The sequence below is a fragment of the Euleptes europaea genome, chromosome 2, assembly GCF_029931775.1.
Source record: "Euleptes europaea isolate rEulEur1 chromosome 2, rEulEur1.hap1, whole genome shotgun sequence".
In the NCBI taxonomy this organism is placed as follows: Eukaryota; Metazoa; Chordata; class Lepidosauria; order Squamata; family Sphaerodactylidae; genus Euleptes; species Euleptes europaea.
In genome coordinates, this window is record NC_079313.1 from 108,092,499 (window position 1) to 108,380,856 (window position 288,358).

Sequence of the window (288,358 nt, forward strand, 5' to 3'; positions counted from 1 at the left end):
GGGTGCATCAGCGATAACCGCTTGTCAGAGTTCTCTAGATAGTTTCAGATCGATATCAACAGAATGCTTGGAGGCCATTTCTTGCAAAACTGGCTCCTTGCCTATCCTGGCTATTAAAATAATATCAGGACAAAGTAACACCTCCCTTGGGTAAGATTTTTAATATGCCCCTCTTATAGGGTTGCCACCCTCCAGGTGGAGTCTGGTTTTACAACTGATCTCCAGGCAACAGAGAACAGTTCAGCTGGAGAAAATGGCTGCTTTGGAAGGTGGACTCTATTATGTTATACCCCATTGGAGTCCCTCCCCTCCCCAAACCCTGCCCTCCTCAGCCCCAACCCCCAAAATCTCCAGGTATTTCTCAACTTGGACCTGGCAACCCTACCCTCTTGCAAGGGATTTTTCTTCACAATTAAAAGAAGCTCAGATTAGACCCTATCTTCAGAAGTCATCTTTGGATAAAATGGATGTGGGCAATTATGAGCCTGTGTCTGATTTCCCCTTCTAGGCAAAGGCGATTTAACAGGTTGTGGCAGAGCAACTGCAGATATGTCTAGATGAAACACCTGTCCTTGACCCATTTCAATCTGGCTTCAGGCAGGATTCCAGACTAAAACAGTACTATTGGCCTTGGTTAATGATCTCCAGCTACAGTTGGATAAGGGCAATCCATCACTGCCAATACAGCAGCACTGTATATGGTTGACCAAGATATTTTGGTGGATTGATTGACATGAATGTTTGGACAAAAGGTGTACCCCTCCATTTATTTTGTTCTTTTCTTGCTGTAAGGAAGCAAAGAGTTACCATGGGAAAGGCAGTTGGGACTTTATGTATGGGGTGCCCGAAGGGTCCATTTATTGGAGGACACAGCTTGGATTAGCACAGAACTCAAATTCTACCAACTCCCTAACAAAACTCTTCATTTGGGGAGGGAGATGTCCATGCCTTGCCCCTCTATCAGTCTGGACTGTGGTGCCTCACTGGGGCCCACAAGACCTCAGATTGAAGACAGGATGAGGTTCTTAGGCACCTCTGACCTCTTCCTGACTCTCTCCTGCCCTGCCCATGGCAAGAAGCCAACCGCCTCCCCCACAGCCTCCTTCCCAGCTCCTGTGGAGGCAGTGCAGCAAGCTATGCCTGCCCTGGGCTACACCAACCTCTTGTAAGGCCCTCTCCCCATGAGAGGTGGGGAACCACTTGGCTGTCTCCATGGCCAAACCCTGCCTCCATTTCTCTCTGAGCCACCCCAAGATGACTTTGTTCAGCTGTTAAGACAGCGGCATCCCTTTAAAGGGAAATGGTCCATGGTGTCCCAACCCGGCAGAGGGTCCCAGTTAAGTCTAGGGATTCCCCCACTCCTGGACATCACAGTCACGTAAGCCTCATAGAATCCGCTCACAGATGTATTTCCTTATGTTCTGCTTTGCACCACATCCTCCTTCTTGAATCAATGACACTGAAAGATGTGATGACTCCTGAAAATCTTTTGTCATAAAATCTATCATAATTCTGATCACTCTCAAAAGTTCAGGAGTGAGCATAGCAGTGGAGCTTACAAAGCTGTCCTTGCAAGAGTGAGAGGAGTAAAGTCAGTCTACCCAGGCAATTTATTTCCTAAAGTAAGCAAGAGCATAACAGGGCTTTGGAATGGTATTTAACTGCTCATTGCTGCTGATTTAATAGTCATTTCCTCTCCCCGGGGAACTATGAGTAATGTAGTTCTGTGAAGGGCCACAGGGATCTTTAAGTGATAATTCCCATTACCTTCACTAAACTACAATTCCCAAGAATCTGTGCAAATGCCAATAGTTAAATGTTGTAAAGTTGATATATTTGTAGTGTAGTTTTGCTATTGGGTTATCAAGCAGTGTGCTGGCTAGAGCTGCTATCCTTTGCCCAATGAATTCTTGGCTGGCAAATATATAAACAAATCCCACCCTATTGACATCCTCTTGGACACCAAAGGATTAAGGGTTACTTTTAGGGTAATCTGGGACATACTACAGGAGATTAAAAAAAAAAATTCCCCCAAATACAGACAATAGCAACTTGAAGGATATGTGATTTTGTCAGGAAAAACCACCTGAATTGAGTCAGCTGCCATCAAAGTAGCTCATAAAAGGATTTACAGTAGAGTTTTTACCTCAGGAAAAAGCAGGCTGGCATAGGGCCAGCCAGGGGCATTGTGGGACTGTGATATACAAACCAGTCAAAAAGAAAAATGTTTAGCTGTAATTGCCGACAATAAAGAGGCAATGGGATCACAGTCTTATTTTGCTTTCATGAAAACTTGAGCGAAATCTAAGTGATATATGTAGGCAGAAAGATTTCCTGTTGGACAAGACAGCATATAATACCATTTTTACCCTGGCATAGCAGGTACACACATAGAATACTATATATGCAGGTTTCATTTTTGTATCTTACGATGGCTATAAAAACTGATATCACCGTGGAAGAAGTAATAAAAAAAATTGAAAGAGAAGCTCCAGAGGTTCAGGAACTAAAGAGTGATGATTTATGAAGTAAGACTGATGGAGTTTAACACAGATATCCAAGAAGAATGATACCTAAGGGGGGGAAATGTTAACACTATGTAAATATCTAAAGATGTTAGGCAGATATCAGAGGAAAAGCAATGGACCTGTGGCTGAAAAAAACCAGAAACTAGCCTAGGATGAAGGAAAGACTTGAAGATTATCAGATGACTGAAAAGTTTGCCTAAGGTTATTGCAGCATTTTCCTCTATACAGCATTGTATTCTTGAACTCACCTGAAATTTAACCTTCTCAAGCACTCCAGTTTCCTCCTCTTGGGATATATGGAAAGCCACTGTTAGTCCAAGGAGCCAAGAAAAAGTATAATCCAGCATCCCAAATCACTCAGGCCAACATTTATACATATAGTGGAGGCTATATAAGCAAAAGGAGCCCCGTGGCGCAGAGTGGTAAGCTGCAGTGCTGCAGTCCAAGCTGTGCTCATGACCTGAGTTCGATCCCAAAGGAAGTCAGTTTCAGGTAGCCGGCTCAAGGTTGACTCAGCCTTCCATCCTTCTGAGTACCCAGCTTGCTGGGGGTAAAGGGAAGATAACTGGGGAAGGCACTGGCAAACCACCCCGTAAACAAAGTCTGCCTAGTAAATGTCGGGATGTGACATCACCCCATGGGTCAGGAATGACCTGGTGCTTGCACAGGGGACCTTTACCTTTTTATATAAGCAAACCTGAACAATATTAGGTAACTCTACTACAATATTAGGCTGCTAGCATATGCTCTACCCCTACCTAAGTTTTAGTAATCTTAAAAGGATGCCCAGACTTTCTATAATATTGTCAAGGAAGGGAGGAAACATTCGCCATCTGTTCTCCCCCCCTCCCCCCTGCCAATTTTTGGTGCTTTCCTTGATTGGGGTCCTTATTAGCTGGGAAAATGGCTGGCTTTGACACTGTGGCCCAGCAGGAAAAGCTGAACCTGCCCCCCCCCAACTGGAATGACACCATCTGCTACTCTTGGTGACTGGCTAAGAAGCAGTGTCCCCAGGTCAGGCCACACATTGTCTTCTGTGGCTTCAGCCAGAGACAGTGCCTTCAGGCACCATGAGACTTCCTTGCATGGGCTTCTGGTCTCCAATGGAACTCTAGTAGGTTTAGAGGGGGTAGAGGGTCGTTAGGGTGGCCCTTAAGTGCTAGTAGGTGGTGGTTAATGGGAGACTGTTGTTGCGGATAAGCAAAATATTACCAGATTTTATTTGGCATGTAATATCATGGTCGTGGGCAAGGTTGGGGATTACGTTAGAGGGAGTGGTGGTGCAGTGAGAATGCTGGTGAGTTGTTCATCCCATTCAGAGCAATATGGGCAGAGAGGCTCTTCCCCCCCTCTGCTTTGACATTGGTGATGTGCAATGCCATCTCTGTGAAAAATAAGATCTCTATTATTCATGATCTTCTGTTAGAGGAAAATATAGGCCAAGACTGCTGAACCGAAACTTGACTGGATGAATTTGCGAATGTCATTTTATTTCAGTTGGCAGCAGCTGGATTTAAAGTCCTTCAACAGCTCTGAACTGGAGGATAGGGTGGGTGGGGTAGCTGTTCTCCACCACGAGTCTTTTACCATTATGGTAGCCAGGTCCCTCCTTGGAACTGGCAGAAGGTTTAGGAAGGCAGGGTTGGGGGTTGGTGATCGGTGTAATCTACGCAATGATGTCACTTCCAGTTTATGTGGAAGTGTCAGTATTGCACTGGGGGGACGGTTTCCATAGAGGTTTTTTTTTTGCAAGTGTTAGAGGTTCCCCCAGTGTGTTGCCGGCACTTCCGGCACATAAACCGGAAGTGATGTCATCGTGCAGATGATGCCAATTGCCCCCTTTCTCTTCCCCGGGCCTTCTTCCGCCTGCTGACCACCTGAGGGCATGCAATAACTGGGCAAATGGGAACCCTATTTACCATTAACATATTCCTGATGCAGACATAAACTGGTTTTATTGTTTACTTATCTGGGTATTTCTAAGCCTTTTCCCCAAAGTGGGACCCAAAGCAGAAATTTCCAAAAAAATAAATAAATAAAATTAAATACAATTTGAATAAACAAAGAAATCAAACACATCCCTGGCAGATCCTAATTCACTAGGCTGGCTAACATAGACTTTGAGCCAGGATTAAGAGCCAAGGGCCAAAAGCCCTATGCCTCTATCTTTTTGGCTCATGCCAAAGAGTTCACACTTCTGGCTGTGCCCCCAGGCTAAGTACCTATAAGCAGAGGAAAAAACAATCTAAATCCAGATGGTATTCATCAGTTGCTAGCAAGCTACAGTATGTTTTCACACTGGCATGAAATGGAGGCCATTTGCAGACCTATGAGGTTATGGATGATGGCAGTTCAGCCTTTCTTGATTGCCGCCATTTTGTCAGCTGTGTGAGGTCAAGTATTTCAGGTCACAATCTGATAATGCCTAGGTCCAATCCAGGGCCAGAGCTAGGGGGGCAGGGGGGAGCGGTTGCCCTGGGCGGTAAGCAGAGGTGGGCGCCACCATGGCAGTAGGGTTGCCAACTGCCAGGTAGTAGCAGGAGATTTCCTGCTAATTCAACTGATCTCCAGCCAATCGAGATCAGATCACCTGAAGAAAAATGGCCACTTTGGCAATTGAAATCTATGGCACTGAAGCCCCTCCCCTCCCCAAACCCTGCCCTCCTCAGGCTCCGCCTTAAAAATCTCCCGCCGGTGGCGAAGAGGGACCTGGCAACCCTACATAGCAGCCAGAAGCTGCAAACATGCTTGCCCACCCAGCTGCTGCATGCACCACCCTTTCCTCATCGGCCTGCAGTGCTGAGGCCAACTCCGAGGTTGAGTGTCCCGGTCGCGCATGCACAAACAGTCCACTCAGACAAGTCTCCGAGTGACCATGCTGCACCTCAGCTCAGCCTATATATGCCTCATCCAATCAGTGAGTGCCTCAATCTCACCAGCCACGCAGCTCCTCAGCTTGCGCCATAATTACTTTCAAGCTGACCATGACTGTTGAGATGAACTAGTTGGAGCTTGTGGGCACCTATCCACATGTGGTGGGCAGCTCCTGTGGCAACTGCTGCTGACGTGCAGCATTCCCGGAGAGGGATTGCCACGGAGATCTTCCCCATGCTTGGTGCTTGCTGCTGGTGGAAGAAATTGGCTTCCATATGCCCACCCTTCTCTTCGACTCCACCTGACGTATAAAGGAGATCAGTCCAGGGCATTTTAGTTTTAGCTTCATTTTCATACACATACACTCAGATTCTGGGTTTCTGCAAATTACATCAAGGTTGGCTTTAGATCTCAGCTTCATTTTGAATAATAATAAAGCTGCAGTTTAATAAAGCTGCAGTTGTTTTCCAGGTCTCTCTCTCTTTCTTTCTCTCTTTTCTCTTGTAGCCAGAAGTTACTATCTATTCCTGCAAAGAGGATTGACCCCCCCCCTGCTTCTTTTTTTTAGATCAGTTCACTGTGCCAAAGATGATAAGGAAATTGGTTGATTTAAAATTGCGTCCTTAAAGGGCAGAAAAAGAGTCCCACCACTTCAGAATCAAGCTGAAAAGCTCATTGAAACAAACTATTCCACCAGTGTCAATTAAAGGTAAGGTAAAGGTCCCCTGTGGAAGCACCAGGTCATTCCTGACCCGTGGGGTGATGTCACATCCCAAAGTTTACTAGATTTACCGACCTTGGAAGGATAAAAGGCTGAATCAACCTTGAGCCAGCTACCTGAAACCAACTTCCGTTGGGATCGAACTCAGGTTGTGAGCAGAGCTTTTGACTGCAGTACTGCAGCTTACCACTCTGAGCCACGGGGCTCCTTACAGCTTTTATTTTGCACAGAATTCTGCAACACCTTAGGCAATCTGTCAGAGTTCACAATAAAAATCCCTGCTTCCATTTATAAGCCTTCTCTTATTTTTTCTTCCTGCGTGCATTCTCCCCCCCCACACACACACAGACCTTGTTAGCTGAACTTCCTATATATTTTATGTAAAAACTGTGCTAAAACCTACTCAGGAAAGATTTCAAAAATGATGTTAAATGTTGTGTCAACTAACATGTCCTACTTCTTCCTTTCCAGATTTTCTTTTCACAAATTCATCTAACTAGAAAGAAAACAAAGTAACTGCCAGCTAACCTCTGCACACAAACGAACTAGATACACTCCCAGAATTTGCCTAGGAAGTGGGGCAAATCATGTTTTGCTCATAAAGCCTATCCAAATGTGATGTGGCAAATAATATTAATTAGGAGAGTCTGCCCTTCACTTGCTCCTCTTCCTTCCAGCTTTCTTGTCATGGAATGACTCGTCATGCCTCTGAGTTCATTAAAGTCTGTCTTCCTAACATCTAACATAAATGTCTGGTTTTTAACTCCCTTGGCTCCTGACAGCAAAAGGAATTCTAGGAGGACATGGTCACTTCCCCCTGAAGTCGCCGCCACCTTCATCCCATCTACCAACTCTAGCCTGTCGGTTAATATCAAGTCACCCATTCTCATTAGGGAAGTCATCCACTCTGTTGTCCTTCTGACTTGTCTCCCCATCTCTATGCAGGGGCTCATGGTTGTTGTTAATGAAATTTTCTGTATCCTGGCTCTCATTAAGGGTAGCAATCCAATCCTCCAGCCTCTATGGGTCCTATCAGCTTCTCCTCTATGAGCCCTATCAGCTTACACTTTTGACAAGTGTCAAAAGGGTAATTATTCATAAATAGTAGATAGATAAGATAATGTAGAAGTGTAAATATTAATTAACGATTCATAGAGATCAACACAATTTATTCTTCCATTTAAAGGAGTTGTTGATGACCATATTTTTCTGTGTATAAGACGCCCCCATGTATAAGACAATCTTTTTTAAAAAACCCAAAATTAAGAAATCAGGGGTCATCTTATACATAGGGGCATCTAATAAATGGAAAAATACGGGCGGGGAAGAGAGCGGGGACCATCGGAAGGCCGGACGCTGGCTGGCCAGGGCGACCGGGCTCTTCTCCACCCACTCTCTTCCCCACCCATCAGCTGACGGGCGGGGAAGAGAGCGGCGACCTTCCGTGTATAAGAACCCCCAATTTTTTTCTAAATTTTTAAAGAAAAAAAAATCATCTTATACATGGAAAAATACAGTATATGTATATTATATATGTTGATTATATACATATATTAAAAGAAAAATGTATATCATATATGGGGGTGTCATCTTGCACATTTGCCCCCCTTCAAAAAAATTGAAGATCTGGCCCTGGTCCAATCCACCTATAGATAAATTTGGCCTTGGTTGGTATGTTTTTGTGAGATTCCTTCCTAATATCTCTTCTAATCTAACTTGGACACTATGTGCATCCAGTACCTGAGATGTCAGAGTTAATCACTTTTCAAAGTTCTATGGACAGATTTCAAATTGATCTTATCTATAGATGATGACAGGATTCTTGGCATCATGAAAGCCACCACGTGCTTATTAGATCCTCTCCCCTCCTTGCTGGTACAATCATGCTGAGAAACATTGTTAGAGACTCTTATATAAATCCCTAGATACTAGATGGACTAGTATTCTGATGCTGTGATCAAGTGACTATAGCAGTACAAGCTGAAGCTCAATCCAAGCAAGATGGGCATGATGCAAATCGGGAAAGGTGATCTTCTTGGCCAAAATTATACACTTGACCTTGGATTGGGTTAAACTATCATTTGCAAATCAGGCTTTAAATCCAGCTCTGTTGTTTAATAAACAGCTTAATGTTGTTGCTAGAAGTGCTTTTTACCAATTACGTCTGGTTCAGTTAAAGCGGTTCACCAGTGGAACATGCTTCCTTGGGAGGTGGTGAGCTCTCCTTCCCTAGAAGTTTTTAAGCAGAGGCTAGATGGCCATCTGTCAGCAATGCTGATTCTATTACCTTAGGCATATCATGAGAGGGAGGGCATCTTGGCCATCTTCTGAGCATTGAGTAGGGGTCACTGGGGGTGTATGGGGGAGGTAGTTGTGAATTTCCTGCATTGTACAGGAGGTTGGACTAGATAACCCTTGTGGTACCTTCCAACTCTATGATTCTATTATTCTAAGTCTCTCAGGTTAGATTCAACTGACCTGACTATGCTAACCCATGTAACCACATGGTTGGATTTGTGTAATAGAGTGTGAGGATGCATCTAAAGACAACTTAAGAGACTTGGAAGAAAACAAAACTGCCAGCTGATTATCAGGGTCCAACCAACATGAGCATATTTCCTTTGGTGATTTCCTTTGGTGATTTGGTGATATTTTGTGATTAAAAAAATTATTGTTTGATTTTGATTGTAAGCAACCTTGCCCATTGAACATTAATTGCTTAAACAAACAATAGGTAGAAGGTTAAGAGAGAATAGTGCAGCCTAGTCTTTTTCCTGACAATTTTTCCCACAGGGATTTTTCCCACAGGGAGGCATTCATGCATGAGGCTATCCAGCTTCAGTCTGAAGTAGTACAGTCCAGGAAAAGTTTTACCATGTGAATCTGCTGATATTATACAATGGGTCTCACACATACCCCACAAAAAGAACCAACTTTAGTGATCAAGGGATATCCTAGAATTCCCATTATGCTATGTTCCTCATTATTTCTTGTAAGCTTCATAATTATATATAGTACACAGGGCTTCTTAGAATATCTGGAATATAGTGGACTGGATGTGATGGGAAAAGATACAGAGAGACCTATTGTGGTGGTGTTCTCACACAAAAATAGTATCAAGATGTAGTAGTTTTTTATATTTTTAAGTTGTGTATGTAGTTATGCTTCCTCATAACTTTCAGTAGCAGACAGTATGTTATTTCAGCTTTAAAATGTTTGTAAATCAAGTGAAATTGTTCGCACAACTTCATGATTACAATTTCAAGACTTTGAAAAAGCATAAACGTCTATGGGATGGTTTCCAAAGGGGTCCTAGAAACAAGTTCTGATTTTAAAGCAGTTTTGTAGTAGAAGGTCTGATCAATGTTACCGCAGATAGTTTTTTGTAATACCCACTTTTAATTGTTCTGTACCTAGCAACGTTAATTTGCTTGGTATAGTACTCAGCATGTTCTTTGCAAACCATCAGTTCACTAAACAACACATGGAGAGAAAACAAAGGCCCCATGAGTAGGGTTGCCAGGTCCCTCTTGGCCACCAGCGGGAGGTTTTGGGGGCAGAGCCTGGGGAGGGTGGGGTTTGGGGAGGGGAGGGACTTCAATGCCATAGAGTCCAATCGCCAAAGCATGAGCAGACATGGTAAGCTGTCCTCCTCCTCATCCACCAGCATCATACTTTAATAGAACATCCACAAAAATGGGGTATCATCACTGAAATTCCTGGGAGTCAACCAAAGAGGCATGTCCATCCCAAGGGTTTCAAAGGGATCTAAGGTGTGGGGCAACACAAAGGTCTCTAGAATAAAATATTATTGCATTATCTGCAAAGAGCTGAATAACAGAATGCATCTAGATGGGGAACATTTTTTTCTTCGTGGCTGTAATTACCCAGGTTAGGAGTGCTAGATTAATGCAAGAGCACTGACACTTCATTGAAGTGTGTTGCCCTTTAATTCCTTTCTAGCCAGCTGTGGGGGTTGTCATGGAGACCTTACATCTGTCACCCATTTGTGTGGAGCCTTTTAAAATTAACCAAGACTGGAGGAGCTTTTCTTTTTTCAGTGTGCATTTGCCCTAGATTTAGTCATTCCCCCTCCCTCTGCCAGCCGCTTCTGTCCCCAATTTCTCTTACTCAGGGAAAGTTCATAATCTTCCTGATGAACTTATCCAGCTGGTGTGCGGCTGAAAGCAAGTCCGTATTGCATGTTGATTTATTAAGTTTGACCCACACCTCCAACCTTTGCTTGAACATCTATTGGATGGTGAAATGAAACATCCCCTCCGTTCACAACATCACAGTTCTGTTTTGGTGGTGTTGCCCTGGATAATCCAGTAAAGTTTCTTGTTGCTTAAAAAAACACACACCCAGAAAAGCAATTTATTCTTAAACCTCTTAGGGAAAGACTTTCCCCCAAATACACTCCTTCTGCCCTCGTTTGTAGTGGAGTCTATTAAACTGATTCAAGGCTCCTATTAGAATAGTTGCACACTTTTTTGTAGCGCTGAGCAACAGCAAAGTCCTGCTGATCAAGGGTTATTGCTCCCCTCCCCAGAGATTTTGCACTCTCCCTTCTTCTTGATTACCTTGCCTTGATGCTGTTGAAAGTTGTGAAGGTTCACAGAATACAAATTTCTGGAATCCTTGCTTTCAGCAGTCCTGAATGATTCATAACACTGGGGTGAAAAGTTAAATTCCCAAGATCAGAAAGCATGTGCCGTACACTTAAAAGATAAAAGAGCAGAAGCTCTTGAACTCTGGCCTGTCAAAATGACAAACAATCAGTACAAAGGGTTCTACGGAATGAGGGAAGAAGAAGAGTTGGTTTTTATATGCCGACTTTCTCTACCACTTAAGGAAGAATCAAACCAGTTTACAATCACCTTCCCTTCCCCTCCCCACAACTGACAACCTGTGAGGTAGGTAGGGCTGAGAGAGCTCTAAGAGAGCTGTAACTAGCCCAAGTTCACCCAGCTGGCTTCATGTGTAGGAGTGGGGAAACCAACCCAGTTCACCAGATTAGAGTCCGCCGCTGATGTGGAGGAGTGGGGAATCAAACTCGGGTTCTCCAGATTAGAGTCCACTGCTCCAAACCACCGCTCTTCACCACTACACCACGCTGGACAAAGATGAAGCCACATTAGTGGATGAACACATGAATACATGAAACTGCCTTATACTGAATCAGACCCTTGGTCCATCAAAGTCAGTATTGTCTTCTCAGACTGACAGTGGCTCTCCAGGGTCTCAGGCAGGGGTCTTTCACATCACCTACTTGCCTAGTCCCTTTAACCGGAAATGCCGGGGATTGAACCTGGGACCTTCTGCATGCCAAGCATTAGTACTCTCTAGGAATCACTGGGAACACTATTGTTTTCTCTGAAAGTGACATCATGCCATCACCCGATGGCACCCTCCATGTCCCCACTCCAGACTCCCGCAGCAACCCTTTTAGTCTATGCATTGTTGTATGCCAGGATACATTGTTGGACATATCAGAACTACTGATGATTTGTTTTAAGGTAAGCTTCTAATTATTTTTTATTGTATCTTTTATTTAAGGTACAGACTTACAGTTGTGGACCAGGGTGGTCCACTTTATTCATGACATCTAGGTCAGTTATCTAGTTGTCTCATGTGTTACTCTTCATGAGGTATAAAAATAGCCACCTAGAAGAAATAGGCTGCAGCTAAGGCATACAAGAAGGTAGTAACAAGTCCCCCATTCCCCACACAATATTAACAATTGTAAAAATAAGAGAATGTAGCCTAATAAAATAAAGCCTCATGCACTATATGATAATAAGTAAGGGTCATGAATGAATAATATTACATAGTAGCAACTTCAAGAACAGGACAAACAGCGAGATCATTTTGGCTGAGACAGTATGCGGAGGGAAAAGTGACTTCTAAACCTGTCCCAAGCGATATAGTGCTTCAGTGATCAATCTCAACATCTTGAACGGTCCCAGGCATCAACCAGGAAATCAATGCAGACTGCAGAAAAATGGTGTAATATATTTTCCTTGTTGCCAGCATTATTTGACTGCAAAGCAGCTGCACTGCCTACCAGCTGAAACGTCCAAATAATGGAAACAGTAATGACAGTGAAAATAACAATAGATGAAGGGAAGCTTAACATCTGTAAAGCTTTCATAGATCTTTGCTTAGTGACATCTGGCAAGTGTTGAATCACCTTCAGTACAAAGTGGCAACCATCCAGCAATCCAGCAAGGGTGGCTGACTATGCAACTAAAGAAGCTGAGGGATGGAGACGTGGTGAAGCCAATGCCAGCACAAAGGGCAAGTGGGGAATCTCAGTAACTCACTAATGCATCAGGTTGGAGCTAAATGGTACAACTGATATGCACCTGCTGCCCAAAACAGCAACTCTGCTTGTCCTCCCCTCTCCCCTGTAACATTCAGTAACACAAAATGCATATGTGATGGTGTCATCATTTCCTTTTGAGCAAGGGTTAGGAAACTCAGCACAAAGACATCAAGCCATAGAGTTGAGGGTCCCTAGATGTTACCAGGAAATCTAGGACTGCTGGGTTTGGGGGGGGGGGTTGGCATCTGCTGTATAATCTAGTTTTGGCCTCTGGCCCTGCCTGCTTCTAAATCCAGAGAAAGTTCACGTTGATTTCCCCACCTGCAGGACAGGGATGATTATATTAAAAGCTGGCACAGACAGCCTGTGAAGCTTAACACACACATATCTATAAAGCCTTCTGAAGTCTCTGGATAGGAGATGAGGAGCGCAATTAAAATGCAAACTATTCATTCTCTCCGGAACTGCCTTTGAGAGCTGCAATTCAGGGACACGGGGAGTAACAGACCTTGAATGTTGAACCAAGGCTAGCAATTTGTATCTTAGATCTAAAAAGACTGACAGCAGTAACAGGAAAAGGTACCCAGAAAGTCTCTTATTTAATCTCACTAGATTTGCTGCAGCCAAGCGGTGGATGAAAAGAGATCACAAATGCCATAATCGGACACCCAGGGCTTTGCTATGCAGCAACAATTTCCGCTTGACATCTTTATTTTCTAGCACGAAATACAGTAAAGAGCAAAGGTGGAGCTGGGGGAGGGTTTGCACAGCTGCTTTACAGCTCACATTAACTTTGACCATTCCTGGTGCATTCTTCCTCTTCTCACGCCTAGTACATGCACCTAATAACTGAGAGGGGCGAGGAAATGGATGGAATTAACTTTATTTATCCTATAAGAAACCCCAAAGCTAACCATTTGCTCCAGGATCTCTTCAATAAGAATGCCACATGACAATATAGAGAGTCACAAGATGCCCTTTAAATCTGCAGCGAAGCAGGAGACAACCCGGCCACAGCTTCCATTCCACGTCCTTTTATCTTTTCCCCTCCCCTACCTATTGCAGGGAAAGATGAAAAGTCTGGCTGTCAAACTGCCTCATCTTCCATTCTGGAATGTTAACTGTACAAACATGAATACCAGGTTGCAACCTGGGCACCCTAATTATAAACTAAACTAAGTGAAGATGAAAGCTTTAAATTTACTACAAATGTGTGTGAGGACTACAATAATATATATCCTCCTTAACCTGTATAGTTTCCTACAATGTGTGTGTGTGTATATATATATATATATATATATATATATATATATATATATATATATATATATATATATATCAGGGGATTAATTGTTCTCTGTTGTTCAAGGACTGTGTTCATTTGTGTGTATGCGTGTGTGTACATGTGCACTTTAAGCTGCAAATTTCATTGAAAGGGTAGTATTAGAGTTAAAGTAAAACAAATTACCGAAAACCTAACAATGCACATCCCACATGCTGTGGAGTGGTGGAAAAGCAGAAACAGATGCCATGAAGATCAGAGATCTTCACCTATCCTTAAAAAGTGAGATGTGTATATGGCAGCCACAGGTCAGATCAAGATCACAATGAGAGCACAGAGGGGCTTGAACCCTGCAAAACCCACTTGGCCCACTAACTTAAACCAGCTCCCTGCCTATTATGAAGATAGATCACAATTGGTAGCCATGTTAGTCTGTCACTAGCAGTAGAAAAGAGCAAAAGTCCAGTAGCACCTTCAAGACTAACAACATTTCTGGCTCACACCCTGTCAGAAATTTTGTTAGTCTTTAAGGTGCTACTGGACTCTTGCTCTTTTCTACTGCCTGTTATGAGTGTTCGAAAGGGGTGGGGGAGAGATGGGTTTTAAGAACACGTGTTCACTTTTCCTTTAAAAATGCTGGCAGCACAGGGAGTTTGGTTTCAATTAGTAAAACCAGGTGAAAACTGTTAAAAGCCCCTTTCTCCTCTGTGCATGGCCTCACTCTGAATCAGGGCAGTGCGCACAATTTGTCTTTTAAAAATTCATCATGTCTGTCACATCTGTTTCTATCCTACAAGGGTCAAACGAGAGATGTTCAAGATCTGTGAAACCTGATGTTTAGTCATGGAGGCTCCTGAATTAGATCAGATCACTTTATCCTTTCCCCATGCTGATTTCCCAGTATAATATTCCAAAGCTGCTATTTCCCTGGCAAGGAAAATGTACAGGTTGCCCAGGTGGTTTGGAGAGCAGGTACCAATTTACAGCATGAAAACAGGATGGGAGCACCACAGTCTTAATCCAAATTCCCCTCTCCTTGGCTGTTATTTAGACATTTGAAGAGCCAAGAGAGACATGGATCTCCAATGTCTTGCTACTCACTTATATTGGCTTTAAATATTTATACCTTGCACTCTCAGCCATAATTGTGGCTCTAATGGTGGCTTAAAATAAGAATGACAGATATATAAAAACACCATCACAACCATGTAACTAAAAATCAGCAAAGACCAAACAGTTCTAAACTTAGACACTAAAAATTCCAAAATTATCTGAAAGCATGGGGTAATAAACCTCAGGTACAAATATATGCTGTTTAAAGGTTTCTTAAGACTATTCAACAATAATCAACCTAGAAATACAATAATATAACTTGAATATCATCAGAGAACAGATCTCTGTGGTCAAGTCCTCTTTGTTGAGAAAGGGCCACAGCTGGTATATGAGTAGGAATTCGTGAAAAGCACACTTCATCCATTGGTTAAAGGGGGAAAAATGGACTCTCATCTTGAAATTATCTAAAAGAACCCCCAAACGGTGAACCTGTTCTCTTAGGGTGGTGTGCATCCTCATTCAAGAAAGGTTGACTCCTCAACCCTTGGCTCTATTTTGTCTGGAGTGAGCTTTATTTAATTGCCAGATATATAGGATTGCTAGCCCTCCAGGTGGTGGCTAGAAATCTCCCGCTATTATACCTGATCTCCAGGTGACAGAGATCAGTTCACCTAGAGAAAATGGAAAGTGGACTGTATGCCATTAAACCACACTGAAGTCCCTCCTCTCCCCAAACCCTACCCTTCTCGGGCTCCACCCCCAAAATCTCCAAGTATTTCCTAACCCGGACCTGGCAACCGTATTAGTATGGCATAACAAAAATTTCAGTACACTAAGTAACATGGAATACCAAAAATGAAAGTGTGGTTTAATACAGATCCCAAGCAATGCTTTACTGAGTTATTTCTACAGAGTGAATGCTCTCTCTGCTTACTGTTGATGGCTTTGCTCACTCTACCAGAGTCAAGCACAATTTGATTAAAAAGCAGAAAATTTCCCCCTGCGTATTTATTAAACATTATTTTCATAAGATTAGTAACATACCAAAGAACTCATGTACACACAGTCATTAGTGAGTTTCTTAGTCCCATTACTATCTATGGCCCAATGGTTACAAGCTGTTTCTAGTTATAGGCCTCAACAATTATGTATAGATAAGCAGAAAGCATGTTACTTAGCAAATTCTCATATACACTGGGTCTGTATAAATAATGCATAACAACAACAATCAAATTACTTGACAATGTATTTGCAATGTAATATTTAGTAATCATTGTTAATATTAGAAGTACAAATTGGCAGAACTAGCAATGTTTGGTTATGCTAGAATAAAAACTTATGTGTCTTTAAAGTGCCACGACTCCTGATATGGTCTTTTTGCTGTACTAGACTGTGTGTGTGTGGGTATGAAGCACTGTCAAGTCGCAGCCAACTTATGGTGACAGCTTTTGGGGTTTTCAAGGCAAGAGACAAACAGAGGTGGTTTGCCAGTGCCTTCCTCTGCGTAGCAACCCTAGTATTCCTTGGTGGTATTCCCACCCAAATACTAACCGGGGCTGACTCTGCTTAGCTTTAGAGATCTGACACGATCAGGCTATACCATGCTGCCTTCCTTCCCTCTGTACCAGACTAACACACTAGAATTATTCCAGTACATTGATTTATAATATAAAGGACAGGCACTGATCCAGATAGGGCTGCCAGCTACAGGTTGGGAAATGCCTGGAGATTTTTGGGGCAGAGCCTGAGGAAGGTGTAGTTTGAAGAGGGGAGGGACTTCAATGCCATAGAGTCCAATTGCCAAAGCTGCCATTTTCTCCAGGTGGAGATCAGTTGTAATAGCAGGAGATCTCCAGCTGGTACCATAGTGCTGTTCTTTTTTCCAGTGGTACCTAGAGGTTGGCAACCCTAGATCTAGACCTTGCAAAACTTAACAGGATTCCTTCCAATGATTTCATTGGTTTAGGTCAATATTTAGGGTTGCCAACCTCCAGGTACTAGCTGGAGATCTCCTGCTATTACAACTGAGCTCCAGCTGATAGAGATCAGTTCGCCTGGAGAAAATGGCCGCTTTGGCCATTGGACTCTATGGCACTGAAGTCCCTCCCTTCCCCAAACCCTGGCCTTCTCAGGCTCCACCCCAAAAATCTCCCGCCAGTGGCAAAGACGGAACTGGCAACCCTATCAATACTACACATTGCTCACAAAGGTATGCAAGAATAGCTCATCAGCCCTCTAAATGACATGGAAAAGGTAGGGTTGATGGGCAGCAATGAGCATGGATGAGGTACAGTGGTGATGACCCTTTTCCTGTACCATCTCCTATGAGGCAAAAAGCTGCTTGGGAAGCAATTTGCTTAAACACTCCTCCCCTGCCCTGTCTCTATGGCTACCAACCTTCAGGTTGGGCCTGAACATCTCCTGGAGTTACAACTGATTTAGACAATAAAAATATGTGTTACACTGGAGAAAATGGCTGCTTTGGATAGTGGCATTATATCCCTCTGAGGTTCCTCCCTTCCCCAAACTCTGACTTCCACAGGCTCCACTCCCAAATCTCCAGGAACTTCCCTAGGCAAAACTGGCAATCATACCTGTCTCACAAGAAGCAGTTTTTTTTTTCTTATTTAAAAGAGTGTCAGCTGCATTTGTAATTAATATGTAGTACAGGCCTTAATGAGAGCCAACGTAGTGTAGTGGTCAAAGTGTTGGACTAGTATCTGGGAAACCCAGGTTTGAATCCCCACTCTGCCATGGAAATTCACTGGGTGACCTAGGGCCAGTCATACACTATCAGCCTAGCCTAACCCACAGGGTTGTGAGGATAAATGGAGAGGAGAATAATAATGTAAGCCTCTTTGGGTCCCCATTGGGGAGAAAGGGTGACTATAGATAAAATAAATAAATAAATGTCAGCTCCCCACCATTCTCTTCCATGTAATTTAATTAGTCATGTGAGGGCCAGCATGCCATTATTCTGATATGCAATGTGTAATTTCTACTTAATTTACTGATATCATCCTTTCTTCCCAGGATACTTTAACTATTCTGTTTCAGTATCAGGACAATGATTTATTAGGCTGCATCCTGTGTATATCCTGATGTGACTAAAAATGATTGTGGGATAGGGTTGCCAGCTCCCTCTTTGCCACCGGTGGGATGTTTTTGGGGCAGAGCCTGAGGAGGGTGGGGTTTGCGGAGGGGAGGGACTTCAATGCCATAGAGTCCAATTACCAACGTGGCCATTTTCTCTAGGTGAACTTACCTCTATCGGATGGAGATCAGTTGTAATAGCAGGAGATCTCCAGCTTTTACATGGAGTTTGGCAACCCTACTATGGGAGCTTGCAACCAGTTCTCCATATACATAGCTAAAGCAAGGCAGAGATTATTGTATAACCTGTCCAGCCCTTATGATATAGCAACACTGATTCTGATTCTGGGATGGCTCAATAAATTCTCCCCACTATCTGGTCTCTTAGCTCTCTTAAGAAAGGTCGCCATCCTCTAGGTCGGGCCTTGGTTCACCAAGTCCATTGTTTTCTTTATCAACATCCTTTTGGTCCCTCTGTTGCCAAGTAAACTTTTTTTCTTATCAAGATTAGCTCCTCGTTTTTGTGTACAGGAGATCTTCGGTTGTTCAGCAATGCTAACTGAATGCCCTATTCTGCAATTTCTGCATCTTCACTAGGGAAGACAGAGATGGAGTTGATTTTTTATTCCAGGAACAAACTAAACTTAGGTCTGGATCGTTTGCAACTATCATCTCTGTGTTTAATAATATATCAGGGCTGGTAACTACCCTAGGAATCAATGCAACTCTTTTAATTTCTTTGTTAGACTGTAAAATGATTCCCCTGGGTATTTTAGCCAAGAATTATATTTCTCACTTAACTGAATTTTTTATAGATGGATTCTAATAAAATAAATTACAAATGTGATTTGTTGCTTGGTTTGACTACTGGAAAAGGCTCCTATTTTGTTTGAAGAGGTTGTGTTGAGAAGAGTGCGCATGTTAGAACATTTCTGTAGTGCAGCTATGTATATTCCAGACAAGTGTCAGAGTGAATGTAGCCCACTTTCCAGTTGAAGTCCTAGATCCACAATAAAACAATGTGAACGTAGGGAAACTATCTTTCTTCTACCAGCCTTCACTCAACAAGAGCTGCTGTCTGAAGAAAGTTCTCCATCCACATTAAGGAATGCCCCCAGTCTGGACAGTGGCTTACAAAATGGTAAGAAGAGACCTTTGACAAAATGGCAATGTGACTCTATACTTTTGGAAGGAATGGTGAGAATCTGGATATAGTGAAAAAACAGAAGTAAAGTTCATTTAAGAGAACAGTACAAATATTGGGCTAGGAAACTAGCAATATCAAGCAATTGAAATGTTATCAAGTGCTTACTATCAGTACTCAGTACTAGAAGTCCACATAAAGATCCAGTCACTCCAATCACCCAAATGCTGTGGAAGTTACTCCACTTGAGGAAAAAGGCAAGAGGCCAATGTGGTAAAGTGAGAGAGAAGGCAAAGCTGGCTATAGCTATCAATCTTTGCAGATGTGAATAAACATCTGATTTCCAAGTCAGGAATTCAGACATCTGGACAACCAATAACCCAACAATAATCTGAAAGAGAAGAAGACAAACATCTCATGTGTAAATACAGCCAGCCGAAAAAGAACCATGGGGACAATGATGCCCCAATAATATGGCAGGCATCTGAGTCTTAAACAAAATATTGTTTTCTTACAAGGACTGGGAAAAAGGGAGGAGGCAAGGTTGTGATAAGAGATGTAAACCGGCTGGATGAAGGAGAGGCAGGGGTGGTTTGGGCTCCTAGGAAAACTTTCAAAGAACGTAACAGGGGGGAGGTATCTGAGAGTGGAACATTGGCAAGCAAATCAAATAGTCTCATTCAAATCACAGTGACAGTCAGTCCAAGGTGAGAAAACCTTTCAATGGGAAATGCTAATGTGGCAGATTCATTTTGTGGCTAAGGTCGCATTGATTAATCACTAAGAGTCCTTGATTAATTATCTGATGGCCAGAGACTGGGAGAGATGAAGCTTCTATTCCACTTCAGTTAGTGTGATGGGATTGGGTGCAGTCCTCTCAAACTTTCCATCTTTCCTCTCAAAAATGTCCACAGATTTGTTTATTGGCCTGGTGAGACATGCAGAGATAATCTAGTCCCAGGCTCAAGATGGAGGGTAGGGAGAAAAAACGAGAGCCAAAGCAGAGGCACATGGGCAATACTAGATATAGATTTCTAATCCAAATTTCTTTGACCTGGATGGGCCAGGCTAGCCCATGTCTCGTCACATCTTGGAAGCTAACCAGGGTCATCCCTGGTTAGTCTTTAGAAGGGAGACCACAAAGCACCTCCAGGGTTGCTATGCACAGGTAGCCAATGACAAACCTCCTCTGAACATCTCATGCCTTGAAAACATTACAGGGTCTTCATAAATCAGCTGCAACTTGATGGCACTTTCCACCACCACCAATCCAAAATTAATGCCCCAAGAGAAGTAACTCCAGATCAAAACTCTCAGAAAGCTCTGTACATACCACATGTGTTTGTACAAGGAGGACTAACACATGTAAGAACAGGAGCGGGAGTGAGCATGCTGCCCCTATTCCCATCTACACCCATTCACCCAAACAGTGCCTACACACAAACTGTATATAGGCTCCATTCCTGTCATTGTGAAAACTGCTCTATAAACACATAGGCAAAATATCCATATTGGAGTGAATTTGTAAGTGGGTGTGTGATTACTGTGTTCATTCCTGCCCCCTCACATGCAGTGATCCCATAGCCACATACGTCATGTGGCTAGAGTCCTGATACTAAAAAGAAGCTACATTGACCAGAAAGTGGCATCTTCTCATTTAAAGCATATTTTGAGACAAGCAGCAAAATTGATACAACTAGGAGACAGTTCAATATGGGAAGGTCACAAGGACAGTCGTCTTGTTTGGGAGCTTCCTAGAGGCACCTGGTTGGCCACTGTATGAACAGACTGCTGTACTTGATGGGCCTTGGTCTGATCCAACAGGGCTTTTCTTTTTTTCTTATGACAGGTCTCAGGATTGCACATGCTCAGCACCACATATAAGTAATAGTGCCAGGTAGGTGGGCATGTTAGTTTGTAGTGGCAGAATAAAATTTGAGTCCAATAGCACCTTTGACCAACAAATGGAGATTGTGTGTGTCAAGTTAGAGCCAAGTTATGGTGACCCCAGCAAGGGGCTTTCAAGGCAAGTGAGAAGCAGAGGTGGTTTGCCAGTGCCTTCCTCTACAGAGTCTTCCTTGGTGATCTCCCTTCCAAGTACTGATCCTGCTTAGCTTCCAAGGTCTGATGAGATCTGGCAAGACCTGGCTATTCCATGCTGCCTTCCCTCCCAACAAAGGGAGATGTAAGAACCAGAATGTATTAACAAGTTCAGCACAATGGACCCCACCCGCCCCAGGGCTGAAAAGTGACATAGGACTTTAATCTCATGACAGATGCTAATTTTCTGAATCTCCCACATCTATGCATATCTCCTTGCTAAAAGCAAGCTGATTATGTTTTGTATTGTACCTCTGCATCCTGACTCCATCTTGCCCTTTTTGGTAACACCCCTCCCACCTTCTGACCTGGATATAGGGTTGCCAACCGCCAGATACTAGCTGGAGATCTCCTGCTATTACAACTGATCTCCAGCCAATAGAGATCAGTTCACCTGGAGAAAATGACTGCTTTGGCCATTGGACTCTATGGCATTGAAGTCCCTCCCCTCCCCAAACCCCACCCTCTTCAGGCTCTGCCCCAAAAATCTCCTGCCAATGGTGAAGAGGGACTTGGCAACCCTACCTGGATATCAGGACTTATGGAACTGAATTTTGGTCAGTAAACAGCATGTTGTCCAGGCAACTCACCCAGTTTCCATTTTCCTCACACATCATTTGGCCATCTTATTTCAATACTTCTACCCATGATTACACTTTACCCAAGAATGCATAGAAATTAGACTCTGATCTAATTTATATCTGGAGCCCCGTGGCGCAGAGTGGTAAGCTGCAGTACTGCAGTCTAAGCTCTGCTCACGACCTGAGTTTGATCCCAACGGAAGTTGGTTTCAGGTAGCCGGCTCAAGGTTGACTCAGCCTTCCATCCTTCCGAGGTTGGTAAAATGAGTACCCAGCTTGCTGGGGGTAACGGGAATATGACTGGGGAAGGCACTGGCACACCACCCCGTAAACAAAGTCTACCTAGTAAACGTCGAGATATGTCGTCACCCCATGGGTCAGGAATGACCCGGTGCTTGCACAGGGGACCATTACCTTTACCTTTTACCAATTTATATCAGTTTGTCCCTTTCTAGTGAAGTCGTTTCAAGTCATCTTTCCATGGTCCAGGCTCTCTATTTTGACTGGCAGACAGGAGAGTAGTAAAGAAGGCACATCTGTATCTACTCCCCGAAACCCCAGCTGGTTGTTTACATAGACTCGACAGAACGGAACAGTAAATATGGAATGAAATAGCTGGGAGGCTATTTGAACATCTAATTAGATCAGAGTAAATCTTCTGACTAGCAAAGTTACAGCAGCATTTCCCCCCGGAGATGCTGGGCCTTGTCAGAGTTGAAGTTTGATTCCAATCTACATAATTCACAATAATCCTTAAAACTGACTCCAGCAATGAGGTTCACTGCACAGCTCACTAGATTTAATCCACCACTTTGGATTCTCTAATGAAGCTAATGGCACAGACAGCGAAGGAATACATGTATCGCTTGGAGGCAGAGATAGTGCTAATCCTACCATATGCTTTGAAACCACTTTCTTTTTTGACCCTGAACTCAATGTCTTTTAGGAGTAAAGGAAAAGGAGGGCACTATCTTTCAAGAAAGGGAGATTAAAGTATGTATGTACTTCATATGCATGAAAAGCCCATTCCCATCAAAACTGTGATGTGTGGGGTAGGAATCACTTTGGATTTCTCATCTCCAGATTAGTGTCAGTGTGCACTTCTAATCTGCGAATGCCATGCCAAACTCAGAAAGAGAATCTGTGCGTACATTCCCTTTCATTAAATAGGGGGTCTATAACTCAAGTAGGAGAGAGAGAATATTGAATAAAACCAAAGTGCAGCAATAAGCATTGAAATAAATTTTGTACCCCAAATATTCTGTACCCCAAATATATTTTGGAATTGTGCAAATTCTGTGATATAAAAGTGAGCATATGGATTAGGGAGTCTCTCATCAGAAACAGATTTCCTCCTTGAATCTCAGTGAGAGATGGCTTATAAATAACATACTACTACTAATAATAATGACAATAGTAGTGGTAGTAGTAAATACTAATAACAATAATAATCTGATTCAATGGACCTGTTTTTATGTGTATGCAAACTTGTACATCTTACTTAAGGGATGAATCAGCTCAAGGTGGCACTATTACACTCATAAAACCTATCAACAGAGGTTCTTTTAATCAGGTCACAACACTAGTCCCACCTCCAATAATGTCACTCTAAAACTGTCACTATATGATATGATATTAATCACATTGCAATCTACATAATTTAGAGCCAACTTGTCAAGAGCTGGGAGGAGAAAAGCAAGTCCTACACATGGAACTTCACTTAAAAATGTAATCGTCTCACTCTGCTGAAGACATAAGGTTGCCAACCTCCAGGTACTAGCTGGAGATCTCCTGCTATTACAACTGAGCTCCAGCTGATAGAGATCAGTTCGCCTGGAGAAAATGGCCGCTTTGGCCATTGGACTCTAGGCACTGAAGTCCCTCCCCTCCCCAAGCCCCTCCTTCCTTAGGCTCCACCCCAAAAACCTCCCACCAATGGCGAAGAGGGACCTGGCAACCCTACAAAGAAGCAATTCTAACGCAAAGAACAAAGGAGGAGGAACGGGATTCAGGATTCCTTACAGATCAGTCCTCCTGTTCAAATGAATGCATGAAATGTACCTTATTTATTTTTTGCTATTATGGCATGAGCTATAATACAGTCATCAAATAAACTATTCTTAATAACAGCTCATGGGGTTGCTTCCAAACCTTCCTGAGGCAAGTCATTTTGCAGACTGTTGGAAATTTTTATTGCTTTTCTCCATAGGATTACATCCCCCCGCCCCATTTTCTTCTGCGTTCTACTTTAGATTACAGTAATATAAAAGCATCTGTGGCAAGAAAATGTGTCTGCAGGCAGAGATAATTGGTACATGGCTGCAGATGGCACACGATGGCATGCTCCACTCTTTCTTTCTCTCTTACACACACATGCACAGAATGGGCAAACAAGGGAATTGCCCCAGTTATTACTAAATTCTCTTGAACTTCTTCTATCCCAGCCCAACTAACATCATTCAGCTTGCCCTTGCTCTCATAAAAGAGAAAGGAGTCATATTGTTGTGATCCACAAATAGCAAAGTGAAGATAGTTTGCTTTGATAATAAAGAACGATGGAAAAAAATACTGAACAGAAGGCTAAGTGTTCCCCCTGCTATACGTGTTTTCTCTGCCTACCTACTTATCTACCTATGTTTGGGTTTGTTTTAAATTGTTTGATCATCAAGATCAGAAATGTTATTATAAGTATTTGTTCTGCTACCATTCTGCCTATGTTAAAATATGTGACCACTCATTTCTTGAAGAAGTAGCACAAGTTCCATGTAAAAACTATATCGGGGATCCAAAATCAATTTCCCCATGCCAACTGCCCTCTAGAGAAAACTAGAATCTCATTGTTTTGCACACTGGAAGATTCTAACTATAAAACAGGATAAAGTTTCAAAGTATAAAACACATAATCTGAAAGCTCTGGCACCAGAAAGTGGATGAAAATAAATAAAAAGATGGCTATCACATTTTTAATATGAGATGTTGTCATGGGTTTACTCATGATTTTGAAACGACGGGACAGTCTGCTGAAACAGAGTTTCTGTAGTGGCCACTACTTCACAGCATCTGTTTGGATTTCTCTCTTCTTTCTTTAGTTATCATGGTCTTCAAAGGAAAATTATGCCAAGAAGTTTTTCTAGGAAACAAAGTAGATGATTCCTGGCTGCAATCCTAAAAACATTTTACCTAGGTGTTAGTCCCATTGACTTCTGCATAAACATGCATAGAACTGTTCTACAAGTGCTATTTCTACTACTTAACATACTCTGTGTGTGATTGAGACGAACTGAAGCTCATGCTTAAACCCTCTCTCATTGAGACTTGCCAGTGCCTAACTTCCATTGGATCCTGCCCTTGTATAGCACTTATAGTCAGCAGTCTGTAGGGTACTTTAGAAAAGAATGCAGCCGCTAATCTTGTGATGGAAGTGAACATGGCTACCCCTCTGAAACTGCCTGACAAAGTCTTGCTAACATTCCCCGAAGTTAAATTAGCATCTTGAATTAGTTCGGCTCCCTTGAAGCTAATCAGACTAGCGACCCAGCAGCTAATCCCCCTCTTCTTCAAAAAAAAGACGGCTTGTGCCAAGGATGAAAAATATCAGTTTCCTACCATGCTTGGATAATTGCTGTCCATCACATTATTCAGGTATGATTGAATTCCACCCTGAGTTTAGGACTTTCTTGAGCCATGGGGAAAGGAGTGATATAAATGCTTTAATAAAGAAATAAATAAACCAGTGGTGCATTTTACCACAAAAAACACAGAGCGGATAGAAAGTTAGAAGCACTTTTACCTCTTTTGTTTCTCCATGAGTTTCTTGTCCTCTTTGATGTGTTCCTCTTTCTGCATTTCAAAAGCCCTCCCAAGGGCCTACCTGTTCTGAAATGTTAGTGATCTCAGAACAAGGCATATAGGAAAAATCCCTGCTCTTTTAGAGACTGGAAGCGGAGTGAACTACCTTGAGCTAATCTCCTCAAAAACACCTTGACAGCAGGTTAATATAGTAATACAAAGAAACTATTGAGGGCTGCATGAAGCCCTGATGTACAGTTTAGGGGGAAAGTATTGCTGGAATATGCAAGACCCATGAGCCATGTCTAAGAGAGTCAAATAAACCTCTTCAGATGAGCAGACCTTTGACATGGTACTGTGTGTGTGTGTGTGTGTGAAGTGCCATCAAGTCACAGCTGACTTATGGTGACCCCGTAGGTTTTCAAGGCAAGAGATATTCAGAGGTGGTTTGCCATTGCCTGCCTCTGTGTGGGCTGAAAGAGTTCTGAAAGAACTTTGACTGGCCCACGGTCACCCAGCAGGCTTTATGTGGAGGAGTGGGGAATTGAACCCGGTTCTCCAGATTAGAGTCTGCAACTCTTACACACTACACCACGCTGGCTCTCCATATGACATGAATCTACTGACAAAACAAGAAACTCTGTGGTAGTAGAAAAGAGCAAGAGTCCAGTAGCACCTTAAAGACTAACAAAAATATTTTCTGGCAGGGTATGAGCTTTCGTGAGCCACAGCTCACCTCTTCAGATTGGTATCCGAAGAAGTGAGCTGTGGCTCACGAAAGCTCATACCCTGCCAGAAAATATATTCGTGAGGCACAGCTCACTTCTTCTGAAGAAGTGAGCTGTGGCTCACGAAAGCTCATACCCTGCCAGAAAATATTTTTGTTAGTCTTTAAGGTGCTACTGGACTCTTGCTCTTTTCTACTACTGCAGACAGACTAACACAGCTACCCACTGTGAAGAAACTCTGTGGGTTCTTAGCCAGAGCTAAGTATTCACTGATGATGAGCTCAGTCCATTGCATTTCCTGTTTGTCAATAAATTTCCATTTCAGACCTATTACTCATTTACTTTTGATTTGATCAGGCTATATGGACACAGTTTTGGCTAATGCAATACAAATACAGCAAGTTCCTGTATCTTTCTACAAACACATTTCTGTATTCCTGCCAGGTACTAGGAAAAGACACCTGACAATCTGCTGTGCAAAGGCTGTTCATTGAACATATGCAAGTCTTGGAACATTAAGAAACTACGCCTGTTGGTTTCAGTCTGAAGTATTAGGCGCATATGCCAATTTATTTCCAAAATCGATTTCTAAGAGTTTATTCTTATTTCCCTTTGGAAATGTCAGCTCAGACGTTGGATGAAATTGCATACCATTTTCTTTTCTGTGGAATAAATCTTTCCATACATTAGCCACTAGCTGCAAAACTCTTCTATGGAGCAAATGTCTTTTCAGAGTGTCCAAATTAACCCATAGTTTTCTTGAGTGGAGATGTCTGCATGGAATCTTTTGCATTAGTACATGTAACGTCAAGCATGAAATTGTCTGCATTGCTGAAGGGGACCATTCAGTTCTGTAATAATTTCCCTATTTCTTTTGTCCCAAGTAGCTCTATCCTACTTCACTATCCTTAAATGCTGCAGTAACTTTCTCTTTTAGGGGAAAAATTCATTGCACTAATGGACAACTCATTCATCTTATTTATTTACTTAATTTACATTCCACTTTTCTCCCCAATGAGGCTTACAACATTAACCCCTTCTCTATCCTTATAAGGACCCCATGATGTAAGTTAAGCTGATTGGCCCAAGATCACCCAGCAAGCTTTCATGGCAGAGTGGGGATTTAAACCCGTGTCTCCCAAATCCTGGTACGAAACACTCACCACTGCACCTTACTGGTTTTCACCTGATGCTTCATATAAAATCTGGTCTCCATTTCAGACACTAGGTTGGACCTGGCTAGCCCTTTCATTCAATCCCACCCAATTCACTATGGCCCCATCTCAAGTTTTTTATACATGCAGGTCCCATGATACCCAGCATGGCTTTTTTGGTGGTCAAAGGGAACCCCTTTTTTGCCAATAGGAAAGTTTGTTGGATCCAGTCCATAGAGACCAGTACTGTCCTAACTGCACTGTTTTAAGTGCTTTTATACAAGGGAATGATTAACAAGGGGAGAAAGCATGAAAAGCCAGCCCAGTGCCTTGGGAGTGGGTGGTGTGGCCAAAGGGAGAAATGCAATGAGTCCTTGTGTGCAAAGCACTGTATATACACCCAAAGATTCTGTCAATTTGCAAGTCTATCCACACATACAAACCAGCTGCCTTAATGATGGGCAGAATGTCACACAGAACAGCATCAGTACCATGCTACCTAGAATTTTATTCATTAATTTATTTTTATTTAAAACATTTATTAGCTGCCTTTCTACCTTACTGAACTCAAGGCGGCTTACAATATAAATAACATGACATTTATAAAAAACACATAAAAGACCACCAAATTTTTAAAAAAGTGGCATAACATGCCTGTGGCATTTGTTTAGTTGAATTTAAGCATAGTACTGGATGACTGGGGAAGGTACTGGCAAACCACCCCATAAACAAAGTCTGCCTAGGAAATATTGGGATGTGACGTCACCCCATGGGTCAGGAATGACCTGGTGTTTGTACAGGGGACCTTGACCTTTACCTTTATAGTGGCTTTGGAAACAGAAGTTTTTTTTAAAATACAGAGTTGTTTGGTCCTGAAGACTGAAGAAAAGAAGGGCTATTTGAATCAGATTCAATAGGATAGCGAAAGGCAGATGTTTGCATTGCAAAAAAAATCTAGCATGCCAAACTGGTTATGGGAAGACAAAGTTTGGCCAGCTTAGTCTTGCAGCAGGACAAATCCCTGCTAGTTGCCATGGTTACTGAGTATATTCCATGGCCGATGGCTGGTCCTGCCACCCTGCAAAAACAAAATGTGCCTTGAAATAGTAGACTGGACTGGCTGCTCTCAGAGAAGGGTGACGGACAGGCTCAAAGGTCTAGAAATCAAAGCATCCCACTTTGGAGATCATCCTATTTATGTCGGGATTTACAGAAGCAGATAATGTGCAAAAAATGCTAAAGCAGTTAGCAGGACCACTGTGGGTGGCACATCCCGAATCTACAAGTCGAAGCTTAAAATGGGTGCAACTTGTGAGTCATTCCAAAATATTAAAAGCTTGGATACTGATACTCAGGCATGTGTGTGGAATATCCTGGCAGGCACCAAAAAACATCTTCATTTACCTGTACACACCACGGTCTTTCAGCTGAGAATCAAGGAAGACTTGGGCCACCCCTGTGCCTATCTGTGTCTGCTTATCAAGTAGAAAAGAGCTCACGTAAACCTGTGCAGAACCCACATGTGAAATTGTGCTATGGTTAAAACAACATTTCCTTAATGCTGGAAACACGGTGTTTTCCCTTTCTTCTCTTCTTTTGCCATGGTGCCTAATTAACCTCTGGAAATTGTGGCCTCAAGATATCATTGAGACCAAGAGCTTAATAGAATTTGGTAGACAGGAGCAGTGGCAGGAGATGAGACAAGTTATCCCTGGTGGAAAGTCTAATTGAGAAATGATACTGCTTTGATCTCAGTTGGTGCTCCACCGCGCCGCTGCATAATATTAATAATAACTGTGACTCCAATGCTGACAAGAGAGTTATGCCTGATTTACATTTGAGTGAGAAAGGGATTAGGCCTGGGTCTTTATCCTTTTGAAAGGACAATCCCACATAAATAAAAAAGTATAAGTCCCTGCCCTGTTCAGCACCTTGGATTTCAGTGCTACTGTTCATCTGAGCTCATTCAGGTGTTTTCTTGCATAAAGATTTGAGTCCAGTAGCACCTTAGAGACCAACAAGATTTTGGGGGTATGACTTTTCGAGAGTCAAATCTCCCTTCATCAAGTATCTGACAAATAAAGCTTTGACTCTTGAAAGCTCATACCCTGAAAATCTTGTTGGTCTCTAAGGTACTACTGGACTCGAATCTAGCTGAACTACCGCAGACCAACACGGGCTACCTTCTGAAACTTTCTGCGCAAAGCAGCAGTAGTCACTGGGAATAAGTAATATTCATCCCTGCCTAGGGCTGCCAGGTCCCTCTTCACCACTGGTGGGAGGCTTTTTTGGGTGGAGCCTGAGGAGGGCGGGGTTTGGGGAGGGGAGGGACTTCAATGCCATAGAGTCCAATTGGCAAAGCAGCCACTTTCTCCAGGTGAACTGATCTCTATCGGCTGGAGATCCATTGTAATAGCAGGAGATCTCCAGCTAGTATCTGGAAGTTACACACATATACCTAAAGTATCACTGATGCACTGAATATAATGGTTTATGTGGTTTCAAAAACGTGATTTCCAACAAATGATTCCAACAACAACAAAATTTCTACAAGTTGCAAGTTAAATGTGAACTGGTATCATGTTATAGAAGATGTCCCATGGCTGTATTGATTTCTTTTCATCAGAGGAAATATCTATTGATTATCTCCCCCCTTGGGGAAAAAAAGCTTTGACTGGGGACTGTTGGGAGGGACTAGAGAGGTATATAGTTAATTTAATGATTTTATATCCAGCCACCTCCCTTGTAATGGGTGGGGAATAATGCTAGAATGGGTCATGATGACCAATCATTATATGCTAGATACAAGTTGCAACAATCTATGCAAGTTTACAAGGTTTCGCGAATCTTACCCTTGTTTCGCTAATTGCATTAGCTTCATCAGAAGTCTGTTGCTGCTGTACAGGAAAATCTTGACTTTCTGATTTTGCTCCTGTTGCCAAGCAGATTAGTTATATTTCTATTGGCAGACCATGATGTTTTGTCCTCAAGTCTCTGTTTCGCTGGTCTGGTTGTAATAGCAGGAGATCTCCAGCTAGTACCTGGAGGTTGGCAACCCTATCCATATGTATCTACTACAATTGCTAAAATTAGTCGAATCTGTGAACTAAAGAGATGTAATACAAGATACAGACCTCAAGCGTGTATGACTGATTACTTAACCCATGGCAAAACTGGCCCAGACAGAACCAATGGCTTATTGGAATGCAGTGAGTTTCACTGGAATTCCAAAGACTGAATGCACGAACAGATGAAGCTGCCTTATACTGAGTTAGACCTCTGCATAACATGTGAAATGACACCTAAACAGGACAGGAAAATTGAGTTTATAGGTATGGTGAGAACAGGGCCAGTGCCAGTCATTTTTGCGCCCTAGGCAAGGCTATGTACTTGTGCCCCCCCTGCTAACCAATTTTCAAAAACAGATGTCTTGTAGGAAAATAAAAGCACAAAACTTTTGATAAGCCGTTATAATTAATTATATTCCACCGCACTGTTGTGATACTTATCTTAAAATAAGTAATGTAAATTGTCAGTTGCATTTTTTTCAAGAAACAAATCTGTTTAAAACTGTGCCCCTCTGAGGCATGCTCCCTAGGCGATGTGAGAGATCCCCTCTCTCTGAGTTTACTTCTCCAAATCAAATGTTCAGACGTTGATAAAGAAACAAAGGATTTATTGAAGACATCAGGAGATGAGACAGGCACAGGTAGCAAGTTGCAAGTGAGGGGCTAATCGGGTTTACAGAATATATTGACTCCAGGGCGCTGGGGCACTGGGGTTCACACTTATTGTTATGGGAAGTTACAAGCTTGGCATAATACAAAACATCAGACGAGTCCCAGGAAGTCTGGTGAAGCTATCACACTTCCAAGGCCGCATCGGCCTGAGGGAGTACTGACAGGAAGAACAGCGGGGGGGATACTCGGGGCAATCAGGCCTGGCGCCTGAGACCAGAAGGTGTGAACTGCTTTTACGAGTTCACTGATAGCAGGTGATGGGAAGCAGAGACACATAAACAGAGACCCTCACATTCTGCCCCCCTTAAGGCCCCCCTCCGGGGTCCTCGAGAGGGCGAGGCTTATCGGGATAAGCGAGGTGGAATTCTCGGACCAAGCGAGGGGCCGCCATGTGGGGTGCGGCCACCCACTCGTCGTGAGCGGACCCAAGGTTTTTCCAACGAACAAAGTAGAACAGTTTCCCCTTCTTCCATTTGGAATCTAAGACCTTGGATATTTCCAGATGGGTATCCCCTCCTACCACAGTAGGAATCTCATGGCCGGGAGGGGGGTGGAACTGGGGAGCTGCCACATAAGGTTTGAGGAGACTAATATGAAATACGGGATGGACTCCCTTGAGGGTCTTTGGGAGTTTCAGTTCCACGGTAACCTCATTGATTACTCTGGTAATGGGGAAAGGTCCCACATAACGGTCGCTCGGTTTTTTGCAGGGACGAAGAGAGCGGAGGTTTTTGGTGGACAGATACACTTGCTCCCCCACCTTTAGCTCCCATCCCGGAGACCGGTGTTTGTCTGCCTGTTCCTTGTACTTGCTTTTTGCCTTCTCAAGATTTTTGAGCAGCCATGGCCAGGTAGATTTAACTGCCTGAATCCACTCCTGAAGATCAGGGGTGGTTTGGAGCTCTGGCGTGACGGGGGCGGAACCGAAAGGACCGAATTCCGTCCCGTATATTACTTGGAAGGGACTAAAGCCGGTAGAGGAATGAGGCGCATTGTTGTACGCATATTCGGCGAATGGCAGCAGGTCGACCCAGTCATCCTGGTGGAAATTTACATAGCAACGCAAATAACATTCTATCACCGCGTTTACTCGTTCCGTTTGACCATCCGTCTGGGGGTGATAGGCGGAAGACAAACCTTGTTCCTCCACCCCCATGAGCTTTAGGAAGGCTCGCCAGAATTTGGCAACAAACTGGACCCCCCGGTCGGAGAGGACCTTCCTCGGGACCGAGTGTAGCCTGAGGACATGTGTAACAAATAGTTTAGCCAAACCCTGGGCTGAAGGAAGACCTGCACAAGGAACAAAATGGACCTGTTTGGAAAAAAGGTCCGTGATTACCCAGAGAACCGTTTTTCCCCGACTGGGAGGTAGGTCGGTGATAAAATCCATGGCTATGACTTCCCAGGGGCGGGAGGGGTTCTCCAGCGGTTTGAGAAGCCCTGGGGGTTTTCCCATCCGTTTCTTAGCTGTGGCGCAAGTGGGGCAGCTGCGCACATATAGCTCTACATCAGCTCTCATACCGGGCCACCAGAACTGCCTCCGTACCAGGTGAAGTGTTTTTATGAAACCAAAATGACCTGCCAACCTGGCCCCATGTACAAGTCCCAATACCTCTTTGCGAAGGGAGGATGGGACATACAGTTTTCCCCCTTGCATCCACCAAGTGTTGGTTCGTTCCAGGCCAGTAGGGAGGAGGTGGTGCTCCTCCTCCTGTAAGGAAGCGTCCCGGAGCCGCTGTTGGAAGGCTTCCGGGATACCTTTGAGCGTAGGGGGGGGTCTCTGGTCGATGGGCTTGGGACCGGGTAGTGACGGCTAAGCTGGGGACCTCCCCACGCTGCTCGGGAGTGAACAGGGAGTCGACAGGGCGATCGAAATCGTTGCGATACTGGGGGAGTCGTGACAGGGCGTCGGCTAGGGCATTTTCCTTGCCCGGGACATGTTTGAGAGTGAACCGGAATTTGGCGAAAAATTGGGCCCACCGAATTTGTTTGGCATTGAGCTTTCTAGCTCCCTTGAGAGCCTCGAGATTCTTGTGATCGGTACACACTTCAAACGGCAGTTCGGCACCTTCTAAGAAGTGTCTCCATATGGTGAGGGCATGTTTGACCGCCGCCGCCTCCTTCTCCCAAATAGCCCAGTTGATTTCGGACTGGGAAAACTTTTTGGAGAAGTAGGCGCATGGTCTCAACCGCCCCCCTTCATCCCTCTGCAATAGGGCCCCGCCCATGGCCACATCCGAGGCATCCACCTGCACCACGAAAGGCTTGGTGCAATCCGGGTGAGCCAAAACGGGTTCGGATGAAAAAAGTAGCTTTAAACGTTCAAAAGCCTGCTGGCCAACTGGGGGGACCATTGCAAACGGGCTGAGGGAAGCGCGGCGCTAGCCCCCTTGTCCTTGGTACGCAACAGGGCAGTGAGAGGAAGCGCAACTTGGGCAAAGTTGGGAATGAAGTTTCGGTAAAAGTTAGCGAATCCCAAAAACTGCTGAAGCTGGCGGCGGGTAGTGGGGGGTTCCCAATCTAGCACCGCCTGGACCTTTGCGGGGTCCATTTCTAACCCTTGGTGGGAAATCACGTACCCAAGAAATGTAATGGAAGGTTGGTGGAACTCACATTTGGATACCTTAGCATACAGTTTGTGCTCCCGCAGCCGCTGGAGCACTTCTCGCACTAGGCACACATGTTCTTCCATGGTTTCAGAGTAAATAAGGATGTCATCGAGAAATACCACCACCCCCCGAAACAGCAAATCATGTAAAACCTCATTAATCAATTGCATAAACACACTGGGAGCCCCCGAAAGTCCGAACGGCATGACTAGGTATTCAAACATTCCAAAACAGCTGGAAAAGGCCGTTTTGGGTTCGTCTCCTTCTTTAATGCGAATGCGGTGGTATGCTTCCACCAAGTCCAGTTTGGTGAAGATTCGACCCTCCTTCAATTGTGCTAGAAGGTCGGGAATAAGAGGAAGAGGGTAAGCGTTAGACTGGGTGACCGCGTTTAGCCTACGAAAGTCAATACACAGTCTTAGATCTCCCGTTTTTTTCTTCACAAAGAAGGCTGGGGCTGAATAAGGAGCTTTGGAAGGGCGTATGAAACCCCTCGCCAAATTGGCATCCAGATAGTCCCGTAACACCGCCTTCTCACTAGGGCTCATGGGATAGACCTTCCCTTTAGACAGCTTGCCTTCCCCCACAATTTCGATGGCACAGTCCGTTTCTCTGTGGGGAGGTAGTTCGTCACATTCTCTAACATCAAAGACATCCGCAAACTGCGAGTATTCTGTGGGCAGTTGATGAGGAACGGAGGTTGGGGTGGGGGACCCTACCAATGCGGCGGCCGGAGTCCTGAGTACCCGTTCCTTGTCATGCAACCCACAGGGGCTTTCGGGAAACGAGAGCACCCGTTTAACCCAGTCGATGGAGGGGTTGTGCCCCCGTAGCCAGTTCATCCCTAACACCACTGGGGTTACAATAGGGGCGATGGTAAAATACAAGCGTTCCCAATGTTCTCCCACAGACATAATCACGGCTGCAGTTCGGTGGGTCACTGGGCCCCGTTTAAAATCACTCCCGTCCATCTGGGAAAAGCGGAGGGGTCCCGGAAGCCGCTTGCGCCGGACTCCCAGTTTCTTGGCAGCTTCCTCACTAATCATGGTGCGGGCACACCCCGAATCAACCAAGGCGGGGAATTCTAAACTGGGACCCCCTTTGGGTAGGGACAGGTGAACACGCACATACACATTGTCCTCTTGGGCGCTTACCATCGGTGGAGCTCCTTGCACAACGACAGGGGCGGTCTGCTGCGGAGCCCCCTCTACAGCAGACCGACGGCGTTTTTTGCCGGCTGTTCCCACTCTTCCTCCTCGCTGGAAGAGGGGGACGGAGTGGTGGCGTTCGGGGATCCGTCCGAGTCAAAAGTAGTATTTGTAATCCGGGACCCCGTTGGGCCTGTAGAGGTGGAGATCACATCCTGGGGGCGCGCATGGAGAGCGGAGGGTGCGCCTGAACGCCGGCCCGGTGGTCCGCTCCTGCGGCGGGGCTGGTCCTCAGCGGCCACCTTCTGTGGTTCGGTCGGGGCTTGGCGAGGGGGGTTGGGACGACCGGAACGAGAGGGGCATTGCGACGCAAAGTGTCCCTTTCCCCCGCAGGTCAGGCAGACACCGGTCTCAAAACGCTTGCGGCGTTCAGCGGCCGAGGGACCCCCGCTCCCTCCCGGTCGGAAGTCTCGGCCCCGGTCACTCCGGGGTCTCGGGTCTCGTCCAACGCGTTGTTTGGACAAGGTCAGGAGTTGTTTGCGATTCTCGATGTCGGCAGCATGGCGAACCCAACCTTCCACATCCGGGGGGTTCCCTTGCATAAAAGCCCAATGTTGGAGGTCCGGGTTGAGGCCCTCCCTGAAACACTGTACCAAAGTGGCCTCACTCCAGTCCAGGATTCGGCTGGCCAGTGACTGGAACTCACTTGCATACTGCGCCACCGACTTGGTCCCTTGGCGCAGTTGCATCAGGGAGGCTTTAGCCCGCTCACCCAGAGTCGGGTCCTCAAAGCGGTTTCGGAGTGCCACCATAAACTCGTCCAGGGTTCGCAGCACCGGCGAGCGGAGTTCATACTGCAACACCATCCAGGCGGCCGCCTCCCCTTGCAGTAAGGAAGCCACGTACTGCACCCGGGACTCCTCGGAAGTGAAGGTTCGGCCTTGTTCTCGCATAAAAATGTCCACTTGGACCATGAAAAAGGTCAACTGGTCCCCTGAACCGTCATACGTGACTTTCAGGTCCCGACGGGACGGGAGGCTAGGAGGCGCGGGAGGGGCTGCCGGTGTTCCGTCCGGGGGGTTGCCGGCAGGCGGTTGCACTTTCAGCGCGTCCAGGGCCGCTGCCATCTCACCCATCACAAGCCGCATGGACTCCATCTGCTCCTGCATGGCTTGGCGATCCTCCAGCCACTGCCTGCGTTCCTCTTCCATCAGGGCCTCCTTGCGCGCCGGGTCCCCTTCAAGTCCAGTGCTAGGGAAGGCCAAACGGCGATCCTTCGCCGCGGTTCGGGAGAGAGACCAACCCTTGGGGGAGTCCAGCCAATTGTTAAAAAGTCCTCGGGGACGTCCGTCCCGGCCTTGGTCGGGGATGGGATCCCTAGGCTTCTTTGGCTTGGCACCCTCCTCCTTGGGGTCCGGTTTCTCCGGTACCACCGGTCCGTCCGGTGCGTCAGGGGTAGTGGGGGTGTTTTCCTCGTCGCCTGACATTCTGTCCCAAAAGGTACAGCAGCAGTTCGAGAGGCAAAGACTTGCAACTTAATGTGAGAGATCCCCTCTCTCTGAGTTTACTTCTCCAAATCAAATGTTCAGACGTTGATAAAGAAACAAAGGATTTATTGAAGACATCAGGAGATGAGACAGGCACAGGTAGCAAGTTGCAAGTGAGGGGCTAATCGGGTTTACAGAATATATTGACTCCAGGGCGCTGGGGCACTGGGGTTCACACTTATTGTTATGGGAAGTTACAAGCTTGGCATAATACAAAACATCAGACGAGTCCCAGGAAGTCTGGTGAAGCTATCACACTTCCAAGGCCGCATCGGCCTGAGGGAGTACTGACAGGAAGAACAGCGGGGGGGATACTCGGGGCAATCAGGCCTGGCGCCTGAGACCAGAAGGTGTGAACTGCTTTTACGAGTTCACTGATAGCAGGTGATGGGAAGCAGAGACACATAAACAGAGACCCTCACAGGCGACCACCTAGTTCGCTTAATGGTAGCACCGGCCCTGGGTGAGAATATAGCAAGCAGACCAAGCCTGTGTTGTAAGAATACAACACGAAGAGTGAAGGTTAACCAGGTAGGAGTCTTGTACACATTTTCTAAGTTATCAAAGTACACATGAGGTCTCCAGTTACAAAGGTTTATCTTGCTTCTCCTACAGAGAGCAGCATCTATCTCAATGTATAAGAGTTGCAGATTTTGGATTGACTAGACCAAGCCCTTAGTATGTCCTGCATAAATATTAGGAAGATGATTACAAGTAGGTCTATAAGGGTTTAACATGGTAATGACTTGAACAATGCATTGACAGTATGATTGCTGAGTCAGTCATCTATGAGGACACATTTTGCTTGAAGCAGTGGCAATGGAAAGTTGCAGTTCAGGGGTCCAAGGGAAAATGGGACAATTGGGAACTCTCTCTTTGGCTTTGCTAGAGTTTGGTTTTGGAGGCTTTCCACACAAATAAGCGGGGAAAATCCATGTTTAAGAGATTATGAAATGATCAAAATGGAGCACTCATACTTTCTAGTTCTCCCAACAGAGGAAACAGGAGTTCAAGGTGAACTTTCCTGGCAGTTTTTTATTGGGGGTGGGGGACACACACACGAATGTTAAGGCACCATTGTTATATCATGCATCTGGAATGGGCAACAGGGAACCTTTCAAGCATATTTTGCATGTCACTAGCCAGATGTGTGTAGTGGTTAAGAGAGGTGATTAGCAGTGGTGGACTCTGATCTGGAGAACCGGGTTTGATTCCCCATTCCTCCATATGAGCGGTGGAGGCTAATCTGGTGAACTGGATTTGTTTCCCCACTCCTACACACAAAGCCAGCTGGGTGACCTTGGGCTAGTCACACTCTCTCAGCCCCACCTATCTCACAGGGTGTCTGTTGTGGGGAGGAAGGGAAGGTGATTGTAAGCCAGTTTGAGTCTCCCTTAAGTGGTAGAGAAAGTCGGCATATAAAAGCCAACTCTTCCTCTTCTTCTAGCCTGTCCTGGTTTAATGAAGGGAAACGCCATCACTATGACTAAAATACTGGTTTTTTATTTATTTATTTAGATAAAATGTTCTGCCACCTCGCTGGGAAATCTAGTATAGACATTTATGTTGTGCAAAACCTTTATATATGGATTTGTCCTAGATAGCAAGGACTAAGTCTTCCGCACACACATTTCTCTTCCAATACTGGGTAAAAGCTGACCATTGAATGCTAGTATACTTGGTGTGGGAGGACTTCATCAGTCCATCCCTGATAATATATTTCTTTCAAAAGATCTCTGAATTCTTTGCCTTCCAGAGGTAATAATGAAATCCACTGTTCCACAGGCCTTTTTCGATCTTCAGGCTTTTTTGCTCGGGGTTCTTTATCCAGTCCGCTATCCATGATAGTCCTGCCGCTTGATAATATAATTTGATGTTTGGCAATGCTAATCCACCTCTCCTCTTCTCATCTTGCATGATTTTGAAGTTAATTCTTGGTTTTTTCCCGGCCCATAAAAATTTGTTAATTTGTCTTTGCCAATCCATCAACGTCTTAGCTTCTATTAGAATTGGAAGCATTTGAAAAAGGAAAGTTAATCTTGGTAACAAGTTCATCTTAATTACTGCTATTCTCCCCATCCAAGACAAGTTTAGTTTTGTCCATCTCTCCAAATCTTTCTGTATTACCGGCCATGTCTTTTGGTAGTTGTCCTTAAACAGTGTTTGGTTTTCCCCAGTAAGATAAATTCCCAGGTATCTAACAGGCTCTTCTGACATCTTACATCCTGTCAACAGCTGAATATTTTGTTTTTCATAGTTATCGACATTTTCTAGTATAATCTTCGTTTTGTTTTTATTTATTTTATATCCCGACAGTAGACCATGGCTTTCTATTTCCTCCATAAGATGCTCTATCAATTCTGCTGGATTCTCCAACGTTACCACCACATCATCCGCATAACATTTCAATTTATATTCTTCTCCTGAAACTTTCAACCCACCAATTTTTTTAATCTTGCCTTATTCTGGTAGCTAAAACTTCCAGTGCCAAGTTGAATAAAAGCGGTGATAGTGGGCAACCTTGTCTGGTTTCTTTATTGATTTCAAATTTTTCAGATAGTTTCCCATTGATAACTAGTCTTGCAGATTGTCTCTGATATATGCTCTGAATCCAGTTAACATATTTGTTGCCACAGTTGCCACAGAGAACCCCCCCCCCAGCCCGTTTGGTTTATCTTGGCTCTTGAGGTGGGTGGGGGTGGGTGTCTCTTGAGCAGCTGGCCTCACCTGTGGGGTTTCAGCTGGAGAGGGGGCCGTGGCTTAGTGGCAGAGCCTCTGCTTGGCACCGGGAAGGTCCCAGGTTCAATCCCCAGGGGCATCTCCAGTTATAGGGACGAGGCAAGTAGGTGATGGGAGAGACCTTTCTCTGCCTGGGACCCTGGGGAGCCACTGCCAGTCTGAGTAGACAATACTGACTTAGATGGACCTTGATGGTCTGATTCAGTATAAGGCAGCTTCATGTGCTCATTTGTTCACAGTTCAGGTTTTGGATTGTCTTTAATAAGAAGTCCCATTGAATATTATCAAAAGCTTTTTCCGCATCCAAAAAGATAAAAGCTGCTTTACTTTTCTTCTGTTTTACATGTTCTATGGCATTGATTACAAAACATACATTGTCCCGCATAAGTCTTTTCGGAATAAAACCTGTTTGGTCAGGATGTATTACTTGTCCGATTTTCTTTTTTAATCTATCAGCCAAAATAGAAACAAAAATTTTGTAATCCACATTTAACAGGGAAATTGGTCTGTACGAAGCTGGAATTTGAGGGTCGTTTCCTTCTTAATGAATTAAAGTGATATGCGCTTCTTGCCACGTTTCTGGGCATCTGCCGCTTTCTGGAATGTTATTCGTCAGTTTTTGCAGGTGCAAAGCTAATTCTTCCTCGAAGCATCCATAGTATCTTGTTGTTAGGCCATCTGGTCCAGGCGCTTTGTCTGTTTTCTGCTTAGCAATAGCAGTAGTTATCTCTTGCATAGTCATATTCTGATCCTACCATTGGTCATCTTTTTCAAATACATTTAGCTTGGAATCCTTGATAAATCTATCTATCTCCTCTTCTTGATTGTGTCGATTTTTATGAGTTTTGTATAGGTTTTCAAAGTATTTTACAAATTGATCGGTTATATCTCTTTCCTTATAGCTGACTTTATGCATTATTTTGACTCCTGTTATTGTCTTCTTATCCATTTGTCTCCTCAGAGAATATGCTAAGTATTTTCCAGGTTTATTCGTGTGTTCAAAAAACTTTTGTTTTGCAATAAAATTTTCTTTTGCATCCCTTCTGTATCAATCAAATCAATTTCTGCTTTTTTCCTCTTGATCTCTTTTAGGATACTCCTTTTTCCTAATTTAACATGCTGCTCCTCTAACTTCTGAAGTTCTTCTGTAAGTTGTTGTCTTTGCTGTCTTTTTTGCTTTTTAAGTTTAGAGTTAATGGCAATCAATTTTCCTCTCATAAAAGCTTTACTTGTATCTCATACTGTTGCAAGTGAAATCTCAGGTGATAGATTTAGCTCAAAAAATCCTTTCAGTTCTTTTTTGCACTGAAATATAACTTCTTTTTTCAGTAAAAGGTTATTATCCAGTCTCCATCTTCTGGCCCCTGGTGTACCATATTTCCATATCAATTCGATTGGGTTATGATCTGACAGTATCTTCAGCAATATTTCTACAGTTTCTAAATTGATTAAAAATGTCGTTGAAAGCCAACACATATCAATTCTTGAATACGAATCATGCCTTTGAGAATAATGCATGTAACCTCTTTTTCCATTGTTTTTACTTCTTCAAGCATCTTGAATCTGCAATAAGTCCATAATAAACATCATTTTTTCTCCTTCCTGCTCTTCTGACATTATTTGAAATACTTTTTCAAAAAATTGTTGTCTACCATTGCTTGGTGTGTAAATACACATCAAAGTCCAAATTTTCCCCGCCATCAATCTTAATTTAATCAGAAGGTATCTTCCTTCAGGATCCTTGATCTTTGTTATTATTTGAAGCTGTAAGTTCCTTATATAAATCACCACTCCTTTTTTCCTTTGCTGATGCAATGATTGCATGACCTAATCTTTTATTCTTTAATAAATGTTCATAGGATTGTTTGATATGTGTTTCTTGGATACATATTATATCCGCATTTTGTTTAATCAATTGGTGAAATACTCTGTTTCTTTTGGATGGTGAATTCAGTCCATTTATATTCAGTGAGACTATCTGTAGTTTCTCCATGTTGGAAAGTTTTCTAATACGCTGCCGCTTCACTCAATTTGGATGACTCTCCGCTCTCTGTCTTCTTCTGTTGCTGCTCGTCACCGTTTTTCCTTTTAGGGCTGGTTTTTGGCAAGTCTTTCTTCTTCCCTGGGGATCTCTCTCTGCCGTTTCTGTCTTCAATTTGCAACTCTCTTAGAAGTCTGTCTGCTTGTTGTTGATTTACAATCTTCTTCCTTCCTGTTGGTAAAGATATATCTAGTCCTGCAGGAACAATCCAACAATATCTGATACCTCTGCTTAGTAAGAATTGTCTTAGTTAATTAAATTCCTTTCTTTTTTCCACAACAGAACTGGGTAAATCTTGGAATATCTGAATTCTCTTGCCTTTACATTCCAATGGCTTGTCTCTTTGCAATCTTAGTATCAAGTCTTTTGTTATTGTTTGTGTGAATCTTACCAAGATATCTCTTGGTACGTTGTTCCTTGCTGCGTATCTGGAATTGATTCTATAAATATTGTAGATTGAACAGGGTTCATCTTCTAGCTGAAGATAATCTTGAATCAGTTCAGTAAAAGTCTCCAACAAGTTATCTTTCCCAAAATCTTCTTCAAGGCCATGAAAATGTAGATTGGCTTCTCTGTTCTGAATCTCTAAGATCTCAATTCTAGTTTCAGCATTAGATTTCCAATTTTCATGTTCTTGAACCTTATCAATGATCTGGGAATTGGATGCTTTAAGATCTTTGATGTCTTTGGCGTTCTCAGCTATCTTCACTTTATTGTCAAAGGCTTTCACGGTCAGAGTTCATTGGTTCTTGTAGGTTATCCGGGCTGTGTAACAGTGGTCTTGGTATTTTCTTTCTTTTCCTATACCAAGAAATACCAAGACCATGGTTACACAGCCCGGATAACCTACAAGAACCAATATCTTCACTTTAATTTCCGAAAGTGACGTTCTTGTTTCAAGTTTGAATGTTTGCAGCTCTTCTTTTAATCTGCTTTCTAAACCCGTTAGCTAGACTGTAATTTGGTCCACTACTGCTTTTGCCGTCGCGTTAGACATTGCTTCTGTAGGCTCACCCTCCAGTTCTTCTTCACTAGATGACTTGTCTTTTTTAGCGCCTCTAGCTCTTCGCTTTATAACTTGTTGCTGTCTATATTGCTTTCTTCTTGTTTGCATATGTTGGTATAATTTTTCCATACAACATTAACCAATCATTTAATTCAGCAATAATAATTAATAATCAATAGCCGGTAGTCAATAGTTTTACAATAATCAATAATCAATTAATATACCTTAACTAATCCTTAAAATTGATTCAATAACAATAATCAAACTGAGTTTGGACTCTGTAGTTTGGACTCAGTAATTCAACAGTATTCAATAATCCCTGGTTCAATATTAATGAATTTTAATCAGTCAATCAATACTTCATTCATAAGCATATAAAATAGTTTCAATTAATGTTGACCAAATAATTAGTAGGTAAGTACTTAAGATATTAATGCAATTAATTTTATGTTTTTATTTTACTATATTAATTCATTAGTGTAAAAATAGTATCTAATAGTTACCTGTTAGTTAGCAAAAAACAATAACAAAGTGAAAAGAGAGAGTTCAATAACTTTTGGGTGGGATATAAGCACTACTTAATAGGGTTATGCCACAGTGAAAGAGAATAGTTATAGGTTAATATGACAGCTATAGGCCTATAGTGTTAAATAGAATAAAAAAAGACTTTAGGATGTTGTTACTTCAGTGGCCAGTAGAAGGTTCTCTCACTTCAAAATACTCTTGCTGCTCAGTGTTCTGCGTCATGGTAAGAATCGATCAGTTCAATGGCTGGGGGGCTTGCATTGTAGATTTGAGGTTGTAATCAGTGTTCTTCTATGGGGGGGGAGCCCAGTTAATGCCTTATCAGTTAAGGGAGGGGGGTCTTTGGTAGCCTGGATTTTAAAACTGCACAACATTTTAACAATGGCGCCCACTGCCCGGCTCCCTGTCCGCTTTTACTTTCAATTTTGCAGCCGCGAACTTGAACCTTATTTTGCTTATTTCCGCGCCTCTTGCCTTCGGTGTGTACAATCTTCCCCTCTCCCCTTTGCTCCAAGACCGTCTGTTCTTGTATTCAGGTTATAGATCGTCAGGAAAATCTATTTTTAAACTGCTTGTTGTCAGCTCCTCTCCCCCACTTCCGTCGCGCCGCCTTCGCTCCCCGATCGCTAGTTCTCCCGATTTCTGCTGCTAGCCCAATTGCACAGCCGCCGCCTCTCAAGGATCTTCACCCCCCCTCTCGATTCGTATCCCTCGTATCCCCGGAGGGTGCCTCATTTATTTATTTAAAAAACTAGCCCATTCACTCTCCTTTCATTCCACATTCACACAAAGATGGTGGAGGTTAGCCTGGTCGGTCTTCGCCGCCATCCCCCTCACTGAATTCACTGGATCGCGCCTTGTCTGCACGATCGCCGGTACACCTGGCTCTCCGAAGGAGGAGGGAATCCCTGAAGGGGGTTTTCTCCCGGACCCGATGCTCAGGGTCCCAGTTGGGTGTGTGTGTGAAAGTAACGGGAGCGCTACTGGAGTACTCCCTCTGGCTTGCCAAGCTCCACCGGAAGTCCCGTGCCTTCTTTCTTTCAACTCCTACTTCATTCTAGACAAGGCTCACTTGCATTTACCTTCCGATCCAAACTAATATAGGCAAACAGCTTATGCAATTCTCAAGCTATGAGAGCATCCATTCCCAAATGCAGCCTGCCACAGAGGAGGGGTGTGCAGCAAATGTGATCAGGTGGAGAGAGATTTCTATTACTTCATGCTTGCCAGCCACCCTTATCTGTTCAATTAATTCAAGTCATGGGGTTTTTCACAATCAATTGACACTGAGAGACAGAGACAGAAACACTGTTACGAACCTACAGAAGTGATTTCCCTGGTCGGATCTTCTTTTTTCACAATTGTCTGGGAAGATACTCAGCTCCAAAAAGGATCTGTGCAAAACAGGATTAATCTTTATGCATAGTAATGTATGGATTAGAATGCCATACAAATTAGGGCAACTACATGAGAATACATCTATGTGGCATTCCTGTTTTGATCTGCTTAATTCCTTTGGTCAGAGTGCTGAAAAGTCTCCATTTAAACTGTTTTCCTAACGGAACTACAGCTCCCAAGGTTTTCTGGGGAAAGGGAATGTGAAAACATTGAAGTCTGCAATGCAGATATACCTTTCAGCTATGTTCACTCAACAGCTGTGGAGAAATCTGAAGGCAAATATTGTAGATTATTCGCACATTACTTCTTTCACCGTGATGTTTGCTCACATTGATTTACAAGTTCTCATGATGCCTCAGGCAATACTTGGGAAAAGCTGAAAGCATTCTCTCAAAAGCACTACAAGTACTTGTGCAATCAATGAAAGAATGTTTGGGGCTGACTGTTTTGGTGTAGTGGTTAAGAGCGGTGGACTCTAATCTGGAGATTCCCCACTCCTCCACATGAATGGCAGACTCTAATCTGGTCAACTGGGTTGATTTCCTGGCTCCTACACATGGAGCCAGCTGGGCAATGTTGGGCTAGCCACAGCTCTCTCAGAATTCTTTCAGCCTCACCTGCTTCACAAGGTGTCTGTTGTGGGCAGAGGAAGCAAAGGCGACCTTAAAAGATAGAGAAAATCAGCATATAAAAACCAACTCTTCTTCTTGTTAGATAATGCAGTAATTGGTAATGCATGCCATCTTCCACATTCATCCAGTGCCTGTTGCAGATTTTTGTTTATTAAATTCTTAGCTATCATATTTCCTTTAATATCCCAAGAAGGCATTGATATTGAAATTTTAGTTAAGTAATCAATCAGTTAAAAAGTAAAGGACTGAAGAATTAACAATGACTCTAACAGCGCATTCCTGACTGGAATGCCTGCGCTGGGCTTAGGAGGCAATGCAGCGGCATTGCCACCTAAGGTTTCAGCCCAGCCGAAACCTCCGCCTGGTGCAAAAAAATCGTGCAACCCTATGAGGGTTGCACGAGAGATATACCACCTAAAAGGGGTGAGGGGGCGTTCCCGAGCTCCTGGCAAGCCTGCTGAGAGAGGGCTGTGGGGGAGGAGGCCTTGGCAGGCTCTCCTGGAGCTGTCACCACCAGATAAAAGTAGGTGGTGGGCCCTGGAGCCACTGGGGGGGGGATGGGATCCTTCCATTAGTCTTGCAGGCCTCCCACTTGTAATGCCATAAAGTCCAGTCTCCAAAGCTGCCATTTTCTCCAGGAGAATTGATCTCTGTCATCTGGAGATTCAATTCCAAGAGATCTCCATGCCCCACCTGGAGGTTGGTAACTCTGAAGAGGCATTGGGATCCATCCCAAGACTCATCCAAAACCACTGTGCTGTGCTCTCAGAGCTCCCACAACCACTGTGCTCTGCCTCTGTACCAATCAGAACCATGGCATGGCTCAGTGGTAGAGCATCTGCTTGGCATGCAGAAGGTCCCAGGTTCAATCCCCGGCATCTCCAGTTAAAGAGACTAGGCAAGTAGGTGATGTGGAAGACCTCTGCCTGAGACCCTGGAGAGCCGCTGCTGGTCAGAGTAGACAATACTGACTTACTTTGATGGACCAAGAGTCTGATTCAGGATAAGGCAGCTTTATGTGTTCATGTATACCTGGTTCCATCCTCTGACCTGTTCCCAAATCAAGAGGAAAGCAGTCCAAAGGACCAGAATTTAACTGCCTGTCTAAGGGCTAAACTAGATGTGTGTCAAGCGATCAGTGATGGGGATCTCCCATGTTTTGTGGTGTTTTTACTCATTAGCAGCCCCACATCAGGGCAACAGCACAGGGGGATGTTTTCTGTTGTGCCATTTTCCTGGTGTAAACTACCATCCTCTCCCCACAAAGCTGCAACTAGCTGCATGGGAAGTGTGGGACAGTACAGCACCTGAGCCCTTAGACTGGGGCAGAAGGGCAACACTGGGAGTGGTTGATTTTGCTTGGTGTTTATACAACCCCATTCTCATGTAGGAAACTGCTGACTGAGGTAGCTCATTTGATAATGAACATCAGGCTCCATGCCCTGGCGGCCCTAGACTGTGAGTGGGAGGCAGGAGATCACCAGAGGAAGAATTATAGCTTCGGTTAGTTGCACTTCTGAGTCTCCGAAGAGTTGCCAAATAACCTCTATTAAGTTATCCAATTCAAACTCATTGAACTAGGCTGTGTGTGTTTCTTCCATCAGAACAGCAAAGGAAAAACGGCTTTTAACACATCAGCTTGCCTACAGAAGCCAGGTTTGACAACTAGTCTTCAATTGCCAAAATCAGAATCACGAACTTTTCACCCACCACCACAGATTTATGTCTTTATGTTCTCAACTGAGGATACAGATGACAGGGCTTCCCAGCTAGGGCTGCCAACCTCCAGGAAGTATAACTGAAGTATACTTCCTTCTCCTGGAAGTATAACTGATCCCCAGACTACATAAATTACATCTCTCTCCCTCTCTCTCTTTTCATTGTCTGTCTGTCTGTCTGTCTGTCTGTCTGTCTGTCTATCAATCAATCAATCAATCAATCATCTAAAACATTTATCCCCCTGGAGAAAATCACTGCTTTGGAAGTAGGGTTGCCAGGTCGGGGGTAGGTGGCCAGATCTGGGTTGGGAAACTCCAGGAGATTTGGGGATGCAGCCTGGGACCTCAATGGGGTACAATGCCATAGAGTCCACCCTCTAAGGCATTCATTTTCTTCAGGGGAACTGATCTCTGTAGTGTGGAGATGAGCTGTAATTCTGAGGGATCCCCAGGTCTCACCTGGAAGCTAACACCCCTATTTGGAAGGTGGACTGCATGACCTTATACCCCATCAAGGTCCTTCCCCTCCCTAAACACCACTGTCCCAAGCCCCACCCTCAAATCTTCAAGTATTTCTGAACCTGGAGTTGGCAACCCTATTCCCAGCCCCTTGCTACCCCAAGGAATGATAGCATATTTCTCCTGCCAAACTAGAAGAACAGACCCCGTGTTTATACTAGGAAAAACTGGTTATGGATATCTGCTTGGTTTTAACAAGTTCCACCGAAAGCAAAAGACAAGTGAAGTCTAAACTACATATTATATGGGTAATCTATGATTGGATCTCTCTCTTTCTGTTTTTCATTTTTACTTGAGAAAGGGCTGTGGGCGAGGCCTGTTTGATTGCAGCAGGAAAGCAATTTTCCTGATCTAAATTGTGCTCTCCCAGCTTTGCCAACCTCAAGGTGGTGGCTGGAGATCTCCTAGAATTACAGTTTGTCTCCAGATGACAGAGATCAGATCCCCTGGAAAAAATGGCTGCTTTGGACAGGGGACTCTGGAATTTAAATGCTGAGAGCCAGCATGGTGTAGTGGTTAAGAGCGGTGGTTAAGAGAGGTGGACTCTAAACTGGAGAACCAGGTTTGATTCCCCAATCCTCCACATGAGTGGTGGATGCTAATCAGGTGAACTGGGTTGGTTTCCCCACACATGAAGCCAGCTGGGTGACCTTGGGCTAGTCACAGTTCTCTTAGAGCTTTCTCAGCCCCACCTATCTCATAGGGTGTCTGTTGTGGGGAGGGGAAGGGAAAGTGATTGTAAGCCAGTTTGATTCTTCCTTAAGTGGTAGAGAAAGTCGGCATATAAAAACTTCTTCTTCTTCTTCCCCCCCTCCCCATACCAGCTTTTCCCAGGCTCCATCCCCAAATCTGCAGGAATTTCCCAACCCAGAGCTGGCAACCCTATGTTCTCCCAAGCTGTTGTTACCTTGCAAGGGGGGAGAATAATTACATAACTTGAGGAATGCAGGATGGGTGAGTGGCAGCTGGGCAGCAATTTGGATTGTGAATATAAATAGGTGGGACCAATTCACCCCTCCATACGCACTGCTGCTCCAATTAGAATCGAAGCCCCACTGAAACGGCATTTAGTCAAAGTCAAAACATATGTGTCCCGAAGTGCAACCTTGAATGCCCCAAGTAAAGTATAGCTTGGCCTTAAACATAACCTGGGAAAATGTAATCCTGGACTGAGAGTTTGAAATTATGTCTGTACATTAAGCAAAGCATTTTCCCCTGTAGGAAAATGAATACAGTGTGAAGGATAATGTAGGACATTGTGTCCGCATGGCCAATTGTATTCTTTCTTGAATGTTTTCAGGAGTACAAAAGCTCTCAGCGAGGAAATTCAATAGCAGACTTTAACTTTAACTCTCCATCATTTCAAGAATAGAATTCCTACCACCATTTAACTAACTCCCTGCACTGTGCACTTTTTGGACACGAAGGACACACTGCAATCTTAAGCAGAGTTACAGCAGGGTGCACCAGTTACACGCTTAGGACTGCACCATCTGTGTAAGACTTCACCAGCCATATGGAGTGGTTTATGCGGCTTTGCAACACAAACCAGCTGGGTTGCCATGTCCTCTCTTTGCAGACTAAAAAGGTCTGGAAGCTTCTGATGTAGAGGTAAATGCCAGCATGGGGCTTACCTTTTTGACTTGCAGGGAGAAAGAGGACAGTGAAACAATGCAGCACGGCAGGGAAATGCGCTCCCTCCCTAGTCTCTATTAAATGTAATTGCCTTCCAGGGGCTCAGGAGATAATCCACTCCCAAACGGATCTAAATGCTAGCCTTGGGCTTCCAATCCTTTCCATTTATTCCTACTGAATAATCAGGTTTAAAAGCCACTGCAAGCTTTTGCTTTGATTTCTGTCACAGATCGAGGAATGATGTTTGTGACTGTTGGAAAAGTTTGAGAGAAGGGAGGGGGGAGAGGAAAGCTAAGATATTGGGCATGCTGTGAATGGCTCATCAGTTGAGGCAGTAGCACACAGATTCATGGGCTCCCAGTCATAGCTCCAGAAGCTTCAAATTGTTTCCTGGCAGCCTCAGTAAGGATTGTTGTGATTTGGAGATCTAATGTACTCTGAAGTGCATTGGGGATCCTTGGATCCTGAAAGCTGCTTATTTTCCCAGGGAAGAGAACCATAAAATGCACCAAGAGGTCAGTGAGCAGAGATGATTTTCCATGGAGATATAACCAACCTTGCCTACCTGCTGGGGAGGGCAAGATGGATAGCTGTTGTAAAACATGATCTCAGTATTGAGATGTGTGGGACATATGCTCTAGGTTGATTGGGAGATTGGGGTGCACCTTCCCTCATAGGGCAAGTTCCCTAAAACTGGATTGGGAGAGGCTTCCTGCCAAAGTAGGCAGGAAAGGTTAAAAGGTTGAAACATCTGTCAGTCTTTGTTCAAATGCTGGAGATCAGATTTCCCTACATGGAGCAGGTAGGGGTAAGGGTGTGCATTTGTTCCACAGATATCTGGAGAGGGATGTCAGAGGTAAACCTTCTGTATTGATAAATTTAGCTTAGTGTTATATTTTCCTGTTCTTTTCATTAGATCTGTAACCAGTAGACATGACAGTATTTCCCCTGCCTTGTACTCTGATGTAATCTATAGCAGTGAAGTCTTTTAAGAGAGCCAGCTGTGATTCAAATTCTTCCCTATGTGCCTTAGATCACTTGCTCACACTTAGATACACTTAGACATACACGTATAGGGTAATTGCAAAAGTTTAAAATAATTGCGAAAGTCTGCCCTTTGTGCAAGAGCCCCGTGGCACAGAGTGGTAAGCTGCAGTATTGCAGACCAAACTCTGCTCACGACCTGAGTTCGATCCCAACAGAAGTTGGTTTCAGGTAGCCGGCTCGAGGTTGACTCAGCCTTCCATCCTTCCGAGGTCAGTAAAATGAGTACCCAGCTTTCTGGGGGTAAGGGGAAGATGACTGGGGAAGGCACTGGCAAACTACCCCACAAACAAAATCTGCCTAGAAAACGTCGGGATGTGACGTCACCCCATGGGTCAGGAATGACCCGGTGCTTGCACAGGGGACCTTTACCTTTTTTTACCTGCCCTTTGTACTTGCTCAGAAGCAGAGTTTCCCAGTGTTGCACAAGTAATGTGGGAGATGGGGTTCTTAACCTGGGATGCTGGCACAATGAAGAGGAACACACTTTACATGTCCACACATATGCAACATGCATGTAAACATGCATAGACCCAGGGTGGGTTTATGACAAGGACATCAGGTCAGCCTTCCCACAATTCCTTCCCACTGCTGCTGGCACCTTCAGGTAAGTTTCTGAAAGAGAGGTGTGTAGATATATAGAGTATCCGCTTGGCATGCAGAAGGTGCCAGGTTCAATCCCCGGCATCTTCAGTTAAAAGGACTGGGCAAGTAGATGATATGAAAGACCTCTGCCTGAGACCCTGGAAAGCTGCTGCCAGTCTGAGTAGACAAAACTGACTTTGATGGACCAAAGGTCTGATTCAATAGAAGGCAGCTTCATGTGTTCATGTGTTCATAGTAAATGGGTGTGTAATCGGAATTGGGGTGGAAGGGGCTTTAAACCCTACTGTGCTTCCTATGGCATCAGTAGGAATGCAAGAGGGCCCAATAGGTTCAGATAAATCATAAATTGCTTTTAATTTATTTTGAAAATAATTTGTTTTACCCAAACCAATTTCAAGTCACACTGTGGTGAGTTCACCTATCATGTTCTTGGAACTAAAAAAACAAATGAGGCTCAGCGTTGAGTTATTAACCAGGGGTCAAACAGATCTGACCCCTTTCTTAGCCAGAGCAAGTGTTAATTCACTCAACATAACTAGGTAGATAGCATTATCAACAATTACAGCTGTTGAGAATGGTCACTGTGATTATCTTGTATGCTTCTGGTTTTATATAGAAATGTCACAAACTATGCCTACCGCATGTCGTGGCATTTTAAGTCAATTTCCATAATTGCTGTTTGTGTGTACATCCAAACTCAAAAGCCATATAGTACCTTTTATTAAGAACAACCAAAATAACACCAAAAAAAGTGTACAAGCTATTGAATTCTCTAGAACTCTCCATCAAGTGGATAAGCATGCTATTGAGAACTGCTAAGAACTGCAACCAAGCCCTACACTGTCACAAGGTGGAGACGCACCAGCATATTGGCTCAACAGCTCTTCGTTTTTCAACAATTGCTAGCAGTGTCTCTTGATAGTGGACACATTCACATACACATAACTTGGACATATCTGGCATAATGTCATCAATATGCCATTTCAATGTCATCCTACATGTAGTGAAGGAAACAGAAAGTACAACCCATTCCTTAGTTTACCAACATTACTACCGCTGACCAAAAAAATGTCATGATGCTTTTGTCATTCAAAATCAGAGCTCTAAGATAGGGCTGTTGATTCGGTTCGGCCCGAACTGAAAAACAGCCGAATTTCCCCTGATTCTGTGGTTTTTAGTTCGGGACGAACTGAACTCAAAAATGGAGGGCAACCAGGGGAGCCGAATTCAGCGAGTTCGGGAGTTCACGAATAAATCTGGCCAATTCTGGGTGTCAGTAAGCAGCATAACCGTCAGTAAGCAGCATTCTCCTCCCCCGGCCAATCGGTGGCCAAGCTGGCTCTTCTTCTGGCCAATCAGTCAGGATTGAGTACAGGAGGAATCAGCTGATGTGCGGCCCGGCCGGGGAGAGAGAGAGAGAGGGAAATCCTCGTGTGTGTGTGTGTGGGTGTGGGGGGGTGCTTGTGCACATTTGCTCCTTTCTGTGGCTGCAGGGGGCGTATTTTTTGGGTTACAGATCCCAAACTTTCAGCAGAGATTCAGACAAGCCTTCTTAAGAGACCACCCAAGTTTTGTAAACATTGGGTCAGGGGGTCCCGAGATATGGGCTCCCCCCTTTTTTCTTTCCATGGCTGCAGGGGGCGCATTTTTGGGGGTACAGACCCCAAACCTTAAGTGAAGCTTCAGATGAGCCTTCTTAAGATACCCCCCAAGTTTTGTAAACATTGGGTCAGGGGGTCTCGAGATATGGGCTCCACCACTTTTCCCTCCCCCCCTTTCCATTTACGTGGCTGCAGGGGGTGCTTTTTTGGGGATACAGCCCCCAAACTTTCAGCATAGCTTCAGACAATCCTTCTTAAGATACCACCCAAGTTTTGTAAAGATGGGTTCAGTGGGGGCAGAAATATTGGCTTCTCCCCCTTTTCTTTTTCCGTGGCTGCAGGGGGCGCATTTTTGGGGGTGCAGATCCCAAACTTTGAGCGGAGCTTCAGACAATCCTTCTTAAGAGACCACCCAAGTTTTGTAAACATTGGGTCAGGGGGTCCCGAGATATGGGCTTTCCCCTTTCCCCTTTTCCCTATTGGGATGAATGGATCAGCTGATCGTGTATGCATCTCCAGAGCAAAACGTCCCGTGCCTAATTGGAATCGTCTTGGATGACAAGTCCTCCCCAGCCCCTCCTGATGGAACAGAAGACAGCCACAGTAAGCCCCTTTGGGGGCTTTAATCTATAATTTTTCTCCTGTGAGTGTGTGTGTGGGGGAAGCAGAGTCTGTGTGTGTGGGGAGGGAGCAGTTTCTGTGGGTGGGGGGGGGGAAAGCCAAAGGGGGCTTTTGCCGGTTCTGCCTGGGGGGGTGTTCCCCCTGGAGTCTCTCTCTCCTTGGTTTGAGGGGGGGTTTCAGTTGTGTGTCTTCAGGTTTTCCCTCATTCATAAAAGCGGTTAGGTCTATTTGGATGCTTGCTCAAAACTGGTTTTCAAATGGTGACTTAAAGAATGCATTTGGAGTCCCATGCAAAAGGGGAAATTCCACCCCTCCTGCTCATTATGCATAGCTAGCCTGCCTCTGTCCCTTTCCATGGTTTGCAAACTCCCAGGTGTCAGGTGTTGCTTTGCACAGTTGCAAAGGTGTTGCTTACAAGGTTGTGTTGTTTTGCAGTCCTGTTGCAATGCTTTGCAAACTTCTCAGCTGTTTGTCGGGGCTGGGAGCTTTGTGCGTGGGCAGCAAGCTCTGCTCAGACATGCACATTAAGGGTGGGGGGACCCCTTTCGGGGCCCATATCTCAGCCCCCCCCGACCCAATCTTTACGAAACTTGGGGGGTCTTTCAAGAAACATCCTTTGAAGCTCCGCTGAAAGTTTGGGACCTCTACCCCCCAAAATGCCTCCCCAGAGCCGCGGAAAGGCACGGTTGTGTTTTTAATGGCTTTATTCGGCTGAATTTTTTTCCCGAACTTTGAATTCCCGCCGAATTGCACGGACCCAAAGCAGAGGAGTTCGGACTTTGGCATATCCCGAATTTAAACGGGCCGATTTCAGCCGAATCCGAACTATACCGAATTTTTTTTAATTTAATAGCCCTACTCCAAGAAACATCCCAATCAGAAAATACAGACAGATTTCTAATGTACGTCTCTACATGGGATGGGTAAGGCTTGCCCCAGTGACTGCACTATCTCACCCAAAAGGTGGATCCTAAAGTGTGGGACGCCCTAGGTGGGGCTGGGGAGGCACAGGAACTGGAACAACATCTGGGAGGTAGTGCCACTAGGGTTGCCAACCTCCATGTGGTGAAAAAAGCAGAGCAATTTAGGACTCTGATCTGGAGAACAGGGTTTGATTCCCCACTTCTCCACATGAGCGGCAAACTCTAATCTGGTGGACTGGGTTGGTTTCCCCACTCCTACACATGAAGCCAGCTGGGTGACCTTGGGCTAGTCACAGCTCTCTTAGAGCTCTCTCAGCCCCACCTACCTCACAGGGTGTCTGTTGTGGTAAGGGGAAGGGAAGGTATTTGTGAGTTGGTTTGATTCTTCCTTCAGTGGTAGAGAAAGTCAGCATATAAAAACCAACTCTTCTTCTAGTGATGCCTCAGTGTCCAGGCTTTAAGAGTGAACTGTTCGTTTCCAACATCTTTCTTCACATCTACCCAAACTGCCACTAAGATTTCAATTGCTCCGGTTTCCCTCCAATTTGCATCCAGCGTGCTTTTCATACTGAAGAAAATGTGACAGCCACCTATTCACTTGTGATAGGTAATGGAGTGTGGAGGATGCTGCTTTTGAATTGGAAACCCTTTACAATCTAATTTTCCTCAAGAAGACTGAAGTGGTGACTGTATTCTGGAACACTTTAATACCAGCTCCCCTAGGACTATTGGCTGAACCTTCTAATACTAATGAAAACACTGTGACTTAGGTAAGATATGAGCCCAATAGAAGGAAGATAAAGTTGTGTATTTTATGTTTGTTAACTGCCTCAGAGGGGCCCTAGTAAGGTGAACAGCAAAACAGAAATGTAAAACTAAATAAACTTTCAGGGATAATTTTGGCAATAAAATTCTAGTTCAATTGCAGTATCTACTTCGGGGCAACTAAAACAATTGGATGGTAAATCTGTTTCTGTACCATACCATAACAGGAAAAAGGAAAGAGAGGGAATTCACATGTATGAAATCTTAGTAAGTAAACAATTCATTACACACATGTTTCAGTAAGGAGGTTTATGGGTTTTTTTACATGAACATAATACAATTATATTCGGATATTTTATTTGGATATATGGTTGACAAAGCAAATAAATGACCAAACAGGTTTTACGAGCAGAGTTTTTGGGCGCATGTGTTAGGGAGATCTTCGAACAGGCAGCTGCTCTTCCCTCCGGCATGTACCCCACACCCCTGCAGCATGATGGACTACAGTCTAGAAAAAGCATTATCACTCGGTTCTACAAGGCAGATACTGTGGTTCAGCGGTAGAGCATCTTCCTGGCATGCAGTAAGTCCCAGGTTCAAACCCTGGCATCTCCAGTAAAGAGCAGGTTGTAGGTAGGGTTGCCAACTTCCAGGTACTAGCTGGAGATCTCCTGCTATTACAACTGATCTCCAGCTGATAGAGATCAGTTCACCTGGAGAAAATGGCTGCTATGGCAATTGGTCTCTATGGCATTGGAGTCCCTCCCCAAACCCCGCCCTCCTCAGGCTCCACTCCAAAAACCTCTCACCGGTGGCGAAGAAGGACCTGACAACCCTAGTTGCAGGTGGTGCGAAAGACCGCTTCTGGAGACCGTGGAGAGCAGCTGCCAGTCTGAGAAGACAATACTGACCTTGATGGACCGATACCCTAATTCAGTATAAGGCAGCTTCATGCGTTCTAGAAGTATAAATGATGCTTAGTAAAAATGGTACGTGATGAATCCAGATAAATTCCTGTCCAGGCCTCTGCTTGCCTATTTCTCCCTCTCTTTTGCCTATTTTTTTTGCTTTTAAGACTCTCCCACTCTCAGTTGCCTGTTGAGTCATACAACACAACAGCACATAAGGTGACAAAGCAGCATGTGGACTGATCACCCCACCTTTTGTGGGCTACCTGCTGTCATTCTGCCTTGTAGCACAATCAGTTGCCCTCTCTTGGGCAGGATGGAGGTGGGACAGAATGGGATTCGGGCCAGCTTCATCCACAGGAAACAGCAGGCTGTTGCGAACCCTGTGCCAGAGCATTTGGCATCTGCCTTGCTGATTCCAAGTGGCTTTCTATCCTCGAGTCAGCCGCATGCATGCTTGGCTCAAACCGCTGACATGATTTACCTTCCAATTTTCAAGGAGCTTCCATCTGCCAAAAATATAAATATGCCCTAACTACACCCTGCAACCTTTTCCTTCTGCCGAGCAGACTGATCCCAGCACGGCACCAGCTCATCCAAGCCATCAAACGGTAAAAGAGGCTACAACTCAGGATGAATAGGTTGGCCGATGGCACGCCGATTTAATTTGCTTCGATATTTTAAAACAGAGAAAGCACAGAGAAATAAAGCGAATCGACGGCTCCACTTTTTGCGTTAATGAATAAATGAAATGTGTCCCGAGAGGGTAATTAAGTGCTTAGAACCAAGCATGTGTCACCTAAATAATAATAATAAAAACATATGAGAGAGATGGAGAAAGGGAAAACACAGAGAAACAAATCAAGTGATTGCAATTAAGCGGAAAAATATACATGTGTGATTACCGCAGGAGTCGGAAGTTCCCAGCAAGGAGAATCTGTTAGAGGACTAAAGTTCCTTCTCGCTGGGTGCTCTCATTACCAATCAGGGAATGATTACGTTGATGACAGCAATCAGGAGCTCGAGCAACACCTATCAAAATCCCAAGACTCAGAAATGAGGAGTGGTTCCTCTGGGAGTACCAAACAAGATGGCATGTGATTCCTTTAGTGCGGAGTGCAACGATGAACCATAAAAGATTTCTGTTCAGCCTTTGGGGGGCTTTCTTTTCAGCAAAATGCACATACAAACAAGCATAACAAAACAAAACAAAAAACCCCAGAAGTAACATCTGTGCTGGGTCGATAAAAGTTAACAATGCTTCTTATATTTTACTTTAAAAACGGTTTTACAGAGAAATATTTTACAAGCAGAGCTATTTCAAGAGGGCCTTACGTAAGTTGCAAAGTTAAACACTTGCTACTTTGGAAATGCTATATTTATTGTTGTACTCAGAGCTATATTCAGTTCAGCCTCCTCGTGTATCAGCTTGACAACAAACCCATTTGTTTTACTTACAAGATCTTAAACATTTAAAATAACAAAGACTATTATAAACATTGATAACCTTGATGCTATTTAGCATGCTCAACAATACTAATTTCCCGGCTTTGAAGAATCTCTGAAAAAACAAGGAACTTTCATTCAGGCAGATTTGGATTAGTTACCCCATTGCTCAGGAGAAGGGCTGCCAACTCTGGATTGGGAAAATCCTGGATGTTAAGAGCTGGAACCTAGGGAGGGCAGGGTTTGGGGAGGGAAGGGATCTTAACGTGGTATAATCCCAGCAGGAGGGTTTCCAGGTCCCCCCTAGCCACCAGCAGGAACTTTCTTGTGGTGAGGCTGGGGGGGAGGTGCAATTGGTGCAATAATGTCACTTCTGGGATAAACCCAGAAGGGATGGGGATGCTCTAGCACATTCCAACAAAAACTCTATGGAAACCCAGAAGTGATGTTAATGGCCCCTCCTTCAGCCGACCAGCTTAGGGGCAGTGGGCACCCCACTTAATTGGCAGGCAATTGCCTGCCATTACCTGGTATCTGGCAACCCTACCCACCTTCCAAAGGTAAAGATAGTTCCCTGTGCAAGCACTGGGTCATTACTGACCCATGGGCTGATGTCACATCCCGACATTTTCTATAGCGCTGTTGAAAAAAAATTCGGTAAAATTCGGATTTGGCAAAATTTAGCCCTTTTTGATTTGGGAAATGCCAAAGTCCGAACTCCCCTGATTCGGATCCGTGGAATTCGGTGCCAAGTTCGGGAAAAAATTCGGCCGAATAAAGCCATTAAAGACACATTTGAGCCTTTCCGCGGCTCCGGGGAGGGCATTTTTGGAGGTAGAGGTCCCAAAATTTCAGCGCAGCTTGAGGGGGCCCTTCTTGCAAGAACCCTCAAGTTTTGTAAAGATTGGGTCAGAGGGTCCCGAGATATGGGGCCCGGAAGGGGTCACCCCCAAAATCAGCCACAGGAATAAAGGCATTAAAAACACATTTGTGCCTTTCTGCGGCTCTGGGGGGGCATGTTTGGAGGTAGAGGTCCCAAAATCCCAGCGTACCTTGAGGAGACCCTTCTTGCAAGAACCCCCAAGTTTTGTGAAGACTGGGTCAGGGGGGTCCCCCCCATCTGCCCATTGGAATAAAGCCATTAAAAGGGATGTACTAAAACGAATTACAAGTCAGCCCATTGGAAGCAATGGGAGAGGCTGCCCAGCCCATTGAAGATAATGGGAGAGGGGAATGTCGGTTGACTTGCATTGACTCCACTGAAATACATTACAGGGGATGTACTAAAACGAATGACAGGCTAGCCCATTCGAAACATCAGGAGCGGCTGCACAGGCCATTGGAAACAATAGGAACCAGCCAGAGAGAGACTCACTGACCCACAGTTAACTCCACACGAAGTTGGCAAGCAGTGAAAACAGTAGAAAGCACAGTCCCACACAGAGGCAATCAAGCCCACCCCCCAGCAGAACAGGTAAACCCACCCCCTTTTGGCTTCCTCTCTCTCTCTCACACACACACACACACACACCCACACACAGAATCTCCCCCCCACATACACACACACAGGAAAAAAATTATAGAGAATTATAGAGAAAAGCCCCCAAATGGGTCTTACTGTGGATGTCTTCTTCTCTTCTATCAGGAGCAGGGACTGGGAGGACTTAGGAGTAATCCTATCCAATACGATTCTAGCAGACTCACACACATACTCTGGCACAGGAGGTTTTGCCTTGGATTTGCCGCTCTCTAGATACACATTCAGGATTGCCTGCTCCCATTCATTCCAATGGGTGGATTGGGGGGGACCCCATAACTCGGGATTAATTGCCTTTTAGTCAGAACCCCGGGCCGGGGTAATGGTACAGTCCAACTGCCGAGCAACCAGACCCCCAGGCCGAGGTAATGGTATGCCCCAACTGCCGAGGCAACCACCAGACCAGACCCCCGGGCCGGGGTAATGGTATGGCCCAACTCGAATGTGTTTTTAAAGGCTGTAATGGGCAGATGGGTGGGGGGACCCCTTCCGGGTGCCATAACTCGCGACCCCCTGCCCCAATCGTCACCAAACTTGGGGGTTCTTGCAAAAAGGGTCACCTCAAGCTACGCTGAAAGTTTGGGACCTCTACCTCCTAACATGCCCCCCCCCAGAGCCACAGAAAGGTGTGAATGTGTTTTTAATGCCTTTATGGTTTTGCTGCTGATTCAGAGCACCCGAATTTGCTGAATTTATTCGGCGATCGCCCCAAACTCGCCAAATTCGGCTTGTTGTTTTCCCGCCTTTTTTGAATTCGGTTCCATGTGAACTAGAAACCACCGAATCGGGGAAAATTTGGCTGTTTTTTGGTTCGGGACAAACCGAATCGTCAGCCCTAGTTTTCTAGGCAGACTTTGTTTACAGAGTGGTTTGCAATTGCCTTTCTCAGTCGTCTACACTTTACCCCCAGCAAGCTGCGTACTCATTTTACCGACCGTGGAAGGATGGAAGGCTGAGTCAACCTTGAGGCCACCTGGAGACTAGCAACCCTACTCAGTAGTGGGCTAGGCAGATGTTTTCACTTTGCATCTAAATCTGGGATTATTTTAATAAGAGAAGCAGACATCAGAGACAGGTTCCGATGATATATCCTTAGGTCTGGACACACAAGTGTTGATTTCATTTCAAAGCTATGGCTGACTGCAACTCCTGGCTGAGCATACACTCAGAGACAGACCTGAGCTGGACCTTGTCTAATGTGTGAAATTGTCTTGAGACAATTCCAGTAACAAAAGTGCAAGAGTTCCAGCATTAGAAGAATATATGAGATTATACGTCATGTGGGACGTAGGAACATAAAAGGATAAACCATATCTGTAGAAGGCATGCTCAACTTGAAGCCTTGTATTCACTATTTCAAAGACTGGTTGGCTCAGTAACATGTATCCTCACAATCCTCTTCTGTGTGGCACCAACACTGGATGAGCTAATTATGTATTCAACTGTCAGTCCCATTTACTTAGGTGGATTCATTCATACTGACAACACATGCCAAACTTAACTTTTCTTTTTCTTTTTTTGCATCCTGCTCTGAGAATATGTTTTCAAGCTCTCATAGCCTGGCCGTATGAACAAAAAAATCCCCCAATGTGACCTATGGCTCTAATACATCACACGTTAACTCAAAATCCACAGCTGCCACATTTCAAGAAAGTTATGCAAATTGGCCCCACATGTGGAGTTTTTGTATGGTGCAATCCTAAACAGAGCTACACCTCCTAAATCCGTTGAAGTCAATGCCCTTAGAAGGATGTAAACCAGTTTCGGGTTGCACTGTTAATGTCATATTTAAAGGGCAATGATTTGGGGACATGATATTCAGACGTCTGCTTCATGTTTTATTATAGTTCCGGGGTACCAGAATTTGGAAAAGATCCAGACCAGGTTTTAATTATGGCCCTGGGTAAACTGGCAAGGCAAGTGAAGGACACTGGTAAGTCTGTTCCTTTATTTATTTGTTTGTTTATATCTCACCCTTTCCCAACCAGGGCAGCTTCCAACAAAATACATACAATATAGTATATAATATAAGTTAAAACATCTTGGCTGGTAATATTCTAACTATGATGGCTTTAGGCGGCTGATATCTGCATAAACAATGCCATTTGTGAGAATGGGCATATGTATCAGTTCCTAACTTAATTGTCATAAATGACAATGAAATTCATTGCACATTCATTCTAATGCTTGACAGGTTTCCAGATGCAGTCCTAGGTGCTGAGGAAGTTTTCCATCTTTGCACAATAGGTTCATCTCCCATCTCTTATGCCATGCCTAAAACAGTAGCAGTCCTTATGGGTTAGAAGCAAGAAGTGTGTCTCTCAGCCACATTTTCAGTAGGTTCTTCTGAAGTGCCGGGAGAGGGGGTGGGGTGTCATTACAGAAGTTATACGAGTCAGAACAATGTGAAGACAGGATTTCCCCCCTCTCTCTTTCCAAGTACTAGAGGCTCTCCACATTAAATTAACTGGCAATTGGGTCTGAGATTTGACAAATGGAAGTGGTTTTTTACATGTGCTGTAATTAACTGATTCAGCATCACAAGCTATAGTAAGCCTTTTTTAGATGTTGTGAAAGAATAGGTAAGTTCACTAGGACAGATTTATCAACAGCTATTCCCCCCCACCCAAAGTTGCAGCAGGGCCATAATGGAGGAGGGGGGTGAGGAGGGCAGCCGCCGCCCCTGTGGCATGCAAATAGGGTTACCAACTGCCAGGTAGTAGCAGGAAATTCCTGCTAATTCAACTGATCTCCAGCCGATAGAGATCAGATCACCTGGAGAAAAATGGCCGCTTTGGCAATTGAACTCTATGGCATTGAAGTCCTTCCCCTCCCCAAACCCCGCCCTCTTCAGGATCTGCCCCCAAAATCTCCAGCTGGTTGTGCGGAGGGACCGGGCAACCCTACATGCAAAAAGGGTTGCCAGGTCCCTCTTCACCACTGGCAGGGGTTTTAGGGGACAGAGCCTGAGGAGGGGAGGGACTTCAATGCCATAGTCCAGTTGCCAAAGCAGCCATTTTCTTCAGGTGAACTGATCTCTATCAGCTAGAGATCAGTTGTAATACCAGGAGATCTCCAGCTACTACCTGGAGGTTGGTAACACTACATGCAGAGAGGGTGCCTCTCCTGTAGGCGCCTCTGTGCTGGGTAGGAGAGGAAGTTCTGCTGCCCTCTCTGCATGCCACAGGGGTGGGATGGGGTCAGGGCTCAGTTATGGCCCTGAGTTGCAGCTGACGTATGGTGATCTCATAGGGTTTTCAAGGGAAGGGACATTTAGAGGTGGCTTGCCATTGCCTGCCTCTGCCTGCTTCTGCCTGATAGTCCTTGGTGGTCTCCCATCCAAATACTGACCAGGGCTGACCCTGCTGAGATTCCAAGACCTACCAGATCAAGCTAGCCTGGGCTATCCAGCTCAGGGCATCAGCAGCTATCAGTCATAGTAATTAAATGGAAACTCCATGTTCAGAGGCATGAATGGTAGATGCTGAAGATAAGCAATAGGGGAAGACCATTGTCTTCATGTCCTGATCACACAAGGCAGGCTTTAAGTTAGCCTTTCAAACTCATAGTGGTTCAGAAAAGAGATTAATGTTCTTCAGTGTTTGCATCCCCAATAACACTCTGAAAACCTCCCAGGCAAAATGCACAAAGCATGTGCGCTTATGAGACAATGACTACAGCTATGAGCTGTGACAGACCTACATTCCCTCTATGAATCAGACACAGAGGGGGATGTGTAATACAACACCTACAGATTTTGTTCCCATCCAGAATGGCATCCAGAAGAAGCAAAGGAGTCAAATGCAAGTTACTAGAGACCAAACGCTCCCTAGTTTGCTCCCACCACATACTTTCTTTACACTCTTTCCCCTTCCTAGTTTCACCCGTGACACTGAGCATTGTGATCAACATTCATCTGAACAGCCCATGTAAAAACTGAATTCTTTACATGCCTGGGGAGCAAGCTCAGATAGCATTCATTCCACTCGTTTGTTTTTGCAAAGCTGTACTGGCAGTGTTGTCAAGTGTTGCCATACAGTTGAAGGAATAATGTCATGACAAGAACATCCCCTTCCAACTGTACAAGCTGATTCTGTCTGCTGTACTGTGGCTTCAAAAGGAAGAAGAAGAAGAAGAAGAGTTGGTTTTTATATGCTGACTTTCTCTACCTTTTAAGGAGAATCAGACAGGTTTACAATCTCCTTCCTCTCCCTTCCTCTCTCCACAACAGACACCTTGAGAAGTAGGTGGGGCTGAGAGAGTTCAGAGAGAACTGTGACTGCTCCAAGGTCACCCCGCTGGCTTCATGTGTAGGAGTGAGGAAACCAACCCGGTTCACCAGATTAGAGTCCGCTGCTCATGTGGAGGAGTGGAAAATCAAACCCAGTTCCACATATTAAAGTCCACTGCTCCTAACCACGACACCAAACTAAAATTAAGGCACATAGTTCCTTAGGTGGAGGTGCTTGCGACCCTGTCAACTGTCATGGCTACAACCAATAAAAGACAGCTTTGAGTTTCAGGGCGGGGTTTGTATACAGAGTGTAGGAATTACCACAGAGATGGAAATACTAGAGTACCATGTGCCCCTTGGTTTCCAGTTTGATTTAAGAACACCATCCTTCTCTGTGTGCCTGCTGGGGGGGGGGCAGCACTGCTCCATACAGTGCAAAGGAAAGAGTGTTACAATATAGTGGGTGATGCCAGCCATGACTGTCAGCACACAGTAGTGCAAGGGCATTGCTGTGCACTGTTGACTCTATGCCTACAACTGGAAAAAAACATCTTGAAGATATGAGATTCTCCAGATTAAGAGTCTACTGCTCCTAACCACTACACCACACTAAAATCCTGGCCATCTTCTGGGCATGGAGAAGGGGTCACTGGGGGTGTGGGGGGAGGTAGTTGTGAATTTCCTGCATTGTGCAGGGGGTTGGACTCAATGACCCTGGTGGTCCCTTCCAACTCTATGATTCTATGAAAGAGCCTAATGGTTCAGAAATCCAAAGGCCAATGAAAAGAACCAAACTATAGTTCGTCCTTAACTGAAATTATTCTAACGATGTACATTTTGATATTCCTTTCTTGAGGCAACATGGCTGTTCTGTATTAACCACTCTGCTCTATTCAGCGCAGATTGAACAAATTATAAAAAGACAGCACATTGCAGCAAAATCAGCAAAAGTGTTGTCGCGTTTGAACCAGAGTTGGCTGGGATCCAAAGAACGATTTGCGCAATGCATAAGGAGCTATGCATGTTCTGTGGAATTTTTGTAATGAAAAAAAAATTGATCAGCAGATCCTTATGTCATATCACAGACGGACTTGAAAAGTCGCCTGTAAAGCAGCCTGGTGTGTGGCATGAAAAACTGCTGTTCAAAGAAACACAAACTCAGAGCCAAGTTGAGCGTGCGGAATTACTTGTGTAGTTCTTTAGAATAGGGACTGCTCGAAAGCCTATATGAGAGGTATCTTTATCTCCATAAATGCAAAAAACAAGAAAGAGAGGGATAAATATTTGACAGATCTACAGACTAAACTCGCACATTTAGAAAAAACTCATCACCAAACATATAGTAAGAAAACCTTAAAAGAGATTAAAAGGACAAGACACGAAATTGATCTACTTTATACGGATGAAATGGCAAAAAAACTAAAATTTATAAAACAAAAGCATTTTGCATATGCAAATAAACCAGGTAAATATCTGGCGTCTACACTGAATCTCATTATCAATTTCCACTAACAGAAGGGGGTAGGGTTGCCAGGTCCCTCTTCGCCACCAGTGGGAGGTTATGTGGGCTGGGCCTGAGGAGGGCAGGGTTTGGGGAGGGTAAGGACTTCAATGACATAGAGCTCAATGGCCAAAGCGGCCATTGTCTCCAGGTGAACTGATCTCTATTGGCTGGAGATCAGTTGTAATAGCAGGAGATCTCCAGCTACTACCTGAAGGTTGGCAACCCTAGATGGGGGGTGATTTTCAACAATCCCCCCTCCTGTTATAATTCACCATTTCATCCACACAGTGTTCCTGAGTGTTGCCTGTCCCCCACAAGAGCAGCATTCTGGGGATCTTAGTGGGCTGCAGTGGGAGGGAGAATCAGCAGATATTCCCTCCTCTCCTGCAGGCAGAAGTGAGCTACCTACTCTAGCAGCAACTGACCTTTGCATTTGGCCCTTAATCTTTTAGGTGCCAAGGGAATCTGTTGTCTTTCCAAACCAGAGAGACTATGCTGTTTTGAGGGCCTCACATTTTAAAATGAGGACAACCTGGAAAAATGTATAGAGGAGAACCACAGCAGTAGTAAAAGGGCTTGGAAGATGTGATGTATGATAAAAGACAGAATGCATGGGGACATATTTTGAATCTGTTAAAAGCTGAAAAGAAATGCAAGAAAAGCTTTTTACCAGGGGCACTTGAGAAATGGTTAAGAAGCAATGCAATAAATTAGTAGAAAAGGCTATTTAGGGCACCCTGACCTGGACAGCCCAGGCTAACCTGATCTCGTCAGATTTCGGAAGCTAAGCAGGGTCAGCCTAGTTAATATTTGGATGGGGACCACCAAGGAAGTTCAGGGTTGCTGTGCCCAGGCAGGCAATGGCAAACTACCTCCGAATGTCTCTTGCCTTGAAAACCCTAAGGGCTCACCCTAAGTTGGCTGTGATTTAACAAGCACTTTCTATCACTACATATGGAAGGAGGAGGTTTGTTGGAAAATTCTGCAAAGAAAGTCTGGAAGGTGGAACCAGCCGCATTAGAAAATTGTGGCATCTCTTTCTCTGACAGTTTTAGAAGAGGAAACTACAGACTTTGGACAGGTGTGGGAGCCTCCAAGAGAAGACACTTACTGAAGAGGTGGTGAAGTAACTGAGGGGTTCTCTTGCAGAATTACCACTAAAATGAATGGGAATTACCAAAGTGTAATGACTTGCACAGGGGACCTTCCTAGAGGATCGTGCCTCCTGTTCTTACTACTGGTTTTTATATGCCGACTTTCTCTACCACTTAAGGAAGTCTCAACTGGCTTCCAATCACCTTCCCTTCCCCTCCCCACAACAGACACCCTGTGAGGTAGGTGGGGCTGAGAGAGCTCTAGCAGAGCTATAACTTGCCCAAGGTCACCCAGCCGGCTTCGTGTGTAGGAGTGGGGAAACAAATCCAGTTCACCAGATTAGCCTCCGCCGCTCATGTGGAGGAGTGGGGAATCAAACCCGGTTCTCCAGATCACAGTCCACCGCTCCAAACCACTGCTCTTAACCTCTACACCACTCTGGCTGGTGGAGTTCTTTTAAAAAAGAAAGAAGGGAAACCTATTCCTGTGTACTAATAGTATACTTCCTGAAAACAGAATACCTTACTTAAAGTAATCCCTTGCTCTGACAAAATAGCATTTCTAAGGCAATGGAACCGATACAAGGTAATGCTTTCAACAAAGGCAGGCTATGGTTGTTTCCCCTCCAAGTGATAGTTTTGAAAAAAAATGTTATTGGATGTTGCAGCTGGTGAAAAGTCTATGTGCTGCAAGGGACATTAATTGAAAATAGTTTTTCCAAAGAGCAATTCAGCACATCAGTATAACAAGCAGTCAAGGTGGAATTCTGATAACAAGGAGATCCCCCACCCCCCGAGAACAGAGTAAGGGTTATATGGTTTGGTCTTTCAAATCCCCTTTTCTTGACATCCCCTTTCAATAACTCCTAAAGAGCACGTCTGAATTCTGCTTGCCTGTCAGCACCAGATCTGAAAGGCCTATTGATTCATACAAGTACAAGAATTCTGTATGGACCTCACAGGCTTTGACATTGCATTTTGCTATGGAGATTTTATAGGTGATTCTGGAGATTTTGTTCTGCGTCGCAGGAATTACTCTATTGATCTTAAGGAAATGAAATATACCATGTTGCTAGTAACTCTGAAAATATTTGTTCCAGAAGCACTGAGGCTCATGTTAGCCCAAATTTTTTTATCATATACACCACCTATCAACTAACCCACACAATCAATATAACAGTGATACTCAGTGATACTCACATGTGACTCTTTTAGCACTTTCCCACATGTCAAATAATGCACTTTCAATCCACTTTAACTGCACTTCGCAGCTGGATTTTACTGTGTGAAATGGCAAGATCCACTTGCAAATGATTATTAAAGTGCAGTGCAAGTGGATTGAAAGTGCATTATTCGCCATGTGTGAAAGTGCCCATTTGACATGCCACGGGTGGCTAAGTGTAACCCAGTGTGGCACCTGTTCCACATCCCAGGAAAGTGATCAAGGCAGTTGCCTGGTGGGGCTTGTGGTTGGCAGGTGGGTTCCCATATTGAAACAGTTGCTACTGGAGGGATTGAAGGATGGTCAAGTGGTGAGTCTCCCTGAGCCACAGGCTTCATGCTGGGAATGGAAGTAAAGGGGCCATCCTCTCCAGTAACCCAATAACCTTCTCTGCAGCTCCTATGCCCTCATCCCAAGCAGCCACCAGCAGGAGAGAAGCTGGCTGCAGAGAACAGAGAGTAAAACCACTTCCACCACAACCATAGCAGCCACCTGGCAAAAGAGCAAATGTGCTCTCCTGCAGGCACCTGGGCAATCTCGCTGTCTCACCTGAGGTACTGTGAAGCATGCTGAGGAGAGAATGGGGAGCCCTTTCCCTCCAGATACACAAGGGCTGGGTAAGGTTCAAAGGTGGTAGGGAAAGACAATCCTCCATGCAGGGGGGTACTCTGCTAATAGTACATATTTAATATTAATAAATATCTATTTTATGTATATGTTTGGCAGGATGGGACATAGGGCATACAGTGGTCGATTGGCTATTTTGGTAGGTGGTGGTTGCCAGTGTGGCTCTCCATGAGTTGCTGAGTAAGTACCACTGCCATATAACATAGATTTCCAACTCTGTTCTCTCTCAGAATCATAGGCTGTTTTCCACACTGGTTCACTAGTGAGTTTGGAGCCTTTTTCATATTGGGATTTCAGCACAGTCAGGATCTTTTTCTTTTTGCCATCAACTCAAAGCTGACTTAGGGCAACCCTGTAGGGTTTTCAAGGCAAGAGATGTTTGAAAGTGGTTTGCCATCGCCTGCCTCTGCGTCATGCCCCAGGTATTCCTTGGAGGTCTCCCATCCAAATACTTGCCAGGGTCGAGGCTGAGTGTGTGTGACCAGCTCAAGGTCACTCAGCGAGTTTCCATGGCATGAGTGGTGATTCAAACCCCAGATCCTAGTACAACACCTTAACCACTACATCGCTCTGGCTCTTTAGGAGTCAGGATCTAGGGTAATGTAATCATTAGATTCAAAACAGATAAAAGGAAGTATTTTTTCACACAACGCATAGTTAAATTGTGGAACTCCCTGCCCCGGGATGTGGTGATGGCTGCCAACTTGGAAGGCTTTAAGAGGGGAGTGGACATATTTATGGAGGAGAGGGGTATTCATGGCTATTAGTTAAAATGGATACTAGTCATGCTGCATACCTATTCTCTCTAGTATCAGAGGAGCACACCTATTATATTGGGTGCGGTGGAACACAGGCAGGATGGTGCTGCTGCAGTCGTCTTGTTTGTGGCTTCCTAGAGGCACCTGGTTGGCCACTGTGTGAACAGACTGCTGGACTTGATGGGCCTTGGTCTGATCCAGTAGGGCCTTTCTTATGTTCTTATGTTCATTAGCCATATTGTAACAATTATGATAGTGACCTCTGACAACTGTTTGTACCATGACTCTAAAGTTTCTCCAGCTCTGGTAGAGGGCAGGACTGCAGCGCCTCTTCCTTTGTCACAAAACACAACCCTCACATCACCATTACACCCTCCATGACTGCTTGAAATTGCTGCACATACTGGCTGTTGAGTCCACACTCAGCCAGGCAGGTACAGCCACCACCACCATCTAAAGTCGCAGCAAGTGACCCTAAAGGTCAAGAGGTATGCCAGCAGCTTAAACCTGTGTGTGGCGGTAACTGCACAGAACAGCTGTGCACAACAGCAACCAGCTGGCCACAGGCAGAGAGATGATACACATAGCATATTAAAGCAGTAATCACAAGCCTGATGCATGAATGGGCTCTTATCAGTAATGGATGTTGACAATTCAGCTGCTGCCATGTTTATAATTTAATATCCCACCCACAATCACATGCAAGAGAAGAACAATTCTTATATAGGATTGAGGTTTGTTTCCCCCTCCCACAATTATCTTGAGTGAGAAAACAGTGGAAAGATACAAACTTGGTGAGCAAACCTCTCTCCTGAACATGGATCCTTGTAAACAGGGTAAATATAGATCCTATGAAGCAGCTCTGCTGTGTGTTACTGAACAAGGAAACCTATCCTCCACATAGAAATATAAGAGATGGCAGTGTATTTCCATACGGGATATAAAATTTAAGCCTTCACTCATTACAGGCAAAACTTTCAATTATAATGTATTACCAGGTGGGCATTTCTGTCACTTCTCGCTAAAAAACCTTGTTGCATTCATATTATGCTAAGCAGGAACAAGTCAACCGTAGAATATGGAACAGACAAATACCTTGTTTGCATAATTATAACTACTTCCTAGAGCCAGAGACCATCACAGCAATCATCCTAGCTTCTCAAAGAGAGCCACAAAAATGCTAAAAAACTATCTGTTCCACAAGCCTCCTTTTCGCTGTGTTATTCCCAGCCTTGAGACACATTACAAAAGGGTATTTTCTCATTAGCCACACACTATTATGCAGAAGCCACCAGCAAGGGACTCACCATAAGAATGATCATCCAGCAATTTGGTTTCTTCCCATGAACGATCCTGCTTTTAAAGTGAGCCCAGTAATTTCTGAACATCCATCTGCTTGCCACGAGGAGACTCGGTTATGAGAACCAGGTGGAAAGTAGTGGATTCTCCAAGGTGGAAATGCAAGGGCAAGCTGAACAGTTCATTCAGTCTACAAAGAGAAAGAAAAAACCAGAGTTAGAACAGCACATAAACAGAAGTACTCCAGATCCTTTGGATACCCCCTCTTTTCCCCTTCAGGAGAGGGATTTAGAACAGAAAAATGATGCAGAATCAAAAGTAAGCCTCCCTCCCCTACCCTAAGGCGATTTTAATTTTTTTCTTTAAAAATGCAAGGTTATGTATCTCTCACTGTCTCATCTAGTTTTGCCCTAACACTAAGCCTTAGTCCGCCTGTCCCATCAACCCTTGGTAGAAAGTGCCATAAATTTGCAGTTGACTTATGCTGACCCCATATGGTTTCCAAGGCAAGAGATGAACAGAGGTGGTTTGCCATTGCCTGCCTCTGTGTATCAGCCCTGGACTTTCTTGGTGGTCTCCCATCCAACTTCTAACCAGGGCCATCCTGGCTTAGCTTCAGGATCTGACAAAATCGAGCTAGTCTGGGCCATCCAGGTCAAGGTCATCAACCCTTACATCCTAATTGTCTCTTTTAAGTTCTTGTTAAATAGAAAGCTCTCCACTAAAGAGTACTGAGATTCTTTGGTCCATTAGCTTCCTGCTAAACATTACAGCCTTGATAGTTATTCAGCTACCTATGCCTGTGAAACAGGATGACAACTTGGGGATGTTTACAGTTGAGCTTTGATGGGGTTTCATGTGGATCAACTCTGGGCAGGTCCTGAAACCAAGGCTGGAGGCAAACCATTAATTCAAGTGGGTGGAGTGTGACATGACAGAGTCATCACTATTCATGGTGTACATAATTGCATCTTTTGTCCTACTGTAAGGGAAGATGACTGGGGAAGGCACTGGCACACCACCCCGTAAACAAAGTCTGCCTAGTAAACGTCGGGATATGACGTCACCCCATGGGTCAGGAATGACCCGGTGCTTGCACAGGGGACCTTTACCTTTTACCAATTTATATCAGTTTGTCCCTTTCTAGTGAAGTCGTTTCAAGTGATCTTTCCATGGTGCAGGTTCTCTATTTTGACTGGCAGACAGGAGAGTAGTAAAGAAGGCACATCTTTACCTTTACCTTTTAATCACTGGGCATGCAGGAAAGGACTGCTGAACCCTCCTCAAGTTCAAGTATTAAACAACAACACTGATCTGGCTTAGCTTTGATCAGACTTTTCTCACTGTCTGGTCCAGTCTAAGTTACATTAAGATCTGACCCCAAATGAAAATAGCCCCTTCTGAAAGAGTTAATGGCACCCCATTGCTATGGCCAGGCTCCCACATGAACACATGAATCTGGCTTATAGTGAGTCAGAATGTGGGTCCGTCAAGGTGAATATTGCCTATTCTGACTGGTAGTGGATCTCCGGGGTCTCAAGTCAGGGTCTTTCACAGCTCCCACTACTAAATCTTTTTTAACTGGAGATGGCAGGGATTGAACCTGGGATCTTCTGCAAGCACAGAAGATGGTCTGCTGCTGAGCTACAGCTCCCTCCCAAGCAGTGTGCCTAGATAGGAGAAAAGGGTCGAGTCATCAGAATGTCAGCAATGGATATTGGAGAAGATCACAGGTCCAAGGAAGTTTCATTTCTCAAGTCAAACAAGTGCTATATGTACAGCCCTGATGTATGCTCTTAACCTCTGTGCCACTCTGGCTCCGAGTCCCTGAGTTACTTTTTGAGCTAGCCATTAAATAAAGAAAGGGGAGAAAACAAGAAAAGCCTCCCGAGTGTGGCTTTATTTGCTTTTAATCATCATGCACTTTAATGTTCAGCTCCAGCCTCCCTATCACTCTCTGACAATGAATGGAATAAGGCCTGTACAGCTTATGTAAGTAATTTGTAAAGCAAGAGACAGCTGGATTAGAAAGGTGAAGCCCAAGAAGCAGATGAAAAGAGAATTGTTCTTGATGGATGGGAAAGCACAAAATGTATCTTTTTTTCTTTCCTAAGGAGGAGAGAGAGGACTGAGAAAGAGAGGGAAGCTCTCCTATAGAGATAATTCAAGGACAGCTGAGATCAAATGCAAGTAAGATCAACTAAGGGGAAAGAAAGAAAAGGAAAGAGTCAGACATGGTTGGACAAAATATCATATCAAGGACACACCTTGGAGCAAAGTAAAGGCAGACAGGAGAAAAAGAGCCAATTACCAATGCTTAACCTCACCCCATCCCTCCAAAAAGAAACAGCAAAGGTTGATGCTGTACAACGCTATGTATTTGCACCTTCAAGAAACTATATTGCAAGGAAGATGTCATGCGGCATTTTCTTGATAGCTATCAAATAAGGAATGAGCTACCTTTGATTATGTATGCAACGTTTTCTCTAACAAAGAGTTCTGTGTTAATCCCAAAGTGTCCATATTCCTTTCTGAGCAGACATGGGCCCAATAATTTCACTGGCTGAGACTGGTAATATGGCTACACTGTATTGTCGAAGGCTTTCACGGTCAGAGTTCATTGGTTCTTGTAGGTTATACGGGCTGTGTAACCGTGGTCTTGGAATTTTCTTTCCTGACGTTTCGCCAGCAACTGTGGCAGGCATCTTCAGAGTAGTAACACTACTCTTGGAGAGACACTACCCTTGGAGAGACACTGTCCTTCAGTGTTACTACTCTGAAGATGCCTGCCACAGTTGCTGGCGAAACGTCAGGAAAGAAAATTCCAAGACCACAGTTACACAGCCCGGATAACCTACAAGAACCAATGGCTACACTGGTTTATCACGAATAGAACACAATGGAATATTTTCTTGGTTTTGCTGAATCAAGGCTGTCTCTGTGCTGATTTCTACCTATCTCTCGAGTCACACAACTGAGAAAGGACTTTGAAATGTATGATATGGGCTGAGTCTCCACATTCAGTGAAGTGGCAACCCCGTAGGGTTTTCAAGGCAAGAGATAATCAGGGGTGGTTTGCCATTGCCTGTCTCCACATCATGGCCCTGGTATTCCTTGGAGCTCTTTGAGCCAAACACTAGCCAAGGTCCGGGCTGAGAATATGTGACTAGCCCAAGGTTACCCAGCAAGCTTCCATGGCATGAGTGGGGATTCGAACCTGGTTTTCCCAGGTCCTAGTCTGACACCTTAACCACTATACCACACTGGGTCTCATGTTCCCCATACCTTACAATAAATCGGCATTTTGGGGCACTATTCCCCATCTCCCCCACCCCCCACCCCAATCTGTGGAAGAGAGGCCATGGATTTTTCTGTGAGGATTCCTCTGCCAAGTGAGATGTGGTGAGCTCTATGTGATTTCTTTAGAGTAGTTATGCTTCATTTCCCGTGTGCCCTGTGATCAAAAGGGCATTGTTTTGGAGGTGGGGATTCAACCTCCCCATCTGCAGAAATTCTAGAAGGGTGGTAGTTACAGGGTTCCTACAATGCACATTACAGTCCACCGTACAGTCCTTTCCTTCCTGGTTTGGTTTTGTGGGCAGGTGGTGGTGGTGGTGGTGGTGGGGGATTGGGTGACATCAACGAGCCTGTCAGCATTGTTACGCATTTGCTGATTGCTTCCATCTTTGGCAAGCATAGGGGGTATTGTCAGCATGCCACTTTGCGATTGGTGAGTGTAGGCGGTGTTGCTATGGACTTCCGTGCAGTTGCTAGGCTCTCAGCTCCTTGGCGTTGGTCTTGATTGTCTTTTCTTTCTGCTGAGAGAGCGCAGAATATCAACTAGCTATGCTGCCGCTGCACTCGCAAAGTTTATGGCTTAGGACTGAGCTGCCATTGTGAACCACCTTCAGATAGCTGAAAGTTGCATCAAATAGATTTTATTAGCCATATAAACACATACATTTGGTTCCGCAGGTGCCTTTCTGCCATGTACCTCCACTCTGCTTGTGGCATCCTGTGATCATTGTGTCAGCTGATAGCCACATGGATGATGCTTAGGGTTGCCAACCTCCAGGTGGTGGCCGGAGATCTCCCGCTATTACAACTGATGTCCAGGTGATAGAAATCAGATCCCCTGGAGAAAATGGCCGCTTTGACAATTGGACTCTGTGGCATTGAAGCTTCTCCCCTCTCCAAACCCCAACCTCCTCAGACTCCACCCCCAAAATCTCCAGGTATTTCCCAGCCCGAAACTGGAAACCTTAATGATTCTGCTGTAAGGAAGATGGCCAGACAAGATGACTTTTGGTCCTTTCTGATATGGATATTTTTCTGAGCCATCATTGAACAGTCTCTGGAAGCCACAGGTAGAGGAGGAGGAGGAGGAGGAGGAGAAGAGTTGGCCTCTGGCCTGTCAAAATGACAAACAATCAGTACAAAGGGTTCTACGGAATGAGGGAAGAAGAAGAGTTGGTTTTTATATGCCAACTTTCTCTACCACTTAAGGAAGAATCAAACCAGCTTATAATCACCTTCCCTTCCTCTCCCCAAAACACCCTGTGAGGTAGGTGGGGCTGAGAGAACTCTAAGAGAGCTGTGACTAGCCCAAGGTCACCCAGCTGGCTTCACGTGGAGGAGTGGGGAATCAAACCCAGTTCTCCAGATTAGAGACCACCCCTCCAAACCACCGCTCTTAACTAATCCACTACGCCGGTATGAAATGTGAGCATGTACTGGAATACTTGGTGTTACGCTGAAAGCAATCTCACACATTAAAATGTGCTAATTACTTTTCTAGGAATATGTGCAACAGGATAATACAAAACACGTCAGAAAGAAACTGTTAGCCCTGATTATCGCAATGCCTGCGGACCTTCAACTTGCATTTTGTTCAATGCCGTTCCAGGTCCGTTGGAATCAAGACCCAGCGAACATCAAAACAGATCCTATCTTGAAGTATTTGATGAATGAAAACAGAAAAAAAAATGTGTATTGTTTCAAAGGCCTTGATTGGAAATCGAAACCAAGGAATTATGTTCCAGACAAAGGGCTGCTTCCTAATGCGGTAGTGCATATTCCAAGAAAAGCAGCAAGTGCTTACTCTGCAACCAGATGCTGATAATTGCTTTAGATTTTTTTTTTTTTGGGATAGTCCCTTCCGTGGTGCTTACACAGCAAGCCAGAGCACCTGTATGTGCCCTTTGCCGAATTGCACTGATTAATAGCTACCACTATTAGAAAGGCCAGGATCAAGGAAAGGGAATGGAACAACTGTGAAATAAGCAAAATGTAGATTGCTGCTAAAATAAAGGAAATGTGTTTACAATAAAATAAAAAGCAGTAGGGTATAGCCTACTACCAGCAACTTCCTGACTGGTTTCACGGGACCAGATTCTTTTAGGCCTCTAAATACCATTTGACTGGGATAAATAGAGAAGGTTGTGATGCAGAGTACTTGAGCACTAACTACTGGCTCCCATCTGCAAGCTTACTTCCATTGGGATTAGGAGGCACACAAAATGGCAATTCTTTAAATAATAAACGGGGAGAACATTACAAACAAACAAACAAACAAACACCCTCCCAAAAAAAACCCAAACAAAACAAACAACTTCCCTCCCCCACTGTGATCCTGCTGTGAATCTGTATTGGCAACTTTTGAAAGGGGTTAGATACTCACACAAATGGCACCTCAGTCATGCTGTTCTAATTGAGCCTTCAACAAATTTCAGTCCTATGCCTGCCTCTGCTGCCCAAGGTGTGTATGTGTGTGTTCGCAGAACCGAGACGCTGGGCACAGCTTGCAGCCCATCAAAAATAACGTCAGCGCAGAGTTCTAAGGCACTGTGTTCCTGCTGTTCTGGAGAGGGGAAAGCCTGTGGCATGGCAGCTCATCCTCTTTCCTGCCAGCAGCGGAAAGTACAAGAGTTCACTACCGAACCTAAATAACACTGCCGAAATTAGCCGGCGCAAACTTCCCTTTTGTAGGATTGCCAGATCGCCGGTTCTGACCCTGAGGCTGGGATTTCAGGGCTCATCCTTAGTCCCTCAGGTTAGAATCTCAGCCACACACTTGGCTGCTCTTCAGACTTCTATGCATGTCTGCTTGTGGTAACTGCTAGCATGGTGTAGTGGTTAAGAGCGGCGGATTCTAATGTGGGGAACCGGGTTTGATTCCGCACTCCTCCACAAAAGTGGCAGATTTTAATCTGGTGAACCTAATCTCTTGAACCGGATTGGTTTCCCCACTCCTACACATGGAGCCAGCTGGGTGACCTTGGGCTAATCACAGTTCTCTTGGAACTCTCTCAGCCTCACCTACCTCACAAAGTGTCTGTTGTGGGGAGACGAAGGGAAGGAGATTGTAAACCGGTTTGATTCTCCTTAAAAAGTAGAGAAAGTCAGCATATAAAAACCAACTCTTCTTCTTCTTCTATACATGTAAATTAGAAATGGAAGGCAGGAATCTAGTACTAGCAGTTTCTGACGCATTTTACATTCAGGGCACAGTAAATCCCCATGTGATTTTTTTTTTTTAAAAAGATGAAACTGGCGAATAGTCAGCCTTTTTGAAGCCACATGATTGTGGCTGAACACATACACAAGTGCCATATCGTAATCTCCCTAGTGGTGTGCACAAGTACTGCCACTAGTACTGCCTGTCAATGTGACATCACCAAGCCCTGCCCCGTAACTCTTTGGGATTTTTTTGCAACCTTCCAACCCTGTCCTCATGCCACTTACCATTGTAACATGCATGTTTTGGCAGATTTGACTATGGGTAGAAATCTGAATAAACCAAAAAGATTTTTGAAATAATTTCCAGATTTGAAGTAATACATCCCATATGATAAATATGTTGGCATGATATCAGCAACTTAATAAACACATAGTTATTTGTTTCACTTAGGAAAAAAATATACCTACTCCTTTTTTAAAACATAACACACAATACTAGTCTGTCTAGACTGATGCTAATATATTAGTGAGATTTGAAGGCAGGATTTTCTTGTCTAGCTCAGTGTGAATTTTCTTCACTGTCAGTTATGAGCTTCTCTCATTTTACAGGACCCACGCTTCTCCAAAACAGAGTAATTAAGATAAACGATCAAAGCCCTAAGAAAACATTGACAAGCAGATGTGCTCAGTTAGCATGAAGTTGAGGGATAATACAAATAGGTTTAAGATTCAAAGAGCTAAGAAACTGCTAAAAGGAACAGAATCCATTAAAAACCAGTTGTGCCTTAGTGACCAACACCTTCATTGTGGCATAAGCTTTTGTAGGACAACAGCTCACTTCATCAGATGCATAAAGTAGATAGTTAAACTGTATATACATCACTATGTGTGTGTATATGTGTCATCCAGTCACAGCCGACTTATGGCGACCCCTTTTGGGGTTTTCATGGCAAGAGACTAACAGAGGTGGTTTGCCAGTGCCTTCCTCTGCACAGCAACCCTTGGTGGTCTCCCATCCAAATACTAACCAGGGCTGACCCTGCTTAGCTTCTGAGATCTGACGAGATCAGGCTAGCCTGGGCCATCCAGGTCAGGGCATACATCACTATAGAAGGATGTTAATCTGTAAAATCAAAAGGCAATCTAATACATCTTTTTTATTTTTGCTGCATCAAACACAACTACACCTCCAGAACTAAATTTATTTCTGTCCTTTCATCTTCTTTCATCGCTACCGAGAAGGTGCCACACATTTCCTGAACTCATGGACCAACTGAAGAATTAGTCATATGTCAAAAACTCAGTTCAGTTAAGTATACCATTAGGGTTGCCAACCTCCAGGTAGTAGCAGAAGATCTCCTGCTATTAGAACTAATCTCCAGCTGATAGAGATCAGTTCAGCTGGAGAAAATGGCTGCCTTTGGCAATTGGACTCTATGGCATTGAAGTCTCTCCCCTCCCTAAACCTCGCCCTCCTCAGGCTCCTCCCAAAAATCTCCTGCTGGTGGTGAAGAGGGACCTGGCAACCCTATATACCATGTAAATATGAAATGATTAGGGACCTGGTTACATCACCTCTACTCCTGTGTATACCTTCACGGGTTAAGTAACCAGAATATTTTGGGGGATGGTGCAGATATTATGACAGACAGTTTACATCTGCAAACATATACATGAATGTGAGTCAGGGAGATCATGGAAGACTGCTGTGGTAGCTTCTGTGATTATAAAAAAATAGTTTTCTTTTTAATCTTGGGAAGAAGCTACTGCAATCTTCGGCAAATCCACCTGGCATGCGTTACACAGCACATGCAAGAACGAGCATTTGCACAGATAAACCAGCTGCTGCAATCTCTGCACTACATCTAACAGCCTCAAGTTTCTGCCTCCAGGGGAACAATTGGCAAGGCATTCTTCATGGACAGCCAAAGTCTTTGGAGCCCCTGTATGTGGCCAATCTGTCAAATCCTTGTTAGCTGACCTTCAGGAAACCATGTGAGGCCTACCATTTTAAATTGGCATATACCAGGGGTCATTACTCACTACTGGTTGCTCTCTGATGTTTCATTCTTATCTTTTATCTTCTTGCACATAGCTTCATTTTTTATATTGTGGATATATGCTGATAAGCCCAAAGACCTCTGAGGAAAAGGTAATTTTAGAAATCAGAATAATCCATATTTTATTGAGCTCATTGCAGTGAAGCCTCTGACAGTGCCCTGCCAAACTGCTGAGGTGGCTCAAAACGTTCAGTTGCTCAGGGAACTAAAGAGGTTGTTGTCTAGCTCCTGTGAAGGAAAACTGTCGGTTTGGTTGTGATTGAAACCTCTCACAAGCCCTGTCAGAAGACAGGGAGGAGATCATGGGAATTAGGGAAACTAAACGGCAGGGATTCAGAGACAAGGAGGCTGGAGGAAGCAGGCAGACAGAGTAGGCAATAGGTGGAGAGGAACATGAAGGGAAGGTAGGTGGGGAACAAGGCCTGAGAGAGAAGGAGAAGCAGAAACAAGGAACTAAGGCACAGTCAGAAAAACAACAACACAAATCAATATTAAAAACAAGCCTCAGTAGGCTGTACCCCCAGTCTATGAACTTGCTTATTTAGAGATGGTGCAAACTCCTCCAGGATAGGCTCACTCCTTAGTCCTTGAGTAACTTTGTCTTTGACTAGTAACACTTCAGTCTTGCCTGGATTGAGCTTCAGTTTATTGGCCCTCGCCCGTCTTGTTACCTTCTGAATGCACCTGTTGAGGACCTCCACAAACCCAAATGAATCAGATGAAAGGGAAATATAGAGCTGGATGTCATTTGCATGTTGGTGGTACCTCACTCCACGCTCCCCTCCCCAATCTTTCTGAGCATTTCATGTGGATGTTAAACAGCATTGGGAAGAAGACATGGGAACCCACAGCATAAATGCCATTCAAGGCTCTATACACAAATAGACACCATTTATGGCACTCTGCAGCAAACTTAACATACCCAACTCATAAAGGGGGGGGGATAACAGCAACAGCAGAGTCACTCATTTCAGGATGAGAACGGAGCCTTGTTTACTTACGTGAGGGCTCCTTCTGATCTGGGATCGAAGGCATCTTGCAACTGTGGGTTTTACCATCACGTGCCCAGGGAGGCAGGACTAAAAACTTCACTTCCTGTCTTCCTGGGCGGGAGCTCCACCCATATCCAGTTTCCGTCCTGCCTTGTACAGGGAAGCAGCTTCGCCAACAGGCTCCGCCATTGGAGTACCCTTTTCACCCGGGATTTCCTCTATCTTCTGATCCTTTACCTTCTGATCCCTTGGCTTCTTCACTTCCTCATTCCTCCTCGGCCTTTAAAAAAAAGAGAGAGAGAGACAGTCTCCCTCCTGCTTCTCCCCCCTTTCCCACTCCTCCGTCTTCACTCCGGAGAGCAAGATGATGGGTGAACGGGGCGACTCGGACGAGGAGCTCCTCTCTGAGGGGGAGAATAACCGAGCCCTCGTCACCTCGACAGGGCAGAGTTGCAAGAGGGATTCCAACGGCCGCCTTTGCGGTTCCACGGAATCGGGCATGGAGAGCCTAGGCGCCTCAAAAAAGGCTCGCACCGCAGATTCAGGCGCGGAGGCTTCTGGTGCCACAAAGAGAGCGTGCTCGGCCGAGCCGCTTGAAAATGGCACCCATGGGGTACCGCGTGGAAGTGAGTCGAGTGGCGGCAAGCCGGACGTGAGTACTCCGCCAGGAGAAGGCACATTTTTCAAAAGCGGGGGGGGGGCATGCACGTTTACCCCAGACTCTCCGCTTTCCTGCAGGGAAGCCTTTAATTTGTTTACGGGGGTTATGGAAAAGCAGGCACAGATGCTGCAGGGATTTAGCGATTCCCTCTCCCCTCTGTTCAGGTCCTTGGGGAAATTATCCCAGGATAGTGCTACGAGTTCAGATTTTGGGGACCCTCAAGGCACATCTGGCGAGGGCCCCTTAGAGGCTAAGGGATCGGGCTGGAACACAAAAGCGGCAAGGAAATCTTCCTGCGCATTCCAGACTAGGGCCTCCCTAGAGGATGACTCATCCAATTTGGGCGATTCTGAAGGGGAAAGCAGAGAAGAAGGGGAATTTGATTCTGATGAAGACAATCCATTGGTTTGGGAAGAACAACAGCCTCGCCTCTTTGGGGCAGAGGAATTTCAGAGCCTACTAACAACGGCCCTAGTTGCCCTAGATCTAAACGAAGAGCCAGATCCGGCTCCAGTTGCTACAAGCACTAAGAAAAAAGGTGATAAGGAATTTTTCCCCAGATCCCAGCCCCAGCAACATACTTTTCCTTTCCCGGAATACTTTGAAAACCAGGTCAAAGCAGAATTAGACAAACCCCTGGCCACAGACAGTTTCCAGCCAGTGTCAAGAGGCTTTATGCCATGACACCTCAGGCTATGGAGCTTTTACAAGTACCTATCATTGATGCCCCAGTTGCAGCGGTGCACTCCCCGGACCTGCCTGCTGAGGATGGCATGGGCAACATAAGAGACCCCATGGACAGGAGGGCCGAGAATTTGACCAAAAAGATCCATGACTCCTCGGCACTAGCCATTCAAGCCTCGGCCGCAACTTCAATCATGGCCAGAGCATCCATAGTTTGGATTAGAAAGATAGCTCAGCTGTATTCAGGCGAGAACCGCAGGGTTGTAGAGGGCCTTAATCGCCTCTCCAAAGCGGTGACTTTCATGGCAGATGCGTCCTTTGACTCAATGACCTTTGCAGCCCGCGGCCTATCCTCCAACACAGCAGTGAGGAGGTCCCTGTGGTTGAGGCCTTGGCAGAATGAGTTCAAAACCAAGTTGCTTACCCTTTCCTACCCCTTCAAAGGAGGGAAGTTGTTTGGGGATAGGCTAGAAAAGATCCTGGTCGAGGACAAGGACAAGAAGAAGGTACTACCAAAGTCAGCTAGAAAGGATAGGAGATCCACCACTTCCTACCCTACCTTCAGGTCCTTCCACGCACTACCGCGCTTCAGGCCTGACCAGCGTAGGGACAGCTGGAACAGCTCCAGGGGCTCCTTTTGCAGGGGGAGTGGAAAGTTTTTTCGTCCCCAACAGGGCCAACAGCATTTCCACCCCAAGGGAGACAAGTTCTCCAAAGGCAATAAGCAATGACGCCAGACAACTGGCAGTGGAGGGGAGATTGCAGCACTTCAGCCACAAGTGGGTCCCTCCCCACACAGACGTTTGGGTATCCCAAGTGGTCTCCGAGGGATATCAAATAGAGTTTGTGAGCACACCAAAAAGCAGATTCCTGAGGTCCCCCAGATCACTAAAAAGGGAAAAGCACCAAAGAACCCTGGCAGCCATAACCCATCTCATGTCCATTCAGGCTATAGAAGCGGTTCCCTCTGCGAAGATTGGCAGCGGGACTTATTCAATCTTCTTTACAGTCCCAAAATGCAACGGGGACTGGAGAGCCATCCTGAACCTGAAGCTCTTGAACAGGGCTGTAAGGTACAGTAGGTTCAGGATGGAAATGTTGAAGTCCATCATAGAGGCCTTGCAGCCAGGGGACTTCATGACATCGCTGGACCTGAAAGAGGCCTACCTGCATATCCTCATTCACCCGCTGCACAGGAGGTTTCTCCGCTTCTGCTACGCTGGGAAACATTACCAATTCAGGGCCCTCCCCTTCGGGTTGGGGTCTGCCCCTCGAGTGTTCACCAAGGTACTTATAACCTTAGTGGCCACCCTCAGGCAAGCGGGGATAAGAGTTTTTCCTTATCTGGACGATATTCTGATCTGCTCCAGATCGGTGGTGGAAGCGGAGGCTCACACGCACAAGGTAGTGCAGGCTCTGTCAGATCATGGTTTCCTGATAAATCTGGAGAAAAGCCAGTTGACACCCACTCAGAGCCTACTCCACCAAGGGGTCATTTTGGACACCAACAGAAATTTAGTCTTCCTACCCCCGGACAAGATCAAAAGATCAGATCTGTCGTCCTAACATTGCTAAGGGCGAAATCGGGAAAAGTAATGTTTCTAATCAAGTTGATGGGACTGATGGTGTCTTGCCTGAGTTGTGTTCCCTGGGCCAGGTTCCACTCGAGACCACTGCAGAGTCTTCTACAGCCTCACCAGCAGCTGATTGCCAAGAAGTTAAACAAGAGCCTAGTGCTGGATCAGAGCTTCCGGTCCAGCCTACAGTGGTGGCACAACCCAAGGAATGTCAGCAAGGGATTGGCCTTCCTGATGGAGGATCAGATCCAGATTCACACGGACGCCAGCATGGAGGGATGGAGAGCGACATGCCAATTTCGCATATCCCAAGGAACATGGTCAAGGTCAGAAAAAGGTCTTCACATAAACGTCCTCGAACTCAGAGCCATTCGCCTAGCCCTGATCCAGTTTCAAGACACACTTCGCCATCGTCACGTCCTCGTGAGAACAGACAATGTGTCAGCCAAAGCACACATAAACAAGCAAGGGGGCTCCAGGTCATCAAGGCTTCACAAGGAAGCAGTCCTGATATTCACCTGGGCAAAACAGAACCTCTGGTCCATCTCGGCGGAACATGTCAGAGGAGTCCTAAATCTCCAAGCCGACTGGCTGAGCTGCCAGACGTTCGACAAAGGGGAATGGACCCTCAACAAATCCATCTTTCTCCAAATCACAGAGAGATTCGGACAGCCAACAGTGGACCTGTTTGCTTCGGGGGAGAATCATCTCCTCCCACGGTTTTTCACGAGATACTTCCATCCACAAGCAGAGAAAATGGATGCCCTGGTGTCCCCATGGCCCTCAGAGCTCCTCTTCGCCTTCCCACCTCTTCCCATCCTTCCAAAGGTAGTCAAGAAGATCAGGAAGGAGAGGGCAACAGTCATCCTGGTTGCTCCATTCTGGACAAGAAGGTCATGGTTTCCCAGTCTCAAGGAGCTGTCGATACAGCAGCCTGGGAACTGCCTCCGATACCAGACCTACTACTTCAGGGGCCCCTGCGTCATCCAGACCCTCAATGGCTTCGCTTGACCACCTGGAAGTTGAACGGAACTGGCTCCTAGACCAGGGATATAGCACAGCGATTGTCAATACCATGATCGAGGCTAGAAAGCCATCCACTAGAAGAATATACGGCCTGTCATGGAAGGCCTTCGTTCTGTGGTGCAGAAGAAAGGATGTCGATCGCCTATTTCCTAGTGTTTCTGAGGTCCTGGAATTCTTGCAAGAGGGGGTGGAACAGGGACTGAAGGCAGCTACTCTACGCAGGCAGGTAGTAGCTCTGTCTTCTGTCATTCCTTCCATCAATGGCATCGCACCCTCCATCGAACCCACACATTCAGACCTTCCTGAAGGGTGTGCTCCAGACCAGTCCTCCAGCCATCCACCGTTTCCCTACGTGGCGTCTCAACGTGGTGCTGGCTGCACTCACTAGACCTCCCTTTGAACCCATCAGGGAGATCCCACTGAAGATGCTAAGAATGAAAGCAGTCTTCTTAATGGCGGTTACCTCGGCCAGGAGGGTCTCGGAATTAGGAGCATTGTCAGTTAGGAAAGGCTTGTGTGTTTTTCACAGGGATAAAGTTGTCCTGCAACCGGACCCTACATTCATTCCCAAAGTTAATTCAGTGTTCTACCGGAAGCAAGAAATCCACCTGCCATCTTTCTGCCCTAACCCCAGCCATCCAAAGGAAAAGGAGTGGCACAACTTGGATCTTCGGAGAACCCTCAGAGTCTACATTAAGCATGGAGAGCCCAGAATGAGAAGACATATACATGTGTGTAAAGTGTCATCAAGTTGCAGCCAATTTATAGCGACCCCTGGTGGGGTTTTCAAGGCCACTGATTAAGCAGAGGTGGTTTGCCATTCATTGCCTTCATCTGCAGAGTCTTCCTTGGAGGTCTTCCTTCCAAGTCTAGACATAAGGAAGAATTTTCTAACAGTTAGATCGGTTCCTCAGTGGAACAGGCTTCCTCAGGAGGTGGTAAGCTCTCCTTACCTGGAGGTTTTTAAGCAGAGGCTAGATGGGCATCTGTCAGCAATGCTGATTCTATGACCTTAGGCAGATCATGAGAGGGAGGGCATCTTGGTCATCTTCTGGGCATGGAGTAGGGGTCACTGGTGTGTGTGTGTCTGTGGGGAAGTAGTTGTGAATTTCCTGCATTGTGCAGGGGGTTGGACTAGAAGACCCTCGTGATCCCTTCCAACTCTATGATTCTATGATTCTGAGAAGTACTGACCTAGCTTAGCTTCCGAGATCTGATGAGATTGGGCTATACTATACCATTCCACATCCCGAAAACGTATCTACAAAGGTTTTTATTTAATACATTTCCCCTACCCTCCTTCAAAGATCTCAGAGTGGTGTACATACTACCCCCCCTTCCATTTTGTCTTCACAACAACCTGTGAAATAGGTTCGGAATGACAGAGAATGACTGGTTCAATGTCAGCCGGCTGAATTCCCCCCCCCCCATAGTGAGCAGGAGTCACCATAAATTTGGATCTTCCCAGGCCTAGTCCTAATTACTATACCACATTGTTTCCCAAACAGGAGGTAATATGAAATATGACAAGATGTTTGGCTCAGACACATTCCAAAAGGGAGACACCCTACATTTTAAGTTCTTAGCTATCAGTCCCAGCTCATGACCTCCTACTATTTCTTTACTGTCCTGGATAATAGAAAAATCCTAAGAACAGCTCAGATAATTTTTTTAATGCATTCACCCCAAAATCATGCCTCTATTCTTTTGTTGATATTAATGTGAGATAACAGAATTCATCAAGTCTATATACCCAAAGCCAAGTGAGCCCATTATTCTCTCAGAAGCACAAATGGAATTTAAACACCCCAATTACTGTGAGATCAAGGTCAAATGCAGGGCAGACTGTAAACAGATCCAATATAAATTGCTGTTTCATTTACATATGCCATGACATTCACCTTCTAAAATCGCTGGAAGTGTCCAATATGAGATGGCCCCACCTAAAGAGGTGAAAAGCATCTTTAACTTAATGGCACACTTCTCTACCATGTTTGTTTCAGATATGCAGAAAGAGTACTATCATACATTTCAACATCATCTTTCTTAATCAATCTGAAGACAACGAAACATGCACAATTCAATTCAAAGCACTTGTATTTTAATTGAACAATTTAAATTGTTCCAGAGGGCTAGCTGTGTTGTATCAAAATTAAAAAGTCCAGTGAAGGAGAGTTGGTTTTGATATGCTGTCTTACAATCTCCTTCCCTTTCTCTCCCCACAACAGACACCTTGTTAGGTCAGGCTGAGAGAGTTCAGAGAACTGTAACTAGCCCTAGGTCACCCAGCTGGTTTCATGTGCAGGAGTGGGGAAACCAACCCAGTTCACCAGATTAGAGTCCACCACTAATGTGGAGGAGTGGGAAATCAAACCCGGTTCTCCAGATTAGAGTCCTCTGCTCTTAACCACTACACCACGCTAATACCTTAAAGACCAGGACAGCTAGCTAAATTAATGTTTCTTATTTGAATGTCTCCATGCTCAGACTTTCACAGCATAATTACAGTGAACAGCTGTGTGAAAAATGTAAGAGTTGTGATATTGACAATGCAATCCTATGCTGAGTTATGCCTAAATCTTAGGCCAGAGTAACTCTGCACAGTATTCTCAAAGAAGGGAGAAATCCTGGGAGCAGCAGAATAGAGTCTCTTCTGCCTCTGCTGCAATTGTCAGTTGAGATTAAGCAAAATCTGGGGACCCTCCTTAGAATAAAGCCCACTGTACAACATTAAGAAAGATGTGCGTGAAGAAAGTTACCAGTAAGGTGATACTGCCTTCCGCTAGATGAAGGCAATGGCATAATTCTCTTTCAAAAACATATAAGTAGGGTTGCCAGCTTCGGATTGGGAGATTTTTGGGGTGGAGATTTTTGGGATGGAGCAGGGTTTGGGAAGGGGAGGGACTTCAATGCCATAGAGACCAATTGCCAAAGCGGCCATTTTCTCCAGGAGAACTGATCTGTATCGGCTGGAGATCAGTTGTAATAGCAGATCTCCAGCCACCACCTGGAGGCTGGCAATCTTACATATAAGATACTTCTTATATTGTGAATCGGCCTCCCAGATAGGTGCTGTTCTGTGCTCTGCCACAGCATCCCAGAAAAATAAAACCTGAAGAGTTCTACTAATTGAATTAATAAAACATTCTAGACAGTCTAGCAACCACTGACCTAGATTTCCATTACAACACTAGCAGGTACTGTCAATGGGGACCATCCGTGAAGTTGAAACTGCACCTACAGTGCAAATTGCTTTTTTAATAGTTCATGGCACAGCCTGTGACAGCTGCTAATGGTTCAGATGGAGTTTGGCCATTTGCATGTTTGGAGCACTGAGGTTAGACAGGCAGCTCAGGAGAGAAGGAAACACCAGACAAAAGAATCGGAAGCCGGCAAGCAGCTGTTCGAAGTGGTGGCTATGGGTGTCTGCTGTTCGCTGGATGTTTTACTAGGCTCTTGTGCTCCATTTGGTGAACCCGGCAAGTTATTTTTGTACACTCAAGTTTGTTCAAATCGACTCTTCCATTTAAAACTAATGGGAGCGCTGGGCTGAAACAGACAAAATCTGTGCAACAGGGCAGAAGAGTGATGCATTATAAGAGGGGTTTGTTTTGTTTTTTGCTCTGTCCAAATGAGTCCAAAAGAGAGTGCAGAAACAATAAATGCAACAGTGAAACAACAATTCTGACTTGTGTCAGTCCTTGTGTTATGCCTGAACAGCTCCCAAACGTAGAAACCATGTTGGGTATACATGATTGGCACCTTCACTGCTTTCTCCTATCTGACAGCTTATGCATGTACCCTCTCTAAACTGATGTACATAAATATTCATCCACCCTGCATTATACCAAATATTTCCAATCCACAGACTGTCTCTAATTTCTTGATATTCCTCAATATCAGAGAACTTATATCCTTGCACGTTTCAGTGTTCTACCTTCAGCACTTCTGGATGGCAGATTCCACCGCATTCCTCTTTCCCAATGAATTTGTCCATGCAAAACAGGGAAAGTGGAAACCATAGACCCTATCTTGTTGCACTGCCCTTTCTGTAATGATATGAGATCCCAGTACATTGTCCGCATCTTGTCAGTCTTTCCAGGAAGATCCGAGGAATTCTATATTTCCCTTCTTCTTGCAGACTCTTCCCGGGAGATAACAATCAGGTAGCCAAATTTTGTCACTGGGCGAGTGGGTTACGCAAATGGCAAACTGAGACTAGCAATCCTACTCCATAGATGGCATCACCCATCTTTTATAGCCTACTCTTTTGATTTAAATTTATCATCTGCTAATCTTATTTTAATTCCTTTGCCTTTTATATATATAGAGAGAGCTGATTTTGTAGCGAAATAAAGACTGGCTGACTGATGTACTAGGCCTATAAAGGGACTTGGAGCCCATTTCTTTCTTTAGAGCTTGGTGTTCAATACACCCCTAGGAAGACCTATCTCCCCACGAGAAAACGTTATTACTCCTTTGCATCAGTTTGATGCAAAACTGCCCTAAGAGAACTCTTTCTTTGACCGTGTTGGAAAAGGTTCCAAATTAGAGTCACTCGGTGCTGACAACACTGTTAGTATCTATCTTAATAAGCTTTAATGTACATGAGAAGTACTTAGGTGAATTGCAGATGGACACATACCACATCAGGCACTAGGGTTGCTAGCTCCAGAATGGGAATTTTTTGGAGGTTTAGGGGTGGAAACTGAGGAGGGCAGGATTTGGCGAGAGTAGGGAACTTGGTCTCATCATAGGGAACTTGGTCTCATCATACAAAATCAGAAGGAGACTGATACTGGGAAGGGCAGCCATGAAGGAGCTAGAAAATATTTTGGAGTGTGAGGATGTGTCACTGGCCACCAAGACTAGATTAATTCATGCCATCGTATTCCCTATTACTATGGATGGGTTTGAAAGCTGGACAGTGAAGAAAGCTGATAGGAAGAAAATTGATTCCTTTGAAATGTGGTGTTGGAGGAGAGTGTTACGGATTCCGTGGACTGCCAAAAAAACAAATCAGTGGGTTATAGATCAAATCAAGCCTGAACTGACCCTAGAAGCTAAAATGACTAAACTGAGGCTATCGTATTTTGGTCACGTCATGAGATGACAAGAGTCACTGGAAAAGACAGTCATACTAGGAAAAGTTGAGGGCAGCAGGAAAAGAGGAAGACCCAACAAGAGATGGATTGACTCAATAAAGGAAGCCACAGTCTTCAATTTGCAAGATCTGAGCAAGGCTGTCAAAGATAGGACATTTTGGAGGACTTTCTTTCATAGGGTTGCCATGAGTCAGAAGCGACTTGGCCGCACTTAACACATACACACACAGGGAACTTGGTGGTGGAAAGTGCTATCAAGTCACAGATGGCAAAAGACAAGTGGCAGTGTTTTGCCATTGTCTGCCTCTGTGCTGTGTTCCTGGATTTCCTTGGCGGTCTCCCATCCAAGTACTAACCAATCCTGCTTAGCTTCTGATATCTGGCCCATCTAGGTCAGGGCCAGGGTAGGGACCTGATTTTCTTCAGGAAAACTAATCTTTGTCGTCTGGAGATCACTAGTAATGCTAGAAGATCTCCAAGCCCCACCTGGAAGCTGGCAACCATACCTGGCACAGGTCTGCGGCTGATAATATAAAATACAATTTGTACATATGAATTTATATTTGCAAATATTAGTGCTTCATCAAATTAATAAAAGCTCCAGTGGAATGAACAGAAGCATGGACATCCCTACCACTGCCCCATCATTCCATTCTCTGACCTTATTAGCAATACATAATTGGTGGGGGGGCTTTTGATGTGTCAGTCTCAGAAGAAGAGAGATACAGAACTGGAAAGTTTGTTAAAATCAACATTTCCATTTCAAACTAACAGGATCACTGGGTGGAAACAAATACAATCTTTACCAAAAGGCCTGCATGACTTGTCCTACCAAGCCAAACACAGCTTACCAACCATGTATGAAGGCCCATAAATAAATCTCCTGGTTTTGCTGCATGCCACACACACAGGAGGATTCTATGAAAATATTCACCTTTTTACTGTGAATGCGTCTTCATATAAACCCCTATTAATCTGTGGTCAGTTTTGGTTTGGGCCTTATAAGGCCCTTTGGTTTAAGGTCCTCCACTGGTGCAGAAGAAACAGTCATCTTGTCTGTGGCTGAAGAAGGGTAGCCCTGCTAACAGTTGCCAGGACAATGGTCATTGGAGTTCCCCGCTGGCTGCTCAGCTTGCTGGCAGCCATTCAGATGGCTCTTCTGCTGAATGACCCATTTGGTCCTCAGCCACAAGAGAGGACAGCCTGTTAAAAGAATGTGCTTGGTTTAGAGCAGCAGACATAATTGGGGTGTCAGTAATAGTAGTGGATGTTTCTACATCATCACATATCTCAGGAGGAGTTGAAGAGTGAGAGAAGAACTGTCCAGTCTCTCAATGCACCTTCAGCCCACAACATCAACTATAGTTCTGCTGGGAACATAGACACTAAGAGGAAGCCTATGTTACAATGATGCGATTGGACTAAAGCCGAAAGGACGTTCAGTGGTTGACATGAATAGATGCAAAAGGAAAGTCCGAAGCTGTTTGACGCATATAATAGGAACATGGAATGTGAGAAGCATGAATCAGGGTAAGCTTGAAATTGTTAAACAAGAAATGGAAAGTATGGACATTTCAGTCCTGGGAGTAAGTGAATTAAAGTGGACTGGATTAGGACATTTTCAATCAGAAAATTACAAAGTGTTTTATTCAGGGAATGACAAAAAGAGAAGAAACAGAGTTGCTTTAATAGTGAGGCAAGATGTAGCAAAGGCAGTCAGGAGTTATAATGCAAAGTCAGACCAAATAATATCAATCAGACTTCAAGGAAAGCCTATCAACATAAGCATCCTTCAAGTTTATGCCCCAACTACAGATGCTGATGAGGAAGAAATTGAAAGTTTTTATGCCAGTGTTCAGGAAGAAATTGATCACACACCTAAACAAGATATGCTGATAATCATAGGTGATTGGAACGCAAAAGTAGGAAGCAAAGCAGAATCAAATGTTGTTGGCAGATTTGGGCTAGGAGCACGGAATGAAGCAGGAGTACGCCTCGTAGAATTCTGTGAAGACAACAATCTGTTCATTGCAAACACATGTTTCAGGCAACCAAATAGACGATTGTATACATGGACATCCAGTATAGAAATCAAATAGATTATATAATTGGAAGCAGAAGATGGAGAAGCTCTATTCTCTCAGCCAAAACAAGACCAGGAGCTGACTGCGGTACAGATCATGAATTGTTAATATCGAAAATAAAGATAAAGCTTAAGAAAAATACCAAAACGTTCATAGCACCAAAATACAATCTAAGCAATATTCCAGAAGAGTTTAAAGACCATGTAAGGAACAGATTTGCATTACTGAGTTCAAGTGAATGTAAACCTGAAGAACTAAGGGTGGTAACTAGAGATATTATCAAGGAAGAATGTGCAAAGACCATTCCTGTAGCCAAAAGAAAAGAAAAACCTCAATGGATGTCTGAGGAAACTCTTAAAATTGCCAGAGATAGACGAGAAGCAAAAGTAGAAGGTGATAGAAATAAAATCAAAAGTCTAAGTGCAATGTTCCAGTGACTCACACGTAGAGACAAAGAGACCTATTATAATAACCAGTGTAAAGAAATAGAAGAGAACAACAAAAAAGGAAGAACAAGAGATCTGTTCCACAAGATCCAAGAAATCAAAGGGAAATTTAAAGCACGGTTAGGCATGCTGAAAGATCAGGATGGAAATACATTAACTGAACAGGACAAAATAAAGAAAAGGTGGGAACAATACACTGAAGAACTATACAGAAGAGATGAAAGGATAAAAGATTCTTTCCAAGAAGAATCTTTTGAAGAAGAACTTACAATTTTAGAAAGTGAAGTGAAAGCTGCATTGAGAGCAATCGGGAGAAACAAATCACCAGGAGCAGATGGGATATCAATAGAGCTATTCCAAGCCACAGAAACAGAGTCCATCAAAATCTTGACAAGAATATGCCAACAGATATGGAAAACAAAACAATGTCCCACAGACTGGAAACGATCCCTTTACATTCCAATTCCCAAGAAAGGAGACATCAAAGATTGCAGCAACTATCGGACCATCGCATTAATTTCTCATGCAGGTAAAGTGATGCTCAAAATCTTACAGCAAGGGCTGTTACCAAATATGGAACGAGAAATGCCTGATGTTCAAGCTGGTTTCAGAAAAGGGAGAGGTACTAGAGATCATATTGCAAATATACGCTGGTTACTGGAGCATACGAGAGAATTTCAGAAGAAAATCAGCTTGTGTTTCATAGATTACAGCAAAGCTTTTGACTGTGTGGATCATGAAAAGCTATGGCTGGTTTTAAAGGAAATGGGTGTGCCACTACATCTGATTGTTTTAATGCGCAACCTGTACTCTGGACAAGAGGCCACAGTTAGAACAGAATATGGAGAAACGGAATGGTTTCCAATTGGCAAAGGTGTCAGACAAGGATGTATTTTATCTCCCTGTCTCTTCAATCTATATGCAGAACATATAATTAGGAAAGCTGGATTAGATTTAGATGAAGGTGGAGTGAAAATTGGAGGGAGGAACATTAATAATTTGAGATATGCTGATGACACTACATTATTGGCAGAAAATAGTGAAGATTTGAAATGACTACTGCTGAAAGTTAAAAGAGAAAGTGACAAAGCAGGACTACAGCTGAACATCAAGAAAACAAAAGTAATGACTACAGGAGAATTACACAACTTTAAGGTTGACAATGAGGAAATTGAAATTGTTCAAGACTTTCTATTCCTATTTTGAAGTGTAAGGATGTGTCACTGGCCACCAAGACTAGATTAATTAATGCCATCGTATTCCCTATTACTATGTATGGGTGTGAAAGCTGGACAGTGAAGAAAGCTGATAGGAAGAAAATAGATTCCTTTGAAGAGTTTGTTGTGGACCACAGATTATCTACTTCAGAAGTTACAGATAATAAAGTTGAAGCCGATGAGCAAGTTGCTTTTATTTCAGTATTGCATCTTTGCTAGCTTTTGCCAGTGCTTTTGCAGTGTGTTCCATTTCTTCACGCTTCTCTTCCTCTTCTATTCTCCTTTCTTCCGCAGCAATAGGTTTCAAGTTATAATATCTTTTCTTTCCATATTTTTTCTTTCCAAGTAGCAGTCCTGAATACCTGGCAAACTTGATCAATGGAGAGACCTTGACCGGGGAATCATCCTTCCTGCCTGGGCCTCTCTCCAGCGCACGGAATCAGATGTAGTGCAAAAAAAGAGTGATGGCTCCCTACTTTGACAGCTTATCTAGCCATATGGATCCATACCACCGTAGCCTCAAGACTAGACTATTGTAATGCACTCTACACGGGTCTGCCCTTAAAGTCAATTTGGAATCTCCAGTTGGTACAGAATGGCACAGCTCAGTTACTTTCCATAGCTTGGTAGAGCATCCATTTCACACCTACTCTGCAATCACTCCACTGGTTACTGATCAGTTACTTCGTTCAGTTCGAGGTATTGATTATCACTGACAAAACCCTTGGACCCAAATACCTACACAACCACCTCTCCCACTAAGCTGCACCACAATAGCTTTGCTCACCTAAGCAAAGTATTCTGAAGGGCCAACCCGCAAATGGCTAAGAAAATGTATTCTCTGTTGTAGCTCCCATCTTGTTGAATGGTCTGCTTCAGGAGGTCAGGAGGTCTCCTGTACTTCTCTGATTCCACAGTATGTCCAAAACAGAAATGTTCAGGATGGCATTTTTATAAAGGAATTAGGAGTATAGTATAATGTTTTTATAACACAATGGGAACATAGCCTATTGCAACGTTTACTGTATGTATCATAGAATCATAGAGTTGGAAGGGACCACCATCTAGTCCAACCCCATCTAGTCCAACCCCTGCACAATGCAGGAAATTCACAACTATCTCTCCCCCCATACACACACACACACCCAGTGACCAGAAGATGGCCAAGATGCCCTCCCTCTCATCATCTGCCTAAGGTCACAGAATCAGCATTGCTGACAGATGGCCATCTAACCTCTTCTTAAAAACCTCCATGGAAGGAGAGCTTACCACCTCCCGAGGAAGCCTGTTCCACTGAGGAATTGCTCTAACTGTTATAAAATTCTTCCTAATGTCTAGATGGAAACTCTTTTGATTTAATTTCAACCAGTTGGTTCTGGTCTGATCTTCTTGGGCAAAAGAAAACGGCACCATCCTCTATATGACAGCCCATCAAGTACTTGAAAATGGTTATCATATCCCCTCTCAGTCTTGTCCTCTTCAGGCTAAACATACCCAGCTCCTTCAACCTTTCCTCATAGGACTTGGTCTCATAGGACTTGGTATCATCTTACTTTTACTGCATTGTCTTCTACCTTTGCAATATACTTTCTGCATTGGTTTGGTATGTCATACCCAAGGCAGTTTTTATTTTCAAGAAAGGCAAGTTATAAATGAAGTAACCAAAATAATAAACAAATTATTCCACCCATGGAAGGCCTCTGTGGGATCCAGAATGGGATGCTTTAATTCTTTTCACTGTTTTATGGTAATTGTTGCCCTAGAAAGCTCCTTGGGGTAATTTTCAGGGCTAACAGTATATACGTATTTTAAATAAATAACCAATAAAACAGATCTTGAGCAGCAGCAATGATGGGATGAAGGGGAACCTTGCACCACACACCGAAGTCACATTTGGAGCCCACAAGAAGGGTTTATGCAAAACCACATACAGAAATCAATGCACACTTCATCCGTTGTGAAGGGTAATTGAAGCTCTCACCTTGAAGAATCTATGTGAGTATCAAAAGGAGCAGTGATCCTGCTTGCATGTAATTTAAAGGGAAAGGCTGCAGCTTATACAGACACATGTCCTTCATAGCCGACTTGATACCCATGTAATTTGTACTTCAGAATCAGCTTCTGACTGCAAAGCCATATCATGTGACACTGCTCTACGAAAGCCAGGACAGACTTAAGGTGACGATTCTGCTAAGATTGAAGCTTGGATTTCACAGCAAGGAGCATCCACTCCATGTGGGGAATCTATCAACATGTCTTGCAGAATGTTGTTGCCCAGAACCAACTCACTCAGGAACCAATTTGGCTGCCTACCTTCTGTATTCACATTATCACTGCCTATCCTATCCAGGCATTTTTTCCCCAACCTCATTATGTTGCATCATGAATGCTAGTTGTCTTCATTTTTCTGCATATCTGAATAATATGTCAACAGAACTTTGGGAATACACAGTTATCCTCCATTCCAGTCACCCTGACACCAGGGTCAGTATATATTTTAAGGATGGAGATCAAGAGCAATCTATTTATACGTTACAAAAAGGAGATTCAGTTCTACAGCTGGCATTAGAACAGTTTCTCATTTTCTCCTCTTTTCCCTTAGAGTTGCAACAACAAACCAGGAATGCCATTCCCTTGATTGGGGCAGGGATCCCCTGTTCTTTGCCCCTAAGAAGAATAGGGAAAAACTTGGCAGCACTGCGGGTGTTATGGCATCATTTCTGGGGAAATACCAGAAGTGATGGCAGGTAGCTCTACGAATCGCCAGAAACTCTGTGGTTTAACCTGCCATCACTTCCCAGTTTCCCCCAGAAGTCATCATGGCCCTGGGGCTTAGGGTTGCCAACCGCCAGGTTCTAGCTGGAGATCTCCTGCTATTACAACTGATCTCCAGCCGATAGAGATCAGTTCACCTGGAGAAAAAGGCCGCTTTGGCAAGGGGACTCTATGGCATTGAAGTCCCTCCCCTTCCCAAACCCCGCCCTCCTCTGGCTCTGCCCCAAAAATATCCTGTTAATGGTGAAGAGGGACCTGGAAACCCTACTGGCGCTGCCTCCCTACCATGTCTTTGCCTCCGATCCTTCTACCAGCTGCCAGGCTTGGACTGGGAACCCTAGGGCATACTCACCTAATTCTGCCAGGACTTTTCAGGTTTCTGCTTTTTGATCTGAACTGTTTTAATCTTTTTTAGCACTACATTGCAATAAATTAATTATTTTAGTTATTATTTTATTAACATTATTACCACCTTTTAAAATGTTTTAAAAGTCTGGCCTTTGGCCCCGGGAGGGCGGGGTAAAAGTGTAATAAAATAAAAATAAAAATAAACTTCTTTGAGGGTCTTTTGATCTGGAGAACCGGGTTTGATTCCCCACTCCTCCACATGAGCGGCGGACTCTAATCTGGTGAACTGGGTTGGTTTCCCCACTCCTCCATATGAAGCCAGCTGGATGACCTTGGGCTAGTCACAGTTCTCTTAGAGCTCTCTCAGCCCTTCCCTACCTCACAGGATGTCTGTTGTGGGGAGGGGAAAGGAAGGTGATTGTAAGCAAGTTTGATTCTTCCTTAAGTGGTGGAGAAAGGCAGCATATAAGAACCAACTCTTCTTCTTTTCTGGCAGAAATGTGGACAATAAATTCAAATACAAATAAATTGTTACTTCCTCATTCCGGCTATTAAAAAAAGACATCTGCATCCATTTCTGTGATTTCTTTCTAAAAGCAAGAGGGTGAACTCCAGCAGATGCGGACTAAAGATAGCTATCCAAGAATATAGATGCCATACATTTTGTGCTCAACTGAGGTTATGAATCAGGAATAAATTATCTTCAATCAAAAGTACTTTGAGGCAGAGGTTGATTTCTATAAAGAGAAGCACAAAGGCTCAGTCCTCTTCCAGTCATCCATTCTGATCTGAAAACTCTTTCCCTCAATCCAGATTGGGGGGGGGGTTGGTTGGTTTGCTTTTATATTGGAGTTGGGGCTGGCTATAGTTTATCAGAGGAGAGGAAAAGGCTCTCAGGATGTACTTAGTAAGCGTTTTGCTGATGTGTCCCAAATCAAACTGAAGACTGCTTTGAGGTAAAACACACATGTCCTTAACAAAGAAACACTTAAGTCATTATCAGTCTTTGAAGACAGAATGGACATGTTTGTAGGGTAAGGTTGCCAACCTCCAGGTACTAGCTGGAGATCTCCTGCTATTACAACTGATCTCCAGCCAATAGAGATCAGTTCACCTGGAGAAAATGGCCGATTTGGCATTTGGACTCTGTGGCATTGAAGTCTCTCCCTTCCCCAAATCCTGCCCTCCTCAAGCTCTGCCACAAAAACCTCCCTCTGGTGGCGAAGAGGCACCTGGCAACCCTATTGTAGGGGGGAACTATGGTCACAGCAGCAAGTTCTGCCTCCAGTCTAGGCCTATTCATTTGAACATATGTAATGGCCTTACGCGCATATACACAAGTGTATGCACGACTCTTTCTGCATTCTCCGGAACACTGAAAAAGCAGGTTTCTCAACCACACAGAGAGCTACGCACCTGCCAGCTCTTTGCATACATTCCAACGAAGGTGTGTAGACCAGGGGCACAGCTTGCTACCACGATCCTTGTCTTCTCCTCACATGCATTCATTCTACCTTCCAGCCATCACCTAACCACCCTCCCTCCTCAGGAATGGGCTGCGCATCCCCTGCTCAAACCAGTCCTGAACAATAATACTTTTCTCACACAAGCACTGGGTAATAAGTCTTTCTTTCTTTACAGATAATCCCCCCCCGCCCGAAAAAGACGGCATCTTCACAAAAACAAAGCCTCCTGTTTATTTTTGCTGCAACCGATTAACATGGCTGTTCTTCTAGAATTATTATCACACGAGGAACAAACTGACTTAAGAATCCTAAGCAGGTAAATGAAAGGAGTAATGGGAATTCTCCTTTTTCATACTCTTCTCAAATATTAGAAGTTTCATTAACTGAGGGAAAAGTTGAGCTTTGGGAAATTTCCATCTTGTCATGCGAAAAAAGTGTAATACTGTACAACCCAGCCTCCTACAGGATTGCCATAGAAACGAAAGTTGAATGTATTTTGTTCTTCTCAGAAAAACATCTCCAGCTATTGAAGGGCAATTTATAGTTACTGATCTTGTCCCTCAACTTATTTCCTCACTGCTAAATTCCCAGGAAGGTTTATGCATTAATAGTTTTGATTTCTGAGTATGCTGCGCTACAAAATATCTTATATTCTGATAATGAAGTCGGCCAAATCTTTGGATACTTAAATCCGGTGACTGGAAGTGTGAACAGGCAAGACAGATCTTTCTACAAACCTGAAAAGTGCCCTAGGTTTGCTGAAAAATGTGAAATCTAAAAAAAAACGCAGTGTGGGGTTTTTTAAAAGCCCAAAATGATAAAAAGAGCAGCTGTAGCTTTAAGCAATGGATTTTCCACAGTGGCTGTTGCTAGGCAACTCAGCATTCCAAGAATTGGTTCTGTCAGTAAAAGCGGGGGGGGGGCAAAGCCTTTTCCAGGCCTATTTTGTCCTTTGAGGGAGGGCACCTTAGGGGCATGCCTAACTAGGGTTTCCAGCTCCAGGGTGAGAAATTCCTGGAGATTTGTGGTGGAGTCTGAGGCAGGCAGGGTTTGGGGAGGAGAGAGGCCTCAGCCAGATATAATTCCACAGATTTCACCCTCCAAAGCAGCTATTTTCTCCAGGGGAAGAGATCTCTTTCATCTGGAGTTCAGTTGTAATTCTGGGAGATCGCTAGGTCCCACCTGGAGGTTGGCAACACTAGGCCTGGAAGCAGCCTCAGAGTGACTTGATATCACCCAATTTACAAGACATGGGTCTTATACGGCATCTTTCATATAAATAGGGGTGTGCACTCAGATTTTGTTTTTGATATTTTTTCAGATTCAGGTATATTAGACTGGAAAATGTTTGGTATCTCTCAAAAACAACAACAACCGAATCTCCATACCTGCATGGGTTTTTTTCTGGCATTTCCCTTCCCGGATATCTAAAAAATTTCAGCTCCATTATACTCTGTAGAGCTGGCAACCTTAACTGAGACACACATTAATTTTGTTCCTTCAAAGCATTACAAGTCTCAAATAATCCCAGAATCAACACTAAGAAGTATCACTACTTCATTTTAAATATATATATATATATATATATATATATATATATATATATATATATATATATATATATATATATATATATATTTGTTTTGCTTTTACATTTCTGCTAGCTGGTTGCTTGCCTCAGTTAATTGAGGAAAGTGGTTCTGCTAGCTTTCCTGCATTTTCTGTGCTGCTGTGCACAAAAAAGCATAATGCACTGGAAGCAAAGGAAAGGATTCACTTAATATTTTCCGCTACCGATGTGGTATTTTCCTCACTGCTCAAGTGAACAATTATTCTGGGATATTCACTCCAGCTAAGAAGTCATTAATAACAATGAACTCATCTGCCCAAAGTACAATGCTCAGCACATGCAAGGAAAGCTGCTCGTATTCTCAGGCCACTGCCCATTCATTATCTCAAGTCCGAGACCTGCCACAAACTTTCTATGTACCTGGTTTATCAAGAGGTCAGGATACAAAACCAATTAGGATTTTACCAATTCCACTACTATTCAGGCACCTGTCATGCAGGAACACCACTTAGGCAAGGTAAGGGATCATTCCCTTCCTTTCCAATATTTCAGGGCACACTAGCTCTACACAGGGAATGAACTATTACAAACATTCACAAAGGCTTAGGTTTGCCCAGGGCTGTTGGTTCGGTTCCATCCGAACTGGAAACCGGCCGAATTTCCCCTGGTTCGGCGGTTTCCAGCTCGGATGGAGCAGAACTGAAAAAAGGCGGTGCTGAACTCGGCAAGTTCGGGGGACCGCGGAACAAATTCGGCGTCCCCCGAACCTGCCTTTCCCCACCTTTAAAGAGCTCTCTGAAGGCAAGCAAACTTGCCTTCCAGAGAGACAACCTAATAAATCCAACAAGCGGTGGCCAATAGGTGGGCAAACTGGGTCTTCTTCTGCCAATCAGAGAAGGGATTCTCACATTTGAACCTCTTCTCTGAATTGGCTAGAAGAGATAAAACATCTGGCTGCTACTACTCTCCTTCCACTTGCTGCTGCTGCTGTGCTGCTGAACCTTTGGCTCCTGACCTGAGGTGACCTGCTGCCCGCTGCTCCTGGCTGGAATTGTACTGGAATCTTGAACACTGTCTCCCACCCTGACCTGACTGCCTGCTCCTGACTGCTGGAAGAAAAGACATCCACAGTTTGACCCATTTTGGGGCTTTTTCTAAAACTTTTTTCCTGTGTGTGTGTGTGGGGGGGGAGCAGATTCTGTGGGGGGGGGAGGCCAAGCGGAGGGAGTTTACCTGTTCTGCTGGGGGTGGCCTTGCAATTTGATTGTGTTTGTGTTCCCTTTGTTTGGGACTGAGATTTCTGCTGCTTTAGCCGGTTGCCAACTGTGCCTGGAGTGAGGTTTGTCTCTCTGCCAGGCCTGTTTTTGTGTTCCCTTTGTTTCTTCCTGTTCTGGTTTTGGGGGGGATTTTCCTGTTCTGCAGGGGGTGGCCTTGCAATTGGATTGCCTCTGTGGGGGATTTGGGAGTCTGGGACTGAGATTTCTGCTGCTTTAGCCGGTTGCCACTGTACCTGGAGTGAAGTTGTTGCTAACTCTGTTTTGAGAGTTTAACGGCTTTAAGCGAAGGCGTTGTTGATTAATAAGATCTGTTAGGGAGTGTCTGGGCCTACATTGGCCCCTCACATTTAAACCGCAGGGGTAGGGCCGGTCAGCTTCCCACCAACTAGGCTCAGGCTAGTTCTTTAAAAGGGCAAGGGATCTTGATTTTTAAATAGATTAAAGGGTCAAACAGTTGTTGGGTAGCCTCTGGCCTGTCTTGTGGCCGGGGACGGCTGCTGCCAGTAGATTTAATCAACAGTGAGGGAAGAGTGTCCATCCTTGCAGAGAACACTCCTCCTGGTTCCTGAGGGAACCATTGTTGGAGCGCAGATTTAGATAGGCTTTGAGGTATCGAAGGCATTACTTCCCCCTTTTAAAAAGGTTTAGAAATCCATCTCCAGGGCAGTGTGACAGGTTAAACTTAGATAGGTCTCTAGACCAGGTTCACCAGCTAGTTTTATTTTTTTTAAACCAAACAAACCAGAAGTTACTAAAGGTTAGGTTAGGGCCTTTTGTTGTTTGGGAGAAAATCCCTTAGTTGTCTTTGGGGGAGGGTACATAAAAACTTGTCAAGTCAGGGACTGATCCTAGGCCAAGACAGCTAGCTAGGCCGTTAAACTTCCTCCCCGCATTACAGGTAGCCAGAGTTTGGCCCAGGGGAACAATGAGTGGCAGGGGTGCAGGTAAGAGGAGCCCCGGGGGAAAATCAAATTTCAAATACCTTTATTGGCATAGTACAATCTGCAGTAACATAGTACAATCTGAAAGTGATGGCTGCTATTCATTCCAATGGGTGGAGGGGGGACCCCTTCCAGACCCCATAACTCCGGACCGCCTGACCCAATCCTAACCAAACTCAGGGATTCTTGCAAGGAGGGTCCCCCCAAGCTACCCTGAATGTTTGGGACCCCCACCTCAAAAAATGTTTCCCCAGCAGCAGAAAGCCCCGAATGCGTTTAAAAGGGCTTTAAATGGCCAGATTTGTTCGGGAATGCCGAATTTCCTGCTGAATTCGGCATTCTTGAACAGGGAGGTTTGGAATTCGGACGAATCCGACCCAAGTCAGGCTGGATTCGGCCGAATCTGAACCGAGCCGATTTTTTTTCCCAACAGCCCTAGGTTTGCCTTTCACAATCATAAATTAGTTTTCTATAGGGTAACTGATTTGCATTGATAGCACTGCTCATTGGGGAAAAAACTTATAATTTATAGTGTGGAAATGTGATATAGAAATAGAGGGTAGTATCTAACCAGGTTTTCTACTAGCAAAAAGAAGGAGGATATCGTCCCCTTTGGGCAACAAAAAGACTATGCTGGGGGGATGGGGGCTATAGCAAGGAGAGGTATTGGGAGTCATTTGACAGGAAACGTTGGCTGGATCATTCTAACCCATAAGATTAACATAGCTTTTCCAGAAAAGACATGCTAGTATGACACCAAATTCATGCTGGCTCTGACTCTTGGATGTACGACTTCTTCTAACAGCAAGCGTGATGGTTGAATGCTTACCAGTAGGTCAGTGATGTGTAGCCATCCATAGACAAGACTGGGTATTTTTCATTCTCAGTAGGTTCCCCTCCCACTAAGTATGCAGAAAAAGTTAATTTTTTTTAAGAAAAAGAAATACTAAAACTGAGCACCGACTGTCAAGAGAAGAAGGTTTTTTTAAATACTCCACTCTTCACTACCTTTAAGGAGTCTCAAAGACATTTACAATTGCCTTTCCATCCTCTCCCCACAGCAGACTCCTTGTGAGGTAGGTGGGGCTGAAAGAGTTCTGAGAGAACTGTGACTGGCCCAAGGCCACCCATAAGGCTTCATGAGGAGGATTGTGGAAACATAAGATGTTCTGGGGAATCTTAAAAAAATGTTCAGAGAATTATCTATATATCTGTTTCTCAATTGTGGCTCCTTCTGTGGATATCTAAATTGGTGCATCAAGGTCACACTGACACTAAATAGATTTTCCTGCAAACTTGGGGACCTCCCAGGTTAGCAGAAAAACCTGAAAACTAAAATATCTATATCTGCCACAAGGCAGATATAGATATTTGTGCTACTATTACACTGTAGTGATTTTTTGTTTGCATGGTTGAAATTGTTTATGTTGGTAAATACCATTGTAGTAAATAGTAAAAAAAATTGGAATGCATAATGCATAGTGCTTGTTTTTTGAATTGATGTCTGTGAAATTGTAACAGTACCTGGAGGTTGGCAACCCTATTGGTAGAGGAGCCCGGGAGGCACACAGAACCTGATGAGGGTTGTGGCAATGGAGGGGAAAGGAGCCACGGCAGCTCCAGCATCAGCAATGTGGGGGGAGAGGTTGCAGTGGGCCAAAGCTGGTAGCTTTGCATTGGGCCCACTGGAGTTGTTGCTGATTGCGGTTGCCCCAGTGCTCCTGAAGGTGGCAGCAGTGATGGGGAGGCAGAATATGATGCTGCAGGACCAGGAGCAGCACCAGGCCCCTAGGCAATGGTTTGAATTAAGACGAAAAGTGGGATCCTCCCCGCAAGTATCGAGGATCATCCGTTGTATAGATTTTTTGCCTATGTGATTCACCAAGTTCAGCAAAGATCAATCTTCTCCTTATTTAAGTTTACCTTCCTGTAGTTTTATTTTTCAAAGATATTAAGAAGGTCAGGGGCCCATTTAATTGTTAACTTTAGGTACAAGGGAGTTGCTTTACACAATAACATTCCAGAAACACTTAAATGACCCAGCTATGCAGGCATTTAATGAGGAATACCCACGAGACTGGCTCCCATGTTAACCTAGTCACACAACAGCTGTTAAAGGGAAAGCAGTTCCCATGGAGCCCCCAGATGGGGCTTTATTCTGTGTTTCTCCAATTAATTTATGGACACCTTGCAAACATTACCTGGGCCTCTTTGAAGAAAAGAAAGATGATTAGATAAACCTCGCTTCCCTGCATACCCAGAAATGTGTCCTAATTTTTTCTTTACTGTCAAATGCATACACAAAAGGCAGCACTAAATTTAGCATGGAGGCTGGGGGATAGTATAAAAAATTCCCAGGCAATTATACAAATTTGTTCTTGCTTTCATCGGGGAAGTGTATTTCAGTAGTTTCAGAAATTCATATCAGACCTCCAAAGAAAATGGAGTTTGAAGGAAATCTAAGAAGTTCATACACAGTGATTCTTTGCAGTAACTATATTTGACAGCCTCATACAGAGCAGAGAACTGCAAGCATCCATCAAACTGCACACTATGGATGATTTCACTTGTTTTGGTAAGCTTTTCAAACATATTGATCATTCTGGAAAGTGGACTTCATTGAACAACGATCTTTTATTTGGTGGAAATCTTTTATGCAAATGGTTGTACTATGCCAAACTTCAATGAATTTTCCTAGTGGACTTATCTTGGCTGAACAATTCTTCACTTTCATAGAATCATAGAGTTGGAAGGGACCACCAGGGTCATCTAGTCCAACCCCCTGCACAATGCAGGAAATTCACAACTACCTCCCCACACACACCCAGTGACCCCCTACTCCATGCCCAGAATATGGTCAAGATGCCCTCCTTCTCGACTTCCTGTAGAGCGTTTGGTCCGAGCGCCATTGTTTCCTGGGGGCTCCCAGGAAACACCAAGAGTCGTTTAGATTTGGAGTGCAAAAAGCACTCCAACTCGGTCCTAAATAGTGGATCGGGAAGCAGGAAATTCCCCTGCAGCCTTCAAGAGCGGTTTGGACTCCCATATTCTCCGAGAGAGCTTTTTTAAGCCTCCCGTTGAGTTGGAAGTTGTCCCCGCCGGCATAGGGGCTACCATTGCCACGGACGACTCTTTGGATTATAGGCTTTGACCTCCTCTATACATTAACATCAAATAATCTATGAAAAGAACAAGAAGCCTCACCTTTGGAAGTCAGAGTGAGTAAAAAGACACTTTTTGCCTTTATCTTGATTGAGAAGACCTGAATGACGATAAAAACACCTACGAAAACCGGCGACTCCCTGCCCAGCGTAACGAGACTTTTAAAATAAACAAATGCCATTAAATGAACTGACTAAGACCTTATCAACTTGATCAGTGAGTAGACGCAATAAAAGGGACTCTTGAATGACTTTACAACTACCAATTAAATGCTTTGAGGGGAGGGAGGGAGACGAGAACCTTCCCCCCCCCACTTCCGGCTTCTTTGATTCAATGTCCAGCCACGTCGCCTCTTAAGACCGGAAGATAACAAGAAGGGCTTTGTTACCATCGAAAAGACAGGGCAGATTGGAAGACTTGAAGTGAATCTCCCCGGTGTAACCATCAAATCGTTCCTACTACTTAACCACCGAGAGGAGACGACGCAGGGTCTATGATACTGCAGTTTCCTGTCTACTTTCTTTTCTTTATCTGTGCTGCTTTGAAGCATAATTGAGGATATCTTGAAAATTACAAAGCCTGCTTCTATATAAGAATACAAGCAGATATGTCAAACAAGAGGTTGGAAGAGATGTTATTCAAACAAATGGACATGTTTGCAGTGCAACAAGATTTAGTCTTCGAAAAACAACAAGCGCTCTCACATCAAGCATTTCAACTAGCTGAGGTGATGAATATCCTATTTAAATCAATTAATGGAAAACTGGACACAATTATTGAGGAGATCCACAATATGAAGACCCAAGATTTTAAAGAGGTAGCTGCAAGTGACCAGCTGGCAAGGAGAGAGAGCAACATGAGAGAACTCAATACCTCTACAATGTACTTGTCTGAGTCACTGCTGACAGGAGGAGCATTATTATCCCAAGAAAACACTTCCTGGCAGCCAGCGATGGAGGGAGACATGATGAAGGATTTTACCAAGAAGATGCTGGAAATTTTAACAAGAAGCCAATGGATACAATCACCGGGATCTTCTTTTACATCTTCAGAGGCCAGAATTGCAGCTACTATATTGAAAAACGGGGGGTGGGGATTGGGAAATAAAGAAGGACTGGCAGATCCCCTCCCAAAACAAGATAATGGCTAAAATGATGCTTATTTTTGGGGTGTAAGGGAGCCACGGTGGATTTACTTTGATGAATTTTTAATGGGAAAATTTGTTTATGTATTGATCTAATCCCTTTAATTTAGAATAATAGAATGTTATATAGAGACAATGATGATAATATTATAACTAGGTAGGACTTGAAATTGCTTATAGAAGTAGTATAGATAGCTTAAAGCAAGTCTGTATGAGAGAAAATAAGGATTAGAAATTAATTTGAAATGCAAAAGTGTTAACCAGTAGAATTAGTGACTGAAGAAGATGCGGGGAAGTCACATATAGTAGATAGCATAGAATATTATAGATAACATATTCTCAGTAATAGCAATGAACTTTTTTTGTTACAAGCAGTTACAACTGAATATATTGTTGAGATATGTTTATTTTAGTTGAATTGTAGAAAATAATAAAAATAATTAAAAAAAAAAAAAAAGATGCCCTCCTTCTCATGAACTGCCTAAGGTTATAGAATCAGCATTGCTGACAGATGACCATCTAGCCTCTGCTTAAAAACCTCCAGGGAAGGAGCACTTACCACCTCCCAAGGAAGCCTGTTCCACTGAGGAACCACTCTAACAGAAAATTTCTCCTAATGTCTAGATGGAAACTCTTTTGATTTAATTTCAAACCATTGGTTCTGGTCTGACCTTCTGGGGCAACAAAAACAACTCGGCACCATCCTCCATATGACAGCCCTTCAAGTACTTGAAGATGGTTCTCATATCCCCTCTCAGTCTTCTCCTCTTCAGGCTAAACATACCCAGCTCCTTAAACCTTTCCTCATTGGACTTGGTCTCCAGACCTCTCACCATCTTTGTTGCTCTCCTCTACGCACGTTCCAGCTTGTCTACATCCTTCTTAAATTGTGGTGCCCAAAACTGAACACAATACTCTAGGTGAGGTCAAACCAGAGCAGAGTTAAGTGATACCATCACTTCACATGATCTGGACACTATACCTCTGTTGATGCAGCCCAAGACTGCATTTGCCTTTTTAGCTACCGCATCACACTACTGACTCATGTTCAGTGTTTGGTTTACTAAGACCCCAAGATCCTTTTCGCACACACTACTGCTAAGACAAGTCTACCCCATCCTTTAATCATGCATTTCATTTTTCCTACCTAAATGCAGAACTTTACATTTATCTCTGTTGAAATGCATTTTATTGGTTTTAGCCCAATTCTCCACCCTGTCAAGATCATCCTGTATCCTGGCTCTGTCTTCTACCGTATTTGCTACCCCTCCCAATTTAGTATAATCTGCAAATTTAATAAGCATCCCCTCTATTCCTTCATCCAAATCATTTATAAAGATATTGAACCACACAGGGCCAAGAACAGATCCCCGAGACACTCCACTAGTCACTCCTCTCCAACTGGACGAGGAACCATTAACAAGCACTTTTTGGGTGCGATCTGTCAACCAATTACAGATCCACCTAACAGTAACAGGATCTAAATCACATTTTCCCAATTTGTCAACAAGAATATTATGGGGAACCTTATCAAAAGCCTTACTGAAATCTAGATAAACTATGTCTACAGCATTCCCCTGGTCCAGCAAGGTAGTAACTTTCTCAAAAAATGAGATAACATTAGTCTGATATGACTTATTCTTGAGAAACCCATGCTGGATTTTAGTAATCAGTAGGGCTGTCGATTCAGTTCATCCCGAACTGAAAAACAGCCCTATTTCCCCTGATTCGGCGGTTTTCAGTTGAGATGGAACCGAATTCAAAAAAAGGCGGGAAAACGACGAGCCAAATTTGGCAAGTTCGGGGCGCGCCGAATAAATTCCGCAAATTCAGGAACTCAGAATTAGCAGCATAACTGTCAGTTAGTAACCAGCATTCTCCCGAGGCCAATGGTGGCCAAGCTGGGTCTTCTCCTGGCCAATCAGAGCAGGGATTCTCACTTTTGAAATGGCCAGGAGAAGAGTCTAAAAACTCCCGTCCCTCCCCTCCCATCCCGACTGTATTCATTGCCTTCCAATTTGGTGGCGGTGCTGCTGAGAGATCCGATTCCTGACTGGGCTGAGCTGCTGGTGCTTACCAGAATAGGATTGGATTTACTTCTCCTCCGTGCTCCTGCTAGAAGACATCCACACAGTTTGATTTTGGGGTTTTTTCTCTATACCTTTTCTCCTGTGTGTGTGTGTGTGTGGGGGGGGAAGCAGAGTCTCTCTCTGTGTGGGGGGGAGCAGTTTCTGTGGGTGGGTGGGGGAAGCTAAAGGGGGCTTTCGCCCATTCTGCCGAGGGATGTGTGCCCGCTCGCCTCTGCAGGAGTGTGCGTTCTGCTTTTAAAGTTGAGTCTGTGCGGCGGCTAGCAAGTCTCTCTCCGCTCGGCACCCGGGCCGTGCCTCCTCCTCCTTGTTTTTTTTCCCATTTGGGGTTGAGCCAAGCCATACTGGTTTGAGGGGGGGCTTCGCCCGTTCTGCAGAGGGTGTGTGTGCCCGCTCACAACTCTCTCTCCTTGGTTTGAGGGGGGCTTCAGTTGTGTGTCCTCAGGTTTTCCCTCATTCATAAGATCGGTTAGGTCTATTTTGTTGCTCGCTCAAAACTAGTTTTCAAATTGTGACTTAAACAATGCATTTGCTCGGTCCTGAGACTCCTGACTCCCGAGTCCGATGCAAAAGTGGAAATTCCACCCCCACCTGCTCCTTATGCATAGCTAGCACGCCTCTGTCCCTTTCCATGGTTTGCAAACTCCCAAGGTCATGTCACGTGTTGCTTTGCATGGTTTTGCAAACTCTGAGTCCAAACGGTCTATTTATTTCTATTCATTCCAATGGGCGGAGGGGGGACCCCTTCCAGGCCCCATATCTTGGGGGACCCTGACCCAATCTTCACAAAACTTGGGGGTTCTTGCAAGAAGCGTCCCCTCAAGCTACGCTGAAAGTTTGGGACCTCTACCTCCGAACATGCCCTCCCCGGAGCCGCGGAAAGGCACGAATGTGTTTTTAATGGCTTTAAACGGCCGAATTTCCCCCCGAACTCCGAATCTCACGCCGAATTGCACGGATCCGAATCGGGGGAGTTTGTACTTTGGCATTTCCCAAATCAAAATGGGCCAAATTTTTCCAAATCCGAATTTTACCGAAGTTTTTTTTCCCAACAGCCCTAGTAGTCAGATCCATCCTTTCTAAATGCTCAAGAACTGACTGTTTAATGATTAGGGCTGTTGAAAAAAAAATTCAGTAAAATTCAGATTTGGCAAAATTCAGCAGATTGGGTTGGGGGGGCTGAGATATGGGCCCCGAAAGGGGTCCCCCCCTCCTTCTGCAGCAGGACACAAAGCATTAAGTTAAACTATCGGGCTGAATCAGGAGAAGGAAGATACACAGAGGCAGTGGTCTAAGAACCAAAAGTTCTTGACCACCACGCAGAAGCAGTCCACAGATCTCAGACGACGTCTTCATCTGCCTTATTTCAGCATTTATTTATTTACCAAATTTTTAAATCACCTTATCACCCAAAGCTCCTCAAGGTAGTTCATACGCAAATGAAAACATAAATGATTGCATTATGAAAGAAGCATAAAGTTAACATTGACCATAAATGATTTTAATAGACCTATGACAATCTCAGCAGCCTGAATAGCCCAGACTAGTCGAAGCTTGTCAGAGCTTGGAATTAAGCAGGTTCAGCCCTATTCTGTACTTAGATGGGAAACCACCAAGGAAGATCACGATTTCTGTGCCGAGGAAGGCAATGGCAAGCCACCTATGCATATCCCTTGCCTTGAAAAAACTATGAGGGGTCACCATAAGTCAGTTGTGACTTGATGATGTTTGATGATGATGATGATGATTATATTATCAACTCTACTCCTTAGTTAATGACTGAGAAGAGTTTTTAGAGCTCAGAATGTATGACTGTAGCAAGATTACTGTTTTTGCCAAAAGTTTTTTACAACATTTAAATTAATATTTCCCTTTCATCCACGTCGTACCAGAATGCACTATTTGATCTGGAGTGTGTATCCTTTATGAGAACCATCCCTTTTACTACCAAATTCAAGACTTAATGGATTGACATCAATTCAAAAGAGAGATACTCAGCACCAGTGTTCTCTTTTTGTGTATTGATGTTTCTGGGGACCGATAAAGCAGCTCGTTGCCTTTTGTTGGCCCCCAGAGCCTCCCGTCATCTGTAACCATTTAGAAAACATGGCATGGGCTCATATACACTTGTTCACATCCATTCTCTTTGTTTGTACTGGGATCAGGAAAACAATGGATGAAGCCAAAGAGTCTTTATTCTTTTACCTGGAAAGGGTTAAGCAGATTTCAGTTTGATTTAGGCCTGCTCTGGGTGATGCAATGTAAAGAGAGAGCTCACTGCATGTTGTTCAGCCACGGGTTCAGCCTAGCTTTCTCCAAGCTTTGACACTGAAACTTCACTCGCTTTATTAGTTAGATGGGCTGTCAGACTTGCTTTGTGTTCTTCTTTTAAAGGGCTCCACTTGGATAGCCATCTGTAGATTTGTCACATTGTTTTTTTTAAAGAAAACTTTATTGATCGTGGATAGACAATGTCCAGACCTATAGGTGTGCACAGATGTGTTTAGTGACCTGATACCAGTTCCTAGGAAACTGAAAGATTTATGCAGGCCTAGATCCTAAAATTTTTGAAATACCTATCCAGTTTTAATAGACATTGCTGTGTATATTAAAATTATCTTCATAACTTCTGACTGAGCTTTTGTTCTGTCTTTGAAGGCAAAGTGCACAAGAGTAATCACACACAGATATGTATCTCCTGTGCCAATGCATGGGTTACATGCTGCAGTGCTAATTCTCTACCTTCCCTTCAGTTTAAAAATAAAATGTTTCCCTCGAGCACTGTGGCCCAATTCAGATGGTCTCCTCTCTGGTCTCATTATCGGGGAAGGATAATCCTGTGTGCCGTGGGCAGGTTCAGCGGTGCATTCTCAGGAGGCATGAAAAGAGACTCCCTGAAATGACTATGGATACCAAGGGCATAATAGAGGCAGCACTTACAGCAATTACATGACACAAAAGAAAGGGCACAAGGAAACAAAGTGGATTACAAAGAAATTGATTCTCGTAAATTAGCTATGGGGTTTTAATAATGGAACAGGAAACTTTGTTACAAAGGGGAAAATAACTATAAACATCAATACAGTTTGTAACCATAATGTCTACGAAAGACCTCATTGGGCCTCCTGTCTCTCTAGGGGACAGGAGCTACAGTCTGGGGAAAAGAAGGTGACCTAGCCACATGATTCTCCTCTGCAGACCATAATATTCCCTCTTTGATAGTGCTTTTCTTGTCGCTCATGTAAAGTCACCAAGGAAATTCTTTTGTAAACCTACCCAGAGAATTTATCCCAGTACACATTCAGAACATGAAATGGCATAATAATTCCATCAAATTAAACACCTCATAAAACTGTCGAATAACTCATTTCAGAATCATATATGCCAAATCTGTCCTGCTTAAGCATTCCAATTCTAGATGTAGATTGGTTTATTAGGCAGTCCCTTTCTCAAGCAAAGTGTGGGACACATAATTTTCTTACAGCGCATTCCTGAGAGGAATGCCTGCACCAGTTTTTGGAGGCAACGCAGCTGCGCTGCCTCCAAAGGAGGCTTCGGCCCTGCTGAAACCTCCTCATAGGTAGGGTTGCCAACCTCCAGGTACTAGCTGGAGATCTCCTGCTATTACAACTGATCTCCAGCCAATAGAGATCAGTTCACCTGGAGAAAATGGCAGCTTTGGCAATTGGACTCTATGGCATTGAAGTCCCTCCCCTCCCCAAACCCCACCCTTTTCAGGCTTTGCCCTGAAAACCTCCCGCCAGTGGTGAAGAGGGACCTGGCAACCCTACTCATAGCGTTAAAAACCTGTGCAACCCTTCATAGGGTTGCACGGGAGATACGCCACCTAAAAAGGTGGCGTATCTTGGCAAAATAAAAAAGGGGCATTCCTGGCCCAAAAGGGCTTTGGAGGCCACCTAACAGAGGCTCCTCCTCCAGCCCAGTGCTAAAATGCCCTGGGAACACCTCCTGGGATGCCAGCGCGGGCTTTGACAGTGTTCGGACGCCGGCTGAAGGCCCCGTCGGTTTCCCGGGGTGGCTCTGCCACGGCAGTGTCCCACGACCGGCGTCCAGGCCTTCCTGCTGGTGTTCGGGCAACTAACGCTGGTGTAAGGTGCTCAGACGCCAGCGTGGGGGAAGCCATGGCAGTCAAATGTTTATAAAATCAATAGAAGTACACTGTAGCATGTAATGATCAAGGCTTGAGATTCACTTTTTAATAGGATAGAATAGCAATATCCTGAGTAAGATTTGCTATACGCTAGACAAGGATTTTCTTTTCTTGCTATTTACCAGCATGATGTAGTGGTTGAGAGTGGTGGTTTGGTGGTGGAGATTCACTGTGCTTCCACCCTGATACTACCACACCAGTCATACTTACAGCAGCACCAGGAGAGCATCATAAAACATGAACAAGTGTTGAGGGGAGCCATGGCTCAGTGGCACACAGAGCACAGATTCTCCGCTTCAATTCCTGGCATCTCCAGCAGGTGGATTTGTGATCAAAGGCTACAGACAGCCACCATGGGCTAGGATTGCTATCTCCGAGCTGGGAAAGTCCTAGAGATTTGGGGGCAGAGTCTTGGGAAGGTGGTTTTGGGGAGGGGAGCTCAGCAGGGACATATTGCCACAAAGCCCACTCTTCAAAGCTGCCATTGTTCTCAGGGGAACTGATTGCTATACTCTGGAGATCAGTCATAATTCTGGGAGAACTGCAATCCCAGCCTGTAGGGTGGAAACCCTACCAAGGGCTTCTAGACAAAGTTACCCTCCAGGGCTAGGGTTGCCAGGTCCAGGCTGGGAAATATCTGGAGATTTGGGGTGTGTGGTCTGAGGAGGGCCGGGTTTGGAGAGGGGAAGGACTTCAATGCCTTAGAGCCCAGTTGCCAAAGCAGCCATTTTCTCCAAAGGAACTGATTTCTATCACCTGGAGATCAGTTGTATTAGCTGGAGATCTCCAGCCACCACCTGGAGGTTGGAAACCCTATCTGGGGCCCTCCTTGCATTCTAAAGCACACACAAAATGTTTGGTTAGTACAGGTATTCTACTATGCCCTAGTTATTAAAACATTCTCATTGCCACTATGGCACAAAGACAAGGCTTGGTGTGGGCCTGTGGGCAGAGAACAAGAAAGAGCGAGGGCACAGCTGGCTTCAGTGATCTTTACCTAGTATCAGAGTGTGCCGGTCTGCAGCAGAAGAACTAGATTCAAGTCCAGAAACACCTTAGAAACCAACGAGACATTCGGGATGTACGCTTTCGAGAGTTAAAGGTCCCTTTGTCTGATCCTTTCACCCAGTTACTGTTTTATGGGCAGGTGTCAAATGCCCGTTCTTCGAGACCATCACAATTTTATAGTACATGATCAATGGCCTTTATTTGCAAACAATGCACCTTAACAATTCCCTTTCTAAAAATGTGATTTAGTAGCCGTATTAGTTTATAAGTCGTGGTGCTCCATCGAAGGAGTAACACTTGGACGGCTTTAACAGCTTCATTTGGCACTGGTCAGTTTGCTTTTACGCTTGTCCATTGTGTGGCAATTACACAGGAATGGAGATAATGAGCTCATTTATATACAATAGAGAGCTGACTTCAGTGTCTTTTTCTGTGATTTTTAATTTCCTCCTTTTTTTCTGGTGCTTTCCCCCCCTCAAGGAATTGTTCTTTAGACCTTTATCAAAATGCCACAGAGAAGAAATTATCCTGGTGTCGTTACATGTTGGATATTGGCACCTTACACTTCACCCTCATAAAAGGCAAAGAAAAAAAGTGCGCACTTTGCAAATGATTATCTGTGAGGTATATTCTATAAAGTCGTTCAGGTTTTTATCAAAATTCAAACTATTTTAGCAGATAGCATGCAGACTATCATATAGAAATGAAAAGTATATCAATATGAAAAACTGTGAAAGTAACAATAAAAACAGTTAAAACCGTAATAAAAGGCCAGTTAATGCAGTGGTTCATAAACTGCAGATGGAACCCCAAAGTGGATGACAACTAGAGTTGTCAGCCCTGTGTCAGCAAACCCCAGGAGATTTGAGGCAGTGCCTTGGGGAGCTGGAGTGTTAGGGGATGTGACATCACATCCCCCAGTAGTGACACTAGGACTTTCTCCAAACTCTATGGTAGAGACCATACAGACTGGGGAATACTTAGAGCATCATAGAGGATGTGACATCTCTATCGTCTTTATCATACAGTTTGGGGAAATTCCTAGAGCAACCCCATCAATGCTATTTCCCCTCTTTTTTCTCCTTCCCCTTTTTTTCTCCTTCTCCTCAAATCATCGGGGGGGGGGGAATTGAGGCCTTGGATGGGGTTGCCTGCTGACAGCAGGCTAATGGAAATCCTAGCGGCAATTCTGTCACGTGCAGACGAGAGAAGCATATAGGAAGTTCAATGGCAAATTTGAGTTTGCATTTGTATAGTGTTTGAAATAGCCATGAAACATAGCCTGTTGCCTAGCAATTCTCTATATTTATAAATACTGAATACAGCAAAATAAAAATATAAACTTGTTCAATGTTAGCTGATTTAAGATTCTTGTTTTATGTTGGGCAGGGAAAACTAACATGAAGTTACTTCGCAAGTGGATCTTTAAAATGACAGTAAGTTTAGAAGTGGTTACCAGAAGTACATTACATTTAGAAGTGAGTCTCACCTCCAAAATAATGAGCTAATAATATCATATTCAAGTTAGGCAGCATTAGTATCAAATTATCATGTTAAGGGGGGAAAGAGAGAGAGGAAAAAACAACTTGGAAACAAAAACCTGGATAAAGAAAAATGTCTTTAGGTACCAAGAACTCCACAGACCTGGTACAGTAACTATCTCTGAGGAGAGCATTCCAGAGTAAAAAAAACCACAAGAGAAAATTACCTGTCCTTTGCCTATTCTCAAAGGCACACTGAACACACGCATATAACCTAGGTAATGCTGCCAATCCCAACTACCTGCCTTCACCAAAGAGCTTCTTTTTTTGCAATCTAAATCCCTTCTCACCAGGGCTTCCATTTACCAGTAAAAATGTTGACCTTCAGTTTAGCTTGCCTTTGAGGACAGCTATGAGGCCAAAATGCCACTCTGAGCTTCTTGGAAAAAGTGTGAGATACAATAACAGGACAAATATATAAATACGGTCTCTTTCCCATGACAACCTAAAAATTAATTTCCCTTACCTCTATTTCACCCGGATCTTGGCTTTTAAACACAAGAGGCAGGCATATAAATATTTTAAATAAAGGAATTAAATACATTTTCACCTACAAAGCTTATATTTAATTTAAAAATATTTATATGCCTGCCTGTCTCCTGACAGTTTAGGATCCAAAACCATTTTTGTTGGGGGGTTTTAAGACAGACTTTGTTGCATTACTCCTCCTTCCTGACCTCCCCTGAAGCTGGTTAGCTGACAAAACGATATGCATTCTCCTCCCTCAAAACTGGAATGATGTCTTGTTATGGATAGAGTCAATGTTCTCAATGCTAAATGGACCTCTCTCTTTCTGCGAGGGCTAACGCTGGCATTTTGTCAATACTCTTCACAGGCTGAAGAGTAACAGAATGTCAGAGGGCCAGTGTGTTAAATTGTTTTGTAGATTATATATATGTTGATTTATGTTTTGTATTTATGTGGTTAACCCTCCCCCCAGCTCTGATTGCTGGGGACAAGATAGGATAAAAATCTAAATAAATAAATAGAAGCATTTACACATTCCTTAAACCCAGGACTCCTTTGAAAAGACAATCTCTAGGAAGAAATGGAAACAATAGAAGCAATAAAATGAATAGTCCATCCTTGACTGCTTCACGTACCCAAAACTATGGCAATGGAAAGCCTGGAGCCATGAAATTTGTATTTGTAACTGTATATGGTGCGAAGCATAAGTTCTTCTATATACGCTGGCCTTCCCTTGCCATCCAAACTGACATGCAACTTCTCTGATGATATATCTAGGCTTTCAACTTTAAATGAGCTTTATTGTCCCACCAGGTAATCTCGGAAAGTGTAATTCTTTAGTGGTTTCATAAAACGTTGGTTCTCAGAATTCTTGGGGAAGGGAAGCCATGGCACTTGCTACGTGTGTGTGTGTTAAGTGCCATCTAGTCACTTCTGAATTATGGCAACCCTATGAATTAATGACCTCCAAACGTCCTATCGTTAATAGCCTTGCTCAGATCTTGCAAACCAAGGGCCGTTGCTCCCTTGACTGAGTCAATCCGTCTCATGTTGTGTCTTCCTCTTTTTTTCTGCTGCCTTCAACTTTTCCTAATATAAAGTTAATATAATACTGGCTTGAACTGTAGATCCACCCTGAGTTTTGCCAAAAGCCACTTCTTGTTCTCTTGTACGTTCGCAGCTTCCTACTACCGGAATGATCAATATATCTGAAGGACTTTCAGAACCTTGCTTGACTTGGCTCACACTGATTTTACATAAGACGATGCTAATTATAGCCACCATATAATTTTATGGAGTGGGGTGGGGGTCAACATGATAGCGGCAGATACAAGTTACTGAGAAAATCTGCAGAGAAACTGCAGCTTCTGCAAGTGCCAACTCTTCTGTAAAGACTGAAAGGCTGCATCTGGCTTGCCATCTGCGTGCCCTATGATTCATTCCATCGAAAACTGGCGCCCAGGAGGGCAACCACTGCCTCTGTGTTCAAGCAGTTCAAATCCAGACTGGTTTGCAGCACTAGACAATGAAATCTTCCTATTCCAGAGGATTACAAATTACTGTCTGATCCACTAATTAGGAGCAAGAGACTAGAGCATCTTATGACAGAGGCTGTTAACCGCCATTCAGAGATTGCTCCAAAATGATTTCAGTGTCGTTCGAACACAGCGGTGTGGGTTAGCATATGCTTTGCGAGGCCAGATGAAGCATGAATCCATATGCCTCCCCATTTGCCCTCCTACACCAGCCCTGTATTTTAATACAGAGTGAGCCTGCTCAAACCTATCATTTACTGAAGAGGAAAAAGGGATTTGCAGAGATGTATGTCTTTTCTGTGGAGTGGAGCCCTCTCTAAGATGCCCAGAGGCCTTTTGGCTTGGACCACTGCTGCTGTTGCATTGTATTTATTTAACAAAATCAAAAACTGCTTAGCCACATGATCTCAGGCACAAGAAACAAATTGAATCTTCACACTGTTTCCAGACTGAGGAAATATTGTACTGAGACAGATAGGTTGCTTGCTTGTAACCAGCCACACGATCCTCCCACAAGGGGATTTGGAAAGGCGCCATTCCCTGCGTTGGCAGTATTCGTTTAATTGCACAATTACAGATTCCTCCCAATTCCTTCTACACTGGTCAGAAGAAACACTTTGTTTTGTGTAATTAGATTGTGGAACTCATTTCCACAGGATGTAGCCAAGGAGGAGAATTAAGAACTACATGTATGCGTGGCTGAGAAGACAGCCCTAAACCATAATGCTTCCAAATGTTGGAAGAATCAAATAATGCTTCCAAATGTTGGAAGAATCAAATAATCTCAGCTTTCTGGATTAACCATTCTTCAGCCATTAAGGATCTGCATATGAACTTCATGGGAGTTGTGGTAAATTATTTTACAGTTGCCTTTATTGTCTAAAGGAGATTTTTATTTTTTTAAAAAATCTGCTCTACATATTTTGTCTTTCTTTTTCCAAATAAAACAGGAGCTCAATACTAGTACTTTTCACATCAATCTAATTTGGTTATTCTTGCACACCCTACTTTGGCATACATAAATACAACTGAACAAAAATCTGTAAAATAGGTTGGGCTGAGAGAGAGTGACTGCGAGGGAGGTCAACCAGTGAACCTCTGAGGTCAAGTGGGGATTCAAACCTGGGTCTCCCAAATCCTATAGACTGACACTCTTAACTACTACACCACATTGGCTTATGTAGAGATATCCATCTATATCTGTATATGATTTGTGTATGAGATGCCTATCTAAATGTTTTAAAGCAGGGAGTGTACTGAGCACCTGGTTTACTCCCAGACATTAAAGCCAGAGGAGATGAGAGGATATATATTCAGCAGGACATAAAAACATAAGAGCCCTGCTGGATCAGACCAGTGACTCATCTAATCCAGCATCTGGTCTCACACAGCAGCCAACCACCTGACCTGAAAAGCCCATGAAGAAGAAGAGGAGGAGGAGGAGGAGTTGGGTTTTATATGCCGACTTTCTCTACTACTTAAGGAAGAATCAAACCAGCTTACAATCACCTTTCCTTTCCCCCCCCCCACAACAGACACCCTGTGAGGTAGGTGAGGTTGAGAGAGTGTGACTAACCCAAGGTCACCCAGCTGGCTTCATGTGGAGCAGTGGGGAAACAAATCCAGTTCACCGCTTATGTGGAGGAGTGGGGAAGCAAACCTGGTTCTCCAGCTCAGAGTCCACTGCTCCAAACTACCACTCTTAACCACTACACCACACTGGCTCTCAACAAGGCATAGAAGCAAAGGCCTCTCCTTGTTGTTGCCTCCTAGACCTTGTGTTCAGAGGCTTACTGCCTCTGTAGATGGAAGTTCCCCTTACTTACCATGGCTAGCAGCCAATGATGGCTCTATCTTCCATGAATCTATCTAACCTCTTTCTAAAGCCATCTAAGTTTGTGGCCATCACTATGTCCTCTGGCAGGTCGTGGCCCAAAGGTCTATGAACCCCTATGAATAGGGTTGCCAACCTCCCGGTACTAGCTGGAGATCTCCTGCTATTAATCTGATCTCCAGCCGATAGAGATCAGTTCCCCTGGAGAAAATGGCCCCTTTGGCAATTGGAATGAAATGAAAAACAGTACAGTTAATCAAGGAGATTAATTTCACAAATATGGCTAAAATGACTTACTTGATGAATTTAGACGACATGCAAAATGCCGAGCAATTTATGAGAAATGGTTACCGTGGTATATGTATATGTATTCAAATATTTAATTCTAGCTTAATCTCTCTCCTTTTTATGTGAGTAAATGTTCTCTTTATGTATAAATATATTCAGTTTACCTTAACGATGATTACCTTTAGAGAAATTCACCACGGTTTATCAATACTATCTTATTTTCTACTCTTTTCCCCCCTCATGTTAGTGGTTGTCTAATATGTTCAAAAATATATCCGATTACTTTTTTATCGAGCAAAAATAGAGTAGAAACCAATATTCTGAACCAGTTGTAGCAAGTATAATCTCTGTATTACGTGTGTATATTATTGATTGAGACAATATTGTTTATTGCAAACGGATGCAAATCTTCCCCCTTCCCCTTCTTTCCCTTCTGTATCCCTTAAAATATAATAAAAACTTTATTTTAAAAAGGAGATTAATTTCAGATTAGGCCTCTTTAGAACAGACAGCCAAGCCTAAAAATATTACGAAAAGCAAGAAAAAGAGCAACCAGTTTTCAAGTCTGCTTCCTAACAGCTCAGCTTTAATACACCTGTACTAAAGACCTGTGGTTTTGCTGACAGGCATTTTTAGGTTAATCATCAAGTAAGACTTGTTGCTGTACCAAATCTGCAAAGCGGACCTCCAATAAACTGTAGAGCTTTAAACTGGTAAATTACAACACCTGTACCAAATAAACTGTTCCTATTGGGTTGCAGAGAAATAGACACTTCTGTGCTCATACAGCAGAGATTGCCCTGACCTGGATGGCCAAGGCTAGCCTGATCTTGTCAGATCTCAGAAGCTAAGCAGGGTCAGCCCTGGTTAGTATTTGGATGGGAGACCACCAAGGAAGTCCAGGGTTGCTGTGCAGAGGAAGGTAGTGGCAAACCACCTCTCTTAGTCTCTTGCCATGAAAACCCCAAAAAGGGGTCGCCATAAGTCAGCTGCGATTTGACGGCACTTTACACACACATAGCAGAGATTAGGAAATTAGCACAGACACGAATATATCACAAAGTGCAAAAAGCTATTATTCAATGCTACAATATATACAATATAATCTTAACAATACTATAACAACAACCTATCCTAATCCTAAGTGTATACAGTGTGTAGTTACAATGTAACATCCAAAAGTGACTCAGTTCAATGAAAAATAAAAATCCATATAGGTAATGCATCCAATAGTCTCTTATTGGTTACTCCTCTTCTTGTATGCAGTTGGTAATGATCCTTCAGCAAGGTATTAAGAAGAAAGTCATCATAGAAGGGGTACGGCTGTTTCGAATTCTTCTTCAGCCCCACTTCTAGTCTAATAATCATTCAAACTTAATATACTGGGTCCATTTTCAGAGTCACCAGCAAGCTCAATTTCTTTTGATAAATTCCTACATTCAGATAGTGAGCTGAGTTTCCCAACAGGATACTGCTAAACCCCGCCCTCCCCAGGCTCCACCCCCAAAGCCTCCCGCCGGTAGCTAAGAGGGACCTGGCAACTCTACCTTGTGAAGATAAACTTGTGATACAATTTTTTAAAAAATGCTTCTTAAAAGTGAAAGCTATGGCAGGAATAAAAATGTTACAGAATGTTTTCAAGGGCAAGCATAACTGCAGTGACGGAGGTATATTTGCCCTGCTTGCATTTCTCCAAGCTGTAGCAAAATAATCGACTGTTATGCCTGCGCTTGGGCTGAAGCACACCATCCAACTCTGCTTTCTTTGGCATCTTCATTTGCTCACAGTCATGTCAGAGACGTCAGAACTGTTCCTCTCAGCCTCTCATTTATTTGCTGTTAAGCAAGGCAATCTCCCTGTCCAGGCACATTAGCGAAGGACTTAAATCCGCTACATTATTAAAAATAACTGTTGAAATGCGTCTCTCTTTCATTTTGGCAGCTAACATTTTTTAAGAGGATTCCAGGAACGCTTTGCATCTCATCCAGCATCTCAAATGTGTTAATGGGTCTGAAATGATATTTTATATCATTAATCCTTAAATAAGAAAGAAAGACAGATTCGATTTTCAAAATGGCTCGGAAACGACCAAGACTTTTTAAAGGCATTCAGCATATTGGATAGCGAGATGCTTTGGCAATCTGTCAATTAATAAATGCTACCTTACACATACACACACACAACTGCCATCATACGGCATTTCTCCAATGTGAAAAAAACAGCTGCACTCAGGAAAACCCTGCTGACCACTCCACACAGCCATTCATTGGTAGCAGAAGGAAGCAGAAGAGCGAAACAGTAGATTTCAAATGCAAGATAAATTCACACTTTCCAGCACTAGACACTTCCCCATGGTTTATCTGCTCTGGGTTCAATGCTGTGGGGGAGCAAGATTTCCCCATTTCCCCATAGCATTGTGGTATATTTATGCACCTCCATGGGTTTCCCCGGGTTTTCTCCAGTCTTTCCCAAACCTGATTTGTTGCAAAGTTTTTGAATAGACCCCAGCAAAGCCTGGATGGTGTAACAGTACTTATGCTAGTGGAAGAGTACTTCCATTGGCGGCACAGAGGGTAAGTGTTGCTGATCCCTCCCACTGCAAGCCCCCATTTCACCCTTCACAGTGTTTGTTAGGTTACTGGGATCCCCCAGAGCAGAAATCTAGGGTGCTCAGTGGGTTGCAGCAGGAGGGGGAAGAGGAAACCACTTTCCATCAGCATCACTCCACTTGCCATATTTTGAATCCAGTTTTCAGAACCATGGGCAACATAAGTCTCAAAAGTTAAGCCATTGGGCCAACGGACACAAGAAGCGGGAAGTATCTCCCACTTACTGTCCATCCCTTGTTACCTCTTCCATTCCTTTCATCTCCATTGTCTGTCACCAGTTGCCTCTTCCTTATCTCCTGCCATTGCCAAAATTGAGAGTTTAAGACTCATAGGGGCAGGGATCTGTTTTTTCCCCCCTGGCTTATATAATTCTGTAAAGCACTGTGCGCACTGATCACTTGATAATATCAACACAAATAATAACAAGATAATGCTGGAGGAAAGAACTATGGGATTGCAGCTTCTAGGCCCACTTTCACACTACTGGACAGGGTAACGCAGTCATCCTTTCTAGAGGAGACCTTCTGAACACATCTTCTTCAAGTCTCTTAGGAGCATGGGAGGATGGTGGCCTGTGTTACTGCACAGTGTTACTTCACAACAATGTCCTGTATGTTTTAATAGCGACAAAGGAATGAGTTTATCTCACTGAAATCGAAGACGGAAAGGCAGCAATGGAGGCGGGGGGGCGGGGGACATTGATGTGATCTGAAAAGATGGTGGCAGCCAAGAAGCCCCTCCTAATTGAACAGGACAGGATGAACTGCTCGTTGGGGACTCGCTTTCTTCAAGCCTGACGGGAAGAAAATAGAGTCAGATCTTATCTTCCCCTCCTGAATGAGGGAGAGATTGAAAGAGTCAGAATCCCAGCTTTGTGGCAGCCAGAACTGAAGTCAAGGCTCCTATCCCTGCCTACATTAAGACAAATATAGTTTTCTTCGTCAGAGATCCAGGACGTTTTTGCCACACCAGGCTTCTTTGGTACTGAAGTGGTAAAGAAAAGATATATCAAAGTTTCCATTTCCCCTTGATGCGTGAATTTTACAGTAGCAAAGGGAACCGCAAGTAGGGTTGCCAACCTCCAGGTACTAGCTGGAGATCTCCTGCTATTACAACTGATCTCCAGCAGACAGAGATCAGTTCACCTGGAGAAAATGGTCGCTTTGGCCATTGGTCTCTATGGCATTGAAGTCCCTGCCCTCCCCAAACCCCGCCCTCCTCAGACTCCACCCCAAAAACTTCCTGCGGTTGATGAAGAGGGACCTGGCAACACTAACCACAAGTAACATTTTTTGAGACCTTTCTCCTATTACCACAAGGCAAAATGAAGTTTTCTAGTATTTTCCATTTGAAAGGATTTTATGGTACACTACTAATTCTTAGTTTCACCACCTCTTCCTTTCCTGTCTGTAGTATACCCTGACATTTCTCTAGGCTCTGTGCAATGGCTGAGTTATAATTTCAGAAACAGCATTAAAGCAAAACCTGATTGCGAACAAGGGAAAATAATTTCACCATTCTCTATACGTGTGTGGAAAGCAGTTATCTCTCTCCCCAGAGCTGTGGCTTATGACCTGATATTCAAAGCAAACTATGAAGGTTTGTGGTCAAAGCCATCACTGAACGATGTGCTTGCTCATGCTTATAATGTCCAAGGGATACGCACTGGCAACTGTTGTGTGAAAATGAACATCTGGTGAGGAGCCACAAATAAATAATATACAGTTCTCTTTAAAAAGGAAGAATATGTGGCCGTGTCCCAGCTGTTCTTTTTGATGCACACTGCATTTCTGGTGACAAGTGTTATTGCACATAAAGACAAAATGGCTTATTGTGGTATAACTTTTACCAGGGAATGGCCCATTTCACTGGATGTAGGAATACACACACACACACACTCTGATGGTTTGTGAACACCTGCCAATGTACTGAGGAATTCAGACCTAGTGATAACTGTAACTGGATTATATTGGAGCTGGTGTTATTTAATTTGTTTATACATAATTCAGAACTGGAGGTGAGCCATGTAGTGGTCAAGCTTAATACTAAATTATTCAGGATGGTGAAAATCATGGTAGATGGAGAGTAGGTACAAAAAGAACTCTCCAAATTGAGTGAATGGTCGACAACGTGGCAAATGAAATTCAACATAGGTAAATGTACATTGAACAAAAAATCCTGGCTTTACTTATATGCTGATAGGGTATGAACTGGCCGAGACTGAGAGGGAATTACAGTAGATTTAAAAAAAGGTAAAGGTCCCCTGTGCAAGCACCGGGTCATTCCTGACCCATGGGGTGATGTCACATCCCGACGTTTACAAGGCAGACTTTGTTTATGGGGTGGTTTGCCAGTGCCTTCCCCAGTCATCTTCCCTTTACCCCCAGCAAGCTGGGTACTCATGTTACCGACCTCAGAAGGATGAAGGCTCAGTCAACCTTGAGCCGGCTACCTGAAACTGACTTCAGTTGGGATCGAACTCAGGTCGTGAGCAGAGCTTGGACTGCAGTACTGCAGCTTACCACTCTGCGTCACGGGGCTCCTGATGAAAATCTCAGTGTGGCAGTGATGAAAAAGACAAACTCTATGCTCGGAGATTATTAGGAAAGGGGTTGAAAATAGAACCAACAAAACTATAATGCCCCAGTACAGAACTATTGTTAGCCAGGACCTCTAGAGACATCTAGCACCATATGGCATCTTAGAAAATGGGAAAAAAGGCTTTGTAAAGACACATACCCCAGCTTGCTTTCAGAACCGGTGCACAGATGCCAAAAGACAAAGGGACAACACAGCCTTGATCAGACTTGGACTCTGGCAAGAAAATATATTGCCAGCTAAATTTGGTTATAATGCACAGTGAGGTTGTCACGTACTATTTGCAAGAAGGTTCATCCAAAAAGACAAACATCCTGATTGACTAAGATCATGTTGGATTCTAGCAGCATGAAGAGTGGTCAGTGTTTGTAATAGGAAGGGGTGGGGGAAAAGAAATAACAGACAAGACTTTAATGGTTTTTAGAACAATACCTAGCTAGCAATGTAAAATTTCCAGAAATTTTGAATCCGGGGAAGGGGTAGGGACAACATTTTTTCTGCTTTTTTTCAGGAAAAAAACAGAAATTATTTTGAGGAAGAACTGGAATATAAGCAACAAGTGGGAAACCCACAAGGAACTTGTGGGGAGGGGCATCCCATCCCCTGCCTTTGCTTCCTCTCCTCTCCCCCCTTCTCTGTCACTCTTCTCCCTTTCTTTCTTTCTTTCTTCTCTGCCAATCTCTCCTCCTTTCTCCTCTCACCTCACCACAAAGCTGGAGTCTTCTCGGGGCTAGAGAGGAGACAACTGAGAGGTGATATGATAACCATCTTCAAGTACTTGAAGGGCTGTCATATAGAGGATGGAGTGGAGTTGTTGTCTGTTGCCTCAGAAGGTTGGACCAGAACCAACGGGTTGAAATTAAATCAAAAGAGTTTGTGGCTAAACATTAGGAAGAACTTCCTAATAGTTAGAGCAATTACTTAGTGGAACAGGCTTCCTCTGGAGGTGGTGGGCTCTCCTTCTTTTGAGGTTTTTAAGCAGAAGCTAGATGGCAATCTGACAGCAATGCTGATTCTGTGAACTTAGGCAGATCATGAAAGGGAGGGAAGGAAGGGTTGTGTCAGTGCTTGGCTCATGTGGCCCTTTCTTATATGCCCAGGGAAATGCCTATTGCCACTTTGGGGTCAGGAAGCAATTTTCCTCCAGGCAAGATTGGCCAGGGATCCTGGAAGTGGTGTTTTTTTGTTTTGTTTTGTTTTTGGTCATCTTCTGGGCATGGAGCAGGGATCACTGAGGGGGGAGGTAGTTGTGAATTTCCTGTGTTGTGCAGGGGGTTGGACTAGAGGTCCCTTCCAACTCTATGATTCTTTGATACTATGATTCTAAACCTATTTTACTGATTGAACAACACAAAATATATCATTTATAACTTAAAAGGTAGAAGGTAAAGGTAGAAGGTAAATGCAATCACCGGGTCATTCCTGACACATGGGGTGACGTCACATCCCAACATTTACTAGGCAGACTTTGTTTACGGGGTGGTTTGCCAGAGCCTTCCCCAGTCATCTACACTTTACCCCAACAGCAAGCTGGGTACTCATTTTACCAACCTCGGAAGGATGGAAGGCTGAGTCAACCTCGAGTTGGCAACCTGAAACCGACTTCTGCTGGGATCGAACTCAGGTTGTATGCAGAGCTTTTGACAGCAGTACTGCAGCTTACCACTCTGCGCCATGGGGCTCTTTTTATAACTTAGTATAGAAAATTGTACAATTTAGCATATTTATGGAATTTAAAAGTATAAATACCAATGATGTAAGCCACTTTGGGTCCCCATTGAGGAGAAAGGTGAGGTACAAATGAAATAAATGAATACATTTTCTACATGAAAAATTGCAAGTATATCCAAGACTTGAAAAAGAGTGCAGATTGCTGTAACCTATGCTACCATAGGACATGCATCTTTCATTTTTGCCATCTGAGAGGTAGTAAAACAAAATAAAAGTTGGAGACCAGGGACCAGTACTTGGATAAATATGAGATTGTATCACATGTTTAGCTATACATGTGTTGACTGTAACATGAGAATTACTCAATGCACAGACAAAGAACAATCAAGTGCAGACTACTGTAACCTATGCTACCATAGCACATGCATCTTTCATTTTTGCCATCTGAGAGGTAGTAAAAAAAAGTTGGAGAAAGAAAACAAATTCTGTAGTAAATAAATGAAATGTTACAGTGTACATCCTGCCTTTATCCATGCTTACATGTATTTGTAAGAAAGAGCCAATGAGCATTCACTTTATAAATTAAATCAGGGACCAGTACTTGGATAAATATGAGGTTGTATCACACGTTTAGCTGTACAAGTGTTGACTGTAACATGAGAATTTACTCAATGCACAGACAAAGAACAATCAAGTGTATACCGTACATAGATTGCATGTGCATTCGCTATAACTAGTGAACTGGGCTAGGGTCACGATAGGTATGTCTGCCAACATGTTTGGATATTAAGCTAAACTTTATAACACTGAAAATGTTTAGTTTGGCCCTTAGGCCTGCTGATTCAGGAAGACATTTAAAAGGAGCTAGCAGGCCCTGGAAACTAAGGGCGAAAACACACGGTCGCTTTAGCCTCTTTTATTCCCTGTTTCAGCCAGGATTCAGCCAGGATCGAACACATGCGTTTTCACCGAACGTGCGTTCGATCCTGGCTGAATCCTGGCTGAAACAGGGAATAAAGCGACTGTGCGTTTTCGCCCTAGTAGAATGAACCCAGTAGAATGAACTCTGTCCAGCACAGAGCTACAGTAGAAATCCAGGTCAAGTATATCAGCAGCAAAACCTTAAGGAGTGAGACAACAAAACGGTTGAACAAGCAACAAGATTCAGTAATCCTTTTCCTTTTGTCTGCCTGCAAATGGCCTCTGTGATGAAAATTATTCATCCTGTCCAGATTTCTAAAGTTTGGTCAATTTACCTATCCAGCTCCTTTCTCAATCCATCTGTTTGAATGTCTTCCTGATAAGACACACTATGCATACCTTACAGCCAATGAAATCAGCAAAACATTCTGTACAAAATACTGGCAGAGGCCTTAAAATCATAGCTTATTTGTTCCCGCCCCCAACTCCCCTGTTTTTTTAAACATCCAGCCTGATGAGGAACTCTGGAGAACTTCAAAGTTTGCACACTGTTATTTTGTGTCAGATATATTTTCCATCACTGGTATCATGTGTCAGATCTAAAAAAAAAATTTCTTAATAGATCCTGAGGGAATTCTCTTTTGTCTGGGGAGATTTCAGTTGGAACAGATTCAGACCATGATGTGAGTTTCTGGCTTTCTTTGGTTCTTTGTTCTGGAACTACATGTGCTTTAGAGTCATGGCAGACAGCCATCTGCTCCCCCCAGTTACAGAAACCCTTGGCAGTGGCTTGAAAACCAAAAGGACTCTTGAAGTCATCAGAGTTTGAAAACTTTGACAAAACATTCCAGGTAGTGCACAAAGCTTGTATTTTTCTACTTGTAATGAGGTGTGTGCCCTGACCTGGATAGCCCAGACTAGCTTGAGCTTATCAGATCTCGGAAGCTAAGCACAGTACACACACATGAACACATGAAACTGCCTTGTATTGAATCAGCCCTTTGGTCCATCAAAGCCAGTATTGTCTACTCTGACCAGCAGTGGCTCTCCAGGGTCTCAGGCAGAAGTCTTTCACATCACCTACTCGCCTAGTCCCTTTAACTGGAGATGCCAGGGATTGAACCTGGGACCTTCTGCATGCCAAGCAGAGGCTCTGCCACTGAGCCACAGCCCCTCCCCTAGGTCCTGGTCAGAATTTGGATGGGAGACCACCAAGGAATACTAGAGTTGCTATGCAGAGGCAGGCAGTGGCAAACATCTCTTGCCTTGAAAACCCTAAAGGGTTGCATAAGTTGGCTGCGACTTGAAAGCAAAAAAAAAAGTGTGTATGCTATTTTAGAATTTTTCTCCTTTTTATTTTTAAATGCTATATAAATTCTGATTTCCGTAAAAAAATTCACCATCCAGTCATGATGATGCTGGGTCCATATTATCAGGTATGTTCCCTGGATAAAATGGGAGATCTTTTCTTCTTCTTTTTTTACAAGTTGTATAATGAGGCAATCCCTGGCCTGAACATCCAGAGTATACACATGAAGTTGCCTTATACTGAATCAGACCCTTGGTCCATCAAAGTCAGTATGGTCTACCCAGACCGACAGAAGCTCTCCAGGGTCTCAGGTTGAGGTCTTTCACATTACCTACCTGCTTAGTCCCTTTAACTGGAGATGCTGGGGATTGAACCTGGGACCTTTTGCATGCCAAGCAGATGCTCTACCACTGAGACACAGCCCCTCTCCAAGTAATGGCAGCACAAACAGCTCTTGTAGGTTTTAGTCTCTTGAGAGTAAAGAGATGGGTGGGAGAGGGAGTGCAGGGCAGAATTGGTTCTTGTAGGTTATCCGGGCTGTGTAACCGTGGTCTTGGAATTTTCTTTCCTGACGTTTCGCCAGCAACTGTGGCAGGCATCTTCAGAGTAGTAACACTGAAGGACAGTGTCTCTCAGTGTCAAGTGTGTAGGAAGAGTAATATATAGTCAGAAAGGGGTTGGGTTTGAGCTGAGTACTGTCCTGCAAAAGTAATGTGCTAATCATTGTCCTGTAAGTATCAAGCAGGGCAGAATGTTAGCAGCAACTCTGCATGCCTCCTGCTCTACTACGGTCTTTTTGATGTTCCTCTTCTTGAGCACTGAGGGAAAGGGCATTGACAACAGTGTCAAAAGAATGCTACTATTGCAAAAGTAGTATGAATTTTAAAAGGTTAGAGCATTAGTATAAGTGTAATCTGAATTTATTTTATTCTTGGATCACCAGTTAAGTGCTAACAGTGAAAGCCATAAACCACTTGGGCTCATTCTCAAGCACATATGCCATCAAATCAGTGCAGTAGAGAGTACTTTAAGTTAGCAGTTTGTAAACTATGCCTGTTAAGGTGAAAGGCATGGATTATCGCTGGACTTGCCCAAATGTGTTACAGAGTCACAATAGCAGTTTGTTCACATTAGAGCTGCAATCTTAAGCCTGCCTACCAAGAAAAAAGACCCATTAAGTTCCTGGAATTTAACTGAGTAAACGTGTTCACAAATATGCTGTAAAAAAATCTACAAGTCTTATGCCAAAAAGCCCTCCCCCCGCAATGCTTCACATCATCCTATGCATGTGTATTCAGAATTAAGTCCAATAATGCTTACTCACAGGTGAGTCTGCATAGCCCATATGTTCTTCAACTAGGGATATAACATTTGGCATCTAAAAATTAACTTCACAGCCATCTGGCAATTTCTGCTCTGCACTGCTTCCGCACTATAAGATCTTAGTGTGTTTGTTTTTCAAAATTGTGGTGTGGGCCAAGAGTGCTTCCTGCTATGTAGATTCCTTTAACTGGTTGAACTGCAGTACAGAACATGGAGTACAGGTGAAGAGCATTTCACCAATGGATGAACTGTTCAAATTTCTTCATTATCTAATTTGCAAGACGTAGAACTAAAGATCTTTCAACCGACAGGAAGGTAGCAGCCCAATTGAAGGGCAGAAGGAAAGGCCACATGAAGCAGGAACAAGGTCGCAGCTGCCAAGGAAAATGGCAACAAGTATTAGCTTACTGTGGAATAAAGGTCTCCTTTGGAGAGAAAGGCTCTGCTCAGGAGTAGGAATAGGGAAACAGGAACTGGGAGAGGCCAGGGGAAGAGGGATAAAAGGCCCCAGATGAAGGAGTTGGGGAAGGAGCAGCAGGCAGCCAGGCTTGGAGCTTTTGCAAGGTAGAGAGCATCAACCCTTCTGGAAATGCAGAAGGCCATATTACTGGCCAAGAGGGAAGCAAGACCCAGCTGACCCAGGAAGTCTGGCTACCCCCTGGCTTAACCCCAAAGAAAGGGTGCTGTGTAAGGTTGCTAGGTCCCTCTTCGCCACTGGCAGGAGGTTTTTGGGGCAGAGCCTGAGGAGGCCAGGGTTTGGGAGGGGAGGGACTTCAATGCCATAGAGTCCAATTGCCAAATTGGCCATTTTCTCCAGGTGAACTGATCTCTGTCGGCTGGAGATCAGTTGTAATAGCGAGAGATCTCCAGCTGGTATCTGGAGGCTAGCAACCCTAGTGCTGTGGCCATGACAAAACCTGGAGAAGGCCTCAGGGAAAGGGAGCCCTAGCACTTGGATGGAAGCAGGAGGAAGAGAGTGAACAGGCCAGGCTACAGGGTGGTGGTTAACCTCTGGAACTGGCATTGGAAAGGAGCCAGTGATTAAAGAGTAACCTCTACATGTCATCTTTAGCACTGCAGGATGATAACACCTCCCCAGGGGGAAGGGGCCCCAACCTCTGGGACTTCACTAGGGGGGCAGCTAGCAGCCTGGCGAATGCATCTGGTGTTTCCAAGCCAACTCATAAACGAACATCAAAAAGGACCCTCGATGTTGGCTGTAGGTACCAAACAAGTTGGTCAAGAGTCAATTACCATCTGTCACAAGTAACTCTGGGGGGTCCTCTGAAACCAGTGGATATTTGAGAAGAGCACAGATCCCGCTGAGGAGTTTGGTCCATCATTCCCAAAGGAAATCTCTATGCAAACAGAAAACTCTGGACGCTGTTCAGGCAAAGGCTGCAGCAAAGGAGCCTGGGAGGCATCAAGCAGAGATCAAACGAGGGAGATGAAGCTAAATAAATGGCTTGTTAGGCCTCACTCAGGAGCAGCAGGAAGGATGAAGCAGAGGCCCTGAAGGATACAGCGTTAGTGATCCTGAAAAGAACCTGCTTAGAGCAATCTCCGAGAGTGCACTATTGGCAGCACAGAGGTCTCTCTTCAAAAACTGAAGGAGATTCCAAGACATAAAAATAAAGTGTGTTTGATCTCCCACTGGTTAACAGTAACTGTTTCCCAAATAAATCCTGATTGCTCTACCTACACCTTTCCAAACATTCTCGTGCAAACGCTTAGTTGGTTGAATTTGTCTATCACATTTCTATCACGCCCTTCCTCCAAAGAGCTCAGGACAGTGTACATAAAATTGCCAATCATTAGATTCCAAACAACCCATCCCAAATCCAGCTGTATGCACTGAAGGACATCAGATGCAACGGGTGAGCCAGGCAGCCGTGGACAGAGCCGACAGCAATTCCCATGATCTCATCAAATGGGGAAAGCACCACCATACTCATGGGAATTGCTACCAGCCATATTTCTGTTTGGCTGGTTTATTTTATATGCTAAATCTATCCATGCAAACGCGCATCCAAAAACAGCTGGGGTCTACTCGTGTGGAGAAAAGGAACAACCCATTGTTGTCAACGTGCTTGTGGGGGGGAGAAGACTGATTTGGAACATTCTTTTCTGAATTAACTGTAAGACCACTGAATAAGACAGGGTTTTGTTACAGATTGTGTGGACTAAATTAGGTGAAGCCCAGGGAGCTGATACATGGACTTCGGGGCACAAAGAAGCATTTGGGAAGAAAATCGATAAACTGTCACTTAGCATCTAGATTTATGAATGGATTACTATGAGGCTATTAATCAGTCCACACATCAGCAATCAGTAGTCACACTGCATGTGTTTTCCCCCCTAAATACCCTGGCACAGATTAAAAAATTTTTTTTACTAAAGGCTAGGAAGAAGCCTGTCAAACAGTTTCCTTGTCTTCCCAAGGCTGAACAAGGTTATTATTAAAAGTGTCAGCACCTCCTACAAGAATGAATGAAAGAATATCAAGGGCTAAACTATGATAGTATAAACGTTCATACCTTCAGAGAGATGGCAGTTGGCCATGAGGAACAGTCAAATCAGAAAACTAGCCCTGGAAAGAATCTCTAAAGGTTGTCTTACTCCTGCACCAACACAAGATAGACCAGCCCCAATGCAAACAGTCTGTGAATAGGCCATATTAAAACAGGCAGGGCACAAGCAAACAAAAGGGACACAGGCCTTTATCTCATGTCTCTGCTTAGCAAAGTTTGATGACTTTCTCCAGCTTAAGTGGTTCTTCTGCCGGTTCAAACTTTGCTGAGGGGTGTAGAAGGCTACATGCCATTATGTTGCACCAGAGATGCCAGAAGAACAAGCAAGATGGTGAGAAATGCAAAAACAGAGTTTCAAGTTGTGACAAATGCCCCAAAGTAGGCTATTAGTCTCAAACAAATCTCTGACTGATTGGACTTTATGGTAGAAAACAAGGCACAAGACCAAGCTGTCTGGGATCGACCTATGGAAAATCAAGCTACAAGGGAATAGGGAAAGCCTATGAAAAGGCAGCACCAAAATGCAGGTAAACTGGCCTGGGGCTTTTATACCACCTACCTCCAAAATGTCCACCATGAGGGCTCTTTCAAAGACTGCACTCCTTTTCAAAATGTGACCATTGATTTCTGCAACTAGAGAAGTCTGGCAAATTATTGCCTCATAATTTGCTTCCACTCTGCGTATAGGAACTACAGCTGTCAGATGATCAATGATTTTTTAGCAGCTGAATTGCCTGCCTTTTCACTAATCAACCAGTTGTGTGTGTGAATGTTGGAAAGTCACAGCCAACTTATAGCCTTCCTTGGAGGTCTCCCTTCCAAGTACTGACCCAGCATAGCTTCCAAGATCTGATGAGATCAGGCTATACTATACCATTCCACGTCCCAATCAACCAGTTAGTAAACTAAAATTAAATATATCTGCATACTACTAAAACTTCCATATAAATGCCTTTGAGAATTACAAATGGGAATGGAAAATATCTTTTGACTATTAAATGGTTAACATTTAACATTTGTCATTTCCTATTACAGTAGTATCACAACAAAGCTAATCTGAACAAAAATTAACACCCACGATTTTACTTCTTTTTATTGATCAAAAGGCTGTTCTGTTAGTCTATCTGTGGACCCGAACACTGAGAACCGAGTAAAATGGGCTCCTATCAATTAAACAATGGAATCTACTAACCCTTGCAGCCCTGATATAAAGCAACCTCTGTTCAGCACGCAGATCATGTCTGCATTACTGCAAATAACTCCATTGTTGAGATGATAGCAAACACAATCTAGGAGCTTGAATAATTGAAAATCTCCATGAGATTAAGAGAACAGGTGCTTCATTTAATGACTGGAGTCTTGTGCATGCAAATACAATAGTAGCCTAATACCTTTATTACAACCAACTAAGACACCACCAAGTAGTGAGGAAGCTTTTGAGTTCGCTTAGAATTCTTCTTCAGGTTGTATGTTAAGGAAAATAAAAAGGGAAGAGAACAAAAAGGATATTGTAGGACATGATGGTACTCACAGTCTTTGGCTTTCCATCTGGTCCTATAATCTCTCCACCCTCTCCGATTTTTTGTGTTGCTTAATATCTACCCTGAAGAAGAGTTCTGGTGAACCCTATAGCTTGCTGACTAATTTGTGGTGAATTAGTTGGTCCTGTTCACAAGTATTACCCTACTGTTCCTGCTCGATTTCTTCTAACAAACCAACATGACTACTTTGCAATTTGCTGTGCATCCTAGTAGCTTTTCACACTTGCTAAATCTGCCATTGCTGTAAAATCTATTCTTCACAAAGGATTTTGATCTTTTCACCCATGAAGCTTAAAGCAGACCTTGTTTCAACTGGGTTTGTAATGTGAATGTAAAACCCATGTTCAACAGAATATATTGTCATAGTATAAATGGCTCTTCTGAGCTTTTCCTTTCTCTCCCATACAATGAACAACAAAAGGAATCTAAGCCTCATATGTGAATACATACTTTTGCTCACCACTTGGCATCTTCCCTGAGATAAAAAGGCTGGTCTGTTTGTCTGTGGATCCATACACTAAGAACAACCAGGGGAAAGATTCTGGCCTTTCAAGTGGTACTCTCATTGAGAACTTGAATACCCATTTTCAAGATTACTCATACAATGGTATTCCCCATTACTATGTATGGATGTGAAAGTTGGACAGTGAAGAAAGCTGACAGAAAGAAACAATTCTTTTGAAATGTGGTGTTAGAGGAAAGTTTTACAGATACTGTGGACCACCAAAAGGACAAATAAGTGGGTTCTAGATCATAGAATCATAGAGGTAAAAGAGGCCATACAAGCCATCTAGCCAGGCCCAGATGTAGGAGGGGTGAGGGGACAGTTGCCCCTGGCAGCGGGCAGGGGGGCAGCGGCAACCAGGTCAGAGGCTGAGGTTGTGTGCAGCAGCTGCCAGCCAACTCCGAGTGGGGCAGTTGTAAGTCACAGGGCTGGATCTAGGGGGGAGCAAACTGGGGCATCTTGTTTATCTGCGCTGTCGTGCCTTTTGGGGTATATGCTGCTGCAAGATGCTGTGTGATCCAGCGCTGGATAAGCAGCAGAGCACGCAGATCTGCAAAGGACATCTCCATGACACCGCCTTCCTATTAAGATGCCGCCTGCTCTAAAAATATATTTGGGAGTCTCTGCAGCTGAAAGCTCTGGACCATCTGGTCCAGTCCCAACTTTCACCCTTGGTTCTACAACCACCTTCTGTTATCACTTGGAGCCATCTGGATTTTATTTTCTCCTAGCACTGCCTAAAATGCCAGCACTCATTTCTGAAATACATGTGCTGCTGCATGTGGGAAGGCAGTCTGGACTACGTGGGAACAACATATTTCTTTTAAGCCACTATCCAAGATTTCAATCCTTGTTCTGAATTAAGAACATAAAAATCCTGCTGGATCAGACCAAAGGGCCGTCTCGTCTAGTGTCTCATTTGCAATATCAGCCAAACCCTTCAAAAAAGCCCATGGGGCAAGAAAGTAACAGATCTCTTCAGCTGTTTGCCCCACAACAACATGTATTCAGAGCAATGCCTCTAAACATGGAAGATCCATTCAGCTATCACAGCTTTTGATACTCCTGTCCTTCATGGATTTGAAGTCATCTAAACTAGTAGTCTTTAACACAATACATTCCATACATTAATTTTGCATGGTGTAAATAGTACTCCTTTTCCATTCCTCATTTCAGTGATGAATTTAATATTTTTGTTAGAAGATGAACAATTACATATTTGCTTTCTTTAAGAATTCTTGGATGTACATCTTCCTGTTCCAGTGATTTATTCACTATTGACTGCCAAAAAAGCTACTTCATGGCAGCCCAAAAAAATATCTTTGGTAGTGAAGACCAGTGCAGAGGATACATTTAGCTCCCCTGCAATCACCTATTACTTCAACATCCCTTTTATGCCCTTTTTATTTAATAGACCAATCACCTCCCTGGCTGGCTGGCTGCTTCTGATCTAATTAAACCTTTGTTTTAATGCTTTTAGAAACGAATTGCTCAAATCCTAATCCTTTTTATTTTTAACTTGCTTTATGAACTTACATGTGTTTGTTGAGGTCATTTCGACTTCCCTCATTTAGACAAGCGAGTCCTCTACTTTTTAAAGGAAGGCTAATTGCCTTTTCTAGCTCCTTGGTTTTGTTTCTTAACCACACGGGCACCCTCTTGGACTCATTTGTGTCTTTCCTAATCTGTGATACACATTTAACACTAGCTTTTATTGTAATGCTTTAACACTAGCTTTTATTGTAATGCTTTAAACATCTTCCGGATGCTTGGAAGTTATTTGACGCTCCCACTTCTTCCTTTCAACTTGCATTTGATTAATTCACTCATTTTGAAAAATTCTCTTTTGAAATTAAATTGAATGCTGTTTGGGCAGCATTCCACGTACATATAGGTTGAATGGTCATTGTCCCCAAGCAGTGTGAGGACACTGGGGATTACCGCACTTTGTATTCCCAGCGATGTATTAAAAGTTTGAAAATGTTATAAAAAACATCGCTTTAAAAGGGTTTTTGGATACCATGGCTTATAAATGGTTGGAAGACATCTTCACAGCTAAAGGGGCCAAACAAAGTGCGAACAGTATTTTTTATAACGTTTTCAAACTCTTAATACATCGTGGGAATACATAGAAAGTGCGAACAGTATATTTTATAACATTTTCAAACTCTTAATACATCACTGGGAATACAAGTGCGGTTACAGCCAGAACCTGGATACTATTCAGAATTAAGTCACGGAATAGCTTCCCTCTAGTCAGCTCCATGATTAACTGTTTTAAAGCAGTTATTTCCTTTGTAAAGGAAATGCTGTCTCTTCGTCATGACAATGAATCTACATTTACCTGGTAAACGGGCAGATAATCAAAGTAACTCATTTGTCATCAGTTGCAATAATGAGCATCGGAGGGGTCATAAGAAGATATCATCGAAGAGGACCCACCACTTGGTACAAGTTGGCAGGATGGACCTTATACATCTGAGATACAGAGAAAAGAAATGGAATAATCACAGGTGGGGAGAAGAGGAGTGGTCATTAATCTGTGTCCCCAACAAGGCTGATTCTTCAGCAGAAAGCAAGATAAACATCCAAACCGATCAATAAGATAAGACACTGCAGAGAAGGTGGAGGATAGCCTTTCTGCATCTCTTAGCAACTGGGGTGGGGGGAGGAGTAAACAAAATGCGATAAATCAGGAGGATCTGTAATACACTACAGATGCAGGTCAGCCCCTGCCAAGCCAATTTATGGGGCACAGCTTGGATAATGAAGGAAAGGTTTCATATGCCATATGTTGTGTTCTGCTATTCCACCACTGTATGAGATGCAGCAAGAGGAATGCTGCACAAGGGTGTGGGTGATGCTTTGAAAAGGGCAAGATATGGAACACATTTCCCAATTAGGACATCTTCATGCCTGTGGTTTAAATTGGTCCGTTACAAGAATGTAAACCTGTTTTGACTATAGCATGTTTTCCATTTCTCTTCCATGTTCCATCCTGCATTAAGTTTCACACATGGCCCAACTAGAAAAAGAAGGACTGAAAGCCATTTACATGTCATATGTGACAGTGCCCTGATGGTATATGTAAGTCACACCACTACCTGATTCCTGTTGTTGATTCCATGCAAAAAGATTCTAAAACACGACACAATATCAGGTGTTGCATACCTGCCTACTAAAATCCCTCCCATTCCCATCCACCCAGATTTATTCAAGTGTCAGTTGTTGTTTTGTTTTGTTTTTTTTGTTTTTTTTAAACATTTTTCCCCAAGAATAAGTGATAAAACATTCTTAGGTATCCCACCAAAAGTCTGACACTGCCTCAAGTGGAAATGCTGAAGACCATTTCAAGGAGTTAGGCGGTGTGCCACAATTCTCAGTTTGGGCACCACAATTTAAGGAAGATGTAGATAAGCTGGAACGTGTCCAGAGGAGGGTAACAAAGATGGTGAGGGGTCTGGAGACCAAGTCCAATGAGGAAAGGTTGAAGGAGCTGGGTATGTTTAGCCTGAAGAGGAGAAGACTGAGAGGGGATATGATAACCATCTTCAAGTACTTGAAGGGCTGTCATATAGAGGATGGTGCCAAGTTGTTTTCTGTTGCCCCAGAAGGTCGGACCAAAACTAACGGGTTGAAATTAAATCAGAAGAATTTCCATCTAGACATTAGGAAGAATTTTCTAACAGAGCGGTTCCTCAGTGGAACAGGCTTCCTTGGGAGGTGGTAAACTCTCCTTCCCTGGAGGTTTTTAAGCAGAGGCTAGATGGCCATCTGTCATCAATGCTGATTCTATGAACTTGGGCAGTTCATGGAAGGGGGGCATCTTGGCCATCTTCTGGGCACTGGGTGTGTGTGTGGGAGGTAGTTGAGTTTCCTGCATTGTGCAGGGGGTTGGACTAGATGACCCTGGTGGTCCCTTCCAACGCTATGATTCTATGATTCTCCTCTGTGTCTTTCTTTGTTTATATACCAAAAGCAATATGCATTTAAGAGGCACAGAAGTTAATCAGCCAACACTGGGAAGGCCTGAAATATGTAATCTGTTGTGATGGCATATTAGGAATGCGGGTGCAAAACCTCCTGTGGTATATAAGTCTAAGAGAGGGAAGCAGGAGAACCAGTCCAGAGAGCTCTCAGGTGGTTGGCGGGAGGGCCTGTTTGCTGTCACCCACTAGGCTGTGTAAGCACTGGTGTTCTTGTTATTATAATTATCTGCTGCTCTGTAAGTATTGGTTTGGTTATTTCCTTTTGCTCATCTGCTGTCGCATAAGCATTGTTTTCCTTTTGCTGATATCTATCTGCTGTGTTGTTAATAAACCTTTGTTATTAACAAATCCCTTTTGGTTTGTTGTTTCTAAATCTTAAACCCCTGGCATTTGGTTAAAAAACAAACAAACACCCTTTGGCAAAACACTACCCCTGATCTTGAGACTCTGCATAGTGAAATACATCATGGTGATTCAGGTAGCATAATTGTGTTTGTAAGCAAAGGATGCTTAAGCTAAGAATTGTAAAGTGTTAAATGTGATGCTTTAAGAAACTACCTTGGGGCAGAATTACATGTTCTGCTACTTCCTCGTGTCTTGAGAATCCAGTTGCCATGTCTCCACTGCATAGCAGTATTGGGAAAGGAAATAACTGACAGGGAGAAGCAGTGATCAGGGAAGAGGAGTACTCCTCCCCCCCACACCTACCACTTTTGGCCCATAACTTCCCCACCCATCTGCTTCTGCCCCAGTTTGAATTGCATTCCTGAGTTTCCATTGAAAACATGGGTCTGAGTCTCAACTGAAGGAGAAGCAGGTAGAGAAGGAGAATTATTCATACAGCATATTTTTTTATCCCATTTCCCCCCATACTCAGGGACTCAATGACACAGATTTACGTGGATCTGAAACCTAAGCCCATAAGTACCTCCTAGTGCTAAGCTGGTGTATTTATCCCGGTGGCTTGGATATCTGATTGCTGAAGTATCGATTAAAGGCAGCATTCTAGAGTGAGAATAGAAACAACCCACAACCAGCAGAGATGTTGTCATGCCTTGACTACTAAGCCATCTCTTTCCATTTGGAGTGTGTGCGTATGTGTGACTGCACTTTTCTCTTAAAAGTCCCACAAGGATGCATGCATATGAATTTTTAAAATGCCTCTGAATTTAGTATTTGGCCTTGATCAAAATGTTTTGCTTACAGTCTCCAAATGGTCATGGCCAGCCTCAACGACAGGTATTTCAAGGTGAAGATGAAAGGAATACTTTAAAAAAATTATTTACGTTATTTATAGTCAGCTTATAATTTATCTAGTGCTTCAGAGTGGTCGAAGTACTTCACATATATTCTCTGGTAATCCTTACAACAGTATTGTTGTTATTCCCAATAGCAGATGGGGAAACAGAGGCTGAGAGAGATAGTAGCTTGATGAAGCCATCTACCAAGCTTATGACAGAAACAGGGGATTTCTAGATTCATAGTTCAGCATCTACATTGCACCCATTCTGTTCAAGTTGTACTTTCCCCCAAATTCCTCCTCTAGTACTACTATGTCATATTTATTAAATGCTACTCGCAATGTGCCAGTTGCTGACAAAAGCATGGGAAGTGATAATCACTCTGTTGCCAAAGATTTATTATCTTTTAAAAAGATCAAAAGAAATCTGAAGGATACAGTATGAAAGACTGTGAAAATACAGTATGAAAGGATCTGAGATTCCCTCTTTTTTTCTCGTTACTGTATGACTAGTCAAATCTCCAACGGCCAATCAGAAGCATTGCTAGGCAAAATACACACCTGGCCCCACCCACTTTCTTAAAACACTTGGTGGGCACCAGAAAAGGTGTTAGGCACCACACTGGGCACCCCTGGTGTAGTCCATCCCTTTCCCTGATACAATATTATTTTGTTGCAAAAGTATTTTGTCCCAAAATAGTTTCTAACAGCATTAAAATTTACATGACATAAACTGATAAAAAACCAGTAACTGCAGGAATTTTAAAAAAGCATATCTAGCAGGCAGTAAAAGAAAACAAAACACTGGCAGTAAATACCAAACCCAGCAGTAAGAACAAGCACAAAACAACATATCCCAAACCCAGAACTCACTACCAAACCATGAATTCACAAAATAATGCCTGTGTAATCAATCAGGTCTTAATGTGGTACTGTGTGTGAAGTGCCGTCAGGTTGCAGCTGACTTATGGCAACCCCTTTTGGGGTTTTCATGGCAAGAGACTAACAGAGGTGGTTTGCCAGTGCCTTCCTCTGCACACCTGGACTTCCTTGGTGGTCTCCCATCCAAATACTAACCAGGGCTGACCCTGCTTAGCTTCTGAGATCTGACGAGATCAGGCTAGCCTGGGCTATCCAGGTCACTAGAATGTCAATAAATCTGGCACCAGAAAGGTATTCCAAAAACCAGATGCCTCAAACAGAAAGGCTTTGATGTTAGCATCCACATAGGGTTGCAAACAAAAAGCTGATAGTGATCAGTTCACTTGGAGAAAATGACCGCTTTAGCAATTGGACTCTATGGCATTGAAGTCCCTCCCTTCTCCAAATCCCGTGCTGCTAAGGCTCAGCCCCCAAAATCTCCCAGTATTTCCCAATCCAGAGCTGGCAACCCTAGTAATTAAAAAAGGTAAAGGTCCCCTGTGCAAGCACCGGGTCATTCCTGACTCATGGGGTGACGTCACATCCCGACGTTTACAAGGCAGACTTTGTTTATGGGGTGGTTTGCCAGTGCCTTCCCCAGTCATCTTCCCTTTACCCCCAGCAAGCTGGGTCCTCATTTTACCAACCTTGGAAGGATGGAAGGCTGAGTCAACCTTGAGCCGGCTTCCTGAAACCGACTTCCGTCGGGATCGAACTCAGGTCATGAGCAGAGCTTGGACTGCAGTACTGCTGCTTACCACTTTGTGCCACGGGGCTCCTCCCTAGTAATTAAGGATGTGTATATTGCAAAGTGGGCCTTTGGCCAGACTAAAAGATAATCATTTTCAGGAAACAAAAAAAAGTTAGGGATTATACTGCTACCACCTGTTTGACCACCCTGCCCAAGAGGGAATACTAATGACTGGTCCATAGTTGCTTAATTCAACTGGACCTAAGGAGTTCTTCAACAGGAATTGCTCAACCACCTCCTTCAAGGCAACTAAAACTTTACGCAGTTGCTGAATGGCATTTACCCCATCCCAATCAGTCAAGCCACTTTGGTCAGATATCAAAAGCCAAGCTCGGCAAAGGGGGAGCACAGAAATGCTAAGCTGCACCTCTCCAAGCAATCTGTACACATCCTAAGTCATTGAGGATGCAAAGAGTTTTTTCTGCAGGATCCCCAGCAAACATGCAATAGCAAGCCACCGAATTAACCAAGCTGATATACGTATCAGAGAATACATGTTTCATTCACATCAATGGCATTTTATTACTCAGAAATATCTGTATTAGGAAGAAAGTCTGAAGACCAAGTTAAGAATATTTTGCTGCCTACCTTTAAAACCTAGTTGACATACGCAAGCCACCAGAACAGGGGGATGTATTCCCACTTTCCCTACTTGAAAAGGAAGAATGGCACATATGGTGGTAAACGCCGGTTCCGCATACCCATGTTTGCTGCTAAAGTGCAAGGCAGCAGACAGCCTGCCACTTTTCCTCTGCAACCCCTCCCCATTGCTGCATTGCCCCAGCTGACGAGAAAACTTATCTCAGAACTCTGGTTGTAGAGAAGCTGGCAGTAGAGAAGATCTACAAAGGAAAAGTAATGGGTGGGGCAAGTGTTCAGGACCCCACCACCCCCAGCACCACCACCATAGGCACAGGGTTAGGAATCCCATGTTTGCTGCCAAAAATGTAGTTCTGGCCTAATCGGACAATCCTAAACTGAGTTACAGCCTGTAAGATCCATGGAAGTCAATGGGCTTAGAAGTTGATAACTTTGCTTAGAATCGCACTCTCCTTTCTGGAGCCAGCTGGGTAGAAAAATTAATTGGATTAAACAACTCATTAGTAAGGAAGTGTAGCTTCCAATTCCGAGGATGGGGGAAAAAACCCACTATGCCATTAAAATTCAGTCTCCTATGATATACACATAGACTATTTCAGTAATAGCTTGGCAGGGGAATAACATTATGGAGACTATAAATATCTCCCAGGGTGCCACTTTGTTAAGAGATGCAGAAGAGCCTTTCCTGCTAATACTGCTATGTTGGATAATAAATCCAAGGAGTGGCCTGGTGGGATAGAAGCTTATAGACTTACAATGCAGTCTAGCAGTAACCACAGCTGCAGTTGGCCTAACAACAGAAGAAAGGAGGAGCCACCATTGTGGAATTTGGATAGTCAGCCATATTTGTAAGTTCTTGATCTGAATTACCCTAAAACTGCCAAACACCTTTGGATTTTAACGAAGGCTTTCACGGTCAGAGTTCATTGGTTCTTGTAGGTTATCTGGGCTGTGTGACCGTGGTCTTGGTATTTTCTTTCCTGACGTTTCGCCCGCAGCAGTGGCAGGCATCTTCAGAGGAGTAACACTGAAGGACAGTGTCTCTCAGTGTCAAGTGTGTAGGAAGAGTAATATATAGTCAGAAGGGGGTTGGGTTGGAGCTGAGTCATTGTCCTGCAAAGTATTAAAGGTAATGTGCAAATCATTGTCCTGTAAGAATCAAGATAATGTGCTAATGAGGGTGTGGTATGTTAATGTGGAACCATTGTATCCTGAAGTAATCTGTTAACATGTGGAATCCAATAGGGCTGTTGAAAAAAAAATTCGGTAAAATTCAGATTCGGCAAAATTCTGCCCGTTTTTATTCGGGAAATGCCAAAGTCCGAACTCCCCCGCTTCGGGTCCATGCAATTCGGCATGAGGTCTGGAGTTCGGGGAAAAATTCGGCCGAATAAAGTCATTAAAATCACAACCGCACCTTTCCATGGCTCCAGGGGGGCATTTTTGGGGGTCGATGTCCCAAACTTTCAGCGTAGCTTCAAAGGACCCTTCTTGCAATAACCCCCAGGTTTTGTAAAGATTGGATCAGCGGGGGGTGAGATATGGGCCCCGAAAGGGGTCCCCCCTCCTTAATGTGCATTTGCAGTTAGCAGAGCTTGCCGCCCACTGGAAGCTCCCAGCCCCGACAAACAGCTGAGCTGCAGGGAGCAAGGGCGGGGGAGGTGCGAAGAAGTTTGCAAACCATGCAAAGCAACACAACCATGCAAACCATCACTTTTGCAACCATGCAAAGCAACACCTGACGCCTGGGAGTTTGCAAACCATGGAAAGGGACAGAAGAAGTTTGCAAACCATGCAAAGCAACACAACCATGCAAAGCAACACGTTTGCAACCATGCAAAGCAACACCTGATGCCTGGGAGTTTGCAAACCATGGAAAGGGACAGAGGCATGCTAGCTAAGCATAAGGAGCAGGAGGGGGGGATTTCCCCTTTTGCATCGGACTGGGGACCAGGCAAATGCATACTTTAAGTCACAATTTGAAAACAATTTTTGAGCAAGCATCAAAATAGACCTAACCGATCTTATGAATGAGGGAAAACCTGAGGACACACAACTGAAGCCCCCCCCCTCAAACCAGGGGGAGAGAGACCTGAGGGGGCACACACCCCCAGACAGAACAGGCGAAAGCCCCCTTTGGCTTTCCCCCCCACCCACAGAAACTGCTCCCTCCCCACACACACATAGCCTCTGCTCCCCCCCCCACACACACAGGACAAAAATTATAGATTAAAGCCCCAAAAGGGGTCTTACTGTGGATGTCTTCTGTTCCATCAGGAGGGACTTGGAGGACTGGGTAATTCAATATGGTTCCATTTAAGCACGGGAGGTTTTGCCTTGGATTTGCCTCTGTCGAGATGCACACAGGATCGGCTGATCCCATTCACCCCAATAGGGAAAAGGGGGGCCCATATCTCAGGCCCTGCTGATCCAATCTTTACAAAACTTGGGGATTCTTGCAAGAAGGCTCCTCTGAAACTATGCTGAAAGTTTGGAGGCTGTACCCCCAAAAATGCGCCCCCTGCAGCCACGGAAAGGAGCGAATGTGCACAAGCACCCCCCCATGGGGATTTCTCTCACACAAACAGATACTCTCTCTTTCTCTCCCCAGCCGGGCTGCGCAGCAGCTGGGCTCATGCACTCAATCGCGACTGATTGGCCAGAAGAAGACCCAGCTTGGCCACTGATTGGCCAGGGGAGAATGCGGCTTACTAACTGACGGTTATGCTGCTGCGCCAAACCCCAAATTTGCTGAATTTATTCACCGAACACCCCGAACTCGCTGAATTCGGCTCCCCGTTTTCCCGCCTTTTTTGAGTTCGGTTCCATCCGAATTAAAAAGCGCCGAATCAGGGGAAATTCAGCTGTTTTTCGGTTCGGGACGAACCGAATCGACAGCCCTAGAATCCAAGGCTAATCCGCATGGCTATTGTGGACTGTAGTCTTTGTTAGTGTGGAGGTTTTCAGGACAGGAAGCCAAGCCTTATTCATTCTTAACCTCTCTTCTTTTCTGTTAAAGTTGTGCTGATGTTTATGAATTTCAATGGCTTCTCTGTGCAATCTGACAAAATAGTTGGTAGAATTGTCCAGTATTTCAGTGTCTAGGAATAAGACCCTGTGTCCTGTTTGGGTCAGTCCATGTTCAGCCACTGCTGAACAGGTTGGCCAAGTCTGCAGTATCTTTCATGTTCTTTTATCCTTGTTTGTATGCTGCGTTGTGTGGTCCCAATGTAGGATAGGATGGAAAAACTTTTGCAAAAACATAACCTATAAACAGTGTTTAAACCCACCAAGAAAATACAACAGATGCTACGATCAGCAAAAGAGAAAAGAGACCCCCTCACCTCTGCAGGAGTATATCGTATACCTTGCAGTTGTGGACAAGATTACTTGCTTGCCCACGCCGGGGGGGGGGGCGTCATCTGGGGCAGCTGCCTGCTTGGGGCTTGGTCAGCTAATTTTTAAGTTGATCATTTTGTATGGCCCGTGAATGATGTTATAAATATCCAATTGGCCCTTGGTGGAAAAAAGGTTCCCCACCCCTGCTTTAACTGGAGATGCTGGGGATTGAACCTGGGACCTTCTGCATGCCAAGCAGAGGCTCTACCACAGAGCCACAGCCCCTCCCAAAATTTAGCAATGCAATAGGACAGTATAAGACATACAACGGACATTTTAATAAGATTACTCTTGATTTCAATGGACAGAATTGAGTAACTGCTTAAGACGGCATTGTTAATCAGCTATTTAAAGACTTCTGGCATCATAGATGGGGTCTCAGCTGCTGTTACAAACAAATAACAAGGTAGCGATGTGGGCCTCTACGATACTGCCTGCCTGCTATTTGCTCAGCCTGTGCTGTCACAGACATCAATGGGCCACACAATGGGCTGATCTGGTGCAACGGGCAAATCACTGATTGTGCCTGCCAAGGTCTATGAACTGCCACTGATAAATTCAGTAATAAAAGTTGTATATTTTCATCAAAGATTTTTCAAATGACTAACAGCTAGAAGAACCTGGCTGAAAGATCTTGAAACTTTTTGCCAGATAAAGGGAGGTTTCCCTAGCTACTTATAAAATAAGATTGCTATTAGTATCGTTAGAAAAGAGCAAGAGTCCAGTAGCTCTTTAAAGACTGACAAAATTTCTCTCAGGGTATGAGCTTTCATGAGCCACAGCTCACTTCTTCAGACACAAAAGCCAGAAATTTTGTTAGTCTTCAAGGTGCTACTGGACTCTTGCTTTTTTCTACTGCTACAGACAGACTACAGCCAGCGTGGTGTAATGGTTAAGAATGGTGGTTTGGAGCAGGGGAGTCTGATCTGGAGAACTGGGTTTGATTCCCCACTCCTCCACATGAATGGCAGAGGATAATCTGGTGAACTGGATTTGTTTCCCCACTCTTGAGCATGAAGCCAGCTGGGTGACCTTGGGCTAGTCACACTCTCTCCGCCCGCCCCCCCACCTCACAGGGTGTCTGTTGTGGGGAGGGGAAGGGAAGGTGATTGTGAGCCAGTTTTATTCTTCCTTAAGTGGTAGAGAAAGTCGGCATATAAAAATCAACTCTCCTTCTTCTAACACGGCTACCCATTATGATCTATCTACATATTAGTATTGTTATCTTTCAACTATACTTGGGTAAAAGTCATGCAAACTCCCCACATCCTATTACAAAATTTAAGAGATTGATTTTGTTTCTGCTCTGTGTAATTCATATAGCTGCCGATATTAGCAATAGCATATTGTAACTGTTCTGTACACTTTGTCCTACTCAATTCACAAATAACAGAGGTATGTAATTCACACTCATCCTTCTGTTCACTGTGCCCCAGAGGAATATATTTCATTACTTTCCGAAACCACTACATAAATGTCAAGGCAGCGTTATCACAGGTGAGGAGACAAATGTAATGGCTTTGAAATCCTGTGTTACAGCTTCGTCACCGGAAGGGAAGTAGGGATGTGACCTGGATGTTAATGCAATATGACAGAGGTTTTGCCTAGTACCAGATGTTGACTATAACTGCTATATTAAAAATGTAGAAGGGGTTCTAAAGGCAAGAGGTTATGAGGCAGGAAAAGCTACATTTTTTTTCCTGCAAATATTTGCTTCTGCAATATGGAACCACTAATTAGTAAAGAAAGTCACAATATTTGCCACAGCATGATAGCAAAGAATGTGTTTTCAGGCCTGTAAAATCTTGAGATTTAAACTCTAGGACTTATACACACAATAACTACCTGATCACAAAAACTACGGTAGGAACATGTTTCTTACAGAAGCTGTTGCACGGTTAAGTGAAGTGGGTCTCATCCTAGTGGGGACCTTGCATAGGAACCTCACATAAGCCTCTCTGAGTAGAAAGAGACAGATACAAGTAAAATAAATAATATGTTTTACATTGCAAAAACCTGATACATCTGAACAAAGACAACCTCCTCCAATGATCAAGAGGTAGGGTTGCCAATCTCCCGGTACTAGCTGGAGATCTCCTGCTATTACAACTGATCCCCAGCTGATAGAGATCAGTTCACCTGGAGAAAATGGCTGCTTTCATAATTGGACTCTCTGGCATTGAAGTCCCTCCCCTCCCCAAACCCCGCCCTCCTCAGCCTCTGCCCCAAAAACCTCCCACCAGTAGTAAAGAGGGACCTGGCAGTACTATCAAGTGGAAACATGTCTTGCAAGGTTCAACATGGTGTTGGTGAAAAAAGAGGTTTACTGTTGTCTCGTGCTTATCATACTAAATAGCCAGACGGCAGCATTCATAAATTTGCTTTGCTCCGAAGTATATTTCATTGTGGAGCTTGTTGTACATGAGAAGCCCTGCTGTAGAAAGTACAGACACAGGAAATAATAATAAATTTGCTCTTAGAAACTGTAAGTGTAGGCCAAGGCATTAATTCAGTGGGGTACATTGATCCTATAAAAAAAATTCAGTGCACTGATTTGGATCTAACACTGTATATTTATTTGCAAATCAGAGTAGATAAAAAAAATACATTTTTCTAAAAAAAAACCAGTTTGTCTTATTCAGGTTTACTTATTTATATTGGTTGTTCGTATTTTTTTTGCATTTCAATCATCATGTTTTTTTAAATCTAATTTGTAGTATAATCTAAATTTAATATTAACAAACATGTCAGAGTCTACAGTTATCATTTCAAACTGAGTCCATGCCCCTTGATCAAAGGAATTCATTTTTAAAGACGAAGAATAAACCAAAAAGAAATGTGACCCAATAGGTCAAGCACTGCATTTATTTTGGTGAGATCTCTACACGGATCATGAACCGTCAAGTCCTCTCATGCACTAGGATCCAGAAGACAAGGTGATCCACTGGCCTTCAGGAGCTCACGTTTAATGCCCTGTAATTAACTGAACTCTAGAATGTGTTGGCCTTGACCTGGATGGCCCAGGCTAGCCCAATCTTGGAAGCCAAGCAGAGTTTTGGCTATAGTTAGTACTTGGATGGCATACCACCAAAGAAGACCAAGGTTTCTATGCAGAGGCAGGCAATGGCAAACCACCTCTGTTTGCCTCTTGCCTTGAAAATCCAATGGGGTCACCATAAGTCAGCTGCAACTTGATAGAGCTTCTCACCACCACAATGTGCTCAGTTCTCATGTTCGGATTGCTTCCATCTCTACTCCCCAGACAAGATGGATGTTTGATTTGATCTGATGGAGAAACACTGCTTTGCCTACTGCTATTTGCATCTGGGCCCTGACCTGGGTGGCCCAGGCTAGCCTGATCTCGTCAGATCTCAGAAGCTAAGCAGGGTCAGCCCTGGTTACTGTTTGGATGGGAGACCCCCAAGGAAGTCCAGGATTGCTGTGCAGAGGAAGGCACAGGCAAACCACCTCTGTTAGTCTCTTGCCATGAAAACCCCGAAAAGGGGTCGCCATAAGTCGGCTGCGACTTGACGGCACTTTACACACACACACACACACACACACACTTGCATCTGGAAGGTTCTGTGCACTTACAATGCAATCCTGAGGACACTTTCCTGGGAATAAGCCCCGCTGTATAAAATGGGAGTTACTTCTTAGTACACCTGCTAAGGATTGCTCCCTAAGATCCCCCATGTTTCTTTAACTAATTAGCTCTACGAGGCTGCTCTGAAGAGTGAGGAAGGGGTGTTGATGGAGGGCATATTTAGCCTTTTCCTTACCTTTTCTTCCCTGATTTAAAATCACCCCTCCCAAAATTTAACTTAGCTATGCAGGGGCAGATGCTCTACCTGTCTTTTATACATGAATGGACTGATTTAAGTCAGAGGAAAGGCACAGAAAGAAAAAGCATTAAGCATCCCTTCTTCCAACAATCCTTCTCTAAAGTTCAAAGCAACCCTGTAAGGCTGCTAATTAGGTTTTTAAATTAATCTCAGATCTCCTTCCTCCTGTCTAGTTTGACCCATAAGGCTGGATCCAGACTAAACTGGCAATCTTAAATGCTTCCTTCTTCCCACTGTAGAGCCCCCATGCCATTCCTTAGGCGGCCCATCCCTCAAGAGCAGCATTTTATGGAGATCAGTGGGCTACAACTGGAGACGGGGCAGAAAAGCTCTGTTCTGCCATTAGAAGATTTAGTCTAGCTCCAACCCACAGTCTTCAATGCTTTGTGTCCTGGCATGTGTACAGAAAGAGCCAAGCCGAAATCAAGTAACTTACATTTGCTCATCTTTGTATCTATCTAATTTGATCTATGTATCTAATTCTCAAGACAGTCGTTTCTGTGGATACTTAAATCTGGAGGCTGGAATTGAATTGAGACTGGCATTCCATTAACTTTTCCAACTCAATCAACCACCGTATGCCTATCCCTCCCTTCTTGGGATGTAACTTTAGGATTTAATTACCCCATTCCCAAAGATAAACCTGTGTTGTTCTAAAAGCACATTTCCCCTTTCCTAACACCTTCCCCTCCCAGTGGAAATACATGTTTACGGTCTTTTCCCCTGAAACAATTGGTATGTTATTTTTACCCCAACTTTTATAAGGGAGACTTGCAATCATATAGCCTACAAATCCATCATAGTATTCCAAAATCGCACAGCATATGGTACATGGCAAAAGACAATGATGAAAATACAGAGAAGATAGCTTTTCTCCAAAGTACATTTACAGAGATATTTTTTGCCATCATTGTAGCAGAATTAAAATAGGGTTACAATAGCTAAGACAACTTCTTAAGTTACATGGCATTCAGGTACTTTGGACAGCGTTTTTCTTCCCTCCTTTTTTTTGTTTCCAAAACCAGCAGGATTCACCTCCAAATCTTTCCCAACAAAGATTTAAGCATATTTGTATGATACATCTGGGAGGGAGGTCTGAGTCTGAAAATGAAATATGGTAATTCACCTCCCCCACTCTTTCTTTTGTTGTATAAGATCCACAAGAGGATTTCACTCTTTAAATGTGCATGTGGGTGCTTTCTGGTCATAGCACCACTTCTAGGCATGCTGGGTACCCTCTGGGGTCTCACTGGGTACCCTCTAGGGTCTCAAGAGCCAAGACAAGCACTTCACTGGGAAAGTTCTGTAAATAGTTCTTCCAATTCCAGCATGGTGTAGTGGTTAGAGCAGTGGACTCTAATCTGGAGAACCAGATTTGTTCCTATACATGAAGCCTGCTGGGTGACCTTGGGCGAGTCACGGTTCTCTCAGAACTCTCTCAACCCCACCTACCTCACAAGGTGTCTGCTGTGGGGAGAGGAAGGGAAGGTGATTGTAAGCCGGTCTGAGACTCCTTAAAGGTAGGAGCCCCGTGGCGCAGAGTGGTAAGCTGCAGTACTGCACTCCAAGCTTTGCTCATGACCTGAGTTCGATCCCAACGGAAGTTGGTTTCAGGTAGCCGGCTCAAGGTTGACTCAGCCTTCCATCCTTCCGAGGTCGGTCAAATGAGTACCCAGCTTGCTGGGGGTAAAGGGAAGATGACTGGGGAAGACACTGGCAAACCACCCCATAAACAAAGTCTGCCTAGTAAGCGTTGGGATGTGACATCACCCCATGGGTCAGGAACGACCCGGTGCCTGCACAAGGGACCTTGACCTTTTAAAGGTAGAGAAAAGCGAGTATAAAAGCCAACTCTTCTTCCAATGTCCATCTTTCTGACGATGGAAGCATATGTTTGGGTCACGCTCCTTCTGAATACCAGGCTTGGAGAGCTGGCACCAGAAAAGTTTTGAACTTTCATTTTACTGTGTGCTTCTTCAGTTTGTAGCTTCCAAGACTCTCGTCAGCCCACCTGAAAGTGTTGCTTCCACTTGGTTTCTCAGGTGGGGTGAAACCATTCTAAGGCCAGGATTGGGACCACCCGACTGATAGTTTCTACTTTTTGTCTTAGATCCACAGTTTCAGATATCTCTGAAAATGGTTAGTGAGGTGCGCAAACACTTTTCCTGGCCGGGGTATCATCAGCAGCACCTCCTGTCTGTAGTGAGAGCCAGTGTAGTGTAGTGGTTAAGAGCGGTAGTTTGGAGCGGTGGACTCTAGAGAACCAGGTTTGTTTCCCCACTCCTCCACATGAAGCCAGCTGGGTGACCTTGGGAAAGTAACAGCTCTCTTAGAGCTCTTTCAGTCCCACCTACCTCACAGGGTGTCTGTTGTGGGGAGGGAAAGGGGATTGTAAGTCAGTTTGATTCTTCCTTAAGTGGTAGAGAAAGTCAGCATATAAAACCTCCTCCTCCTCCTCCTCCTCTGCAGTCAGGCCAAAATATTTATAAGCCTTCTCTTTAAAGAGACCACACTTATGCAGTTCTTCCAGTTCTATCTTACGCAGGATATCTGACAGCTAACATTTACTTCTTTCAAAGTGGCCAGAAGCACCAACTTCCTCTCACTATAAAAAGGCAATTATTACCATTTAGAACCAAACAGTCACTCCTGGTCAACTAGCTAAAACAAGAAGAAGAAGGGTTGAGCAAACAAGTAGTCCACACGTCGTCCAGTAATTCTGTCCCTGTTCCCAGGCTGCAATAATTGAAATCCAGGAAGGTGTGATCAGACAGAATCTTGGCAGCATCCATTAACTGTATTATATCTAAAGTGGCATCCAAGCCTGAGTGGATTTGATCAACTTTGTATGTTTAATATTGAGCAGACAAGTTACAACTGCCAAACGTAATTACTCTGAGAGCTCCCGTACAACAGGTCTCATATCGCTTTAAACCATTCTGCCAGACAGCATTGCACACAGGCAATGGCAGAAGTATTTTCTTCGCTGTCATCACTGCCACAGAGCAGGCTTGAAAATGTGATCCTGCTCATGTTCTGCCAGACTCATTCCAACTTTTCCTTCAGTTTAATGTGGCTTCATTGCCCCAAGCTCCCCAGTATGCCAAGGAGTTAAATGGACTCTATTCAACAGGATAAGGCACAAAGAACTTAGAACATAAGAAAAGCCATGGGACCAAGGCCCATCAAGTCCAGCAGTCTGTTCACACAGTGGCCAACCGCGTGCCTCTAGGAAGCCCCCAAACAAGACAACTGCAACAGCACCATCCTGCCTGTGTTCCACAGCACCTAATATATTCGGCATGCTCCATTGATACTGGAAAGAATCTGTGTGTCCACAGATGGGTTATCTCCACATTCTGTTGATAAACCAGAACTTAGAAGAGCAAGCCATGCCAACTGGAAACTCCCTAAGAACCATTAGATCCATCGGCCTTCTAGGGCATACCAATCTATCTGGTTCCCCCATCCCTGCAGAAGACCCAGGCTCCTTTGAGTCTAAACCATATCAGAAATGAAAAGGGAACTGTAGAAACTTAAGCCATCCCATGGAAAACCATTTATCTGCCCAACTGTGAATATCAAATCCAGAACGTGACCTGACATATGTAGACAGATGTCCACACATATGTGAGGTTGCTAACACTCTGGGACAATCCTGTGATAAGGCAGACAGGAAATCCTGAGCCATTCTTGATGAAGCAACCTTTGTATAGATATTGAAGTCCCCCAGGATTAAAACCATGAGAATCCATGATTAACTCTACCAGCTTGGGCAGTCAGACTGTTTGGACAGTACACTAGCAGAATCTCTAATCTTTCCTGAGTACTCAGCATGAGGTACAAACATAGAAAACAAGAGAACTGCCAGACAAGAAACCTGGAGAGAGAGACAGTATTCCGATAGAACCCAGTGACTTCTTCCATGAGCATCTTGCTTAAAATGATAATGGACCAAGAACATAGGAAGAAACAGCTAGGACAAACGAATGCATCCCAAATGATCTACCCAAGACTCAGTAATGCAATCCGAGGCTCTAGGCACATATAATTCTGTCGTGAAAAAGGCTGCATGATCAAAGGCTTTAAATAATTCTCCTAGGAACAATGAAACTCTATTCAGTTGGCTAACCGATATGCTTTAATTGTTATAGCAACCAATTAAAGCCTAACTAGACATTATAGTCAGAGGTTGTAATCATGAACAAGAAGCAACTTGAGATGGGGTGATTCTGAGATGGGGGGGATGATTTTGAGCAGAAAAAGGCCCCCTCCCATTGCTCCTCATTCACGAGCTTAGCCTCCTAAGGCAGCTTTTCAGTTTAAAAAGTCAGTGAAAATGGCAAACTTCTGTATGTAATGTCTAGCTTGGTCCTTTAACATGGATGCTTCTTTCAAGAAAAAGTATGAATTTCAATACAGGAAACTAAATTTAAAGACCCTTGATTTAAATCAATCCACCCTGATGTTAATCAACATCTTGCAAAAAGGTTCAGTAAACAAATTGACACTAGTAAGTTTTTACCATTTGTAGAAGGAAATTCTCTGGGTGTCAGGCTAGCTGACAAAACAGATTGAAAATGATGGCTACATCAAATTTTTGATCATGGAAAAGTCTTCTATGAAAGGGGGCATGAAAGTTGAACAGTCCCTTCCTTTTTACCGTTTGTTTGCAGCAGGTTCTTTCCTCCATCTAAAGTTTCCTGCACATTTTCAACCTACTTTACAGCCCCCAACTGCCATTCACTGAAAGGATATTTTATTTGCAAAACACCCCTTCCTATTTTGACTCTGCCCTAGTTTTACAAGGGTTTCCTCTCCATATATGGTAAAGTTAAATCGAAGCTATGCTGAACACAGATAGGTCTCGATTTTCAGTTTCTTTTTGATACTCACTGTAGGCCACAGCATTTGCATATATAAGATCACAGGTGTAATTCCCATTTCTCCAGGTAAAAGATCTGAGGTAGGAGGGCTAGAAACTGTCATATATTGGTGCTGTTCCTTTAAAGACAACTCCCAGAGGCTCTCTAGAAAGGAGAGGCATAGGTCTTGTGACCACTGGAGGAGAAGTTAGAGTTACTGAGGCCTAGCTGTGCCTTGTTCTGTTAGTTGGTGGTTGTGTTCCAATAAGCGCGGTTCTTATTACCACCACTGCCTCCAGAACTGATCATTTCCCTCCCTAAAGTCATGACAGAAACAACTTCTTCCTGAGTCTTTGTACCACTGCTACCAACCTCTAGGGTTGCCAGGTCCCTCTTCACCACTGGTGGGAGGGTTTGGGGCGGAGCCTGGGGAGGGTGGGGTTTGGGGAGGGACTTCAATGTCATAGAGTCCAATTGCCAAAGCAGCCATTTTCTCCAAGTGAACTGATCTCTATTGGCTGGAGATCAGTTGTAATAGAAGGAGATCTCCAGCTAGTACCTGGGGGTTGGCAACCCTTCCAACCATATATTGAGCTAGATGGACCATTGGGCTGATTCTGTGTAAAACCGTTCCTAGTGCAGCTTGCAGGCCATTTTAACAATGGTTACAAAAAACCCCTCTGTGCCAGTTTCAAATGATTCACACACACACACACACACCCAATTCCTGAGCTGGGAGTGGGCAAAAAAGAAGTGCAATACCCATCTGGTGTACATGTCCCCATCCAGTGCCACTGGACACCCATGCAGGAGTTATAGGGCCTAAACGGCACCTATAATAATCCTGAATGCTGCAATCAATGCTTGCCTCATCCAATTTTGCATAGGTAAGTCAGGCTGTAATCAGATGTTATGGATGACCTGTGGCTAGTGCCAGAAGTAGCAGTCCCATCTGATATTACTTGGAGAGAGAAGACAAGACCTGGGGCTGCTGCTTTCAGTGGCAGCCACATGTCTCCTACTTAGTTTCAGCCTGTGTGGAGTTTAGGGTTGCCAACCTCCAGGTACTAGCTGGAGATCTCCTGCTATTACAACTGATCTCCAGCCGATAGAGATCAGTTCACCTGGAGAAAAGGGCTGCTTTGGCAATTGGACTCTATAGCATTGAAGTCCCTCCCCTCTCCAAACCCTGCCCTCCTCAGGCTCTGCCCCAAAAACCTCCCGCCGGTGGCGAAGAAGCACCTGGCAACGCTAGTGGAGTTGTGGGAAGGGTGTTGGACCATGTGAATCCCCATTCAGCTTTGGAGTTTGCTGGGTGAACTGGAGACAGCTGATCAACCTCAAGTTGCTCTCAGGTGTGTTGTGATGATAACACGGAATGACCTTTCTGCAATTTTCCCAGAGTTCCTCGGGCAAGACACAAATGTGATTATGAGTCCTTTCACATCTGTGAATAAACCCCCAAGATTCCTACTCAGTCCAACATTCCCCAAGTGAGAAAGAGGTTGCATATGTCTTACGCCTTCTAATTGTTCTTTTTAATACACCATGCAAAGCTGTACATGACATTTATGAGACTTTGCTCATGTGTTTTCAATTCCAGCAGCAAGAGAGGTTATCCACAGAGGCATCCAGCTGAGTTTAAAAATAAAACTCAAAAAAAGCATTTACGAAGCATGAAATGCAAATAACACACTGCAAAATGACACCATTTGGTTTCAGGAGGGATTGAATTCCCAGCAACAACCAGCCAAATGCGAATAGTTTATTAGCATACCATTTGAAGATGATACATCAGCACAGAATGGCTCTTACAGCATAATTCTTTTCTATGAATATCCTACAAAGTGAAATGTGGATCTTAATTAGGATTTCACCTACAGGCCTCTGAATATGGAATTTTGCATTCAAACTCTTAAATTTTACAATTAGATGGCCCACAACTTGGCTATGGAGAATGAAATGTACAAATTATTACTTTTTTCTTCTTTATTGTATCAGGGAAAACTGTTTTATTAGTTTACCTGCGTGTTTTCTTTTTATTGTAAAACTTGTGCTTTTTTAGGTGTTTTTTGTAATTCAGGTTCTTAGGTGGTAGCAGTAGAAGAAGACACAGTACGAATGGGAAGCTACAGGGGGCTGTTAGAGAGTTACACTGAAACTCTATAAAGACTTCCCTGAGTTAAAGTTTCTTTGAAATTATTGGGACATACTTCTGAATAAACTTTCACAGATCAGCATTTTAGGTTCTTCCAGGCAAAAGACTGCCCAAGGTAAAGAGTGGCCTTATGTTTTCAATATTTTCTATGTCAGGATAAAAGTCCTAAATTTGTTCTCTAGAAAGTATCAAGTTTAGATCTAGGATGCCAATTCCACACTTGGACTTTCAGTAAGGGAATGTCCACAATGTTTGGCTACAAATCCAGACTTAAATGCAAGAGCGGAGGCAAATCCAGTTTGTCAAACATTTTGACATTTTTAACCCTTGAAAGTGGCAGGAACAGCTTTTGTAAACTACAATTTCAAGGAGGCAGAAGAAGAAATCCAGTTAGAATAGATTTATAGAAGAAAAGGCAAGAGTTTGAACTGAATCCAAAAATAACGTAAGTGTAATGTTAAGAGGATGGAAATGACATATTCTGCAATAAAGGACTCCTGGGTCAGGTTCACATAGCTATAAAAGAGGACTGGTTTCTGTGGGTTCCTTACCAGAGTGTGAAAGAGCTCTAATATCTCTACTTCAGTATCATTTTTTGCATCTTAAGACAGCTGAATAACACCCACAAGAGAGATGAACTTTGGCTATTTGTCCTTGAGGAAAACAAGCTAAAAAAGTCATTGATCAGTAGGGTTGCCAGGTCCCACTTCCCCATCGGCGGGAGGTTTTTGGGGTGGAGCTTGAGGAGGGCAGGGTTTGGGGAGGGACTTCAATGCCATAGTGTCCAATTGCCAAAGCGACCATTTTTTCCTGGTGAACTTATCTCGATCGGCTGGAGATCAGTTGTAATAGCAGATCTCCAGCTAGTACCTGGAGGTTGGCAACCCTAAAATCAGTAGATGCCTGATTGTGAGCAATTTAGAGAGCACATGGAATGCTTACTTCTAAATTTGCTGCCCAATTGTCACTGGCTGGGAAACAAAGCAATTTCGTTGTTCTTGGTGTTGCGAGGAATAAACCAAACTGCATGAAGAATTAACCTTTGCCAAAACACATCAAACTGAATGCACCAATTTTTGAATGGGTTGCCTAATCATAGCTGCTTATTGGACTGAACATTCATTTACACAGGAAGACTGCTTAGAGTTTATGAACCACTGCATTGGGTAATAGGTATTCAGAATGGACCATACCAAGAATTATGGATTGGATTCAAAGCGCCATGAGGGGAAGGGAAACAGCTGCTCTTCAGCTAATGTTTGTGCAAGCTCTCACAGAAGAGTTTGCATAGTGTTGTCACAGGTGAGAGCTGGAGGAAGAAAAGGAATATATTTGAATTTAGGTTCCTTTTTTCAAGCAACAGTCTAGTATGAGGTTTAAGTACCACTTTTGAAAGCAAAAGACATCTTCCACATGTAGAAGGACACCTTAGGATACATCCCTATCCAGTAACCTATAGTCTTGTGCTTCCTAGGTCATTGTGCTGACATAGCAGTGTGGAAAAGATGCACCAGGAAGCATCCATCTTTCCCAAATGTAGTACTGTGGCAACATACAAAACAATTGTAGTTACACAGAATGAACTGTTAGGGATGCCAACCTCCAGGTGGTGGCTGGAGATCTCATGGGATTACAACAGAGATCTGTTCACCTGGAGAAAATGGCTGCTTTGGAAGGTAGACTTTATGGCATTATACCCCATTGAAGTTCCTCCCCTCCCCAAACTCCACCCTCCTCAGGCTCCACCCCCAAAATCTCCAGGTATTCCCCAACCCAGAGCTGGCAACCCTATGAGTTGTGTTTGTGAAGTGTGCAACCTGGGAATAGCTCACCTACATGCAAGGGTCCCATTTAGCAAGGGCAGGAGGAGGAGGAGGAGGAGGAGAAGGAGAAGAAGAAGAAGAGTTGGTTTTTATATGCCGACTTTCTATACTACTTAAGGAAGAATCAAACCGGCTTACAATCCCCTTTCCTTCCCCTCCCCACAACAGACACCCTGTGAGGTAGGTGGCGCTGAGAGAGCTCTAAGAGAGCTGTGACTAGCCCAAGGTCACCTAGCTGGTTTCAGGTGTAGGAGTGGGGAAACCAGCCCAGTTCACCAGATTAGAGTCTGCAGCTCATGTGGAGGAGTGGGGAATCAAACCCGGTTCTCTAGATTAGATTCCACTGCTCCTAACCACTGTTCTTAACCACTACACCACGCTGGCTCCCAGCATACTTCCCCCTCCTCGTGTTTGAGATCACATGGAATGAATCTTTGGCAGCATCTATGTCTCTGGTCAACTCACTAGTTCTGCAAACTTCAATCAGCATAATGAACAATTAAATGGGCGCAAATCCCACATGTGCATGCCAAAGGCACAAATCCCTTCGCTTTAAATAAAAGGGTGATTTCCCCCCCCCCATGTGCTGATGGGCATTGCTATAAGTATGTAAAATAAAACTCTTAAAATGTACAGCTTTTCAAAACTAGAAACATTCAGAATAACACTGAACATATCCAGTACCAATTTGGACCCTGTTAAAGTCCACCTATGCTGCACGAAAATCCTTTGTCCCCACCCCACTCTGTGACTCACATCTGAAATGTCAGACCTGCCTACATGCCCTCATGAAGTTACCACACCAGCCGAAACCTATGATTATGAGGTAGAAAAGTAAAATCTTTCTATTTAGTTGCAACAGTAATGAAACACAATCAGTCCTTGTCTTACATAACTGCCACTGTGGCTGTATGCTTTCCCCAATGGGGTACATGACAGCTTGGGGGGAGGGGGGAATCCGAGATTTGAAAAACCGGGCTGGGGGTTCAAATCCATCCTCCCAGTCCCAATCTGAAAAAAAATAATCCAGACAAGCACTGGGGTTTACCATGGCTGTTATTTTCAACAACAAAAAAACCTGAGATCAGATGAGCATCTTAACTGGTTTGACCCATCCCCCCTGCCTCCGCAAAGCACATTTGTAAGATTGGCATGCGATTCAAGATGCTTTGACATACCATACAAGTCCCATTTCTGTTCTTACATTGTACAGGCTCTGCCAAACGTTACTTATTTTTGGAGAGTATTGCCTTATTCTGAAGAGATTTCCTCCCTATCTTTCAGATTATAACAGCTCCATAGCATTAAACATAACAGACAGTATAGCTCCGAAGCATCTCTTATTTCTGAAATTTTGTTCACACCTTAACCTTAGCAGACATATGAGGCTCACTCACAAGCATTTTGCTAGTCCTCCGCACAGGAAGTGAATTTCACTTACAATTCCTCTGCCAATTTGTTCATTTTAAAGGCTTCACTTCAGAAAGGGCTTGGTATGTTCGGCACAAAATGTACTTGCAGCACTAGAGGACAAATGATCTATTCCTTTCTAGAACGGCTTAATGCCACTGAAGTTAACGGTAGGTTGCTGATTTACACCAGCTGGTTCCAGATGTGGTGAAGACCTCTCACTTCATGCAACCCAGAGCACTATCAACAAGACCAAAAAGGAGTTGCTGTGTTCTCAAACCAGCCAGCCACAACCACTTGCCACGATCACTTACCTTTCCCTTTACCAAATACACTATAGGGGTGCCATGCACTTTGGTTTTCTCCATTTTTAGTGGGATTTGCAAATGCAGGCATTCTTTTTCTCAAGGCTTGCAAAAAGCCTTCTGGGTAGGTGCAGCATCAGGTCGATGTTCTGTGCAGTGTCCAGCATTATTTGGATGATAAGGAAATGTGTTAAAACCACAACTGTCGTAAATATCATTACACTGCTAGTCAAGTTTAAGACTTTCACACTCATGAATGTCCAGAATCTTCGTCATGTGATTCTATTCGATTATTGGCACGGGCAGCCCATTCCTGAAAGGGGGGGCAGATACGTGGTGGGTGGAGGAGACACAGCTGCACCGCCCCCAGAGCGGCTTGCTATGGAGAAAAACCCCATGAAATTCCACAGAGAGTTCCTTGAGGCTGTACCACAATTACACAGACGTATCTTGACACCTGCAAAAAGCCTCCTTTCCAGCCCGAAAGGGGTTAGGAAGCTACGTAAAGGCAGCTCCTCCCCATGGAACACCCCGGGACTGTCTCCCAGGACATACAACAGGGCAATAAAGATGGTGAGGAGTCTGGAGACCAAGTCCTATGAGGAAAAATTGAAGGAGCTGGGTATGTTTAGCCTGAAAAGGAGAAGACTGAGAAAGGATATGATAGCCATCTTCAAGTACTTGAAGGGCTGACATATAGAGGAGGGTGCTGAGTTGTTTTCTGTTCCCCCAGAAGGTCGGACCAGAACCAACGGGTTGAAATTAAATCAAAAGAGTTTCCGCCTAGACATTAGGAAGAATTTTCTAACAGTTAGAGTGATTCCTCGGTGGAACAGGCTTCCTCGGGAGGTGGTAAGCTCTCTTTCCCTGGAGGTTTTTAAGAAGAGGTTAGATGGCCATCTGTCAGCAATGGTGATTCTGTGACCTTAAGCAGATGATGAGAGGGAGGGCATCTTGGCCATCTTCTGGGCATGGAATAGGGTGTGTGTGTGGGGGGGGGAGGTAGTGAATTTCCTGCACTGTGCAGGGGGTTGGACTTGATGGCCCTGATGGTCCCTTCCAACTCTATGATTCTATGATTTAATACACTGCTGGCAAGGCAGCACGGGTGAAGGAGGCTTGCACTGCTGTGTGGTGCCTCAGGGCTGGCGTAAGTCACCCTGCGCGTAAGTCCATGCCAGTTTGGGCTGGCATAAGTCCATGCCAGTTTGCATGCCACGAGTGGCATGGATGCTAGTTTAGAAGTCATGCCCCTTCCTGTGCGGCTCCACACACACCTCTTCAGGATTGCACGGTTAGTCTGTTATCTAGGTTGCAGAATTATTATTTTGGGCTAAGCATCAATGGGCTTTGGGCTCCTATTGCAGTACATACGCCATGAAGTCTAATGACCCAGTGCAAGAGCCAGCCCACTCTGCATGTTTGATGTGGAACATGAGATTAAACGTGGAAGCAACGTTGGTGAGTGAATCACACTGAGCGGTAAAAATTAAGCACCTCATGTATTTCTCTGTGGAAGTTTCCCCACAAAGCCCATCCTGTTTAAGCGTGAAAGGCTTATTCATAAACTATGTAGGACATTTCTATTTGTTTAACTGGTTGGGGAGCTTTACTGCGATGGCTACACCCAACCCCACCTCTGGGGCCCAGTGGCACACTGGTTAGAGTGCTGGGTTTACATATGGGAAATGCAGGTTCAAATCGTCATTCATTTCTGAAGATGACTGGATCCCCACAGGTAAGCCGCTACCTCTCAATCTAACCATTCTTGACGGGTTTCTTTAAGGCTAAAATGCTACTTTGAGAGAAAAGTTAGGATACAATTTTAACAAAGTAATACTAAACCTGCCCTACAGCTGAGTAGCATGCAACTCCTTGTATATGTAAATACAATAAAACAATTATTGGCATTGCTAGGTGGCTGAAAGCACTCCTGCAATGGCTTGACTTGGCACTATTGTTCAACCCACCTGTAGCAGCTTTGTGGTTTGGACATAGTGAATGTGGGCTCCTTTGCCATGTGCCAAACTCAGCTGAGACTCTCAACCCTCGCACTTACTAAGAAAGAATGAGGTGACTTTTAGACTCAACTCGAGTTCATTCACAAATGCAGAAAAATGGACCCCCACCCAGGCTGAATAGGGATATAGGATTCTTATCCTGATTTTCTGATATAGGATTCTTATCCTGATTTTCTGCCCCTAAGCATTTCTACCCTGCTGTAAACAAGCTGATGACATTTTCCATTGTATCTTCGCACCCTGACACACCTCCCAGCTTTTCAGCTCTGGCCCCAGCCTGGTGGAACACTCTGTCAAGTGAGACCTGGGCCCTATTGTTTTTCCCTTATTCCTCCCCTCTGAATGGGTTCCCACTATTGTTTATTGTGATATGGTTTTAGGGAGCCCTGGAAATTTTTAAAGAGATACTGTGGTTTTAAATTGTAAATTGTCAGGGTTTTTTAACTGTGCTGGAATGTTGTAAGCCACTCTGACCCTGACTGGATGTTGGAAAAGGGCAGCATACAAGTCAAATACATCATCATCATCATCATCATCTGACTGGGATATAAGGAATCAGGGATCTCCATTCCTATTTGTATCTAACAAAGGGAGCTATGACTCTTAAAAGCTTACACCCAAAATTTTTTGTTCTTCTCTAAGGTGCTACTGGACTTGAATCTAGCTCTTCTTCTGCAGATTGACACGAGAATCCTCTGAAACTATCTTTGGGCACGCTGCTCCCTTACTCACACCATTCCTTATTCAGATTTTTTTTTATATAGAAGCTTGAGGCTTTATGGGCCATTCTAATGCAAATACATTGTTTGAGTTTACATTTGCCACACATCTGTACCAACTCCTGAGACATTTTAATTTCCGTATCAGTTGGGTTTTTAGGGTTTTTTTTTTTTTTTTTTTTGCTTTTTGTAATGTTGTTCATCACCAGCCGATTACAGGAGATGCTACACAAACAGGTATTTTGTAATGCAGGAAAACAGAAAGGCTGCAAAGCTCAGCAATCCTCGATCTGCGTAGATCCAAGATTAAACAGGCATTGAGAGATTATCTGGTATAGACTTAGATTCAATACCATTGTCTGCAAAAGGCTGCAGGTGTCTCAGTCATCACTCTTCTCCCCCCCACCCACCATCTCTTTCTGATGAGAATAGCACTTTACCCCACAGCACCCCCTGCTGATCTTTTTATGCCACAGTATATGTTCCCTGTTGCTGCAGATCCTCAATGAGAAGCTAAACGCAAACTACCATCAAGGACAGAAACAAAACAGGGAATAGTAGCTAGGTTATTTTATGCTCCAGCTATTAGTTGCTCTAGCACGCAAGCTTGGGCCATGCCAATGTGATCCCATGCCATGCTGTGATGCAGAGTGAGGGCTGCCATATATAATGAAACTGGCAACAACACAATCCCTGAATTTAAGGAGGAAAATGGGGAGAAAATGGAATGTCAACAAAGAAGTTGCATGGTTCATTCCTGCTCTCGGATTTCTACACCCACTCTCTAACCTTTAAAGAGAACTGCTTTCCCTAGCTGCTTTGAAGTTCCTTCTCACACCCTTCCAACCTCATATTCCCATATGGTTCCACGCTTGAGAATCTCCACCGAAGGCTGCATGGCTGGCAAGCAGCTCCAAGGTCACCACCAGGCAAGCAAGCCTGGCCAGGAAGGAAGCCCAAAGCTATCTGTACTCCCCTCCCCGTTTGCCATTGATTACCCTTTCAATAATACCAACAGAATATCTGAATCGAGGAGCAGGAAAAAGCAAGCCACGCTTTCTCTCGTGTTTCGTCATATTTTGTCAGGCAGCCTTCCCCCCTACCTTCCCACACGCATGCTAAATTTAAAAAGGAAACGCCTGTGAAATATATTTACGAACATCTGCCCCATCCACTGCCTTGATTCACCCTCCCACTCTGCTGCTACAAGGTGTGGAATTGCCACCGGCTGACAAAGATTTGCCCTATCCAGGCGCAGCGCATCCCTGCACACTCCCCTCATTGCAACAGGACTGCTTTGAACACTGCCCTCACAAACACACACACACACACACCACATCCACCATTGCTCATCACATTTCTACACACGAGTGAGCCACCACATGCTCAGCTAGTCATTGTGCGCGCGCACTCCCCACACCCAGGCATATTGCACACCACAGCTGTCAAATCTTCCATTTCAGCTGCCAGCACTGTTGTTCTTAGGCAAAGACTATATATATGTGGTATTGAATACACACACACATACATATTTCATCTTCATCAAGTACATTCATGCTTTGGGGGTTTTGGTTGCAGAGCCTTGAGGTGATTTCCAGAAAGATTGCAGGGCACAACAGAGGAAACGGATAAGAGTACAACAGAGTCTTCGAACATGAGACTTGGCCATGTGAGTTGGCAAAACCCCTAAGTTTCCTCTAGCTCCGTGGCACATGTTCTCCTCTCCAAAACAAATGGCCCTATACCCAGACAGTTATCTGTCTACCTCTGTTGGGGCTGCTCGGAAAGATCCCTCCTCTGGACTATTCTTAACAATGCTAAAATACAATCTGAGCTATTCGGTCTCCACCACGTTCCGACAGAAGAGAGAAAACCGGATCGCCCACATTCGTGGCTCCCTATCTTGCAAGGTGTTATCTGGGGCTAAGTTAGTGGGCCTGAGCATCAACCGCCCACCTGTCTTCGGTTTTACACTGCTGCCCATCACCATGGTATCTGACTCCATGACGCATAAAATCAATAGCAACACAGAACGCTCAAATCCTGCTGCCAAACACAATGAAATTAAATGGCTCTCTTCTCCCCATATTTGGTAGCAAATTTTTTCCCCTCCCCAGTTGCTGGCAATTCATATACAGCCTCATGGAAGGCATTCTGAAAGATCAAGCAGGTACCTTTCAAGGTCTAAAGAACTGAAGAGCCCCCCCCCCCCCAAATAAAAACTATCAACAGTGCCTAGGGCTAACGAACAATGGAAACAAACAGGAAGCTAAGTTGTCGAAATGAATCACCAGCATCTGGAGGTGTTCCACAAAAGAGGTATCTAAGAGGGGTGGGCTATTCTTCCAAAACCCCACAGCAGATTTCTCGTCCACCCCACCCCCTTCTCTCCACCTCACTGGACAGACAGGGTAGTAACAGCTGTAGCATCTCCACAGTTCACGCTTTATCGCCAAAAGCAACACCGCCAGACACGACCATGCGGTTTGTTCCATCCGCACACGGCTTCTTTTTCTTCCAGCAGCGCGCCGGAATAAGAATAAAGGTAGCCCTGGACTCACCTGAGTGTCAATGGAAGATGTGACAGCCGATGCTCCAGCAGGCTCTATCCCTCTGGCATGAATTACTTGTCCAAAGAAAGCCTTCTGATGAGACCCGGTTTAATTGTTGTGGCAGCGCTTGCTTCGTTTCCTTTCCTCTTCCCCCCCTTTCTTTAAAACAATTCCTCCTCTCTATGCAGCAGCCGCTGTTCTCCCCATAATGATCACTGATGCGATGCCCATTCATTCAGGTTTTTTTCCCTCTCTCCCCCTTCCGCCTCTCTTTCCCAGCCTTCTGGATTGAGGTTGTTAGTGATGCTGCAGCAGTGATGAGATCCCCCTGAGAGTACAGCGCAGAGAGGTTGGGAGGGAGGAAGAGGGAGGAAAAGGCAAAGATACAAAAAAAAAAAGAAAAAAAAAGGAGGGGGGGAGACAGGCTACAAAACCAGGCCTGGATTTTGTAGAGGAGCCTGGAATACTACATGCACAAGGAAACTAGGACAGAGGATAAAGCTGGGCCAAAGCTGCTGCTGCTGTTGCAGCCTGCGCAGCGTATTAATGTGCCGTTGGCAACCTGAATCACGCATAAGGTCAACACACCAGAAAATCTGAGGCACTCAATAAGTTGTTAGCAAGAAGATGAAGGCTATGTAAAGAGGTAGGCAACAGACAGGCCCTGCTAGATTGGAGGGTTTGTCACTGCTTCCGCTTTATGCCTTGATTTTGAGAGATGGGTAAAACTCAGGAGCTGAAATGAACAGCCACAACCCAGTAGGTGAAATCCGGTGGGGGTGGTGGTGCACAAGCAATGGCTGTTTTCCTTTGTTTAAGGCATGTGTAAAAAAAGGGTGAAGGAGAGGAGAGGGAATAAATCCACTGTTGTGAAGGCTTCAAATGACAGACCAGGGAATTAGCAACAATGACTATGACAATAACTCTTTGCATTTTCCAGCTTTTCTACTTGCAAGTCAGAAAACAGAAAGGGCAATTACAGGTTGCAGTCATTAGGTCTCTTGTTTTAGAATAGTTTCACTGACAGCTTTGGGATTTTTCAGGCATTGGTGGCTGAGTCATATAACGTTACAGCATGCTCATGCTCAACGCTGTGTAAAATTCCATGGCTGTCCCCACAATTGGAAACAGTTTGTTTTTCCTCTTGTTCTGCTAGACCACTAATGTTTGAACGTTTCCAGGTACTCCATATGCTGAGGTCTGCCATGGCTACTATTCCCACCACTGAGTTTATCATCCTCAAGAATATAATGCCTGCAAAGAATAGGTGCATATGCTATGCCGCCAATGGGAGTATAAATTGAGTTCACAACACACACAAAGATAGAAATAAGGGTCCCCTGTCACTCCACTGTTGTCCACTCTTTGTGGCAGTTCTAGGTCAACATTTTAGGTCAGTCATTAGTTGCCCTAGTTTTCTAGGTGGAATAAGATGGATCCTAAATTCTTAAATAGTAAGTTGCAGCATAACCAATTGGCTTGTTGAAGTACAGCTGCAGCAAAAAAAGAGGTTTAAACCTACTTTCTAATCCACAGCTACATCTGTGTTATGCTGCTGGTGAAATGGAGTATAAAGGCATCAGAAATACTGGATTTAGAACAGACCTGTTAGATTAAAAATTTCTGCATAATTTTGAGGGCTCCCGCTCGAAGGAAATTGTGTCTTCTATGAGAAGAGGAATTCCCCCTCCCCCATCTCTACTCCTGTCTGGAGGAAAAACTTACTCTGAGTTCCTCTGAAGGACTGATAGGGAAAAAGGCTTATTATCCACCAAGCAATAAAATTATGGGGGTAGAGGCTGTCTCTACCCAATCATCATCCACATTCTGCCCTAGAGATAGCCCCTATCCAAGAAATGCTAGTCTTAAAAGGTCGTTAATGTTTTCCTAAAAAAATGAAGTAATTGCTTCCCTCTTAAGCGACCAAAAAATACTTAACTGGGTACACTACAGTGGCTGGAATTTCAAGCACACACACACCCGTCCCCAATTTTCTATTGCTGGAGATGAGAAATCCCTAGAATGAGAGGGATGGTTCGTATCTATTTGTACGTGTGTGAGTGAGAATACGTGAGTGAATGAACAAGGGCAATAAAACAGCCCAAAGAGATTGCTTTAAAAACACCTTTACATAAATTTTCACAGCTCCCCACTAGTGTGCTATACTACATAGCAGTGCTTTTCAAGCATTCCGTTTTCTGTATCAATTTGTCTGCCATTAAACCCTGCATACTTCAGAGTACGAAAAGGGAATGTTGTAGGGCTCATCATCAATTCATGTGGTGTCTAGCTGGGCCTGTACATTTCACATGAACGGAGAGCAGAGCACACCTGAGAACATAATACATTCCTGCTGCCAGCTGCTCATTGCTGAAGATTTGTCATGAAGGGCAAGCTGTCTCTCAGGTAAGAAATTAGTCTGCTACTAATGATCTTTTTTTCTAAGAATTTAGCCTCTAAGGAACTCCCACATCCCCTCCAAATATAGTTTAATTACAAAGTTAGCCAGTTGTTGTCGCTATAGTACTGAACAGACAGGCAGGAGCAGGTTCAACTCCTCGTTCAGCCACAAAGTTTACCAGGTGACCTTGGACATGTCCTTTCGATTCAGCCTAACCTGCCTCACAGAGCTGTTAGATAAAAGAGAAAATAATGTTTGGTGCCCTGTGCTGCTTGGATGAAGTGTAGGATGAATATGGAAGCAGTAAAAGTAGTAGTGGTGGTCATGCTGATGATGATAATGAAAATTACTACTATGTTGTAGTAGCCTCTAGATGTACCAAAATTGTTGCTTGAGCATTTTTCTTTTGCATTTCACACTGTGCAAAGGAACTGTTTCCAGTATGTGGCAACGTTTATGTGATACATTCCACCCACCAGACTGGCATATCTGATTATTATATGAAATTGGGATGAAGAGTAAATTGATTTTTAAAATTTCCACTTTGAACAGTTTTTTTTTAATTGGAAAGACAGCATGTAAATAGACCAAATAAATAAAGAAACTAGAATATGTCTTATGCCAAGGAATAGTACTTATGGGCTTGCATTTTTCTCCATATGGGAGCCCATAAAATTGGACCCCCTGAACCAATCTTCACCAAACTTGGGGGTCATGTAAGGAGAGTCACCAGCAGCTGTGCTGCAAATTTGGTGCCTCTATCTTAAAAAACATTCCCCTCCTAGAGCCCCACAAAGATGTCCCATTGACACATCTCCCATTGACATAACATTGAGTTATGTCACAGTTGAGAATCACATAGAAGAAATTTTCCCAGCATAAGAAAACTATTGAGAAATATTGTGGGGCTCTTGGGGGGGGGCTGTTTTTTGAGGTAGAGGCACTAGATTTGCAGCACAGCTGCTGGTGACTCTCCTTACAAGAATCCCTAAGTTTGGTGAAGATTGAATGAGGGGGTCCAATTTTATAGGGCCCCATTTTTCTCCATTGGAAACAACGAGAATGGATGGGAGTGCCATCTGTGGGGCCCATAAAATTGAAGCCCCTGACCAAACTTTTACGAACCTTGGGGTTTTTCTAAGGAGAGTCACCTAAAGCTATGCTGAAAACTTGGTGCATCTACCTCAAAACACAGCCTCCCCAGAGCCCCACAAACTTCACAAACAGTGAAGTAGCCAAGTTTGCAGATGACACCAAATTATTTAGGGTGGTTAAAACAAAATCGGACTGTGAAGAGCTCCAGAAGGATCTTTACATACTGGAAGAATGGGCATTAAAATGGCAAATGAGATTCAATGTGAGTAAGTGTAAAGTGATGCATATTGGGGCAAAAAATCCCAACTTCACATATACACTGATGGGATCTGTGCTGGCAGTGACAGACCAAGAAAGGGATCTTGGGGTGGTAGAGGATCGCTCAATGCAGATGTCAACCCAGTGTACGGCTGCTGTAAAAAAGGCAAATTCCATGCTGGCCAAAATTAGACGAGGAATTGAGAATAAAACTGCTGATATCATACTGCCTTGTACAAATCTATTGTGAGACCACACTTGGAATACTGTGTACAGTTCTGGTCACCACACCTAAAAAAGGATATTACAGAGCTTGAGAAGGTGCAGAAAAGAGCAACCAAAATGATTAGGGGAGTAGAGCAACTGTCCTATGGGGAGCGGTTAAGACGCTTAGGGCTGTTTAGCTTGGAAAGAAGGCGGCTGAGGGGAGACATGATAGAGGTCTATAAAATTATAATGGTTTGGAGAGAGTGGACAGGGAGATGTTTTTCTTCCTCTCCCATAATGCTTGAACATGGGGTCATCTGCTAAAGCTGGAGGGTGAGAGATTCAAAACAGATAAAAGGAAGTATTTTTTCACATAACCCATAGTTAAATTGTGGAACTCCCTGCCCCAAGATGTGGTGATGGCTGCCAGCTTGGAGGGCTTTAAGAGGGGAGTGGACATATTCATGGAGGAGAGGGGTATTCATGGCTATTAGTTAGAATGGATACTAGTCACGCTGCATACCTATTCTCTCTAGTATCAGAGGAGCATGCCAATTATTTTGGGTGCGGTGGAACACAGGCAGGATGGTGCTGCTGCACTCGTCTTGTTTGTGGCTTCCTAGAGGCACCAGGCTGGCCACTGTGTGAACAGACTGCTGGACTTGATGGGCCTTGGTCTGATCCAGCAGGGCCTTTCTCATGTTCTATGTTCTTATCCCTCTTGGGTAAAATAGACCTGAAAATCCGGAAAAAAATCCGATAAAATTTGTATTTTTCAGATTTGCCTTTTCAGCTCCATTAAAAATGGTGCCTCTTTTTTCTGTTCGGCATATCCAAATGCACACCCCTACTGTCCACACTGGACCACTTGGATGTGGATGTGCCTTCCCATCCATCTGGCAATGCAGATAGAAATATGCAGCTCTCCATCTCCACTGTCTCAGGCAAGTAGTCTGTCTATGATTATACCTGTATTGGGAGGCATAGGTTGCTTACACTATCATTACTGAACCCCTTCCATAGAGACTACTCCAACTAAATGCAGTGAAAAAGCACACTTTTTTCTGTGATTATAGAATTAATAAACTAATCCTACCAATTCATTGGTTAACACTTTGAAATCAACCAACTAAAGCACTCCGGCATCCCCATTGATATTAATTCCTGTGCACACTGCCAGAAAGACTTTGGAAAAACTCCAGTCTGTGAGAGAGATGGAAATACAGTGCCATTTCCCTTCCTACTGCAGATACAGTTTGGACTCAGCAAAAGCACAGCTGCCTTGACAGAGCAAATGTTTCAATAGATGACTTTGCCTTGCAAGAGAGGTGGCTGAGCAAGAGAGGAATAAGCAAGTTTTTTAAAAGTTATTCAACACCTGAACATGCAGGGTTTTTTTTTTCCATATAGGGTAATTCTTTCAAATGGGAAACTACTTCCTGACACTCTCCCCGCATTTGTGTATTGTTGTCATCATTTAGGCAGACAAATTATGGACAGTCACATTGTTGGTGGCATGAGTGGAGCAACATGAGCAGTATGAAGGGCTTTACTGCCGTCATACCACGATTATGGGTACCGAAGAACACCATTTTTAACTATTACATGTGCAGTTTAAAATCATTTAATGCTCACAACTGCTTCATGTATGCAATCTGAAGTTTCAGAATGCATACAACGGATGAAATTAAACTATGCATTCATCATATTGCACAAAATGGTTTTCCTTTATTGGGCTGGGTTGTTAAGAAATTTGATGTCCGCAAGCACAGCCTTTTTCCAGAAACACTTTGTCTGTTTTTGATATAAAGACCAGGTGGATAGAAATTAGTTTGGAAAACAAAGATCTGCCTCCGCAAAAATACGTCCATACTTTCCCACTCAAGCCCTCCGTTCCTTTGTGTGATGCAGTTGGTTGGCTTCATCGATGGGAGCTAGTGATTATGAGAAACTCTCTTGACAGCTGGGCTGCTCTCCCAAGTATTTTGAATGAAGGAGATCTATCAGAAGGAGATACTTGAACACATGGTCTATCTTCTTGCTGAGACTTACAGCGGATTACACATGGACACATGCAGCTGCCTTCTACTGAATCAGACCCCCCTCAGTCCATCAAAGTCGGTATTGTCTACTCAGACTGGCAGTGGCTCTCCAGGGTCACAGGCAGGGGTCTTTCACATCACCTACCTGCCTAGTCCCTTTAACTGGAGATCCTGGGGATTTGACCTGGGACCTTCCGCATGTCAAGCAGATGCTGTACCACTGAGCCACAGCCCCAGGTGGTACTTCTTCAAAAAAAGCAGAAAGAGAAAGCTTAGCAGCTTTAAACTAGAGAGAGAGAGAGAGAGAGAGAGAGAGAGAGTTTCAGCTCCAGCTTACAGGAATGCAAGATAAAGCTTGGAAGGACTGAACAAATTGCTGTCTTGGAATCTGATATACAAGCTTATAAACTGCCCTTATAATCGGTTTTAGCAGCTGGTGGCTAACAGATTTTTTTGTGTCATTTCAGACAAAACCATTTTGGCTCCTGGCTATAAACAGATTTTTTTTTACCTGTTCAGACAAAACTGTTTGTGTCCTGTTAGAATCCCAGGGCTCAGCCATTTTTTATGAAAACAGCTTTCTCCCATTTTCAGTTCTTCCTTGCATTTCTGAATTGCTTCAGTGTGCTGTTTAAAATATCTGGAACTCTTCCTAAAGGACCTCTCCCCCACCCCAGCCACCTTTTTTGTGGTGCATTCTTTGTCAGATTAAAAAAAAAAGTTCTAATGCTCGTGCTATAGTGCTACAGCACCATAGCAATTCAATGAACCTGAATGCTGATGACATATCACTGAATTGCTCTGGTGCTATAGTGTTATAGCTCTAATCTTAGAACGTTTAAAAAAAAAGCCAAAAAAGAACAAGCCATGAAAAAGGTGTGTGCATGTGTGGGGGGGAAGCACAGTGATGTTTGAAATGACCAGAGCTCTTCAGAGCACTTTAAGGATGGCTCATTAATGGACTGAAACGAGCACTATGAAATGCCCATCTCTGTATCACTTTACTTGGAACCAGACCAACAACGGATAACATCCAGTTTTAGAACGGTAATCTGAAAGAGGCCCAAGAGTATTTGCCTTCACCATACTCTGCTTCTACATTTGTAAATAGTGCAGCTATTGCAAAGGCACCTTAAGTGTTCAGCGGTCTTTCATCCTGTGAAACCTCTCATTTCTCAGCAATAGGGAGTATGCCACAATACCTTTCCTTCTTATTTTGAACAGAGCTCCTGAAATATGAGCAATTATGGATGGGTGGCAATTTGTGATTGATGGCTTGAGAGGGAGTAGGGACCCTGCCAAGGTGTCTAAAGGTGATTGTACGCTGGTTTGATTCTTCCTTAAGTGGTAGAGAAAGTCGGCATATAAAAACCAACTCTTCTTCTTCTTTTATGGCTTCTGTGCCATTGGTCATTCTCATCTCAGCCAGGACTAGCTCAAAGTATTTCGCCACCTGAAGAAGGTCTCAGGTGACATGGATCAGGTAAGGAAAGCAATGGCCATAATGTATGGCCACTGCTTCCCCAACCTGTGCTGCTGGTGGCTGGAAAACAAACAGTTCTTGAGTTGCTTGTGCAGTGAATTCCCAAGCCTCTCCTTCTACTCTCTGTTTCTAATATGTGTGGGAATATGAATATCACAGCATTGCTAGCAAACAGAATGATGTTGGATCTGCTCAAGGAGAGCCCTGGAGATGGGGCTGAATACAGAATGAACCCCAGCTATACCTTGGTTATGTAGCATTCACAGAGCTCCTTTACCACTTCTATATAAATCCAGACCAAGTTGCCATGGATTAAAAATAACTCAAAAAGTAATTGCATACTGGCTCAGGTTTGTGGAGGAGAAAGGGCAGCTGGACATTTAAAGGTGGAATTAGAGGGATTGTGAAAAAAGACCTTTCAGAGACCTGGTCCATGAATGCACTAGCCACTTACCTCGCAAGTTACACGCATCCAGTATGCAAGTATCCAAAATGCCTTTAAATTCCTGTTCCCACCGCGCCTCCTTTCTCCGCTGCTTTTGATAATCCCCAGACCGGCACGCTCCCATGCATGCTCAGTCGGCGCTCCAAGCAAGGACGGCGATTGGTCAGCGTTACTAAGGGAGGCGGGGGGAGTGCGGGGGAAGTGCGGGGATTGGCTGGCAGCAGGAAGTGGGCTGGCAGCAGGAAGTGGATTTAATACTCATTGCATGTTCCCACTTTAAGGCTCCGGAGGTGGAAGACGTTTTATTTTTTTAATTCGACGAATAAGCAGATGCGCTTAACACGGAGGAATTGTGTTCTGGAGACGACCTCGGAATCCTTCGGGTGAGATGAAATGGGAACATGCAAGGAAAGCCCGCAGAAATCAGAGCTGCAAATGGTAAGTGCGGACATGGCCCAGATAAGATTACTCAGAATGCCCTATAATTCTGGGATTCCAGCTTTATTGGAATAAACCAAGAATATCAATATGGGGGATTTCCTAGTGGTGTTTTTCATATGAATTCTGCCGGCATGGACAAGATCTATCAACACTCCCTGTCTTCATGCACCTTAGCTGCTTACCCTATACACTTGCAGGTCAGCCAGAATTGCTTTCTGTTCACTCTGCCCAAAATAACCTTGTAGCCGTACTGTCCCAAACCTCATCTCTAACATACAACTCTCTATCCGGAGCAACTCTTTTTGGGGAAATTTGATCTTCTGTTTATACTGGAATGAGACTTGCATCGGAATCAGAGGCCTGTCCCAGGATCTACACGAGGATGCTGAAGAAGCAACTCAAAACACCAAATGGCAGGATATGTCCTTCCCAGCAAAAAAACAAAGGTAGGTCAGCAAGGCAGCTAAAAACAAAGCGTGAATGCAGTGAGTCCACTGGAAAATGCAGATAAGGACAATTGTGGGACTCAGGTGGCTTTTGCCTAGCATTACATACCTCCGGGGTGTTTAGACAGCATAGACTACAAATTAGAGGGACATGAGAAAGCTAGAGCTTTAATCACAAGGGCATTTTAATTACCTAGATATTGACTGGGAGGTCTGCCAACAAACAAGACACATCTACTGATAATGCCGGATATGACTCTCACACAGAGGCTGTGAAGCCGCCTGCCCAGCAAGCAGCCACAACAGAGCTCCGCTTAAACCTGCTATGTTATGGTGTAAGAGAGATGAGCGAGCAAGGAGGAGGATAAAGAGGAGATCTCCTGCTGATCTAGTGTTTACACTAGCACTAAATACAAAAGAAGCAGGCAAGGTGATACTCAGGCAGGGTATCCAAGCAGGATATCCAGACCCAAGATATCTAGACCCATGAGCTGATTCTTTGGAAGCCCTTCTGAAATTTGGTGGTGAATCTTCACTCATGTTTGGGAGACGTAACAGAAGAATACAGTTTGGCAAGTCTGAAGGTGATTACTTGCCTTCAGTGGCAATCCTGAGAATAGTTACCAGGGAGTAAGTCCCTTGGAAGTCAGCAAAATTTCATTCCGAGTCTTAAACATGCTTAACATGACTCTGTACACCTTTTGTGTGTGTGTCTTTAAGTCACAGCTGATTTATGGAGACCCCATAGGGTTTTCGAGGCAAGAGACATTTGCAGGTGGTTTGCCATTCCCTGCCTCCACGTCACAGCCCTGGTACTCCTTAGAGGTTGCCCATCCAAATACTAATCATGGTTGACCTAGTTTAGCTTCTGAGATCTGACAAGTAGCCATCTCAAAAACCAGCCACACATGTGACACAAGTGTTCCATACCCACCAATACACTTTGCCTTTTACTTGACAAAGGAAGATTACAAATCACCTATTGAGATAGTTGGTATACTTGCTACTGAATGCATACTGCAATGCCTTTTGGGATATGTTTTGGTTTCTAAGCTATCTATAAACCCAAAACTGACACTGAGATTGCCATGAGAGCATTCAAAAATTGTCACATGCTGGGGAACTGAACATGTTGGTGAGGGAGGGGTCTTTCTCATTCCCATTGCCGATGCAATCCCTTCGTTCCGTATCAATTGGAATTTCATATGAATAAATATACCAAGTGAAATGGTGACAGTTAAGGAACAACTTTGTGTCTCTCGGCCCTAAATACTAAATCACCTGAAAGGACCACCTTCAAAAATGACTTTCTCATCGTGTGGTCCTAAATCTACATGACAAACACATACACACACATACACACAAAGTACTTATTGGCAGACAGTTCAAAAGGAAAATTCCATTCCCAACTAGGGTTGCCAGGTCCCTCTTCTCAACCGGCAGGAGATTTTGGGGGTGGGGCCTGAGGAGGGTGGGGTTTGGGGAGGGGAAGGACTTCAATGCCATAAAGTTCAATTGCCAAAGCGGCCATTTTTCTCCAGGTGAACTAATTTCTATCGGCTGGAGATCAGTTGAATTAGCAGGAGCTCTCCTGCTACTACCTGGCAGCTGGCAACCCTATTCCCAACAGAGCCTTTTTTTAAAAAAGAGAGTGGGTTTTTTTGCCCCCTCTTGAGAGAAATTTCACCAGTCTGGAGAAAATGGTGTCCATCGTGGCTCCAATCCAATTGGGAGTATATGGATGCTGATTCTTAGCCAAGTAACTTTTAAAATCCTTTAGGGCTGGCTCAGCAAACTACAATCAATGCAGAGCCATAGCAGATAAATTAGAATTACATTCTTCTGCTGTTGTCTTTCCTAAATTGCTTGTATTTGTTGATGCTTTTGACTTAGTGTTTTACCACTACAAGAACTTTTTTGGGTTAAAAGCTCTACGCTACTAACATTCTGCAAGGTGAACTATAACTCAATGTGTTTAAATGTCTGAGTAACACTATTGAAGAAGCAGCATTGTATGAGGTGGAAAAGACAATACATGCAGAGAGTAGGAGTAACAGATCTCGAACCTACAGTCTGGCCTCTTCAGTGATATAGCCCCTAAGGGCCATTAATGGAAGAGAAATAGCCATTTAGGCGTCTAGTGAAAGTTTTCTACCTCTATGGTATATTGCAGGGAAGGATATTTTAGCCAGAAGTTGTATGACCCTACATAAAAAGCTTTTTATGTAGTGGGAAAAGTGGAAGTCCTTCAGGTGAGCAGGTCTGAGACACCTTTATAACTTTGCTTTTAGTCTATGCTATGCGCTGTCCAGTTAAATTTGATTCCGTATTTTCTATATACAACCTGTAACTTAGCAACGTTCGCCACAATCCTTGAAAGAAGCCATTCATACTTAAAAAAAAAACATTTTAGATCTCTGAGAGGGAGCATTTTATCTATGTAGGAACCTTGGCAAGTAACATAGAGTCACAATCTGTTTCTGGGCACAATGCAAGACCCTAGCTCTTACCTTTAAGGCCCTAATAGTGCAATCTTAAAAACACTTTCCAGAGAATAAACTCCAAAGAGTAGGCTTCAGTAGGATTCTGAATAAACCTGCTTAGGATTTCGCTGTAAATGGGTTGGGATCAGGAAATATGAAGGACCACCCCCTCCTATAAAGTCCAGACCTCCAGCTGTATTGTGTTTTTATCATGTTTTATTTTCTAAGTTATCTTGAGCAGGTTCCCTGGAGAGATGACACAGAAATGTTATAAATAAATGAATAAAATCCTAAACCATCACAATGGGGAACACGCTGTTGTTCAATAAATGGTTAATAGGTGCCTTATCCTCAGAAAAAACCTTGTGCAACATCGATCAGCATTTAACATTTTGGGGCTTAGGCTATGCCTGCACTTCTTCTACTTAGCTGTACAGAATCTGCAGGTTGATTGTATGTCAGAGTTGCTATTGCACAACAAAATGTTGCAATAATCAGTGAATTACTACCCTCACATTGACAAGATAAATGCATGGCTGGGGTCCAACGGAGACCAAATTTGTAGATATCATAAATGAATATGCTTTAGCACAGTTAAAGTAGAATCCTGTGCAGAGTTACTCCAATCTAAACCTACGGCAGCAAATAGGTTTAAATTAATTAAACTCTGCCTAGGACTGTATTAGAAGTCATGGAACTGATTAGGGAGGCAACTCTGGACTTGGTCCTGAGTAGTGTTCAGGACCTGACGCAAGATGTAAGCACTGTTGAACTAGCTGTGTTCAGTTTTGGGCACCGCGATTTAAGAACGATTTAGACAAGCTGGAACGTGTCCAGAGGGCAACGAAGATGGTGAGGGGTCTGGAGAACAAGTCCGGTGAGGAAAGGTTGAAGGAGCTGGGTATGTTTAGCCTGGAAAGGAGAAGACAGAGAGGGGACATGAGAACCATCTTCAAGTACTTGAAGGGCTGTCACGTAGAGGAGGGTGCCAAATTGTTTTCTGTTGCCCCAGAAGGTCGGACCAGAACCAACGGGCTGAAATTAAATCAAAAGAGTTTCTGTCTAGGTATTAGGAAGAATTTTCTAACAGTTAGAGCGGTTCCTCAGTGGAACAGGCTTCCTCAGGAGGTGGTAAGCTCTCCTTCCCTGGAGGTTTTTAAGAAGAGGTTAGAAGGCCATCTGTCAGCAATGCTGATTCTATAACTTTAAGCTGATGATGACAGGGAGGGCATCTTGGCCTTCTTCTGGGCATGGAGTAGGGGTCACTGGGGGAGTTGTGAATTACCTGCATTATGCAGGGGGTTGGACTAGATGACCCTGGTGGTCCCTTCCAACTCTATGATTCTGTTATTCTTTTCTATGATTCTAGCTGAGAACAGTGACCACAGTGCTATTAAGTTTTATTATCTGTGTTGGGACCGGTGCTTTTCAACCTGTTCATCAATGACCTGGAGTTAGGGTTAAACAGTAAAGTAGCCAAGTTTGCAGATGACACCAAATTATTTAGGGTGGTTAAAACAAAATCGGACTGTGAAGAGCTCCAGAAGGATCTCTACATACTGGAAAAATGGGCATTAAAATGGCAAATGAGATTCAATGTGAATAAGTGTAAAGTGATGTATATTGGGGCAAAAAATCCCAACTTCACATATACACTGATGGGATCTGTGCTGGCAGCGACAGACCAAGAAAGGGATCTTGGGGTGGTAGTGGATAGCTCAATGAAGATGTCAACCCAGTGTGCCGCTGCTGTAAAAAAGGCAAATTCCATACTGGCCATAATTAGATGAGGAATTGAGAATAAAACTGCTGATATCATACTGCCCTTGTACAAATTTATGGTGAGACCACACTTGGAATACTGTGTACAGTTCTGGTCACCACACCTAAAAAAGGATATTACAGAGCTTGAGAAGGTGCAGAAAAGAGCAACCAAAATGATTAGGGGACTGGAGAGAGTGGACAGGGAGATGTTTTTCTCCCTCTCCCATAATACTAGAACTCGGGGCCATCTGCTAAAGCTGGAGGGTGAGAGATTCAAAACAGATAAAAGGAAGTATTTTTTCACATAACCCATAGTTAAATTGTGGAACTCCCTGCCCCAAGATGTGGTGATGGCTGCCAGCTTGGAGGGCTTTAAGAGGGGAGTGGACATATTCATGGAGGAGAGGGGTATTCATGGCTATTAGTTAGAATGGATACTGGTCATGCTGCATACCTATTCTCTCTAGTATCAGAGGAGCATGCCTATTATATTAGGTGTTGTGGAACACAGGCAGGATGGTGCTGCTGCAGTCGTCTTGTTTATGGCTTCCTAGAGGTACCTGGTTGGCCACTGTGTAAACAGACTGCTGGACTTGATGGGTCTTGATCTGATCCAGCAGGGCCTTTCTTATGTTCTTATGTTATGCTCTTAAGTTAAGTATTCATGTAATGGGAAAAGTCCAACACTATCAGATCTCATTTCTCAACAATGAGAGGATTAGACAGGTTTATTTTTAAATGGATGTATACTCTCTTTCCACATACCTGCTTGAGGTAGCAAAGTAAAAACAAACAATAAAATCAGAAAACCAACAGCACAAGAACGATCAGTAATAGAAGAACATGCCATTGATGCCCAACTGACTTATGGCAGCCTTGTCCATGTGGTGTTCCAGGCATGAGTTGAGTAGAGGTGGGTTTCCATTGCCTTCCTCTACATAGCAACCCCAGTCTTTCTTGGTGGGGTCCTATCCAAATATTGACTGTGGTCAACCCTTCTTTGTTCCCAAGCCCTCACTAGCTCAGGCCAAATGAAGCTATTCAGGCTGCTTATCAATCAAAAATAAACCAGGGGAATAAAACAGCATAAAACCACATTCTGTAAACTAAAATGATATTCACATAACTGTCCTCAGGCTAGAAGCGTACCTAGGGATGCCAGGTCTCCCACTATAGTGGGAAGTCTCCCAGCAATCCCTTTCACCTTCTTCCAGCACTTTGGGCACCGGCGGAAGGAACTGGAGCAGGGAATGTGGCTGGCGTCACATTGGCATGCTTACATCAGTTCTGGTTAAAGTAGATGTGAGATAGGGGACGCTCTAGCTTTTTGTAAAATCTCTATGGTAAAACCACAGTGCTTGTGAAATGCTAGAGCATCCCCCATGTTACCTCCAGTTTTAACCAGAGATAACATAAGCACTCTGGCATGGTGCCAGTGCTCCAGGTCCCTCCCTTCTCAGGTGTTGCCAGCTGTGGCCTGGCAACTCTCAGTGTACCATAAAAATAGCTTTAAATGTTGGAACCCCTCGGCCTGAATATTAAAAAAATGTTTTGGCCTGCCATCTGAACAACAATTGGGTAGGTGCCAGGTGAGCCTCAAGGGGGAAGGCATTCCAAAGGCGAAATTCACAATACTTGAAGCTCAGCTAGAATGTCTACCACAGATTAGGAAAGGACAGTGCATTCCTAAGGAGAGTTACTCCAGTCTAAGCCATGGGCTTAGACTGGAGTAACTCTCCTTAGGAATGCACTGTAAGAAGATGCCAGTGAAGCTAACATTCAAAGGGAACAGGCCTAACGAAACTATGCAGAAGCAAGTGCCAGTTTATTCAGTGGTGCTTACTACCAGGAAAGTGTGAATTGATAAGACAAAGTTGATAAGACAAGCAAAACAGGGGAGGCTATGGCCTCTGTGCCCTTGCTGTGGGATTTCTGGAGCATCTGGCCAGCCACACTGACAAAACAAGAAGCTAGACTCGATGGATAATTGGTCTGACCCAGCGGGGGTCTTCTTAAGTTCTTGCTTCATGTTCTGTATGTCGCTTGATGCCAGTCTCTACCATATCTGGGTGCGATCACTAGTACAAGAGCTGATAGTGGACACACGGCCTTAGAAATATGGGATGGGAAGAGTGAATGGAAGAAACGAGGAAAGCAGGTGTTCTCATCTAGTGAAAATGCTGGGTAGAAATGAAAATTAGCGTCCTTAAGATGCCTGATATGCCAGCTACCCAAAATAAGGAACAGGTCAAAAAATAGGCCATTACATCTACAGAGACATCACTGGGACAGCTATAGCAGGTTTCTGCCAACTGAGTTCCCAGAGGTGTCCCTGAATAGGAAGCTGTAGACTGGGGCCCCCAGAGTTAAGATATTTCTCATGCCCCATAGTAGCCCCAGCATCTTAAGCCCTGGGTTATTCAGGAAGATATAGCACTCCCTAGATAGGAGGTGTTGTTTTCTTAAGACAGAAGAAGAAGGAGGAGGAGGAGGAGGAGGTTTTTATATGCTGACTTTCTCTACCTCTTAAGGGTGACTCAAAGCGGCTTTCAATCACTTCCCCTTCCCTTCCCCTCAACAGACACCCTGTGAGGTGGGTGGGGTTGAGAGACCTCTTAATAGAACTGTAACTTGCCCAAGGTCACCCAGCTTCATGTGTAGGAGTGGGGAAACAAATCCAGTTCACCAGATTAGCCTCCACCATTCATATGGAGGAGTGGGAAATCAAACCTGAGTCTCCAGATCAGGGTCCACCACTCCAAACCACCGCTCTTAACCACTACACCATGCTGGCTCTCAGACAGCGTGGCTCTCCTAGAAAGTAGCCATGAGGGATTATGATGATACAGCACCAGGAACGGTGGGGGTTTAACATTTTTCCATTGGAAAATGCCCCCTGGGGTGCTTTTAGCCCCAGTGGAGAGAAAAAAATAGAGGCACAATATCTGTCCTTTTTTTCCTCTACCAGAGCTATAAGCAGCTGGGGTGCGGGGTATGCAATCAAGACACTCGTGTGTGGAGGGGTGACAGTTTGACAAAACTTCATTATCAAAGATCATTAACCTTAACATTTTGTTCTGATGACAGTGATTGTACCTTGGAAGAGGGGCCGGCTGCTGTGGTGGCTCTAACTTTCTCGTTGTCTTTGATTGTTTTATATAATGTCTGAAACTGAGAGGCAAGGATAGAAATGTTTTAAATAAATAAATAAGCCGAGAGTCATCCCTAGCTGTGGGACCCTTTCTGGTTAGCATTCCATTCTTCATCTGTTCAAGGCAAGCAGCAATTACAGTGGTAGAAAAAGCTCAGAGTTCCTCGGGCAGCTTCCAGCATCTCCTGAAAGAAGTCTGCCACCTCCTGTGATAATCAGAGCCAGGGAAAGGTGTGCCGCCAACAGCAGAAGCAGAAGTCTCTAGCATCTTCCCTTGCAGAGATATGCCTTTTCCCTTATATCATCACAAAGGAAGGAGATAGACTTAGTTTTATTTAAAATAAAAGCTGGAAATTCAGGGAAACGGCTAAACCTGTCATTACAAGAGGATATCGATATATCAATATTTTAGTGTCTTTGTAACAAAATCAAAAACAAAACCACTCATCTTTAGGGCAAGGCGGAGGATAAGGAGTGGTGTGATGATGATAGTCCAATCATCGAAAAGTGGGCTGGAAGTGAATGGGAGGGACAAAGAAAATCGGCAGAAACATCATGCACTAGGAATTTGGTGACTCAAAATTGGCTTCCCGTATAAGATCAGGGTAAACGTGGTCTCAAAAGGATCAGAAAAAATCCTGGAGGGGAGAGGGACAAATAAACAAACAAAATGAACAAAAACGAAAGGCACAAAAATGTGTTTGGAAATCAGGGGATAAACTAAAGCAGTATGGGACCAGAACAGACCAAAAACAAAAATTGGAAAAGCTAGGGTTGCCAACCTCCAGGTAATAGCTGGAGATCTCCTGCTATTACAACTGATCTCCAGCCGATACAGATCAGTTTACCTGGAGAAAATGGCCACTTCCCCAATTGGACTCTATGGCATTGAAGTTCCTCCCCTCCCCAAACTCTGCCCTCCTCAGGCTCTGCCCCAAAAACTTCCCACCGGTGGCAAAGAGGGACCTGGCAACTCTAGGAAAAGCCCTGAATCCACACTTTAACTGAGCAATCTACTATAAACCTAAGGTCTCTTTCAATCTTGGTCTCAGCCAGTGCAAAACTAATCAGCAGCACATATTTAAAGTTAGGATTTTGTTTTTTTGTTCCAATGTGTATCACCTTGCACTTACCAATACTTCATTTTTAGTTCATCACCTAAGACAAACTGGGAAGAAAAAACAACTTCTACTTTCACGCAAATGAAGAAAATGGATAGGAAGTGCTGAAGCAACAACAACAACAAAAACAACAACACAGAAGCTTAACCCATCTCTCCCTGCATGCTTTGCCGCATTCTCCAAGGAGACAGATGAGCAAGAGGGCACTCTTTTCTGGAATGAGCGATGTACAAAGATTATACCATTGTTTCCAACTTTGCTTTTTTCATACTTGGCTGAAGAAGGAGTCAAGAACACAAGAAAATGCACAACCAAGGTGCTTAGTTTGCACATCAGTATGCCTGGTGATGGGGAATCTGAGATATAGTCATCACATTTTCTACTGGCATCCATGCAGCTACAGTAGAAAAGGCTTACCACAGAGCTTGGGGCAAGAGAGGCACAAATTACCTGAGGAACAAAATTGCAGAGAGAGGTTAATTTCAATCTTTCTTGGAAGCTCATGTTCTACAATGTCATCAGGCCCTGGAAAGGGTCCAAGTGGAAATAGCAGAGATTAAAAGAACTGGATAAAATAATTGACTAGGATAAATTAACTGAGCAGCGTTAAGAGACTCAAATATGCAATGTGCCAAGGCAACTCTACAGTTGACAAAATAAGATGAGGAGGGTCACAGTAATAGTCTACAGCTATCTCAAAAGGTTGTGGGCACATTGAAAAGGGGCAGAATAATGGGAAAACTCCAAAGCAAAACCCTTAGTAAGATTCACACAAAAAAAGGATTATTAAAAACTTGTAAGAACAGAATTTGCACTGATTTCACCCGTGGAGATTAATGGATCCAATTGGATTCCAGAATGCTCTGCAGGATCCTATTCCCCCTGGAGATTCTCTAGATGTGCTAATAGAGTACTTACACTGCCGACTCTCCAAAGCCATCCATGAACTTGCTCCCCGATGCCCTCCTTGCCCCAATCGCAACCGGGCTCTGTGGTACACCATGGAGCTCCGGAATAAGAACATCTTATAGGACATTTATGAAAGCCTATGAGGTGACAGTGATGGCTGCTAAGAAGGATTATTATGCATCCACTAGCTCTCACCCGGCACAATTGTTTAGAGTGGTTAGATCATTAACATCCCTTTTTGAGGGACAGCCAAACCTAAGTTCAAATTTGGCCCATAGCTGTGAGGCATTCTCGAGCTTTTTTGCAGATAAAATCTTGTTGCTCTGCCATGACCTCGAAGAAGAAGAAGAAGAAGAAGAAGAGTTGGTTTTTATATGCCAACTTTCTCTGCCACTTAAGGCAGAATAAAACCGGCTTACAATCACCTTCTGTTCCCCTCCCCACAACAGACACCCTGTGAGGTAGGTGGGGCTGAGAGAGCATGACTAGCCCAAGGTCACCTAGCTGGCTTCGTGTGTAGGAGTGGGGAATCAAACCCGGTTCTCCAGATCAGACTCCTTGGCTCCAAGCCACTGCTCTTAACCACTACACCATGCTGGCTCTCTGCCAACTTTTATAGAGTTAATGAACTGGAGGCCCCTCGCCCATCTTCTGGTCCAGTACTGGACCAATTCAGTCAGCTCTCCGAGGCTGATGTTAACAGGATCCTGATGGCTGTGAGGCCCACCACATGCCTCCTGGACCCATGTCCATCCTGGCTGGTCAAGGCCAGTCTGGATGCAGTGTGGGCTCCCCTGGGTGAGATCATTAACCTGTCCTTAGGAGGGAGATCTTCCCAGGGAGTTTGAAGGAGGCAGTGGTGCATCCACTCTTGAAAAAAACCAACTTTAGATCCAAGGGATCTTTCCAACTACCACCCAGTGTCAAATCTATCTTACCTGGGTAAGGTAGTTGAGAGAGTGACAGCTGAACAGCTTCAGGCATTCCCGGATGAGACATTGGCCCTGGCTTCCTCCCTGGTCATGGGATGGAGATGGCTCTGGTTGCCCTTACAGACAATCTCCAACGACAATTGGACCAAGGTGGGCTGGGGCTGTGATACTATCAGACCTTTCGGCAGCCTTAGACATGGTCGATCACAACCTTTTATACCACTGCCTCACTGACATTGGAATCCAGGGCACAGCCCATCAATGACTGCGCTCTTTCCTCCATGGCCGAGGACAAAGGGTGGCGCTTGGACATGAGGTATCTCAATGGCACCCCTTGGTGTGTGGGGTTCCACAAGGAGTGATCCTCTGTCCTATGTTATTTAACATCTATATGCACCCCAGTACTCAGCTTGTCTAGCGTTTTGGGCTGGGTTATCACCAGTACACTGATGACACCCAACTTTATCTGCTGATGGACAGCCATCTGGACTCTGCCCCGGACACACTGGCCAGTTGCCAGGATGGCTGAGACAGAGCTACCTGAAGTTAAATCCTTTGAAGACGGAGGTCCTATGGCTCAGCCAGGGTGGCTCTGAGGCTGGGTGCTGGCTCCCGGCTCTTGACAGGATGCGTTTAACACCTGTGCCCACTGTCAAGAGTTTGTGTGTGATCCTTGATGCCTCCTTATCTATGGAGACTCAGGTCACAGCCATGGCCAGGGCGGCCTTTTTCCATCTCCACCAGGCCAGGTGGTTGGTGCCCTGCCTCTCCTGCTCTGATCTAGCCACGGTGATCTATGCGATGATCACCTCCAGGCTAGATTATTGTAACTCAATCCATGTTGGGCTGCCCTCGAAACTGATCCGGAAACTCCAGCTGGTACAAAATGCCACAGCAAGGCTCCTAGTCCTTACTAGGTTTGCCAACCTCCAGGTACTAGATGGAGATCTCCTGCTACGACAACTGATCTCCAGCTGATAGAGAGCAATTCGCCTAGAGAAAATGGCCGCTTTGGCAATTGAACTTTATGGCATTGAAGTCCCTTCCCTCCTCAGGCTCCACCCCAAAAACCTCCCGCCAGTTGCAAAGAGGGACCTGGCAACCCTAGTCCTTACAGGGACATCGCTGAGGGCCCATATTCAGGCAATGCTCCGTCAACTGCACTGGTTCCAGGTGAAGCACCAGATCAGGTCCAAGATGCTTATTTTAACCTTTAAAGCCTTACATGGTCTGGGACCATCGTACTTGCGGGACTGCCTCTCCTGTTATGTCCCCCAAAGACCACTATGCTCCACTAACAACAATTTACTGGTGGTCCTCGGCCCAAAGAGTGTCCAGCTGTCCTCAACTAGGGCCAGGGCTTTCTTGGCCCTGGCCCCGGCCTGGTGGAATTCTCTTTCTAATGAGACCAGAGCCCTGCGAGATCTTAAAGAGTTCCACAGGGCCTGCAAAACAGATATTCTGCCAGGCCTACAGTTAAGGTTACCAGGTCCCTCTTCGATACCGGCGGAAGATTTTTGGGGCAGAGCCTGAGGAGGGTGGGGTTTGGGGAGGAGAGGGACTTCAATGCCATAGAGTTCAATTGCCAAAGCGGCCATTTTTCTCCAGGTGATCTGATCTCTATCGGCTGGAGATCAGTTGAATTAGCAGGAGATCTCCTGCTACTACCTGGCAGTTGGCAACCCTACCTACAGTTGAGGGCAGCAATGGTTTTATCAGACCTGGCCTCCCTACCCCTTTCTAAGGTATCTTCAGTTGGTGAATTAAAGGGCCTTGACTGTATGGCTGCGCTTGCCATGGCCCTGTTTTCAATGGTGCGCCACTTGTCTGTATCTAGTGGTGCTGACAAACTATTAGAAGTGATGTTTACAATTTTAGATTGTTATTTATGGTTTGATTGTTATTGTTACATATTGTACATTATAATGCCGTATGGTTATATTGATGATGTTGGCTGCCATGGGCCCACCTTTGGCCGGGGATGGAGGGCAGGATAGAAATAGAAGAAATGAATAAATACAATAAATATTCCAATGGAGGCAAAAATAACATACAAGGGCCCTTGACTCAATTCAGCAGAGGCTGAGTTGATAATGACTCAGAATATTGTCTTTGGGATTTTGTGGGCTGAGCAGGCATGTAAAGGAGTGCTTCACATTAAAGCAGTTTCCTACACAGAAATCCATTTCATGTAGGACACGTGGGCCCTAAACCCTTGCAAAGCACAGAATGGTTGAAATGAGATTGTAAATCAACCAGCCTGCTTAGCCATCTATTGATTCAAAAACTTAATTAAAGAATATTTAAAGCAGCCCATTTTTCACACAAGTGCATTTATTGCTGCCTTTCTGTTTTCACATGTTCATACCCATACCAGGAGAGAGGTGGGGAAACGGTTCAAATATCATACGTGGATTCAATCTAAGGGCCAAATCATGGAAGATGCTGGGAAGTCTATGGACTGTGCTCCCAGAATTTTTTATTTTAATTATCAAGTGTGTGTGTGTGTGTGGGGGGGGGTTTCTAATGAGAATTGTGACACAAAGGCAGATGTTGCCTCCCCCCATGCCATTTTTCTGAACTGAACTGACTTTATGGAATAGCTGTTGCCCACTGGAGAAAACATGTAGGGATTAATATCAGTATGTTTGTTATCCTGGAGAAATAGCGGCTTCATGGGGGCATTTCAAGTCAGGGGAAATGGCATGGGGGGAAGCATAACCCAACCCCCATGTGCTCGCACCACGGTTCCAATTGGAATCAGGCTGTGTGCACCTGATATTTGAAGGCAAAAAATGCTGTGAATTTCATTTACAGAATTCCCTAGCATTGTACCTAGGGTTGCCAACCTCCAGGTACTAGCTGGAGATCTCCTACTGTTACAACTGATCTCCAGCCAATAGAGATCAGTTCACCTGGAGAAAATGGCTGCTTTGGCAATTGGACTCAATGGCATTGAAGTCCCTCCCCTCCCCAAACCCTGCCCTCCTCAGACTCTGCCCCGCTGGTTTCCGAGAGGGACCTGGCAACCCTAGGCACCGCTCCAAAAAGCTCCCACCAGTGGCTAAAAGGGACCTGGAAACCCTAATTATACCTGGTTTGGCTCCAAGAGGGAGGACAATTATGAAATCACACCATCAGGGTCATCAACCTTTATGTGGGGCCTAGAGTTCTCCCAGAATTACAACTGATCTCCAGACTACAGAGATCAGTTCCCCTAGAGAAAATGGCTGCTTTGGAGAGTGTACTCTATGGCATTATACCTTGCTAAGGTCTCTCCCCTACCCAAACCCTGCCCTCCCCAGCCTCCACCCCCAAATCTCCAGGAATTTACCAACCCTACACACCATAGATAAATTGTGGAAATGAAATATGATCACTGTTAAGTGTACTAGACAAGTAGATTTCTATTGCAAGATCCAAGGATGGAATTTGAGCACAAATGGCAGAACAGCTTTGTAGTGGACACAACCTTGCTGAATCACCATTAGGTTTTTCTTAAGATATTTAGCTTTATGCTTAGATATTTTCAAAGATGTGAAAATGACCAGAGACCAGCATGGTTCTACAAATCTGCCACAAACTATTTCAAATGAGATCTGAAGATCTCTTCACAATCCATTCACTAACAAAGGTTTGCATGGAATACAAAGCGAGAAACAGGGGCTTTGATTATTTTCTTTCCTATGTAAAACATTGCAGAATGTTAAATAATAGATTTTTCAACATCAAGGCTTGGGCCTTCAAAATCAATGAGAAGCCTGCTTTTCCAAGTCTCTACTGAATTTTAAGGGAACTGACTATTTAATTCCCTTGAGATTTTTTGAAAATGCCAGGCCAAATTACCGACAGGGAGAGAGAAAAAAAGAATGGACAAGACCACTAGATAGGGTTGCCAACCTCCAGGGGGAGGCTGGAGATCTCCCACTATTACAACTGATCTTCAGGCGACAGAGATCAGTTCCCCTGGAGAAGGTGGCTACTTTGGCAATTGGACACTATGGCACTGAAGTCCCTCCCTTCTCCAAACCCCACCCTCCTTAGGCTCCAAACCCAAAATCTCCAGGTATTTCCCAACTCGGAGCTGGCAACCTTACTGCTAGAGAAAGGAAGGCAGAACTCTTTAAAGGAGGAGAAAAACCAATGAAAGGAGTGTACTCGAGGAAGTATGCACTCCAGAAAACCTCTTGGAAAGAGAGAGAAGACACAATAGAACTAAAAAGGAGGCAACAGCATGGGGTCATGAAAAATGGGGAAAATGCCTAATAGTTATCCTAGGTTTGAGGCTTAGTTCAAGCAATCAAATTAAATTTATCTGGCAAACTGGACTTTACTCAGCATCAATTCTAAAGAAGCTTATTAACCTTTACACTTAAAATAGGAAAATAATTAAAAATGCACTCTCTTTTAAAACAGCTCAAAGTATCTAGCTGCACATAATGTCACTTAGACCTCTTACCTGTGCTCTCATTTACAAGTCCCCTAGCTGCTGATTCCCAAAGCAATAACAATTTGAGTAACTGAAGCTGACATTTCAGCTTCTACCACACATAGAAGAGGGTTGCAGTTTTTGGTGTTAGAGGTTCAGGATTAAATAGCTATCATTGGGAAGATTGTTAAGAAGAGGGATTTGTTTCCCCAACCATTAATTATCCATGGTTAATGACCTGTTAGCTTTCTATGTCCTCTCTTTTGATCTCACTTATAGAAAAGGTCCAGTAACTACAATGGAGGTACCTCTTTTCAAACACACCAGAAATCTAACTGGAATGGTAAGAATAAAAAATAAATTTCAACAAAGACAAATGTACCTTGTTATACATAGAAAATAACTGGTTGGGTTAGGTTAGATCACAATAACAGCATCATCCTATCCAAGACGAGGAAAGTAATTGTACTGTTCCATTGTTTCTTCATCCAACATCAGGGTCTGAACAATGGCTGACTTCTTCTTTTATGGCCAAGACATAGAAACTGAAGTCAGAGCCTTGCAGACAGAATCAAGTTTGATTCTCAATGCTCCTTTTTGGCTAAGTAAATGATCTTCAGACGGGACACGGTTGGGAGAAAGGGAACAAAACATATTTCCTGTCCCAGAAGACAGGAAACCACCAAAGAAAAGTGTCAACCCATCCTCACCATGTCCCCAATGAGAACAAGTATTACACCATGGGACAGAATGGTGATATGGCAAAATCTGCTCCAGCCCCCAACACTAGGACAATTCATCCACTGCCCTTGATCTCACTGGATGGAGTAGGAATAGACGTCCTACGCCAAAGATACATACAGATATGTAGACATACACCAATTTCCCTGCCGAGTACAGAGTTATTCCCAACTATCACAATGATGGACATTTGACTAGTGCTTTTTGTTGTTGTTAAAAAATAAGAAGAAAGTGCCAGTACATATATAGGTTGCACTGAATTTTATCAGTCCCTCTCTCCCTCTGCAGATCCCCACTAGGCTGTTCCTGAGGGTCCTGTCTCTCTTCCTCTGGCTAAATGGGCAGGCTGGCACATGAGGATCTGGACTTGAGAGTCCCCCTGCCTCAAAAAAAGGGCCAGTACTCAGTACCAGTGATAATCATCACAAAAAAGCCCTGGATACTGTATCCTGTCACTATTCCCAGTTTTTTTAAATATGGTCCTTTAGTGGTTAGGGTTGCCAACCTCCAGGTACTAGCTGGAGATCTCCTGCTATTGCAACTGATCTCTAGCTGATACAGATCAGTTCACCTGGAGAAAATGGCCTCTTTGTCCACTGGAACCTATGACATTGAAGTCCCTCCCCTCCCCAAACCCTTAGGCTCCACCCCAAAAACCTCCCACCGGTGGCAAAGAGGGACCTGGCAACTTTATTAGTGGTGCTTTCCAACCAAAGATTTTATGAACAGCAGGCTTGATGACAATACTAGCTGGTTATCTCTTTCATGAAATACATTTTCCAATGCGAAACTACCCTCTTTGGAGAAAACAGCTATTTGGAGGAACCCAATCTGCAACATTTGTTAACAGAGGATAAGCAGTGCAAACCATTTTTTAAAAAGCATCCAGTGAGAGCCAGGAGATTGCAGACAAGTTTGCCTCCTGGGTAAATTGGTGGAAAGCATTACTGAATCTAGAATTATTATGCATGTAGATAGGAAGAATTGAACAGACATTACCGTATTTTTCGCTTCATAGGACGCACCTGACCATAAGACGCACCTAGTTTTAGAGGAGGAAAACAAGAAAAAATCTTGTTTTCCTCCTCTAAAAAACTTGTCTTATGGAGTGAATGCCGGCTGGGCGCGTGCGCGTCGGGACGGTGCGAGCCGGCGTTCCTCGCCCCGACGGCCAGCTGAAAGGTGGGTGGGGCCGCACAGAGCCGGCTGGGCACGTGCGCATCGGGCGGGGAACGCTGGCTCGCGCCGTCCGTACACTCACGCGTCCAGCCGGTTCTGTGCGCCCCACCCGCCTCCCAGCTGGCCGTCGGGGCGGGGAACGCCAGCTCGCGCCGTCCCGACACGCATGCGCCCAGCCGGCATTCATTCCATAAGACGCACAGACATTTCCCCTCACTTTTGAGGAGGAAAAAAGTGCGTCTTATGGAGCGAAAAATACGGTATATATTTGGATTTGACAAGCTGACAAGATAGACAAATTGTCTTACCAAAGGCTCCTGAATACATTTAGTACCACCGAGTAAGAGGCAAGCCCTCTTATGAATCAATAATCCCAAGGGCCTTTCAGGTTTGTGCACTGTTTTGGGTTATTTCAGTTCATCGTAATGAATGGCATTACATGGCTTTCATTTTTGGGTTAAGTTGAACAACAGGAAGCAGAGGGAAGAAGAAGAAGAAGAAGAGTTGGTTTTTATACCCCACTTTTTCTCTACCTTTAAGGAGTCTCAAAGCGGCTTACAATCACCTTCCCCACAACAGATACCTTGTGAAGTGGGTGGGGTTAAGAGAGTTCTGAGAGAACTGTGACTAGCCCAAGGTCACCTAGCAGGCTTCATGTGGAGGAGTGCAGAAACAAACTTGGCTTGAATACATGGAGAGTTTTCAGTGTGGAAGATAGAAAGTCACAGCCCTCACCCAATGGATCTGAATGCCATTTCATTAATTATTTGCAGCAAGGAATGAGAGGTGAAGAAGCAAAAAGGGTGCAAGGGAAAATTTATTTAATAAAGAAATATGTGTGTGTTTAGGCTCAAAACAGCCCCTCATCAGGGGTTCTGTATATTTAAAAGCATTCAGACACAGGGTAGCACAATAGATTCTCTTGACTCCTCAAATATAAGGAGGCATGCTTCTAAATATACAGATTCCCTAAACAAGTACTCTAATGCACTGAGAACTTTCTTAATTAAATTCGTCTTGTCAATTGACTTTTTTGAGCTATGCTTACTTTGGGAACTATCCTTTTGGTGGAATAGGAAAGATACCCTGTAATGTATTTAGTTGGGGCAAGGACTATGGTGAACTATTGAACTGTTGAACTCCGCTGTGCTGAACTGTGTTGAGGTTGAGACTTTGCTCCAGCCTCCATTGTCTGTTTCTCCTATTGGACGGTGGACTTTGGCCGTCCAACCACAGACTGGGAGGGGTGGCTCCGGATGGTTGGGAAGTGAATATAAGTTGAGGTGTTTTGCAGTTAAGTTAGTTCTCTCTTCCCTGTTAACTGTAGAAAGTGGTTGCTGTTGGAACTCTTGTCTCCGGCCTCGTGTGTAACCTACGCATACATAATATACCCTATTTTGCAGATGCCTCCAAATTATTCAGAATTATGAAAATCCAAGCAGACTACTAAAGAGTGCTGTTTTCACTATGAATTTATTTTCTTTTGGTTTCTTTTTCTCCTGCTCCCACCGTGCTGGAAAGAGAGCAAAGACTCAGAGACTGTAAACTATTTTAAACCCAGTTCTAATGCTACTTCATCAGTCAGAAGAGCTTTATTATAACCATCAGTAAGAAAATATCCTTTAGATTGCCTTTCAAATTAGCAATAAAATAGGATGGAGAAGAGTATCTAATGACTACAAATGATGTCACTTTCTAGAAACCTCAAGCTTTGGTGTTCAATAAGAGGCTTAAATATATCAACCTGTAATTTTAAAAGCCTTTTATTTTGAATCTGCGGCTAGAGGAGGAGGCTTCCCAGCATCTTCTCTTCTCAGAATGTGCTTGGCAAAATGGGTTCTGATTAAGAATAAATGTTAGGACTGGGTTTAAAAAAAAAAAAACTGAGGAGGATAAGAAACTGATTGAGAAGGTGCTACAGAAGTAAAGAGACAATCCCCGAAGGACTACAGAACACTTTCCATTATGCCAGAAAGTTTATAGAACACAAGGAAGTAAGAATAAGGAATTACAGTACATACGAAAATACATGATGGTCATTTATGCATGGTCGCTTTAACCTCCTTTATTCCCCATTTCAGCCAGGATCAAAGTAACCCGGGTTGGGGGAAACTGTATGCATTGGCTGGAATGATCAGGGACGAAACTGTATGTTAATGGAGGCATGGATGCAGAAAAGCAGTCTCCAAAGTTCAAATCAAGTCCCACCCCTTTAAATGCTGCTCTGTAATTGGCTGACTTCGCAGTATTCACCCTGAAAGAAGATTTCCTTCCCCCCAGACCCAACTGCAGCATAAAAAAGCATTTTAAGAACAAACAACAAAAAACGAAGCAATCTGAAAGAAGGGTAGGGGGGAGAAATCCAAGCCTCATTTTAAAAAAGCCTTCCTTTTGCTCAGAAAGAGCTCTGAGGTAGCAGGAAGCAGGAAACACTTGAATCCCTGCCTCTTTACACACTGCTTCGTGATTGGCTGTGAGAGAAGCCAATCTTCTGTGCTTTCCCTGTTTGGCTGCCTTGAAGAAGGGTTTGGAAAAGGGTGGGGCGAAGCTCAACCCGAGAAAGGTGTACACTTGCTCTGTGGCTCTGGAATGAGCCAGGAAGAACAGTTTGACTCGGTCCAGAAGAGGAATGGGAAAAGCCGGGCTTGTTTTGCGTTGAAGCAGCGTTGAGCTTCCGAGGAATGAGGTAACATGCATTCCCAAAAAATTGATCCTGGCTGAAACAGGGAATAAAGGAGGGTTAAGCAACCATGCATAAAACACCGATGATTACAGCACAAATGACTGCTATTTAATAACAGAGTTACAATTAAAATGACAGATTTTATTCAGCCATCAAATGAAACTGCCTTTACTTCGTTTTAAAAAAACTACGTTATTTATAGAACGTCGTTCTCACAGGGACTCAAGGCCGCTTACATGGGCAGCCCATTCTAAGGGGGTGGTGGCTGTGGTCTGTGCAGTTATACCCTTCTAAATCCATTTAATTAAATCTTCTTAAGAGACTGTAGCCCTGTTTAGGACTGCATAGTAACTAGGATTAGTTAGGATATGATCAACCAGAAATTGAAACCATGGTTTAGTTGGTCTATTAACCACAGGTAGTCTTCACTATGGTGTGGTATAGTGTACAAATGTAGATGTTACAGCCTACTCCTGGCTTGTTCACCAATACCACCACTGAAATCCTGGTTTCATAAACTAACCATGCTTAAGATAAACCATGGTTTTATATTATGCCTGAACAAATAACGATGGCATTGCAATTTTAAGAGCCAGTGTTTGGTTCTCTGTAGAAACACTGTGATACCTTTTCCCACATAGAAAAACAAAGCAGCTTTGGGAAAAGACAATTTCAAGCACAAAAGCAGCTGGAAGAGAATGGTTAAACAGCCGCCCCCAACCTCATTATTCCTCTGCTGAGATTCATAAGGGGTAAGCAACAGGCCTGAAATCTCAGATTTGGCACAGGAAGACAACTTATTTTGTACCCTGAAAGTAACAAAGATGGTTTGCAAAAACACTGGTAACTTCCTAAGTAATTTCTTAGATTTCCTCTCCAATCTTCAGCACTTAACATAACATCTCAGAGCTTTAACCACATCAGCACATTATTTCTACACAGAGAATAGGCTCATGTTGCATATTTGGAGAAAAGACATTTTTTACTCCAAGGTTGAGAGTGCTCAAAAGGGACAGTAATGTCCTTCCTTCTAGATGTCAGCCTCAAATAGACATGAGCAACAAGGTTTGTTTGGGTAATCAAATATTCTTTTCCACCTGAAGTTTTCAAGCTCAAAGTTCTTAGAATGGTATCCCCTAATAGTCTTTAAGCTTCCAGTTGAACATGATCTTTTGTTTGCTGCCAAGTCACAGCCAATTATGGTGACCCTGTAGGATTTTCAAGGCAAGAGACGTTCAGAGGTGATTTGCCATCGGCTGCCTCTACCTAGTATTCCAAGGTGGTGACCCATCAAATACTGACCTGGGACAACTTCTTAGCTTCCAAGACCTGAGAAGATTGGGCTGGTTGGGTCAGGGCTATGAACATGATTATAGATAGCAAAATAATCTAGAAAACTGATTGACATCCTTTTATTACAAAGGGCAAAAACGCATGGTCGCTTTATTCTCCTTTAATCCCTGTTTAAGCCAGGATCGAACTCACATTAGGCGAAACGCATGCGTTCGATCCGGGCTGAATCCTGGCTGAAACAGGGATTAAAGGAGTATAAAGTGACCATGCGTTTTCGCCCAAAGTTGAAAAATAGGGCACATGTCTATTATATCTGAGGTGCAAAAATACATTTAAAAGTGTAAGACGAATGAAGTAAGCATCATTTTAACATGAATTCCAATGGTGGGGTTCCTCAGTATGGTAAAGCAGTAAACACAACAGCGCCTGGGATCACTGAGCCATCACAGAGCAATTAGCTTAACATCAGTGTGGAGAAAACTCAGGAAACATTAGAAGCTATTTTGGTAAATGGTCTCAGAGAGGGGTGCCTTGAGAGCCATAAATTAATTAGAGTCTGCTGCCAGGATGCATTCTAGAGAACATGGCATGCAGCAAAAGGACAACATCAATGTCAATTTGAGCTAGGTTTCAAGTTTTTACTCTTACTTCATCAAAGACCATAGCGTAGAGCTTGGCTGTAGATGAAGAATCGTTTGTAAGGTTGCCAGGTTCCTCTTCACCACCAGCGGGAGGTTTTTGGGGCGGAGCCTAAGAAGGGTGGGGTTTGGGGAGGAGAGGGACTTCAATGCCATAGAGCCCAATTGCCAAAGCGGCTATTTTCTCCAGGTGAACTGATCTCTATCGGCTAGAGATCAGTTGTAGTAGCAGGAGATCGCCAGCTAATACCTGGAGGTTGGCAACCCTAATCACTTGGTGTATTTAGGGTGGTGGCAGGAGGTATGTAGATAGTTTGGGAAGAAGAAGAAGAAGAATTGGTTGTTATGCCTCTCTTTTCTCTCTCTTTAAGGCGTCTCAAAGTGGCTTACAATCACCTTCCCTTCCCCTCCCCACAACAGACACCTTGTGAGGTAGGTGGGGCTGAGAGTTTGGAGGGAACTGAGACTATCCAAGGGTCACCCAGCAGGTTTCATGTCTAGGAGTGGGGAAACCAACCTGGTTCTCCAGATTAGAGTCCACTGCTCTTAACCAGTACACCACGTTGGCTATATTTGTACAGTGGTGTCTAGAAAATGTACTTCTTGTGTGGGTTGGTTCTACCACTGAGCCACAGCCCCTCCCAAAGGCAGGTTCATTAACTGAACCACTTCACATGTTACTGCTTTCTTACACCGAATATATTGTCATACAGGGGAAAAAAGAACCCTGTATTGTTATGACTGAAGACAGCTTTCCTCTTTCTTCAGCTTTTTAAAAATTGAATTATTTTATAATTTTAAATGCTGCTTTAAAAAAAATATTTATTTTCTAATATGGGGTACAGAAAAGAACAAATAGGGGAGAAAAGGGGAAAGAGAAGCATAATATATTTGACATTGCATTTGCTATAGCCATGCCCAACAATAAAAAATAAAAGGACCCATGTTCACCCCATCAGTTATTAAATCTCTTATGAAATGCAAATCTTAACTGAGTTTAGTATGCTTATTTATGTTTTAGTCTTATTAATAAAATTAAGCATATTTAATGAAGATGGTATATTCAAATCATTATTAATATATTCCATTCATGTCTAGCCCTGGAATCAGGTTTCATACACATAGTTTAATCATACATATCTGTCAAAAAATGGTTGCCATTTCTGCTTGTAGTCAATAACAAGTTGTCTTCGAAGGAGGTGTGTTAATCTCGACATGGTTGCAAACTCATGCTTTTAATTATTCAAATGTGCTGATTCTTTTATGTGCTCTTCCTTGGGGACCCTGATCAGGTGGAAAGGCAGCACAAAAAATGTTTTATGTAAATAAATAAAATAGACAACACCAGAAAGCCTCACCAAAAAAAAAACCCATTTTCCTGCATGGCTGTCAGACAAACTAAAATCTGTTATACGGGGATTACCGGTAATTTCTTCCAGGCTCATATCTAGACTTTTTTCAGTCGCACCGCAGAACACTTAAATATGCAAAGAAGCAATAAAGAAAAGTACCTTATCACACCTCCATATATTCTAAATAAAGAAGGAAGACCTTCTGGAAGACGTGAGCTTCAGCATGCTTCCTTTTAAAACATTACACTGAACTGGATTCCTACACATTCAAAATTCCCATTAAAGTCATCATCATTTATGTAGCAATACAGCAAGAGAGACTCAAAGGCACTCTTGGTACCTAACTACACCTTACACCATCTCTGCACCATCATTCGTATGCACCACCTTCCTTTTACTGCATTGTTTTCTACCTTTGTTACCCACTTTCTGTAGTGTGTATGGTATGTCATGACTTCAACAGATTTTTGTTTGTTTGCATCATTGTCCAAGGTCTAAAACGCATGGTCACTTAGCCCAGTTCCAGCCCCGTTCCAGCCCAGTTCCCTCCCAGTTTCACCCAGGATCAAATCTTCGCAAACGGACGATACCTTATTTACTCTTCTTTCAGCCCTGTATCGAAGCGAAATGACCCGCCTTTTCCCATTCCTCTTCTGGGAGAAACAGAAACGGGGAAACACAGTTGGCATCTCTCACAGCCAATCGCGAAGCAGTGTTAGAAGCGGCAGGGATTCAACTGTTTCCTGCCTGCTGCTACTTCGGAGCTTTTTCTGAGAAAAAGAAAGTCTTTTTTAAAACGAGGCTTGGATTCCCCCCCTTTCTTTCAGGTAGCTCTGTTTTTTGTTTTTTAGTTCTTAAAATGCTTTTAAAATTACAAGCGGGGGGAGGGAAGCCTCCATTAGTCAATTCGAAAGGACCCATCACCAGCAGCTGGGGCGGGGAGGGCTTACTCAGCAGGAACCCGCATTTTCTGTTTACATGGATCCATTTGCACACAGTTTAGTCCCTGCTCATTCCAGGTAATGCAGGTTCATTTGATCCTGGGTGGAATGGGGATGGAACTGGGCTGGAACTGGGCTAAGTGACCATGCGTTTTAGAACCAATTCTATAATCCTAGTCCTATTACACCATTAGCTGAAGGTCTTTGCTGACTGATTGTTTTATATTCTGTAATCCTGCTTGAGTCTGAGTGATAAAGGTGGGCTATAAATGAATGGAAATTGGTTTCAGGTAGCCGGCTCAAGTTCCTGCAAGGAAATGTAGAATGCATATACATGCGCACATGTGCATGGAATCTAACTTCCCTTCCTTCAACAAACCAAAAATCCCTTGGGGAAAATGTGTCTGCATTAACCACAGAGATGTTGCCAGCAAAACCAAAAGCTATTTCTGAAGCATGATTAATATCTTAATTATATATTCCCTTTAATGATTTTGTTGGATTTTTGTGCTACAGTTGTAGACCAGGGAGACTCAGGGGAGGGGAACTCTTATAATACAAAATGGCACAGAACGCTGCACATCAAGGGATGGTTCCTACTATTAGAGTGATACCAGGAAGAACTGGAGGTATTTGCCAAAAGAAATTATAAAGTCAGTAGGAAACAGAAGAGGAAGAAAGCATTCTAAAGAAAAAAGAAAACTGGATTTGGGAATCCAGAATTCACTTTATCCTAACCCAAACATCAGCCCAAACATCATAACCATCATTACACAAGAAAATTACAGTCCATCAGCTACCCTAAACTAGCAGTGAGATGAATTTAAATTTGACAACCACAAGGAATAGGACACAACAATGTAGTCTTTAAACATTTTGTGCCTGCAGCAAAAAATCTCTCTCTCTCTCTCTCTCTCTCACACACACACACACACACACTTTCCATTCATTTTTTAAATGGCAGAGAGAGAGAGAGAGAGAGGTTGGAGGCGCGAAACTGGTGCCTCTTCTGCAAGCTGCCACCCAAAATGACTGATTCATGTTGTCAGAAATTATCGCTTCAAGGCTTCATTGAGAGACAGAGCAGAGTTTCCAGGCAGCAGTGCAGTGAAGGTGTGTTGGGTGGAGAGTGAAGTTTTCAGTGAGGAGGAACTGAGAGACATAAATCCCAAACAGCTCATACTTATTCTCTGCTAGTGGGCTTTCATTCAATTAGAGCTACAGCTTTTTTTCTTTGCAGCTCGGGTATGGCCTCATAGGTCTTTCTTTCAGCTTAAGCAGATCACTGAGTCTCCTCCTAGGACAACAAAGTTTGTCCATAGGGTTGCCGGGTCCCTCTTTGTCCATGGCGTGAGGTTTTGGGGGCAGAGCCTGAGGAAGGTTGGGTTTGGGGAGGGGAGGGACTTCAATGCTATAGAGTCCAATTGTCAAAGCAGCCATTTTGTCCAGGTGAACTGAGCTCTATTGACTGGAGATCAGTTGTAATAGCAGGAGATCTCCAGCTAGTACCTGGAGGCTGGCAACCCTATTTGTCCACCTGCTCTTATGTCAAGTTTTCTCAGTTATACCATCCCTGGAGGGAAGGACCATAGTTCAGTGGCAGAGCACTTATTTTGCCTGCAGATTCAATTCCTATCATCTCCAGTCAAAGGCCCAAGTAGTAGGTGCTGTGAAAGACTTTTGCCTGAGACCCTGGAGAACTGCTACCAGTCAAAGGAGACAATATTGAGATTGATCCAACTCATTCTAGGGCAGTTTCATGTGAATTTTAATTAGAAGGGACTGTAAATCAATACTCAACATGAAAGACCAGACCTGTTGTAAACACAGACTAGTTAACTGAGGTTAAATATTGCCTTTCCTATGCTGGAGTTTACCATAAGCTAACTGAAGACATACTAATCCTAAACATATTTCTTCATATAAATATGCATGTTACCTGTTGTTTGAGAATAAGTAACAACATTGAGGGATTCAAATTATCCACAAGAAATGCGATATCAGAATCATGCTTTAGCATGAAGATTTTATGTCTGTGGCGTAGGCAAGGCAACAGTAAATTTGTTCAGCTCTAGGATATAGTCATAAAAGCCTGAACCAAGACACAGAGGATACAAAAGTGAGAACCTTCCCACTCCGAACACCCAGAATATGTTGGCTTGTTTTAGACTATGTATTAATTCAGGTTTATTTACATTCTATAATTGTATTGTTGGTAGGATCAGCATAGAGGTAACTGTACAAATGACATTTGGCAGGTATGATATCCAGTCTTTGAACCCACCCAATTTCCTGCCTTTTCTATGATGTCCAACTATTTTTCATTTCAAAGTTCTCTGAAAATGGTGGAATGTTTCCAAGGACTTCAGTGGTATTATACCTTTTGTTCTTGTTGTTGCCGTCAAGTCACAGCTGACATACGGCAACCTCTAGTGGGGTTTTCAATGCAAGAGACAGTCAGAGGTGATTTGTCATTGCCTGCCTCCATGTCACAACCCTGATATTCCCTCGTGGTGTCCCTTCCAAATACTGACCAGAGCCAACCCTGCTTAGCTTTCGAGATGTGACAAGATCAGGCTAGCCTGAGCTATCCAGGTCAGGGCACTACACCCATATGCCAATGCATTATTTTAATTTCCTGATCATGTAAGAGCCTCAATGATAGGATTCTCCCCATAAAATATTTAAGTCATCTGCTGAAGCTGGAGGATGAGAGATTCAAAACAGATAAAAGGAAGTATTTCTTCACACAACGCATAATTAAATTGTGGAACTCCCTGCCCCAGGATGTGGGGATGGCTGCCAACTTGGAAGGCTTTAAGAGGGGAGCAGACATGTTCATAGAGGAGAGGTCTATTCATGGCTACTAGTCATGATGCATACCTATTCTCTCCAGGATCAGAGGAGCATGCCTATTATATTAAGTGCTGTGGAACACAGGCAGGATAATGCTGCTGCAGTTGTCTTGTTTGTGGGCTTCCTAGAGGTACCTGGTTGGCCACTGCGTGAACAGACTGCTGGACTTGATGGATCTTGGTCTGAACCAGCAGGTACCTGGTTGGCCTTTCTTATGTTCTTAACCGTGTATTCCTGAGCCGCTCTGGCAGCCAGGATGAAAGCCCCTCAGGAGGCCAGCCAAGGCATGCATTTATGGCCCCAATGTACGCAAGCGTTTATGGCCCCAATGCTGGCATGAAGGCCCAGCCGCTGGCAGCTGCCATGGCAGCACCGGCCCAGGATGCCGACGGATCCTTCCGCTGGCATCTCAACACCGGCAAAGGCTGCCATGGTGTCCTAGGAGAAGAAGAAGAAGAAGATTTGGTTTTTATATGCCAATTTTCTCTACCACTTAAGGGAGACTCAAACTGGCTTACAATCAATTTTCCTTTCCCTCTCCACAACAGACACCCTGTGAGGTAGGTGGGGCTGAGAGAGCACAAACAGAGCTGTAACTTGCCCAAGGTCACCCAGCCGGCTTCGTGTGTAGAAGTGGGGAAACAAATCCAGTTCACCAGATTAGCCTCCACCGCTCATGTGGAGGAGTGGGGAATCAAACCAAGTTCTCCAGATCCGACTCCACCGCTCCAAACCACCACTCTTAACCACTAAACCACGCTGTTCCTGGGGCGTCCTGGGAGGTGTTCCTGGGGTATTACGGTGCCGGGCTGGGGGCTTGGCCGCCATTAGGTGACCTCCTAAGCCGTAACAGCCTGACAACGCCCTTTTTTTCACCCCTTTTAGGTGGTGTATCTCCTGTGCAACCCTATGCGGGTTGCATGGATTTTTTGCGCCAGGAGGAGGCAGCGCCACCGCGTTGCCTCCTGAGCCCGGTGCAGGCATTCCGCTCAGAAATGTACTGTACGTTTCCCACCTTCTTTGTAATATGAGATTACATAGTGTAGCAAGAGTGGAGGGTATAATGTGCCTTAGAGCTATTGCAGCAATGGAGTGTTGGCTTGGCAGGGTACTGTTGATAACCTAGTGGTTTATTTGTGTGTCTCTTTTAATTTCTCCATTTATTTATAGTGCAGTTCTGATGGGTCTGTCGAATAAAATGGAGGTGAGGAAAATGATGTATGCTGCTTTGGGTCCCCAAGGGAGAGAAGGAGAGAAAGCTGAGGACAGGATGGCAGATAAAAATACGTTGGCTGGTAGGTGGAACAGAGGAAAAGGGGAGAGTCTTTGAGGACTGTCAGGAAAGGGAAAGAGGAAATCGTGCAGGAGAGGAAAATGAGATGCCCTCGCAAGTCCTTGCAGGACCCCTACTTATAGAACAGTATATTTTGCCTGCAATCCTAAGTATGCTTTCCTGGGAGTAAGCCCCATTGCCTAAAATGGAGCTTCTGAACAGACCAGGCCTGTGAACGCACCAGCAACTTACCTCGCTATTTACACACGTCCAGTACGAAAGCATCCAAGACGAGTTTAAATTCCTGTTCCCACCGTGCCGCCTTTATCCGCTGCATGTGATAAGCCGGGATCAACGGGCTCCCACGCATGCCCAGTCGGCGCTCGAAGCAAGAGGACGGCGATTGGTCCAGAGTCCATTAGGGAGGCGGGAGGAGTGGGGGGGTTGGCTGGCAGCAGGAAGTGGGCTGGCAGCAGGAAGTGGATTCAACACTGATTGCATTTTCCCACTTTAAGCTCCGGATGAGAAAGACGCTTCATTTTTTTATTTCGCCGTATAAGCGGATTCTCTTACTGAGGAGAAATTGTGCTCTGATGACGCTTCCGAAATCCTTCGGTTGAGAGTAAGTGGGAACATGCAAGGAAAGCCCGCAGAAGTTGGCGCCGCAAACGCCCAGTGCGGACATGGCCCTGCTTAGGACAGCTCCTTTTACCACCTCTTTCAGCCAATTGCTCCCCTTCCCTAGACAGCAGACACTAAGCTGAAATTTTTGCAACATATATATCTCGACCAAGTAATCCAGACCCAAAATTACCCTTAATATAGTCCACAGGCCACAGTGATTTGAAAACTCCCAACTTAGACTGAAATTCTTAAAAAGCTTTAGGTATCAGGAGCAGATCAAAAACTGTGTAGTAGTGGAACCTAATGGTTTAAAACAAATGTGTTCTCAATCCACTTTGCAATCTGTTGATGTTCAGGGTCATTTCATGGACTATCCTGCAGCAAAATGGGGTTTGAGACTGAATGTAAGCTCAGCAAAGAGCTGTAGCCAATCCTAGCACTTTAACAATGAGCTTGTTTGACACGTGTTTGCAAACACAATTGATATGTTAACTTGTTCATACTGGGGGGTGGTCAACCATGAGATTCTAGTAGCAGAATGAAACTCACTAATAAAACCACAAACTCATGTAGTACTCACCCTTTACTTCAGTGGCACTTCATGCAACTGGACCAAACTACATGTCACAAATGTGCTTATAGGAAACCCCAATGTATGATAAGGACCAACAGTGCATTCCTAAGGAGAGTTACTCCTGTCTAAGCCCACTGAAATGAATGGGCTTAGACTGGAGTAACTCTTCTTAGGAATGCACTGTAAGTAACTCAAACAGTTAGTGGTAATGGAAGCAACTCATGGAAGCTACTCCATGTGACACATTATGTGAAGTGGCTTTCCACACAGTTAAACTATTTTCTAGCATATAAATCACAACTAAGAAAAATAGAGAGTTGTGATATTATGGTGAAATATGTTGGAAACTTGTAGGGAGCTACTTTATATGGATCACTTGTAATATGCAGCAGCTTCCTCATCACTGGATTTTCAAGGCTTACCATAGCTGGTCCATTTAAATGGATCCACAAAAACAACACAAATGCAACTTCATCAGGGAAATCCAAGGGTGGCCACCAAAATCTAAACCAAAAACCTTTCTACCCCCCCCCCCCATCTATGGAGCCATGGCAGGCTTCAGGTAGAAGGTTCTACCTAGGGATGCTACGTCCCTCTTCACCACCTGCTGGAGGTTTTTGGGGTGGAGCCTGAGGAGGGTGGGGTTTGGGGAGGGAAAGGACTTCAATGCCATAGAGTCCAATTGCCAAAGCAGCCATTTTCTCCAGGTGAACTTATTTCTATTGGCTGGAGATCAGTTGTAATAGCAGGAGATTCCCCAGCTACTACCTTGGGTTCGTTTTGAGTCGACATATCGCTCAGCCAGCAACAAATCAAGTGCCGTTCGTTTGCAAGGATTTGATCCTGGGTGAAATTGGGAATAAACAGGCAGGAAACTGGGCAGAAACCGCAATATGCTTAGCTGATGAAGCCACGTGCGAAACGTGTGTAGGATCTAGACGACACGTCCGGACACCTCCTCTTGGCACCTCCTTGTTGTGGTCCTCTTTTTGACATCTCGTGTCCAGCTACTTTGAAGCACAGGAAAGTCTCCCATGGACAGTGACATTGTTCCTAAATGACTCATTGAACAAATTTTCTGTCATATTGCATATTTTGCTGGACTGTTTTGCATACTGTATAGATATTGTTGTTTGTGTTTCCTTTGTATATAGTTTCACTTTTTTGCACTTCTGCACTTAGATAAACTTATTTCTGGTTAAAATTATTTTGTAGTGCTGTTTAGATCTTTTCCACTACCTAGAGGTTGGCAACCCTAATCCTACCTCACCAATAGAACAGTGATTAAGAAGATGCTGTCAGTGGTAGAAATGCTAGAGTGTTAAATATTCTGTGAGAAGATGGTTGTGATCATGAAGACTGTGTGTCCAGGATGTGAACAAGAATACAAAGCTGTAAAAATCAATACGCTTTTAGGGCCCTATCAGCATGACAAGCTGACACTGACATGGAGCAGTCATGCACGTTATGGGCAAAGTGCTTTAGAATGGTCCAGCATCTCTGAACACTGCTGATGAAACAACGAAGCACTGAAGCCCCAATGCCACTTGGCAGTGGGACAAAAAGCCTGGGAACAAGAGAAAAATGCTGAAAAGTTGTACTGGCATGTACAGACTTGTAACTAGTTTGCTAGACAGACTGCAAAGCATATGGCATGCCAAAACCACTAAAAGTCTGAGCTGCACTCACATAAAGGAGCCCTCGTATGTTCAGAGTAGGAACATATGGAACACATACCTGGAGAGAAGACTTGGACCCTACTTTTAATACCCTGCTGAACTGGGAAGCACGGCAGTAAGTAATGAGGACGAAGACCACAGTGCAAACACGGTACCCAACCTTGGTAATATTGAGTCCCCAGTAGAAAGTAGATTTCATGACAATGCAGTTCTAATTGAACATATATCTAAATGACACCAGAAATAAAGTACTAGGAATATGGGTCTAAATTAGGGTTGCCAACCTCTAGGTACTAGCTGGAGATCTCCCACTATTATAACTGATCTCCAGCTGATAGAGATCAGTTCACCTGGAGAAAATGGTTGCTTTGGCAATTGGACCTCCCCAAACCACACCCTCCTCAGGCTCTGCCCCCAAAACCTCCCACCGAAGAGGGACCTGGCAACCCTAGTCTAAAGTGAGAGCCTATGATTATTGTATGATATTTAGAAATCAGGTAGGGAATGTTTAGGTATGGGGGTTACAGCTGGGATGTACGATTAAGGGATGGAATGTATGTTTTGGCCACTCTTGGCCATTTTTCAATGCTCAAGGCCTACTCAAAATGATGGGCCACAAGGGGGAAAGCCAGAATATGTTTATCAAGAATAAAGTATGCCAGACCAATCTCCCCCCCCCCATTTTTTTGACAAAGTAACTAGTTTGGTAGACTATGCAAATACTATAGACAGTGTGTGTCTGGATTTTAGTCAGACATTTTGCAAAGCCCCTTGTAATATCCTTGCAGACAAGATGGTTAAATGTGAGTGGGAAAATACTACAGTTAAGTGAATTCATACTTGGTTGAACAACTGTACCTTGTAAGTGTTCATTAATGGCTTTGCATCAACCCGCAGAGTGGTCTCAAGAAAAATGCCACAGAGCTCTGCCTTAGGTTTTGTGCCGCTCAATATTTTTTTGCCAGTGCCTTGGAAGAGTGCATAGAGAGGATGCTCACGATATTTTCAGACAACATGAAGCTGGGAGGAATAGCTTACACTGAAGAAAACAGAGTCAGGATTCAAAATAATCTTGACCAGGCCAAGACACAAGAATCAAAGGCACAAGTAGACAATGGGGGAGACATGGCTTGGCTGCAGTCCATCATGAAAGGATCTAGGCTAGGGCTGTTGAAATCTTTTTTGGTAAAATTCAAATTCGGCAAAATTTGGCCCGTTTTTATTCTTGAAATGCCGAAGTCCGAACTCCCCCGCTTCAGGTCTGTGCAATTCGGCATGAGGTCCGGAGTTCGGGAAAAAATTCGGCCGAATAAAGCCATTAAAATCACAACCGCACCTTTCCACGGCTCCGGGGGGGGATTTTTGGGGGTAGAGGTCCCAAACTTCCAGCGTAGCTTCAAAGGACCCTTCTTGCAATAACCCCCACGTTTTGTAAAGATTGGATCAGCGGGGGATGAGATATGGGCTTCGAAAGGGGTCCCCCCTCCTTAATGTGCGTTTGCAATTAGCAGAGCTTGCCGCCCACTCGAAGCTCCCAGCCCCGACAAACAGCTGAGCTGCGGGGAGCAAGGGCCGGGCAGGTGCAAAGAAGTTTGCAAACCATGCAAAGCAACACCTGACGCCTGGGAGTTTGCAAACCATGGAAAGGGACAGAAGAAGTTTGCAAACCATGCAAAGCAACACAACCTTGCAAAGCAACACCTTTGCAAGCATGCAAAGCAACACCTGATGCCTGGGAGTTCGCAAACCATGGAAAGGGGCAGAGGCATGCTAGCTAAGCATAAGGAGCAGGAGGGGGTAGAATTTCCCCTTTTGCATCGACTCGGGACCAGGAAAATGCATTCTTTAAGTCACAATTTGAAAACAATTTTTGAGCAAGCATCAAAATAGACCTAACCGATCTTATGAATGAGGGAAAACCTGAGGACACACAACTGAACCCCCCTCAAACCAGGGAGAGAGAGACTCGAGGGGGCACACACACCCCAGACAGAACGGGCTTCCCCCCACCCACAGAAACTGCTCCCTCCCCACACATACACAGACTCTGCTTCCCCCACACACACACACAGGAGAAAAATTATAGATTAAAGCCCCAAAGGGGGTCTTACTGTGGATGTCTTCTGTTCCATCAGGAGGGACTTGGAGGACTGGGTAATCCAATATGGTTCCATTTAAGCACGGGAGGTTTTGCCTTGGATTTGCCGCTGTCGAGATGCACACAGGATCCCATTCATCCCAATAGGGAAAGGGGGAGCATATCTCAGCCCCCGCTGATCCAATTTTTACAAAACTTGGGGATTCTTTCAAGAAGGCTCCTCTGAAACTACGCTGAAAGTTTGGGGGCTGTACCCCCAAAAATGTGCCCCCTGCAGCCACGGAAAGGAGTGAATGTGTGCTGTAAATGGAATAAAAATGCACATTAAGGGGGGGCCTTTCGGGGCCCATATCTCAGCCCCCGCTGATCCAATCTTTACAAAACTTGGAGATTCTTGCAAGAAGGCTCCTCTGAAGCTACGCTGAAAGTTTGGGGGCTGTACCCTAAAAAGTGCGCCCCCAGCAGCCACGGAAAGGAGCGAAAGTGCACAAGCACCCCCCCACAGGGATTTCACTCTCACACAAACAGATACTCTCTCTTTCTCTCCCTGGCTGGGCTCGCAGCAGCTGGGCTCATGCAGTCAATCGCGACTGATTGGCCAGAAGAAGACCCAGCTTGGCCACCGATTGGCCGGGGGAGAATGCTGCTTACTAACTGATGGTTATGCTGCTGCGCCGAACCCCTAATTTGCCAAATTTATTCACCGAACACCCCGAACTCGCTGAATTCGGCTCCCCGTTTTCCTGCCTTTTTTGAGTTCAGTTCCATCCGAACTAAAAACCGCCGAATCAAGGGAAATTCAGCTGTTTTTTGGTTCGGGATGAACCGTATCGACAGCCCTAATCTAGGCATTTTACAGCACAATCCTTCTAAGCCTATTGGCCTCAAAAATCTCAAGAAAGGCACCATTCTTAGACTTGTACTGTTCCTTAGCATTTATAAGATGGTCTACTTAATAGCAGGCCCTGTTTTATTCAATGGGGCTGTGAGGCGTTTCCTTGGTGCATCTCATTTGCCTGTCCTCCGCCATGGATTCAACTGTGCTCAAGGAAGAAATTAATCATCTAAATCATGCACTGCTAGCAAACGGCTATTCCAGAAATGAAATCAGAAGGACCATTAAACCAAACAAAAATCAGAAAACTCAGGAAAAACAGTCCCCCATAGGAAAGGTATTCTTGCCATTTATTAAAGGAGTCACTGATAGGATGGAAAAACCTTTGAAAAAACATAACTTACAAACAGTGTTTAAACCCACCAAGAAAATACAACAGATGCTACGATCAGCAAAAGACAAAAGAGACCCCATCACCTCTGCAGGAGTATATCGTATACCTTGCAGTTGTGGACAAGATTACATCGGGACCACACAACGCAGCATACAAACAAGGATAAAAGAACATGGAAGATACTGCAGACTTGGACAACCTGAGAAATCAGCAGTGGCTGAACATGGATTGACCCAAACAGGACACAGAGGCTTATTCCAAGACACTGAAATAATGGGCAATTCTACCAACTATTTTGTCAGATTGCACAGAGAAGCCATTGAAATTCATAAGCATCAGCACAACTTTAACAGAAAAGAAGAGAGGTTAAGAATGAATAAGGCTTGGCTTCCTATCCTGAAAACCTCCAGACTAACAAAGACTACAGTCCACAATAGCCATGCAGATTAGCCCTGGATTCCACATGTTAACAGATCACTTCAGGATACAATGGTTCCACATTAACATACCATACCCTCATTAGCACATTATGTTGATACTTACAGGACAATGATTTGCACATTACCTTTAATACTTTGCAGGACAATGACTCAGCTCAAACCCAACCCCCTTCTGACTATATATTACTCTTCCTATACACTTGACACTGAGAGACACTGTCCTTCAGTGTTACTCCTCTGAAGATGCTTGCCACAGCTGCTGGCGAAATGTCAGGAAAGAAAATACCAAGACCACGGTTACACAGCCCGGATAACCTACAAGAACCAATGAACTCTGACCGTGAAAGCCTTCGAGAATATTCTGCTCTAAGAAGCTTCCCCAGCCTCAGAATGGGTGTAGGAGGGATCTAAATGCATCCAATGCTTCTCCCTCTCTCATAATACTAGAATGTGGGCTTCCTAGAGGCACCTGATGGCACTCTCCAACTTTCTTCCTCCTTGCTCCCACCCCCCGACCAGCCCTTCTTTTTAAAGGGAGGTTGTTCTACCCTCCTCCTAGACCCAGTAGGGTCTCTTCCAATCTCTGGGCCTGCCCCCTTGATCTCTTTCCCCACTGTGCCTCCCACAGTCCCATAAGGGACAGGTGAAGGCCTTCTCCAAACTCCCAGGACTTCAGCTAGGGACGCTGAGCTGAGCACCACGTCTCTTGGGGGCTCCCAAGGGAACCAAGATTTGTCTCGAATCTGGGGTGTAATCTTGCACCCCTACCCGATCCTAAATAGTGGATTGGGAAACAGGATTTCTCCTGCTGCCCACGAAGTGTGGTTTGACCCCCAGTTTTGCCGAGAGAGCCATCGGGCGACTCTTGGAATCCTGGATGAGGTCCCGTCTGGCTTGAGGGGAAACCATTGCCGGGAACATCTCTTTGGATTTAGGCTTAGCTCTCCCCTACCTATTACCATCTAAGCAACGATACACAAGCAAGAATACCTACTCTTCTAAAATCTGAGTAAGTAACAAGAACTCTTTCGTTTTACCTGGAATTGGAAGTTCCGAAGGAGTGGAAAAAAATATCTGTAGAATCCATATCTCCCCATCTGAGGTTTGGATGACTCTTTGACATTTAAAAACATTGGATAAGCCGGCAGGCTCTTAATCAAATTGATTGGTGGATAGACATAACAATTGGGACTTTTTTAATGACGTTATAGCCACCAATCAGAAATCCAGAAGTGTAAAAAGGAGGGACGAGCAGATTCCCCTCCACTTCCGGGAGGAGGCTTCTCTGAGTAAACAAATTCCTAAGCCACGTCTTACCCAGAAGTATCAGCTATCGTCTGCCAAAGCGAGAATACTATGGGATTTGAGATTGGATGTGTGGCATCATTGTGTAACTGGCAAATACTTCTCAAGTTCCTAGGCAAAGGGAAGGAACAGCAGACGTGCGGCTTCTTATCCTGCCCCCCGTAATACCATTTTACAACCCACAAAGTATACCTGTCCGGATTTTACAAATTAAACTTCAACAAACTACCAGAAGTAGCAACCATGGAAAGTGAGACTAAATTTATGGATCGACCAGTCTCTCTGACAAACAACATATACGAACTGGCTATTCGGCAATTGGATGTAATTTTGGGAGATCTCAAGGATATAAAAGACCGAATTATCACAATGAGATCTGAGATGAGAGAAGGAAGCTTCCTAAACGATAATCCATTAAAAGTAGAATTAAACTTTGCAAAGGAGATGGAGAGTTATGAAGGACTACCGAAGGATATACATCTGCAAGAAGGAATTGTACCAACCCAATTGACAACCATGGATATGAATGTAAGAGACTTTGAATCTTGGCTGTGTGATTTACCTGATGAACCTTTCAAAGTCAACTGGGAGAATTTAAAAGGGCAAAAAGCTGGAAATACCGGGATTTTTCTTCTCACAGGGATGGAAGAAAACATGTTGCAGATTCACCATCTCCCATCAATTTTCACAGAGGGAATTGCACTAACAACCTCCATGGTTGCCCTTCGATGTTTAAAGTTACTGGGAAAAAGAGGAAGATGCTGGAAATTCAAGATAAAGAGACTGGGTCAAAGGGTTTAGTTTTTCATGGGACTTAATTAAAAAGGACTGATCAAATGGCTTGGCTTTGATAAAAATAGAATAATGAATGGCATTAACATAACTGATACTTATTAGATATGTGGGAGAAATGGAGGAATTAGAATATTCATTTTTAAAGGAAGTTAAACATGACATTTATTATCTAATCCATTTTATATTATAAAAATAATGCTTTTTATATCTTGTCGAAGGCTTTCACGGTCAGAGTTCATTGGTTCTTGTAGGTTATCCAGGCTGTGTAACCGTGGTCTTGGAATTTTCTTTCCTGACGTTTCGCCAGCAACTGTGGCAGGCATCTTCAGAGTAGTAACACTGAAGGACAGTGTCTCTCAGTGTCAAGGGTGTAGGAAGAGTAATATATAGTCAGAAAGGGGTTGGGTTTGAACTGAGTATTGTCCTGCAAAAGTATTGTCCTGTAAGTATCAAGATAATGTGCTAATGAGGGTATGGTATGTTAATATGGAACCATTGTATCCTGAAGTGATCTGTTAATGTGTGTAATCCAAAACTAATCTGTATGGCTATTATTGAATCCTGAAAAACCTCCAGACAAAGACAACATTCAACAATAGCCATACAGATTAGTTTTGGATTACACACATTAACAGATCACTTCAGGATACAATGGTTCCATATTAACATACCATACCCTCATTAGCACATTATCTTGATACTTACAGGACAATACTTTTGCAGGACAATACTCAGCTCAAACCCAACCCCTTTCTGACTATATATTACTCTTCCTACACCCTTGACACTGAGAGACACTGTCCTTCAGTGTTACTACTCTGAAGATGCCTGCCACAGTTGCTGGCGAAACGTCAGGAAAGAAAATTCCAAGACCACGGTTACACAGCCCGGATAACCTACAAGAACCTTTTTATATCTGTTCTTTTTATTTTTTTATTTTCCTTTTCTTCTTCTTTATTTTAATATAGGTAAATGAAATAGCAAACGTTATAAACAATATTAGGATTAGAAACTTAAAACAAAAGAGATTACTAATAAATGATAAGATTGAGGGAGGTGTAGGGGAAGTCTTTATATTTTATTTTTTATCTATATATGTATGTATTTTCAACTATTATTAATCAGAATTTATACTCTGATGTTTACTTATATTGATTGTTGAATACTTTGTTTAATCAATATAGAAAAATAATAAAAACATTTCTAAAAAAAATTAAAAAATAATAATAAAGACCTCCAAACTCCCCGACCCAACTGTGCACATCCTGAAGGACCTGGCTCCCCCTTGCCACCCTCTTCCTTATATGAGGCCACTTCTGGCTGTATCTTTGCTTTGGGGCGAGGCAGGCTGCCTCCCATGGCTGCTGCCTGCCTTTCTGCGCTGCTTCCTGTCTCCTCTTTCTGCCCAGTCACCAGTTCTAAAGGACATAGTGCGGTGGGCTATGGTTGCCAATCTGCAGGTGGTGGCTGGAGATCTCCTGGGATTGCAACTGATCTCCGGGCGAAGAGGTCAGTTCACCTGGAGAAAATGGCCACTTTGGCAATTGGACTCTATGGCATTATACCCCCCCCCCGAGGTCTTTCCACTCCCCAAACCCTGCTCACCGTAGGCTCCCTCCCCCCCCCCAAAAAAAAACCTCCAGGTATTTCCCAACCCAGAGCTGGCAATCCTAGGGTGGGCGTTTGCGACAAAGCAGGAGCCTTCTTGGACTCCCATCTCCGCTTGCTCCTGCCCAGCTGACCAGTGGCTTCTTCCTCATGGCGGCTGGGGGTGTCACTGCATTTCCTCCATCTCTTTGGCCTCTGGATGGATCAGCAGCTCCTCCTAGTAAGAGAGAGAGTCTGGACTGATCCGAAAGGTCCAGGGCACAGGGCATCCCTGGAAAGAGGCTTACAGAAAAGGGTTAGTAGGATTGCAGCCTTCTCATGCGCTGCCATCCAAATACACATTGAAATCAACGAGCTTAGAAAAGTGTAACTGTTTAGGATGAACATGAGCCTCCAATGCAATATGACTACTAAAAAATTCAATCTTGGGTTGCATTAACAGAAGCAAAGAAGCCAATAGTTCTACTTTGTCTGCACTAGTCAGGCCGCATCTGGAATACTGTGACCAACTCTGGGCACCACATTTTACGAAGAACCTCAGCTAACTAGAGTGCATCTGGAGGAGTGTGGCTAGAATGGTGGGGGATCTAGAACCCAAGCCACATGAAGAAAGGCTGGAAGAGCTGTGCATATTTGGTGCTCTTCTTCCTGCAGTCAGTTTGCCTTTGGAGGGATACCAGACCCTTGGCCCTGGGCCTGTCCAGACTTGGAGAGCTGGAGCCAGATCCATGAGACTTTCACCTAGCAGAGTGGTTGATCCATCAAGTAAGGCTTCCCAGGCTTCAGCTAAAGTAGGCTGGGAGGTAACTGAGCCCAGCTGTGCTCCCGGCAGGTTCTAGATGCCCTCAGGCTGTGCTGGGCTCTGACCAAGATCCAGTGAGGAAGTGCTACTCTCAGAGCAGTGTTGTAGATCCACAGTGGGGTTGCACACAGCCAGTATGGCGCTTTGCCTCCCTTGCACTACCTTGGCCCACGCCCTCTGCTGCCGGTGTTCCTTGGGCCGGGGGCTGCATCCTGCCCAGTGGAGGCCTGGTGGCTATATCAGGAGCCAATGGTGAGATCTTCCTTGCAGGCTCTGGCAGAACATTATCAGCAGGCACCTCCGCCATGCCGGACCCTCTCTGGTCCCTCTGGTTCTCTTTGGCCATAGGCTGGTCCCGCTGGTCCTCCCCAACCATTGGCCTTGGCTCCTTGGGCTCTTCCTCTGAGAGTCACTAGGCTGGTCAGAGTGAATGGGCTGGTGGGGGTAATGACACCTAGCCTGGAGAAGAGAAGACTAAGAGGAGTCATGATTGTGGTCTTTAAATATCTGAAAGACTCAGATCAGACATTGTCTCTTGTTCTGGAGGGCTGGACTACAACTAATAGGTGGAAGTTACAAGGAAATAGATTTCAGTTAAATGTTAGGGGAAACTTCCTAACAGTGAGAGCTGTTCAAAAGTGGAACAGACTACTTCAGGGGATGGTAAATTCTCCTTCACTGGAGGTCCTTAAGCAGAGATTGAATGGCCATCTGTCAGGGATTCCTGCCCTAAGCAGAAAGTCGGACAAGATGACCTCCAAGGTCCATTTCATCTCTAACATTCTACATAACTCTACATAAGACGGTAGTTGGCCTATCCCTTCTTTAGACTATGATAAAGAAAGCATTAGACTTATAGTTCTAAAGAACAGGCTACAGATCAGGTGAGGTGCTTATACTTGCAACCCTTTTAGTATATATTGGAATTTAACAAATAGTAAAATTCACTTTACCAGTTGATGATACAAATAACCAGGTTCTTTATTTGGAGAAGTTTTCCTATGTACATCTTGGGAACAAACCGGCACTTCTTCTTTCTTGCTTCCCTGTCCCCTCCCCCTGCAAATATTTAAACTAGGAAGGAAGAAAGGGAACTTGCAAGCAAATGTATTTATTTATTTATTTAAGAGGTCTACCCTGCCTTTCCAAAAAATGTTCAAAATCTCTCATAATATTGGGTATTGACCCAATAAGATAAAAAATAGAATAAATACAATGCTGAAAACAATCAAAACACACTGAAATAACATCACTAACCTAACAGCAACAATGACTGTAACAACTAGAGACCATAGAATCATAGAGTTGGAAGGGACCTCCTGGGTCATCTAGTCCAATACCATGCACAATGCAGGAAATTCACAGCGATTCCCCCCACACACACACACACCATCAGTGACCCCTACTCCATGCCCAGAAGATGCTGTCAGGAAGTTCTTCCTAATGTTTAGCAGAAAACTCTTGATTTAATTTCAACCCTTTGGTTCTGGTCCGACCTTCTGGGGCAACAGAAAACAAATCGGCACCATCCTCTATATGACAGCCCTCCAAGTACTTGAAGGTGGTTATCATATCACCTCTCAGTCGTCTTCTCTACAGGCTAAACATACCAAGCTCCTTCAACATTTTCTCATAGGACTTGGTCCTATGACCCCTCACCATCTTCATTGCCCTCCTCTGGGCACGTTCTAGCTCATCTGCACCCTTCTTAAATTGTGGTGCCCAAAACTGAACACAATACTCTAGGTGAGGTCTAACCAGAGCAGAGTGATACCATCACTTCATGTGATCTGAACACTATACGTCTGTTGATACAGTGCAAAATCGCATTTGCCTTTTAAGCTACCACATCACACAGCTGACTCATGTTCAGTGTATGGTCTACTAAGGCCCCTAGATCCTTTTTGCACATACTACTGCCAACACAAGTCTCCCCCATCCTATAATTATACATTTGATTTTACTTACCTAACTGCAGAACTTTACATGTATCTCCGTTGAAATTCATTTTATTAGTTTTAGCCCAGTTTTCCAGCCTGACAAGATCATCCGGTCTTCTACCATCTTTGCTACCCCTCCCAATTTAGTATCACCTGCAAATTTAAAAAGCATCCTCAACATCAGTCCGGACCAATATCAGTCCAGGCACTTTATTTAGCCCAGGATGGAGGTGCAGGAAAGTATTGTCAATTGCAGCAGACTTATGGCGACTCCGTAAGGCAAGAGATGTTCAGAGGTGGTTTGTCATCGCCTGCCTCTGTGTAGCAACTCTGGACTTCCTTGGTGGTCTCCTATCCAAGCACTAATCAGGGCCAACCCTGCTTAGCTTCCAAGAGCTAACAAGATCAAACTAGACTGCCCCATCCAGGCCAGGGCTAGCTTAAAATACTGTGATATAATATTGTCACATACTCCTAAGCCTAAAAACCTGCTTCCTATGACCAAAACACTTTATGTAATTGAAGTATAGCCTCTGTACGATTTATCTCACCTGCCTCAACAGAGATGCACATGGGAGTCAAACGTTTCTAAAACTCCGAAGCAAAACCAGATGCTAAACCAATGCTAAAAGCTGTTAATGTCACAAAATGATATAACATTTAATGTTAACAAAATGCATAAATAGAACAAAACAAAAAAACATTTGAGGCTTCTGAACCTCTGCCTAGCTAGGCAACATTCTATTAGACTCAGCCAGTCCTACACATCTTTAGTTTTGTTTATGGTAATAAAGAAATCCAGCTTCTGCAGTGATCTGATAATTTGTTCCGTAACTTATTTATACTGAAGATGTTCAGCACCTGAAGCAATCTCAGAGCCTCTATGTTCTACTAATCCCTCATTATCAGAATCAAAGATTTCCTCCACATCTCAGTTGTTTGGCAGAAAAATAAGCCATACAAACAAATGCCTTGAATATACTGAATCTTGAGCATCCAAGAAGAGTTGTTCAGCAGACACAATGCAAGGCAGGAGAAACGCCCCCCCCCCATGTTTTCCAATCATGGAGGCAAGCTTTCTTGGTGAGGGATAACACCATTCATGAAATGTTATGATCAAATTTGGCACATGCAAATCTCTACTGAAACTCCTAGGTGTGACTTGTTCCAGATGAAAACATTCCTTATACTACAAAGGAAAAGAAAGCAGTGATACTAACACATACATGGCACAAAGACCTATGGAAATTGCCACCGTACCTGTGAGCGTGCCATCAAGTCGTGTCTGACTCATGGCGTCCTATTGTTAACAGCCTTACTCAGGTCTTGCAAACTGAGGACCGGGCTTCCTTTATAGAGTCAATCCAGCTCTTGTTAGGTCTTCCTCTTTTCCTGCTGCCTTCAACTTTTCCTAGCATGATTGTCTTTTCCAGTGACTCTTGTCTTCTCATAATGTGACCAAAGTATGAGTTTTGTCATTTTAGCTTCTAGGGACAGTTCAGGCTTGATTTGATCTAGAACCTACTTATTTGTCTTTTTTGGTGGTCCATGGTATCCATACCAAGAAGATTTATGAGGGGTGAGAACCCCCATTGTAGGGGAGGAGGGTATAGATTTATCTATTCTCTTTCATCATTTTCAGATTTCAGAGTTATCACAAACTCATTAATATGGGTGTGGATAATGGTCATTGTAGCTCTTAATCCATTGATTTTGTTAAAATATCCCTTGACTGTAGGACAATATAGGACAGTTTGTACATATTTACTGATGAAACAGCTTCAGTATTTACAGGGAAGGTTTTTATAGGCAGAGTGTGGTTTGGGATGGACCTTTTACTCACAACTGCATGGTCTTCTTCTTGAGTCATAATGTGGTCCCACCATTGCTCTTGCCTCTCCAACTTTAAGCTCAATAAGAAGCAAGTGCAGAAGGGCATGACAAGGTTAACAGCCTGGTAAAAGAAGATGTGGAAAAGTGAGGCAGCAGAAACTCAGCAAAAACACTTAGGATCACTCCCCATACGACAAGTCATCCCCTTTTGCTAAATGACACAAAAACCCAGAATTTCAAGACAGCAAAAATGTTTACCAGCTCGCAATAATTGTGCTCTTGGCTCTGTGGAACTCCAATTCCCTGTGTCTATGCTGCGCTCTCCATTTATAATAGGCAAGATGAAGAGGTAAAAAAGGTACTGACTTTATGAACCAAGGGTTGCCCTCTAGATGCACCTTCCCAAAGATACATTCTTCACATTCTAGAGCCAACAAAAGGAAAAACTCCTCGTTCTCTTAGAGAAACTGCATTTGCTTTAGTTGCAGGTGACACATGAAAGGATCCTCAGTGCTTCTTCTGCCTGTCTATAAGCCACTGTACCTATCAAAAACTTCTGACTAGCAGAGCTCATACCTCTCTATCATGTGTCTGTCTGTACTGGCACTCTAACTGCCTAAGCAATGAGACGCCTTGCTGTCAATGTACCCAGACATTAGTGTTATTGCCACTTGCCCATCAGCTAACATGTGGTTTCTCTAATGTATGTAGGAGACGGAGTGGGAGAGAAACTGTACTAAGGGCTAAAAACACTCTGTTCCGTTATTCATCATTTCCTTGGCTTAGTATCAAGCTTATGTAGAAATGGATGTAATGTAGAAGCATCTAATAGTTAAGCACTGGGAACAGTCAGGGAGCAATTCTGTGCTCTGTACAAATGTGTTGCCTCCCATGACGCTTTATCTAATTTGGATCAATTTGGAGGTGTTTTGTTCAAACAGCTGTCAAAATCCAGACCTGCATTTCTTGGATTCAAAGCACAAGGAGGCCAGAAGGGATGCAAATCGAACAGCACAGGGCCAGAAAGCAGGCTCAAATGCACATTCCAGGAGCAGAGAGACAGAAATGAACATGACAGGGGAAAGGTCATTTTGCTGCAGTGCTTGTGAAAAACAGTAACAGCAAATGCTTCTTGAAGCCAAGCTTACTATATTCAGCAAATGTAACCTCTCACACATCTGCTAAACAAACAAATTGCCCTCTGCTGAAATCTGTTGCACGGGCAGACTGCACCAATCTGAGGCATCGTGAATGGAAAAGGGAATGTGCAAAGGGATCGAAGAGCTGAACTCTACATTTTCCATGTTTGTACAATTATAGGTCTAAGAGGCACTTGTTGTTCATCTCCTCAGGCATAGGGAAGATTCTCCCCGCATCAGTCCTTTTTCTGCTTAACTTATGCTGGGCATAAATGTGAGAGGGACTTTGCACACCTTATAAAAATGACTTGGTCTAACACCTTAATTAAAAGCCTGGAGAAAAAGTAATGTTTTAGCCTGGTGCCTGAAAGTGAGTAGGGTAGGCACCAGGGATAGGGCATTCCACAGGTGAGGTGCCGTCACTGAAAAAGCCCTGTCTCTGGTCACCACCCACCATACCTCTGGAGACAGGGACATCATTGCTGGAGGGCTGGACAGCATGGGAGGAGGCAATCCTTCAAGTACCCTGGCCCCAAGCTCTTCTGGTCCTTAGAGGTAAGAACCATCACTTTGACATGTGCCCAGAAACAAATTAGCAGCATGGGATGGATAAGACCCAGGGGGGCAGGAGATGCTGTGAGAGTTATGGTGATGAAAGGTGCTCTTTGTAGGACACTGGCATCTCTGGGGCTGGGAAGGGGGATGCTCTTTACCAGACAGAGAGCATCCTTCCCACACAAGCCCTTTGATATATTAACACCTCTGTAGTAGAGGGTCCAGGTCTGGCAAGCTTGAGCCCCAGGACCTGGCAGCCAGATTGGCTACAGGCCCTGGAGGACACCTTGGGTGAGGTCTGAAAAGGGGAGCCGTTCCTTTGTCTGCAAGTTCATTTTGGAGTGTGTTTGGGAATTGTTTTGGCATTTGTCAGGGGATCTGTTTCTCCTGTGTGTTTGCCATGAAGGATGACAGAGGAGGGTGATGTTAAAGATAGTTGCAGTTGAACGGGGGGGGGGGCATCCTGCAACACCATGGATTGTAAGTACTTAGTAGCTTTCCTTTTGTTTATTTTCCTTAGTGCACCCAGCTCTGTTCTTGTATGTGCTTTGTAAAAATAGAGAGTCTGCACAAGTCCTTACCCACCTGCCTTGGCTACTTGGCATGTGACCGTGGCGCACCCCTGTGGAGTTGGCCTCGGGTGACCCATGAGAGACAGAGGGTCTCGATTTCACCTGAAGTGGAAGCATTGACAATAAAAGGGAGGGGCTGTGGCTCAGTGGTAGAGCATCTGCTTGGCATGCAGAAGGTCCCAGGTTCAATCCCTGGCATCTCTAGTTAAAGAGACTAGGCAGGTAGGTGATGTGAAAGACCTCTGCCTGAGACCCTGGAGAGCTGCTGCCAATCTGAGTAGATGATACTGACTTTGATGGACCAAGGGTCTGATTCAGTCTAAGGCAGCTTCACATGTTCAAGACAGTGGCTAGTTTTGACCCACAAGGTGGAAGAGTTCGCGACACAGCCATTGGCAGAGATTCCAGCACCAGAGTGATATGCTCCCTGTATCTGATCCCTGACAGTAGCCTAGCTGCCACACTTTGGACTAGCTGAAGCTTCTGGACATTTTTATAAGACATCCTCATGTACAGGGCATTACAGTAATCTAATATGGATGTAATCACAAAATGGATCACTGTGGCCAGATCATGCTTTTGGGGAAGAGTTGTAGCTGGTGTAGCAGTCAAATCTGATTAAAGGATGAGACCTGAGGCTCCAACCATAGGCCAGGATCCAGCAGCATCCCCAAGCTACAACCCTGCTTTTTCATTATAGAGTTTCAAAACAAAGAAAAATATATGTTGCTTCAATCCATGCTTATGTTAGTATCATGGCCTAGCTAACCCAGTTAGTATCAGGGCCTATCCAATCTAATCTTATTCAGAGTTCAACTAAATTGAAGTTACATTCATAGAAGCCAGAGGGGATAATTTAGGTCAGGACCATGGCTTTCAGTGAAGGGGCTTTAAACCCTCACCGGATAGAGAGCATCCTTATACTGGATGCCTTATACTGAACCAGACCTTTGATCCATCAAAGTCAGTATTGTCTGACCAGCAGCAGCTCTCCAGGGTCTCAGGCAGGGGTCTTTCACATCACCTCCTTGCCTGGTCCCTTTAACTGGAGATGCCCGGGATTGAACCTGGGACCTTCTGCATGCCAAGCAGATGGTCTACCACTGAGCCACGCCCTCTCCCTCCATCACCCCATATTACTTTCCCAGCCTGCTCCAGCTACACAGCAATTAATTGCTGCAATAAGGAAAATTTACAGGCGCCGAGGAGCTTAAGTAAATTACATATCTAAAGAAATAAAAGGTAGTTCTCATCTCCCACACTGTATCGATAGACAATGAATGAACGTATAAACTCACCCTTCTTCTCATTTGTTATTTGAGCAGCAGTAAACTTTGTCCTTTTGTTGTTCTGTGACCAAATCAACCCAGCACTGTCGACAACAGCATTCCTAATTCCATTTTGTAATCTGTCATTACTGTGTATTTCACATTTTAGTGACTGCCTGAATCTGGTTTTCCAGCACATTTATGCTGTACTTTTATGTAACGCTCATAGTTATTGATATGTATTGCAATTTATGCTAAATGTGTGTTTTCATTTTATACTTTATCGCTGACTGTAATCTCATTTTATGCCATTTCTGCTTTAATACTTCAGAATTTCATTTCACGCATCTTGAATTTGCCATTGCTCAAGTCAATAAAGCTTTTGTACTCTTTGTCCCAATCAGCTGCCATACTGGTTAAAACGAAATACAGCATGGCACTGGAACCAAGGGAATTTACATTGTGCACTTGAAAGACCCTCTTTCAAAGGCACCTCTAAATATAGGGCTTTTATATATGTTACAACAGACATAAGGCTGGTGGCTAAGGACCAAGCTACAAAAAGAGATGGGAATTCCATTTTAGAGTGCAGGACAGGACTGGGATTCTGTTGGTGCACCATCTACCCTACTGCCCAACAATCTCCCTGCTTGAGCTGGTGGATGTGGTCTTGGAGGTAGGACAGAAGACTCCAAGGCTGGTTGTTTTGGGGGACTTCAGCATCCATGCTGAAGCTACCTCATCAGGAGTGGCTCAGGATTTCATGGGGGTCTATGGCAACCATGGGCCTGTCTATGTGTTACCCAAATTTGGGGGAGTTAGCGTGGAGACAGAGCTTTGTGATAGGTTGGGTAACCAGGATCTTTGCAGCCCTTGTATACAGGGATAAGTCCCCATGGAAAACTCCCAATAAAGAAGTGTTTTGTTCCAAATAAAACAGAGTTTTATTATAAAATAGAAATACCAAGCACACAATGTAAAGCACACACACAAGTCATCCAAGAGCTAAAGAAAGTAAAGGGTGGAGGTGTCAGAATCTAGAGAAAGGGTTCAGGTGATAATTACCAATCTTGAAGAGTGATGCCTGAGTGAAAGCAGCGCTGAAGAGGGGGGAAACAAACCAGAGTTTCCAGGAAGGAAAGTACACAAGAAACCTTACACACAAGTAAGGGGTGAGTGTTCGGATCCAAAGACACACACACACACACTAAGAATGCCACAAGGACTAATATTTATACCCCTAAATGAGACCTGGTGCAGTATGAGGTAACTGGCAAAGGAAAGCTTTACCAGGGACAAAGAACTTGATTGCTCCACCAGAGTCCTAAACAAAAGAGAGGAGATCTTGATCAGGTGTTCTGCTCTGGGCAGGAAAAAGGTGATCTGAATGTGGGAAGACTGAAAACAGTCCGCTTGTAATGGACAGATCACTACTTGCTAGGGTTTAGAGCTAGAAGGATATCAGGACTCCATGGGATGGGGGATCAAGTAAGATGATCCACCCCCATAGCCTGATGGATCTGACCACTTTTAAGATGGCATTAGGAGATTTTCCTGCTGATGTGGTTGGCTTCCCTGTCAATGCCCTGGTTGACCTGTGGAATGGAGAAATTACCTGGGCAATTGACACAATCACATCCAGGCACCCTTTCTCAGGTCTAAGAGCCCAGGCAGCCCTTCAGTTTACTGAGGGGCTGCAGACAATGAAAAGACAGGGGCAAAAGCTAGCGTGACAGTGGAGAAAGACTTAGAACAAATCTGACAAAACAAGGGCTATTCCAGGGCAGTCATGATGGCAGCTGTCAGCTCTTGACCCATCGAACCAGAAATCACCACAGAGACAATCAGATTCCAAGAAGATGGCTTTACTGGTCATTTAGGCAATACAGTGCATGAAAGGCAGGGTGACAGCTATGAGTTAGCTGTCCGTTATTTGGCTTTAAGAAGCATAGAAATGGCGGGAGATTATAGAACATAAACAGAACAACAGTTCCCAGGATTTGTGTTCCCAGGACTTCAAACAGCTTTGGTATGTGTAATCGTCCTTGAGTCTGAGAAGTGCAGCAGAGAAACGAAAGTAAACATAGAAACCGAGATACAGGCCTGACAGCAACAAAGAAACGATATTTCTCCACCACCATTGTACCAGCAGAACTCTTCTGGGTTATGGCCTGCAGGAAGAGCTGGACTACGCTGAAGCCCACTGTGATTATTCTATTAAACATTTTGCAGATAAAATCTCTTACGTCTGTTCTGACTTAAAGTCTACATTAGCAGTGACAGGATCAGATGGTCCCAAGGTGCCGACTTGTCCAGTTGTGTGGGATAATTTTCAGCTTGTCCAGTCTAAAATGTGTACAGGATTCTTGGAAAATTGAAAATAACCACTTGCTGGCATGGTTCTTGCTCCAGCTGGCTGCTTAAATCTGCCCAGAGGAGGGGGATAGCAGACTGGGTCAGAAGACAGTAAATGCTTTCCTGAAAGAGGAAGTGATCATCCCTGCCTTGAAGTAGGTAGTGGTGCATCCACTCCCAAAGTAACCTACCCTAGACCCAGGAGAGCTAAATAACTACTATCCAGTCTCAAATGTACCATTCTTGAGCAAGATGGTTGAATGAGGGATGGTTGGGCAACTTCAGAGATTTCTGAATGAAGCCAGTTGTTTAGATCTGTTCCACTCTGGTTTCAGTCCTGGTTATGGGACTGAAATAACCTTGGTCACTCTGGTGGATGACTTGTACCGCGAGTTGGACACAGGGAGTGCAACTCTGTTAATTCTCCTGGACCTCTTGGAGGCTTTTTACACAATTGATCATGGTATCCTCTGGATCGCCTGTCGGGATTGGGACTGGGAGTAGCTGTACTGCAATGGCTTAAGTCCTTCTTTGAATGTAGGTTTCAGAGTGTGGTGCTGGGAGACTGCTGCTCCTCCCCTTGGCCACCCCTCCTATAGGGTCCCACAAGGTTCTATCTTGGTCCCCCCCATGCTTTTCAGCATCTATGTAAAATCACTGGGAGAGGTCATCCAGAGATTTAGGTTGAGTTCCAATGAATGGATGACATGCAGCTCAGTCTTGCACTTCCAGCAGATCCCATTGAGTCTGTCAAAACTGTGAACAGGTGCCTGGAGGCAGTTTTGGGATGGATGAGGGCTAGCAAGCATAAATGTAATCCTGACAAAACAGAGGTGAAACTGGTGCGGGGGGGTGGGGGTGGCGGAGAGGTTTGGCCCAGCAGTTGGGACATCTCCTGTTCTGGATGGGGTTGCATCCCCCCTAACAGAACAGGTTCACAGCTTGGTAATGCTGCTAGGCCTGGGCTTCCTGATGGATAAACTGGTGGCAGTGGTGGTCAGGGGTTAGGGTCACCAGGTCCCTCTTTGCCACCGGCGGGAGGTTTAGGGAGGCGGGGTTGGGGGTTGAGATCAGTGTCATCCACGTGATGACATATGTCCAGCACCAACTGGGGCTGCGAATAAAAAAAGTGTACTTCGAGGGGAGGAAACAAGGCACGCCTTATTTCCAGAGCCTCGCTGCTGATCAGCTGTTTTTTCCCATCAGCTGTTTCATGTGAGGAAGGAGGACAGGGTACAGTTTTCCAGCCTATTTTGCTTTCCTTGCTCACGCATTGGGGTGGTCCTCTGGGGCTGCTTTTTTTATCCGCAGCCTCAATTGGGCTCCTGAGGATGGCTCCCCCTCCCTTGATGCTGATGCTTCTTCTCCCAAGGGCTACAAGAGTGCTCTGCCTACCAGATGCTACCTTGGGTCAAACACATCTGGATCCTATGCAACATCTGAATGAAAACAGCATCTTGACTGGACCCAAAAATGTCATCTGCGCAGGACTCTAAGACCTTCTGCGCTGCTTCAGCTGCAACTCTGCCTAACACTTGACAAGAAACTCGTATTTTCCCCCTACTTCAAACAGTATCACTTGTTGCAAAGATCTTAGCAGTTTGAGTAAGATGTGTAAGGCATAACAGAACAGAGTGCCATTCTTCCCCAGGCAGTAATGACAGCCATAAATAAACTTTGCCAGTAGTATACAGGAATAAAGGTGACATGCAGGGAACAGGCACGAATATGTATGGTGCCAATTTTACAGTCACTTCTCCACTCGTGACATATTAAAAAAGAAAGTTGCATCAGTACACAAAGAACAGTTCCAGCAGGCAGATGGGGGGAAAATCCTTGCCTAGGAAATTAGAAGCTCAAAATGCTCTGCTGACCTACTATGAGCATGCGTTTATTTATTGCTATTACTTTTATTCACCTTATTCTCAAACATATTATTGGGATTTGCAACGAAATGTGCTAATAATCGCCAAGCACATGGAAAAAGCAAGGGACTATGAGTAAACAAACAAGGCATTCAACTGCATGATTATACATATGTCACTAGGTATTTTGGAGCGCACTTTCCCTTAGTTTTTCTACTTCTCCCCCTTCTGTATGTCTGTATAGTGTGTAATATAAATAAGGGGCATCTATGATCCAGGTTGAGACCTCTAATTGTTGCTGCAAAGCAGACAATAAATATCCACAAGGTGAGAAATATGTCCCAGCTAATTTCCTGCCACTTTCATTGTTTAAGGTGGGGAAATTCAGGACCTACAAGTCCATAAGTGGCTCAGTGGTAGAGCATCTGTTTGGTATGCAGAAGGTCCTAGGTTCAATCCCTGGCATCTCCAGTTAAAGGGACTAGGCAAGTAGGTGAAGTGAAAGACCTCTGTCTGAGACCCTGGAGAGCCGCTGCTGGTCTGAGTAGACAATACAGACTTTGATGGACTAAGGGTCTGATTCAGTCTAAGGCAGTTCCATGTGTTCATGTATGGAGGGTTTCAGCCCTGTGAAGGAGACAGAAGGTAGGGTTGTGCAAGTCTAACTGCTGTCTTAGCGATCATGAAAATAGCTCTGTACTTCCTGCTGCTGCCCATTCATCACAGCTGTAAAAAAATATGCACCATATTGAAAGAGTGTGATGCTAGAATATCCTTTCCCAGTGACTCCCACCATGCCCCTTTGCAGATAACATTTGCACAATCCAAGCAGAGCTCAAGAAGGGCTGCCCTCTGTTGCTACATTATAAAATCCAACTGCAATGCTAGCCATTACAGGAAAACTCTCAAGCCCACTGTAAGAGCCGTTAGGAAAATGGGGTCAGGACACTAGAATACACGAACTGACTCTCTGGATGAGACCAAGGTTCATCCAGTCCAACATTCTGCTTCTTACACCAGCCATTCAAATGCCTCTGGACACTCACACAACCAAGGCTTGAAGGTAACCGGCTTCCTTTGCTGTTTGTTCCTAAAAACCTGGTATTCACAGGCATGTGGCTTCCGTGCATGGATGCTCCATTTTGATTTTTTAATAGTCTTCCTTTTGGCAATCCAAAGCCTATTGTTTAATTTTAATTGAGTGAACAGAAAGCGAGAAAGACAAGGAAAAAAGAACAGAAAGTCAGGCCGTTACCAACTCCTACCTAGAATGTCCACTGCCTCACCCAAGACAGTTGAAACACAAAAACAGATTTAAGCTCTCTCTGCATATTGGTGACTCTTTAGTCAAAAAATCTGGATGACTTTTTCTGAGCCAGCATGTAGAGAAACTCCTCCCACATAACAATTTAGGTGCACAGACAATGAAGGAAAATGGAAACGAAAACCAGCATTTTCGTTTCGGTATCGGGCAGAAGAGTTTTCATAATTGAAAATGATAATATTTTAATTTTCAAACTTTATAAGCTGCCTCTCCCCTATGCTGAATATGGTATATGATATAATTTTAAAGCAATACATAAAATCTGGGGGAAAAAATGGGAAGTGGTCCAGAATGAGGGCTGGACCAGGGCCGTGTCCGCACTTACCATTTGCAGCTCCGATTTCTGCGGGGTTTCCTTGCATGTTCCCACTTCATCTCACCCGAAGGATTCCCAGGACGTCTCCAGAGCGCAGTTTCTCCACAGTAAGAGGATCTGCTGATAAGGCAAGTTAAAAAAATAACACGTCCTCCACACTGGTGCCTTAAAGTGGGAACATGCAATGCGTCCTCAATCCACTTCCTGCTGCCAGCCCACTTCCAGCTGCCAGCCAACCCCTACATTCCTCCCGCCTACCTTACTAAAGCTGAACCAATCGCCGTCCTTGCTTGGAGTGCCGACTGGGCATGCCTGGAAGCTTGCCGGTCTGGGGATTTTCAAGTGCAGCGGGGAAAGGAGGTGCGGTGGGAACAGGAATTTAAAGGCGGTCTGGATTCTTGTGTATTGGATGAGTGTGATTTGCGAGGTAAGTTGCTAGTGCGTTCACGGGCCTGAAGAGCTCCGACGGGCATAATTTCCCTCTGGCACATATTTCCCCTGGTGCCCAGCTCCCACCATATTTTACATACATCCTTCGGCAGTTGCTCTGGAACCAGGTGATACCACAGCTTTGTAGCTCTTGCTCTCTTTCCCCCATGTGGTGCAGGGGGCAATCCTCTATGAAAAGAGGTCACAAGTGAAATGACTTTAAGGAAATGAAACTATTCCCTATAGGAAATGTTTTGTCCGTATCAAAGGAGTTATTGCACAACATGCCATGAAAATAATTGCTCAGGGAAACCTGTATCATTGAAATGAAATGTGAATGGAGAGAGAAAGATCTTTAGGTCAGGTAGGAGATGTGCTGGCTGCCATATTTTTCTGTTTACATAAAAAGATAATGCGAGAACACTGCCCAGACGCAGTGGGAGGCAATAACAGTGTTTATTTAACAGTTTCCAGGTTCTCTCTTTGCAGATTCGTATCTGTTTCCAAATGTGGGTTGCTTGACACAAGGGTTTCATGCAATTAAAGGAATATCACTTAATTTACATATTGTGTCTCTAGATATACCTGAGCAGGAAGAGCTGGGATGGTATAAGGGGAAGGTTCATGGTTTATTAGTACAGAAAATGCATAGGCTTAGGAAGGAAATTGCAACGGATGCTGCAGGCCATAGAGAAGGGCATAATGAGGGTCGGTTCCTACTAGGGTTGTCAGGTTTCTCCTGGCACTGGCAGGAATGGGGGGCAGGGTTGCCAGATCCAGGTTGGGAAACTCCTGGAGATTTGGGAATAGAGCCTGGGGAAGACAGGGATCTCAGTGGGGCACAGTGCCATAGAGTCCACTGTCCAAAGCATCCAGTTTCTCAAGGGGACCTGATCTCTGTCTTAAGTCCAAACTTCCCCCAGCTAGTAGTAACTCTACATCTTCTGGGCAAGTAGGTTGAATGCCGCAGTGGGGGGAGGAGGGAGCAGATAAGTGGGCTGAACTACCTGGACAATATCTAACTAGGTAGATGAGGGGATCCTGGGATTATATTTGAGTTTGAAGCTTTTTATGTTATGATACTGTTTGCCTGGCATATCTTTGATGCTGTATGCCCATTGCTTTAGAGCTATTCTAATGAGGTAACAAAAGGGGGGGGATAATTTCCCTAGAAACAGGCATATTCTGTTTAGTAAACACATCCTAGTGTCTCCAAAGAACACCTAGAATATCTTCACAAGTGAAATAAACAACTAAGGCACATCTCCTGGAATCTAAATTGTGGTAATGTAGCCTAGGTACATGCTCCAAGAGAATGAAATGGAAAACAGCACAATTAATCACGGAGATTAATTTCAGTTTTAGGCCTGATTAGAACAAACACACAAGCCTAAAAATATTACGAAAAGCAAGAAAAAGAGCACCCAGTTGTCAAGTCTGCTTCCTAACAGCTCAGTCTTGAGCTCTGAGTACTATGCTGTTATACACCTGTACTAAAGACCTGTGGTTTTTCTGACAGGCATTTTTAGGTTAACCATCGAGTAAAACTTGTTGCTGTACCAAATCTGCAAAGTGGGCCTCCAATCAACTGTGGAGCTTTAAACTGGTAAATTACAACACCTGTACCAAAGAAACTGTTCCTACTGTGTTGGCTTTATTCTTGGGCAAAAGGCTGCCCTCAGCAGGTCTAGAAACAAGCACAAATTGGTGTGAACGTGCACGTATTTGTTGACATTTGTGTGCACCCTCTTCAGTTGTCATGGAATTATCCTTTTGTGGCTAACCTGAGTGCCCAACCTGAGTCACCTGTCCTACTTACTGTAGAACACAGGCTGGTACCTGGAGTCTTCAAGCATATCTCTTTGTCCAAACACAGAACAAAACTGCTCCCAGGTGTTTGGCAGCGGATTTAATTTAAGCCTATATGAACCCAATGATAAGGTTTTCCCATCTGGAGAATTAAGCAGAAATATTGTATATATGGACACTCCAAACCTATTATTATCAACACCCTGTAAAGAACAGTTTAAGCATCTAACTTGAATTTTATTTCCTCAAGATGTTCTTTAACTTTTCTAACTTCTCAGAATACTTTCTGTATTAAGTTTCCAGAAAAGATACACTGAGTTTTTGAGTGTAAACGCAACCACACAACCATTCTCAGTCCCCAAAGAGTGCTTATCTGGAGGAAGGGGTCTACAAACATTGCAGTAGAAGCATTTTCCAAGAAGGAACTATCGTGCCGCTCCTTATTTCTACAGATCATGACTCTGTCTGCCTTGTCATATTGGCTGATAAAAGAAAGGACTAAAGGTCAGCTGACGAATTGCCAGGGAAGACTTTACATGCAAAAAACCTTGCTCTTAGACCGGGTCAATAGCAAATGTTGAGTAGATAGAGTGGAACACACAACTTCAGACTAGAGGTGGGGGTGCTTTTGAAATGTTTCTTCACATTAAAAACTCCTCTTTGTTTTTTGTATTTGCAAGGGATCCTTAACACAGGGATGCATTCCAGAATGCGATCCTTGAGCACACACACGAACACATGAAGCTGCCTTCTACTGAATCAAACCCTTGGTCCATCAAAGTCAGTACTGTCTACTCAGACTGGCAGCAGCTCTCCAGGGTCTCAGGCAGAGGTCTTTCACATCACCTACTTGCCTAGTCCCTTCAACTGGAAATGCCGGGGATCGAACCTGGGACCTTCTGCATGCCAAGCAGATGCTCTACAAACTGAGCCACGGCCCCTCCCCATCCTTACCTGATACCCCACCTGTAATCTGAAGTGGTGCAGCCCATTCTTCCACCTCATTCCCCTGGATTTGTGAACCAACCCACCACTTTGATTGAATTTGTTAGACTATTAGACAGGTTAGATTCAGACAGGGTTAAACCTTGTAGAGCTCTTTGCCTATGACTGAGGATCATATTGCCCCATATGACAGGTGGCAGCTTACACACAATACAGCAAATATATATTAAAATTAGAGTTGCCAACCTCCAGGTACTAGCTGGAGATCTGCTGTTACAACTGATCTCCAGCCTATACAGATCAGTTCACCTGGAGAAAATGGCTGCTTTGGCAATTGGACTCTATGGCATTGAAGTCCCTCCCTTCCCCAAACCCTGCCCTCCTCAGGCTCCGCCCCAAAAACCTCCCTCCGGTAGCGAAGAGGAACCTGGCAACCCTAATTAAATTACATGTTGAATAAAACTGGACTCTATAGATTTGTTTGTGCTTATGTGTTAGGGTTGCTACCTGGCCGGAAGGAAAATGTCCTGTTCCTTTAATAGAGGCTTAATGTGTGGAAATGGGAGGCTGAAGCTTTCTACTGCATGGAGGTAAATAACATCACCCAGTGTTTAAGGCATATCAAACTGATATCAAAGGGATAGCTAGAGGCACCAGTTTTAACACCGGCATACTGTGTGTGTATGTGGTGTGTATGTGGTGGTGGCGGCACTTGAGATTTGCAGCTGCAGATGATATAGGCAAAAGTGGAGAAATCACAAAGAGCTTGCTAGGACAACACTCAAGTGTGATACCCAAGGACTGTACTTGGTACCACATTTACCATGGCCGCTGCACATAGAAGGGAAAAGCGGCAAGCCAGAAGTGAAGGCTCTGGAGTAGTGAAGTGGCCACCATATGCGCTGGAATGGCTTTCTGAGTCTCTTGCCTTCATCCAGCTTTGCAAGGCATAGGGAGAACAGATTGGACAGATAGGCACCAGAGGCTTGGAGTAGAAAACATACTGGATACACAGGACTGACAGATGAAAAATGCATTTTTTGGAGACTGGGTTCCTGGGAGCTAGATCACTTTACCTGAGATTTTCTATGGACAAATCAAATGCCAAAACTGAAATGTCCATAAAGTCAGGGCAACAGGGCTCTGAGATCGCATGAAGCCCTTGCGGCAATTGATCATGTAATCACTGTTTTTGCTGCTGCCAGCATTTTAATTATAATAGTGTCTCCGGTCTTCAGCACAAACTTAATTATAGCTTAATTATCAAATGGTGTTTCTGCTTATTGTGTTTCTTCTCATATAAGCAGTACATAGCGTCTCGCTTTTTCTCTGTAAAAGAGAAAATGCCTATTCTTTTAAAAGCTGCAGAAAGTTAGAGAGATAGTATAACAAATGACGTATGGGTAAAGGATGAAAAGAACAGAGCATGTTTACCTTTAAGAAAAGATTAAGGGAAGCATGATAGATGACTTTGTATTCTTCATATATTTAAAAAGAAAGCTACAAAGCAAAGAATATTTGTTTGGTTGGACTAATGAGGGAAGAGCTAGAAGCAGTCGGTTCATTTTCATTTTTTATGTAGGGTTATTCATATCCCACCTTTCTGCTCTACACAAAGCATCCAAGGGAGCTAACAACTATAAAAATGTACAAATACACTCTAATAAAATCAAGTAATGAAACACATCCACATAAAATCCAACAACAGCTTCATCAGGAGGTAAGAGAAACAAGAAAGGAGCCAATAAAATGGCTAATGAAAACTACAAGCAGAAGCAACATCAAAAAGCAGGGGCGGGGAATCTTATACACGCACTCCCACCCTACACACCGGGAACATTTTAATGAAGTGTTGGAAGGTGGAAAGGGAGAGGACCAGGCAAGCTTCCTGTTCTCCTCACCTTCTTTGTCAGAAAATTGCAGAAAAGCAGATCCATGCGGAGCATTATGAAATACATCCTTTGGGCCTTTCTAGATGTTAGAACACAATCCAAATGTATTGCTATACTCGCATTAGGGCCAATCCAGCTCCAATAACTAGGGTTGGGAAATACCTGGAGATTTTGGGGGCAGAGCCTGAGGAGGGCAGGGTTTGGGGAGGGGAGGGACTTCAATGCCATAGAGTCCAATTGCCAAAGTGGCCATTTTCTCCAGGTGAACTCATCTCTATCGGGTAAAGCTCAGTTGTAATAGCAGGAGATCTCCAGCTAGTACCTGGAGGTTGACAACCCTACCAATAACACAGTCCTTCCAGATGGCGCTCTTGCTCTGCCTTACCTCTCAAACGGCAGAGGTTTTTCTGGGAATTTCTGTATGGCACCATTGTCCACTAGTCGCCTGCCCACATTTTCCCTGAAACCATTCTGCACTTTCCCAAACCTGCTTGGGGTGCAATCTTTCCTGAAAGATCGTACCCAAAGCAGTTTGGGGAGAGTGTTATGGGGAATGTGTTTTAGATTATTCCAATTTTCCTCAGTAGCCAAGGACACAGTGGAGGTTTTTCTTTCCTTTGAAGTTCCTTAGTTCTACATATCTAGAACCCTGAGATTCAGGGATCTTAGGAAAAGCACACCTGTGTGATGCAAAATGTAAACAAAAGACAGCTGAAAGGAATCCTTTCAAAATTAAATCTAATCACATGTTTTAATATTTGTTTTTAGTTTTCTGACATGCCAAGGGGTCATTTTGAAGAGGCGTATATTATTTTTGTGTTTCTAAGGTACTGAAGTATGAAGCACTCTTCTATACCACAGAAACAAAAAAAATAGAAATCTCTCAAATTACTCTTTTGTAAACCATGGGCTAGTTTTGAAGGGGCTTCTTTTTGTTTGTTTTGGTGGTGTTGAAAGTGTACCGACACACAGTACAACAGAAAACAAACAAAACAAAAATTGAACCCCTTCAAAATTATTTGTGTGCTGAAAATGTTCTTAGTTTTTGTTTTTATTTACTGGCAAACTAAAGCTTAATTCTGAAGAGGCTTCTGCTATTCTGTTGCTTTTGTATTGCATCACTAGGGTTGCCAGGTCCCTCTTCGCCACCAGCGGGAGGTTTTTGGGGCACAGCCTGAGGAGGGCAGGGTTTGGGGAGGGGAGGGACTTCAATGCCATAGAGTCCAATGGCCAAAGCGGCCATTTTCTCCAGGTGAACTGCTCTGTATCAGCTGGATATCAGTTGTAATAGCAGGAGATCTTCAGCTAGTACCTGGAGGTTGGCAACCCTATGCATCAAACACATTGTGCTTTCCCCAGGATTCCTGCTTCTTGAGATTGCAGAGAAGTACACTCACAAAAATGGAAACTTTCTCCTCTTTTGTCCATGGTCTCTACAGACACCACAAGCAGATCAAGATGTTAAAACCGCCTTGGAACAAAATGAGCCATTTGGCCCCGGGGATGCTGGGAGTGCCACAGGGGCTGTTCAGCTCAGACCCGGGCCATGATAAAGATGGCAAAGGCTGTAGATTTGCCCACAGCTTCCAACTGGCCACCAATGGCCACTCGGGACAGCAACCCACTAGGCACTTTCCTGGTAAGTTAAAGGGCTTGTCTGCCCCTAACAGGTACTGCAGAAATAGCATTCTCTAATTCCTGGATTCTGTTTCTCAGTGTTCCATGAAATTCAATAGACAGTCAGATGCTTCACCTTTTCTCTGCTGGTAATTTTTATGCTCCACATTGGTACATTCAGCTGCTTTCCCCCAACTGGAGTTTCAGAAATATGTTTGTAAGGGTACCTCGTTGGAAACCTGCAGAAGCAAACTAGCAATGGAGAGGTGCACTTAAAACAGAAAAACAGCTGACAGAGCTAAAAACTTCCTTAACTATTAGGGTTGCCAGCTCCAGGTTGGGAAATACCTGTAGATTTTTGGGATGGAGCCTGAGGGGGGTGGGGTTTGAGGAGGGGAGGGACATAAATGGGGTAGAATGCCATAGACTCCACCTTCCAAAGCAGCCATTTTCTCCCTCCCCTCCCCAAACCCTGCCCTCTCCAGGCTCCACCCCCAAATCTACAGGAATTTGCCAACCTCAAGTTGACAAACCTACCTTCCTTCAATGCAGGCGGCTTTTTTTCTGGCAGAGTGATAGGATCCTGACCGTTGTGAATGACTGGGACTCCTGCAGCAAGACTAACTTTTCCCAAGGTTTACACTGCACTCTGTGATCCTTCACTATTTGTACTCTTCCCTAGTTTTGTAACTATTATAACTGATCTCCAGGCTACAGAGATTAGTTGTCCTGGAGGTAATGGCTACTTTGGAGGAAAGGCTCTATGACGTTACACCCCACTGGGGTCCTTCACCTCCCCAAACCCTGTCCTCCCCAGGATCTCCCCCTCCCAAATCTGCACTAATTTCACAATCTGGAGTTGGCAGTCCTAAGAAGTAGCATTTGTGGGGGATGCTGGTGTGTATACATATACTTTCTAGGAAGATGCATGTATAATATGTGACTAGAAGGGCAATTAAGTAATTTTAAACATAAAAAGTTAATTCAAGAGGAAGAAGCTTTTATGCAATTGATGTGGAGAAAGGTCTTGTGCTCTCCCTCTTCTCAGCCATTCATCAGTTGCTTCTCCTTCATTAGTGGAGCCTTTTAAGTGGGGAATTTGTGACCTTCACCTGCATTCTGTACTAATTAAATCTGCTAATTTAACCTGGCAGCTTCATGATCCTGCAGCTCAGCCACTTTACAGATCAGTTTTAAACTCCTCCCACATATTTCTGGCAAACGCATCAAATGTATCCAGCTGTCTGTAAGTGCAACTACACAAAATGTAAAACAAAAAAACTGTCCCACAATTTTGATAAAGAGAGTGCACATATACAGGATAAAACTCCATGCAAATACATGTCTCAAGATAGTATTGGGGAGTTAAAATAAAAGTAAACACTACAGAAATGTAGCATTAGACAAAACTTAATTTCTTGTTTTGTTTGTTTTGGGGGCCGTGGTGAAAGGGAAATTTCCTAGCCATAACATAAAACAGGCAAACTATATTGTGCTGTATTTTCTCTGCTGTAGAATCGGGGCCAAGTCTCAAGATGGAAAATAAGAATATAAATACAGCCAGCTGGATCAGACCAGTGGTCCACCGAGTCCAGTGTACTATTTCACACAGCAGCCAACTAGTTGCCCTAGAGGGCCAGCAAAGGGGACACAGAGGCCAGCACCTTCTCCTGATGTTGCCTCCTATCTCTGTATTCAGAGGCTTGCTGCCTCTGGATATGGAGGCTCCCTTCAGTCACCATGGCTTGTAGCCACTGATGGACCTCTCCTCCATGAACCTAACCTCCCTTTAAAGTGATCTGTGCTCGTGGCCATCACTACATCCACTGGCAGTGAATCCCACATTTCAATTACTTGTTAAGTGTAAAATAAATATTTCCTTTTGTGTAGGGTTGCCAGCTCTGATCTGGGAAATAACTGGAGCCTGAGGAAGGCAGGGCTTGGGAAGGGGAGGGAGTTCAATGGAGTATAATGCCATAGAGTCCACCTTCCAAAGCGGCTGGAGATCAGTTGTAATCCCAAGTGATCTCCACCCACCACCTGGGGTTTGGCAACTCTAATTTTGTCTGTTCTGAACCTAAGTTCTAGTTTTATGGGGAGGGAGAAAAAGCTCTCTCTGTTCACTTTCTCTAAACTGCATAATTTTATAAACCTCTATCTTGTCTCTCCTTAGCCATCTTTTTTCTAGACATGAAAAGGCCCACACTCTTCTGCCTTTCCTCATAGGAAAATTGCTCCAGCCCCTAATCATCTTGGTTGCCTTTTCCCCACTCTGCAATGTTCTTTTTGAGATATGGCAACCAGAGATGTACACTGGATTCCAAATGAGGCTGCACCATAGCTGTGTACAAGAGAGCGGGTTATAAATCAATAATAATAATAATAACAGAAATTTTACTTTCAATCGCTTTTCTAATAATTGTATCTAATATTTCGTAGCATGCCCTTTTTACTGTTGCTGCACACTGGGTCAACGTCTTCATCAATCTTTCCACAATCTCTGTCTCATCCAGTTCAGACGCCATCAGCACATATTTAAAATGGGGTGTGTGTTCCAGTATGCACTTACCCGTTGAACTTTTTCCATGTTGTTGCCCATTCACCTAATTTCATTTGGCTACTATCCTTTCACCCCGTTTCAGATCATTCATGAACAAACTTAATAGCACTGGTCCTAGCACCAGTCCTTGTGGGTCTCCAATGCTCACTTCCTTCCACTGTGAGGAAGTGTCCATTTATTCCTCTGTTTCCTGCCATTTAACCAACGTGTACTTTGTAAGTGGACCCAACCTCCTATCCCATGATTGTTAAGTTTGCTCAAGAGTCTTCAGTGAGGTACCTTGTCAAAAGCCTTTTAGAAATCCAAGTAGATGATGTTTACCAGATTGCCCTTATCCACATGCTTGTTAACCTGCTGAAAGAACAACAAGAGGTTGGTGAGTCAGGACTTCTTTTTGCAGAGGGCATGTTGATCTTCTCTCAGCAGACTTTGTACCTTGATGTGCTTAATAATTCTCTCTTTAATAACAGTTTCTACTAATTTGCTTGGGACAGATGTTTGGCTAACTGGACTGTAATTCCCTGGATCCCCTCTGGACCCCAATTTTAAAAACTGGGGTGACATTTGCTATTTTCCAATCATCCAGCACAGAGGCCAGTTACCTTTACTTGTTAGTAGATCAAGAATTTCATATTTGAGTTCTTTAAGAACCCTCAGATATATGCCTTCTGAAGCTACGAAGGTATTAGTTTTCAGATTGCTGAGTAGTCCTAGAACTTCATTTCTCAGTATTACTATCTGACTCACTTCTTCAGATACCCTTCCCCAGAACAGCAGCTCTGGCATGTGTGCGCCATGTTTTCTGCAGTGAAAAGAGATGCAGAGAATCCATTCAGTTTCTCTGTCATCTCGCCATCTTCCTTAAGCAATCTTTTTATTGCTTTGTCATCCAAAGGCCTGCATTCCTAGCTGGTATATATTTGAAGAAATACTTATTGTTTGTCTTGGCTATCTGCTTCTCAAATTCTCTGTGACTGATTGCTCCAATGCACAATCATTTATGACATCTAGAAAGTTTGTTTCTATGGCATGTCTCAAGCATAGATTTGCCCAAGCAGTGTGAAGTTGAAGTCACCCAGTGTTAAAAGATCTCCATCTCCAGATCTGCTACCTGATTTTGATTGGGGGCGGGGGGAAGGAATAGTACATTCCCTCTTTTAAATAACCTGGAGGACCCATATTGAGGAGCCCCGTGGCGCAGAGTGTTAAGCTGCAGTACTGCGGTCAAAAGCTCTGCTCACGACCTGAGTTCGATCCCAACGGAAGTTGGTTTCAGGTAGCCGGCTCAAGGTTGACTCAGCCTTCCATCCTTCCGAGGTCGGTGAAATGAGTACCCAGCTTGCTGGGGGTAAAGGGAAGATGACTGGGGAAGGCACTGGCAAACCACCCCGCAAACAAAGTCTGCCTTGGAAACGACGGGATGTGACGTCACCCCATGGGTCAGGAATGACCCGGTGCTTGCACAGGGGACCTTTTCCTTTTTTTAGGTCCCGTATTGACATCGTGGTGGAGTTTATTTTCTTAATGGTTTCTAGCTTATTTGACTCTATACTCTCTTTAATATATAAACAATGCCCCCAACATATCCCTCCCTATCTTGTCTATAGAGTTTATATCCAGGGATAACAGTGTCCCATTGATTTTCCCCATTCCACTAGGTTTCTGAAATGCTCACTATATTTACCTGGTCACTTAGCACCAAGTAACCCAGGTCTCTGGTCCTGTGTCAGAGATTTCTGGCATTGGCATACAGGCACTGGTACATTAGTTCCTTCTTCCCTCCCTCGATCCTCAGGTTTCCTCACATGGCCCTCCTTTACAGCCCTGCTAATGTGCCATAGAATGTAGAAAGCTGATGAATTCCTATATCCCCCCCCCCCCGGTTTACATCTCTAATGAATCCCAATTTTTAGGTTCTGTAGCAGTGTTGCATATTTTACCAGGTGTTGGGGACACTTTTGAGTGATGCTTTAGGAATTTTCCCAGTCTCTATGGTCTTTATGATAGAGATTGGGGAAATTTCTAGAATTCCTATCACAATTGATGCCACCCCCTCATTTTTTCACAGTCCTCAAATTATTAAGGATTAGGGCTAAGTGTGGGGAGAGGAGTTTGCCCACTGCCATGGGACAAACCGTAAGCCTAATTGTAGTAGATATATACACAAACCAGAATGAAATTCTATACCCCAGTACAATACCTACAAATTAATAATAAAGACAATGTTTTCTGTTTTTACAGATAACCCAGTAACCCAAAGGTAAAGGTAAAGGTCCCCTGTGCAAACACCGGGTCATTCTTGACCCATGGGGTGATGTCACATCCCGACATTTTCTAGGCAGACTTTGTTTACGGGGTGGTTTGCCAGTGCCTTCCCCAGTCATCTTCCCTTTACCCCCAGCAAGCTGGGGACTCATTTTACCGACCTCGGCAGGATGGAAGGCTGAGTCAACCTTGAGCTGGCTACCTGAAACCAACTTTCGTCGGGATCGAACTCAAGGATACCCAATAAATCTATGGTAAATTTAAGATCCAACTCTTCACTGCATCCATTCACTGTGCTAGCCATTTTTTTCTACTCTTAAAACTCATTTACCTCAATGCAAAAGTGTCATCTCATGCCACATTCCTTTAAATTATTGATCTTGACACTGACGCTGTAATTGCCATGTGGAGCTGGGTGAGCTATTCTCGTCTGTGCTGAACTTCTTCATTAGAAAACCTTTGCGTCTCTCATTAAGGGTCTGAAGGAGAAGAGATGGGAGGAAGAGAGAAAGGCATGTATGGCTAACAATTGCAGAAGCTGTACCCCCCACCCAGCCCCAGCCCCCAACTACTGAACATCCTGAAAGTAAAAATAAGATTATTATGATCCACAATTCCAGAGCAAACTCAAGTGCTTTATGAGCTAAACAACCTTTAACCCTTCTCCAAGTCTTTTTGTACAAAAAGTTGTATTTATAGAGTTTGTCTCTGACCTCATTTGAATCTGAAAGGCAATTTGTTCTTGCTCAGCCTAGCAGCTGGGGAAATGAAGGGGGCCAGTGACAGTTATAGACCAAAACGGATAGGAACAAGCCCAGTGGTAATCAGATGGTCCAGGATGTACCTCCTGGATACCGGGGCCAAACATGCTTCTGGTGTAAGATAAGACGGTATGATAGCCTCTTTTATAACAGCCCATTCCTGAAGCCTCCAGAGCAGCTGGCTGCCAGCACAGAAAGCAAAACAATGGCATAAAAGTATTTTTAGTGAAAAACCTCATGGACCTCCCCATGTAGTTCCATGGGGCTGTGCCATGATTTTGCAGGTGTATCTCGCCACCTGCAATAGGGCTGTTGGGTCCTATAGGAGGGCGGGGTGTGGGAAGGGGAGGGACTTCAAAGCAGTCATTTTCTCCAGGTGAACTGATTTTTATCGGCTGGAGATTTTTATCGGCTGTATTAGCAGGAGCTCTCCAGTTAGTACCTGGAGGTTGGCAACCCTAGCCTGCAACATGGTGCCCTTTGGGGGCTGAAAGGGGTTAGGAAGCTGCCTAAGGCAGCTCCTTCCACAGGAACACCCCTGGAACGCCTCCCAGGACGCCAGCGAATGGGTGCAAGAGGCTTCCACATCTGAATGGCTCCTCAGGGCCAGCATAAGTTGCCCTGCACCAGCATCCGTGCCAGTTTGCACGGCACAAGTGGCACAGACTCCGGTGTAGTGGTCAAGCCAGTTCTTATGTGGCTCCGCCCCCTCTTCAGGAATAGGCTGTAAGTGAGCAACTTTGCTACATTTTTAAACATATTTTACATATTCTGTTTTATGTATTTTATCTATACTGTAAGCTGCCTTGAGATGCATGAGGTAGAAAGGTAGTTTATAAAGGTTTTACACAAATAAATAAAGACCATCTAAGTTAGTAGCTTACTATGTATGGGTGTGAAAGCTGGACAGTGAAGAAAGCTGATAGGAAGAAAATAGATTCCTTTGAAATGTGGTGTTGGAGGAGAGTGTTACGGATTCCATGGACTGCCATAAAAAACAAATCTGTGGGTTATAGATCAAATCAAGCCTGAACTGACCCTAGAAGCTAAAATGACTAAACTGAGGCTATCGTATTTTGGTCACGTCATGAGACAACAAGAGTCACTGGAAAAGAGTCATGCTAGGAAAAGGTGAGGGCAGCAGGAAAAGAGGAAGACCCAACAAAAGATAGATTGACTCAATAAAGGAAGCCACAGCCTTCAGTTTGCAAGATCTGAGCAAGGCTGTCAAAGATAGGACATTTTGGAGGACTTTCATTCATAGGGTCACCATGAGTCGGAAGCTACTTGACGGCACTTAACACACACACACACAAGTCAGTGGCTATCATTACACCTCGTGCTAGTGAATTCTGTAAATTAGCTATATACTGTGTGAGTCAAGGACCGCTTTTTCTCATATGAACCTTCCCATCCACTCTAGTGATTCTCAGAGGCCCTGCTTCAGGTGCTCCGGCCATCTGAGGCTAGATGAATGGCAACCTGAGAAAAAGCATTCTTGGTCTTGGCACCAACACTTTGGAAGTCCCTCCCCAGGAAGATTCATCTATCTCCCACTATTGGTGTCTTCCACCAGCAGATAAGACATTTTGTTTCTGTTTTGTTTGGCAATGACTGTTACTGCCCCTCCTCACTGGTTATGTGTGTTTATATATTTTTCCTGAATTATTTTATACATACATCAGATGTTGTTTGAATATTGAAATGTTTTAATGTTTTGAAGAATACTGGTTTGAACCTCCCTGAAAATGGAAGTCCCAACATTGAGTTGAGATCAATGAGCTAAAACAGTGATCTTGAACTTCTGAATTAGGACTAGGGTTGCCAGTTCTGGGTTGGGTAATACCTGGAGATTTGGGGGATGTGACCTGAGGACGGTGGGATTTAGGGAGAGGAGGGACTTCCTTCGGGGTATAATGCCATGAAGTCCACCTTTCAAAGTGGCCATTTTCTCCAGGTGAATTTATCTGTCATCTGGAGATCAGTTGTAATAGTGGAAGATCTCCAGCCACCACATGGAGGTTGGCAGCCCTAGTCAGAACCCTTGGGTATCTCACAAGCCCTTATATAGCTGCCATTTTGTTCTTGATTTTGGAAGGACCTCATCTTGCCACCTTGTTGCTCCTCTCATATGGCATGCAAAGAAAGGCAAGATGAGCGGTGCACTTGATCTCTCTGCATGTGTTCTATCAGGATGACAAGGTAAGGCCACCATGGTTCCAATTCATCACTAGGGTACATCTCCTGGTCCTTGGCTTGTGTTTTCTGTCCCCAACTTTCCTGGCCTGCTTCCCACTGTCCTGGCCTTGACACTGATGAGATAATAACTCCAGCTCCCCTCTTCCCAGTCATGTGACTGTGATGTTAAGCACTTGCAGCTGAGTGCATCACATGCTGTCATTGAGGGTTATAGATGAGGAACCTCAGCTGGTCTAATAAAAATTCATAGCAGATTTCGGCAACATTATAATTTCCCAGCAATCCCATATTTTGTGAATGTGCCATGATGTGCCATGATGTCAGACCAATGAATTTTAGGTTTGCTTTCATAGTCGATGTATATAAAGTCTACTAAAGACAATGGTTCAAATCCAGAAACTCCGGCGGATGGGTGTATTGCTCATAACCAGATTCATGTTGTTAAGATTCCACCACAGACCGGACGAGGTATTTAGTCTTTTATCCTGGCTTCCGCCAAGGGGTTCAGAGTGGCACAGTTCTTCCCTCTTCTGTTTTATTCTCACAACAACCCTGTGGGGTAGGTTAGGCTGTGAGAGAGTGACTGGCCCAAGGTGATACGGTCAACTTCCTGACCAAGCAGGGGTTTTGAATCCAGGGTCATCTCTAGCCACCACACCACCCCGGCTTTCTTGTCACTAAGAACAGACTGATTTGTAAGAAAAGAATCTTGAAAACAAGGGCTGGTGTTACACATTGCCAAACGCCGACTGTTTCTGACACGTTGGCAAAAGCAAAAACAGAGTGATTTCATATGCATGTCATAAACTAAATCTGCCACAAATATTTCATTCAGTTCTACTCCTTCGTCTAATCCCAACAAAAGGATACCGAGGTCAAACATGTCCGTTTTCTAATTTGTTTCGCAACAGCTCAGAAGATAAAATAGGCGGGGTACTTCTTTACCATAATAGATTTGGCACATATTCTTTCATGAATATTGCTTCCTGTCTCCATATACCAATATATTAGAATCAACAGCATAAAGCCGGTCAAATCCCAAAGGCAATTACTGAGTTTCAAAAAAAGGGGGGGGGGGAAGGGAGATTACTGAGCAGAGCAGTGTGGAATTTGTTTGCCAGCAGTTTATTTGCACACATTCTAAGAACAAAGCTGCTTCAAGTGAGCTTAACCGTTTGAACAGATACAAAAGGGAAGTTTTCATTTATATCTTAAAGCCAACATCTAATTTCAGATGCCTTGATTGCTCCATGCCCTGGACTATGTAACTACCCATCGTGAGTTACAAAAATTTTTGAACTAACAAACCTTTCATAGGAGCCCAGTGGCACAGAGTGGTAAGAGGCAGTACTGCAGTCCAAGCTCTGCTCACGCCCTGAGTTCGATCCCAACGGAAGTTGGTTTCAGGTAGCCGGCTCAAGGTTGACTCAGCCTTCCATCCTTACGAGGTCGGTAAAATAAGTACCCAGCTTGCTGGGGGGTAAAGGGAAGATGACTGGGGAAGGCACTGGCAAACCACCCCGTAAACAAAGTCTGCCTAGTAAACGTTGGGATGTGACGTCACCCCATGGGTCAAGAGTGACCCGGTGCTTGTACAGGGGACCTTGACCTTTAAGTGGGAGGTGAATGGACTTAGGGAGCTGACTGACCCTTACGCTAGTGTATCTTGGAGATTCAGCGATGTAAGGGCCACTTACAAAGGCACAGGACCCCAGCGCCGCTGCTCTGCTCTTGGACGCCAGTGTAGCTCCACAGCAGCTGTGAACCAATGCAACTCAGGTGCAGAACTTTGTGCTGGCATTGGGGGGTGAAGGGGATCATGGGGGGCAGTGTTAGTCTGCTCCCTAATGTATTTCAGCCCAGAAACGCCCACTGACACAAAAAACAAGTGCCCCCCCTACTGCCTCAGCCATGGCCACGAGGTCCCAAGAAGCTCAGGATGCTAACTAAGGACACAACCAATCACCCCCCCTCCCCTGTGGCATCCCCAGAACCCAATTATGCCTCCCAGCCTTTTAAGGACCCCAAGCAGGATGCCCACAGCTCACAAGGCAGGGCGCATGGCACAGGATGCTGACAGCTCCCTGCCATGTGGACTTAGAGCCAGTGCCAAGGCACTCTGGTGGTGGGTGAAGCACAGAGATGGAACTTAGCACCACTGGGCAAGCACTTTAAACCAACACCCCACAGGAAGAGCAAAGTTCACACTCTGTGGCTGATCTCTCCCAGTTCTGTGCCCAAACAGGTCCCCCATCTTCCAGAGGCAGAACACAAAGGGACACCTGCACACTAACAGGTAAGCAGGAGTCTGTTTCCCCAACCTCCTTCCCCCTTTCCCCTCATCCAGTGGTAATAGCAGGAGATCTCCAGCTAGTACTTGGAGATGGGCAACCCTATGCAGAACTCCAAAGGGTGGCAGGGCACTTCCTGCAACAGATGTGCTATATCTGCTTTTGTGCAGGGGGTCAATTTTGGGTGTCCATGGGGGCAATGCTGGGGCCTGAGACACCACTGGCATATGGCAAGGAACTTGTGATGGGACTTGGTCCTTTTACGTGTGGGGCGTGTCTGTGCCACGGACAGCAAGTGAGCATCTCTGGTCCCACCCCTGTCCATCCCTGGCCTGTGATGTACACTTGGCTCGCCCCCTGTGCCTTGCAACCCCTGATTGGTTCTGGCAGCCCTGTCCGTCATGGCTCTACTGCCTCGAACAACTTCTCCAAGGAATGCAGTGGCAAGGTTGCTGGGAACTGTGATGCAGTTGCAGCCACTGACAGCTTCCCCCCCCCCCCAAAAAGATTATTTTTTCCTGCCAGCCACTGTGTAACCAAACTCTACAGGGAGTGGTCCAGCGGCACCATAGTTATGCCGTGGCCAGCCACCGTGGCACAGATGCACCTCAGGATTGCGCTGCCCATTCATCAGATAAACAACTGTAAAACATTGAATTATATGATATGTATTCAGTCTTCATTAATTCAGTAAAAATAAATCCCTTTGCCAGCACCATCTCTGAGGCCTTGCAAATGGAATGTACATTCTGAACCTGAATTAGCAAATACAATTCAAAAATGAAATACATATTTGATTAACTTTGAATATTCATCTTGGTATTCACCTAGTATTTGTACAAGCTTATGATGGGCATTTGGTATGTAAAATTCATGCAGCTGTAAAAACATTTTTTGATAAACAGAGCTTGCCAAATTGAATGTTTTGTTCCATGTGACAGATCTTAGTATTTTTGTCAACCCAGCTATGAGTTCAGATTTCAAGTAATTTCAACTTGACAAAAATATTTATTAAGGTCTTTCTTTTTGAAATGTATTCCCAATAGAAACTGAGTTCCTTGCAAGACCTCATTCCTGCAACATCCTCTTAAGAATGAATCAAATAACCGCAGATCTGAAAGGCATCAGAAGTCAGTCTACTCCAACAGCCTGCCGCACGGTAGGACTTCATACACACTTGTCTTGCACAAATCAAGGCTCACAATCAAAACCACAGCAGACTGGATAGTCAGAAAACAATTAAACCACAGGAATTTGTCTGCACCACAAATGGTTGCAGAGTCTCACATAAACAAGTAAGGATGCCAACCTCCAGGTGGGACCAGGAAATCTCCTGGAATTGCAACTGATCTCCAGACTACAGAGATCAGTTCCCCTGGAGAAAATGGCAGCTTCAGAGGGTGGATTCTATGGCATTAAACCCAACTGAGGTCCCTCCCCTTCCTGAATTCTGACCTCCCCAGGCTCCACTACCAAATCTCCAGGAATTTTCCAACCTGGAGCTGGCAACCCTAATGACAGGCCATCAGCTGTAGGGAAGGAAGAAAAACAAAAGAAATGCAACAGTTGGAGGGGGGAGAAATTCTTCTGATCCCCAAATATGACAAACCAGATCCTGAGGGTGAGCCATCCACAAAGTCTTCCACGGCAGTACTGTCTTCTTTCTTGAACTGTCTGCACAGATGAACAAGAAGCATTACTGCCTCCCCCATGACAGATATTTTTATGAGGGTGGTTCATCAATGGGAAGCTACCATCCTTACTCAGTAATGGCCCATGGGGTAGGGAGAGTGTCCCTTTGTCTGCCTTCCACCTCCCATCCACTTCTGAGGAAGGACAGCAGCTTGTCTTTGATGCAACCATTCTCCTCAAATACCTGCTTACTCAGGCAGGGTTCCTCAAGACATCCCTTCTGACACTTGAGGACCATGATGAGGAAAGTCAGGTTCTTTTTTTACATGGGCTTGTCTGCCACCATAAACTAAAATGGAAGCAGAGCACTGGATAATGATCCCACTGTAGTAGTGAACCCTCATTTTTGGTGCTGAGCCTGCTTCTACCCACTCCCAACTCCCCCTGAGATGCAGTGACTTGATATGAGGTAAAAGCAAAGAATCTATGGAAGCATGGCCATGTACAACAAGAGTTTTCAAAAAAGTTGGTGAAATTAGCCAATCCTAATTTACATTCATAAGTGCAAATTTATACACAATTACTGTAAATTAAATAAAAATACAGCACACTATACTACCACTTCTGTCTGCTATCCAAATGTGGATGGGGAGCTTTTCAAGGCGTCTGCGCTCCCTTATGGTTCACAATTTTTAATTCATCCCAAACAGTCTGGTTAGCTTGAGCAAAACGTCTTTCAACTACAGGTACCTATGGCTACCCTTTGGATGCTGAAGAATCTAACCTCCACAGATACCTTGTCTACAGTTTCCCTCCAGGAACAATGCTGGTCAAACAAAGCTACCTAGCCTCAAGACTCCGGGGTAGGGAAAACTAAAGAGTCTCCCACAGAAACAGCCAACTTGTATTTAGCAGGCAGAGCTCAGCTCCTTGTGTGACAGCCTGTCAAGTTTTTACAAAATCATCTTCATTTGAAAAAGAAGAACTTCACCTGATTTTTACCTCATGGGAACAGAACCCAGGCATTTCACGAGACAGGCCTAAAAAAAAAAAAAAGATAACTACGGAATTCTGTGAAAAAAACAACATCTGGCCACCCTATATACTGTTCCTAATTCATTCATGGTAGCTAGGAGTACTCCATATAAACCTGGAAGAAGAAGAAATCTTAATCAGTGTCACATCCAAAGCCCTCACCTCTCTTCCTTTTCTGTGACCAAATTGTTGGCCCCATAATTGGGAAGGAGTCCTTCCCCAAAGTATGTTTTTGCCAGCTTCAGGGCCTCCCATTTGGTGCATGGAATGTGGCTTTGCTTTCCCCCTTTTGGATTAACTAGCTGCCAGCCATTTGGACCTCCTTTACCAGTACTGGATTCCTCCACTGGTGGGACTGCATATAATTCTGTCTTCCAATGGATCATCTTGTCTCCACTTATAAAGGACAAGATTGCATCTATGCATACATTGACTATGCATGGACTAGGACAAGCCCAGACCTGTCCTGTTCTGAGTATGTACCATTTATTCCTGCCTAAAGAAGGCTAAATTCTATGCCCATTTCACCCATATGTTTAGGGTTGCCAACCTCCAGGTAAAGGCTGGAGATCTCCTGCTATTACAACTGATCTCCAGCCAATAGAGAACAATTCACCTGGAGAAAATGGCCACTTTGGCAATTGGACTCTATGGCATGGAAGTCCCTCCCCAAACCCTTCCCTCCTCAGGCTCTGCCCCCCAAACCTCCCACTGTGGCAAAGAAAGACCTGGCAACCCTACATATGTTACTCATAAAAGCACAGGTGGATCTTTTAAGGAGTTAGCAGAAGCAATGTTCCCTGGAGTCCCTGCTTCATCTTCTGACTTGTTGATAAACCAAACATTTTGTTAAAGCAAAACATATGTTCTAATCTGTGGGTGTTCCACTTAATCTTATCTCACCTAATGGAAATGCCCTCTTGGCCAGCTGATCTAAAGTTTAACTGATAAAGTATAAAGGCAGGCTGGACGCTGGCTTCCAAAGAATGGAAGCTGGCACAGTAATTACTCAGTGACCCACTTAGATCCATCCCTCCCTTAAGAGATGTACTCTTCCTTAACCCCCTGAGACACTAGAATATGGAGTGGGGCAACAGGGCATAACAAGAGTACTCTGTGAAAAGTCTTCAGACACATCTAGAACTAATCAGGGTTTCAGTTTAGATAGCAATCAGTCTTATGCAGGGGAAATGTCCAGTGAATGAATGAGACATCTCATGAATATTCAGAAGCTGTGAAGCAGATTGCTTTCAGCTAAATATGTTTACAGTGATGGTTAAATTAAGCTGCAGGTTTAATGCATAAAAGCACAAAGAATAAAGAACATGCAGTACAGAAAAGGAGAGGTTTGGCCAAACCCGATAATGTACACATAGACTAAAATAAAGTTCCTCTGTAAAAGGAATGAGTAGGAGAACTGGATGTTAGATTTCAGTAAGGTTTCTATGGAAACACTATCTTTTAATTTTTTTTGTAAGAGATGGTAAATGCTTTGGGGATAACAGATATAGTGAAGATCTACGACTAGAGGAAACACTGGGGGGGCGGGAGGTTATAATGAGTCAGACAAATATTATCTTCCGCTGAGACAAGGACTAAGCAATCCAAGCAAAAACCTCCCCATGATGTATGGGAGCTTAGATCGCCAAGACACAACTGTGACTAAAGTTTTACAGAGAAGACGTGGTATCTGATATTTGTTGATTACACCAGAGAGGGATGCGAACAGGTGGTTTGGGATGAGGACTCCAGCTTCTCATTTATTAAGGAGTGCTGCAGACACAGGGATAGTATCCAATTCCCTTCTTGAACCAGATGGAACTAATTTCTCAGTCAACAAACTTTTGCTAGGGTTTTAAGGGCTTAATTAAAGTGAAATTACAGGGAATCTGTGATCAGTTCAAAAAGCAGCTGTAGGGGACAGTATGGATCCAGGCTGGAGCCCTGGGGAATGGGCATGTAACTTCCTCCCCCTGCTATTTTCCCCCTCTGCAGACTACAAACAGAATGTGGATCCATGTTCAGGATGTTTTGAAATTATTTACTTACTTGACTTTATTTATATCCCATCTTTCTCCCTAATGGGGATCCAAAGCAGCTTACATCATTCTCCTCTCCTCCATTCTGTCTTCACAACAACCCTGTGAGGTAGATTAGGCTGAGAGTGAGAGACTGGCCTAAGGTCACCCAGTAAGCTTCCATGGCACAGCGGGGATTCAAACCTAGTCCTACACTTTAACCACTGCACACACTATGCTTGTATGAGGGTGTTCATTTGCTAGAGAAGGTGCTACTGGAGGAGGGACATTCACCCCTTTCCTTCTGTGTCATTTCCTCAGCCTAAATACCTCTCCCCCAAAGCTCTGCAGAGGTGGGAAGGAAGATCTGTACAGAAGGTATACCTTTTTTCTACCATGGTACTGATAGCATCTTTGAGAAGGCTGATCTAGACTGAGGAAAACAGCATCTCTCTTCCCCAGCATGGTTTGGGGAGGGGCTGTGGCTCAGTAGCAGAGCCTCTGCTTGGCATGCAGAAGGTCCCAGGTTTAATCCCCGGCATCTCCAGTTAAAGGGACCAGGCAAGTAGGTGATGTGAAAGACCTCTGCCTGAGACCCTGAAGAGCCACCGCCGGTCTGAGTAGGCAATACTGACTTTGATGGACCAAGGGTCTGATTCAGTAGAAGGCAGCTTCATGTGTTTATGTGATCAAATTTGTAGCACCAGGTAACTGCTAAGTGTTGTTGCTTTTTAAAGTGGGAGCTCCTGGTCACAGATCTCTTCTATCCGGTCTCGTTAAAATCAAAGGGCTTGATTACATCCATATTATTTTATTGCAACACACTTTCTGTGGGGCTGTGATATATGGTCTGTTCAGGGTAGTGCCAGCACTTGAGGATTCTTTTTCTTTACCCCAAAGGTACCCTCAAGGATAGCTTGGGAAATATTAACAAGGGCTAGATGCAGGGACTGATTCAGGTTAACAGAACAAATCAACTTAATAAAGTGTTCTGATCGAAGAAAAATAACAAAACGTCTTATTAGCTCTAACTACTATCTCTGTATAGTCCCTGTTTAGATAAGTAACGGCTGCATTTGTTAGACTGGTACCCACTACATATGCTTTCCATGGCTAACTAAGCCTTGTGTGTGTTAAGTGCCGTCAAGTCGCTTCCGACTCATGGCGACCCTATGAATCAATGTCCTGCAAAATGTCCTATCTTTGACAGCCTTGCTCAGATCTTGCAAACTGAAGGCTGTGGCTTCCTTATTGAGTCAATCCATCTCTTGTTGGGTCTTCCTCTTTTCCTGCTGGTAACTAAGCCTTACCAGAACCTATTTTAACAGTATTTCTTCACTTTCTTTCATGCACCTCCTCCTTTACCCCACTCTACCTACCACAGAACTCTTTCAACTTCTTCTTGCTAGGATTTTTGTTATGTTATTTTTCCCCCTACAGCAGGCCTTTAGAGATGGAGCATATAAATTCTCTAGATAAATAGTGGATGTTCAGTATGAATATGTTCGTACTGGCAGTGTATGTTTTTTAAAAATGAAAATACTGCACAAAGGCCAAAAGGGATTTAAAATCTGCCCCCTTCCACACTTTTTCTCACTGCACTCCTTTGCTTTCAGCATTTTTTTTTTTTTACAGGTTGGCTTCTCGTGGTACTGGAGTTTGCAGAAAGATGCTGCAAGCAACAGAGAACAGGATATTATATCTGGGTCTGTCAAACAGGTCTGCACCTTATATTTAATCATAGAATCATAGAGTTGGAAGGGACTACCAGGGTCATCAGGTCCAACCCCCTTCACAATGCAGGAAATTCACAACAACCTCCCCCCCACACACACCCCTAGTGACAGAAGATGGCCAAGATGCCCTCCCTCTCATCATCTGCCTAAGGTCACAGAATCAGCATTGCTGACAGATGGCCATCTAGCCTCTTCTTAAAAACCTCAATGGAAGGAGAGCTTACCACCTCCTGAGGAAGTCTGTTCCACTGAGGAACCGCTCTGTTAGAAAATTCTTCCTAATGTGTAGACAGACACTCTTTTAATTTCAACCTGTTGGTTCTGGTCCAGCCTTATTGGGCAACAGAAAACAACTTGGCACCATCCTCTATATGACAGTCCTTCAAATACTTGAACATGGTTATCATATCCCCTCTCAGTCTTCTCCTCTGCAGGCTAAACATACCCAGCTCCTTCAACCTTTCTTCATAGGACTTGGTCTCCAGACCCCACGCCATCTTTGTTGCCCTCCTCTGGACACGTTCCAGCTTGTCTACATCTTTCTTAAATTGTGGTGCCCAAAACTGAACACAGTACTCTAGCTGAGGTCTAACCAGAGCAGAGCAAAGCGATACCCTCACTTCGCATGACCTGGACACTATACTTCTGTTGATACAGCCCAAGGCCGCATTTGCCTTTTTAGCTACCGCATCACACTGCTGACTCATGTTCAGTGTTCGGTAACAATAACAATAACTACATACACTGTGCAAACCTTAAGGGCCCCCCCAATGCTCTTAGGGGCCAGCATGACCCTACGCCGGTGTCCATGCTACTTGCGCCATGCAAACTGCAGGGCCACTTACACCTGTCCCTCTGGACTGCAGCGGGGCCCTTGGATGCCGGCGTGGGCTCCAGAGTTCTCCCGGTGCAAGTCCCTGCGCCAGCATCCTGGGAGGTGATTCTGGGGTGTGGAGCTGGCATTAGGCAGCTTCCTAACCCCGTTCAGCCTGGGAACATCCCCTAAAGCAATGGCATTGCTGCACCACTATTTTTGTTAATATTATGCACAAGAAAAAACCTATGCTGCTAATTCAAAAGAATGAAAAAAATTCCAGCATGTGGTAAATCACCTTTTCATTACATCAATATATCATACCTTCCAAATTCTTCAAATCATTTTTGGTGGCACAGCCTCACTGTTTGCAATGGGGCCTTTCCCCCTTTTCCTTTAATTTTATTTTTTAAGGGTTTTTTGTGTGCATGCAGCAGCCGAGAAGCCTCTGAGGAGGCGGTGCAGCTCCGCTGCTCCTGGCTGCCGCAGATCTACCCCTCCTTCAGGATTGCACTCATTGCCATATAGCTAGGGTTGCCAACCTCCAGATACTAGCTGGAGATCTCCTGCTATTACAACTGATCTCCAGCCGATGGAGATCAGTTTACCTTGAGAAAATGGCCACTTTGGCAGTTGGCCTCTATGGCATTGAAGTCCATACCTAGCAAGGAAAGCTTTTGCTGTAGCTTCGCTTTCATGCCAAGAATAGCTTTAATGAGTGGTGGAGGCTAATCTGGTGAACTGGATTTGTTTCCCCACTCCTACACACAAAGCCAACTGAGTGACCTTGGGCAAGTCATTCTCTCTCAGCCTAACCTACCTCACAGGGTGTCTGTTGTGGGGAGGGGAAGGGAAGGCGATTGTAAGCCGGTTTGATTCTCCCTTAAGTGGCAGAGAAAGTTGGCATATAAAAACCAACTTTTCTTCTTCTTCTTCTAATTGACTGAGTTATTTTATGTATCTCAGACAGATATTAAAAACACATAGGGTTGCCAGCTCTTGATTGTGAAATACCTGGTGATTTTGGGGGTGGAGCCTGGGGAAGGTGGAGTATGAGGAGGAGAGGGACCTCATCAGGGTATAATGCTATAGAATCCATCCACCTAGGCAGCCATTTTCCTCAGGGAACTGATCAATTGTAAGAGTGGGAGATCTCCAGGTGCCACCTGGAGGTTGGCAACCATAAAGCCACATGAGCTGTGCCAGAAAAATAGTTGACAACCCTGCTTTATAATAACTCAATGGCAAATGCTTTAATCCTGGCCTGTTTCCCCCACAAATAAGGTTTAAAGCAGCCCAGGAAGACATTTTTGACTAGCGAAAGTGCAGGAGAAGGAAGAGTTAACTCCCCTTCCCCCTGCACCATAGCCCTGACCCATATTGCCCTCCCTCCAAGCTGATTTTATATGTTATATGTTGGGGGATCCAGTTATCCCTAACATCATGTGTTGTTTAGGCCTAAGAAGGCTAGGAATAGATAGGGTTGCCAGCTCTGGTTTGGGAAATATCTGGAGGTTTTTGAGGTGGAGCCTGAGGAGGGCTGGGTTTGGGGAGGGGAGAGACTTCAATGCCATAGAGTCCAATTGCCAAAGTGGCCATTTTCTCCAGGGGAACTGACCCCTATCGGCTGGAGATCAGTTGTAATAGCAGATCTCCAGCTAGTACCTGGAGGTTGGCAACCCTAAAAATAGAATACAAGCCCTCTTAGTCATTTTCTGCCTTTTCAAACCATGCTGATTCTCTGAACAGCTGGGAGACTGCCCGGAGTGAAAATTATAAAGATGTCTATCAGGTCAAATGTGGATATACCATAATCTGTCAGTCAACCTGAAGGAGAAGAAATGAGTAACTGTGTATGAGAAACGAGGAAGGTGATGAAAAATCGTCTAGGACTCTGACGTGACTGAACAATCTGATCTTCATGGTCTCTGTGCATCATGCTGATGGGCCTGCATAGAGCTGAGATTCCAAAGCTTCTAGTTATTAAATTGAGAAACCTCTCTTGAGTCCCATGCGAAAAGTGAGAAGGGCAGACAGTGGAGAAGGTTTTCAACTTTTCATTTAAAAGATTCTGGATGGGGCCATGGGTAGAACCTTAGCCATGTAAATGTGATGGGCTGTGCTGGAAGCCAATGTAATCTATTAGTTCCTCCGGTTCGTACTGCCAGACTTGGTAGTACATACACTGAGCCTATGATATGGCTGTAGCTTGAATCAGAGAAGAAGGTTTTTATACCCCGATTTTCTCTACCTTTAAGGAGTCTCAAAGTGGCTTACAATCACCTTCCCTTCCCACAACAGGCACCTTGTGAGGTTAGGGTTGCCAACCTCCAGGTAGTAGCTGGAGATCTCCTGCTATTACAACTGATCTCCAGCCAATAGAGATCAGTTCCCCTGGAGAAAATGGCCTATATGTCTATATATTGCACATTTAGGGTTGCCAGGTCCCTTTTCACCACCGGCGGGAGCTTTTTGGGGTGGAGCCTGAGGGACCTCAATGCCATAGAGTCCAATTACCAAAGTGGCCATTTTCTCCAATGTACTGATCTCTGTTGGCTGGAGATCAGTTGAATTAACAGGAGAGCTCCAGCTAGTACCTGGAGGTTGGCAACCCTATTTGTCTGTCAAGCAGCTCTGATGGGCATGGGGGAAGCCAGGCCAGAAAAGAAGGTAGCAAAGCACGCTTGAACAATCAACTGTTCATGGAAGATTTGTATAAGAGAAGAAGTTTATGATTTTGTCTCTGTTGCCCAGTCGAGTATGGTATTGCTGGATAACACATTTCCATCAGTTTCCAGGTTTACTTTCATTGTCGGGGATATGACTAAAAGACATAGAATGACAGTTCAAGAGAGAGAGTCAGAATCCCTAACAAAGAATTCTCATCATTTTTTTCTCATTCCTTCCCCCCCCCTTTCCGCCCAGATGTGATAGAGGAATATCTCCAAATTGTAAATTCTATCTTTTGCAGCATTGTGGGATTAGTAATTTATAGGCCTTCCATTTTCAGGGAAGTTCAAACCAGTACTCTTCGAAACATTTCAGTATTCAAACATTTAAAATGAAATATGTATAAAATAATTCAAGAAAAAATATATAGACACACATAACCGGGAGGTGGAAGGGAAGGCAGCATGGTATAGTCCGATCTCATCAGATCTCGAAAGCTAAGCAGGGTGAGCCCTGGTTAGTATTTGGATGGTAGACCACCAAGTAATATCAGAGTCACTATGCAGAGGAAGGCAATGGCAAACCACCTCTGTTAGTCTCTTGCCTTGAAAACCCCATATGGGGTTGCCATAAGTTGGCTTCAGCTTGACAGCACTTTACACACACACACACAATAAAAAGAATGACAAGGTTTTCTTTTGGCGATTTTGCCTTGGACTAATGTGGCCGCTTTCAGCTTCATCACTTTTACAGCTGATGTGCGGCTCGTAGGATTTGTCACAGGACATCATGCCGGTTGAAATGTCGTCCGTCCTGTTTCACACCCGTTTACATTTGTAATGTTAACGCGCTCTCTGATTCCCATACAATATCAGAGACAGCAGGGGAATGTATGTATGTATTTGTATACTGATCTGGCTTTAACGGAACCGATCGAGCTTGCGTGCGTTCGTTTATTTTTAAAGTGTTGCCTATGCTAACGTTTTGGATGGTTCAAGTCGTTAAGAGAAATCTTTATTTTCTTTTATAAAAAAGCTTTGGAACCTCAGCCAACATGAGCCAGGCTGTATAATTAGCACTAAACAGACACTGCAGAAATGTGGAAATCAACAGCAGGAGTGGGTGGGTATCTAGAGCCAGACGCCAACAGTTTGCTTGTGTGGTGATGCTGTTCAACAGTGTCCAATAAACCACTGGCATTTTTTCCACCCAACCATTCCTCAGAGTGGGTGGAGATTCTGAGATATTCTGTGTATTTGACTGGGCAACTTGTATATCACAGGAGATTTTTATGTAGTAGGAAGCAGGGTTACATTATATACATCTGTCACTTGCTATACAGCATCAACACTTCTACTCTGTTAGTTTATCAGTTTTCCCTTCTACTCTTTTTAATTTATTCACACGGGACCTGTGCCAAGAGCAAATTGTTAGAAATACTTCTAAGAGATTCAAATCATCAACAATACAGTCTTACAGGAGAATTATCAATGCATAGGAAGGAAGACAATCACTGCAGTGGCTCTCGAAGCATATCCTTAGGGTGGTACAGATAACTGCGAGATTAAGAGCCAGCATGGTGCAGTGGTTAAGAGCGGTGGTTTGGAGCAGTGGACTCTGATCTGGAGAATCAGGTTTGATTCCCCACTTCTCCACATGAGCAGCGGAGGCTAGTCTGGTGAACTGAATTTGTTTCCCCACTCCTACACACGAAGCCGCCAGGGTGACCTTGGGCTAGTCACACTCTCTCAGCTCCACCTACCTCACAGGGTGTCTGTTGTGGGGAGGGGAAGGGGAAGGGAAGGTGATTGTAAGCCAGTTTGATTCTCCCTGAAGTGGTAGAGAAAGTTGGCATATAAAAAAACAACTCTTCTTCGGCTTTTTCCGGAATTGCCTATTCGGCTTCAGCTTTCTCCCCAGGTTTGTGCATTCATTAAACCTGAACTGGAAATTTACCGAAATGGCTAATTTCGGGTTTATTTTAGGTTCACTTTATTGATATGCACACACCTACCGGTGGTACTTCTTCTAAGAGGGTAGGGCTGCCAATTTGCTGTAGTATTTTTTTTAATACGTTGCCAGCCCCCGCCAGCCTGGCAGCGGAATTCTTTTATTTTAACTGAACCAAGTGGCCATTTTACAGCCAAAGCAAAGAAGAGTCTGGACAACCCCCCCTCCCAACCAATTTGTTTCTGGCTATCTCACTGCAGAGATCATAAGAACATAAAAACACTTGCACAGTCATTTCCATTCCATTGTTCTATCAGTAATCTTGCACTCGCAAACAGGAAAAGAAGGCTTTCATGCCTATAAGAGGACCGTGTAAGGGGAGGGCAGGAAATCAGCCTGGCTCTGTTGGATCCCCGATGTCTGAATGCACTCTCTGTAAAACTGACCAAGAGGATTGGGGGGGGGGGAATCAGCCTGCGTCTTTTCAATCCCCGATGCCTGAACCCTCTTGCTGTGAATCTGACCAGAGAAGGTGTGTGAGGGGAGGGTGGGAAATCAGAGAATGGGCGTGAGAAGACAAACCTGAAGGAAAGCTGTGCACAGGACCTGCTTTCAATTTGGGATTGGAGCAGACTTTAAATTTGTGGCAAACAACACCCTGAAAACGTGGGGAATATGTGTGGTGGGAGCAAAGTGAGTTCTGAAGGTCGGAAAAAATCATACATAATTCCAACGAAGCCCCGAAGCAGTCCGGCGGTGATTGCAACACTAACTACCCATGCGTAAAAGGCCACTATCATTTCTGCAGGACACATTAAAAAGCGATGATGTGTTTTTTTATTCCAGGGCAAGCTCAGCCCCCACTGGGCTCACCCAAGGTTGCGTTTGCAGCCTGGGGCTGGGGGAGAATAGAGGGTGAGGATGCTGGGATGGGTGGCTGTGGTGCAGAGGCTGGGGGGTGGGGGGTGCTGTGAGGGCCAGAGGCCGGCGCCTTCTTGGTGTGTGGGAGGGGGACCAGGCAAGGGGCCATGTGGTCAGGGAGCCCTGGGTTCTGCCCGGACTCACCCCTCCACTATTTAGCCAGCCTAACATTCAGGCCCACCCTCACCCAACTCTTGTGGCGGATTGCGCATTGGGGCAGATCCACTTGGGGGGAGGCTGTGCCACCGTGTCCGCCTCCCCATTTTGGGGACCCCCTTGAGGGATCTTAGAGGTGAGGGGCACGCAGCCACACACCCAGGTTGGGGGCCGCAGGCTGGCTCTCACCACCAGGTGGCAAGGGAATCATACGCTGGCTCATGCCCATGCAGATCCCAGGTTTGCCACTCTCTGGTTTTCCCCCTGGTGGCAGACTATACTTCCCCTTGTGCTAACACTTCCTCTTGTGAAAGATCCATGGCTTTCAATGAGCCTTTGCACAAACAGAAGTGCTCGCACAAGAGGAAGGCAGAAGTCTCCACTTGGTGGAAGAGGCAACCTGGTGTGCATGGAACTTATTAAGAGGATCCAAATCAAACTTTCTGCATTGGTGGTGCTCCGCATACACAGCAAGATGTAAGATTTGTTTTGAGCCTATTTGCATTTGTTAGTGCAGCTGCTGGGAATATATCATGACAGCTTTACACCTCCCTAGAGGCAGAAGGTATTGGTTTGAAGACCTTTCGTGCTATTAGTCTAAAGGCCAGAAAGAAGCATTACTTCCACTACCACAATACTGAAGAATTTTCTGGCAGCCTTCACATAGAACAAGACAAGCAAGGGAACTGCAAGGACTGGCAGGGGGAGGGGATCTTATTTCTCCCTCCTCCACTATTTCCTCTTTTCCTTCATTGAAAGCCCCCTAGCTTTCCTCCCTTCTCTTCTTCCCACCCGTTCACCTTTTATCTGCATCATTATCCTCTATTTTATCTTCACATCAAACCTGTCAGGTAGGTTAGGCTAAGAGTGTGTGACCAGTGAACTTCTGTGGAAGAGTGGGTGTTTGAACCTGGGCCTTCCAGATCCAGGTCTCAAAATTTAACCACTACACCACACTGGCTTTCAGGGGTGGCTGTTGTTGAACAGTAGTGAGCAGCCAGACTTGGGTGAGTCATGCAGGTCAGGTTGTAGCAAGTTGCCCAATGGCTGCTGTTAAGCCTGACCCCATGAGTTCTCTTTCGAAGACCAGGAAAGGGCCCTACCCTCTCCCCTTGCCTTTCACTAGCAGGAACCAAGGCTAGAGAGCTGGCAATACTATTACAGTTGCCCAGGAATGGCCACTGAAGGCACTCATTTTTAAAGCTACACACACTGCCTCTGTTATTTGGGGAGATGAGTGGTTTTTGTTTTGTTTTTAGATTTCATGTTTTTCTGCAAACATGACCCTTTTCAGGTTTGTAGAAAGATCCACTTTGTATGTTCAATCTTTGGATCTAAGAATCCACAGGTTTGGCCAGATTGAGAATTAGATGTATTGATGCTATGGAAGTGGCCAATAGTCAACAAAATGTTTTGACTTAAATCCTGATAAACACCATGTCAATGTGTGCAGAAATTGTCCCAGGATAACACCTTGTTATTCAAATGTTATAACAAATACTAACTTCACCATTTATAAAATTTATCATTAAGATTTTGTAGGATCAGATAACCTTCCCTCTGATCTCCCTTTTTCAATCTGCTCTCTCCAGCACGGAGAAAAAAAAATGAACCCAATCTTCATTATTGGTGGGACTCGAGAATAGCCGTTGAATACATTATTAACTCATTGTCTCCAAATGTCCAATGTTAACTCGTTGCAGAGCCAGTTCTTACTACAGTCATGCAGTAATTCCTCAAGAGATCTATCAGTACCTCTGAAGTGTCATAACACCTAATATTTTTATCAACTTATCCTTTCTCTTAAGTGCAAGTCTGGGGAAAAACAAAATACGTTCATTAGACTTTTTAACAGGAGCTCATTACCGCCAGAAGAAGCAAAAGAAGACCAAGTCAGTTTCACAGGAATACCGCCTGCTGTCTCCTCTATTTTGAATAAACCTTTATGGCTCATTTCCATTTATCTTGCTTAGCAATTCCAGCTCAATCAACACCCTCGAAGATTGGAGAGACACTCAAGAGTAACACCACTCTTTTTACTAGAATTATTTTCTCTTTATCATCTTGTAAGTCTGCTTACTCTTCTAACCTCATAGTGATTCTTGCTTGCACCCAGGTTGGGAGATAAAATACAGGATTAATATCTTTAAATACAATAGACTTTCCAGATGGTATTTCTTTTTTGCACCATGAGGTCTGCTTAAACGAGATATCCACATTTTCTCCCTATGGGTGGAAAAATAGCTGGGGGAAGGATTTTGAGCAGCTCAACAGCTAGAAGATAAAAAATATCCTTCTGCTCAGATCTGCCACTCACCAAGGCAAGTGTGTACACAAAGCAACGGACACACAACTGTGAGTAACATCTAATTTGGCTCTTGTGGCCATTTCCAATGCAACAAACACTCTATACTTGTATGTAGGGAACAGTATGAAAGCTGCATGTAAATCACGGCATCTAAAAATGAAGCACACACATACATCCACCAGATCAGATGGGAGCGCAGTTGTCACATATGACAATTTACAGATTTTACCATTTCTTACATCTGTGGCCAAAAGGACTCCATTGATATTAGTTCTGCTGCAGTTTCCAGTGTAAGTGAATCACTTGTCAAAACTCTAACTGAGGCTGACTTTTTTAAAAGTCCTCTTTCCATATCTTGCTTTGCCTGCTAGGGAAACCACTGTCAACAGCTGTTTGATAAACTAAGGGCTTGTAATTCACAGATACTTGCAGACTAGCTTTAGCTGCAGCAGAGTTAATGGTTATTTGAACTGCCTGAGCAAAAGCCATTTCAGTGCCTGGTGACCATTTAACTCTACCTTGCTTTCTTGTCAAGCAACCCCAAATACACTACTAAAAAACAAAACAAAAAACCCAACCTCAAATAGCCATCATGTGAATGACTCTCACCCCAGGCCAATGAATTGCCTCAGATGATGTTGCATCAGAAGCAGCCACTAGGTCTATCACTACAGCATTCTTCTACATGGTAGCTACTTACTATAGTGCAGAAAGTCTGTGTTGGGATCCTGTTGCTTCAGGATTTCTTGGATAAGAGAGATTATCTGGATTTCTATCCAACTTCTTATCTAGTCTTGGAATGGAAATTGCCACTGATGCACAACTTTGCCAAGAGACAAGAGAAATCAAAGCTGTGACAGATACACACCAATCCAGATACCTCTTTGTTAGAGGTATGTCCTACCCTCCATTTCTTGAACAATTTCATTTTTTCCTTACCTCAACATGGAGTTCTCTGTTCATTTATATTGGCTTCTTGGAACTCCTACCATGTTTCCATCTTGTTGGAATAGTGACGGCTTGAGCTTGCAAGAGCTCTTGTTTAAGGAGAGAAGAAGAAGAGTTGGTTTTTATATGCTGACTTTCTCTACCCCCTAAGGAAGAATCAAACCTGCTTGCAATCACCTTCCCTTCCCCTCCCCACAACACACATCCTGTGAGGTAGGTGGGGCTAAGAGAGCTGTAACAGCTGTGGCTAGCCCAAGGACACCCAGCTGGCTTCATGTGGAGGAGTGGGGAATCAAACCCGGTTCTCCAGATCAGAGTCTACCGCTCCAAACCACTGCTCTTAATCATTACACCCTTCACTTGTTCCTTTCCATTCCAACATTCTTGCCCATAAAATTACTCTCATCATGACTCTGAGTTCATTACAGTCTGCCTTTCTAAACTCTAACATCTGTCTATGAACTTCTTTGGTCCCCCAAAGCAAAAGGTATTATAAGAGGACATGGTCACTTCCCCCTAAGATCCCCAGCATCTTCACCCCATCTACCAATTCTTACCTGTTGGTCAATATTAAGTTGAGTATGGCCAAGCCCCTCCATAGCTTCCTCCACCATTTGAAGAAAGAAGTTGTTGGCCAGGCAGGTCAGGAAGTTGTGTGACTCTGCATACTTAGCAGAGTACTACCTGCCTGCCACCCTCTTCTTCAACCATTGTGATTTTTTTCCTCCCTGCCCCATTAGATAGTTTTGTGCAATCCTTACTGCATGTGCACAGTTTTCCAGTTGTTCAATACAGATCCAACTATATGCATGGATACTGTTATATAGTTTCAAGTTGACCAATAAATACACATCTGGCAGATATAAAAAGCATGGGACACAATAGTCATGATAGCTACATGGAATCTCCACATTCAGAGGCAGTATACCTTAGATTATCAGATCTTGGAGAAATGATGTCTGTGATTAGTGGCTCATGCGCTCTGGCTGGCCATTGATGGAAATGGAAGCTGAACTAGCTTGGCTATGGATTCATCTAGTAAGACAATGGTTATCTTCATATTATAATGCTCACCTTACTACAGTCTGTTTATAAATTATGATCACTAAAATGGAATTTTAGACTAGTGGGAAACCTAGGAGCAGTGATATGACCTCAAGGACAACACTGAAAGATATCACTATCTGAAAAAATCACAAGCATAATAAAACAAGGGAAGAAAATCATTCTAGGCAATCAAGTTCCCCTTCCTTCCAAACTGGCATATGTGCCTTGCCTGGGTCTAATCCAAAGATCAAGGGGGCTGGTGAGGTTGTCGATGCCTAAGAGATGGGAATTAATGAGGTTCGCCTTTATGTGTTGTCAAGGGAATGAATGGACCCATTAATCTTGGGAGCACAATTGAACAGACTTATCTCTCCAGGGGAGAGGTGGCTGGGTTCCTGTCATAGTTTAGGATAATTACACAAGACACAAAAAAGTGCAACAAACGAAGCTATAAATCTCTGAACCTGAGTCATTGGCCCCCAAAGAATAGGGAGACTGTGGAGCAAAAATCTTAGGGCATCAATACGCCCTATAAAAAAAATGAACAGGTTGGCAGACAATGGCTTCTGTCTCTGGAATTTCTTCTCCAGCTTTATCTTTGCAATGACTTATATACAGATGAGTTCTAAAGAATCCATCTCTGTTCACTTCAAATGGTATGGCATTATGCGTTTCAGTCCTTGGGCGGGGGGGAATTAATGTTGCAGGCTTGGCTTCCGAGCACTCTGTCTCCCTCTGTCCTACACTGCAAAACATGGTAATATGTCTCAACAATTGCAGATATCCTTTTGAATAGTCCTGGAGTGCTGAGAAGTTGGCTGCCCAACAGCTGAGATCCTCTTCCCAAGCCCTGGTCTCTGTGTCCCGATCTGCAGAGGTAAGGCAGGTGATGGCCAGGGACAGGTCTTTTTAAGAGGTGCCACCTTTCCTGTGGATCATCTGGCACCTACCTACTCTCATAAGTTACCAGGCCAAAACATTTCTTTTTACCCGAGCTTTTAACTAGGGGTTTCGTCATTTAACTGCTTTGACTATTTGCTTCTAGCCTGAAGACTGTTATGAGGATCTTTTAGATTGATAGATATGCTCTGAGTTTTTATTGGCTGCGTTTTTAAAGGTTTGCTATTATGGGGGGGGTAACCTTGAGAGACTCCTCAAGCAGATTTCTGAAGAGAAAGCATGTTTTCTTAAAAATAAATACATATTACCATTCCTTTTGACATGTAAGACAGACAGAGCAACAGTGATCAGAGGCCAAGTTCACAACAGTAATACTGGTTCAAATCCTTCAAAAGACACAAACGCAGCTGGTGAAAAGGTAGGGTTGGTTTGTTTTTTTCAAGTGAAGATAGTCTAATGAGGTAAGATGCAGCCTGAGTAATACCTTTTAAAAGCCTAAGTGAAGGCAAGGAGGAGGCCAGCAGTTATGGGATGGTATGAATAATACATATTAGAGACCTAGCTTTATACAGTCACCATTTCTTCAAATTTAGGTCAACAATATTGATTCAGTTAAGAAGAAGAAAAGGAAGAGTAGGAGGAGATTTTTACACCCAATTTTCTCTATCTTTAAGGAGTATCAACGCAGCTTACAACTCCCTTCCCTTCCCCACAACAGACATCTTGTGAGGTAGGTGGGGCTGAGAGAGTTCTGAGAGAACTGTGACTGGCCCAAGGTCACCCAGCAGGCTTCATGTGGAGGAATGAAGAATAGGGCTATGCATATCGATAAACCCAAACCAAAAATAAACCTGAAATTAGCCATTTCTGCAATATTTGGGTTTCATTATGGCTGAATACTAAAACCTTGGAATCTACCCAAAGCCAAAAAGTCGATTCCTGAAAAGCTGAATAGATATTTGGCTTTTTGGGGTTTCAGCTGTTCGTCTTTGCTCAGATGCATGGCTATTCCTGGCTCACTCTGATCTAGCCACTGAGATCCATGCTTTCGTTGCAACTGGAGTGGACTATTGCAATGTGCTCTACTTGGGTCTAAATTAGGGTTGCCGACCTCCAGGTACTAGCTGGAGATCTCCTGCTATTACAACTGATCTCCAGCCGATAGAGAACAGTTTACCTGGAGAAAATGGCTGATTTGGCAATTGGACTCTATGGCATTGAAGTCCCTCCCCTCCCCAAACCCACCTCAGGCTCTGCCCCAAAAACCTCCCACCGGTGGCGAAGAGGGACCTGGCGACCCTAGTCTAAATTATTCATTTTAAATGTGTGGTTTTATTTATTTTATGTATTTTATTGCTGTTTATATTGTCAGCCACCCTGAGTTTCTTTAAGGTAGAAAGGCGGCAATAAATAAATAAAATCACCTCAGGTTTTGCACTGTGAGTGACGACATCAAAGAGATAATCCCATCCCCTCAAATTATTCAGCTGGTTTGCCAGCTACAGCTCGCAACCCTAGGCATTTACCATGGCTCCAAGTACAGCGACTGGCCCACTGAGAAGATCCGAGATGGCTGTGAGTCAGCAAAAAACATTTTCCGTTTTAGCCAGCCGCTACAAAGATCCGGACTCCTGGAGGAACTCTTAAGCAGCCTCTAGGCCTTAAATCAAGCCAAATGTGGCTGTTCATTTTCTGAACATATTTTCAATTTTTGCTTGAACCTTGAAGGCAGATTTTTTTCCTACAAAAGAGTCTATTGTTGTGCCATTCTTAGAATGCTAAGGAGTAGCTGTCAAAAACCTTCAAATAAAGGTCCTACATTTTCTCCTTTGTTTAAACTACCTTGTTTTTGTCTACATTTAAAATATACTGATAACAGATGTGTACGTAAATCTCCAGGACTATATTATATTAGCTTCAGTCTTGGCTGATCTGCATGCATGAGTCATCTGGGCAGAGGACGTGCCTTCATCGGACACCCTTATAACTCCCCCTCCCCTTTGTCGAAAGACCCCATTAAAGGCACTTGCTTTCGGAGATACCATTTCCACTACTCAGTACAGCATGCTTCATTCAAAGTCTGAATTGAGATCTGTATATTAGTTCGAGATCCCAACCACTTCCTCAGTAGGGAGAACAGCCATATGAGCATTTAGCATTGAACTGTTGCGTAAGCAGGTATAAAGTGCCTTCTTGCTTAACTACCGCTATTGTATTTGTGTTTGAAAATGAGAAGCTTGTCTGTACAATGTGGCTGTTTGTTTGTTCACCTCCTTCCCAATGCTGCCTTCTTTGAGGGACATGCAGGGTTTTTATCTCCATCTCCCAAAAACACACACGGTTTTCTTGGCAACGACTGCTTATTAAATATCACTTACTGGCACATGATTGTGTGTTGGAAGCGTAGACACCATTCTCTGAAATGAGCTTGATGAATAGCCAGAGTACGCAGTTCTTTGGTTCCATGGGACAAGAAAGTCATCACTGGCGGAACTCCATTCAAGGCAATGCCATCCCACCAGCTACCACTGTGTGGTTTTCAGAGAACGATTTGTGATTCATCTGCTTGAATTTACTCTCCTATGGCACAGAGTTGTAAGAAACAGTATGAATCCTGCTGTTCACATCCTGGCAACTAAACAAAGGATTTAGACTGTAGGGTGGTCAAAATGTCTCAACAGGAGAAAAAAGAAAATGTTTCAAAGTAAGCTGAATTTAATTTTTTTCCAAATCTACCATAATTTCAGTTTTCAGAAGCCTCCCAGCGAGATCATTTGATCTTTGAAACACCAGACTTCCAAAGTGCAAGTTGCAATGAGAAACTTTTCTGAAATCACTAGTTAAACTTTGAGTCAGGCAAAAGTAACGTTTGGTAAGCAAATATTTTAAATCTTTCAAAAATCCTACCATTCTCCAAAAAGAAGAGTGTTTTTCTTTTGATAGTACTAGAATGAAAATATGGATAATATATTTTAACAATTCTATTCACATTGTGGGGGAGGGGGAATCTCTATTCTATGTTTCCACCATTATTTTAGTTTTCAGAATATACAACAGTGTGTGGGTGTTTCCGAGTTGGTCTTCTACAGCTATCTTAATTTATTTATTAAGATTCTTACTTATTGATACTAATAGATTCACTCATCCTGATCTAGCTAGGGGACCTACATGCACTGAAGGAGGCTTGTTGATGGGTACCTCAACTAGATTGTAAATTGTTTGTGACTTCCCACTTCAATCCAGCAGCTAAATAATAGGTGATAGTGCCGAAAAGCTGATTATTAAGGTAAGCCATGGGAGATGGATAGGTTTGCCAGATCCCTCTTCGCCACCAGTGGGAGATTTTGGGGGCGGAGCCTGAGGAGGGCAGAGTTTGGAGAGGGGAGGGACTTCAATGCCATGGAGTCCAATGGCCAAACAGCCATTTTCTGCAGGTAAAGTGATCTCTATTGGCTGGAGATCAGTTGTAATAGCAGGACATCGCCAGCTAGTACCTGGTGGTTGGCAACCCTAGAGATGGACAAGAAGGACTGTGTCTCAATGGCAGAGCATCTGCTTTGCCTGCAGAAGGCCTCAGGTTCAATCCCCGGTATCTTCAGTTAAGGGATCAGCTAGCAGGTGACATGAAATACCCTTGGCTGGCACCTTGGAGAGCCAGTGCAGTCAGTGTAGACAATACGGACCTTGACAGACCAGTGGTCTGACTATGGCAGCTTCATATGTTCAGATATAGTTCTCCTTGCTCTACGGTTGATTGACACAATTGTAGTTTGAATGTGTGTGCATGCACAGCAGCTGAATTAGTCCAGTATTTTAAAGAAAAGAATGCCAATAAATGCTTTTTTAAAGGGGGGGGGGGGAAAGTTGGCATGATAAAATTTAACATAATTATTAATAATGATCACATTTGTATCCAGACCTGGGCCTAGACCAAAACAGCACACCAGGTAAGGTGCATCCTTAGCATCCCACTTCCTTTTGTTCATCTTTTAAGATCTTGTTATTTTATTGGGTTTGCAGCCCATTGCATGACTTCAGTGCACAATTTGCATGCAGCATTTATTCCCTGCCACTTAAGACACCAGGGTTTACACAGGAACAGCAAAATGAATATTGAGTTAAGGTAGGTTTGATACCTACTAATATCTGGCTGTTTGATTATTTTTACGGTATTGATGTTATCAAAATCATTCACACATGCACCAGTTCTTGAATGTTGTAAATCTTGCTTATTGAAAATGTATGTTACCATAATACTGACCATACAGGACAGCTTTACAGGTGAAGATGAACTATTTGTGCAGCTGTCTGAGTGGATACTTGAATTCTGAGATTTTGCTCCGTTGTTTACATATGAAATTGTGGATAAGAGTTGGAAGGGGAAAATGCACTGCAAAAACACAAGAACATGGTTTTCTTGAGGATTACTTTCTACATTTTAGGAATGAGCCAAGGCCCAGAATCAAATTGTGATGCTACATTCTGATGGACTTTGGCCTAAATTACATCTTGGCAAAATTACATTTTCAAAGGCAGCCTTTGCTGTATGATTTGTATTTATTAGCCACATCTGTCGAAGCCATTGAAATGAATGGGCTTAGACTAGTAACTCACTTTAGGATTGTGCTGAAAGTCCAACATAATGGTCACTTTTCCACTCTGGATCCTGCTAGGTTCATATTGCCTGCACCACACTCTTTATATTTTAACGCCAACCTCATTTTTTAGAAGATACACTAAAACTTGGGCTTTTCCCCAAAGACATTATTTTTCTCATTCCATTCTATTCTGGAAGAGAGATTCTGGAGCTCTGACAACTCAAAAAATAATAGAAGCACTGAAAAGGCCTATTCAAATAGCAATGAAACTTGGCAGCAGATGTCAAAGGTAAGTCTCAGCAAAGTAAGTCTCAGGTAAGCAAGTCTCAGCCTTGCATGTCCTTAAAAATAACTCCATGGAATCTGTGTTTTTTCCCCCAGGAAGAGTGTGACATTTTTTTCAGTCTGACGTTTGTGTGTAACACTCCTATGAGCCTGTGGGTATCTGGAAATAGCTACTTGAGTGTTGATGTGTGACTGAATCAGTTGATAACAGGGATTTTTTTTCACAACATGAAGGACCAAAGGGTATAACTCCCATTAGCAGGAGTAGGAATAAGTCCTAGTGATTCAGCGCACAACTGAGTTGGCAGGAACATATTTACCACCTATTGTGGACTGAGCAACAGCATAGGACCATAATTAAACCTTCTCTGAGGCCATGAAAGACAACATAGGTAGACATCAAGTTCCTATTCTTCCCCAGTAAAAACATACACCATCCCTTTTCAGGTGTACAGTCAGCGGGAAAGGTATCAAGTTTATGCCTGCTGCCCTAACTTCCATGCCAAATGGGATTGCTTGTATTAACCCAGCATAAAGCCAGTGGGTTGGATCTAGCCATAGTTCATGAGTAATTTGGGTGTGTAATAACTACTTCATGTGTTATTTGGATTCTGGCCATGCACAACAGGAAAGGATGTGACAGTTTGGAATAAATAGCTGGCACGTTGTAGGACAATGATGTTATTTCCTCCCTCTACTCACAGAACACAAAAGTGGTAAGAGCCACTGTTAGATAGTACCCAGCTTTTCACGACATTAAGGATAAGGGGCAGAAGAGGTACTAAGACTAGAGCGCTATTCACTTCCAGTCTCTTATGGTAGATTAATGCCGATGGCATGAAGTATCTGGAAGACCTGTGTAGCACCCCAACCCTTTACCTCTCAGCTTGGGGAGGGGCTGTGGCTCAGGGATAGAGCATCTGCTTTGCAGAGAGAAGGCCCCAGGTTCAATCTCCAGAATCTCCAGTTAAAAAGAGCAGGTGAAATACTTTTACCTGAGATGCTGGAGAGCCATTTCCAGACAATATTGACCATAATATACTGGCTCAGTATAAGGCAGCCATCATGTGTTCTTTCATCTCCTGCATAGACATCAGCTCCTCCTCAATACACTGTTGTAGGCTGCTGGACCCGTTCTTCTACGCAAGCGCGTTTGCACACATCTTATACAGATGGCTAGATCCGAACTACTGTTATCAACACATCACTTCACTGCAGAATTAGGCTGGCAATCATTAACGAATCACCCATTGCAAGTGATTAATTTAGCATTATTGGCAGTCAAATCACCATCCGCTAAGGTATTCCAAAATTTAAATTCAATTAGAATAATGGTTGAAAGAGACAAGTGCTGAAACCTGATTTGCAAAAGCAATATGCAGCAGTAGCCTCGCCACCCAGACCTCATTTATTCGACACTCTTAATTCCCGATCTCTCACCCATACCAGCATTGCTGTATGGAAGCGCTACTTGTGTTCATGTAAATGTATGACGGCCTGAATGGTTTCTCTGTCCTGCAGTAATCCAGATAAATGAGGCTGTGCTGCCTTCAGTTTGTAACTTGGTAAAGGGCAAGCAGGGAGAATAAGGTACAGAGCAATTCAAGAAGGTTTCTTGCCCAAAGGCCACACAGCTGAGTGAACATTTATTGATTGCTTCATTCATGCGTTCACACATGGAGCCGGCGTTTTCAGCTAGCCGCTTGCTTATTGGTTTGTTAGAAAAAGGTCAGACTGGCCTTTTTGCAAGCCAGTAGAAAAACTGGACTGAATGAAGTTATTTTCAACGACGCGGCTATTTGAAATGTGCCAGACCATCGCTTTCCATCACCTCTGGTATCTTCATCTAAGTTTCACAGCAATGTCAAAGCCTTTGCAGTTTTGCAAACGGAGAGATGAAAACAGAACAGGCGCTTGGAATCACACCAGCAAGGGCACACATGTGAAAAAAAGGTTATGTTTGGATCAGGTCATTCTCATTACTTGACAGTTTTGTGAAGTGATGCTAGGTTCTTGGACAGTTCAAGACTATAGAACCACGACACGTTTGAATAATCATGTATCACCACAAAATGTGGTGGATGGATTGTATTGTAAACTTGGCCTATTTTACAAAGAATATTTCATAGCCCTCTGGGTGAGAATCGAGTATCATAATGTTTTAATCCCACCTCCAGCAGCCTGCTGTAGCTCTTGCAGAGCAGGAGATTAACCTTTAAGTTACCAAAGGGGCTGGGCACTTTTACAGTCAGGATAGACAAATGGGGTCTCCAAGTTCAGAGGCAGAATGATGGAAAACAGTCAGTTGGTGTAGGGTTGCCAGCCTCCAGGTGCTAGCTGTAAATCTCCTGCTATTACAGCTGATCTCCAGCCAACAGAGATCAGTTCACCTGGAGAAAATGGCCGCTTTGGCAATTGGACTCTATGGCATTGAATTCTCTCCCCTCTCCAAACCCCACCCTCCTTAGGCTCCACCCCAAAAACCTCCTGCCGGTGGTGAAGAGGGACTTGGCAACCCTAAGTAAGTGGGATCTCTGGTTGGCAGGCTTTGATTCCCTGTGTCATATCTTACCATGGTTGGAAACTGGATGCTTGACTAGATGGACCCTTGGTCTGATTGACCATGGGAACTCTTATGTTCTTAATAGCGATCCATTTCCAAGAAGTGTTTCTCTGAATAAAAAGCAGTGATTCTAGATCTTATTAACAGTAGGGGGTTACCTTATCTATTGCGTCTATAGCTGATTTTCAGTGTGCTACATGGATGACCTAGCAGAGCTTCACGGGAGAAGAGCATCCAGAACTTGCCAATTTATGGGACCTTTTCCTGTTCCAGGAACAAAAACGCTTCTTCTGAAACAGCCTTTCCAGCATTACTTGTACCTTCTGCCCCCACAGGCCATCCTTCCCATGGTGCAAGTAGATAAATATTTCAGAAACACCATTGTTATGTACAGCCATGGTACTAAAATTGCTTTGGAGAAGGGGGAATACATGACCTTGTCCTATATTTCAAAGGCTACTTTTAAAAATCTAAAACAAAGACACAGGTGAGTGCAGCAGCTCCAACTATGAGAAATGGCAGCAAAATTAATACCATACCATTTTACTAACAGAACATTTCCAAAGCACCTTGCAGACAGCAGCAGCTTCAACCCTGCTGAAATAAAATATGCAGAGAACTGTGCAAGCAGAGCAAGGCAATTCCCGTGAGCAATAGATATGCCAGGGGTGCGATACGAACAGAGAATATGTTCAGCTACAGGAGCCCAGTGGACACCAGCTGTTCTCAGCTAGCTCTTGAAATTAGGGGTGGTGACGATTCCTAAGGTTTCTAGAAAGCATTGCTAAAGTCAAAGCAATCAAAGATCCCCAGCGTACGACCTCACACGAGAAAACGGTTGTTGCAGTCAAAGTCATAGGAGCAGAGAAGCCGGAAAGATTCCAGTTTGAGTTTGTCTTGGGAATAGAACGAGGCATCTCAAGGAACTCAATAAAGTGGTTGTGTTTCTAATTATTTTTCATGGGGTTAGACAGGGTGCGTCATTAATATTAATGCTCTGTGAATTATGCATTTTGAAGTCTGCCTTCCCCGACTCCACGTGCCGTGCTCGCAGCAGAACCGTGCTCGGTATCGTTACTCTCATCAGTCTTCCCCATTCTTCACACAATCAATAGCCATATGTCTAAATGTTCCATCTTGTTAAGAAAACAAACCCAAAGCCAAAATACAAACAACATCTTGTGGGTGGGAGACTGGGTCCCTCCTGTGAATTTAAATGAAACAGGATTCGGGGAGTGGGAAATTAATTCATTATTTAGACATTGCATTTTTGGTTGTCGCCGGCAACGAGCAGCTCCGGAAACAGGCACCCAAGCAGACTGTACGGCTTTTGGATCGTTAATCGCTGTTTTGCGGCAAGACAAAGGAAGGTATCACAGTGGAGCTGGATGGATATGCATCTTTCCACTGTTCCAACTAAAATAGGATTGCCATGTCTCTCTTTGCAACCGGCAGGAGGTTTTTGGGGTGGAGCCTGAGGAGGGTGGGGTTTGGGGAGGGGAGGGGCTTCAATGACATAGTTTCCAATGGCCAAAGTGTCTATTTTCTCCAGGTGAACAGATCTCTATCAGCTGGAGATCAGTTGTAATAGCAGAAGATCTCCAGCTAGTACCTGGAGGTTGGCAACCCTACATTAAAACCAATACCAATTCTGTAATGCCACATTCTCATTTACTGAAAAATGAATTCCATCACAATACATAATTTCTAAAATGTGTATCTCACATTGCTAGCCCTCGGGCTAATATTATGGGAATGAGATGCTGTGTAAAAGAATGTTTTAGAACAACCAATGGGGGACCTGGAAGGACTTGTGAGGGGCATCTCATTTCTTTCTCCCACTATTTTCCCTTTCCTGAAAGTCCTCCCCTTTTCCTGCTTCCTTTTCTCCATCTCACTCACCAGCCAAACTACCTTTATCTGCCCCCATGTCTTTGGCTTTGCCTCCTTCCCTCCCCCTGGCAGCCTCTCCCCAAAAATAGTCTGGCCCAGTTGCACAGGGCCAGCTGCTGAGCTGGGCCAAGTGGTGTGGTGCCAGCCGGGTTGGACCCAATTGCATGGTGGGAAACCCGCAAGGAATTGGGTGGGACAACTCACTTTTCCCCTACTCACACTCCCTCTCCACCTGGCTACCACCCTAATCTCACCCTTTCCGGTTTCCTTCTCTCCTTCTCACCCACATACCAACCTACATTTTATCTGCCCCCCTATCTTTACCTATATTATTTACTGATTTCATACATACCCTACTTATCTCCCCAATGGGGAACCAAACCAGTTTACCTCATTCTCCTCTCCTCTGTGTTATCCTCACAACAGCCCTCAGTATGTTCAACTGAGAGTGGGTGATTGGCCCAAAGTAACCCAGTGCAATTCCACAGTAGAGTGGGGATTCAAACCTGGGTCTTCCAGATCCGAATCTGAAACTCCAACTGCTATACCACACTGGCTTTCATGGGGTGGCTGCTGTTGAGCAGTCGCAAGCAGCCAGGCCTGGGTGAGTCATGGAAGTTGTGTGGTGTCAAGTCACCCAATGGTTGCTGGCGGGGCCCAATGAGTCCTCCCTCAAAGGCCAAACTGTCCTGGAAAGGGCCCTTTCCCTTCCTCCTGCCTTTTCCTGACAGAAACCAGGGATTGAAGCCTGCCGATACTGTTGTGGTTGTCTAGCAAGAGCCACTGGGGGCATTCATTTCTTAAAGCCACAGGCGCTACTTCTACTATTTGGGGGGCATTAACCCTCCAGTGTATTTTTATTTAAATTTCAGAATTTTCTGCAAACCTGGGACTTTTTGTAGAAAGTTTGTAGAAAGTTCTGCCTCCCCCCCCCCGCCCCCGTCCCAGCCTCTGGATTTAAGTATCCACAGATGGGGCCATCTTGAGCATTTGATATATTGGTTGATACTATTATTCCATGAACATTTGAAGCTGCCTTATCTATTCTATTGTGACTGGCATCTACTTTCCAAGGTCCATTATGACTGGTATCTGCTTTTCAAGGTCTCAGGCAGAGACAGATCTTTTTCACTACCCCAAATCTTTTAAGTGGAGATGCTAAGCACTGGATTCTTTGCATGCAAAACATGTGCTCACCTGCTGAGCCATGACTCCTTTGATACAGAAAGCACTTGAGAAACAGGCCTTATGGATTGTAGGACAATGTATAGTTTGAATTCAGTGTTGTGGAACTTCTTCACAGGAGCATGTTGTTAGTCATCAAGAAAGTGGTCTGTCTCACTGAGCTCATCCTATTCTATTATAAAATATGCTTCTAAAATAGCATACCTACTTTCTTCTGAAAAATACTGAAGGCTCACACTGTGAAAAACAGTCTACCAATTCCCATCATAAACTGTCAGTCTCCACACAATTACCATGCAATAACCCAACCCCTAGCCCTGACCTGGATGGCCCAGGCTACTCCATCTACTTCCTTGCCTAAGTGAAAAAAGATTTAAACCCGTTCTCCATCTTTTTTTGCCAGCTTTAAAAGGTGCATCTCCACAGTGTCCTTACTTTGCATAGCATCCTGCTTCTTTATTCCTTTTCAAAGAAGAGAAAGCTGTATCATCATGTAATTATCAAATCCTGCACCTGATTTTCTGGTACACTGTGTCCTCATCAGGAGGTAGCTCAGCGGTAGGTTGGCTGGAACTTAGATTTCTGGCAGTTAGCTAGAAAAGGTAATATTTTGTTGGAGATGTGCTTACATAGACATTGCTGGGATCAGTGCTGACCTGTTTGGGCTGTGTGTGTGTGTATACAAGTGTGTGTTCCTTAGTTGATCAAACACTCCAGAAAACAGAATACCTTTTATTAAACCAAGCCAAAATAAGCAAACCAATGAGCCAACCTTGTCAAGCCAACAAAGTTCTCCAGAACTTTTTATCAGACTCGATGTTTGAAAAAAGAGGTGGTGGTGGGGAAACAGGATATGATAGGGCTGCTCAAACACCTGCCAGTTTGGCTCACTTCCCTTTTACTGGTAGTGATCATGCAGCAAATTAATCAATAGGCTGCAGCTGTTTGCATGTAGTCACAGGAACAGGCTACTTGCAGCCATCAGAAGCTGACTCCCATCTGATGAGCGAAAGACATTTCATTGTCTTTATATGTATGTTGAGTAATTCTAATGTAAACAGCTTAACAACAGCTTAAACCCAGGGTTGTCAGGTCCCTCTTCACCACCAGTGGGAGGTTTTTGGGGTGTAGCCTGAGGAGGGTGGGGTTTGGGGAGGGGAGGGACTTCAATGCCATAGAGTCCAATTGCCAAAGCAGCCATTTTTTCCAGGTGAACTGACCTCTATCGGCTGGAGGTCAGTGGTAATAGTGGGAGATCTCCAGTTAGTACCTACTTAAGGCTCTACTTAAACCCCTTATTAATCCAGGTACTGATCCCTGGTTTCACTTGTAAAGTGAATGGGTGTTCATTCTTTCTTACAAACAGATACATACAGGCAGCAGGTACATGCATTCAATGTAGCATATGAACAGGGCTTCTGGAATGGGAGGCCAGGATGGCTTCAGCCCCTTTCATTATGGACCCATGACTCTGGCTAAGTGTAAGTCTCCCACCCTCAAGCACAGACTTTTGCTCTTAGCCCTTACTCCTACACTCTTTCCTATCATAAGAAACATAAGAAAAGCCCTGCTGGATCAGACCAAGGCCCATCAAGTCCAGCAGTCTGCTCACACAGTGGCCCACCAGGTGCCTCTAGGAAGCCCCCAAACAAGACAACTGCAGCAGCACCATCCTGCCTGTGTTCCACAGCACCTAATATAATAGGCATGCTCCTCTGATACTAGAGAGAATAGGTATGCAGCATGACTTCATTTGGCTGAATCTCGACCGTGCTCCAATTTTGCACCCTGCTTCAAGTCTTGTGAAACTTGACTCCGCTTTTGGTAAAGTGTGTCAGAAGCAATTATCGGCTGTGGCTGTAGGGCAGCTCTTCCCTGTACCCTCTTCATGCCCAGCTCGGTTTCAGGCTAAAGGATCTGTGCTTGGGAAAGAAGGAGGATCTAGCAGTGCCAGATTGTCCTGCTCCACGGCACCTCCATTATCACCGAGCGACCTTCATGCGCAGGGCCGGATTTAGGTTTGATGAGGCGCTAAGCTATTATCGGAGCTTGCTATCCAGGGCTCGACTGCATACCCTCGCTGACAGCTATTGAAGGTAATGGGGCCCTTTATATGTCCAGCTGTCCTTTGTCAACAACAAATTGTCGCTGTTTTTTGTGTTGAATGTATGCTATATGGTAATTTATGGACCTAATAGGTATCTAAAGCCATTTGCACATTACAAAATATGTATTTTATCAAAGTAATTGTTGAACTGAAATACAATTAAGAAGTATATTAATAGTGAAATAGGGAGTAGGCTAGCAGGTGGGGCCCATTACTTACATCATAGGATCCTACACAACACAAAACACTGTTGCTGTATGTAGGTTTTATTTTATTTGTTTTTTATCTTACATTTTGGAAATGTACATCCAGTTTTTTTCCTTTAAATTTTTTTGGGGGGGCTAAGAGAGTGGGGCCCTAAGCTATAGCTTGTTTAGCTTATAAGTAAATTCAGTATGAATCATGCGCTGTGGTCAGTCATTGCTTGAAAAGCATGATATAAGGGATTGAGATGTTGAAGGCCGAGGCCATGTTTGACTGACAGAAAGATCTGAAAGAGGAATTGGAGAAAAATAACGCTTTTTGCTACAGCTGCCCTCAGCCAATTACTTTCCCAGTTAGACACCACAGATTCAGTTCATCGGCTCTTCAAAGAGTCAGCTTTCATGACTATTCAGAAATGGAGAGGGGGGGGGCTTTTAACATAAATGCAAGCCAGAAATTATAATTCTCAGATAGGGTCCCCACCAAGACTCCTCCAGGTGAGTCATTCTTTCCAGGAACATTCAAGTCTTTTTTTTATTTGCATATTTGTCAAGACTGAAGGCTGGTTTGCACAGTCAATTTTGACACCAAACAATGCTGTCTGAAAGCCTTAGAGGATGTATTCAGACGGAACTTTTTATTATTATTATTAAACAGGGTCTTGAATACAACTTCTTCTTCCTGGGGTCACTTCCTGTATCAGCTCAAAACTGTGGTACTATGATCACACAAAACCCTGCTAGGTGGCAACTATATCCATAGTGAGGCTGGTTCATATAAGCCTTTCTCTGTGGGATACTTTAGGACAGGGGTGGGGAACCTTTTTCCTGCCAAGGGCCATTTGCACATTTATAACATCATTCGGGGGCCAAACCAGGTGTAGATCTCCCAGTGGGGGGGAGAGGCTAGGGTTGCCAGGTCTCCAGCCACCACCTGGAGGTTGGCAACCCCAAGGGAGGCCACACAGAGAAGGCCTGCAGGGCACCCCCGCTCCCCCCTCCCAGGCGGAAGGGCAGCCAGCAGTGGGCCCCAGCAAACAAGGCGCCAGAGGGGCGCAGCCCGCAGTCGATCGGCAAGGGAGAAAGGAAAACAGAGAAAGAGGAAAAGGGAGGGAGGGAGAAAGAGAGAGAAAGGGAGAAAGAAATGGAGAGAGGGGGAGAAAGGAAGGAAGGAAGGAAGGGACAGAGGGAAAGAAAGAAAAGTACGGAGGGAGACAGAGAGCAAAAGAGGGAGAAAGAGAGGGAGAGAAAGGAGAAAGAGTGACAGAAAAAGAAGAAGAGAGAAAAGCCTCCCCCCCACACACACACATCCGCGCACACCGGCCCGCGCAACCGGGCCCCAGCCTCCCCACCTTCCCCGCCCACACACACACACCCTGCGGCGCACGGAGCCCCAAGTGACTGGGCCCCAGTCTCCGTGCCCTCCCCCCCCAGAGTCCATAAAAGGCCCCCCTGAAGCCCGATCGGCTCCCGAATGCATGCTCTGCCGCCGGGAGCTGCCGGCCTCTTCCCCCCCTTCGCTGCTAAACAGCCGACAGGCAGCGAGAGGGGCTTACAATGTGCCGCGGTGTTCCTGCATGCTGCGGCTGTAGGGGGCAGCCTTGGGGGAAGCGTCCCTCTCCCTCCCCTCTCGCTGACCAACAGCCGACAGTCAGCAAGAGGAGGTCCAAAGGGCACTGCAGCGCCCCTGTAAGCCGCGGCCCCAGGAACACCCTCGGGGAGGGCCGCCCTACACCCCGCCTCCATGGCAGGGCCCTGGAGATCCCAAGGGCCACAAAAAATGTCCTCGGGGGCCGCATATGGCCCCCAGGCCTGAGGTTCCCCATCCCTGCTTTAGGATGATTCCATGGAAACCGAACCAACCATGTTAACAGGTTGTGTAATCTGGGTTGACCCCAGGAGAAAACAGAAGGAAGGGGCTGGATGAGAAGATTTAAGGGGATATGGTGAGAGGGTATGTGATGTAGTAGTGGAGAGTCAGACTAGGATGTAGAGATCTGGGTTTTAATCCCCACTCTGCCATAAAGTTTGCTGGTTGGCCTTGGGTCAGTCACAGTCCCTTAGCCTAACCTAACTCACAGGGTTTGTGTGAAGATAAAATAAGGAGGGGAGAACGATATATTCTGCCCTGAGGTCCCTGGAGGAAAGGCAAAATTAAGACTATACTAGATAGATGATAGACAGCCAAAAGAGATGCAGCAAGCACATGGAGTCATCTGTGCTTAAAGTTTTGTTGTGGTTAGGGATGAAAATTAGGGAAGTGGGAGGGTTTAAGCAAGGACTTTATGAAGAGTGTAATTTTGAGCAGAGATTTTAAGGAGGACAAAGAGTTAATACCATAGACATCATCTGACATGAAGGCCTAGGCATGAGAGGCTACAAGGCTCCTTTCTACAGGGATCCACCTTTCAGCTTAGGGTTCAACTATGCAGCTGAAGTTAAATGAATCCATGAAGCTACTTTTCACTGAATCAAACCATCAGTCCATCAAGGTCAGAATTGTCTACTACTCTGACTGGAAGCAGCTATACAGGGTCTCAGGTGACCTACTGAAGCGGTCAGTGCCTTTCGAGTGACTAAGCTCTTAGAATTGACCCCTTCCTGAGAAGTGGTATGTTATCTTAGTCAGCTAGTCACCTACTAAGCAGGACTCAACTACTTTACTCACTTAAAAAAGCAAGTCTTTTTATTGATGTACTTCCAGTAAATATGTGTATATGCAAGTTACAAAGTCTTAATGTTCAGTAACAATGTATGGTTACAATGTATACTGTAAAGCAAGCAAGTTCTACATACTATTCAGTTTTAAAATCCAACACTTAAAATATAACAGTCAAATAAGTCTGATTTAGTTCAAAGTATCTAATTCACACTCTAGAATAATATATTTGTAAAGCCATACATACCAACAGCCTCTTCTTGAGACCCTCTGAGAGAGGTCTGAAGTACTAGCCTTTCTGTGCCTGTATTTATACTGTTTCAGTCACCTTATGGATGTGAAACCGTTTCTCAATGTAAGTGAAACTGTCCTTCAATCAAGAAATGGTTTTACTGCACATGCTCAGTAGCCTTCTATTCCATTACCTTATTTGGACTTCCTCTTTCAGGAGACTATTATGCTAACTATAAATAATCAGTTTTAAGCTTTATCATCACTCTATATATTCAATTTAGTATTCTCATCTACAGAAAAATACATTTCATTTGAACCCATTCATTAAGTTCTAGATCTAGCATTCATGTTTAAATCATAAATTACAATTACCGTTTACATTACAACATTATCAGTATCACATGAGTAGACAGAAAGCATATCTGCATGTGAAGTCATTGGAATCTGACATTCGGTTTCTGCTTTTCAATAACTATATAGGACTATATAGACATGGGAAACCGTTTCTCATTCCAGCAGTCATATAAATCATGAGAAAGAGTTTCTCATCTGGGATGGTCTTCAGTAATAATAGCATAGAATGTTGCTGGAAAATTACTGAAGCCTCTGATAGAGTAATAAGAGCAGAAGCCTCTTGCATAGAATATTATTCCTTTTAAAAGGAAATTAAACCTCTTTATATATCTTTTGCAGTTTGTATGTGTAGTTGTGTTATATTCTGAATAATTCTGCATATGTACAACATTAATACCATTTTCATGTGCTCCAATATGTCAAAGCCTGTAACACTACCTGCCTGGTCCGTTGCTGGGGATTAATCCTGAGATCTTCTGCATGCCAAACAGGTGCTCTACCACTAAGCCACAGCCCCTCCCAAAGTCCTTACCCCTGCAGCCTCCCAACATGTTCTCTTTCACACACACACACACAACAAAGAAATTGTTCTTTAAAAGATTTGTTCCTGGTCCAGAATGCTCACAACGTACCAGATGCTTCTCTTTCTGCTGGAGTTGTGGCTATTTATCCAAGTGCAGAATTTGGGCGAAGTCACAAAACCAGTTTTAATTACATTTTAAGTAATAGAGCTAATCTGCCAATGGAGAGGTTGATAAGCCAGGACTGTGCTGAGGACTGAGACGAAATGAAAGCACAGCAAACACCATGAAGTTGACAGACACAAAGGCAATAATGGCCAACTCCAGTTGCGTTGCCGTTGAAGAGCCAAGCAGTGTAGGTAACGATTTGAGGAATACAATGAAAGCGATGATAGATGTCACACACCAAAGCCCCTTTGAACAGCACAGAGTAGGAAAATGGCATTTTGCTTCTGCCTAATCCCACATCATAGCCAAAAGTCAACTGGAGGGAATTGCATCCATTCAGATGCTACAGATGGTCCTTTCACATGGCCAGTGGAAGCAAAGGAGAACTGCAGTGCTATTCTAAGCAGAGGTACACCCTTCCAAAGGCACTGAAGTGAGTGGGCTTAGAAGGGTGTAGCTCTATTTAGGATTACACTGCTAGAGTACTGAGAAAACTATTTATGTAAAGTGCGTAGGTGGAACAATGCAACGTTTTTGCCATAGTAATACTGTTCTTTAAAGAAGTAATTAGAAGCGTTGGGATTAATGGCCCCAGCATTCACTCCCCTGCTCCCCAGTATTGTCTCACACAGGAAAATGTATTTGTCCCAGCAACAGCAATCCTAATCAGATTAATACAGGTAAGACAGCTCCACAGGTGTACAAATCCCACTGAAATCCACACTTTCTTGGTACGCAGTGATGCTCTCCCCAGCAGATATCCAGAGCATTTATTTCCTGTGGTAATATACTCTACCACAGTAATGTGGCTGTTTTCAGTATCAAGACAACTACAGAAAGATTTTTCCCCTTAACCTATAAATATTTATATCATGGATTACTGCAAGAACCATATTCTAAAACATTTGCTCATCTGCTCACAGCTACTACAGAAGCAAAAATAAAATGCATTTCTCAAGGTGCATTTCTACCATTCGTGTAGTTTAAATGTTTTATTTAAGCTCTAAGGTCATATCAATGCAAAATTGCACATCTCTGCACCTCTGCACCTCTGTGCAGTTCTGGCAGAGTAAAAAATTGTTTGGCAAAGAAGGTGTGTTCCCACTTAGCCTTAAATGACTCAACTTTTGTTTAAAGTGATCTTCATCCATTCTTATTGGATTCAGTACCAAGTTATACATCTCACTAGATCACATGATTTTTTAAGGAATGTTTACCATTTTTTAAGTTTATCAATTTCCTGGTTTGGAAATCCCCTTGACATGCCTTTGTATGTAGTTGTCTTTTTGGGTAAACGGTACTTTCATACACACCTATGTAAATCTTGATTCATCTTTATTTGCTGCTTTTTGTATATTATTTCCAAGTTACAGCATGAGTCTTTTTATACATTTAGTTTACCTCTTTTTTCCCCTTTCCTCCCCCACTGTTACAGCACGAGTTACTTTTTTTTTTGCCTCCTGGAGGTTGGCTACCCTAAGGAGGATGGCTCCAGTTGGTGGGAAGGGAATGGGGATGGCTAGAAGGAAAGCAGCTGGTGCGAGGTAGAAATCCAGTGGAAATTTCAGGCAAAGGGTTACATAAGAACATAAGAAAGGCCCTGCTGGATCAGACCAAGGCCCATCCAGTCCAGCAGTCTGTTCACACAGTGGCCAACCAGGTGCCTCTAGGAAGCCACTAACAAGACGAGTGCAGCAGCACCATCCTGCCTGTGTTCCACAGCACCCAAAATAATAGGCATGCTCCTCTGATACTAGAGAGAATAGGTATGCAGCATGACTAATATCCATTCTAACTAACAGGCATGAATACCCCTCTCCTCCATGAATATGTCCACTCCCCTCTTAAAGCCCTCCAAGCTGGCAGCCATCACCACATCCTGGGGCAGGGAGTTCCACAATTTAACTATGGGTTGTGTGAAAAAATACTTCCTTTTATCTGTTTTGAATCTCTCACCCTCCAGCTTTAGCAGATGACCCCGTGTTCTAGTATTATGGGAGAGGGAGAAGTTTTTCTCCCTGTCCACTCTCTCCAAACCATGCATAATTTTATAGACCTCTATCATGTCTCCCCTCAGCCGCCTTCTTTCCAAGCTAAACAGCCCTAAGCGTCTTAACCGCTCCCCATAGGACAGTTCCTCTAGTCCCCTAATCATGTTGGTTGCTCTTTTCTGCACCTTCTCAAGCTCTGTAATATCCTTTTTTAGGTGTGGTGACCAGAACTGTACACAGTATTCCAAGTGTAGTCTCACCATAGATTTGTACAAGGGCAGTATGATATCAGCAGTTTTATTCTCTATTCCTCGTCTAATTATAGCCAGCATGGAATTTGCCTTTTTTACAGCAGCCGCACACTGGGTTGACATCTTCATTGAGCTATCCACTACCACCCCAAGATCCCTTTCTTGGTCTGTCGCTGCCAGCACAGATCCCATCAGTGTATATGTGAACTTGGGATTTTTTGTCCCAATATGCATCACTTTACACTTACTCACATTCAACAGCACACCTCTCCCACATACACCCTTCTCTACATGAATTCTCACACATACACCACTTTACACTGGATGGCAACAGCCCATGTTCTAAGACATAGATCTGCTGCTGTCACACCTAGTTAGATCTTGGTCGGCAAACCGTGGCTCGCGAGCCGCATGCGGCTCTTTGGCCCTTTGAGCGCAGCTCTCGAGGAGGAGGAGGAGGAGGAGGAGGAGGAGGAGGAGGAGGCACGCTACGGCTCCTCCCTGCATGTGGAGGCGGCAGGTGGCTGTCGCCTCTGCTCCCCCCTGGCTCGCGGCCCTCCACCAGGGGGCGGAGGTGCGGGGTCGAGGCCCGGGCAGGCCAGGGGGGAGCAGAGGCGAGGCGACCATGTGAGAGGAAGCAAGAGAGGGCCTGGTGGCTGCAGCCCAAGAGCCGCCATGTAAGGCCGGGCCGCAGGGGAGGGCGGTTGACGCACTTTCACCATCGAGCGGCTGCTGGCATGGAGGGTGGGGAGAGGGGCTCGCCCCCCATGGGGGGTGAGGGGAAGGAGCCCGCTCAAGTGCGGCCGTTGCCTGGCGGGGTGGGGGGAGGGAGAAGTATCGCCACCGCCCGCTCTGCTGCTACTGCTGTTGAGGGGTTGGGTGTGAGGGGAGGCTGTCCTGCCAGGGGGGTTTGGCACGGGACATGGTGAACTCGGCTAATACAAACCCCGTGGTAAGGACCAGGGCTGGGCAGGGGGTTCATGAAGGGGAGGCGGGGGGCCCTCGGGGCGGGCTGGGCAGAGGGCAGCGGTGGTGGCGGCGGCGAAAGAGAGAGGCAACAGCGGGACAAGCCACGCACCCCGGAGCCTGGGGTGGGTGGGTTGGGGGGGCTGGAGCCCCACTCTGCTTCGGCTGACGGGGCAGAGCTGGGGTTGGGGGGTCGAGCTAAAGCAGCTCTCCGCCCGCAGCCCGCGTGTCTCTCTCTCAGCCTGGGGGACAGACGGTGGTGGGCTGCCCTCTCCCCCCCCCCTCGGAGAATATGCTTGTGTTTCCTTTTTATTTTCCATCTTTCCTTACTCTTAAGACATTGGCGGTCAAAACCATCCGCGAAGCCTTTTTTTTAATTTAGTGTAATATATATATGACGATGACGGAAGGTTGAAAAAAAGGAAGCGAGAGAGGAGGGGACTCAGGCCTGGCTGCGGGGGGCGCCCTGGGGCAGAGGCCTGGTGTGGGGCCGGAAGAAGAGCAGAGCTTCGGGGAGGGAGGAATAGGGGAGGCACCCAACTGCCGCCTGGAGGTCAGTGGGGGGGAGGGGAAGGTCACTCGGGAGGGGGGAATTTGAATAGGGGGCAGAGTCTCATGCTGAGAAGTGAACAGCCCAGGGCTGGAGCCGGAGGGCGAGGAGCCGCGGTATGGGAGAACTTAATTAAGATTATTCACCAATAGCATTTTTCACCTGTTAAGCTTGCAAAGATTTATAAGGCAGTACCTAGCAATAGTTAGTATTGTGAAGAATAGAACACTGATTATATCTACATGTAGTAGAACTGCACGACAGCAATAAATTATTGGCATATGGTCAAAATTATGCTTTCTAAATATCCAACATGTGTCATTTCTGTATATTTGTAAAGTTATGTTATGAAAAAATTTTTAAAAAGTTTTTAAAAGAATGCAGATATAAGTTTTAAGAAGAAATATCAGTGGCAGTTTCTCTTTTGGCTCAATTAAAGTCCCCACTCAAGTGCAAGGCCATTGTTCACATTAAGTGTTTGTCAGTCATTGTCATGATTTAATTTTATGGATACCTTACTTACAATTTAATTTTTATCAATAAATAAGATCATTATTAAGTATGATATCAAGTTTTATTCAGTGTACCTATAGTTTAATTAAGACTTAAAACTTAAACTATATAGGTAGGTACACTGTTTATTAACTTAATAAACTTTAGTTAAAGTTTAAGAAATTTGGCTCTCAAAAGAAATCTCAATCATTGTACTGTTGATATTTGGCTCTGTTGACTAATGAGTTTGCCAACCACTGATCTAGTGCATGCATATATTTGTGTCACTTGATGACCGTCCGTTGAAACTGACTCCACTGAAAAGTCTGGAATGATACAAGAAAGGGGCAAGAGATGTGGCCCGTTCCAATGGGCCAGACTTTATCTGATGTTGCAGTCATCCAGTAATTGGCATGTATGTGTGAACTGGCTGTCAGTGTGAAAGCCCATTTCTTTGCATCACTATATTCTGCACAGAGCTTGCAACGTTACAAAATGAACTGCATGAATTATTTTTGACTGACAATGGTTTTAAAAAATATATAGCTTTTCTCTCCCTCCTTCTTAAATCCTGTCACTCACCTACAACTAATTTCCTGGACGATTTGTACCTACAATGTACACAATGTATGGCTTTTCCTTTTGCTAATGCAACCTGCTGCCTAACCTCACTTTTGAAGCCAGGCCAGAAGGAAAATGGCAAGTGTGTCTTCTTTTTCTTGTCTTCTTCTTTTTCCTTTTTGCAAGATAACATTCTTAAATTAACATGCAGTTCACATTTTAAGAATAAGAAGCTAGTGGGCGGCTTAGAAGCATTTACTACCAGTAAAATAGGAGTTGGAGCAATAGGAGAAACTATTTTTGAACCAGAAATCCTCCCCCTAACACATACTACATCAGCAGCATATGAATCAGATCTAAATAAAGTACGGCAGTCAATTTCTTCAATAATAGACCAAATCTAGCTCCTAAATGATGTTAAGCTCTGGTTTGAAACCCAGCTGTGTTACTGATGAAGGCGGAAGCTGAAGGGTTTTAACAGAATACTTTTAAAGCTCTTTCTGTTTTGTCGCCCGCTTATTTACATCTCTGGTTTTTTTGTGACTGACTTCAGCACACTAGGATCCAGAGAATCCGAGAATGTAGTGCTGTTTAGATGTATGTAGAACACAGCACATAACTGATTTATGGAATTCACTGCCTCAAGAAATTAGATAAATTCAGGGAATGCTGGTCTGTCTACAGCTATTAGTCATGTTTGCTAAATTAAACCTCTGTGCTCAGAGTCCAGAGCCCTGTACAGACAACTAAGTCCTCGCCTTCTGCATAGAGGGAAGGTTAGCTGAGGTTTTATTGTGCTCAGTAATTTTTAAATTTAGATTTATAATCTGCCCTAAGAGGACTGCTTTTCTCTATTCCCTGCCTTTAAGGCAATACAGTCCTCCTTCAGATCAGGAGGAAGAAAGGAGAGCAACTTAATTTAGGAAAGGATTGAAACCTGGTTTTGAAACTTGAGCCTGGTTTTGGCCAGGGCGGGCGGGCTAGAAATTGAAATAATAAATAAATAAACTAGAAAATAGAATCAAAGGGGAAGGAGGAGCAGAGAAGAAGAGGGAACAAACCAATACAAACCACAGAGGGAAAAACAAGACATCTATCTGAGGATAGGGACTGAGCTGTGGCTCAGTGGTAGAGCATCTGCTTAGCATGCAGAAGATCCCAGGTTCAATCCCCGGCATCTCCAGTTAAAGGGACTAGGTAAGTAGGTGATGTGAAAGACCTCTACCTTGAGACCCTGGAGAGCTGCTGCCAGTCTGAGTAGATAATGCTGATGTTGATAGACAGTCAGCCCATTCCTGGGGTGGGGGCGAAACCTCTTAGGAGGCTGCCTGACCCCACCACTGGCATAAGTGCGTGTAATCACAAGATTACACGCACTTATGCAGTCAGGGAGGGTGGCTCCGCCGGCGCCCAAGTGCCACGAAGCTGCACCTCTCCCCTCCACCGGCATGGCCTCTCCGTGGCTCCGGCAAAGGTGTAGAGAGTCCACGCCGGCGCAGGGAGGTGTTCCGGGGAAGGAGCCGCCGGTTAGGTGGCTTCCTACCCCCTTTCAGCCACTTGCGCCAGCCACTGGAATGGCGTTGCTGCACCTGCTATTTTGCAGGCGCAATCTCGCTGTTTTCAATGGGGTGAAAAGCCCCAGTTAAACAACAACAACAACAAAAGCTGCGAAACGGCTTTTTTTCGGCTTCTTTTTTCGGCTTTGTTTGTTTGTTTAACGGTGTGCGCGATTCGGCTTAGGATCGCCAACTCCGCACACCGTATTTTCAAGAATAGGCTGTAAAGGTCTGGTTCAGTATAAGGCAGCTTCATGCGTTCATGTGTTCAAAACAACTGCATCAGGGAGATCTACAGAAAATTCATCAGTGCCTTCTTGCTGTACTCTCCCACAGACTTGTTAGGTCTACCACCGCAACAGGTAGGAGGTGACTCGGTTGCTGTTCAGGTAAAGCAAACTGAAAGTTGTCCATTGCATTATAACTCTGCTATGTCAGTCATCACTTGATTTGACAGTCAATAAGCAATGAGCATGCATGCGTGAACTGGGGTTACCAACCTCTAGGTGGGGGCTGAAGTTGTTCCAGTATTACAAATGATATCCAGACTACAGAGATCAGTTCCCCTGCAAAAAACGGCAGCTTTGGGGGATGGAATCTATGGCATCACATCCTTGCTGAACTCCTTCCCTTCCCCAGACTCTGCCCTTCTCCAGGAATTTTCCTCTTTGACCTTCCGAGTGTATAAGTTGTGCTAGCTGCAAGCCCTGGTCCATTAGGGCTAATAAAATATAGAATAAACTGTTTATTTGTGTCTTTAAAACATTTTTATGCCGCCTTTCCACTCAATCAGGGTTTACAAGGCAACAAATGTAAAATCATTAAAACATTTAAACAATTAAAATACAGTTAAAAATAGGAAATTCAATTAAAATGCATAAACAAACAACACTAGAAGGAGGGCCAAAAATAGTTATTGGGGGTATGCCAGATGAAATAAAAAGTCTTTATCTGATGGCGAAAGACACCAATAGAGGGAGACAAACGAGTCTTCCTGAGTAAGGAGTTCCAAAGTTTACTTGAATTATTGACAAAAGCTTTAACTGAAGATTAAATTTGCTCCTGGTTAAGTGGTGCACCTAGGGTTGCCAGTTCCAGGTTGGGAAATTTGGGGGGTGGAGCCTGCAGAGGGCAGGGTTTAGAGAGGGGATGGACTTTAATGCCATAGAGTCCAGTTGCCAAAGCAGCCATTTTCTCCAGGGGAACTGATCACTGTTGCCTGGAGATCAGTTGTAATAGCGGGAGATCTCCAGCCACCACCTGGAGGTTGTTAATCCTAGGTGCACCTGCTAAATATAGGGCATTTTGGAGGTAATTAATTCATAAGGTCACCATAAATTGGAAGTTGCTTGACACATAACCCAAAAATAAAGATATGTTTTCCTTCTAGTCTGTATCCAGAGCTGAGATATATTTTGAGTGGAAAGCTGCTATGGCGTTCCTTCTACTACAGGTGTTGATACTATGGCTTTTGATTTGTGACTCATGGTCAGGAAGGAAACGGGAAAGACCCAGCCACAAAGTGTTTGCTGGTGACTGTGGTCACTCCTTGTTCCCCCTCTTATAGCACAGAGGTGAACTGTGCCTGAATGAGCTCTCCCACTGTGGGCAGCTTTGTATTGTCATGCAGGAGAATTTTGCCCCACTTAAGGTACAAAGGTATAATGACATGAGTGGAAAAAGTAATCCTTTGTGTCAGATAGAGCACATTTTATGACACACACTTAGCAGCACAAAAGGCCCCGTGGCTATTTGTTAATGAATCAAAGAAGCCAATGCATCTATACATCACATTCAAAATATAATGTCTGGAGTATCTACGGGTCCATATCGAACAGAAAATAAAGATGTTCCTACGTGACCCAACATATTGTAAGAAAAATGGAAGCAGCAGCTTTTTACGGGCCTTGGAATAGTATTGTAGAGAACTGTTGCTGCCTGTGGTATTCATTCATATTTCAGTATTACCATTGTTGCAAGCACCTTAAATATTACTTATGAGTAACCCCTCCCTTTCAATGCCCATAAAACTTTTGGAACTGTAATTAAAAGATTTTTTTCCAATTCTGTTTTTAATTGTTATGTCGTGGGTTTTTTTTAAATTATATTCCACCTTACCTCCTTAGACTCAATGGGCGAAAACGCAGGGTCGCTTTAGCCTCCTTTATTCCCTGTTTCAGCCAGGATGCGTTCGATCCTGGCTGAATCCTGGCTGAAACAGGGAATAAAGGAGGCTAAAGCGACCCTGCGTTTTCGCCCAATGTAAGATTGCAACAACAGGCTGCAAGGACACAGAAATAACATAGCAGTTAATTAACCATCAAATCTACGGGAAACAGGTTACCCTCTACCCACTGCCATCTGAAAGGAAACGGTCCTACACACCTATTTCATTTCCAGGACTTCTTTCTTCTCCCAGATAAGTCAGAACATTATGTCTCAGTTGAGAGCTGACACTTTGAAGACCTGTCAAGTGGCAAGCTCATGACCTCAACCTGAAGTCCACCCTCTTTGGGAGGACCAATCCATCATTTCCAGAACTGTGTACGAAAGGTTCATCATTTTCTTCACAAGGTGGGCCATTGGCTCTTGACAGCTGAAACCCGTATTTAAGGTTTACTGCTGTGTCTCCAGTGGACACTGAGAAACTAAGGGAGAGCGATTCCATGGCACAGTTGACTTTCGGATTGCCGTTCCCTTTTTGGTTGGCCCAAGGGCCATTTCCACCTTCACAAACCTCCATTATTTTAGAATGAATAATCAGAAGTATAGAAGTAGATGTTAAAACCAAAGGCAAGTTCAGTAACTCACATACATACAAATTGCATAGGCTATATTCATTTTGGAAGCATCTTGAGCTTTTTATACATGTCAGGTATACGGTGGCTTTCAGGGTATTTTTAAGGCTAAATAATTTAAATAAGGCTAAATATATTAAAATGTCAACATATTGCTACTAAATTACAGGAATTAACACTAGTGAATCCTTTCCCCCAGGACCTTGCCTAATTAGTTTTAAAAACTCCTCCCCCTTAAAGAGCCTTTGGTTGATTTATTGTAGGTTCTAAGTTGCTGACTTGCCTTCAAACAATTTTAAATGCCTTTTAAATGGAAATTCAGTTCTAATTTAGATTTCCCCCACATTCTTACAGAACATACTATTTTTTCATGAAAAAATATGAATACTTTTTAATGAAAAAGACATTCTAATAGGCTCTGCTTCATCTTGATTTTACAGTCATAAAATCAGGGTTGCCATGTCTCAGACAAAGACACCCTTTGTACTCCCCTTTTATACCAAAACCCTCTTCCTAATGTTTACACAAAGTTTTTATTCCTTTACTTTTCATCCAATGCTTCTTTGGTCTTTAGTGGAAATTTTCATTTTTCTGTTAGCATTAAGGCCATATGAGAGCAGAAGGGTCTAGGGACATGAGCTGGGTGAAGCACAAGAGGTCCAAAAAAAGAAGCAAAAAATGACAAAAGGCAAGCTAGGATCTGGGGCCATGTAAACAGTCAAGTCAGGGTGACAAACTGAAAAAAGCCAAGATTGGAGCCACATGGAACATTTGAACAGTAGCAACCAGTACCAGTAGGGTTGCCAGGTCCCTCTTCGCCACCGGTGGGAGGTTTTTGGGGTGGAACCTGAGGAGGGTGGGGTTTGGGGAGGAGAGGGACTTCAATGCCATAGAGTCCAATTGCCAAAGTGGCCATTTTCTCCAGGTGAACTGATCTCTATCGGCTGGAGATCAGTTGTAATAGCAGGAGATCTCCAGCTAGTACCTGGAGGTTTGCAACCTTAAATACCAGGGAACACCAAAATCAAATTTTAGGACTGATCAATAGTACTAAGGAAACCAGGAATATTGGCAAGGAATATTGGGTAGAATCTAATGAGAATTTTGTTCATCACTTGTCAAAATTCTTTCCAGTTTGCAATACCATTCTTAAGACATGCAACCTAAAATGGCATATACAGTGTTCTGAAAATGTAACTGCATGATACAGAACAGCTGCCTTGCCTTACTCCCTGAATTTTAGATTTGATAACAACTTAATATGACATTGCCTTTATGTCACAATATCACAGTGTTGATTCCTACATATGTAGGCTGCAGTCCTGCGCACAGTTACTCAGTTTGGATCCCTCTGAAATCAACTCAGTTTTATCTGCTTGCATGTAGAATTGACATTTTCACCTCTGTGCTAAAAAATTCTTATTGGTTATAGCAGAGCCTAGGTGCCATACCTTTTATTTGCACATCTTTTTTTCTTCGCTTTGTAGAACCCTACTGTAGTGATCAGGGCCGTTTTGAAATGCTAGCTCTCTCTCTAAAATGTTCCCAATCTTCCCCATTTTATGTCATCTGCTTTTCTGACAAGTATATTTGTCAGTAAGAAAATACTGACGTGACTGCAGTACTTTTTTAAGGAAGGAAGGAAGGAAGGAAGGAAGGAAGGAAGGAAGGAAGGAAGGAAGAAAGAAAGAAAGAAAGAAAGAAAGAAAGAAAGAAAGAAAGAAAGAAAGAAAGAAAGAAAGAAAGAAAGAAAGAAAGAAAGAAAGAAAGAAAGAAAGAAAGAAAGAAAGAAAGAAAGAAAGATTCTCCCCTCAGGACTTGGGAGAGAGTACTCAATAACAACACCAAAAGCCTTCACTGATTGGATCCAAGATTTCAAATGATATTTCTTTCCAGACAGCCAAGCAAAATTGGGGGAGGGGACCTTCAACCCTAAATTCTGTCATTGCAGAGTATCATTATTTCAAGATGCTGCCTCCCTCCCCACTCCAGGTCCTGGTAGCAGGAAGTGGAAGAATTACTCCAGCATGCCTCCCTGCTTCTCCATGCTGCTGCCAGGCAAGCAGTAGTTCTGACAGCCAATTGCTTTCTCTTGCTGTTGCTTGGCTATAGCCAGCAGCTTCCCTGCCCAATCTCTGGGGAGAAGGTAAATGGTGATTACAAGGCCCACCTTCCCTTGCTTCCTCCCAGTCTTACATGGGCTCCACAGTTAGCCCTGTACCCATATTAATAGAGAAGAATGGGCAAGCTGGTTTTGACTGCACCAATGCCTTCAGAGCAATCGTGGCAGGGATGCACTGGGTTTTCTCCTACATAGATGAGTGGGTGGCTGGCTGGCTGTAGCAGCAGGCTCGTGATGTGATGTGGGCTTGAAAAAGAAGAAGAGTTGGTTTTTATATGCTGACTTTCTCTAGCACTTAAGGAAGAATCAGACCGGCTTACAATAACCTTCCCTTCCCTCTCCCCACAACAGGCACCCTGTGAGGTAGGTGGGGCTGAGAGAGCTCTAAGAGAACTGTGACTAGCCTAAGGTCACCCAGCTGGCTTCATGTGTAGGAGTGGGGAAACCAACCCGGTTCACCTGATTAGAGTTTGCCACAGCGCCACTCATGTGGAGGAGTGGGGAATCAAACTGGCTCTCCAGATTAGAGTCCACTGCTCCTAACCATCACTCTTAACCACTACACCATGCTGGCTCTTGGGTACCACATTTCCTATTCTCTGACTGTTTTATCACAATCTGTTTCTTTCCTTACTTCTAAGTGAGAACTCGGCCTGCTACCACACCTCATTCCCTACAGTCTATGGGTAGTTTTCAAAACTTTTGCAGCAGTTCTCCCTCCTGGTTCTCCTGCATGGCAAGCCATCGTCTCAGTCAATGAATCACTATATTAAACCATCGCTCTTCATAACGCTCTTTCATTGTTGCCTGAGGAGGTGACATTTCGAGCAAAAGTCGACAAATGTCCCTGTCCAACCTTTGAGGGGCACTAAACAATTACAGAGAAATGATATTTTTACTGCTGCAACTAAGGGAGATGAAGTTAATTTGTGATGATTTGCTGATGATTTGCTGTCAAATTTGTGCCCAGACCTGCACATACGCTATTACTGCAGAAGTGTCCTGGACATGTTGCTTGAACTGGGTTTGTGTGGAATATATGCATGTTGTATTTGCATGTTTTTCACACTGGGAGGGGGATGCAGGTCCACAATGCAGATCTGTGGTCCCTTTTAGGGGGATTCAGTGTGTTTACAAACTCTGCAGTAGGAACGGTTAAATGGGAGTGCAGGTACTCAGTCCCATCAGCCCCATCCTCAGGTCCCACCCCCTGCCCCCATTGTCCACCACTGTTTGAAGCAGCAGCAGGAGAAAATTTTTAAAACCCCACAGTGTCCTAGATCACTTGCGGTAAAAAACTAGACGTGACATACAGTGCATTCCTGAGGGGGGGAGTGCTGAGGAGGTGGTGTGACCCCTACGCCAGGGTCCGTGCCACCTGCTCCGTGCAAACTGGCACGGACGCCGGCATGGAGACACTTAGGCCGCCCCCCATGGGCCCTTATACCCTGGTGCAAGTCACCACGTCCTGGGAGGCGTTCCCCAGGTATTCTGGGGGGCGGAGCTGCCATAAGGCAGCTTCCTAAACCCTTTTGCGCTGGGAACGCCCCCTAACACAATGGCATTGGTGCTCCACCTTTTCGGTGGCAAAGCTTCACTGTTTGCAGTGGGGCCTTTCCCCCCATTGTTGGGTTTTAAAAAATAAAAAACCCTTTTTCCCCTCATGACTGCCGCATTGGAGGCTTTGTGGCAGCACCACGGCCATGCTGTTCCTGGCCGCTGTGGCTCTCAGGAAAGGGCTGTTAGGGTCGTTTTAGGAGTCATATGAAATGCTGCGGTTTTACCCTAGTGTTTAGTAACATGAACTATAGTATCATGCATCACTAAGTAGAGTTATATGCTCCCAAACCCACTGAAATCAATGGGCGTAACTCTGCTTAAGATAGCACTGTTAGAATTGAGGCAGATAAGGAAATAGATCCACTATAAAATACTAATGTGTTGCCTTGATAATTTAGAAGAAGCATTTCTATATTACTCTAAGTTTATGTGGTAAATTCAATGACAGTTCTACTGTGGGATGAACATCTGTGTAGTGCAAATCCCTCATATAGAGTCTATCCATTTTAAAGACACATCTGGCTTCTTTGATTCCCTGAAACAAAGAAGGGTTAGCAAAAAATGTTTACTGTTAAAAAAAATCACTATATAATCTGTTGTA

At 44.1% G+C, this 288,358-nt stretch overlaps 1 protein-coding gene across 1 annotated transcript; it reads right to left on the bottom strand.

Moving 5' to 3' along the window:
- Window positions 1-91,325: 91,325 nt before the first annotated feature.
- On the bottom strand, window positions 91,326-210,377 carry LOC130473347 (ATP synthase subunit e, mitochondrial-like). The gene is made up of 2 exons (XM_056844869.1): window positions 210,233-210,377; window positions 91,326-91,552 (listed from the first exon to the last, which is right to left on the bottom strand). Exons 1-2 carry the CDS (start codon window positions 210,375-210,377, stop codon window positions 91,326-91,328), a joined length of 372 nt encoding a protein of 123 aa, XP_056700847.1.
- Between the last annotated feature and the right edge of the window lie 77,981 nt (window positions 210,378-288,358).

Excerpts from the sequence above, each read along its gene's own strand:
- LOC130473347 (XM_056844869.1), bottom strand. The coding sequence starts at position 210,377 with ATGGCGGAGGTGCCTGCTGATAATGTTCTGCCAGAGCCTGCAAGGAAG. Across the intron at positions 91,553-210,232 it reads AGCAGAGGGCGTGGGCCAAG|GCCCAGGCAGGAAGGATGAT; the intron begins GTAGTGCAAGGG and ends CGCTGGAGAGAG.